The sequence below is a fragment of the Schistocerca serialis genome, chromosome 12 (assembly GCF_023864345.2).
Source record: "Schistocerca serialis cubense isolate TAMUIC-IGC-003099 chromosome 12, iqSchSeri2.2, whole genome shotgun sequence".
Classification (NCBI taxonomy): domain Eukaryota; kingdom Metazoa; phylum Arthropoda; class Insecta; order Orthoptera; family Acrididae; genus Schistocerca; species Schistocerca serialis.
Genome location: NC_064649.1, coordinates 105482140 through 105770497, shown reverse-complemented (window position 1 = coordinate 105770497; position 288358 = coordinate 105482140). Strand labels below are relative to the sequence as shown.

The 288358-nt window shown below is 40.7% G+C and overlaps 2 protein-coding genes across 4 annotated transcripts in view; one reads left to right on the top strand and one right to left on the bottom strand.

The window, feature by feature from the left end:
• The window catches only part of LOC126428087 (uncharacterized), a 23439-nt gene extending 13572 nt beyond the window's left edge, over positions 1 to 9867 (top strand). The window contains exons 2-3 of one of the 3 annotated variants that reach the window (XR_007576774.1): positions 4722 to 7499; positions 8174 to 9867. Coding sequence is in view for 1 of the 3 variants with exons in the window: in XM_050089978.1 (XP_049945935.1) it covers positions 8174 to 8980 (807 nt within the window). In the remaining 2 variants the exon portion in view is untranslated. Of the gene's footprint in view, positions 1 to 4721 lie in introns of all 3 variants that reach the window. The other 2 variants (XR_007576773.1, XM_050089978.1) reach the window with 2 other exon arrangements.
• Positions 9868 to 67764: 57897 nt separating this feature from the next.
• LOC126428141 (uncharacterized) lies at positions 67765 to 196687 on the bottom strand. Its single transcript, XM_050090048.1, has 8 exons — positions 196138 to 196687; positions 179502 to 179815; positions 161544 to 161745; positions 125793 to 126121; positions 110183 to 110368; positions 103176 to 103355; positions 79527 to 79751; positions 67765 to 69795 (listed from the first exon to the last, which is right to left on the bottom strand). Exons 1-8 carry the CDS (start codon positions 196150 to 196152, stop codon positions 69648 to 69650), a joined length of 1599 nt encoding a protein of 532 aa, XP_049946005.1. The 5' UTR covers positions 196153 to 196687; the 3' UTR covers positions 67765 to 69647.
• Between the last annotated feature and the right edge of the window lie 91671 nt (positions 196688 to 288358).

Here is a 288358-nt window from a genome sequence, read left to right as displayed (position 1 = left end):
CTTCTAAGCTTCCAAGTCCCATTCTCAAATCTCGGCCCAAGTACTCTTCTAATGATTTTTCGCTCCTTTTTTGCTATAGCTTCCATTTTCTTGTTAGTGTTCGTTGCTAAACATTCAGATGCATACAGACACTCTGGCTTAATCACAGTGTTGTAGTGCCTTATTTTTGCGTTAATTGATACCGACTTCTTGTTGTACACATTCTTTGTTAGCTGGAATGCCATTTCCATTTTTCTTGTTCTTATTTTATTTCCTTCTTTATCTGAAGCATTGGGCTGGATAATTTCCCCTAAATATTTGAAATTAGAAACCTTCTTTATCTGGCCATACTTTGAAAAGACAGAGTACCTAACCAATGTAAAAGAGGCACCAAACAATATGATTACAAAGGAGATTTTCAGTCCTGCTTTTTCTGCTGTTTCATTCAGAATATTGATCTGTTTGACTGCTTCTTCCAAACTTCCTGCCAGAATCGCTAAGTCATCAGCAAAAGCGAGGCAATTTACTTCTAATCCATCCTTTATTCTTCCTAATCTGATTTTTTGTATTCCTTCTTCAGTCGTTTTCTTCCTCCACTCTCTAATAACTTTTTCTAACACACAGTTGAATAGGGTAGGTGACAACCCATGTCCTTGTCTTAATCCTGTTCTGATTTTGAATGGTCTGGATACCTCACCACGGAACTTTACTTTTGCATAGGTATCCGTAAGTGTTTCTTTGACGATTGCGACTGTTTTCTTGTCTGCTCCAAACTCCCTAAGGATGTTAACCAAGGTTGTTCTGTCAATGGAGTCGTACGCCTTCTTGAAGTCAACAAACGTGATAAAGATGTCTTTTCCTCTTAATCGTCTATATTTAATAATTAACTTCAAGTTTAAAATTTACTCCACACAAGATCTTCCCTTCCTAAAGCCTGCTTGGTATTCACCAATTTCTTGATCAAGTTGTTTCTCCAACCTGTTTTGTAGGGCCTTAGATAGAATTTTATACGTTACCGGAAGCAAAGATATCCCTCTGTAGTTATTTGCATCGGTTTTATCCCCTTTCTTGAAGATGGGGTGGATTAATGCAGTTTTCCATTCTTCCGGTATACGTTCCGTTCTCCAAATCCCATTGATTATTCCCAGTAGTTTTTCTTGAGTTGTATTATCCACACTTTTCCACATTTCTGCAATTATCATGTCTTCCCCTGGTGCTTTATTGTTCTTAAGGTTTTTAATGATTTCTCTGATTTCTATGAGGCATGGGGGTTCAGAATTATTGTTTACTGTGTTTGGGGTGTTGGCTGGTAATTTTTCAATAGGTTCCTGACAGTTGAGGAGTTGTTCAAAATATTTTGCTAATATTTCACAATTTTCTTCATTATTCATTGCCAGTTTTCCACTGGTATCTTTAAAACACAGATTTGGTGCTACATATTTTTGTAGTTTCTGTCTGAATGTGCTGTAAAAGGATCTGTTATTGTTTCTCTTAAACTCTTTATCCATTTGTGTAAGTTGGTTCTTTTCAAATAGTCTTTTTACTGATCTAATGAGCTTTGCTGTAGAAGATCTTTGCTGTTTGAACTCCAGGTAGTCCTTATCACTTTTGGTTGAGTGCCATTTTTTCCATGCCTTCATCCTTTGTTCTATTGCTTCCTCACATATCTCATCCCACCATTCGTGTTTCTTTCTCTTTTTAATTTTTGCGACTTCTTGAGCAGATCTTATCATTCCTTCTTTTATATCTTCCCATTTATCCGAACATATAACTATGTTTTGACAGAATTCTTCTCTTTTCTCTTTCAAGATGTTTGCGTCTATCTTTTGAGTTTTCCTGTTTTGTATTTGTTTCTTTCTTTGTGGTATGAAATTTAATTTGATTGTCGATAAGTAGTGGTCAGTTACAATGTTTGCCCCTTTCCGAACTCCACATTCATTATTTCTTTTTGATTATAGTGTGTGATGGCTGTGTGATCTATCTGGAACTCTCCAATACTTGTGTTTGGTGATTTCCATGTTTTCTGTTTCTTAGGAGGTTTTTTGAAATTTGTAGACATTAATTATAAGTTATGACCCTTGCATAGTTCTATTAATCTTTCTCCATTTCTGTTTGTCCTTTTGTGAGCCGGGTAGTTTCCTACTGTTTTTTTGTATTTTTTTCTTGGCCTATTTGTGCATTGAAGTCCCCAAACAGTATTTTCACATTTGATGTTGGGATTTTAGAAAGTTCATGGGCTAGAGATTCCCAATATGTATCTAATTTCTGAGGGTTTTTCTTATTGTCATTGTTGATGGGTGCGTGGCAATTAATAAGTGTATAGGTTTTATTTAGGGCGCTGAATGTGAGAAAAGACAAGCGTTCATTAGGTGACTTGGAAGTCGGTTATTGAGTTTACCCAGTTAGATTTCACGATGAAGCCTGTTCCAAGGTGGGGAAGGCCTCTTCCACATGGGTTCCAGCCTTTCTTTCCTTTAAATATCCTGTATCCTTCATAATCCATTAAATCTTAATCTGTAAATCTGGTTTCCTGCAGCACACATATTTGGATTTTATATACCTTCAAGACTTTGGTGAGCTGCTTCAGTTTTCCCGGCTTCAAGAGCGAGTTAATATTTAGGGTTCCAAAGAAATGTACATTGTTTTTCTTCAGTTTAGAGGATTTTGAATTTCTTGAACGACGTGGTGCTTCAGGCTCTCCAGAATCCTTAGGCCTGATTGCGCTGCTGTTAGTGGCAGAGGATTGGTTACCTCCTGGAGTAGTTCTATCTAGAGAAATTGACATCATGCATAGCTGTTTGAAATTCAGGGGGGGAGATGGCTTTTTGGGCCGTTCAGAGGTTAAAACTGGGATTGTAAGTTCCAGAGTGTGTGTTCAGCCGCTCCTAACCTGGAGAACAGACGCTGTTTGTAGCCGCTCCTCTAGGAGTTCAGACGCTACATTTCGTTAGTTTTTGGTCCGCCCTGAGTATTTTATTTCCCCAGTACCACCTATATCTGGGAGGCATTCCCCTATCCGCCACCTGGGGAGGCGCCCGATGGGGGTACTAACAACCCCACACGGGTTCTGTTAGAATTATAACTTCATAATAAGTTTTTGTAACACTAGATTACAAATGTGGCAGCAACGCCCTCAATGCTGACCGGCGGACTCTTGCTGTACCTCTCTACACGTTCCGCCAAGCCAGGGCGTGGTGATACGTCCCTGGCTAGGTTAGATGGGGCCAGACCCCTGAAAGTCTGGGGGACCAACCCAGCACCTGGGTAGGACTGAGTCTTAGGCCTCAGAGTGGAAAAACAGCCTAGCGGGGGCCAAAGGCCAAGGGGTGAATCCGCCTCTCCAGAATGCAGTGGGCATTTGCCTGGGAGGGACGGGAGAAATCTCCAGTGATGTGGTCACTGAAGGGGACTTAGTGCGCTGGAAACGGCGTGCTAAACCCAGCAGCTCAAATCTCAAACAGCTCTTGGTCAAGGGGTGGGACTGGTGAGCGAGCTGCATATAGCTGCCTCTTCCCCCCCCCCCCTTTCCCAGTGCCAGAGGTGTCGGTTGGGGGAAACAGACAGGCCCCACTTTTCACTCTCTTACTACAAAATACGGCTGAAGACAAAGAGAGTGATACGGCGCATTCGGAGCATGATGCTCCTACTATGACCAAAGAATTCAATGAGGAAATGTCTGTTGTGGTTCGTCATGTGCACTTTCTTCCTCTCTTTGAGTGAAGTGTGTGGCATGGGATAATAAGTGCAGAGCAGGAGGCAATAGCAACTTAGGCATTAGGCCATGCTCGCCTTGAAGGTAAATACAGTGAAGTTGTAGCGGAAAGCGAAAGACTACCAAAAGAAGTACAGAAACCTGCGAGACCATATGAGGCTGTTACTGCTGCAGAAACTACTAGACAAACAGTACAGGTTATCAAGAAGAATGTCGGAAAAACTGGCCATTTTGATGTCCTTCTCCCGTTTAGATTTGAGAAACAGTGTCAGGACAAAGAGTTGTCCTCACTGTGTTAATGCGTATCTTGTCCCTCTTTGGGTTTATACTCTTTTCAAAATTCTAAGAATGTATTAATAGTAGAAGTTAACTTTCAGGAGGATTCTGATAAATTAATGAATAATGTCAAGATAAAAGAACACTTCAATTGCGAAGACCTAAAACGATGCCCCTTTATGATGATGTCTTACGTGCCAACATATATGACGCAGGACGACATAGTCGACTATGTCTATACACAAAATTTTGAAGATAAAATGGCTGTCAGGCTTACAGAAAAATTTGAGCTAAGATTTAAAACTGGTCCATGAGACCGACCTACGGTGCACCATGTGGCTGAGGTTGCTCCAGACTTAAGAAAAACAATTATATGCATAGTTCTGTCTCCATAAAGAACTATACCGCCGTGGCAAAGTGTACAAAATGCCAGGACTATGGTCACGTAGCCAAATATTACGAAATAAGAAACCCAGTTTGTGCACACTGTGGCGAGGACAGTCATGTGAAAAAGAAATGTCCGAAGGAGTCCTCTCAGCAGATCTGCATCCCATGCAAGTATAGAAAAAGAACATATCACACTCCTGGAAAGGAGTATAATACATACAAAACACTTTTACTACGACAAATACAGCAGTCTGACTATGGAGAATCACAGTAAAGGCGCTAAAAAGAAAGCACACAAATCTCCAAGTAAAGTAGCGAGGGATGCGGCACGGTGGCAGAGGCTGTGCAACATTTTTTTCTGTTGCAGGGACGGAGACTTCCCAGCAGACGGGTGTGGCCGCTGGGACGTTGGGTGGAGAAGAGGAGGCTGCGGCCGTGTTTGCTGCAGTGGCGGCGCCTAGGTCCCGGCAGGAAGAAGCAGAGCCATTGCCGGTCGAGGTGGAAAAGCTGGAAGCGACGCCCGGGATGTCTAAGGAATTAGAAGACACTGGGGCTGTGGTTTCTGTGGTTCCGGTGTCAAAATTCAAAAAAGAGAGAAGGAATTTGGTATGGGCTGCTGCGAATAGCAGTAGATGGGACTTGGTTGATGTAGATGTTGAACGGCTAATGACTGGTGTAGAGACTTTACAGTTGTTTACTGGAGGAACCTTGAGGAATAGTATCTACAGTTGAGTAGATCTGGCTACAAATGTAAATTCATATAGTGCTTTCCCACCAGGGAATGTATATAACATTTGCGAAGAAACAGATTATCAAGATTGGAAGAGCTATCATTTTTAATAGTGACTCTGAGGCAAATTGTTCGAGTTGGGTATCCAAATGGCAGAAAGATTACCTTTCCATCTCTGGAGGATGCAGACTGTATCCTCTTGGCATCGGCAAAAATACCTTTTGAGTATGCAGAGTTTTTACTTTTAGTGCATAAAATGTACAAAAGATGAGGAAGGGTATTAGACATTGAAAAACTATATAAAGAAATGGTGGTGATGTATGGAAGGATTGGTTTCGACCCTTCCCAGAAATGGCCAGATAGTCATTATTACACTAGACACCCATGACAGGTGTTAAAAGCTCTCAAATAAATGCAATGCATAGCTTAACAGTTACACAAGAACTGAGGAAATTAGCTGAGGAAAACGAAGCGGATATCATCCTGATGCGGGAACCACATTCTTCCCCTGGCAGGCACAAGTAATAAACACTGGAGACAATCCAATGACCGCATTAGTAATAATTGACAAATTAATCCAAACAGTCATAGATCAACAATGTACTTCACACATAATGGCTGTGGAAGTTAATCTGATGAATACCAATTGGTATTTAGTAAATATTTGCTGTCAGTTTAGAGAACATATAACCCCATTTCTAGACCATCTATCTCAGGTTGTGAGCAGATTAGAAGGGAAGTTGGTGATAATAGCAATGGACAGTAATTCCAAATCACCACTGTGGTACAGTCAGTCACAAGACCCTCATGGCACATTTGCAGGTGGAGAACCTGCCGGGTAATCCACCAACCTATAGAAGCAGAGCAGGAGTTGCATCAGATATAGATGTAACCCTAACCACTGAGAATGTTAGAAATAGTGGCAAATTGGCGTGTATTAGATGGACTGACCACAAGTGACCACAACCTAATTGAATTTTCAGTTGTATTGGGAGGACAACAAATGACTGATAACTGGATCTTACAGTTAGACTATGGGAGAGCCAACTGGGACCTGCTAGAGGAGGAGTGTTCTCCTCCAGAGCTGGCTGAACAAGATTTTGATGTGGATCAGGCAGTTGAGGCATTAGTTGCCTCTATAAAGGCAGCTGTCGCCATAGCAGTACCAACAAAGAGAAGGTATATCCGCAGAGCAACTGCTCCATTGACTCTGGAGCTGTCTCGGATCCAACAGTCTATGAGAAAGGCTTGGCACCATTACCAAAGGGCCTTCATCCAGGAATAATTACAGCAGACTAAAAAGGGCGTTTCATGACCCTCTGACCAACCACCAAAACAAAAGTTGGGAGGACTTTGTCAGTGCACATTTGGTGCTTGACCCATGGGGACTCCCGAGTGTAACTCTTGAATGTAATGGATGTCTGTTGTGTATTGGCAAATTAAATGCACTTGCTGGAACCTATGTGGCGGAAGGTCAGCTGCGGGGTTACGGATAGCCTCCGTGAGGGGGCGATGGTCTGTGAAAATGGTTATATTCCTTTCTTCGATGTCTGTGCAGAAATATTTTACAGCTTTATAAACTACAAGACAATTCTGTCAAATGCTGACCATTTACGTCGAGCTGTAGATAGTTTTTTGGAAAAGAAACAGAGTGGTTGTCGTGTCATTGACATGCGGTTGGAGGTCTGCACCGATTGCAAAATCACTTGCATCCGCTGTGGTAGAGATGCAGGCATCTGGCAAAGGGTGGGCGAGATTGACACCACGTGCTAACGTTGATTTAAGGTCTTCAAAAGCTCTCACCATGTTGTCAGACCACTGCACTCGGCGACTGCGCGAGGTTTGTTTCCCGGCCAATGCATCAGTCAAAGGGGCTTGAATTGCTGCTGCCATTGGCAGGTTACGATGGTAGAAATTGACAGTTACTAAAAACCGGCTTAATTCACGAAACAACACTGCATTCGCGATCTACCTCTCCCAGTCAACCCGCTCCTGCAGGGGGCTTATACCATCTGAAGAGACGGTGTACCCCAAAAAAGTGACAGCAGTGAAGCAGAGTTGTGACTTGTCATTATTGATCTCATCTCCGATACGTGTCAATAAGTCCTGTATCGAAACATGACGACGCGTCGTCGTTTCATGATTCGAGGGTCAGCAACTGATAAAAAAAAAAAAGGGGGCCCCCCCAAGGTCGCGATGGCGGTGTCACTGTCCCGCCGAGATAATTTGTCCTTTTAGGACAATTATCTGAGCAAGCACCCACACCGGCAAAAGGTTGCCCGACACGTGCTGTTCGATAACGTTATGTATATAAAAGATTCCGTATATAAGGGGGCATGAAATTGTTGTCTTCACAGTATGTCCTCTGAATCCACAGCGAGAACGTCTATTGTCTCTGACGAGCTGTCAGAAACAGTAAGTACATTTCTGTATAATGGACACTTTATACAAACTTGCACGAATTGCCGTTTGTGGAAGACTTCAAAATGCCTTGGATATTTATCAGTTGGAGTTACCACGAACTATACGAGAAGATATATTATTGGAATTCCATTATTCAAAATTCAATTTCATGTTAAATTCATATAGACTGCCAGAATGTTATATATTTGATAGAAGTGAAAATGTTCCCATGATTAATGAAATTGTAAATGATGCAGTAGAAGCTTCTTCAAAAATAAGAGCGGGAATTCCAGTTCCGTGGCAAACACTCGCTTCGATTACAATGTCTTTTTTTGATATTACTGCATTCTGGCAAAGTAGATTTAAAATTAAAATGTTTTTTTATGAAGTTACTTATAAACAATTCGTATTTACTATTTGTGAGAATTGCTTATACAAATTATCAGATTCATGGCAAAACCAGCAACTACAACCACTTCTAATTGATATGAAAATTAATATGGTAACCAAGGCACCATATTTTTCATATGGTGTAACTTGTCCGCCACATATTAAACAATATAGCCATTGGTGCATGTTCTATGCAAATAGTCCATTATTCAGAAGTGTACGTTGTGGTGGCTCGTTAAGCCAAGTATCTGATTCAGAAGAGGACGATGCTGATTTGGCTGATATGTTACTTGCAGAGCTGTAATGGAGACCCTGGCCGACATCTTCCAATCCATCTTCAAGCTGGTTCAAGCACACATGACGAATCCAACGCTGAAAATCTTTATTTGGATAGCTACGAGATTACACTGCCAGTTGGGAGCAATCGATGGACCCTTAGGGACATACATATTCACCATTTTGAATTGTTTGACGAACATCGAAGATTCCTGTTCACAATTATCGTTTGGTTGCCAGAACTTTTGCGAATATCTGAAATCTCAGAAAGATGGTATTACACTGATGTCATTGTCATCAGAGGACCGGACGAGGTTGATGAATTTAGTAGACGAATTGCTTCTATCACATCAGTCTACCCTGGAGAAATTATCCTATGGAAACATGATGACGACCACATCCACCTCGTCCACGATTGCACGTATTCCTCTAGACGATGTAGATGCCAATTTAGGGTTGACCCATTTATTGCCACCAGAATTAAGAAATGTCCCCGACGAAGGCGAGCAATCACAGCCATGTCCAACCTCGACTGGTTCAATATACTCATATATTTCTACCTGCAAAAAAGGCCAAGTCGGGGACAAGTTTGGATTAGAGGAACCCATAAGAGAGTGCCTGGTGAGTTTGAAATTGTACAATGGGTCAGTTTCATCGAGGGATCCCTCTCAGTATTGGAAAGGGAAAACCCTCGAATTAATGATCAGTTGCAACAAGAACTCACCAGAGATGGCTCACGTAAATGGCCTCATACAAAGCGCAAGCCAATCTCTGACTACCAAAGGTGCAACCCTGAAACGACGGCAAAAAGGTACTTTCCATATTAATGTCATACAAATGCATACCGCCAGAAAATTTAGTCAATGTAATACCATCTGCTCATCCATATTTTATTAATTTGATTGACCCTAAATTCAAACGATTTTTCGGTATGGGTTTAGAACTGTAAAAACATAAATGAATTGGATTTACATGGTATAGAAAATTTATTGTGTTCTGGTTCTGAAGATAATATTTTTTATTCTCATTCAACAAATGTTTGGGAGTATTATTATACTCTTCAAGATTCTCTTTCTTGGCTAAATAAAATTTTATTATTTCAATGTGAAGATGATACTGACGAGGTTACGAAATTTTTAACAAATCTTGTATCTTGGATTAATAAGAAAGGATTGTATCAATGGCAAGAATGTGAAGGTAAAAATATATATGTACCAAATAAAAAGTTAAACACATTATGTATTGTTGGTCCACCAAATAGTGGCAAAAATTGGTTTTTTGATTGTATAATTTAACTTGGTTTAAATGTTGGCCACATTGGACATTGTAATAATAAAACAAATCAGTTTGCATTGCAAGATGCTGTTAATAGACGTGTCATTGTTGGTAATGAAATTTCTTTAGAGGAGGGTGCAATTGAGGATTTCAAAAAAGTGTGTGAAGGAATTGCATGTAACATTAGAGTGAAGTACAAAGGAGACGCTATATTGAGACGTACTCCGTTACTGTTAATTTCAAACTCACAACCAGTTATTTGTTCTCACCCAGATTTTAAAGATATTCGTGTATGTACAATTAGGTGGAGAAAGTTTGATGAATTAAAAAATGCTTGTAAAAAACCATATCCTCTGGCTTTCTTTCAGTTACTTCAAATGTATAATATTGATTATTATATAAAAGACAAGAATCTGTACAATGTATATTTTATTGTCAATTATTACAACAAATAAAAATAAAGTATAATTGTTACATTTCAAATTACACTTGTTTAATTTCGTATTGACCCTTATAAACAGATGATTCCTCATTCCTTTTTACATTAGACATATAAATCATATCAGATACTTGAACATTTGATACAGTTGCTCTAGGGTAATGTGTCTCTAGACCATCTGCATAAACTGAACATTCTGCAATAACTTCAAACAACATTTGAGTATCAGTATATTTTGTAACATCACTATTTAAACTGCTTGTGCTTAAAGCATATGTAGGATTAATGCCTACATGTAGGCTCGGTTGAACATTTGTATCATGAAGTCTAATATTATAACCCGCAGAAGCAATATCAGCTTTTTCTATTAAATTATTATATCCCGATGCTTCTGCATTTGTGACGGGACTAACAGCTCCCACTAATTTTCTTTAACCCCCTTTGAACCAGCAAGAATGGAAGAACAAACTATCACATGACATAAAAGGATTACAGTGCTTATCAGCATTAATATTATACCTTTGAATTACATTTTGAGCAGTACTTGTAATAGGAAAAATATCAACATTAGCTACTTTTGGAATTTTCAGAAAACCTAATGTTGGTGTATAAGTATAGTCAACAATAACACTTCCTGTTCATGCATCTGCATCTACTTCAGAAACACAAGACTGTACACATTTCCAACCCCAATTATGTAAACCCTTATCTTTTGAGCTAGAAACACACGCATAATAATATTTCAAATTAATGGGTTGTCCAACTTGGTGTGCAGGTACTTTAGTAAGAAAGTCTGCTTCATCATTTCGATAACCATACCATGACTTCCAAATGGAATCAAACTGTCGTTTATGATCTATGGCAGTTGTTTCCATAGGTGCATTTGCAGTAAATGCTGTAGGCTTTACATTAATACCCGGTATTTTCAGTTGCTTGTAATCATATTCTTATTTTGATTTAATGTTGCAAGTTCTGTATCACTTGAATTAGTCGGAAAAGCAATTCTAGGATTACGTGCAATTACTTTTACAGAACAATGAACAATTCTACTACCATTAGGTAATAAATCGAATTCAGAAGGTGTCGTATACAAAAATGGCCGATCAACGGGAATTTCTGCCAAAGGAGTAACCATACATACTGCCTTTTCATGTTCAATCACTTTATATGCTAAACCATATGTGAAAAATCTATGAACTTTGCGATATCTTGTAATATTACCGGTATCTAATATAGAAGGAGCAGGTAATGGATCAACACGAGTATTAGGAGAATCTCACAGTACGTTAGCAGATGGTGCTGCAGTGCCTGTTAACGTTTTTTTTTTTTTTCTCTCTTAGATCCACCAGATTGACCTGCTGCAGCCTGTCGTTTACCTGAATCTACCTGCATTGGCGAACTCATACCTTTGTCACTGTCAGAATATGGTACTAAACATTGTGGTTCAGAATGTTGTTGTGTTTCTTCTGGTCCTTGTTCGTCTTCTTCGCTATCTGATACTTGGTGGTCGACGTGATGTTCGTCTACAGAACTTGTTCCAGTGGCTGAACCAGATGTTGATGGGCGGTCGTGATCTATAGGCAAACCACGGCGAACACGAGACATTAGCCATTGTTCATAGGCATACCGTTTCTGGCCTTCATGCATAAACTCCCAATTAGACCGTTCCCACAGTGGAATTTCATAATTCTGAAGGCAAGAAACGTTACAATTAAAAAATGAAACCAAAAAATTACCATAAACAACAAAATTTATATTTACATACCTGTTTTTTTGGCATTCGGTTGTTTCGGGTACAAAGTTTTTCCAATACGTTGTTCAACAGCTGTCTTCAATTTCATGCCGTACTTTCCCACAAATGAATGCCAATTTCGTGTATGACTCCAGTCAATTGCGAAATCAATTATAGCTTTTGCATCCAACTGTTGAACTCGTTGTCTAAACTCCTCTTCTGTAAATGGTCGTTCTCTTGCTTCCTTTAGCAGTTTATCGTATCCTACGTCGTGCTCTTTAGCAATGGCATCTGCTCCACTGCGCTGTGCCTCTATATTTATAGGATTTCCCGGTCCTACGTAATCACTACCGGGTAAAGTATATCCTTTATTCTGTACACGTTCAACTATTTTTTTAACGCCGTAAGCAGCACCTGCGACGGCAGCAGGTGTCGCGCCAGCCGCTATCGCTATCTGCCCTGAACTTGTAACACCAGCTGTGCTAATTGCAGCCCCGTCCGTGACACTCTCAGATAACATGGGCACTGTTTCGCTAGCGGTTGCTATATCTGCACTCTGATGACCTCGACCATGATTTCGTGATCTATTTGGGCAGCGCCGTCGCACTCCAAGATTACTTTCTTCTGGCCTTGTTTCAGGCACCCGTTCAAATTCAACTGTTTCACCACTCGTATCCAAATCGTCGAATGTTGGTTCAGAGGACATACTGTGAAGACAAGAATTTCATGCCCCTTATATACTGAATCTTTTATATACATTACGTTATCTAACAGCACGTGTCGGACAACCTTTTGCTGGCGTGGGTGCTTGCTCAGATAATTGTCCTAAAAGGACAAATTATCTCGGCGGGACAGTGATGCCGCCATCGTGACAGTGACGCCGCCATCGCGACCTTGGCGGGCCCCTTTTTTTTTATCAGTTGCTGACCCTCATGAATCGAAACATGACGCGTCGTTGTTTCATGATTCGAGGGTCAGCAACTGTCCTCCCTGTCGGAGGGGGAAAAAATTAGTATGTCGTAGAGATATGCGTAGAAATATATGCAGTCAAACAGAAGTGACTCTATAAAACGCTGCCAAGTTTGGGCTGCGTTTTTGAGACCATAAGGCATGTAATAAAATTCGTACAGGCCGAAAGGTGTGATCACTGCTGTCTTTGGTATGTCACTCTGTTCCATTAGTTGTTGTTGTTGTTGTCGTTGTTGTCGTTGTTGTTGTTGTTGTTGTTGTTGTTGTTGTTGTTGTTGTCTTCAGTCCTGAGACTGGTTTGATGCAGCTCTCCATGCTACTCTATCCTGTGCAAGCTTCATCTCCTCTCAGTACCTACTACAGCCTACATCCTTCTGAATCTGCTTAGTGTATTCATCTCTTGGTCTCCCTCTACGATTTTTACCCTCCACACTGCCCTCCAATACTAAATTGGTGATCCCTTCATGCCTCAACACATGTCCTACCAACCGATCCCTTCTTCTAGTCAAGTTGTGCCACAAACTTCTCTTCTCCCCAATCCTATTCAATACTTCCTCATTAGTTATGTGATCTACCGATCTAATCTTAAGCATTCTTCTGTAGCACCACATTTCAAAAGCTTCTATTCTCTTCTTGTCCAAACTATTTATCGTCCATGTTTCATTTCCATACATGGCTACACTCCATACAAATACTTTCAGAAACGACTTCCTGACACTTAAATCAATACTCTTCTTCAGAAACGCTTTCCGTGCCATTGCCAGAGTGCATTTTATATTCTCTCTACTTCGACCATCATCAGTTATTTTGCTCCCCAAATAGCAAAACTCCTTTACTACTTTAAGTGTCTCATTCCCTCAGCATCGCCCGACTTAATTTGACTACATTCCATTATCCTCGTTTTGCTTTTGTTGATGTTCATCTTATATCCTCCTTTCAAGACACTGTCCTTTCCGTTCAACTGCTCTTCCAAGTCCTTTGCTGTCTCTGAGGTTCGCCGATGACATTGTAATTCTGTCAGTTTTTATTTCGATTTTAATTCCTACTCCGAATTTTTCTTGTTTCATTTACTGCTTGCTCAATATAGAGATTGAATAACATCGGGGAGAGGCTACAACCCTGTCTCACTCCCTTCCCAACCACTGCTAACCTTTCGTGTCCCTCGACTCTTATAACTGCCATCTGGTTCCTGTACAAATTGTAAATACCCTTTTGCTCCCTGTATTTTACCCTTGCCACCTTTGGAATACTCTCTTTCAAATTCTAGTCAACATTGTCAAAAGATTTCTCTTAAGTCTACAAATGCTAGAAACGTAGGTTTGCCTTCCCTTAATCTTTCTTCTAAGATCTGTCGTAGGGTCAGTATTGCCTCACATGTTCCAACATTTCTACGGAATCCAAACTGATCTTCACCGAGGCAGCTTCTACCAGTTTTTCCATTCGTCTGTAAAGAATTCGCGTTAGTATTTGGTATTTGTTACTTATTAAACTGGTAGTTCGGTAATTTTCACATCTGTCAACACGTGCTTTCTTTGGGATCGGAATTATTATATTCTTCCTGAAGTCTGAGGGTATTTCGCCTGTCTCATACATCTTGCTCACCAGATGGTAGAGTTTTGTCAGGCCTGGCTCTCCCAAGGCTGTCAGTAGTTCTAATGGAATGTTGTCTACTCCCAGGGCCTTGTTTCGACTTAGGTCTTTCAGTGCTCTGTCAAACTCTTCACGCAGTATCGTATCTCCCATTTCATCTTCATCTACATCCTCTTCCATTTCCATAATATTGTCCTCAAGTACATCACCCTTGTATAGACCCTCTCTATATACTCCTTCCACCTTTCTGCTTTCCCTTCTTTGCTTAGAACTGGGTTTCCATCTGAGCTCTTGATATTCATATAAGTGGCTCTCTTTTCTCCAAAGGTCTCTTTAATTTTCCTGTAGGCAGTATCTATCTTACCCCTAGTGAGATAAGCCTCTACATCCTTACATTTGTCCTCTTAGCCATTTTGCACTTCCTGTCGATCTCATTTTTGAGATGTTTGAATTCCTTTCTGCCTGCTTCATTTACTGCATTTTTATATTTTATCCTTTCATCAATTAAATTCAATATGTCTTCTGGTACCCAAGGATTTCTAATAGCCCTCGTCTTTTTACCTACTTGATCCTCTGCTTCCTTCACTATTTCATCCCTCAAAGCTACCCATTCTTCTTCTAGTCTATTTCTTCCCCCCATTCATGTCAATGTTCCCTTATGCTCTCCGTGAAACTCTGCACAACATCTGGTTATTTCAGTTTATCCAGGTCTCATCTCCTTAAATTACCACCTTTTTGCAGTTTCTTCAGTTTCAATCTGCAGTTCATAACCAGTAGATTGTGGTCAGAATCCACATCTGCCCCTGGAAATGTCTTACAATTTAAAACCTGGTCCCTAAATCTCTGTCTTACCATTACATAATCTATCTGAAACCTTTTAGTATCTCCAGGGTTCATCCATGTATACAACCTTCTTTTATGATTCTAGAACCAAGTGTTAGCTATGGTTAAATTATGCTCTGTGCAAAATTCTACCAGGCACCTTCCTCTTTCATTTCTTATCCCCAATCCATATTCACCTACTACGTTTCCTTCTCTTCCTTTTCCTACTGTCAAATTCCAGTCACCCATGACTATTAAATTTTCGTCTCCCTTCACTATCTGAATAATTTCCTTTATTTCATCATACATTTCATCAATTTCTTCTTCATCTGCAGAGCTAGTTGGCATATAAACTTGTACTACTGCAGTAGGTGTGGGCTTCGTATCTATCTTGGCCACAATAATGTGTTCACTATGCTGTTTGTAGTAGCTTACCCGCACTCCTATTTTTTTTATTCATTATTAAACCTACTCCAGCATTACCCCTATTTTATTTTGTAATTATAACCCTGTAATCACCTGACCAAAAGTCTTGTTCCTCCTGCCACCGAACTTCACTAATTACCACTATATCTAACTTTAGCCTATCCATTTCCTGTTTTAAATTTTCTAACCTACCTGCCCGATTAAGGGATCTGACATTCCACGCTCCGACCCATAGAATGACAGTTTTGTTTCTCCTGATAACGACATCCTCCTAAGTAGTCCCCACCCGGAGATCCGAATGGGGGACTATTTTACCTCTGGAATGTTTCACCCAAGAGGACGCAATCATCCTTTAATCATACAGTAAAGTTGCATGCCCTCAGGAAAAATTACAGCTGTAGTTTCCCCTTGCTTTCAGCCATTCGCAGTACCAACACAGCAAGGCCGTTTTGGTTAGTGTCACAGGTCCGGATCAGTCAATCATCCAGACTGTTGCCCCTGCAACTACTGAAAAGGCTGCTGCCCCTTTTTATGAACCACACGTTTGTCTGGCCTCTCAACAGATACCCCTCCTTTGTGGTTGCACCTACAGTACGGCTCTCTCTATCGTTGAGGCACGCAAGCCTCCCCACCAACGGGAAGGTCCATGGTTTATTGGGGGGGGGGGCGGGGGGGTTGCATTGGTATCTGTAAATATGCCTTGCGGCAGTTCAAGACACTGAAGATGTGTGCTCCATTAAGTACCGGGTGATCAAAAAGTCAGTATAAATTTGAAAACTGAATAAATCACGGAATAATGTAGATAGCGAGGTACAAATTGACACTCATGGGGTTTTATTAGTACCAAAAATATACATGTCATTCCAAGCATAAGTTCAAAAAATATCAGACAGATGGCACTTCATCTGATCAGAACAGCAATAATTGTCTTATTTTGTTATGCTAAAGGAAAAATGATGTTCTTTACAGGAAATGCTCAATATGTCCACCATCATTCCTCAACAATAGCTGTAGTCAAGGAATAATGTTGTGAACAGCACTGTAAAGCTTGTCTGGAGTTATGCTGAGGCGTTGGCGTCGGATGTTGTCTTTCAGCATCCCTAGAGATGTCTGTCGATCACGATACACTTGCGACTTCAGGCAACCCCAAAGCCAATAATTGCACGGACTGAGGTCTGGGGACCTGGGAGGCCAAGTATGACGAAAGTGGCGGCTGAGAACACAATCATCACCAAACGACGCGCAAGAGATCTTTCATCTGTTGGACATTTTGTGAACTTTGATACACATGCTCACTCTGTACTTGTGCAATGTTATGTATGTGAGGTATCAGATAATTGTCTAATACCGATCGCGCGTTGAGGCAAAGATAGTCGCTGCAGAGGCGCAATGTGCTGTCCATTTTGGGGACTTAATGTATGGGCGAGGACCAGTTACTGTCCGATGTGTGACCAATACCTGCCTGTAGGAGTTCCTCCACTGCGGCTTTAACAAGGCATAGCTTATGTGGTGGCAGTCGGCGTGCTTTATGACGCACTGGTCCATCTGTCGTGACAACTTTGTGTGTCGTGCCATTCGTGATAGTGTTCAGCTCGGCTGGCGAGCTCGCTCGGGGGCCGTCGTGAACGGGAATCGGTAGCGCACAGGAGTCACTAAACTGATGTGCCGGGGAAGGTGTCTGCGTCAGTGGTGACGAAGTTCCACGAGGCATGTCTCCGGTGAGGGCTTGTGTAGCCGACGATATGGCACGGTTCAGTTCGGCAATGTGAGCACTGAGATCGTCGACTGCAGGGCGTTTGGGCTGGAGCTGGGCAATGGAAGTTGTGAGGCTGTTGGCCAGTGAAGAGCACTCGATGGAAGCTGCGTCGAAGTCGTCGGGAAGCTGAGGGGGAGGGGGGACTGAAGAGGCGACTGAACATGCGGTATGAGTGGACGAGGCGTGGTGCAATAACGTGGCTGACTGAAGATCTGGAGACAGACATTGACTTCCTTTTCCACTTCGGACTAATACTGGATCTTCAACGTCAGCCACGTAGAAGGACCAAGTAAACTCCTTGCCAGGTATGAGTTTAATAGGTGACTTGGCCAAACCATCGACACGAAGTGGCGACTTATTTGCTGCTCGAAGGGACAGTTTGGTTGCTGTCGTGCCCTTTACAGAAAATGTGGGAGGTATGGCACTGACGTCTGCTCCGGTATCGACGAGAAAATACCGGCACGAACCTAAATCCAAGGCGTACAGACGTCCTCGTGAGGTGGGGGACCTGACAGAATGCAACGTCTGTGGGCACCCCTGCATGTATCCACAGGCTGTGGCGGGCAGGCGCTAGCCCGGTTAGGGTGGTGAGAGGCTGTTGCCGACACGCTGGCGGTTCCAGGTTTTGGCCGCTTGATGGCTGCTGTTCCGTGTGCTGTTGTGCTGTCTGCGATACACATGCACCCGGCCTCTACCGCCTGACGGTGGAAGTATAATCACAGGATTACCAATCTCGGCGGTATCAGGCACTGTGCTGCGCGGAGGGAGCTGGCTGTGTCGAATAATGGCGTATGCCTGGTCTGCCAGCCTCAGTTTATCCTCAAGTGACGCTGCGGTATGTGGAAGCAAATGTAACTTTAGTTCTTGTGGCAGGTTAACCAACCACAGTGCCCAGAGCGCTAAGCTCGGCAAGATCTTGGTACTGACCTGTGCACACAAGCGTCGCCACAGCTGTGAGGGTGTTCTGTCGCCTAAAGTTTCGTTGTGAATTATGTTGTGAATCGTATCAGCTGGCGGACGAGAGAGGCGTTCGATGAGTAATGCACGAGCAGAGGCATATTTGTTGCCCTTGGGTGGGTTCAGCAACAAGTCACTGATGAGATCAGGGTGGTTGATTGATTGATTGATTTTTATTGCCCAAAAACAAAACATTTACAGGGATGTAAAGCTTGTATAAGCAACTTCAATAAATGTACAAACAACAGTGACAATAAATACACAAATAATTAATCTACATTAGAAATTATGCTCACAGAAATCTTCCATTGTATAAAAACAATTTTGAATTAATAGAGTTCTTACAAATATCTTAAATTTTTTCAGCTCCAGACTCTTAACTGAATCTGGTAGTTTATTAAATAGCTTTACAGATGTGTGTTTGAAGCTGTTTAGAGTTTTGCTATATGAGCAGTAGTCTTTTCTTACATCATTACAGTCTAGTGTGTTATAACTATGTACATCAGAATTCAGATCAAAACTAGACAAGTTCTTTTTAATGTACAAGAGACATTGAAATACGTATCTACATGGCAAGGTCATAATACCAAGTTTAACAAATAATTCTGTACAGTGAGTTCTAGGCAATTTATTTACAGCCCAGAAAAAAGCTGTCAGACTGATATGTGAACATTTTGAGTAGAAATTGTGAAACATATCTATACTGGGCGCCATCTTGCCAAAGAACTCGTGCAGGTGGTTCACTAAACACACAAAACGAGTGCTGTCGTCCGCAATACCGTGTATGTCCAACATGTCCACCAAGGTAAACCACGTCACTGGGTTGTCCGGTTGTAACGGCGGCAGCTTCGGAAAACGTCCGGGCCCCAGTGCTTGCGGGGCTGTAGGAAAGGCACAAAACGTACAGGGATTCTGCACAGTGTTCGCTGGTGCGAACTGTGTCTCAGTGATGGGCGATGTGTTGCATTGCACGTCCGTTATCTGTGTAGGCGAGACGTGGTATCCAGTACTTGTAGGCAGGGAAACTGTACGGCCACACGGCGCGGAAGGATCAACCGCAGATGCAGCTGAAATCTCGAGCAGAGGCACGAGATTGCGATTGAGTGCCAAGTGACGGGGCGGAACCACAGCAGGTGTGTCGCCCGAGGTGTGTGCGGGGCAGCAAGACAGATAGGTGTATAAATGGCCCGGTGTGGTTGGCGCGAGTGTCCCGTCGACCGGCGCGGAGGGGGACACATTAAATGGCGGACCGCTCTGAGGTGGGGGCGGCCGTGCGTGTGGATCCCGAAACTGGACAGCCGCGTGGTCCGTGTTGTGCGGTAGAAACTCGGGCGAGGGGTTTCCGGGGTCTTGTGCTGGAGGAGCATTCTGTCGAGTGTAGAATGTCGTAGGAGGTGTCCGTGATGATGTGTACAGCGCCTGTTGTGGTATGCCGGCAGAGGTTAGTCGTCCGGCCAGGCGGGGCAAACACCAGAGATACGAACATTTCCGGTGTATTAGTAGCACACGTCACAGTCGAATGTCCATTCTGCAGTTGTGGCGTCCTGCACTGCCAGAAAAACTGGAGGCTGCGACATTGTCTATTGGCGCGAAACCGGTGATACACAGCGAGCGAATGCAATGTATTTTCGTGACTCGGGGTCACCAATGTGGTCTGTCGCTATAGCCAAAAAACCCACACACTGAAAACTCCAACTTATTACGATAAGACACTTTTATTAAGGTTCCTATAATTACAGAAAACACAAGAAAAACAATGCAGAAAACCTAGCGAGGTGGCGCAGTGGTTAGCACACTGGACCCGTATTTGGTAAGACGACGGTTCAATCCGGTGTCCGGCCATCCTGATTTAGGTTTTCCGTGATTTCCCTAAATCGCTTCAGGCAAATCCCGGGATGGTTTCTTTGAAAGGGCACGGCCGACTTCCTTCCCCGTCCTTCCCTAATCCGATGAGACCGATGACCTCGCTGTCTGGTCTCCTCCCCAACAACAACCCAACCCAATGCAGAAATTCACGACACGCATATCACTCAGTCAACTAGTAGACGGAACCCCCAAACAAGCTCGAGACTCCAAAGACCAATGAAAGACAGGTAATGAAAGGTAGCTCTGAATTCTTAATTTACTATTTCAAATGTATGGCAAACCAAAACATAATATTTGCCACTACGCATCTGGTGATGTGTTCCAAAGCTGTCTTCTAAATTACCATTGTGCACTTTACCAGGTCGATAGCATCTCTTCCCCTTATCATGAAGCCAATAGTTGGCCAAATCAATGACGGCGTCAGTTGGGTGCTGAAGTTCACAATATGTCTGTCTGCTCACCTGAGGCTGCTTCCTTAACTACTGTGTAAAGTCTTGCATAGAACTGAAAACTGGGGAAGGTATCTCTTGTTCAACTTCTGTCCTTTCAGTGAACATTTTACATTGACAAATCCCACCACTAGTTGTACTTTTTCAGTGCCCATCGTATTTTGTGGGACCAAATTCATTCAGAGCAATGGCTGTAGATGGATTAAAAACATGGATAGAAAGATTTCAGATTCTCCAAGTGGCCCACCAACATCACTAGAGAGAGAGAGAGAGAGAGAGAGAAAGAGAGAAAGAGAGAGAGAGAGAGAGAGAGAGAGAGAGAGTCACTGTGTTACCAGATTGTAATAATGGGAGTGTTTTAATTTATAAAATGAACACTTAATATGTTCCCTTTTTCCAGTGTGTTCAGTGCCTTCAGACGTGGCAGCTGTGGTGCAACTAGCTATTTCAGAGCTAAATGGCAGGAACTGTAAATGGCTCACTCCAGTTCAGCGAATTATTGTATACTTTCTGAAATATGCATACGGTTAGAAAAAAGTAGCAACTGTCCCGAGATTAATATTAAAGTATGGTGTGGTACTTCTGTTGACTGTTACCACAATCATAACTCCAATGACCTCGTATCCTACTTTCTGCAAATAATGATGACATTCCTTCTGAAGTCAAACAAACTTTGCATCCATGGTTTCTACCCTGTCAAGATAGCACCAGACTGTTGACTGCTACGCTCTGCTCTGTGAGAATCATTTTTACCTTCAGTTTCGTAGTTGGGCACTTGACTGTTTGTTGCCAAAAATGCTCTAGTCTGATGTTGGCTAACCCGTGAATTTATGTAGACGATCATAATTTTTAATTCTTTAAAGATACTCCTGCATGATCCATATTGACAACCATTTTCAATATCCGTATGTTTAGTTTTTGAATTTTAAATGATTATTTTTCAAAACGTCTATTTCCTTCGACTTGTTGTCTGTACTATAATAGGGTATGCACATTTGCATAGAGAGCATATGCTACTGTTTGACAGTTACACTAGTCCATAAGCATTCTCAAGACATATTGAACTACTGACAAAAGGCTGAGTAAATGCTTTGCTTTTATGTTACACTCTATACATATCCATCCAGTTTCATACCATAGCCTCATTTTTAAGTAAGGAAAATTTGATGAATTTTTACTTTATTCATGTAACTGAGACAGACAAACAATTTGTTGCTACAGTGGTTACCGGTTTCGGGCTGACTCGCCTGTTCTCTAAATTAACACCTTGTTATTAACAGTAGCTAGTTATATACACACCACAGTGCCAAAAGGCATGAATTGCTTCATGCAGAAGCATCAGACTATGGGCAACAAATACTCTCATTGATATGACAGCCTATGTGTCTACTGTTTCACCTGAATGACGCAAGTGTTTCAGTACATTGATAATGTGAAAGGTGAAATGTAGATACAAGGAAACATTTTATAATATGTGATAAATGTTGTAAAGTATTATTATCTGCAATATGTAGATAGTCACCGGACATGTGACACATTGCTCTATGAATCTTGAAGTACTGTGTACACCATTTACCCTTCTGTAACATTAAGATCTGCAGTATTCAGTGTAGCATTCAGTTCATCATGTTCTACAGATGAACACACTTGGAATGTGTCTGTATACTACTTTTTTTTTTTTATAGATATGTTATGTGACTCAGTTGGCTGATTATCTGTGAAACATATAATTTTGTTGTTGTTTTTTTATCTATGCTAGACTTGCTGAACTCCACAGCCATTGAAGATTACGTAAATGGACACTGCTGGTGAAGCAGCCAATCATTTTTACGGCTCACTAGTTACTTGAAAGAACTGTGCTACTGAAAATGAAATGGGACTGGAGGAAGCTGTGCTACTGAAAATGAAATGGGACTGGAGGAAGAATTGTGAAATTTTTTATTTAATTAATGTGAGACTTACAGGTTACATTCAGTACAAATGTATTTTAGTACAATAACAGCATTTTATAGGAAAAATTAAGAGTAGATTACTAAAAAATATTTTTAAGTCTAAGGATAGTTGGTAGATTTTTATGCCTATTCATTTTCTCTCTGTTAGTTGGGATGCTGTGTGGTGCAGATGTTATTTCTGTTATGATTGTTGGGGATCCGTTTTGTTAGCTTGCCCATTTAGAATGTGTTGAGATGAAGTGATGGTGAAATCAAGGAGGTTTGAGTGGGACACTCTGTGTTTACAAGGACCCAGAAGAGAAAAACCACAATACATACAACAGTGAAAAATACACCACACTGTAGAGTATCTCAAAGAGTTTATATTCCAGTGTCAGAAGTGCCAAGTATCATCGCCAGAGTGCAGCATGGTCGCATGAAGTGAAAATGGAACTCCACAGCAGTGAACGCAAGCAGTAGTATGGTTTGCAGAAACAAAATTGCCGATTACTGTGCAAAGAAATTATCGTTGTGTGTATGAATTTGATCCACCTGATGTGAAAACAATTAAGGAATGGTATAGGAAGTTTCTGGCAACAGGAAGTGTTCTGAAACATTCTGGCGGTGCATGTTACAGAGTTTCAGAAGAGACTGTGGAGGACATCAGACAGACATTTCTCAGAAGCCCACATAAGTCAATTCGTCAAGCATCTAGGCAACTTGATGTACCTCGATCAACATTGCTTCGTGTAGTTCACCAGCATATTCGTATGTGTGCTTACAAAATGCAAATTCTGCAACATCTGACGCCGAACAACAAACCACGCCGACAACAATTTGCTGTGGATATGTTGCAGCGTATTGATATGGATGACAGCTTCCTGGAAAGATATTTATTCTCAGATGAGGCAACCTTTCATCTATCAGGAAGGGTTAATAGGCATATAATGTTCAGGTTTGGGGTTTGCAAAGTCTGCATGTTGTCATTGAACATGTTCGTGATAGCCCTAAACTAAATGTGCAATGCGGGCTAATGCACGACAGGATTGTTGTTCCGCAAAGGAGAACGGTCAAAACAGTGAATGGGTCAGTGTATCTGGACATGGATTGCAAGTCTTGTATCTCATGGTACACAAACTGCTCGAACATCATTTTTCAACAAGATGGAGCTCCACCGCATTGGTCAAAGGCTGTTCGCAAGTTCCTGGATTGAAAATTTCTTAATCATTGGATCGGACGCGGAGGACCCATTGCCTGACCACCACATTCACCCGATGTTACACCGCTTGATTTCTTGATGTGGGGATTCGTTAAGGACGACGTGTATGTGACCAAAGTGATCGATATTCCTACGCTAAGATATTGTATCACTAATGCAATTGCAACAACAGAGGATATGTTACAAAGGACTAGGCAAGAAATTGTAGCATGAGGAATATCGAGTCTATATTCAAATGGTTCACATGTACAGCTGTATTGATGATAAATAAATTCTTTTAGATGCTCTAGATATGTCAATGAAAAATGCACCACATTGTACTGTTTTTTCCTCTCTCCTGGCTCTTTGAAATCAGGGGGGTTTGTGTGGGATACCTTAGACCTAATAGAAAACTAGAATTATGTATGTTTCCTTGCCTTTGTTAATTGTATATAATATTTGTAACTTATCTTTAATGTTTGAGACAGTGTGTCCATGTTGAGTTATGAAATGGGCAGTTGCAGATTTAATTAAATGTTTCTGCCAGTATGACCAAGATGAAAACTGAGGCAATTGTCACAACCAGTCATGTAAAATCAGGATTATACCAGGCCTAGTCTGGTGATTTTGGTCCTGTGGTCTATGTTACATTGCACAGTATTTGGCTCAATTTTATGTTTAAAGTTGAAATTGTTTTCATTTCAGTGATGTGCAGATCCTGGGCATAGGATTTAGCACTGAGATTCAATTGTTTACTGTTGAGTAACGTTAATTTGGTAATTTTCGTGCCTTGAACTTGAGGCTTACTTAAATAACACATAGTCCATTGAAGCACACCTCACAAATAATGATACTATTTAAATATGTGGTTTTTGGCTATCTTTTGTCACCTTGGGCAACTCATACAACAATGTATTCCCTTGTAGAAAGTGCTGTTTTGTGTTTTTTGTTTGTTTTTCTCTTGGTAAATGTAAGTTCGGTCTTACGTTTGTTCTGTGATCATGTATGCCGCTATATTTGTGATTATTGCTAATGTTGTATATATGCAGAAAAAAATTGAGATGTTACCTGATGTAATGTTATTGCCCAGAACCTGTGTTTTTTTTTTTTTTTTGACGGGGTTATTTGGGAAATGGAGGCTCTGTGATTAGTACACAGCTGTCCAAACAATAGTTGATAACATTAAGTGTACATCATGTGTAGATTCATTGACAGTGCTCAACTGTAAATAAATTTGTGCCCATCCACAATAGAATAGGCTGATGAGCTCCAGCTGTCCTGTGTGGCTCTTGTTGTCAAAGTACACTTCTTTCAAGCTTTAATTTTCTATGGCTTGTAAGGAACTTCAGCTAAGCATTTCACTTGACACATTATTTGAACAGTAAGTTTCTTTAAATTATAATGATTTAGCATGAACTATAAATGTGTGATGATATTTGCTCTGAATATATTAGCCATCATTATCCACATTTGCAGTTAGAATCATTATTTGTTTCATTGTTTGTAAAAATTATATCAAGAAAAGAAGCTGTTTTTGAATAGTTAATGTTGAAAATCGTATAATATTGTAACTAGTTTATTCATGTTAATAGATGTCTTCATACATTTGGTTATGTAAATGTTCATTGTCTGTCAAGCAGCTGTGTAATGGGAATTCTGCTGACCTCAACTTAATTTTTTGGCAGTGTTCAAAATAGTTTTTTCAACATGTATTACTGTTTACCTTACTTTTGGTTTTCGATAAGCTTTTCATATACAATTAATGTTTAAAAAACACGCTTCCCTTTCTTACTATACACTGAATTCTGGAGATAGCTACTTTTCTTGTGGCCATTTTCAAATGTAAGGTGCCTTCATGGTACTTCATGCTGTAACTTTTCATAGGTTCACTCTTACTTGGTTACGTATAATGCATATATGTAAAATGGTACATGTGAAATAAGTACAGTACTATTTTTATGTAAAAGAGAAACTGTGAATACAGAGATTAACAGTTGTATCAGTCCTGAATGAATTTAACTAATTATAACCAGTACAGTACAATGAAATGGTCTTATTTGTCAATGTAAGTGTGTGTTTTCCTTTGTTACATAGTTCCAGGTACAATGAGGATATCATTAAGGGTTATCATCTCGTGTCCTCAGCGGTACTCTTCGTTGTAACAATTCATGAGGAACTCAGTTGTCATGAATGAGGTAATTTATTTATTTACTTTTTTTGTATGGAATTGTAAATACGATGACTATGCAAAAGTCATTTATCTGTATTTAGAACTAAAAGTGAAAATTATAATAAATAACACTTCTTGAAATGTACCACAATCTTCACAGGCATTAATATTGCAAGGCTTATTAGTTTACTATATACTAAGTTTAATATGAAATAGTCTTATTTGTATAAATACTTGATATATCATGTGTATGGCTTGTGTATTCTTTGGTATGAAACACTGTTGGGTTCTTACTATTTGCTGGTTTAAAATTTATTGAGTGGATACAGTTAATTCTGTTTAACTTTGATTTGAACAGTCTGTTACTAGTTTTCATATTATCGTTCTGTACATGTATCATGGGAATCTGGTTGGATACAGTGTTGTAATGTAATCAATTTGTGCAAAAAAAGCTGACAGACACAAACAAAAAATACAATGAAAATGTTTGTTTTCATTTAAGCTAATTGTTATAACAATTACTGCTGTTGTTTCTGTTTTTGTTGTTGTTGCTAATACTGTACAGTTGATATTCTTGCAATTCTCTCTGCATATCCAAAGACATATTTATGGGGATTGAAGTTAGTGATAAGGTAGATAAATGTAATAGTGCTCAGCTTCCTTATCCATGACACTGAGTGTAGTTACATCAACAAATATGGTGCAGAGCATTGCTCACATCAAGTGCTAATGATAGTAATAGGTATGCCAGGAATCTTAAGAATGAGTGTGTGCGGCACTCACACTGGAGGCTTTTACAGAAGTGTCAGCAGGAACCGTGTGCATCAAAACTGAAATGGGTCAATAGAAGGTGCTTTGCCAAACCTGTCACTTTAAGCAGAAGATGTCATGTACGGGGCCTGGAATACGCTGTACAGGACTTGTCTTCATGGAAGTATGCCAGGACATCACTAAAACGTTTGGTGGGGCTAGTGGAAAATACTTTGCACTGTCATTACTGCAAGACTACCCTGTAGTGCTGGAGACCAGTAACGTAACATCAGATGACTGAATGGTGACTGCTGTGAGAACAAAACAAATAAACATGGTAGCCATCAGCATCACTTCACACCTTCCACAACCATCAAGGACCAGTGTTGACAATATCTTGTGGTCACCAGAAAAGTTCTTTCTTTCACTTTTTCCATGATGATGATGCTGCTGGATCTGATGGTGCGATTCGTGTTACCATGAAAACTGTTTCTCAGCAATACCCATCCACAGAAGACCAACTACTCTAGCTAGAGTCCTTCATCAGAACTACTTCTGCTTTGTATGTGAAATGAAATGTCCAGTACATCTAAGAACAGTGTGTCAGATATCTTGAAATCCTGTTCATATTGGTTGTGCCTATCCACTGTACTTGGCATCAGAAGGTGCTGGGTATGAGATACTAAAGAAGGCACTTCAGCTTCCTTGCTAAAATTATGTTGGTACCAGGTAGGTCCATCTTGACCACAGCCTTAAAATATCTGCATGTACAGTTTTCAGTTTCAGATTTGACATTACTGTTTGGGGCAAAAACCCCATTTGCAAGAAGTTACTATTCTGCTTTAAAATCAGTAGGTAAAGATTCACACTTTCTGTAATGTCTACATTATTTTCTGTATTTTTATGTGCATACTCAGTTGCTCTATATATCTATATATATTTTTACCTTTTATTTGTTTTGGACCATCCTAGTACTGTCACCTAATTATGGAAGCTGTAATTACACTATGTGAATAATGCTAGGTGCTATGAACAGCATGAACGACGACAACAATACTAATCTTGTCAGTGCACACTAACAATTAAATTATCTTATGGGATGAAGAAATGTTCAATCAGTGTATTTCCAGCAGTGTCCTGCATACTATTTTAGGCAAGTTACATTGAAAACAAACATATATTTTATGTATTTTGGTCTTTGTTTTGCATTCAGCACTGTCCAACAATATTTTGTAATTCAGTTGTCAAAACCATTACTGGAAAAGAATTCACAGGTTACTTCTATTCAGTATTTTTTGTAAAATGTTGATATCTATTGATCTCTGTAATGAAACAACACGATTGATTACTTAAAATATTGTACAGCACCAAAGTCTGTTTTTGTTTCTCTTGTAAAATTTATATATTGACTGAATTATAGTTTCACCTCATTAACATTATTTTAGATCTGTATTGTGTATTACAGGCATCCCTGTGGATGCTCACAATGCTGAGAGTAGCTTTACCACCATTCAAAATGAAATAAAATATGGTTTGACTGCACAGCTTTATTAATGAATGCCTCTGAATATCTGTCACTTGCCATTTGTTTCTCCTCTAGCTGTGTAGCAACCTCAAATGTGAAAAAACTTCTGTTTTTTGTGATGATATATACGAGAAAAATGACTCAAGTACACAACTCTGATATTTAGACGTATCATCAAGTGTTGCAATGATATTTACACGTATGAAATACATTTCCCAGTAAGCAAAATATCTTTGTGTCCTCACATGAGGAAACAGAATTCTGGAATAAAATTCTGTCACAAAAGTAAACTTGAGCTTTTTGGCAACATTATACATAATTGTTGACGGGAGCTGAATGTCTGAACTAATCCTGTGGAGGTGGTCTTTCACATTTAACATTTACACACAGAGCACCACAATATTATTTAAGACAGGCAGCTCTTGGAACTGACAGGGAAATTGACTTTCAACGAGAAATCAAGCTTTCAACAAAGGGTAAGTAAACCTGAATGACAGTCATTTCAAAATGAAAGCAACTTATTAGATACTATGGCTTATGACCAGAAATTGGATCTACAAACACTCACATTTACTGAAGCTGTTGTGTGTGAGTTAGAAGGATGCTCACGTCAAGGCTACATTAATTATCAATTTGTGTAGAATGTTGCAGAGCCAGATAAATTCTCTTTCTGAAGCTTTGAGCACATGTCACTTTTGTAAGTCCATGTAATTGTGTGGCTGCTGGAAACAGAACAAGAGGCACATACTGTGTATTTCATGCTGTGCATTGCTTGACAGAGGGCTCAATGATGGTAAACTAGATTAAACTGGTGTTTAACCTCCTGTTGTTAATGCAAATTCTGCCTTCACACTTCAGTGTATTTCAGTAAATTTGTCACACTGAATCAAATCAGAACTGCATGCATTATCATATAATGTTTGTTCCAAAGCAATGAGTGTTCATTTCACTGGGTGTCATTTGCAAGTCTATTGGTTGAAAATGCCTTATATTGGAAGAAAAGTAATCATTAATTGAAGCGTAAACAAAAAAATCAAATTTTGCATTAGATCGTTCTTTAGTGTTTGGTTCACACAATGTGTTAAGTACAACTCCATCACTCGAATGGCTACAGTGATATTCATGATGTTCTGTAGGAATCTTCTGTGACTCACACATTGTGTGCAGGCTGTTAAAGTTGAAAGGTGTGTGGTGTTGTTGATGAAGACCAACAGCCGAAAGCTTTAATTCTGATAATTTTTGTTGTGCCTATCTGTCAGGATCTCCACTATATGGTGAGTAGCAACTTTCCTTTTCATAATATTGTTACATTCAATCATGGATTTTCCATTGTTTGTTATATGCTCGACATTGGTTGCTTTGGAAAGCTGATTGGGAGACTTCCTCCTCTGCATCCACTTTTGCAGCTGGTCACGTGATGCATATCACAAACTGGTACTCTGTATGTGTGGATGGATATGTGCGTGTGTGCGAGTATATACCTGTCCTTTTTTCCCCCTAAGGTAAGTCTTTCCGCTCCCGGGATTGGAATGACTCCTTACCCTCTCCCTTAAAACCCACTTCCTTTCGTCTTCCCCTCTCCTTCCCTCTTTCCTGATGAGGCAACAGTTTGTTGCGAAAGCTTGAATTTTGTGTGTATGTTTGTGTTTGTTTGTGTGTCTATCGACCTGCCAGCGCTTTCGTTCGGTAAGTCACCTCATCTTTGTTTTTATAATACTATTGATACTATTACTCATGCTACAGCAGCAATGATACCCTACTCCTTCTGCTCATCCTGATAACCGTCTGTGCCACGGTGGTCCGAAGACGAAGCTGAAGCTATTTCGGAACATGACATGGTGCCTCATTGGTGCAAGTGGCATTCCTTTACAGATAATTTAATAGCATTCAAGGGATTCCAAGAGAGAGTGCCGTTTTTAGTGGAGAAAAGGAAGCAATGTTAGGAGCAATATGTCTCAACTATGTGATCCCACACCCCATCTCAAGTATGGACTAAACTCTGCATTTGCAGCCATCTGTCACCGGTGGCACTTCCTGGCATGTGCCTGCTTATGTTTATAAGTAGACAGTTTCTTTTGCTTTACTCGACGACGTATATTTGAGATTAGTAAAAAGTTTTATGTTCAGTCTCCACATAAACAAATACTGTCAAGTAAGTCTCTTCACATACTCAAATGTTATATGTAAATCTACTTTGTTTCTAAGGTGAGGTTGGCTTGATAACCTTGTACTTTCTCAATTTGATTTTCAATGCACGTCTTATCCTCACCATGTCCAAAACGAACATTGACTATTGTAGTGGAAAAATAGGACCATTGAAGTATTGTTAAATAAAGTTGTAAAACAGCACATAATACATAAACACTCCTCGTTCTTTCACTATGGCTTCCATGGCGCGACCGGCAAACACTTGTCGGCGCCATTCGACTGCTATGTCTCTGTGTGTGTGCAGGTTTGAAGTTTATCGTGAGACAGCTAGACATGTGATGGGCCCTACCAAGAGCACTTGCCCGCGAAAGGCAAAGGTCCTGAGTTCGAGTCTCGGTCCGGCACACAGTTTTAATCTGCCAGGAAGTTTCATAAATAGAAATGGTTGCTAAGATCAAAGAAGAGAAAGAAGACAGCCCCAAAGGCAGGAAACCCTTCCCACCCCCCTTCCCCAGAATCCCTACGTCGCCGGTACTTGAGTGAGACGCCGGAGGAGGTTTGGTGTTAAATCGTCTTCAACAGAATGGACATTCCCACCTTCACCCTTGAGGTCAGTGAAGGAAATTTCAGCAACCCTATTGAAACGGCAAATGCTGAAGAACCAGGCACACTTGTTTGCGAGGGTTGTGCGTTTTATGTTAGTCATGATTTATCTGATGGTATTGTAGATAAAAGGATGATTATACCCACCCCTTTCAAAACCGATACAAACCCTCCCACTACATCACATCTCATAAAAGCTATAAAATATTCTATGCAAAATAGAAAGTCTATCCACAATAGTATAAAAATTATTTAAATTAGTCACATAATATCATGTTTTCCACAAATATAATATTCCATTCAGTTTATTTCGTCTAGAGACCACCTTTTATCCGTGATTCTCTTAAGCCAGTCCTTAAGTCATAGTCATATCCAGTTTCCTAGGTAATCAGATTATAGAATAGTTCAAGAATTCAGAAATAGATGACAGAATAGTTTAGTTTTCCTGCACCGAATTCCCTTCAAATCTTATTGTGGAAGAAACACCAAAAACAACTTGGGATCAGACGGTCATCACTCCGCCTGTTAACTCAGAATATTAACGTCCCTGACGGATAGATGACTCTGCCCGGGTCCCATGGATCCGATAATAACTTCACTTGAGCAAGTGCAGACCAATACTTCTCATTAAATTTTGTTTGTTTTGCAGTGGGGAGACTTTCAATCACCACTTCACTAGGTAACACAACATTAGATGAGGACACACTTTTTTTTCTACTTTTTTTTTTGGATAAGCTTGAATTCGATTTATCTCTCTTGGTATCACAGGCATGTGGAAAGAAAAGTTTCCAAAAAAGTAACATCCGGGAATATATCTACTATTTTATCTTCTGAACTTATCTACAAGTTCTTCCACCTGTTCCTCCAAACTATTTACATTTAAAATGTTGGAGTTCGCTAGTTTCTCTCTGAAGGTTCTTTCCACAGTATCTACTCATGTATTAACGCCTGTAATTTGCGATTGGAGAATTGGTATTGTAATATCCACAAGATAAATTTTAGCTACAGTGCGACGAGAGGAAATTATCTGTCCGACATATAGAAAAACAGTGAAATAAAACAAAACGATGATATATATTAATTATCTATATAATATTTTATGATGAAACTGGACATATCGATGTGTATCAAACAGACAATGATAATTGTAAATTCTGTTGTGGACTGGCAAGACAGCCAATCCACAGTGACGGGTAACCGAAAGGCACGTGCTTAAACTCACGCAGGCTGGTGTGAGGTCTGAAACAGGAAACGTAATAAATGCTATAAAGAAAAGTACGTAGCTGCTGGAATACTTAACTTTAATCCACAATTGGTGAACATTGGTCTTGTTACTGTACATGCTTCATTAGATACATAGCAAAGGATAAATGACGCCTTGCTAGGTCGTAGCAATTAACTTAGCTGAAGGCTATGCTAACTATCATCTCGGCAAATGAGACTGTAATTCTCAGTGAACCTTTCCTAACAGCGTCCGCTGTACAACTGGGGCGAGTCCCAGTACGTCTCTATAGACCTGCCGTGTGGCGGCGCTCGGTCTGGATTCACTGATAGTGGCGACACGCGGGTCCGGCGTATACTAGCGGACCGCGGCCGATTTAAAAGGCTACCACCTAGCTAGTGTGGTGTCTGGCGGTGACACCACAAATTCCTTTTATGATCTGCGTTCGTCTTCCTTTGTTTTTGCCTTTTTTGGTTGACTCTTATAGGTTGCGGACGCAAGACGCATATCAAACTGAGGTCTGTTAATTACAATTTCTTATTTGTTAATTATTACTTGAGAATCGAGCTCATTATTATTATAAATATGAGTGAATAATTATTTGTAACTTTAATTACTCTCTCAATAAGCATTATCTGTGTTAATTATTTCTTTATGCTGCAAGGAGCGCAGCCATTGATGATAACGATTTGTATCGCATTTTTATCTGTCTTTCTTACGAAAGTATCAAAGGTTTGCTTTTATATTGTGCACTATTTAGACTAATTTTCATCAAGCAAAGTTTAATCGGCATTAATTCAAATACAAATCCTGTTAAAAGGAAATTTGCTCTAACAATATAAAGTCTTTGTCAATTGTCTGCCGCCATCTTAACAATTATCTTTATTTATTTATTTATTTATTTGATTAGCCATCCGTAGACATTTTGCAATGTATGGATGTTGTCAGTTTGGATACAGTGATTTTTGCAGATACATTGACACTTTTATATGCATTTACAGAGTATACAAATACAATGACATTTATCACTTAAATTACATTCAAACAATTAAATATTCACTTATTGTTTAGAAACAGTGTTCCTGAAAATATAGTTTAAGGGTTTTCTGTAACAGTACATGTTGTTAATTTCTTTGATGTCCTGTGCAGCTTGTTATACATTTACAGAATATACAATACAATGTCATTATGTCACTTAAATTACATTCAATCATTTAAATATTCACTTACTGTGTAAAAACAGTGTTCCTGAAAATACAGTTTAAGAGTTTTTCTGAAACAGTACATGCTGTTAATTTCTTTGATTTCCTGTGGCAGCTTGTTATACAATTTTACACCCTGATACAACAAACTTTTTTGGGTCTTATGCTTGTTTCTCCTATCTAGATGAAGGCAGTGGCTTGTTCTTGTGCTATAGCTGTGTAAAATGCTGTTTGTACTATAATTCACTATATTTTTCTTTATATATACTATAGTGTGGAACATAAATAAACAGGGAACAGTTAGAATACCAAGTATTTTGAATAGTTCTCTGCAGTGAGCCCACTTACTGCTTTTAGTTATAATTCTCACTGCTCTCTTCTGCACTTTAAAAACTGTTTGTAAGTTGAGTACATTATTTCCCCAGAAAATTATCCCATAGCTTATGACTGAATGTACATAGCTAAAATATACAGTTCTTAGACATTCATCGCTGCATACTGAGGAGAGAACTCTAAGTGCGTAACACGTTGTAGATATCTTTTTTGTGAGTTTTTTAACATGTTCACTCCACCTAAGCTGGCTGTCAATATGCAACCCTAGGAATTTTGTGGTGGGCACTTCGTCTACAGAGGTGTTATGTAGCTTTAACTTTAGGGGACTGTTTTTTCTGTTTATTCTAAAGCGTATGCTATTTGTTTTCTTAATATTTAAGGTCACTTTATTCTCTGTAGACCATTTGTAGACATCTTTCAGTGATTCATTACAATTTTCCAACATTTGTGCTGATGTCTCACTGGTGATAATAATATTGCTGTCATCTCAGCAGCAAATTCAAATTTCACAACTCTACAGACATAAATGCTGAAGGTAATAAAAATGTGTAAAAATAAATGTGCACGGTGGTCCCCATTTTAATGAAAATAACCAAGGACCTTGTCGTTGTTGGGGAGGCTTGCATGCCTCAACGATACAGATAGCCATACGGTACGTGCAACCACAACTGAGGGGTATCTGTTGAGAGGCCAGACAAGCGTGTGGTTCCTGAAGAAGGGCAGCAGCCTTTTCAGTAGTTGCAGGGGCAACAGTCTGAATGATTGACTAATCTGGCCCTGTAACACTAACCAAAACGGCCTTGCTCTTCTGGTACTGCGAACGGCTGAAAGCAAGGGGAAACTACAGCCGTAATTTTTCCTGAGGGCATGCAGCTTTACTGTATGGTTAAATGATGATGGCGTCCTCTTGGGTAAAATATTCTGGAGGTAAAATAGTCCCCCATTCAGATCTCCGGGCGGGGACTACTCAAGAGGACGTTGTTACCAGGAGAAAGAAAACTAGCGTTCTACGGATCGGAGCGTGGAATGTCAGATCCCTTAATCGAGCAGGTAGGTTAGAAATTTTAAAAAGGGAAATGGGTAGGTTTAAGTTAGATATAGTGGGAATTAGTGAAGTTCGGTGGCAGGAGGAACAAGACTTCTGGTCAGGTGAATACAGGGCTAGAAATACAAAATCAAATAGGGGTAATGCAGGAGTAGGTTTAATAATGAATAAAAAAAATTGGAGTGCGGGTAAGCTACTACAAACAGCATAGTGAACGCATTATTGTGGCCAAGATAGACACTAAGCCCATGCCTACTACAGTAGTACAAGTTTATATGCCAACTAGCTCTGCAGATGATGATGAAGAAATTGATTAAATATATGATGAGATAAAAGAAATTATTCAGGTAGTGAAAGGAGAGGAAAATTTAATAGTCATGGGCGACTGGAATTCGAGAGTAGGAAAAGGGAGAGAAGGGAACATAGCAGGTGAATATGGATTGGGGATGAGAAATGGAAGAGGAAGCCACCTGATCCACAGAGCATAACTTAATCATAGCTAACACTTGGTCCAAGAATCATAAAAGAAGATTGACCACAGAGATTTAGGAACCAGATTTTAAATTGTCTTACCATTATATAATCTATCTGAAACCTTCTAGTATGTCCAGGTTTCTTCCATGTATACAGAGTCAACATCTGCCCCTGGAAATGTCTTACAATCTATTGGCTATGGACTGTAGATTAAAACTGAAGAAGCTGCAAAAAAGTGGAAATTTAAGGAGATGGGACTTGGAACAACGTCTGGTTCTTTCAGTTTATCCTTTATGCTCCCCCTGAAACTCTGTACAATTGACAGGAATAGGGGAAAGAAACACGGTAGAAGAAGAATGGTTATCTTTGAGAGGCGAAATAGTGAAGGTAGCAGAGGATCAAGTAGGTAAAAAGACGAGGGCTAATAGAAGTCCTTGGGTAACAGAAGAGATAATACATTTTTGTATTTTCTCCCTTCATCAATTAAATTCATTAAGTGTAGCAGGCAAAAAGCCATTTTGCTCTTCCTGTCGATCCCATTTTTGAGACGTTTGTTTTCCTAATCAGGGATGGCTAGAGGACAAATGTAAGGATATAGTGGCTTATCTCACTAGGGGTAAGATAGATACTGCCTACAGGAAAATTAAAGAGACCTTTGGAGAAAAGAGAACCACTTGAATGAATATCAAGAGCTCAGATGGAAGCCCAGTTCTAAGGAAAGAAGGGAAAGCAGAAAGGTGGAGGGAGTATATAGAGGGTCTATACAAGGGTGATGTACTTGAGGACAATATTATGGAAATGGAAGAGGAGGTAGATATACCACACACATTTCTTCTGCTTCCATCATCGTAACAAGCAAGCATGTCGACTCGGTTCATGTAATAGAAGATGAAATGGGAGATATGATACTGCATGAAGAGAGTGACAGAACACTGAATGACCTAAGTCGAAACAAGGACTTGGGAGTAGACAACATTCCATTAGAACTACTGACAGCCTTGGTAGAGTTTTGTCAGAACTGGCTCTCCCATCTGGTGAGCAAGATGTACGAGACAGGCGAAATTCCCTCAGACTTCAAGAAAAATATAATAAATCTAATCCCAAAGAAAGCAGGTGTTGACAGATGTGAAAATTACCAAACTATCAGTTTAATAAGTCACAAATGCCAAATACTAACGCGAATTCTTTACAGACAAATGGAAAAACTGGTAGAAGCCGACCTCGGTGAAGATCAGTTTGGATTCTGTAGAAATGTTGGAACATGTGAGGCAATACTGACCCTAAGACTTATCTTAGAAGGAAGATTAAGTCTACAAATGCTAGAAACATAGGTTTGCCTTTCCTTAGAGAAAGCTTTTGAAAATGTTGATTGGAATACTCCCTTATAACTGCCATCTGGTTTCTGTACAAATTGTAAATAGCCTTTTGCTCCCTGTATTTTACCCCTGCCACCTTCAGAATTTTAAAGAGTCGAGGGACTTGAAAGGGTAGCAGTGGTTGGGAAGGTAGTGAGACATGGTTGTAGCCTATCCCCAATGTGATTCAATCTGTATATTGAGCAAGCAGTAAAGGAAACAAAAGAAAAGTTCGGAGTAGGTATTAAAGTTCATGGAGAAGAAATAAAAACTTTGAGGTTCGCCGATGACATTGTAATTCTGTCGGAGAGAGCAAAGGACCTGGAAGAGCAGCTGAACGGAATGGACAGTGTCTTGAAAGGAGAGAATAAGATGAACATCAACAAAAGCAATTTGATTACATTCCATTATCCTCGTTTTAAGTCGGGTGATGCTGAGGGAATTAGATTAGGAAATGAGACACTTAAAGTAGTAAAAGAGTTTTGCTATTTGGGGAGCAAAATAACTGATGATGGTCGGAGTAGAGAGGACATAAAATGTAGACTGGCAATGGCAAGGAAAGCGTTTCTAAAGAAGAGAAATCTGTTAACATCGAGTATAGATTTAAATGTCAGAAAGTCGTTTCTGAAAGTATTTGTATGGAGTGTAGCCATGTATTGAAGTGAAACATGGATGATAAATAGTTTTGACAAGAAAAGAATAGAAGCTTTTGACATGTGGTGCTACAGAAGAATGCTGAAGATTAGATGGGTAGATCACATATCTAATGAGGAAGTATTGAATAGGATTGGAGAGAAGAGGAGTTTGTGGCACAACTTGACTAGAAGAAAGGATCGGTTGGTATGACATGTTCTGAGGAATCGAGGGATCACCAATTTAGTATTGGAGGGCAGTGTGGAAGGTAAAAATCATAGAGGGAGACCAAGAGATGAATACACTAAGCAGATTCAGAAGGATGTAGGCTGCAGTAGGTACTGGGAGATGAAGAAGCTTGCACAGGATGGAGTAGCATGGAGAGCTGCATCAAACCAGTCTCAGGACTGGAGTCAACAACAACAACAACAACAACAATTCGAATCAGATTGGATCATGCTATGAGCACTGTTTTTAAAGAACCATAAAAACAACAACAACAACAACAACACTGACGTATGTTACCTGAAACAATATTCTTCGCATACATCAGCAAGAAAAAGTTTGTTGTATGGTCTTCAGTCGTAAGACTTGTTTGATGCAGCTCTCCATGCTACTCTATCCTGTGCAAGCTTCTTCACCTCCCAGTACCCACTGCAACCTACATCGTTCTGAATCTGCTTAGTGTAATCATCTCTTGGTCTCCCTCTACGATTTTTACCCTCCACGGTGCCCTCCAATGCTAAATTTGTGATCCCCTGATGCCACAGAACATGTCCTACCAACCAGTCCCTTCTTCTAGTCAAGTTGTGCCACAAACTCCTCTTCCCCCCAATTGTATTCAATACCTCCTCATTAGTTATGTGATCTACCCATCTGTGTGCGGCTGATATTTTAATGATCATTTTGCTGAAGATAACTGTTTCCATCATAATCAATAGTTGTATAGAATCTGTAAGTTGTGTAAGTGTCACTAAATCATAGTTCATACAACAGACAACACTTTTAACACAATGTTAACTTGGATTTCTTTAGCAACTGGACCAAATCTTTAGCGGGGGAGAATGTTATTTCATTACAGTGAGTAATTACAAAATAATTTTTATCATTTTCATTTACAAATTAGTTAAATTCCAAACCACTGTTGGGAACATTCATAGTTTACTCTTTGATGTGTTATATGTATGGTACTTTATGTTTCCTCCTTGATCTTCGTTATGTACATCGCTGAATAAATGGTCTCTAAAGATGTGTGTTCCTGGCAATATGGTGTATTGCGTATTTGATTAAAAAGTCAACTTTATAATCTCTCAGAAAACTAATTAGAGTCAATATCTAATAGGTTATGAGCCCAGGAGAGATTAATGAACTTTCCATACCAAAGAAATAGACTGATAAATCAAGGTTACATAGTTTTCGCGTGTGTTCAAGTGTTGCTATCGTATTTTCTTTTTTTGCAGAGAAACTTTCAAGATTTATTTGTTTAACTATCTGAACGTATTCAAGATGGCTTTGGGTGGACAATCACTGTCATATCGGTCAACTTCTCAAAATTAAACGAACTACAACGACTGGAAATTCACGATGGAAATGTACCTGAAACATGAGGGACTCTGGGGGACAATTGCTGACACTGACGAAGATGAGAAGAATGTACAGAAAGCATTATCGAAATTATGTTTATCTGTAAATTCATCTGTGTGTCCCAAACTTCGTGGAGCAACGACTGCTAAAGAAGCATGGCCAAATTTACAATCTGCATTTGAAGATAACAGTTTATCTACTTATATTGGGCTGTTACAATGCTAGATGAATGTACGATTGGCTTCGGAGAAAAATATGGAGGCGTAGGGCCTATTTGTCAAAAATTATGTCACTTGCTCAACAAATTCGAAGCACTGGTAAGAAAACGGACGATGATTTCGTGGCTTCAATTATGCTAAGTGGACTTCCATCAGATTTCCAGCCGTAGTTTATGGCAATTGAGAATTCGGGTGTCAAGATTACTAGTGATTTAGTAAGTCAGCGATTAATTCAAGAATCGACGAAACGTCATTTTGCATCCACAAATGAGACCACAGATTCGGCGCTGGCAGCTAGTAAGCTGGACAGTAAACACCAGAAGACGAATATCCAACGTGATGTGCGAAATATCAAGACTTTTAAGTGTTATAAATGTCAGAAACCAGGTCACAAGGCGAATGAGCGTAGAACAAAGAAGAAACCAAATAAATTTTCAAATTCTGCGAATGCAGTGAGTACTGAAAACGAAACTGTGTTAATGGCTCTAACTGCATCTTCGATTCATAGTGATGGCTGGTATGTGGATTCCGGGTGTTCACGACATATGACGAATCAAAGAGACTCGTTCAACACTTTAGCAGCTGTGGTCGACTGGAAAGTGCTATTATCTGCTCCTGTCAATCTTCAGACTATTGGAGAAGGCGATGTTCTCATCTTAGAGTTACTTGTGACCACAAGAATAAACGGATAACTCCTGATGAAGTTGCGTATGTTCCAAGCCTTGCTTACAACCTACTGTCGGTTAGTCAGATGACAAGACGTGGATTGTGTGTATTGTTTGACATATGCAGTGCGGCGTATACAATAAAAGTGATGTAATTGTTTCTGGAACACCAGTATCAACTGCAACTCAAATAAATGGTATGTATCAATTAGATGAAGTGCATTATTACGAAAATGTTGTAGAAATTGACAGTTATGAATAGTGGCATCGAGGATTTGGACATTTGAATCTTGTAAGCATTCATTTATTAAAAGAAAAAATGGCTGATGGACTGAACTGGACGAACGTCAATTTAGATCCGTGTATTCCCTGCATAACACGTAAACAGTCTCGACAACCTTTTCCTCAATCGGCGCATGAAGTTATTTTTAAAGACGAATCGAATTCACCATGAAACAACAACTCCTTACACGCCAGAAGAGAATGGTGTTGCAGAACGCTTAAATCGGACAATCATCGAAAAATCAAGATCATTGTTAACAGATGCAGGTCTAAGTAGACAATTTTGGGCTGAAGCTGTAAACACAGCAATTTATTTGAAGAATCGATCTCCATAATTCCTCAGGAGTGACATTCTTAACAGCTATTGTTGGAGTGGTCGCCGGATAAATGTGAGTCATTTACGAATCTTTGGATACGAGCATTTGTACATATACCAAAAGAAAAAAGGACGAAATTAGAAGACAAATCTAAGGAACTTATCTTTGTTGGATATTGCGAAGATTCTAAAGCATATCGTCCGATTGAGTTTTCGATGAATTGTCTTTGGAATACTGTTTCCACAAGTGCACTTTGATCCAAATTCACCAAACAGTAACCGAATTGACGATAATCGTATAGACAGTCGTCAACTAGCACCAGCACCTAACATCATTGAAGAGGCTGTTGCGTAAGTAGATGTGTACCCACGCAAACACAGTTAAAAAGGGAACTAACGAAGTCTGAACTCAAGTTTCTGATTTCTATTTCATCACATATAACAGGTTGTTGTCGATTTGCTTTTATGCATTCTCTTACATGACAAAGAGTAAAAAGGTAGGTATGAGAACAGTCGACTGCTCTCTTCTCTGTGACTCCCTTGCGAACTGTGGAGAATAATCTCTGTGGTTGGCGCGAATTTTGGGCAGCATTCATCTCACGCTAGGTGAGAAGCAGTGTTGCCAACTCTAACAAACCCGAGTCGCTAGATTCAATATCAAAAGTCGCTAGAAAGTCGCTAAAACTGATTTTACTAGGGGTGTACTGAAAATTTCATGCTTTGAACGGTGCAATAAGCCAGTGGGGGGCGGGGGGAGTAAAATATTAATAAAAACTGTGTCATACGTAATTGCTATATTGTCTTAATTAAATGACGCATCGCTTGCAACAACATACATATAAAATACGCTAACGTTTAATTAAACATGTTATCAATCATAATTGACGCAACATATAAATTGTTGTTTCAATCACAGCAGTCAAATATACTAGAAATATACAACTATATTTGTAACAAAAGAAAGCAAGAACTCAAATTAGGTTACAAAATATATACATACCGGTATGTGAGCTATTCATCGTCGTCACTCAGAAGATCGAATAACTCTTCTGTTTCATGCTCTGACAGAACTGTAGTTGGTGTAGAGGGTTGAACGTCGCTCAAAAAATGATGATGCAGTTCGACTGGTTTTGTCGCAAAAGAGTAACTTTTGTTCGTTCCAATAAGCTCCAATACGTCTGACCGTATGTCAAAAGATGCACAATCTTTATTTTGTTTCTTCAGCTGGTCTCTCAATATGATCAAAGCATTAATTGTCTTTAACGATAATCTGTTGCGTTGTTTTCTACATCTACATCTACATTTATACTCCGCAAGCCACCCAACGGTGTGTGGCGGAGGGCACTTTACGTGCTACTGTCATTACCTCCCTTTCCTGTTCCAGTCGCGTATGGTTCGCGGGAAGAACGACTGTCTGAAAGCCTCCGTGCGCGCTTTAATCTCTCTAATTTTACATTCGTGATCTCCTCGGGAGGTATAAGTAGGGGGAAGCAATATATTCGATACCCCACCCAGAAACGCACCCTCTCGAAACCTGGCGAGCAATCTACACCGCGATGCAGAGCGCCTCTCTTGCAGAGTCTGCCACTTGAGTTTATTAAACATCTCCGTAACGCTATCACGGTTACCAAATAACCCTGTGACGAAACGCGCCGCTCTTCTTTGGATCTTCTCTATCTCCTCCGTCAAACCGATCTGGTACGGATCCCACACTGATGAGCAATACTCAAGTATAAGTCGAACGAGTGTTTTGTAAGCCACCTCCTTTGTTGATGGACTACATTTTCTAAGCACTCTCCCAATTAATCTCAACCTGGTACCCGCCTTACCAACAATAAATTTTATATGATCATTCCACTTCAAATCGTTCCGCACGCATACTCCCAGATATTTTACAGAAGTAACTGCTACCAGTGTTTGTTCCGCTATCATATAATCATATAATAAAGGATCCTTCTTTCTATGTATTTGCAATACATTACATTTGTCTATGTTAAGGGTCAGTTGCCACTCCCTGCACCAAGTGTCTATCCGCTGCAGATCTTCCTGCATTTCGCTACAATTTTCTAATGCTGCAACTTCACTGTATACTACAGCATCATCCGCGAGAAGCCGCATGGAATAATAATATAACGACCTGATTTACAAACAATATAAGATGCACTCCATTTTATGTAGCCCCTTGAAAATATTCTAGATCCACTGCTCTATAACATCAGTTATTTTTTCTTTGTAATATAATGTCAAGTATAAAAAAAAAAAAAATCAACATCACGGGAAGCCGACAAATCACTCGTATCCGCGTCATATTTTCTTTCGTAGAACTGCTGCAACAGGAGAACAAGCGATGATACAACAGGTTCGAGGCTACTGGTGCAGACGCTAGAGCGCTGTAGTGGTATCGAGGAGGTGTGAATTTAAATTACAATCAGTACAGCCCATTCTGATGTCTTTCTTTACTTTTTTACTATGTGAATGCTCTAGTGCTTCCTGTAATATGGCTATAATGACTTCGTGACGATGGGACATATTATATTCTAGATTTCCTTCCTTTGATATTATTCCTAATTCCTTGTATGGCAGAATGAGAGTCTAACTATGCACAATTTAATTCAGCACCTGACATCCTTCACTGGTTATAAACAGACAAATCGGAGATAAAATTATTCGTCACAGTTGCGAAAAATGTTCAAATGGCTCTGACCACTATGGGACCCAACATCCGAGGTCATCAGACCACTAGAACTCAGAACCACCCAAACCCAACCAACCTAAGTACACCACACACATCCGTGCCCGAGGCAGGACTCGAACCCGCGAACGCAGCGGTCGCGCGGCTCCAGACCGAAGCGCCTAGAACCGCTCGGTCACAACGGCCGGCACAGTTCTGAAAAGAAGGTAGAACATATAGTGCGTTAACTTTGGGCATACGCCCAACTGACGGTAAGGCCACAAACGGCTAAATCAGGTGTGTCCAACATTTTAGCTTACCTGGCCTACACTGGAAAAGACGAGTATTTTTAGGCCGCACATAATACACTTAACGCCAACAATAACCGCATAGCCAAAAAGTAATTTAGAATTTTTTTTTTAATTTATGATCCTTCATTCTATTTTATGGTTGACATCTCATCACTTTCGTAACTTTATATAAACGTAATTTTATGGAAACTGTTTTTTTTCTTATTTTACCGACCGCTCACTTCTAGTTACACACCTCCAGACTAAATCAGCGGTAAGCAGTTACTCTCATTTTGTCAGTATCCAGTATTACAATAATCTTGCAGAAGGAGCAAGAAAGCCACTGTTGTGAAGTTCTTCTGAAGCTCCTGATTATTTTATATACCTAATTACTAACTGTGCCAGATTACCTTTTCTGGAGTGACATACAAGAAGCAGAAAGTGAAATACACTTGTTTTCAACCGAACAAAAGTTTCAACAATAAGCGAAATGGCTTAAAAAAAAAAAAAAAAAAAAAAAAAAAAAAAAAAAAAAAAAAAAAAAATAGAAGCTCAGGCACACTATCTCTCATTTGAAGAGATACTCATATAAAACTTATCGACAATAGATTTGTATTGTGGCCACACGTACTGAAAAGATACGCTGATTGTTTTGTTTTTATAATGTTCGTAGAACTGAATATTCTTTCCACTTCTGCATTTGAATGCGGTAGGCATAGAATAGTCATTGCCAGCTGTGAAATCAAAGAAAAAGGATTTCCCCTGCGGCATTTTTATACTGCAAAACCTCACTCTAAAATCGAACACAGCTAGTAGTGTTATTCCACTTAATGAAGTTGATATCACGCCATTCTTGCAGCATACCGTCTATGAAATCGCCACTAAAACCCAGTTCTTTGGCTACATCCGCTACAGCATTATTTTTATTCACTTTTGGTGTTTCTTCAACATTCAGCATTGACATTTTTTTTCAGGGTCATAACGTTACTTGGCAGTCTTTGTTGAATTTCTTTTATGAGTTTCAGACTAAGCTGAATGCATCTCTTCCTCAAATAAACTTTATTTTCTTCAGACAAACTTGACCCAAACAATTTCTGTTCAAACATAAAGCCAAGATTCGGATTTGTGTACATACATTCCCTTGGAACTGGTGTTGTCAACAAATCAACAGTTGGAAAAACTATGTTTTGGCCGAGTGACTGCTTGAGAAATACAAGTGTATCTAATAATTTAGTGGGGTCAGTGTCTTCTCCTTCAAAAGCTTTTATTGTTATTTGTACGTCTTTTAAAGCATGTTTAAGGTAAAACATGTAAAGATGATTTGAGTCGTCATAATACATCTTGTACAAAAGATCGGCAGTGTAACAATTGTCTTGAACCATGGCAAGTGAAAAATGTAGCTTTGTTCTTCCCACTGCTCCAGAATTCTTTGTATTGCTGGTTCAATTGAAAGCCAACGTGTTGCACAGACCTTCAAAATTTTTAGTGGCTGTTTTCCACAATTTATTGTCTCATAAACCTTTTTATATTTCTCTTATCTTTTGGGTGAAATGGAGAACCAATTGTAGGTTTCCCGTACAAGAAACTCTATGTTTCTAGGTATGGTATTCACTGAGGCGTGCGAAACTGCAAGCTGAAGAGTGTGACAAATGCAACGGATCAATACCAAATGCTTCAAACCATATTCTCTCTTGAGTTGTTCGAAAAGCCCATTGTTTATTCCAGCCATTGCAGAAGCATTATCTGTGCCAATTCCTACCATATTAGCGATTGGAAGTTCGAGATCTTTCAAAGAATTCACAAGAACAGCAGCCAGATTTCTTGCATCTGCAGTTTCTACTACAGCGAGTTTGAGAAATGCTGATCTAATGGTTTGTTTGTTTACACTATAGTACCTATAACGATACCTAGCATTTTAGATATTGATACGTCTGTGGATTCATCTATTAGTACACTGTATTTTTGGTTACCTATATCTTCAACCTATGACTGTGTAAAATATGGAGCCAAAACTTCAGTTATAATGTTAATGCACTTTGTACGATGTAATTGCATGTTTTTAGCGCTCTCAGGACCGGAAAACACCTTGCACAGTATTCTTAAACGATGTACTGCTAAAATAGAACAATGTTCAGCAATAAATAAAGAAAGAGCGCTTTCCTCTCTGCCTGCTATTCTAACTGTAGTTTTCGGAACAATTTTCACAGTTAATATAGTTTGTGTTTTTTTTTAAATCAATTTTTTGTTTATGCTTAATAGTTTTTGAATGCTTCATAATATCACACAATTTAGCATAAAACTCTGTTGCACATACTTTACATCTTGCCTTGGATAAGTCTCCAACGACTGGTTTCAGCCACCCATTGAATTCAGGTTCTGCTTCCCACGCATCCCGATATTTTTGAGCATACTGCTTCTTCTTCTGCGGTAAATCCATTATGTAAGCCACCACAACATAAGTTTGACCAATTTATAATCACTGAAAATACATTAAAACTCAGGCGAACTAGAGGTCATGAACCAATCTACCCACTCGATAACCCGATATCAGTCCTATTGTTCATTGTTTAAAACGTAATAATGTTTAAGATACCCCACTGAATTGTTCTTGCGTTACCACTGTGCATGCGGTAATAATTTGATTGCGACTTAACATTTCGAAAAATTAGAGGTTGCTGGACAGAAATGTATTTTATTGTACTTAATATTACGTATGTTTTGTGTCAATTCGAAAAATAAAGGGAGTTCAAAAGTTGAAGAATTATAGATCGATACGCTATCGACGATAACAGGCTTGTGGGTAATGAACAATGAATTGTTCTATAGTCAAGGTTTTCTTACTCTGTAGGCAATTCCCACATTCAGGTTTACTAAATGCTACATGATCTGCTAAGAACTTAATTTAGCTTAGTAAATCTAGAACAAAGTCAGTATAGTACCCATTCTATAGATAAAATCTTAGTTTTGTTAATGAAAATAGTGGACCAAAATAGTTTTGATTTGTACTTCAAAAGTCGTCAGTACTCCAAAAGTCGCCAGATAAGTCGCTAAATAATTTTTGTCGCTAAAAAGTTTTTTTTTTCGCTAAGACGAAGGCAAAAGTCGCCATTTCTAGCGACAAAAATCGCTAAATTGGCAACGCTGGTGAGAAGAGCTCTACGTCATAGTGACGTAGGCACGCGTCATAATGAGTTTCACGAGTCGTCCTATCGACTGTTGTGTGGGTCTTGAATCCGCATTGTTATTTGTTTATGTGCTTTCATTGTCCTATTGTCCGGTGTTGCTAGTATGTACGTCATTCTGAACATGGGCTGTAACGGAAAATGAGAGAACTTTTGAGCAGATCCATGAAGATAGTCTGAAAGATGTCACTATCTTCCTTAGTTGATAGTTTCAACACGAAGGCAAAATTAAATGGAACTAGATGGTTTACTGTTTCTAGCAACATTCGGAACTGTCTTCAGAACCACTTCAATTTTCCAGTTTCTGCCCACATGAATTGTGTACAATTCATTGGATTTTATAAAAATACGAAACACTTTAATTTCTTCCTATCTCACGTTTTTATCCACATGATTTATTCAATATTAATCGAATTGAAAACATGACTAGACACTTTTTAACTTTCGTTATGGTTATGATTCCTTCATTCAGATATTTGTTACACTCATGAAACACACAATAACATCCCACATTCTTTGGATTGCAGCTTAATAATTAATTACTTCACTTTTCTGTCCACACATTTTATGCAAGATTCATCGGATTTAAAATAAATGACAAGCTTTTTTTTTATTTCGTTATGGCTCCTTCGCTCAGACATTAATTACACTCCTGGAAATGGAAAAAAGAACACATTGACACCGGTGTGTCAGACCCACCATATTTGCTCCGGACACTGCGAGAGGGCTGTACAAGCAATGATCACACGCACGGCACAGCGGACACACCAGGAACCGCGGTGTTGGCCGTCGAATGGCGCTAGCTGCGCAGCATTTGTGCACCGCCGCCGTCAGTGTCAGCCAGTTTGCCGTGGCATACGGAGCTCCATCGCTGTCTTTAACACTGGTAGCATGCCGCGACAGCGTGGACGTGAACCGTATGTGCAGTTGACGGACTTTGAGCGAGGGCGTATAGTGGGCATGCGGGAGGCCGGGTGGACGTACCGCCGAATTGCTCAACACGTGGGGCGTGAGGTCTCCACAGTACATCGATGTTATCGCCAGTGGTCGGCGGAAGGTGCACGTGCCCGTCGACCTGGGACCGGGCCGCAGCGACGCACGGATGCACGCCAAGACCGTAGGATCCTACGCAGTGCCGTAGGGGACCGCACCGCCACTTCCCAGCAAATTAGGGACACTGTTGCTCCTGGGGTATCGGCGAGGACCATTTGCAACCGTCTCCATGAAGCTGGGCTACAGTCCCGCACACCGTTAGGCCGTCTTCCGCTCACGCCCCAACATCGTGCAGCCCGCCTCCAGTGGTGTCGCGACAGGCGTGAATGGAGGGACGAATGGAGACGTGTCGTCTTCAGCGATGAGAGTCGCTTCTGCCTTGGTGCCAATGATGGTCGTATGCGTGTTTGGCGCCGTGCAGGTGAGCGCCACAATCAGGACTGCATACGACCGAGGCACACAGGGCCAACACCCGGCATCATGGTGTGGGGAGCGATCTCCTACACTGGCTGTACACCACTGGTGATCGTTGAGGGGGCACTGAATAGTGCACGGTACATCCAAACCGTCATCGAACCCATCGTTCTACCATTCCTAGACCGGCAAGGGAACTTGCTGTTCCAACAGGACAATGCACGTCCGCATGTATCCCGTGCCACCCAACGTGCTCTAGAAGGTGTAAGTCAACTACCCTGGCCAGCAAGATCTCCGGATCTGTCCCCATTGAGCATGTTTGGGACTGGATGAAGCGTCGTCTCACGCGGTCTGCACGTCCAGCACGAACGCTGGTCCAACTGAGGCGCCAGGTGGAAATGGCATGGCAAGCCGTTCCACAGGACTACATCCAGCATCTCTACAATCGTCTCCATGGGAGAATAGCAGCCTGCATTGCTGCGAAAGGTGGATATACACTGTACTAGTGCCGACATTGTGCATGCTCTGTTGCCTGTGTCTATGTGCCTGTGGTTCCGTCAGTGTGATCATGTGATGTATCTGACCCCAGGAATGTGTCAATAAAGTTTCCCCTTCCTGGGACAATGAATTCACGGTGTTCTTATTTCAATTTCCAGGAGTGTATGTTCAAAAATACACAATAACATCACAGGTTGTTGGGATTACATTTAACTGTTCATTCAGCTGGGATGAGTATATCACACAACTCCTGCCACTTCGTTTGTACACATGTATTCACATTTAGCTTTAACGTTATCGGTACAATTACAAAGATCGATATACGTACTCATTTAGCCGATTTAGGTTACTTACGTCACCATGGCGTAGCGTTACGTCAGTATGACGTAGGGTTCTCCTCACCTAGCCTGAGATGAATGCTATCCCCGAATTTTACGCGTCGGCTGCGATCGACGTGTGCGGTAGTCGACAGAAATGCAGTTTGTCAGTTCAGTCGCCTTGTGGCAACTTCAGCAGGTTTTATCTTGAATTAGCACAATGTGACACTGAGAAAACATTAAACAGTAACGTACATAGCCACACGGAAGTTGCGCAGCCAGAAATGCAAACAGAAATTAGAAAACCATCACCTGAACGAAAACCAAATACTAGATATTTTATTGATGATTTTGCTTGTCTTGCTTGTATTTCTGAACCAAATTCGTATGAAGAAGTAATGAATTGTGATGACTGTGCAAAATGGAAGGAAGCCTTAGATAATGAATATAAATCTTTACTTGAAAATGGAACATGGATTTTGACTGATTTCCCACCAGGCAGGAAGGTAATTAATTCGGAATGGGTGTTCAAGTTGAAAGAAACGTCAAATGGTGAAATTGAACTGTTATAAGGCTCGTTTTGTAGCGAAAGGTTATTCCCAAATACCAGGAATAGACTTTGATGAAACGTTCTCGCATGTTGTTCGTCATTCTTCACTTTGCATCCTGTTAGCTTTATCAGCTGAATTTGATCTTGACAGTGAACATATGGATGTTCAAACTGCATTCCCATATGGTGATCTCGATGAAGAAGTTTACATTCGTCAACCTGAAGGCTACGTGAAGAAGGTTTGCAAGCTGAAGAAGGCAATTTATGGTCTAAAACAGGCGTCATGGGTTTGGAATATGAAATTAGATGTGACATTACATAAAAGGAACCTAAAGAAGTCAGAATATGATTCTTGCATTTACTTCAGAATTGAGAAACAAAATACACTCATTATAGCTGCTTATGTAGACGACTTGATCATTTACTCTAATAGAAATATTAGGTGTAACAAAGAATTGAAGAAAGGATTAATGAATTAGTTTAAGATGAGAGATCTTTGTGAACTTAGTTGGTGTTTTGGCATGAGAATAAAACGAAGCAGGAAACAAGGGACGATTAGTATTGATCAAAGCAAATATGCAGCAAACATACTCAAGAAATTTGGTATGGAACATTGTGATCCGGTTGCATATCCATTTGAACCTGGTTCAAAGCTGCAAAAATGTGAAAATAAATTGACAGATGAGGAAAACCTCGTGTTACATCACATTCCTTATCAGCAAGCCATAGATCACTACTGTATTTAGCTCAAAGCACAAGACCGGACATTGGGGCTCTAAGCAGATTCAATTCTAATTATCGGAAAATCCACTCGGAAGCGGTCAAACGAATTATGTGACACATTAAAGGCACAGTCAATGTAGGACTAACTTTCCGAAAATGTGGAACAACTGAAATTGAAGGTTCCTGTGATGCTGATTGTGCATCAGACCTCCATCAGCAGCTATCAACAACCAGCTATATCTTCAAGTTAGCTGGGACAGCAGTTTCCTGGACTTCAAAACGACAATAAACCGTCGCTCTATCACAATTTTGGTAAACATTTTTGGAATTCAGTGACCAATTAATTGTTATATTTAGATTAAAGTTCAGTCTTGATCACGTTATGTCTGTTTTAATGAGTAACCGGTTTCGGTTTTTTCTATAAAACCATCATCAGACCTGTGAATAAATTTTAAGAAATACTAGATACCAATCTTTAAATGAATTAAAAAGTCTAATGATATCAAAATTTTTAACAAAATAAAATAAAATTAGTTATACCCATTGGCTTCCTTGGGTTGGTAGGTGGAGCTCTCCTTGCTGCTGTGCAGTCAACTGATGGTTATGAGTGCTAAGCATGAGCTTAAATATGCAGAGGCTCCGCCTACTTCCTGTCACACTACTTCATAACTGCCAATCAGCGTTCATAATATGACGCCATCGTCAAAGTATAAAAGTAGGAAATACACTAATAACATAAAATTGATTCATTTAAATATCTGATTAACAGATAATAGTTGTATCTACAGCTTATTTATATTTTGAATAAAAACAGTGAATTACGATGTGTGATAGCTGTGCCCTCTATGGACAACCTTAATATTATTACAGTGCCAGTTACTTCAAAGATGTAAAATCCTTGGCGTTGTGGTATATATCGATTCTACCAAGTCGCCTACATCACAATTGCATCTTTGATGGATGCTGCAGAATCGTCTTTTTTTCACTGTAGTTTTTATGGCAATGTTCTTTATAGCATTAAGTTAGCAGCTAATAGTACGTTCAACATTTTTTTTTTTTTTTTATGTATATCTGAATAACTGATGAGACTGCTGATGCAGCATATTTTACATACATTGCTTTTGCCATGGGTATAACTAATCTTATATTTAAAAAACAAAAGAGTAGATGCTTTTATTATAAAATTTCGTCAAAAAGGTCGTAATAATATTTTTCGCGAAAATCTAATTGTTCATTGAGCAGCATTGATGATTTGGTTTTCAAATGAGCATATATCTCGATTTCTTCTAGGATATTCATAAGTAAGCCTTTATTTGCATAATGAAGAACTTGTAAATTCTGTTGTACTGTCCCCTCAGCATGATTATTGAATGTTATATGATGACCAAAAACAGACTTTGTTCGTGAGGTACCTGACGTATGTTCTTTGTACCTTACTGCAAAATTTCGACCTGTTTGGCCGATATATATTTTCTCACAGTCTCTACATTGGATCTTGTACACTCCTGATCTGGTAGATTTTCCATTATCTTTATTTACGGTATGTCTTAATTTTTGTTGTAAAGTATTGTCAGTTGTAAATGCTATTGTTATTCCAGAATTTTTGAATAAGTTAGTGATTCTATCTGATATGTTTCCCATATATGTCATCTTAATATATTTTGGATTACTTATTAGTGGAGTACTTCGTGATTGTTGTACTTTATTAAAAATGATATCTACCTGTCGTGTGTCGAAAGAGTTGGTTTTTGCAATTTGTTTTAAGATGGTCATTTCCTTTTTGATCTCATTAGCTTCTAGCGGTAATTTTAGTATTCGGTGTATCATAGACTTAAAAAATGCTTTTTTATACTTGTCAGGATGACATGATGTAGCATTAATAATAACATCAGTGGTTGTAGGTTTCCTGTATATGGTGAATAAATGTTTCCCGTTGTTATTAGTTATCGTGAGATCTAGGTAGTTAATAGATTTTCGATTTTCATGCTCAACTGTAAATTGTAACTTCGGATGCATAGAGTTTAATTTTATAGCAGGTTTCTCAATTTCGTCTTTTGAACCATTATAAAGTAATAATGTATCGTCTACATATCGCTTGTAATATATGATTTTATTTGCGATATCAGGGTTATTTTTCAGGAATTGCGTCTCAATGTGGTTTACGAAAATGTCTGCTACTGTCCCAGCCAAAGAATTTCCCATTGCTAAGCCATCTTTCTGACAATAGATTTTAGTATTAAATGAGAAATAATTGTAATCTAAAGTGCATTCAAGTAGTTCTATAAGTTCGATTATTTCGTCTTTAGTCATATTTTTGTATTGTATTAAGTTATCCCTAATTATATTAATCGTCTCAGTAATTGGTATATTTGTATATAAATTTTTAATATCTAATGAGGCGAAATTTGCACTAGTTGGAATGTCTATGCTGTGGATTTGTTGTGTTAGTTCATAACTGTTTTTGATACTGAAGTTGCTGTCATATGTATAGAATGCTTTCAAAATTTTATTAAGTTTCATATTTAGTTTATATGAAGGACTACTTCTGTAGTTGACAATAGGTCGTATAGATTTCTCTTTTTTATGCAGTTTAATCTGTGATCTTAATTTAGGTATTTGGGGATTCATATTTTTCATCATATTTTTTTCCTCAGGGGTCAAGAGGTGATTATTTTCATCGACTAGTTTCTTAATCTTTAATTGGAACTTTGGAGTGGGGTCTTTAGTTACTTCAACGATCCCATTTTCATTAAAAAATGAGAGTGTTTTAAATATATAATCGTCTTCTTTAATAATTACAAGGGTATTTCCTTTATCGGCCTTTACCACAATTGCTTTCTCTGCTAGTAGTTTATTATTGATATTTTTAAGTGTTTTATCTTCAGTTTTTCTATGTAGTTTATTTTTCTCTTTTAAAATTAAGTCCTTCGTTTTTAGGGCTATCTTACATGCTTCAGGTTTATTTATTTTTGATATTTTGCTTGTTGCTATAACATCAGCAATTATGTGTTTAACGTTGGTATTATTTAGTGGGGGAGTTAAGTTATATTTTAAGCCTTTGTCAAGTAGTGACATTTCGGACTTTGTGACCTGAATATCTGTAAGATTCATTGTCCTTGGATAAAATTGATGTACATGGTTGACCTTTTCTGAAAGCTTATTTTGTTGTTTAGCTATGAGTGAATCAATTTTTCTCTGATGTCTTTGGGTAATCGCTTTCCGCAAAAAGTCTATTTTCTCATCAATGCTGCTTAGTAAAATAGAAAAAATCAAAGGTGAGAGTTCATTACTTAGCAATAAATGCAGACTATACATTTCGACATTTAAAAAATCTTTTATCTTAAAAGCTTCTCTAATTTCAGATTTAATCCATAAAGATAATGGAAAATCTACCAGATCAGGAGTGTACAAGATCCAATGTAGAGACTGTGAGAAAATATATATCGGCCAAACAGGTCGAAATTTTGCAGTAAGGTACAAAGTACATACGTCAGGTACCTCACGAACAAAGTCTGTTTTTGGTCATCATATAACATTCAATAATCATGCTGAGGGGACAGTACAACAGAATTTACAAGTTCTTCATTATGCAAATAAAGGCTTACTTATGAATATCCTAGAAGAAATCGAGATATATGCTCATTTGAAAACCAAATCATCAATGCTGCTCAATGAACAATTAGATTTTCGCGAAAAATATTATTACGACCTTTTTGACGAAATTTTATAATAAAAGCATCTACTCTTTTGTTTTTTAAATATAAGATTAGTTATACCCATGGCAAAAGCAATGTATGTAAAATATGCTGCATCAGCAGTCTCATCAGTTATTCAGATATACATTAAAAAAAAAATAAATAAATAAAAATAAAAAATTAAAAATAAAAATAAAATGTTGAACGTACTATTAGCTGCTAACTTAATGCTATAAAGAACATTGCCATAAAAACTACAGTGAAAACAAGACGATTCTGCAGCATCCATCAAAGATGCAATTGTGATGTAGGCGACTTGGTAGAATCGATATATACCACAACGCCAAGGATTTTACATCTTTGAAGTAACTGGCACTGTAATAATATTAAGGTTGTCCATAGAGGGCACAGCTATCACACATCGTAATTCACTGTTTTTATTCAAAATATAAATAAGCTGTAGATACAACTATTATCTGTTAATCAGATATTTAAATGAATCAATTTTATGTTATTAGTGTATTTCCTACTTTTATACTTTGACGATGGCGTCATATTATGAACGCTGATTGGCAGTTATGAAGTAGTGTGACAGGAAGTAGGCGGAGCCTCTGCATATTTAAGCTCATGCTTAGCACTCATAACCATCAGTTGACTGCACAGCAGCAAGGAGAGCTCCACCTACCAACCCAAGGAAGCCAATGGGTATAACTAATTTTATTTTATTTTGTTAAAAATTTTGACATCATTAGACTTTTTCATTCATTTAAAGATTGGTATCTAGTATTTCTTAAAATTTATTCACAGGTCTGATGATGGTTTTACAGAAAAAACCGAAACCGGTTACTCATTAAAACAGACATAACGTGATCAAGACTGAACTTTAATCTAAATATAAAAGTCGCTCTATCAACTACAGAAGCTGAGTATATGGCTCTATCAGCAGCAGCACAAGAAGCGGTATACCTTCAAGGATTGCTTTGTGAATTGTGTGTTATGCATAGTGAAAAACCAGTAAGTGTATGCTGTGATAATGGATGTGCCATTGCACTGAGTCACAATGGTGTGCATCACGCTCGAACAAAACACATTGACGTCAGGCACCACTATATTCGTGATTTAATTAAAACAGGAAAATTCAGTGTGAAACCTGTAAATACCGTTAAGCAGCAAGCTGATTTTTTTGACAAAGGCACTGCCTAAAGGTAAACATCAGGGGTGCTGTCAAGCTGTGGGACTTTCAGAATTCACAAATTGATATCTCGAGAACTTGTGGGGGTGTTGGGAACATTCATATTTTACTCTCTGATGTGTTATATGTATGGTACTTTATGTTTTCTCCTTGATCTTCGTTATGAACATCGCTGAATAAATGGTCTCTAAAAATGTGTTCCTGGCAATATGATGTATTGTGTATTTGCTTAAAAGGTCAACTTTATAATCTCATAGAGGACTAATTAGAGTCAATATCTAATTACCACTGAATAACACTGCGCACGCTACAGTATTAACTTCTCGTGCTTATGTAATCCCTGCTTTCAGCATCAAACTTAACTTTACATACATTTTCAAATGATCCTAGTGTTTCATTGATGTCTGTTTCTACCGTATTACATCTTTTAGCAAAAAGGTTAGAATTTGATATTGAGAAATCTTGGAAAGTATCATTCTGTTTGAGCAATCATGTAAACCAACTGTTAACTGACTTTAGCAACAAAGAACTCGTTAACTCTTTCTTTAAATCTAATTTTAAATATTTAACTTTAGGTTTACTAAAGACTGAATTTGACACACTAAACAGTATATTTGTTGCCTGACTATTAGAAGTTTCACTCTGGTCATTTAGAACTTCACTTTGAGCATTTAAACTAGAATGTACCAAACCTATTTCTTTCCTTAAGAGTTTACAATTAAATGAAACTTTCATTCTGAGCATTTAACCTAGAATTTAAACTCTGGGCTTTAATTAAACTTGCTAACTCAGTCCAGTCTGGCATTTCTCTACTGATTCTCGCAGCTATAGCTGGTTCTTGAGTTTCTTCTACTTGTTTCACATTACCCATATTCTTATGCACTTTAGATCTAGTGATATTTAAAAACTTTACTCATGTAGTTGTTATACTTTGAGTGTAAAAGTTGGATAAACTGTTGAGTGAAGTCCACTCTAACATTAAAGTACTGTTTTACACTCACCTGACATATAGTTTCAGCTGCTTCGGCGAGTGGATGTGGAATTGCCACTGGCACCAGTTGCTGTTCAAGGGTGCTGGCATTTGGTTTCTGCATCGACGTCAGTGAGTAGATGTGAAAGCAGGTGTACTACAAGGCTCTGTGTTTGGACCTTCACTTTTTATAATATATGTCAATGACTTGCCCAGCACCATGTTATGTAAATCCACACTCTATGCAGATGATACAACTTTTGTTACAGCAGGGAAAGATTTAGGAAAATTAAATGAGGAAAGTGAGGCTCATCTCAGAGCAGCCATCAAGTGGTTCCAACTCAATGACTTGCATATAAATCATGATAAAACTGTAAATATTCTCTTTAGCGTGTGTGTTAGAGTGATAAGATTGATTGTGTCTCAGCTAAACTACTTGGGATCCATCTTGACTCAAAATTAACGTGGAAGAGTCATACCGATTATATTTGTACTAAGTTAGCACATATGACATATTTGTTAGGTAAACTAAGGTCATGTGTTAGTGGTAAATTATTACTCAATGCATACTATGCCTTTTTCCACACCCATTTAACATATGCCACTTTGTTTTGCTCCGGGTGAGTTTCCCCGCAACAATTTTTCATTTGGCAAAAGAAGGCAGTCAGATTTATCCATGGAGTCAGAAATAATGCGTCTTGTAGACCATATTTCAAAAATCTAATAATACTAACAGTTGCAGCACTCTTTCTACTAAGTTGTCTCATACACACAAAAGAAAAACAACACAGTCACAAACTACGACAACCTACCCATCACCATGACACACATATAAAACAGCAAATTGACATTCCAGTTGCTAGACTAAAGAAAACTCAAGATAGTTACAGGTACATGGGAGTAAAACTATTTAACATGTTGCCAATAGAGGCACATAATGTGTCAGTGAATGAGTTTAAAAGTGTCACAAAGAAATGGCTTAGAGAAAAAGCTTTTTATACAATAGAAGAGTTTATAATGTGCACTAAAGATGATCTTAAGTACTGGTACTAATATAGTTTCACTTAAACTTATACATGTAAATATAATACAAAAATTTGTCCTTGATGCTGCACAAGGTATTCGTATCTTATTAGACAATAATGATCTACAATAAATTACACCATTTCTGTTAGTTATGTGAACTGTATATGTACACAAATGACAACATCAATTGCATTTTAATGCCTAAAGATAATAAAATAAATAGGTCAGCAACTGGCGGTGACGGCATCGGATGTTGTTTTCTGCGTCTGCGTACCCACGATGTGAGAGAGCTGTATACTCCCCACACCAGATCATCTTAGACTAAGAGGAGATCTGACGAGAACAATTCGACTAATACATCGAGGTCTTCTTTCCGTTCTTTTAACGTTATTATTTTCCTACATTTTAACTTTTTTGCATTTACTAATTTTCACCATTTGAATTTTTAGGCAGAATCCAATTCCGTGAAATGGCTCTTTTGTCTTGTTATACTCCGCTGCTATGGCAACACATTCTAGCACTTTGCAAAAAAAAAAAAAAAAAAAAAAAATCTTTGTAATCTGATGATCACATATCGAAAGTTTAGTGTCACCATACTCCTCGATTAACAATGTATTTGACTCGAAACCAAACGGAATTTTCTGCAGAACATAGATATTTATTTGGTTTCTGGCAGTCACATAACATTTATGAGTGAGTTGGTTTAATAACCATTCCTCTTCTCACTATGTATTTCAATAAATGTCTTGTCCTCTCCATGTACAAAACGAATATTAATTAACAATACTTCAACAGTCCTTTTTTTTTTTCACTACAACAGTCAAAGTTATAAAACAGCAGATGATACATAAACACTCTTTGTTCTTTCACTATGGCTTCCATGGCGTGACTGGGAAACACTTGTCGGCGCCGTTCGCCCACCACGTCTATAGTCGTCTCACAATAAACTACAAACCTGCACACACAGGCAGGTGATGCGCAGTAAATAGGCTCTCTCACACGTATATTTAAGATATCGTGTGTTCGAGATGGTAGAAGGCTGAGTGGTTCTGGAATTTACACAGTGTCATCCTGTATTGTTTCAAGAATTTCTAAGTCCTTTCCTGGATTCTTTTACTGCTTACTCTAGTGTATATTCTGGCTCTGGTTTGTAATGTTTCACAACTTCCGAGAGCTCAGTGCATGTTAAATCTGCACTAAACTGAATTTTATACTTAGTCAGCCATGAACGTATATCTGCTTTACAAGAATGTGCGCTAGGCACTTTATTTTCGTGAACGCAATGTTAGGATGCATTGTCTAATACCACTATAAATCCACATGGAATGTTTGGTATTAGGCAGTCTTGCGACCAATATATAATTTTCATCCTTCATTCCATTGTGATAGTCTTCCTATGTTCATCTCTAATCACAGATGAGCTTTGCCCTCAATGAACCCCATTTCTCCTCCTGCATGAACCACTATAGCTCTTTGGGTGGAACTTTCATTTCTCCACTCACCTGGTACGTCACTATGCTGTCAACATTTACTGACAGTATAGTGTGTATGCACCCATGTTTCGTCAGTTTTCTCTCAAAGTTCCAATTTCCAGTGTTTGTCGCTTTCCAGTGGTCCTAAATGTTGCGATCCTTCTCTGTATGTCTAGCATAGGTAACTGTCAACAGTCTTGAGATCTGTGAAACTTGGTGGTCCCCATATTTCACGTAGCAACATCCGTAGATAGAAACATTTGGCCCTGTTTGGATGTACGGCGTATACTCAGCCAAGTGCACCAGTTTTCATGATTCCTGGACGATCGTTGAAATATGTGGAATGAAAGAAAAAACTCTAATACACAGGGATGTCAACATATAGTAATGTCTTTGCAAATGGATCCATTTGGCAATTGGCACAGTTGGTGAAAAGCTATACTGTGTTCTGAGGTGGTGCACTTGCAGTTTTTCTGACTGGCTTTTATGAAGTAAACTCTCTGTCCACATTCTCAAAAAAATACTGCTAGATGTTGCACTGTTGGTTCGCTTTCGTGTATGGGAAAATCAAAAACACACCACACTGCTTCATTATTGTTGATGTATCTTCCCATATTGACAAAACCACGGAAGCTAAATTTCCCAGTCCACAAGAAGATTCAGAACTGTAGGACATAGTAGTGAAAAATATGATTCACACACAGACCATATGGGCCATTGAACCCCAGTTTGCAATGTATGAATGTTTAAAACAGAAACGACGAGATCCTCATTTTTATTGTTCACTGTCCTTGGCTATTTGAAATACTGCCATGTGACTGTATTTATTCACATGCTTACAGACAATTTGGTGGATTTCACTGAATTGCAGTATTCTACATTTGTGTGCGCTTGGAACATTTTGGAAATTAGTTGTTATATGGTACTACTAACTGATTATCTATTTCCAGCGTCACTGTCTCATATTTTTAATGCGAGGCCACCATTTTTTGGGTTTGCCATCAACTCTGTTTCTGTGTTGTCCAAGTATGGTTTTGGGTACTTTTTTTGTACAATTTCCATCATTCATACATTGCAAACTGGGGTTCAATGGCCCACATGGTCTGTAAATCATGTTTTTCACTACTATGTCCTACAGTTCTGAATCTTCTTGTGGACTGGGAAATTCAGCTTGGGTGGTTTTGTCAATATCCGTGGGATGAATTTTGTTGCGTAGGCATATGAGATTGTGTGAATGAGGCTCTTCTCGTTTATGCCATTTGACTGGAACTGTTAGATGCTGGATGTACACAAAGATGTGGCATTTTGTGATGACTTAGCCCAAGATTTCCGACAAAAGTGTCTATTATGTCATGTTGATGCATGGGGGCTTGTCTGTATTTTAGTTGCTCTTTAATTTCTGGCCATGATGAGTTGCATGTGAATGTTATGAAGAGAGCAGGTCGTCCATATTTTCTTATGTAGGTCATGTCATCTTGTGCGTGTTCCAAAGTCATCAAAGAAAGACAGAGGAACATGCATGAACAAAGGTAATTTTATCCTCATCATGCAATGTTTCCGTCACTTATAATTGCGCCTCGAACATGGATGCATTCTTTCACATGTGGTTTCTTCTGATTCAGTTTCTTCTAAAAACATTCGTTCTGTTTCTATTTTTACATACATGTCTACCAGGAAATGTTGGAATAAATGGTGAGTGTTGAGAAAGTGATTAGAGACAATGAAACATACAGTCACACAGTTGTAAGCATAGAACTTCTTGGAAGTGACTGTTTTGTTTGCTGCTTTGGCTGGATTTGTTCCCGCTTTGGCTGGATTTGTTCCCAATTAAAATGATACTCATCCTTTCCGTGCAGAAATATTAATGGATATTGGAGGGGATCATATGAACTGCGTCCTCACAATGCATTGTAGCGTACAGCGAGGTGATCGGTCTCATCAGATTAGGAAGGAAGTCGGATGTGCCCTTTCAAAGAAACTATCCTGGCATTTGCCTCAAGCAATTCAGGGAAATCATGGAAAACCTAAATCTGGATGGCCAGACGTGGATTTGAACCGACATCCTCCCGAAAGCGAGTCCAGTGTGCTACCCACTGTGCCACCTCACTCAGTGTGTATCAGTTTGACTACTCGTACTTCGCTGTTTGTTATTATTACCTAACTACACTACTTTTTCGGTTCCTCCCTTCGTCACTGAAACTGGCGTTCAAACCCACAATGGGTCTTGTTTTGTATTTACCTACACATGGGTAGCCACACCAGTGGCAATTCCAGAACACACCAAAAAGCCTTTGAATAGTCCACCGTGTTCCACAACATTTGAGTGTGTTCTGGAATCTTCCACAATGATCTGGGATATTCCAGGATGTTTCTGAACATTCTGGAATCTTCCCAAATGTTCCAGACTATTCCAAACATTCCAGATCATCCCGGATCATTGCAGAACATTCTGGAATGTTCTTGAACACACTCTAAATATTCTAAAAAGTGACGTGCCTTTTGAGTAAAAATGAAAACCTTCTTCATGGATCACGGATAGGGGGCTACTACACCATACAACTCACTTGATCATACCAGGACTTTTTTTTTTTTTTTTTTGAGTTTTAGTGGCACTTGTACACTTTTTTAATATATATTTAGTACTGTTGCTAACTTGGGCATACAATAGCGCAACTTATCACAGTATTAGCTGAAGCAATAATGAAAGAATAGGTTCTCTGTTGTAAAACAGTTGAATGATACAAAGCAATATCATTTGTGGTTGGCACACTTTAACCCTCAAGCGGGCAAGCGCTTATGTATAATCATTAGCTGCACTTTGACCTGAAGTATTTGACGAGTATAAATGAAGAAAATGGAATCTCCTGGGAGGGAACAAAAAAAAAACAGACCATAAAAAAGGTTTAAATTTATTTCTACGCAAACTAAGAGAAATGCAACCACTGACCCGTAGCAGACTGATATGTTGAGCATGAGAACACGTAACTGGAAACAGTATTCACACTAGCTTTTGAGCACGTGTGCACGACACACACACACACACACACACACACACACACACACACACACACACACAAATGTAAACTTGTGCAGCTGCAGTGAGACTGATTATTGATTATCAATTACTGTAAACAGTCGCCTGGGCTCATAGTGGATTGGGTAGGAGTAGCAGGATAGTGCAAGGCAGGTCTTTCAACACATGACTCAGTAGCTGCAAATCAAGAGAGGAGGATAGAATGAGTGTGACATATAGAGAGGGAGAAGGGAGAGGAGGAAACGTGAGGAAGCGGGAGATGAAAAGAGAGAGAGAGAGAGAGAGAGAGAGAGAGAGAGAGAGGAGGAGGAATAAGGAAGAGTGGTGGGAACAGGTTAGCTGAGGTTTACACTGATGGAAGACAATTTCCAACTGCGTGAAACTTGTGCTGGAAGGGAGTATCCTAATGGTTCGCATAGCAAAGCAGCTGTCAAAGTCATTTCTATTTTAGTATGGTGCCCAGTAAATTCGACAACTGGATGGTCAGTTGTTTGTGGTGTCACAGCCAGACACCACACTTGCTAGGTGGTAGCCTTTAAATCGGCCGCAGTCCGTTAGTATACGTCGGACCCGCGTGTCGCCACTGTCAGTGATTGCAGACCGAGCGCCGCCACACGGCAGGTCTAGAGAGTCTTCCTAGCACTCGGCCCAGTTGTACAGCCGACTTTGCTAGCGATGGTTTACTGACAAATTACGCTCTCATTTGCCGAGACGATAGTTAGCATAGCCTTCAGCTACGTCATTTGCTACGACCTAGCAAGGCGCCATTATCATTTGCTATTTATCTTGTGATGCATGTACCGTCAGACCGATGTTCACCAATAATGGATTAAAGTTAAGTATTCCAGAAGCTACGTACTTTATTTGCTAGTCTCCATTACTTGTCCCATTCCAGACCTCACGCCAGCCTGCGTGAGTTTCAACGCGTGCCTTTCGGCTTCCTTATAGTGGGTTGGCTGTCTTGCCAATCCACAACAAGTGGCGACGAGGCCAATTCGCGTTCGTAACTATACTGCCCTGATTTACTTGTGTAATGGCTTCGCCACAATCTCCAGATGTACTGTCCGAATTTTATCGCTTACAGAACCAGCAGACGCAGGCCTTACTGGATGCCCTTGGACAGCTCGTCCAGGGTCAATGTGCCATGCAAAACGATGCGGCAGCCGCCGCTCCACCGCTCATGCAGCCACAACACACAGTTGCACCACCTTTTCGTCCTTTTGTTGCGGCACTGGAAAGCTGGACGGAGTGGTCACGTCAATTTGGATTCCATCTTGCCGCCTACAGAATTCAAGGTAACGAGCGGCAGCCTTTTTTGTTAGCATCCGTCTGCGTCCACACGTACCATGTGATAGTCAAATTATTTCCCCGACGCGACGTAGAAACTCTGTCCTACGACGAAATTTTGTCTGCATTAGATGTATATTTTAAAGAATCAGTCAATGTAGTTGCAAAAAGGTATACCTTCTTTTGTACAAAACGTACGGCAGGTCAGACTAATAGGGAGTGGGTTGCAACCTTGCAAGACCTTACTAGGGATTGTGCTTTTGAGTGTCAATGTGGACTCCCTTATTCAGATACTATTGTACGTGATGCAATTGCACAGAACGTTTCTGATGTTAGTATATGGGAACAGATTTTGAAACTAGTCAATCCCTCCCTTCAACAAGTGATGGACATATTGGATCGGCAGGACACACTTGACTTTGCTCAGGAATCATTTGAAACTTCGCCACCCGTGTGTCAGGTTAACCGGCCCGCCGGGCGAGCTGCACGGAACAGTAAACAGTCCTCGTGCCCGGCCGCGCCAAAGCCGCCTGGCTCTCAGCCATGTGTACTGCGCCAGCAAGCAAATGCAGTGAAATCATGCCCGCGGTGTGCTACTAGACATTCACGTGAGAATTGCCCGTCACGCCAGGCTATTTGCTTTTTCTGTAATAAAAAAGGCCATGTTCAAAGTGTTTGCCTGAAAAAGCTCCGATCGGAAGCTCAAAACCATTCCAGGCCCTTTGCTTCGCGCCGGAATCGGAATCGAACCAAGGATATTCAGGCTCGCGACACTTTGCCCATGGAAATTCATGTAGTTCATTCCACTCCGCCCAGTGCTACTCTCTCTCACAGTGACTGTGTTCGTCCCACAAATAGTGTGCGTCGACATCGCCGGAAATCCCGTCAAGTCGAAAGTGATTCTGTACCAGTGTCAGTTTACGTTGCACGAGACAGTCGCTCTTGTCGTCAGCAGGACAATAAACTTTTTGTGGACTTGGACATTAACGGCAAAGTGATACCATTCCAGCTCGATACCAGAGCTGCAGTTTCATTGATCAATCACGACACGTACAAACAGCTGGGCACACCCCCGTTCCGTGCTGCAAATGTTAAGTTAAGTAGTTATTCAGGACAAGCGATCCCTATGTTAGGACAGTGCAGCCTTCTTGCAACATACAAGGGACAAACAAAACTTGTGTCATTTTACATCCTTCATTCGTCTGCTGCAGTGAACTTGTTTGGTTTAAAAAAAATGGTTCAAATGGCTGTGAGTGCTATGGGACTTAACATCTATGGTCATCAGTCCCCTAGAACTACTTAAACCTAACTAACCTAAGGACAGCACACAACACCCAGTCATCACGAGGCAGAGAAAATCCCTGACCCCGCCGGGAATCGAACCCGGGTGTGGGAAGCGAGAACGCTACCACACTGTTTGGTTTCGATTTATTTCAGTTGTTTAACTTGTCTATAGTAAATCAGGTCCTATCAGTGAACCAGACTGTGCCTTCAGATAGTGTTTCTCGTCTCTGTGAAGAATTTGTGGACATTTTTGCACCGGGCCTCGGTTGCGCTAAGAACTATCAAGCACATTCGGAACTGAAAGTCAACGCGCAACCGAAATTTTTCAGAGCGCGCAATGTTCCCCACGCATTGCGTGATGCGATCGCAAAAACATTACACGATTTGGAATCACAAGGTGTAATTGAACGTGTGCAGGCTTCTCTCTGGGCATCACCCTTAGTAGTTTTGCAAAAACCTTCCGGAAAATTGAGACGTTGTGTGGACTTCAAGGCAACCGTGAATCCACAACTAGTGACTGCAACTTTTCCTTTACCCCACCCAGAAGATCTTTTTGACAAACTGTGCCCGGGTAAATATTTTTCGAAGTTGGACCTAGCAGATGCGTACTTGCAAATACCGGTGGACGAAGAATCCCAGCGCGTTTTGGTGGTTAACACGCATCTTGATTTGTATCGATTCGAACGACTGCCATTCGGGTGTGCATCCGCCCCTACATTGTTTCAGCAATATTTACAAACTGTTTGTGCATCGGTCCCTACTGCAGCAAACTATCTGGACGATATTGTGATCTCCGGAAAGACAGAAGAAGAATGTTTAGCCAATCTCAGAACATTATTTCAGGTTTTGCGACAAAATGGTCTTCGCTCTCGTAAGGACAAATGTGTGTTTTTTGCTCGTGAGTTACCCTATCTGGGACATGTATGCCTTGGGCATTGAGTACATCCCAGTCCCGAGCACCTCCGTGCCATACAAGACTTGCCTTCGCCCCAGAATCTGAAGCAGCTACTGAGTGTGCTGGGAAAAATTAATTATTATCATCGCTATGTGCACCACGCCTCTTCCATTTCAGCTCCACTTCATCGCTTACGCCGTAAAGGTGTTCCGTTCGTCTGGACGACGGAATGCGAACGCGCCTTTCGCCAGTTGAAATCGGCGTTGCTTTCCAATACTTGCCTTACGCCATTCGATCCCCGGAAGCCCCTTTTGTTGATGGTGGATGCATCGGATTTCGGGATCGGTGCTGTGCTTGCGCACAAATATGGTTCGCACGATCGCCCTATTGCCTTTGCATCCAAATTGCTCTCGTCTGCGCAAAGAAATTATTCACAGATCGAGAAAGAAGCATTGGTTCTCGTATTTGGTGTTACCAAGTTTCATGATTTCTTGTATGGTCGTCACTTTACCATCATCACAGACCACAATCCTTTGACATCGCTTTTTCATCCGAACAAGCCTGTACCTCCACGTACAGCGCAGATATTCATTCGCTGGTCTATTTTCCTCTCGCAGTACCGCTACGATATCTTGTATCGGTCCACTGCTAAGCACGGAAACACCGATGCGTTGTCCCGTTTGCCTGTTGCTGAGGATAGAGCATTCGGTTCCTCCGAACTTGCTTGCATGTTCATTGATTCGGAAACTGATGACGTGGTCGAATCGTTTCCGATTGATTTTCGTCGTGTAGCTACAGCCACAGCTGCCGACCCTGTCCTTGCTACCATTCTGCGTTTCGTTGCTACTCAATGGCCCTTGTCAAAGTCACGGATCGGGGATCCGTTGGTTCGCCGATTTTTTGCTCACAAGGAGCGACTTTTTGTTCGACGTGGTGTTTTGCTGTTGCGTTCTGATAATGATCAGTCCAGGGTCGTGGTCCCACATTCGTTACAGTCCTCTGTCTTATGGCTTCTCCACCAAGGACATTGGGGCACAGTGCGAACGAAACAACTTGCTCGTCAGCACTGTACTTGGTTCGGAATCGATGCCGCGATTGTGAATATGTGCTCTTCTTGCATGGTGTGTGCCGAACAACAATCAGCACTACCACGGAAATTCTTTGCATGGCCAAAAGCCACTTCCCCTTGGCAACGCTTACACATCGATTTCGCTGGTCCATTCTGGAATGCTCGATGGTTGGTTGTGGTAGATTCATTCAGTAATTTTCCTTTTGTTGTCCGGATGTCTTCCACGATGTCATCTGCCACCATTCAAGCGTTATCCGCTATCTTTTGCATTGAAGATCTTCCACAGACTATTGTTTCCGACAATGGTCCACAATTCATGTCCGCAGAATTTCAGTCATTCTGCAAGGCCAATGGTATTCAACATCTGACGTCCGCGCCGTTTTCACCACAGTCAAACGGTGCCGCTGAACGTTTGGTCAGGACTTTCAAGTCACAGATGTTGAAGTTGAAAGAGTCTCATACTCGGGAGGACGTGTTATTGCTCTTTTTGTCCTCGTATCGCTCTCAGCCCTGAGATGGTCACTCGCCGGCTGAGTTGCTTCACGGTCGCCCTCATCGAACCTTGATGTCTTTGCCGCTCCACAGGAACCTGATGCGGCGGATGTAGCAGACACCTGCTTTTGCTCCAGGCGACGTTGTCTACTACCGCAACTATCGAGGTTCACGGCGTTGGCTCAAAGGGCGCATTCTTCGCTGCCTCAGCCGCGTTATGTATCTGGTTTTGGGGGCCTCTGGTGAGGTGCGTCGGCATCTCAATCAGCTGCGCCTCTGTCGTCGCATGGGATCTGCCACTCCCCGTCTGCTTTCAGCGACGGTGCCGTCCGGTCAGCGCCCTGGGGACCCATCTACTGGCTCGCCTCAGCCCCAGGTGTTACCGACGCTGCCTTCCATTTTGCCCCATGGCGACGCACCACCGCCGCCTGTTCTCCCGCCGGCGACGCCCGCAGTGGACGCGGCGCTGCAACCGCCGGGCGCCTCCCTAGGTCACGCGCCGCCGATCGCTTCCTGTGACCAGTTGTCCTCCGACATGGAACTCTTGCCCGCTCCGGACCATATGTCGTCTTCGCCCGTCGGGTGCCCCGGCCCGATGGAGGTCGACCCTTCAGCCCCTACTGTCTCTCATACACCGCATGTTGGCGTGCACCCTGAAGCAGGTTTTCAGGTGTTTCCTAGCTCCTCTCGGTCCGAATGGCAGGGCGCGGGTGGCACAGCCTTGCCTGTTGTTAGGCTCCCCACCCCATCGCATACGTCAACATGGGGTCCTCCCCACGGCGGGCGGAAGCCTTATGCCACAACCGTCCGCCGATTTGCGGGGGAGGAATGTGGTGTCACCACCAGACACCGCACGTGCTACGTGGTAGCCTTTAAATCGGCCGCGGTCCGTTAGTATACGTCGGACCCGCGTGTCGCAGACCGAGCGCCGCCACACGGCAGGTCTAGAGAGACTTCCTAGCACTCGCCCCAGTTGTACAGCCGACTTTGCTAGCGATGGTTCACTGACAAATTACACTCTCATTTGCCGAGACGATAGTTAGCATAGCCTTCAGCTACGTCATTTGCTACGACCTAGCAAGGCGCCATTACCAGTTACTATTGATGCTGTAAAACATGTACCATCAAGAGCAATGTTCACCAATTATGTATTAAAGCTAAGTATTCCAGAAACTACGTACGTTTTTTGCTAGTCTCAATTCCTTGTCCTGTTCCAGACCTCACACCAGCCTGCGTGAGCTTCAACGCATGCCTTTCGGCTTCCTTATAATGGGTTGGCTGTCTTGCCAATCCACAACATTGTTTGTGTAACATAAGAGAAAGGACGCTACTCAGTGTCCCACCCAGAAATTTCCATTATTTTTAAGTTACTTATAATTTTAGTTAAATTATGAATTTATAAGGTGTAAGTACTTCAACCAATAACATTCACTTCTATCAATCATATAACTGTGACAGCTTGCACATATTATGCCAATACTAATTAAATTGCCAACTTCAAGATCACTTGGCAGTTAATTTAAATTACTGCAAAAAGAACATTTCATTTTACTAAACTTGCATATAATGAAGAGAAAAGTGAATAAATAATGAAGAATAAAATGGTTATTAAAATTTATTTGTCAGAAAGTTTTAAATTAATTTAAAAAACCATCATATACATGCTAATTATGTAAATGGTATTTAATAATTTCTACTCCATTAGTGTTGTCATTTTAGCACTTCCATTATCATTACAATAGGAATTCAAACCACTTTATTGTAAGTGATTTAACTTCATTCTAGACATTACCAAAATTATGAAGGGTGTCTGTAAAATATAGTTCCCATTTTTTTTTCATAGTGTAAAACATGTTTATTTCATGGATGCTACATTTTTGGTAAGTTCAGACTTTAACCTATTTTCCTACATAGTCGCCACTGAGGTCAATGCATTTCTGCATGTGGTGTACAAGCTTTTGAATGCCCAATTCAAAAAAATCTGCCACCAAGCCACGCAGTTACCTGAGAACCGCTTCTTCCAGCTCTTCTCTGTCGCTGAAATGTGTTCCACCCAGGTGTTTCTTCGTGTCAGGAAAGAGATGGTATTCGCTTGAGGCTAAGTCCGGACTGTAGGATGGGTGTTTGACAATACCCCATCCAAATTTTGAAATTAGCTCATTGGTGGCTTTAGCGGTGTGCGGCCGAGCATTATCCTGATGCAAACGCAACCCCTTGGACAATATACCCCTCCTCTTGTTTTGAATTGCACGGCGCAATTTTTGCTGCGTCTCACAGTACCCAGCAGTGTTGATTGTTGTGCCGGCGGGCAAGAACTTGCATAACAGTACCCCCTTCCTCTCCCAAAACATTGCTGCCATCACTTTGCGTTCGTTTGAATTTTCGCGATCTCAACAACTCTGGGTGCTTCCATTGTTTGGACTGTTCTTTGGTTTCGGGTGTGTGGTAGTGCACCCAAGTCTTGTCTCCAGTGACGATGGAGTCGAGGTATTCCTCGCCACGAGTTCCGTGATCTTGAAGAAGTTCTTGGGCCGCTTCAACGCATTGACGTTTGTGGTCTTCAGTCAACATTCTTGGCACTCACCTCGCACAAACCTTAGCATACCCTATATGCACCATCAAAATCTTGTCAATAGAGGTTTTGCTGACATCAGGATCATTTCGGAGAGCTCACGAATCATCACTCTTGGATCTGAGAGCACTGCTGCCTCCACTTTGGGGACTGTTTAGTCAGAAACAGATGGCCATCTGGAATGCTCCTCATCATGGATGTCAGTATGCCCATTCTTGAACTCTCTGCACCATTTGCGCACAAATTGTATGCACATACACTTGTCTCCATAGATTTCGCATAGCTGGGAATGGATTTCTACTGGCACCCAATGTTTTTTGCAGACAGGAAACGGATCACCGAGTGCAGCTCACACCTGGCAGGCGAAGCGAGGGGAGATCCATCACGTACGGCTGCCAAGCCGAGACTGAGCTCCGCAGGCAGCTCGCTATGGAGGCGATTTGGAGTGGGGGAACCGAGGTACACTACAGAATCGTAGGATCCACCGTAACAGCACTTTTCAGGACTGTAGTGTCACGGGAACCTTATTTTACGGACAACCCTCATATTACAAATTACCTTGCTTCAAAACAGTTTTTGCCTATTTTAACATGATACTACAGCACATCCAGTTAAGCTACAATGTCATAAAAATTTGTGACTATTTTGGGTCTGACAGCAATTATCTGTCCACTACAACACACACTACTGTAACAACAGTAGAAGAGTATTAATTTTTACTCGGTTACATAGTTACAGCTGAGATGCAATCAGTATTTAGAGTTAGAGGTCCTTATAAATACCATACCACTTTTATACATCCTCTAGAATAATAGATACACTGCTTTCATCCTAAATACCCTTATCACTCTTACTGCTACAATCACCATTACTGTTTTAGTCGCTGTCGAACCACGATCGATCTGCATTGCTAGGCCTTCTGTTGTCTTCCTCTTACAGTTCCGTGTCACTCTCGCAATACGCAGCCTCTAAAGCTGGTTGCTCAGCTTCAATGCTGCCACAGATTTGAAGATCAGGCATACGCTCAGCGAGGCCATCTGTGGCTTTAGGGTCACCGACACATCCTGGGATTTTCAACTCCCTGTGATGAAAATGGAAACACTTCTATTACTGTGAACATCCGAGTGAGGTGCCTATACACTGAGGTGAAAAAGTCATGGGATACCTGCTAATACCATGTCTCACCACCTTTCACCCAGGGTTGTGCTGCAACTTAATGTGGTATGGACTCAACAAATCATTAGAAGTCAACTGCAGAAATAGTGAGACATTCTGCCTCTACAGCCATCCGTAATTGCAAAAGTGTTGCCAGTGCAGGATTTTGTACACGAACCTAGCTCTTCATTACGTCCAAGATATATTCAATGGGATTCGTGTCGGGTGATCTGGATGGTCAAATAATTCACTCACACTGTCCAGAATGTTCTTCAATCGCGAACAACTGTGGACCAATGACATGGTGCACTGTCACCCATAAAAATTCCACGGTGGTTCGGGAACACGAAGGCTACGAATAGTTGCAAATGGCTTCCATGCAGCCAAACATAACCATTTCCAGTCCATTCTACGTAAACACAGTCCGTACCATTACGGAGCCACTACCAGCTTGCACAGTTTCCTGTTGACAACCTGAGTCCACGGCTTCTTGGTGTCTGCATAGCACCTGAATCCTGCCATAAGCTCTTAACAACTGAATTTGGGACTCGTCTGACCAGGCCATAGTTTTACAGTCATCAGGTGGCTGTAGTATTGCATACACAAGGTATAAAAGAGCAGTGCTTTGGCCCAGTTGAGAAGCTGTAGGCGATGACGTGCTGTTAACAAAGACATTCGTGCCTCTCATCTGCTACCGTAGCCCACTAACGACAAATCTTGTCGCACTGCCCTAACGGATACATTCGTCTTACATGCTACACTGATTTGTAGGGTTATTTCACGCAGTGTCGCTTATCTGTTAGCACTGACAATTCTGTGTATGCCACTGCTCTCGGTCATTGAGTGAAAGACATGAGCCACTGCAATGTCCGTGGTGAGAAGTAATGCCTAAAATTTGTTTTTCTCTGCACGCTCTTAACACTGTGGGTATCTGAACATTTATATCTTAACAATTTCCGAACTTCAGTGTCCCACTCGTGTAGCTCCAACTACCATTCAACATTAAGTCTTAATTCCCGTATTGCAGCCATAATTGTGTTGGAAACTTTTTCGCGTAAATCACCTGAGTTCAAATGATAGCAATGCTCTTTTATACCTCGTGTATGCGATACTACAGCCACCTGTACATGTGCATATCATTATCCCATGACTTTTGTTGTCTCAGTGTATGCTGTGAAGGTCTGTACAATAGTATTGCTGAAATTTTTTTGTGTTCATGAAGGTTGATATTCACTCTTGAAAAGGATGATAAAAGAATCCAAATGAAGGTGACAAGAAAGTGGGAAACTGAAAGAAGGAACAGGGTATAAGAAGAAGGGGAGTAAACAAGGAAAGGTGGGTGTAAGCAAGGGGAGGGGATAATGGTTGCAGAAAATGCAAGTGTAATACCAGAAACTAGAATTTTTGAAAGACTCTTGTACTGTGCAAAGTATCAATGCTGATATTACTGGTGAAGAGATTGTGGTCAGAAAGGACAGGAATCAAAGATGTGACACAACGTTAGTCCTCACTTCATTCACTCATCTGATATTTGGGAAGAGGATACCTATAGCACAAGTTGTGAAGTTACTATTTAAGCCTAGCATGTGCTCAGTAGAAAGCTGTAACAATTGAACTTTGATCTAAACTACAGTTAATGGTGGCCATTTATTTTGACAGAGAGCTTATTATCGGCCACACCTATGTAATAGCCTGTGCAGAAGCTACACTAGTACAGGATGTGACTGCTTTCACAGGTGGCCTTTGCTGTGACAGAGTGGGATGTGTGTGTTGCACGACTGGAATGAAACAAGTGGTACAGCTCCACTCAATATAACGGCCACTCCTAATGTCAGTGTTGTTTTCTTCCCTTTCTGTTCTCTTTTCCATATGCTATACACACACTCTCCCTCACGAATAATGGACCTTGCCGTCGATGGGGAGGCTTGCGAGCCTCAGCGATACACATAGCCGTACCGTACGTGCAACCACAATAGAGGGCGTATCTGTTGAAGAGGCCAGACAAATCTGTGGTTCCTGTAGAGAGGCATCAGCCTTTTCAGTAGTTGCAGGGGCAACAGTCTGGATGATTGACTGATCTGGCCTTGTAACATCAACCAAAATGGCCTTGCTGTGCTAGTACTGTGAATGGCTGAAAGCAAGGGTAAACTACAGCCGTAATTTTTTCCTGAGGGTATGCAGCATTATTGTATGGTTAAATGATGATGGCATCCTCTTGGGTAAAATATTCAAGAGCTAAAATAGTCCTCCATTCGGATCTCCAGGCAGATAGTATTCAGGAGAACATCATTATCAAGAGGAACAAAACTGGCATTCTACGGATTGGAGAGTGGAATGTCAGATCCATTAATCGGGCAGGCAGATTAGAAAATTTAAGAGGGGAAATGGATAGGTTAACGTTAGGCACAGTGGGAATTAGTGAAGTTCACTGGCAAGAGGAACAAGACTTCTAGTCTGGTGAATACAGGGCTATAAATACAAAATCAAATATGGGGAATGTGGGAGTAGGTTTAATAATGAATAAAAAAATAGGAGTGCGAGTAAGCTACTATGAACACCATAGCAAAAGCATTATTGTAGCCACGATAGACACGAAGCCCATGCCTACCACACCAGTACAAGTTTATATGCCAAATAGCTCTCTAGATGATGCAGAGACAAAAGGAATGTATAATGTGACAAAAGAAATTATTCAGATAGTTAAGGGAGACGAAAATTTAATAGTCATGAGTGACTGGAATTAGATTGTTCGATAGCAGGAAAAGGGAGGCAAGGAAAAGAAGTAGGTGAATATGGAGTGGGGGTAAGGAATGAAAGAGGAAACTGCCTGGTAGAATTTGGCGCAGAGCGTAACTTAACTATAATTAACATTTGGTTTAAGAATCATGAAAGAAGGATGTATATGTAGAATAGGCCTGGAGACACTGCAAGGTTTCAGATAGATTATATAATGGTATGACAGAGATGAAATAGTGAAGGCAGCACAGGATCAAGTTTGTAAAAAGATAAGAACTGTTACAAATCCTTGGGTAACACAAGAGATATTGAATTTAATTGATGAAAGGAGAAAATATAAAAATGCAGTAAATGGAGCAGCAAAAAGGAATACAAACATCTCAAAAATGAGATCAACAGGAAGTGCAAAATGGCTAAGTAGGGATGGCTAGAGGACAAATGTAAGGATGTAGATGCATATATAACTGGGGGTAAGATAGATACTGCCTGCAGGAAAATTAGAGAGACCTTTGGAGAAAAGAGAACCGCTTGTATGAATATCAAGAACTCGGATGGAAGACCCATCCTAAGCAAAGGAGGGAATGCAGAAAGGTGGAAGGAATATATAGAGGGTCTAACAAGGGTGATGTACTTGAGGGCAGTATTATTGAAACGGAAGAGGATGTAGATGATGATGAAATGGGATATATGATAATGTGTAAAGAGTTTTACAGAGCACTGAAAGACCTAAGCTGAAACAAAGCCCCGGGAGTAGACAACATTCCATTAGAACTACTGATAGTCTTGGGAGTGCCAGCCTTGACAAAACTCTACCATCTTTTGAGAAAGATGTATGTGACAGGCGAAATACTCTCAGACTTTAAGAAGAATATAATAATTCCAAGCCCAAAGAAAGCAGGTATTGACAGATGAGAAAATTATCGAACTATCAGTTTAATAAGTCACGGCTGCAAAATACCAATACAAATTTTTTACAAACGAATGTAAAAATTGGTAGAAGCTGATCTCAGTGAAGATCAGTTTTGGATTACGTAGAAATGTTGGAACATGGGGGCAATATTAACCCTATGACTTATCTTAGAAGATAGGTTAAGGAAAGGCAAACCTACATTGCTAGCATTTGTAGACTTAGAGAGTGTTCCAGTCAACATTGTCAAAAAAATTTTCTTTCAAATTCTGAAGGAGGCAGGGGTAAAATACAGGAAGCAAAATGCTATTTACAATTACAGCAGTTACAAGAATTGAGGAGCGTGAGAGGGAAGCTGTGGTTGGGAAGGGAGCGAGACAGGGTTGTAACCTGTCCCCAAAATTATTCAATATGTACACTGAGCAAGCAGTAAAGGAAACAAAAGAAAAATTTGGAGTAGGAATTAAAATCCATGGAGAAGAAATAAAAACTTTGAGGTTTGCCAGTGACATTGTAATTCTGTCAGAGACAGCAAAGGACGAGGAAGAGCAGTTGAATGGAATGGACAGTGTCTTGAAAGGAGGATATAAGATGAACAACAACAAAAGCAAAATGAGGAAAATGGAATGTAGTTGAATTAAATCAGGTGATGTTGAGGGAATTAGATTAGGAAATGAGACATGAAGTAGTAGATGAGTTTTGCTATTTGGGGAGCAAAATAACGGATGATGGTCAAAGTAGGGAGGATATAAAACGTAGACTGGCTACAGCACGGAAAGCATATCTGAAAAAGAGAAATCTGTTAACATGGAGTATAAATTTAAGTGTCATGAAGTCTTTTCTGAAGATTTGTATGGAGTGTAGCCATGTATGGAAGCCAAACAAGGATGATAAATAGTTTACACAAGAAGAGAATAGAAGCTTTTGAAATGTGGCACTATAGAAGGATGCTGAAGATTACCGTATTTACTCGAGTCTAAGCCGCACCTGAAAAATGAGACTCAAAATTCAAGGGGAGAGAAAAGTTTTAGGCCGCACCTCCAAATCGAAACAAAGTTGGTCCATTGTAATATGAGACACAATTTAGGTCGAATGAATGACGATACAGCTACAGTAGTTTGGTTGGAGTCATAAACTTAGCAGTTAAGCTTTACCAGGTAGCCATTGCTATGCGTCAGGCACTCCGTCCGTATTTATATGGGTACCCTTCTTTTTCATGTGCTTCATCTGGTTTGAATTGATTGCATATTTTTCTTTGATCTGATAAGTGCCGTTCTCTTTGTTATAGGTGTTTACGTCACTCTAAGCTGAAAATGCATTACTGTATTCTGTCATACACTGTATGTCGCGGCATGGCTTCCTTTTGTGTGCGCTACCGCCGCTTACAATAAAAAAAAGAAGAAGAGAGGAATTGTCTCATAAATGAAACAACGGCAAGAGACTGCTATTTATTGTTACTTACACTGCTGCTTTCTTTGATAATGATCAACAAGAACCAAATAATAGACTGTATGTGATAGAAGATGTTCTGAAAGAGAATTTAGCGAAAAATTTTCTCCGCTTGGAAATCTTTGCAGCCGCCTCTTTAGTACATTACATTCTGCACAGAAATTAGAGTCATCTTAGATTTAAAAATCTAGTCAATTGCCGTGCTTCATTTCTGACTGTATCACTGTTAGGCATAAGAATAATACGAATATAAACATTACATGATATGTATATTCTTCTGCGTTTGCTGTTGTCTCACTCTAGTTTCGTAGTTTATTAGGCAGACAGAATTTAAATGAGAAAGCAGCAAACACGAAACAATACATGGCAAAATGTTTATATTCATATTATTCTTATGGTGAAGAAAATGTTGCATGTGATTCACAATTAATAAAAGTTCCTATTAGCAACCATCTCTTCTCACAGGTAGGAAAAAATTCAGAACGTAGAGTTGGCCATAATGACAAACATCCCAAACAGTCTTGTCAGTCCGATTTTCGTAGTACATTGGAATGCTGCTACATTCGAAGATGAACAATATGGAATTTGTATTTACTTCGTTGGATAATGTATGAAAATGCAGTGGTTAAAACTCAGGGCGGAGAAAAAAGCTCGTCTTCCACCTTTTTTTTTTTAATTTATTTACTGACGCAGAGGTTTTGGCGGCAGTATTTATCTTTGTGCCTGCAAAGCATGCCTGTGTAGCGCTACATATATTCGACGGCAGAAGTTAGTTGTGGCGGCACCTAACAACATTTTTCAGAACTTCCGCTTGCTTTGCACTCGATTCTAACCCGCAGGCAGTTGTTTGGATTACAAAACCCGGGAAAAAAGTGCAGCTTAGATTCGAGTAAATACGGAACCTAGATGGGGAGGTCATGTAACTAATGAGGAAGTACCAAATAGAATTGGGCAGAAGAGGAATTTGTGGCACAACTTGACTAGAAGAAAGGATCAGTTGGTAGAACATGTTCTGAGGCATCAAGGCATCACCAATTTAGTACTGGAAGGCAGTGTGGATGGTAAAAATCATAGAGGGAGACCAAGAGATGAATACACGAAGCAGATCCAGAAGGATGTAGGTTTCAGTTGGTACTGGCCGATGAAGATGCTTGCACAGGGTAGAGTAGCATGGAGAGCGGCATCAAACCTGTCTCTGGACTGAAGACGACCACCACCACCACCACCACCACCACCACCACCACCACAACAACAACAACAACAACAAAACACATACTATGTAGATATGAAATATCGAAATTCTTACTGGAACTGTGTTCTTCAAAACATTAGTCAGTGCTGCTGATATCAACATTATAAATATAATTCAAGATTTACAACTAGTGGAAACCATGTGCTATTGAAAAATTCACCCTGGAAAAATTCACCCTGCTCATAATTGTCCATTTTATGATGCACCTACCTTACCTGTAAGTTCTCATTCTTCTCTGCCTGATGAAGATGATATCCTTTTTTAAATCTGTGTACTTCAGAAGTTATCTTTGTTCAAAATTGATATTGCAAGTGTTCAAAGCTTGAAATAACATCCTTTCAGAAATCCAGTATCGTAGTACTATAGTCCTAAATTTTCCATTTCCAAAAACAGATAATTTTACTAAAACAGGGTGTATCTGCGGCCAAGAAAAAAAATTCCCAGATTTTTCTCACATTTCTCAGTTAAAAAAGCGCTTTTTCCCCACGTGAAATTACACGTCTTCCATGATAACTGTCAGTATACTTTCCCTTGGAGCTTTAAAAATATCTATCCTTCGAATAGTAAAGGTTTTATACACCAGTGTAGAACTTCTCGACACTTCAGCAAACGAAAAAACTCGACAGAAAAAAAAAAAAAGGGTTGAATATGACTTGTATGATTGAAGCACAGTTATTCAGAAGTAGGGTCAGCCAAAATATAATTGTTGTTTGCAAGTTAAAATATAAGGGGCATTCAAACAAAACCTGGTCATCAGTGTAAAGTAACAGTAACAATTTTATTAACTCAAAAATGTAGTTATACACACTACACATACTTAAAAACAGTTGTCAAAACTGTTGGCACATTTATCCAATTGCAACACTAGCCGGTCGATTCCACCCTGGAAGAAGCTAGTAGGCTGCTGTCGGATCCAGACCTGGACCCAGTCACACACTTCGTCATCCGTTGCGAATCCGTATCTGCGAGCAGCTTGTTTTAGAGGTCCAAACACATGAAAGTCACACGGTTAAATGTCGGTGGACGTTCCAGAATTTCCCATCGAAACTGTTGCAATGTCGTCTTCACCGCATTGGCTGTGTGGGAGCAGGAATTATCATTCAAGAGGATAACACCATTGGACAACATGCCTCGGCTTTTCGACTTGACGGCTCGCCTAACGTTCTGTAAAATGGCTTGATAATGCTGGGCATTGGTGGTGGTACCCCATTCTAGGAACTCGGCAAGCAGTGGGCCCTTGTGCTCAAAAAAAGAGGGCATCATGACCTTACCAGAACTGGTGTGCATGGTCTTTGATTTCTTTGAAGGTGGTGAAGTCCCATGTTTCCACTGCTTGCTTTGAGGCTTGCTTTCCGGTTCAAAATGGTGACACCACGTTTCGTCACCTGTGGCAATATGCGACAGAAAGCCGTACTGCTCCTCACAATAATGTTTCAGATGACTCAAAGACAGCACCATTCGAGTATTGTGCTGTTTGGTGGTCAGTTAGTTGGGAACTCACTGCGCACAGATTTTCGAGTTTGAGTGTTGATGCACTATGGTGTGGGCGGTACCCATGCTAATATCCAGTAAACGATGGATCTCGTCCACGGTGATTCTGTAAAAGACTAAAGCACACATTTCTGAAACCATTCCCTGCGAGATGACACAATGAGCCTGTCCAGGATGAGCATCGTCTTCCAGAGACCCGTGCCCCTGAAGGAATCATTTGCGGCATTCCACAACACTTGAACGACTCAGACTCTACTTACCGTATGCAGCCTCAATCCGTCAATACATTTCACAGCTTGCAACTCCCTCGACCGCCAAAAATGTAATCACTCCTTGTTGTTCCTGCTTGCATGTTCGGTAGTGGACGATAACTTGTGTGACCACCGTCTCTTCGGTGCGAAACCACACTGGTGCTATGCGACATCAAACAGTGCGTACTCATCAGTCTCTCTACCAATAGATGGTGCCACAATACCCGCAGTTACGTGGTGCCACCTTACATGTATGGCAAAGGTAGACACACTGACCAAGTTTCATTTGAATGAACCTCATATTAGTGTATTGCTGTTTTTGTTTGATGGTAAACTTACATTTGAGGTACTCCTGGGATGCCAAGCAGTGACACAGGGTCGTCTTACAATATATCCTTATATTGTTGTACTGTGTGTCCTCAGTCTGCAATGCTATGTGTTGTGCCTTGGAGGCCCCCTGGAGAAGCTCTTCGCCATGTACTTCTCATCAATTGAAATAGATATTAAAGATTCCATGTCAACTGTTCTGTTAGTTCACATTTAATTTTGAGTTTGCTTCGAAAATATGTCTTAGTTGTCAAATGAATGTTCCAATGTTTTGTGATTTAATGCACGTAGTCATTCACCAATACACGGAAATTCTATTAGTAGTTCAGAAACCATCGTAAAAAGAACTTTTGAGGCTCTTGAAGGGTGGTTGTTTGACCAACACCAGGGCCCAAAAGCAAGAAGTTGCATTTCGTTGGCACGAATCCTCACAACTTGTTGAAAATCAGTCACTCGCCCACTCATGCACTCACCCACCCACTCACCCACTCACTCACTCACTCACTCATGCGCTCTCAGTACTGTAATTCCTTCGATCAACAAAATACACTAGGACAGGAAGGGATACTGCAGTCAGCAAATCACTCTCCGAGATCCTGTTGCTTTCCTACCATCACTTCTCATTCAAATAGCTCCTTAATCTCTCAAAGCCATGTGCTTTACATGCCCGCACTTCCACTGACAAACTCCCTGAAACTACTGAGAATCAAATGCAGGCCCTTAGTACAACTCGCTACGGTTGCTGATGGATGTGGTTATTCTCGCATAAATTTTCTGTTTTGGGCTGTGTCAACTGAGATTGAGGTCTCGGAGTGATCTACCTTTAAAGCTGAGAACATTTCATCCAGTTCTGCTGCCGTGAAAAGCCAATAGAACACACAACTTTCCTTAATACAGACATTTGCATTGTTGCTCAGATATGATATGCGAGTTGTGTTGGCAGCCACTGAAACGAAGCCAGTTTTTGCTGCAGTGAGATGATTTTACAGAATTACAATCACCGACTTTCTCCTCCAAATGTTGAAATAGTTTGTAGAGTCCCACCTAGATATTACAGAGAAATGACCATCATGATACAATAAGAGAAGTAAGAGCTCTTGAGAAAAGATTCAGGTTCTCATTTTCCCCATATGCTATTTGAAAGTAGAACAGTAAGGAACCCCTGAAAGTGGTTCTGTAAACTGTCTGCCCACCACTGAAGTGTGAACTGCAGCGTAATCATATAGACATCAATCTTTTCTTACCTGAGACTGATCAGCTTTCCTGGAAACTGGTCAAATGGCACTCCAGTAACACGGGAATAATCTAATCTCAGGCAGCGCACACCAGACAATTCAAGGATACCGTTCAGACCTGGTTGCAGCTTTGTAAAATCCATCTTTTCCATTCGCAATGTGTGAAGTCGTGGTAGGGCAGTGAGGTGAGGGAAAAAGGCTCCAGTGAGACCTCTGCAACAAGACACGTCCAGCCTGGAACAAACCGCAAATGTGCTATCATTTACCTGAGAACAAGCTGGCAGACAGAAATGTAATGGGTGTTACTTCCAGCGGCCATCTCTGAAACACACCATCTTAAACATAAATCAAAAAATTATGAAAATGTTCAAGAAAAAGTATCACAAAATTAAACTCCAATCTAACATAGATGAGTGGAAGTGACACACTTACCTACAAAGTGACACTGCAGTGACAAGCGGAAAGTTGCAAAAACAATACTTTACACATCCAGAGATTCTTCTAATGGATAGCTCTGAAGTGAGGGAGACAAATGTGTTTTAAACTGAAGCATGTAAGGTATGCTATTCCTGTAAATATTCTATCATGTTTCTTGATTCTATAACATAACTGGGCAGGCAAGCAATCTACTCTCCAAGTGGTGACAGGAAAAAACTATTCAAAGTTAACCTCTCAAATGTGCAAAATTTCTGAAACAGTAGCCCCTTCTGCTGGCTGAAGGGTGACAAAGAGAAGGAAGAGGGATGAAGAGGAAGGACTGCCAACGTTTAGGAAACGGGGAGAATTACAGAGATGTTGCCCCGAGCCCCAGCTCAATGGGGATTTATTGGATGGGATGAGAAGCAAAGACTGATTGTTTGAAATTGCACCAGATGAGTTCTGAAAACGTGAGAGATTAAACATTGAAGGTAGATTAATAAAGCAAGAACTTACTGTCAAAACGTCATACAAGAGTTAATAAGAGCAGAAACATACATGATAGAGGTGATGAGGGGGAAGGGGGGGGGGGGGGGGAAGAGAGATAGAAAATTGAAGAGGTGTGAAGAAAGAATAGCCACTAAGAAGTAGTGCTGAGACTAAAGAAATTGATGTAAATTAAGACCAGCTGGGTGGCGAGAAACAAGAAAGTGTTGTAATGACAGTTCTCACCAGTGGAGTTCTGAGGGGGGTGGGAGAGAGGAGGGGAGAAGGGAGAATCCAGACGGCACGTGTAGTGAAACAGGCACCAAAGTCATGACTGTCATGTTGTAGAGCACGCTCTGCAACAGGATATTGTGTGTTGCCAGTATAAACCCTCTGTCTGACCACTCATTCCAAATGATAACTTTGTGGTAGTCATATCAATATAGAAGACGAAACAGTGTTTACGTGACAGCTGTTACATGACATGTCATTTGGTGGTGGTTAGTGTTTAACGTCCCGTCGACAACGAGGTCATTAGAGACAGAGTGCAAACTCGGGTTAGGGAAGGATTGGGAAGGAAATTGGCTGTGCCCTTTCAAAGGAACCATCCCGGCATTTGCCTGAAATGATGTAGGGAAATCACGGAAAACCTAAATCAGGATGGCCGGAGACGGGATTGAACCGTCGTCCTCCCGAATGCGAGTCGAGTGTGCTAACCACTGCGCCACCTCGTTCGGTGACATGTCGTTTCACAGGTTTCCTTTCATAGCATATGTCTTGCCAGTTACAGGGCTGGTATAGGTGGTGGTAGGAGGGTGCATGCAGCTACTCTTACAAAGAGGACAGTCACAGGGGTAAGAACCACAGTGTAGGGAAATGGGTGCAGAAGGAGCATAAGGTCTGACAAGGATACCTTGGAGATAGGGGGGAGTCATACCCCTGTCGATGTAATGGCTGCATACATTCAAGACTAAAATAGTACTGAGTGACTCAAATTGTTTCTTACAGTGATCAATATCACAAAATGTGGCTCGGGATGCAGAATATTACCATGTAAAATTTAATTGGGAGAATGAATTTAGAGCTTCCAAGAATTTCAATATGTCAGCCTCGCCATCAGTCCATATGACAAAAACCTCATCAAAATATCTAAACCAAACCAGGGGCTGAAGGCTTATGGATCTCAGAGAACACCCCTCCAAGTGACCCATGAAAAGGTTGGTATAGGAAGGTGCTATTCTGGTTTCCATGGCTGTGCACCTGATATCTTTGTCTGTCTGTCCCTCAAAGGTTGTTTGCATAGAGGAAGGTTGCAACATCCTCGTGTATGTGATCTATCTGTTACTGAACATTATCTCAACCAGCACCCATCAGATTCCAAACCTATGACATCCCTTCTGCTCATCTTAATCAACTTTTACACTTATTAGTAACAACTTCACCTTTGAGGGACAGACATACAAACAGATCAGGTGCACAGCCATGGAAACCAGGATAGCTCCTTCCTATGCCAACCTTTTTATGGGTCACTTGGAGAGGTATTTTCTAGGATCCATAAGCCTTCAGCCCCTGGTTTGGTTTCAGTATTTTGTAAATTTCACGTGGTCCTATTCTGCATACCATGCCACTTTCCTTGATGCTGATGTGATAGATCTTATTTTGGTTTAGTTGTAAAGTATATGACATTGAATAAGTACTGGAACACAATTCAGGGCAAAGATGCAATACAAACACACCTGAACCAAAAAGAGAGATGTAAAAAAAGGAATGATAAACATGTATCTATATTCTAATCTTTCCTCAAGCACATATCAAATTTTTCACCCTTATACTATCTGTCTTCTTCCTGTCCTTGATTCTGGATGGATGTATTGCGTATATGTGAGGTAACTCAAAAACATCATCAGGAAATGGAGGCAATTTCTTTCCTTTCTAAATTTCTCATCCTCCAAATTAAACTTGGATACACCACAACCTGTGATCTTCAGATATAATAGTGACATTATTTATTATTGTATTATACTGCATTATTTATCACAAGAGATGGATAGTGTATCCTTTTCTTCAAGAAAGAAGGGGTAAACTTCACTGAGTTGCAAGGAGAGTTAATATGTCAATCCATTTAAACTGTTTCAGTGGTAATCATAGCGAGAGACTGTGGAGGTGCATACTTAAAGATGCGTGAATTGATGCTGGTGAAAGCATTCACCAGCCACACACCTCGAAATAATCTACATTATTCGCACCTCCTTATGGTGCCAGTACTTGAACACCAGTATACTGGTGACCGTAAAAAGGACAATGCCAAGTATAGATAATTGAAGTAATTAAAATATATAAAACATGTTGTAAAATTATTCCATTGTATTAATTTTTTGTTTTGTTTGTGAGATGAAGCAAATAACACTGCCAAGAGAAAAAGATAAAGGATCACAAAAGAAGGAAATCCATGGATGGACAATAAAATTTGCATGGAAACTACGAGGATGGATGGAACACATTGAGAAGGTAGGAAAATTCTAACTTATAGCTTGCTAGGCTGTACTTTGTAGCACCTCACTCTTATCTAATAAAAGTAGTACCTCTCCTCTCCAACTCTAAAAACTGGAGCAGGTAAGTAAAATAGTGTATTTATTAAAAATAATTTTTCAGCTGATAATTCTGAGTATATGTAAGTACAACAAGAAGTTGGAAGAAATGTTCACAACGTGTCACAGGATACCTCAAAAAAATTTCTCAGAGTAATTAAGAAAGGGATATTCATTTTAAAACTGTGCAATTAATATATCATGAGGACAGAAATGGATACAACAGATAAAACTACTGTTGCCATTTCAGTAATTAATGTAAAAGCTCAAAATGCCGCTGCAGCCAACACACCGACAAATTATAGTGAACGTAAACATGTCAGTGAGTTAGACGACAACTGTGAGTATTATTGAAGCTCAACTATGATTGAGGATAGTAATTTAGTGATTAACAACATAATTTTACTTACGGTAGACAAAATAAATTCACAAATATCACCAGGATCCATTTTTTCACTTGAGGTTAGTAAAAGGCGCAGCAGTGCAGATTCCAGTAGATCTAAAATTTCCGAATTGGGTGAAATGGATCCAAATGTAATCAGATACGACTCGGTAGGTGTTCAGAATGATACCCCAACATTGATATGACTTATGTGAGGGATGACAGAAACTCACAATGATTTTAGGAATGAACATACAAAAAAATTAATGAACAAACATGAAACTTTAATGACCTAACACAAAAAAATTAATAATTTAACACAAAAAGCACACGTTCTTCCAAACAACCAAAACAAACATCTATTGATTTTAGGAATCATGTGGCAAAAGATATGAGGAATTTTCGAATGAACAAATGCAAAAATTTGATGACCTAAATAATACGTTGCACAATGGATTGTCAAAAGATTTAACGTGTAAGTTGTCCAAAATGGGAAAAGAATTAAAAGTGGAGTTATTCACAGATCTGTCTCAGAGAATAGTTACACTAGGTAAAAATGTATTGGTTGTTGACAAGACACAGGAAGAAACGATAGGTAAGCTGAAAAAAGTGAGCAATACACAGATTAAAATGCAGGGTACTCAATAAGAAATTAATAAGGGTATAAAGGAGATGCAAGATCCTATTATCGAGTTGCAAACTACAGGGCATTCCAAAAAGAATATACATATTACAAAGTACTGTTTTGTCCAAACTATTGATCGCTGCACCTCAGCTTGGCTATTGGAGAAATGGATACATAATCTAGTTTATATTAATAGCAACTAGATGTCAGTTGTCTTTTGGTTTGCTTGGTAACCATCATATGTTTAAAATGGCTACTCCACAGCAGAAATCATTTTGTGTTCTCGAGTTTGCAGAGCGCAATTCCGCAATTATAATGCAAAGACGTTTCAGGTTAAGAAACCAATTGATCCTCCAAATGCATGGAACATTTGCAGATAGTATCGACAGTTTCTGGATACAGGATGTATATGTAAAGGAAAGAGTCCTGGCCGCCCTCGTGTTTCCAAAGAAAATGTTGCACGAATTCAAACTGCTTTCCAACGTAGTCCTTCAAAATCAACTCCTCGTGCCAGTTGTGAGTTACAACTGCCTACAACAACATTTTGGTGTGTTTTGTGACATCGGTTGGTTATGAAGCCGTACAAGTTACAGCTGTTACAAGCTCCACGTCGTGATGACAAATGTAAACGTGTGGCATTTTGTAACGAGATTTTTGATGCTATTCACAATGATAACACTTTTGCACAATGCATCGTGTTCAGTGATGAAGTGACTTTCCATATTAGTGGCCAGGTAAACAAACACAGTGTTTGAATTTGGGGCCTACAGAACCCACATGCAGCCATTGAAAATGTACGAGATTCGCCCAAAGTCAATGTGTTTTGTGCAATATCTAGATCATCTTTTTGCGGCCCATTCTTCTTTGATAGAAACACGATTAATGGTCAGCAGTATCTCACTGTGTTACAAGACTGGTTGTTTCCAAGCAGAAGACAACTTCATTTTTCAACAAGACAGGGTACCCCCTCACTGGAGTACCTAAGTGTGTGAATATCTGAATGAAACTCTACCGAACTGTTGCATTGGTCGTGAAGGAGCTGCTGACTTTGTGTGTCTCAACTGGGCTCCACGGTCACTAGATTTGACACCCTCTGACTACTTCCTGTGGGGTTTCATTAAAGAGAACGTTTATGTACCACCACTTCCACAGAACCTGGAAGAGTTGAAGAACCAGATCCGTACTGCCATAACATCAGTGATGAAGGACATGCTTGCCCACGTATGGGAGGAATTTGGGTACGGATGTGATATTGTTTGTGTCGCTGATGGAGGACATATCTGATGTTGAGAGGTTTGTAAATATGTGTATAAAGTTTATCTAAGAACAAAGATGATGTGACTTACCAAATGAAAGCGCTGGCAGGTCGATAGACACACAAACATCACACAAAATTCAAGCTATCGCAACCAACGGTTGCTTCGTCAGGAAAGAGGGAAGGAGAGGGGAGGGGTTTTAAGGGAGAGGGTAAGGAGTCATTCCAATCCCGGGAGCGGAAAGACTTACCTTAGGGGAGAAAAAGGATGGGTATACACTCGCACACACACATATCCATCCACACATATACAGACACAAGCAGACATATTCAAAGGCAAAGAGTTTGGGCAGAGATGTCAGTCGAGGCGGAAGTGCAGAGGCAAAGATGATGTTGAATGACAGGTGAGGTATGAGTGGCGGCAACTTGAAATTAGCGGAGATTGAGGCCTGGTGGATAACGGGAAGAGAGGATATATTGAAGGGCAAGTTCCCATCTCCGGAGTTCGGATAGGTTGGTGTTAGTGGGAAGTATCCAGATAACCCGGACGGTGTAACACTGTGCCAAGATGTGCTGGCCATGCACCAAGGCATGTTTAGCCACAGGGTGATCCCCATTACCAACAAACACTGTCTTCCAGTGTCCATTCATGCGAATGGACAGTTTGTTGCTGGTCATTCCCACTTAGAATGCGTCACAGTGTAGGCAGGTCAGTTGGTAAAAGTTTCATATTTGTATGTCTTAAAGTTTAATAAATATATGCATTCTAAATACATATATTCTTTTTGAAACACCCTGTATATGTAAAGATTTGCCTCAGGAATTAGAGGAATTGTGTGTAGAATTGATTAATTTAAAACTGATCAGTATGTTTAAAAAAAACTTATAACGGCATAATCTTAATGGAGAGTGTCAAATCAGAATTTTGAAACAAGGATGTAACACCAGCACGGAAGGTAGTGCAACAGCAGAAGACCTGTGTAGAAAGGGATTGAAAAGGTAGTCGAGAAAAAGGGAAAAGGAAAAATGAACTAATTGACAATACTGTATCAGGTTTAAAGGCAGTAAAAGAAAAAAATTGTGGAACAGGTTAGTGGTACTGATACCACAAACAAGTCACTAATCACTTGCATTTAGGTGCAGTCAGGCAGAATAGAGAGCTGCAATCCTTATCCACTATTGACCCCCCATCCTACAGGCACAGAGAAAAGGGAGTATAAAATGACCTTCCAATGTCAATACCAGTGGCACCAGCATATGCAGAGTATACTCGTATGCAGCCGAACAATGTAATGCCAATAGCACTCGGTACGTCCTGCCTGTCTACCCTTCTAGCTGATGAAGGGTTACTAGACAGTAGGAAGTATACTGCCTTTGTATGTGGGGCAGAAGCTATGAATTTTGTTTGCTGCCTTTTGGCTTAAATGTGAGCACAGGTGTCATCATTTCTGCGTTAGACAAAGTTTTAGGTCGAAAACTAGTTATACAGTCACTGTCTACATGGATGACTTGCTAATAGCAAAGCCTACCTGGGAAGAGTATTTGCAGCTTTTAGGACAAGTGCTTTACTTATTCTCAGAATGTGGTGTTACAGCAAATTTAAAGAAGTCTGAAATTCGGACGGAAAAGGTCAAATTTTAGGACACATCATACCACTCCAAGTTTTTTCGCCAGATCTGGGAAAACTAGATGCAATCAGACATTTTCCCTGCCTCAGAACAAAAACAACTCAAAGCTAATCTGGGCTTAGTGTGTCTTTAGACAATTTATTGCTGACCAGCAATGCTTTGTTAAAACTGTAACAGAAGAATAACCCATGGATATGGACCAGACAATGTCAAACTGACTTTGAAAACATAAAAGCAGTTCTACTCAATACAAATACAATTTGCATCACCCAGAGGCGTCACGAGAGTTTTATTTAAGCACTGATGGATCTTTGCTGGTCCTGGGGGGCAAAACTATTCAAATCACCAAGAGAGAGACACAACACACACCCAAGATAATTAGTTTTGCAGGCACAACTCTTACTGAATGTGAGTGATCATATTCAGTAACGAAGCTCAAAGCTGTCTTTATACTGTGGACTTTTAAGAAATTTGAATATTATTTGTGGGGAAAACACACCAAATGCTAGTGTGGCCACCAAGTGCTTTCTTTTCCCTTGACATCCAAATTGCTGCACAGAAGAATAGCCAGATGGTGTCTCGAGGAATTCAGTTTCGATATAGTGTAGATTTAAAAGCTGCTAACACTTTGTCAGGGCTACACCAACAGTTAAATGAATTTTTTGAACTCACCAAACAGAAATCTGTGTCTTACTTTTGCAACACAAAACACTCCATCCCTATCATGTAAAAATATCCAATAGGCTGGAGCAATTGGAAGAATGAATTTGAAGCCATTTTGACTATTTTTCGACCATGGCTGTCTCAAGAGATATGTAAAGGTTTTTAACTATTGCTACCAGTCACAAAATTTGCTAACTAATGTATTATTTATTTATTTATTGTGAGACACGTTTCAAGGGAAATATCATCAGGCATATATGACATTGCAAATACAGGGTGTTTCAAAAATGACTAGTATATTTGAAACGGCAATAAAAACTAAACGAGCAGCGATAGAAATACACCGTTTGTTGCAATATGCTTGGGACAACAGTACATTTTCAGGCAGACAAACTTTCGAAATTACAGTAGTTACAATTTTCAACAACAGATGGCGCTGTGGTCTGGGAAAATCTATAGTACGATATTTTCCACATATCCACCATGCGTAGCAATAATATGGCGTAGTCTCTGAATGAAATTACCCGAAACCTTTGACAACGTGTCTGGCGGAATGGCTTCACATGCAGATGAGATGTACTGCTTCAGCTGTTCAATTGTTTCTGAATTCTGGCGGTACACCTGGTCTTTCAAGTGTCCCCACAGAAAGAAGTCACAGGGGTTCATGTCTGGCGAATAGGGAGGCCAATCCACGCCGCCTCCTGTATGTTTCGGATAGCCCAAAGCAATCACACGATCATAGAAATATTCATTCAGGAAATTAAAGACGTCGGCCGTGCGATGTGGCCGGGCACCATCTTGCATAAACCACGAGGTGTTCGCAGTGTCGTCTAAGGCAGTTTGTACCGCCACAAATTCACGAAGAATGTCCAGATAGCGTGATGCAGTAATCGTTTCGGATCTGAAAAATGGGCCAATGATTCCTTTGGAAGAAATGGCGGCCCAGACCAGTACTTTTTGAGGATGCAGGGACGATGGGACTGCAACATGGGGCTTTTCGGTTCCCCATATGCGCCAGTTCTGTTTATTGACGAAGCCGTCCAGGTAAAAATAAGCTTCGTCAGTAAACCAAATGCTGCCCACATGCATATCGCCGTCATCAATCCTGTGCACTATATCGTTAGCGAATGTCTCTCGTGCAGCAATGGTAGCGGCGCTGAGGGGTTGCCGTGTTTGAATTTTGTATGGATAGAGGTGTAAACTCTGGCGCATGAGAAGATACGTGGACGTTGGCGTCATTTGGACCGCAGCTGCAACACGGCGAACGGAAACCCGAGGCCGCTGTTGGATCACCTGCTGCACTAGCTGCGCGTTGCCCTCTGTGGTTGCCGTACGCAGTCGCCCTACCTTTCCAGCACGTTCATCCGTCACGTTCCCAGTCCGTTGAAATTTTTCAAACAGATCCTTTATTGTATCGCTTTTCGGTCCTTTGGGTACATTAAACCTCCGTTGAAAACTTCGTCTTGTTGCAACAACACTGTGTTCTAGGCAGTGGAATTCCAACACCAGAAAAATCCTCTGTTCTAAGGAATAAACCATGTTGTCTACAGCACACTTGCACGTTGTGAACAGCACACGCTTACAGCAGAAAGACGACGTACAGAATGGCGCACCCACAGACTGCGTTGTCTTCTATATCTTTCACATCACTTGCAGCGCCATCTGTTGTTGAAAATTGTAACTACTGTAATTTCGAAAGTTTGTCCGCCTGAAAATGTACTGTTGTCCCAAGCATATTGCAACAAACGGTGTATTTCTATCGCTGCTCGTTTAGTTTTTATTCCCGTTTCAAATATACCGGTCATTTTTGAAACACCCTGTATGATCTTATTGTGAAATTGTTTTTGTAATGCCATGTATGCCTGATGATGAGATATTTCCTCGAAACATGTCACACAATAAATAAATAAATAAATAAATAATAAATTAGTCAACAAATTTTGTGACTAGTAGTGGTAGTTGCAGTTAAAAACTTTTACAACTGCAACAAGATCAATGCTGGAAAAAGGTAAGATTCGAACTATGTGGAAAAAGAATATGATAACTTAAAATTTTTTATCATGTTAACAGAATCTTCTGTTGGTTCTTGGTAGAACATGAATAGCACCAGTTTGCTTTTGTTCCACTGTGGAACAAAAGCAAACTGGTGCTTTTCATTCACTAAAAATTTTTATTCTACACTATAACACTGCTTTTGCAACCCCGGAATTAATTTTTTCCTATTGATTACAACATTTTTATTGATCCCGTTAAAATTTCCTATGTCCACAATGTTAATCTGCACCCGATTTTGCGTCAACATATTTATAATTTTCCCACGATTTATGCATTACAAAAAATGTTCGTGGAGGAAAAATGACATTGGCATGATGCTGGCCATACAGTAGTGTTTACATCTATTATGTGGTTAAGTTTCTTGACACCAGATCACTCTACTCAGTGGATTTGAAGGTAAACGTGTAAAAATCGGAACAATTCTTGCCATATTTTCCGCCGCTGCCAACCTGTACTTGGCATGGTGGCTGATGGGGGTTACTAGGTTCATTCAAATAAAGATATTGTGACCTATTACAGCTATTTCCAAACTGTCCCTAATGTGCAATGGCAGTATCATGATTGTTGTAATCATTGTGACACCTTTGTCAAGTCATATTTAGCACGTTTCAGCATTTGGCCACTTGGAGCGCTAGTTGACACCGTCATTCACTTTACATTGCTCCAATGTTTTTAGTTTCAACACAGAGCCAGTTACATATTTTTTTCATGCTGAACAAAATGTGTTTCCAGAATTTACTCTTGTTGTCTAGTGCAGTATTTACCTATATATATTTTGTGCTGCTACACAAACAATGTAAATGATAGTTTGCGTGTATGTGGTTTTCTACATACCTGAGGAGGCACAGTACCTGATAACCTCAAAAAGATGCACAGAGCTGTCTGAGTTGTTGTGGGGAGGTAGGTACTGTCCATGTCACCCGTGTTCATGTTTAGTGATTTTGCTGTTTCCTCTTCATTTACTGGTCTCATGTCAAATGAAAACATAACGATTTTCTGTGGCCGGGAGATATCAAGTGAATTAAAATACATTCACATAATTATGGAGGGCTAAAATATTATTAGTTTCAGATCTTATTTTATTTCCACCTTTCTGGCAGTTAAGCATTAATCACCTCGCAGAACAACAAATTTATTTTTGTCAGTTTGCGAAAGAAATTTTTGCTTTTATTAATCTTTTCTGCTGAGGCAGTCAATTTATTTGAAACGAAGTGTTTAATTCCACACTATCGGCTAGTTTCAACTGTGCACTGCATTTCAAGTGCACATTCTCATCTTCTAGCATGTATGGCATTATGCCATAATAAAGAACCAATCATGAGATAATACGCTACTGGTAATCCAAGGAAATTTACATCCCAAAAACCACAGTGAAAAGCTTAATATCAGGTCGATGCCTACTTCGTTGGGAATCTGGACATGCGAATGTGCACTATAAGCCAAATTATGCATTTTAGTATGGTTCATGAAATTCCGCTGCTCTTTGAGTATGCCCTGATGTCTTGTTTCTTTTGTGGCATAATGTAAGCTCTTTTAATGTTTTACATGTATGAACATACGGGTTTTCTACATCATCGTAGCTGCGCAAGCACGGTGATGCCTGTTATCTGGCGCTCTCTAGCAACTGCTGAAACAAATCTATTTCTAACAGGTCACAGGAAAATATTGCAAATGGCGGTTTGAAAAGCGATAAGCATAGTTTACACAATGACTCTGGGTTGCTCCATGAGCTGTGCTCAATCCCAACTATACGTTTTTGTGAACTTGGCTGTCTATCTGTGTTTGATTTCCTGCCCTTGCTGCAGTTACACCGTGGTGATTCTTCCTTCTACATGTGGCAGCAGGGATGTGCATCGATATTTGCACTGTGTACCATCTTTGGTTTCATGGATATAGTTTCCGGCTAGGGGGTCTGCGATCAGTCGGTCGGTTGCTGCGGACCAGGGAAGTTATCTCCGCACAGTGCAGTTGGCTGGATCCGCTGGCAATCCCTGGGCAGTGTCGGAGCTGTCTGATCGCTATGACCTTCTTGGTTGACCGACCCAGGACGTCAAGTTGAGTAGTGGTTTCAAGTACCCAAGCCATGTCCATTCGTGTTATGTGGTTCGTTTCGGTGGTTCGCTGTTAGGGAGGTTTTCCTGTGAGCAACACTGAGTGTTTGTACTGCTGAAATTTAGCCGCCATGCGGTGGAATTAACTATATTGGTTGACTACAATTCAAGTGCACCAGCAGAATTTTCTGCCTTGTGGCTGTTAGTGTTCCGGTTACTTGCCCTGGCCACTACCGTAATTTCAGCAGTGTCCTTTCCTCACCTGTTGTCGCTGCCCAACATGGTACGTAGTTTTGACAGCTTAATACATACACATATTTGATTGTGGATAATCACGCCTGTAACATGTTGTGTTTAAAATCTCATGTACCGATTGGTGGCAAGCAAGTCATTTGTCGATCGGTCCGTAGCTGTCCCTGGGTTGGGTTCCGACGGATCAAGTGTAGTTCGGCTCACCACCTGTCTCACCTAAGTGAACGAGGGCAGACTGACCCACTGGAGGCTTCTGAGTGCTGTTGTCTTCACTATCTTTCTCAGATTATAAACAGACAATTAAACGCCACTATCATAGCCAATGATAAAAGAAAAATTCTTCATTTTACTGTGTTTTATGTAAGTAAGTTTAAATTCTGGCAAGTGGATATTTGCTGAAAGGTTATTGATGTTGTGTGTCTTTTCTTTTAGTCCGGTTTGCTACTTCAAACTTAAGGCTTATGGTTATATTTTTTAAAAATTTTGGAAAATTAATTGTGGGCCTTCAGCCTTGGAACCTTATTCTTAAAAAACCTTACCTTTCAAGTTTAAACATTGCGGCCTTCTTCCTTTGAAAGGGTATGGTAATTTATTTTAAAATCTTGAACATTTTATTGTGGGTCTTCAGCTGTTTGTATTGCATCTTGTTTACGTTTGCCTATCCACCTTTGCCTTGAGGCTTTCAGCCCAGCTGTGCTAAATACATATTTTAATTTTTTTATAAGCAATTTTAACTGCATTTTATCTTGTTATTTTTAAGATTTCTTGTTTGGAAACCTTCAGCTGAGAAAGAACTGGATTTTGGAACTCATAGTTGTAAAAGTTCAGCTATGTGCCGCTTTGGTTGTAAATGTGTTATTAGATTATAATAAATTACAATTTTAAGGTGAAACTGACCCCAACTTTATTTGGACCTTTCCACAATCCTAATCATCTGTTCTGCCCAGCAGGTTTAGCGGCCGCATCACTCCACTAGTTGTGTGGAACAAATTGCACGCAAATGGTTTCATATGTGACTGTAGACACAGTGACACCAATATACACTTCAGTTTTGTCATTTTGTGGGTTCCTGAGTGATGTCTGAAATGAATGATTTTACAGCTGCATGTTGCATGAGTTTTGATAGAGTTAAACCGTGTTACGTGGAATCGCTGCATAAGCAAAAATAAGAACTGTGTTTCGTGACTGGATGAAGGAAAGATGTCAACTCGGTTGCTCAGAAACCTTGCTGATATAATTCATAATGGAAGATTCAAGAAGTTCTTTAATTATCTTAGAATGTCACCAGAACTCTTCTCGTTTCTTACTTCCGCCTCGACCGACATCTCTGGCCAAACTCTTTGCCTTTACAAATGTCTGCTTGTGTCTGTGTATGTGTGTGTGTCTGTGTGTGTGTGTGTCTCTGTGTGAGGTAAGTCTTTCCGCTCCCGGGATTGGGATGACTCCTTACCCTCTCCCTTAAAACCCACATCCTTTCGTCTTTCCCTCTCCTTCCCTCTTTCCTGACGAAGCAACCGTTGGTTGCAAAAGCTAGAATTTTGTGGGTATGTTTGTGTTTGTTTGTGTGTCTATCGACCTGCCAGCGCTTTTGTTTGGTAAGTCTCATCATCTTTGTTTTTAGATATATTTTTCCCACGTGGAATGTTTCCCTCTATTATATTCATATAATTATGTGATAAGGAATAAAGGTACTGTGATGCATGAAGCACTGTTGCCAGAACTGAAATTACATATCACATTGCATGCATTACTATCGAGAATACTCGGCATGCTAGAAGATGCAGTTTTAGTTGGAAGTGATGCTTTTTCATTAACACTAATATTTATTAACATAACAGTAATAATTATTAAAATTAACAGCAATAAATATTCAAAGCAGGCTGCATTAAGACGAGAATGGTTTGCAAACTACTGTCTTGAAGGCAGATCTGTAGTGGCAATATTTTAAAATTCAAACATATGTGAATGGGGAGCACTTCTGCGACGTTTTAAATAGATGAATATTGAATAAAGAATTCAGCTTCTTGATTTGTGTAGCCTTCCTTAAGAAAGAGTCGGCCAACTCAAACGATGAGATTTTATTTAGTCTTGTAGACGGGAGCATTTTCACAGACAGAATTGTACTTGCTTGTATTCTTCTTAATTCAGTTGTATTCAATAAATTTTCACTTGCAGCTCAGACATTGTCAAACCATGTTCTGATCGCACATGATGATTCCAGGAGCAGCAATATGTTACTCAACTTTGTAATCAGCATCACCGAAATCGTACAAACACCTATGCAAAGCATAGACAGCAGAAAGCGAAGGTTATTCTCCGTTCTCCACTTCATGTTTCAGTTTGTCCATACCCTATGAACACACGTAATCTCAAAACTCATAAAACTAGTGTTGCCAAAGTTGAAACATGCCGAAAGTGTTTAGTTTCACAGAGTTAGGCAAACGCGCGGCGTGCATGCCCAGTGGCTGGAGTGCAGTTGCCTACAACCTAGTGTCGTCGTGTAAACTAGGCTTTACTTTCAAAGTAAATTTCCTTTTACGCCAGATGAACGATGTGCGAGAATGTATGATTAATGTCTTAAATCACAGAGCGTTTGACTCTCATTTAAAAACCAACTCTCTGAGGACGAGCCCTTTAGAAGAATTTCGAGCCCAGAAGATCAGACATTTATGTTGTTATTAAACATTTTACTGGAACATTTGTGTGATGTATCTTGTGTAACATGCACAAAAAAGGTCAACATTATATATGGAAACTTAGCTTCCCTTGCAGCTTATTAATCTATAGGTATGGGGAGTGAGTGTCCTAATTACGACAATAAATAATCACTCGCGCTCCCGTCACTTACTATGAATACTTTTACTCTCGCACCGTATACACAATGCGAGTAGCATACAGCGCGTACTACAGATAACTGATCTGACAAAGATACAGCTGTTCTAGCTGTGGTAGGGTAGCAATATTATTGGGGGGTGAGCCAGTGGTTCTACGTCCCCACGAATCTTTGAGACCAATATTATACTGAAAGCTTTGCTTTTCATGTAGCAACACTACGTACATTAATTTAAACCATTAACTTTCCTATTTGTGTGTTCATGCTACTTAACAGTGACATTGCTATTGGCTGACTACATCACGTGTCCTATGCTCAGAATATCCGCTGTCGTCAGCTGGCGAGTTCACGTAACATGAGGTAAGACTGGTTTACAAAAGCACATCACAATCTCATTTTCAATACTTCAGAAAGTGACATGCAGTGTTCGGTGGAATTTGAATTTATACTTTTGTAATACGAAAATATGCAGAGTACATGTTGCTGCACATCAAAGATCTTTCCAAAGTGTGTCTTTTCCCCCTGAGTTTCGCTTTCTAAAGCAGCGAGAAATTCTACGCCGGTGTATAAAACCAAAACTATTCAAACTATTGATAACTTTCACAGTTCCAAGGGAAAGTATACTGTCACATCACATGCGAAAAGTGTATTTTAACCTGGGAGAAAATGTATTTTTAACCTGAAAATCCGGGAAAAATCTGGGAATTTTTTTTTCCTTGTCCGCATATACACCCTGAAAGAATACTTCTTGGAATATGGTCATGCTCTGCATAAGGTTCAAGAGGGGGCAATGATACTGTGCCTCATCTAGGGAAATACCTATTAACAAAACAAATAACCAGTCCAAGTTGCAGATTTTTAGCTTTTTATTCATTCAATGATTAGTTTCAGACTCAGCCATTTTCAAATCATCATAAAGTCAAAAATGGCATTTTTGAAGGCAGATAACATTTATCTGTACGCACTGTAAATGTTAATTGCACATTTTTGATATGTTCGAAAATGCCATTTTCGAGTTTGTTACGATGATTTGAAAATGGGTCAGGCCCGAAACTAGTCATCAAATGAATAAAAAGTTAAAAAAATTACAGGTCGGACTGGCTTTTCAGTCTATTGATCGACAGAAGTTGCTGACCCAAGCTACTCCGACATGCTGGAAGTTCGTACATACCCATTAGTTTTCATACACACTCATTGTATGAATATGGAAGAGAGAGAAATATGAATCACAGAGATAGACATGCTGTCTCACAAAGAAGGCTTGAAGTCTGAGAATCAGTCAGAAAATAATGAACTAAAAACATTTGAGTACTGAATGAAAATATAAATACATGAGAAATATACATTGGTTGTCCTTAGAGCAACTACATACTTAGTTTATAAGTTAGTATTGAGTTGGGGTTTTCATCCCAGTAATGACAAGAAAGGGAATTCAGGTAGCTAGTACTAAAAGAAACGGACCACGTCAGAGTATGATGATTTTATTTATATATAAACATGTTATGAATATAACAGTGTGAATACTGCATCTGAATATAAAAAAGTTACCCTATGTAAAATGTTGTAAAATAAAGTCAAGGTCCTGTACTACCCAAGGATAAAGAAAAGAGAAAGTGTTCCGACCGTATATTGAAGACTACAAGTAACAAGCTGAATACAAGTGTTCGAGACACAATCGCACAGTGAAGGACATCCAGATAAGCCATGGTCCTAACATTTCTGTTGACACTCAGTAGCAAAGTATTTACTTATTTACACATCATCACAGACAGGCACTGTATCTTGTAGTGATAAGTAAGTATAAATTAAGCACACTGAAGTACAATTATTAAAGGTATTTTTAAGCTAATAACATTAAAAAACTTGTACGACACAATGAGGTTAGAATTTTATCTATAGCACTGCAAACACTAAGTAAATAGTTTGTCGTAAAGCGCAAAGAAGTGTTCACAAAGAATTTGCTCAATTACTGTGTGATGCGTAAATGATGGATTTCAGCAGGAGAATATAAATACTTCTGTCCATTACTTACTTAACTCCCGGTAGATTTATGAACCATTGCCTGGTAGATTTGAGAGAGACGTGGCTAAGCACAGTGATGCTTGCTTGTGTTAGAAATGTGAGAGTGAAGTTCTCTACTTCTTTCTTTGGCAATATGGAATTACAAGCTCTTGAGTTAAATGAGGTGACTGTAGTTGTTCATACGCACCAAATTGCGTATATGTAATTTTTTTCTTTTTGTTTAGTTCTGACATGTAACATGTTTTGAAAATTATTCATATAAACAAAGATTACACCATGAGTTCAAAAGTTAATGGGAGGACTAGTTCATGACATAACAGTTGTAAACATAAATGATTTATTACTGATGAGAACTAATATGAAATAACTGTCACAAAAATGTTGCCTTATGAATTTGGAAGCTAAAAATTACTTCTTAAATGTTATTCTCTTGTATTTAAATATTGTTATGCAAATACTGAAAATGATGTGACAAATTCACTTAGAGCTTGTATATAAGTAAAATGTATTTGACCTCGTGTATCAGCTAATATTAAAATGACATTTATGTGTAGTTATAAGGAGCAAATTTACATCATTTTTTAATTTCTTTATGTAACTCATGTAAAATGTTATGCCTAGTACAAAAATATGTAAGGAAAACTGTATATGAAAGAGAGTTTTACATGTGTGACATGAAAAGGGACTTCAAGAAAAACTGTCCACAAATTGTATGTTTAGCATGTGTTGAATGAGGAACACACACTTTTGTGAAGCAGAAATCAAACTTGTCTGCATCTAGAATGTCGAAAATGTTCCAAGATTGCAGTGGCACTGGACACTGAACTCTAGTATGAAGCAGGAATGAGAGCAAGCAATTTAATGACTTACTAGAAATATGGTGAGCTCTTGACGTGATACCGATAATATGGAATGGGCCTTTTAGACACTGAAATATGCGATTGATGACATGGTCTGTATAACCATGGTTGGAACTTTATTGTTTCTCCATTGTGGTTCAAACTTTTTAACCAAACACACATCAATGTGCACTTATTCTGTGGAGACAACCTCTAGGCATCTACAGAGTCATAGACCTGAGACTGAACTGTGCCCCATAATTACACTAATGGTATCACAATGCATGTGCACAATGTACACCGATTAATGTGTGGAGATATCACTGCACAAACTATAGGTGGCAGTTACACCTCAATGAGAGAGAGTAAAAGACTAATTCAAACATGTCCACTGTTGATTCTTTATCTCTTAGGAACTGAACATTCACAGTTTTGTAGATTTCATGTAAATTAACTATAATATAAAAAAGTTGGCCTGTGCAGGAGATAAATAAGATATAAAGGAATTTGAGCCCCTGCCTAGCCAAAAAGTAATTTAAGTGGTACTTTTAATGAAATTTGATTACCAGTGTGTACATGCAAACAAGCACAAAATTTCTTAGATTTTCTCCTGATTTCTTGGTTAAAAATTCACTTTTCCCCCATGAAAATACACCTTTTCCATGTTAAGTGCCGGTATACTTTCCCTCAGAACTGTAAAACTTATCAATCCTTTGAATATCAGGAATCCAGTAAAACATAAAATCTCTGACACTGCTAGAGCCAGAAACAGATCCTGCAAGAATGGGACCGACGACGACTGAAGACAATCATTCAGAAGTGCAACCCTTCCACAAATTGCTGCAGATTTCAGTGCTGGGCCATCAAAGAGTGTCAGCGAATGAACCATTCAACAAAACATCATCGATATGGGCTTTCGGAGCAGAAGGCCCACTCATGTACCGTTGATGACTGCATAACACAAAGCTTTACACCTCGCCTAGGCCCGTCAACACCGACATTGGACTGTTGATGATTGGAAAAATGTTGCCTGGTCGGACAAGTCTCATTTCAAATTGTATCAAGCAGATGGACATGTACAGGTATGGGGGCAACCTCGTGAATCCAGCGAACCTGCACGTCAGCGGAGAGGCTCTGTAATGGTGTGAGGCGTGTGCGGTTGGAGTGATATGGGGCTCCTGATACGTCCAGATATGATTGACAGATGACACATACACAAGCATCCTGTCTGGTCACCTGCATCCATTCATGTCCAGTGTGCATTCCGACGGACGTGGTCAATTCCAGCAGGACAACGTGACCCCACACGTCCAGAATTGCTATATAGTGGCTCCAGGAATACTCTTCTGAGTAAATACTTCTGCTGGCCACCAAACTCCCCAGACATGAACATTACTGAGCATATATGGGAGGCCTTGCAATATGCTATTCAGAAGAAATCTCCACCCCTCGTACTCTTATGGATTTATGGACAGCCCTGTAAGATTCATGGTGTCAGTTCCTCCAGAACTACTTCAGATATTACTCAAGTCCATGCCACATCATGCTGCGGCACTTCCGCGTGCTCGCGGAAGCCCTACATGATATTAGGCAGGTGTACCAGTTTTTTTGGCTCTTCAGTGTATTATGAAAGTTTGTGCTCCATTTTTGTAAGACAATCGTAACTCGTGTGACGTGATCTTGCCAGCCGATGACAGCAGATATTCAGAGCACAGGACACATAACATAGTGAGCCAATAGCAACTTTACTGTTAAGTAGCATGAACAGACAAACAGGGAACATTAGTGGTTTAAATTAATACACATACTGTAGCTACAAGAAAAGGTAAGGTTTCATTTATAATACTGGTCTTTTTTCCGTGTGTTACACTTAAAGGTAATCAAGTAAATGTGCCAGTAAAATTTTAAATAATGACATAAATGTCTGGTCTTCTGGGTTTGAAATTCTTCCAAGTGGCTTGTCCTCAAAGTGTAAAGTTTTGAATGTGAGTCAAACAGTCTGTGATTTAAGAAATTCATCACACTTTCTCACACTTAACATAATTCATCTTGAGTAAACAGAAATTTACTTTGACAGTATCATTTTTCAAACCACCATTCACAATATTTTTCCACAATCCATTAGAAACAGGTTCGTTTTAGCAGTTTCCAGAGAGTGCCAGAGTACAGGCATTACTGCACACGCGCAGCTATGACAATGCCGGCACTAGGTTCCTATGTATAAAGCTTTAAGAGATCTTACATTATGCCATAAAAGAAACAGGACATCAGAGAATACTCCAAGAGCATCGGAATTGTGTAAACCACACTAAAATGAATAATTTGGCTTGAAGTGCACATCGTATGTCCTGATTCACAATGAACAGATCTTAAACTTTTCAATATTGTTTTCAGGACGTAAATTTTCTTGGAGTACCATTACTCTATTATGTTCGGTTCTTTATTATGTCATAGTGCCGTATGTGCCAAAAGATGAAAACCTGCACTTTGAATGCAGCAAATAGTTGAGACTAACCATTAGTGTGGAATGGAACACTTAGTTTCAAACAAATTGACTGCCTCAGTGGAAAAGATTAATAACAGCTGAATTTCTTTAGCAAATCGACATAAATAACTCCACTGTTCTGCAAGGCGATTAATGCTTGAGTGCCAAAAATGTGGAAATAAAATAAAATCAGAAAACAAACTAATAACACACTTTAACCTTATGTACTTACGTGACTGTTTTAATTCACTTGATAGCTCCCTGCCAGATAATGTATGACTTTTTATCCTCATATTTCATGGGGACACATCGAACCACTTGATAGTATATACACAAATGGCCCAAAGGCATTCACAGTGCGAAGCATTTTCAGTCACCACGGTACTCATTTAGTGTAATGTTACCAAACATTTCCAACAATGGCCCCATGAGGCAAAGTGCAATAATATTGTGGTCAGACAGTAAAGTACAGTACAGAAGGAAGATTATACACTTATACTTCAGGTGATTCGAGGGAATGCATCTAGTAGAGAACCTTCACCTCTGTCAGCATATGTGGCTGTGACCTGACTATGCATCAAGCTGGACCGAGCTACGATGAGACACGCAGGTACGTCATTCCAGCTTCAACTCCGTGTCGGAGCTTATCAGCAGTAGCAACGGCACACCAGTCTCTCAGCAACCCGATCAGGCTTTTGAAACGGTCGAGGGCTGTCCACCCTCTGTATCGAGTTGGTTCAGTTTGTGCGGTACCTCGTCAGAAAGTGTCACGGAAACCTGTCACGGCCACCGCCTGTAACAGGTTAGAAATTTAACAAATTACCAGCAACACTAACTAGAGGTAGCCTCGCTGTGTATCCAACAGTCACCTTATACCATCACCACAGGTGCTGCAGCCGTGTAACAATGACAAATACCACCTGGCGGCGTCTGCTCTCCCCCGTCCGCAACGTCGTCATCGGGCGCACCACTGTCACATCGTCTCTTCGGGACATGTCGAGGGAAGCCACAACAGTGGTTTCAGTGCTGACAAACCGTTGTGCTCGCGATGTTGTCACATTTTGTGTGTCGTGCAATTGCCTCGTCACAATGGCCTTTCCCGAGTTAACGAACACGACTCATCTGTGCGATCGTACAAAACTGAGAGAACGATGTGTCTGCCCTCTCTGGCGCTAGTCAATGAGGAGTGTCGCCCGCAGATCGAGTCGAGTGTGGGCTTCCCCGATGCACCATTTCCATTTCTGCATAACAGCTGTGGGATCCTAACTGATGAGAGTAATAATATTGCAAAATGACACACTACAGTCATTCTGACATGTACCAGTAGACATTTCTCCATCTTAGGAGAAGTATTATGTGATTGTTTCAGAAACAACAACTAACGCAATTTCTCAATGAGAAACCCACAGCGTAATCTCTCCTTACGTGCAGATCATAGATGGACTTCTCCCCACCTATTCTGTATGGCTGCACTGAAACACTGATCATCTGCACATCCAAACTTATTCAAATACAGGGCTATTACAAATGATTGAAGCGATTTCATAAATTCACTGTAGCTCCATTCATTGACATATGGTCACGACACACTACAGATACGTAGAAAAACTCATAAAGTTTTGTTCGGCTGAAGCCGCACTTCAGGTTTCTGCTGCCAGAGCACTCGAGAGCGCAGTGAGACAAAATTACGACAGGAGCCGAGAAAGCGTATGTCGTGCTTGAAATGCACTCACATCAGTCAGTCATAACAGTGCAACGACACTTCAGGACGAAGTTCAACAAAGATCCACCAACTGCTAACTCCATTCGACGATGGTATGCGCAGTTTAAAGCTTCTGGATGCCTCTGTAAGGGGAAATCAACGGGTCGGCCTGCAGTGAGTCAAGAAATGGTTGAACGCGTGCGGGCAAGTTTCACGCGGAGCCCGCGGAAGTCGACGAATAAAGCAAGCAGGGAGCTAAATGTACCACAGCCGACAGTTTGGAAAATCTTACGGAAAAGGCTAAAGCAGAAGCCTTACCGTTTACAATTGCTACAAGCCCTGACACCTGACGACAAAGTCAAATGCTTTGAATTTTCGGCGCGGTTGCAACAGCTCATGGAAGAGGATGCGTTCGGTGCGAAACTTGTTTTCAGTGATGAAGCAACATTTTTTCTTAATGGTGAAGTGAACAGACACAATGTGCGATTCTGGGCGGTAGGGGATCCTCACGCATTCGTGCAGCAAAATCGCAATTCACCAAAAGTTAACGTGTTTTGTGCAATCTCACGGTTTAAAGTTTACGGCCCCTTTTTCTTCTGCGAAAAAAAACATTACAGGACACATGTATCTGGACATGCTGGAAAATTGGCTCATGCCACAACTGGAGACCGACAGCGCCGACTTCATCTTTCAACAGGATGGTGCTCCACCGCACTTCCATCATGATGTTCGGTATTTCTTAAACAGGACATTGGAAAACCGATGGATCGGTCGTGGTGGAGATCGTGATCAGCAATTCATGTCATGGCCTCCACGCTCTCCCGACTTAACCCCATGTGATTTCTTTCTGTGGGGTTAAGTGAAAGATTCAGCGTTTAAACCTCCTCTACCAAGAAACATGCCAGATCTGCGAGCTCGCATCAACGATGCTTTCGAACTCATTGATTGGGACATGCTGCGCCGAGTGTGGGAGGAACTTGATTATCGGCTTGATGTCTGCCGAATCACTAAAGTGGCACATATCGAACATTTGTGAATGCCTAAATAAACTTTTTGAGTTTTTGTATGTGTGTGCAAAGCATTGTGAAAATATCTCAAATAATAAAGTTATTGTAGAGCTGTGAAATCGCTTCAATCATTTGTAATAACCCTGTATTTAGTACACAACATGCCAATCTAATGTCTGGTGCAGTCTATCTCTACGGCATCACAATTTTAATGGCCGGCAATGTATTTTCATTTAATGTCACACCTTATCATTTTGAAAGGCAATTTCAGCACCACATTTATGAGTTAAGTTGCACGATTCTCAACTGCTTCCCGAGTTACGGTTTCGTTACTCAGCCAGTTACACTGTCTGCACTCCACCACTTACGTTTCAAGATGTTCCAGATGGGAGATCTCGCAGAAGGCAGCGTCTGACACCAAATGTGCATCTCTGATCGCGAGTAGCTGCAAAGCGGGGCAACCGCGGATGATGGCGACCACTGTGTCGTCTTCCAGGCCGGATGCGTACCAAATCAACAGATGCCTCAATTTCGGCAGTCCTCCAGTCCTTAAAAACACAATTGAGTGCACAGTAGTAGTCGTCTATGTTGTGGCTGATTATTTTGTCTTTATAATGGGAAAAATTAGACAGCACACTCTGACACAGTCTGCTTATAAGGAGACAAGACAAGCTGCTCACCTATTTTGACGAATTTGGCACAATAATTGTCTGACAGTCAAAAATAACTGTAGTGAAAGAATTTAGGTAATACTACTTATCTTTTTAACAAATATCTAAGTCACAGGTCAAAACAAATTACACAATCTGGACCACATTGATTATTAGAACACTTAAAAATAAGGCATCTGTGTTTGCAACTATAATAGTTTCCGAGAGACCAAAGATTTAATTTTTTGTGGTTTTTAGATATACTTATCTGATCACCAGTTATGACCATTTGGATAGCAAGATGATTGTCATACAGTGTGGGGAAAATCAGAAGATAAAACATGGAAGTTTGTCCAGGAAGAGCATGTGTATCAAGTATGCTATTGTACTTGCCAGAACAAAATTTCTTTCACTATCTACAACAGCAACAATTAAAATGTGTGACCTATATATCTCATTGTTAACAACATTGCACCTTACAGTATCACATGTCCACTATCTTAGAGCAAAGGTATTTCTCTAGACAACTCATTATCTTAGACAAATTAATGAAATTACAGTATTTTTACAGTTGCTTTAATAGTCTACCATTATCCAGTAAACATCATAGAAAATTCAAATCTAATGTAACTAGCATAGACACGAATTTAAGTTTGCCTAGATTGGACTGATCAGCCAAAATCATCATCTTCAGCTGATTTAAATAGCAACTCTGCTTTTTTGTATGACAATTGTGGCAGCTTGGGTGAGTTAACTTAAAAGCACACATTTCCTTGTACTCGTCACCGATCAGCTGCAACTACAGAATGATGCAGTAATGATCTATGTTTTTTGGAAAATGTTGCTCAGTTTGACACACCCTACTGTTCTCCAAACTCATTCTCAGATTGGTTTTCTTTCTCATATCTGATCAAAACTAGTCTTCAATCATATATTTCATACAACTGAGATTGTGATAGCAAATATTTCTTAAAATCAATAAGGATACAACTATGCTGTTTGTAATGGTAAAATGTCAGCCTATCAAAGACAATATACTTCACGAGCAAAGCCTCGCTAACTGTGGAGTACTGGTACGAGATTTGTGTTTACATCACAGTCAACTTCCATGCACATAGTTTACAACCTATGTTCCTGCATACATTTTACTCTTCAGCAAAAGATTGAAAGATGTTGCAAAATTTGTGTATTGTACATATGTGCAAACTTTGATGACTTATTTGATCCTCAGTCCAGGCTCCTCATCTCGCACATTATACACTGAGTGTTTTGCAATTCCTATCCTGTCAAAGGCTTGTAGCAGGGACTTAGTAGATAAAGTTGTGATGAGGAATCCCTGTCGAGAAATTTACTACTCGGATGTACATAACTGGGAAGTGGGTGCAGTTGTCAATCCCTGTTGTTGTAATTACAATATCACATACCATTTCTGTCTGACTACAATGGTGCCTCTGAGAATTTGGTACGTTCAAAACTAGGAGGATGGGTGGTGGTCCTCCACGGAATGATTTGAAGTGGAATGATCATGTAAAATTAATTGTTGGTAAGACAGGTGCCAGGTTGAGATTCATTGGGAGAGTCCTTAGAAAATGTAGTCCATCAACAAAGGAGGTGGCTTACAAAACACTCGTTCGATCTATACTTGAGTATTGCTCATCAGCATGGGATCCGTACCAGGTCGGGTTGACAGAGGAGGTAGAGAAGATCCAAAGAAAAGTGGCGGGTTTCGTCACAGGGTTATTTGGTAAGCGTGATAGCGTTACGGAGATGTTTACCAAACTCAAGTGGCAGACTCTGCAAGAGAGGCACTCTGCATCGCAGTGTAGTTTGCTGTCCAGGTTTCGAGAGTGTGTGTTTGTGGATGTAGATGCACTGAACTCCCGACTTTGAAGAAGATGCCTTCATTGTGCAGCAGGGAACCCGAGGACAGGCACTCTTTCATTGTCTCCACTGTGTGTGTACCGTGAAGTGGGAGATTTGAAAGTGATCTTATCTTCAACTTACTTTACATTTCAGTGGTACACTACCGGGCATGGAATCATCATCCAAACTTTATCTACTAAGTCACTTCTACAACCCCCAAAACCTATAATATGAACTGTGAAATGCCCTAGATAAGATGTATTTTAGGAAATACAAATGCAAGACATCAATGAAAGGCGTAAACACTATTACTGCTGGAATCTCCCCCGTCTCCCTCTCTCTCACCCTCTCGTGTTATGTTTCCCAGCACAGAAGTAGGTTGGTTGGTTGGTTTGCTTGTTTGTTTGGAGTGAAAGGGACTAAAGTGCAAGGTCATCAGGCCCTCCATCCATTAACTGGCAAACCAGGGGTAGTAGTCAAAGGAAGGAGGTGAAAGCTAAATCCTGGAAAGCATAAATGTAACAAACACAATAAAAACCAAGATAAAAGCCCAGAAAAAAGACAGCACAGACAAGTTGTTAAAAGATCAATTAAGGCAGGGCATTAACACCAAGAAGAGAAGAAGAGTGAAGAAAATAAGAGCTGAAAAGCGTAGAGGTCACACTTGGCCACCCAGAAGGGCCACCAAGGGACCCCTGGGTGGGAGGAGGAAGCGAGGTTTGGGGGGGGGGGGGGGGGAGCAAGGTTTTTGGGGGGGGGGGGAGAAGGGTTTGAGGGGGAGCAGGGTTTGGGGGAGAAGCAGGGTTGGGGGGGAAGCATGGTTGGGGGGGAAGCAGGGTTTTGGGGGGGAAGCAGGGTTTTGGGGGGGAAGCAGGGTTTTGGGGGGGGAGCAGGGGTTTGGGGGGGGGAGCAGGGGTTTGGGGGGGAAGCAGGGTTGGGGGGGGCAAGCAGGGTTGGGGGGGGAAGCAGGATTGGGGGGGGGAAGCAGGATTGGGGGGGGGAAGCAGGATTGGGGGGGGGGAGCAGGATTGGGGGGGGGGGAAGCAGGGTTGGGGGGGGGGGAAGCAGGGTTGGGGGGGAAGCAGGGTTGGGGGGGAAGCAGGGTTGGGGGGGAAGCAGGGTTGGGGGGGGAGCAGGGTTGGGGGGGGAGCAGGGTTGGGGGAAGCAGGGTTGGGGGGAAGCAGGGTTGGGGGGAAGCAGAGTTGGGGGGAAGCAGAGTTGGGAGGAAGCAGGGTTGGGGGGGGGGAAGCAGGTTGGGGGGGGGAAGCAGGGTTGGGGGGGGGGAAGCAGGGTTGTGGGGGGAAGCAGGGTTGTGGGGGGAAGCAGGGTTGTGGGGGGAAGCAGGGTTGTGGGGGGGAAGCAGGTTGTGGGGGGAAGCAGGGTTATGGGGGGAGCAGGGTTATGGGGGGAGCAGGGTTGTGGGGGGGGGGAGCAGGGTTGTGGGGGGAGGGGGCAGGAGAAGGCATCACACCAACCCCTCAGGTGGTCAATGAGGCCAAAACGTCTTACCTTGCAGGCATGAATAGAAACTACCTTTGCAGGCAAATTGTAGCACCAGGTCAGCCAAGTCTGCATCGTTTGCTACCACTAGAGGCATTTTGTCAGAAAGGTTAAGATGCCACCTCACACGGCCAAATTAGGGCAGTGGGCCCCGTCAGACAGGCTGTGAATCGGCAGTGAGGGGGACCCTCACATCTGAGAATGAGGGTGGGCTCAGGCAAGTGTGGGCAATGTGAAGTCTAAAGTGGATTTCCTGTGAGAAGCATGCAGGAAAGACTGCCACACTGTCATGGTCTCTCTAACTGTTCGCAGTTTGTTTGGGGAGATCAGGGTGGGGCTCCAGACTTCAAGCAATCTATGGCGAATAAATGACTGGAAGTCTAGTTCTGGTATCTCCATTTCCAGAATCGGCATTCTGGTGGCCAGCTCAGCCGACCCGTCAGTTCGTTCATTTCCCGAAATCCCAACATGACCGGGGTCCAAACAAAAACAACTGGCTTCCCAGCTTGATGGAAGTCAGGGACAAGATCCTGGATAGCCGTAACCAGTAGGTGAGGAGAGTAGCACTGGTCTATAGTGTGGAGACTGCTCAGGGAGTCAATGCAGATGAGGATACTCTTGCCACTTCAAGAACGAACGTGGCTAAGGGCTAATTTAATGGCCATCCATCAATTCAGTAGCGAAAATACTGCAGTCATTTGGCAGAGAGTGGACTTCATTGCACTCTGCACGTGCGTACACAAAGCCTGTTAATTTATCAACGAGCCGTGGAGAATACCACTTCTGAACCTGGATACTTGCTGATGCCAGCTACGAACAGGCGGTGAAAAAGCGTCTTGTCAATGGAATCTATTGGACAAAAGGAGACTTAGAGGCAAATCCAAGGTCAGGGCAAGCCATGGGTGCTGATGTGAGGTCTCCCTGAACAAAGGCAATAGTGGAGGAATCTGCAGTTCACAGCAGAGACACTGGAGGCATTCAGCAATGCTGTGAACATGTTGGCGACTGACAGGTAATAGAGGGACACCCGCCTCAATTCGTGGGCTGTTCACATGGCTAGTTTGGAAGGATCCTCTCTCAAGTTGGACCTCACAGTGGTGAATGGGGTCCAGTATCCACAGTGCTGAGTGTGATGCTGAAGCACATGCTAGACTTCTATAGTCAAGACGAGACTGAGTGAGGGCTTTGTAGAGACGCAAAATGGTAGAGCGGTCTGCACCCCAGCTAGTGTTTTTGAGGCTGTGAAGGGCATTGAGACATTGTAAGCACTTCCACTGAAGTTGATGAAGAAGGGGAAGCCACGACAGCTGGGAATCTAAGACTAGTCTCAGAATGCAGCGCATCTGTACTACGAGAAGTAATTTATCATCCAGGTAAAGCTTTTTGTGGGTGGGCAGTACAACGGCAACAGAAGTGCACGACACGAGTCTCAGTGGCTGAAAACTGAAAGCCACTGGTAAAAGACCAGGACTGAGCATTCCGTATGGAACCCTGGAGGCGACGCTCAGCAACAACGATACTAGAGGAGCAATAATGAAAGTGAAAATTGTGATCATATAAGGAGAGCGATACCAAAGACACCACAGCCGGTGCTAGGCCATTGATGGCCACCAGAACACAAGGGAGGCTCAGTGCAGAGCTCTACAAAACCTCATTCTCTTGGATACAGGAGGGTAGAGAGTGAAGCGTCCACATGAACCTGTAACGTATGGTGCAACAGGATGCTCTTGGCAAAGCTAGAGAGTGGACCCTAGAGACTCATGTCACATGTAAGGATGTGGTGGCACCATGTCGTGTCATAAGCTGTCTTTAGATAGAAAATGCTAACGATGTACGAAGGCTGTCCGGATGGTGGACTCCGTGTGAACCAAATTATCAGCAATAGGGTAGCCTTTGCAAAAACCATCCTCAGATGCAGCCAAAAGGTCCCAAGACAAGAAGCCAACACAGCCACTTGCTCACCATGTGCTCAAGCAACTTACAGAAAACAGCCGTACTGCCGATTCAGCGATAACTGTCCATCTCTAGAGGGTTCCTACCCAGTTTCAGTACCTGAACTATCATACTTCCTCACCCCCGAGATGGGAACTCACCCTCATATGGGAACTCACCCTCATTCCAGATCTGATTAAAGAGGGCAAGTATGTGACGCTTGACAATACGCTGAGAGATGTTTTGGCATTTGTTTGTGGATGCAGTCTGCTCCTCGGACCGTATCAGGGCAATGGGCTAGGGCAGTAGAAAGATTCCATTCATTAAATGGAACATTATATGGCCCCAGGTAAAAGGTAAGCTCATTCCCTCCACCCAATGTTTTTGGCTGTTTGGGGGAAGAGACCAAACAGCGAGGTCATCGGTCTCATCGGATTAGGGAAGGAAGTCGGCCGTGCCCTTTCAAAGGAACCATCTCGGCATTTGCCTAGAGCGATTTAGGGAAATCATGGAAAACCTAAATCAGGATGGCCGGACGCGGGATTGAACCGTCATTCTCCCGAATGCGAGTCCAGTGTGCTAACCACCCACTGTTTTATGAGCTGAAAGCAAGGATGGTAGTTCTGAGACGCGGATGCGTGAGCACAATGCTTAGCAAAATGTTCGGCATTGGCATCTGGATCAGTGCAAATGGCACTATCTAAGGTAATACTTGGCACTCATGCAGGGGACTGGAAGCCATAGAGTCGTCTGACCTTTGCTCGTACCTGTGATGAGAGGTATTTGATCCAATGGTGAAAATGTACCATTCCAAGGATTCTTGCTTTTGGCATTTTAGAAGGTAGCAGACACAGGCATGGAGGCATTTAAAGGCAATGAGGTGCTGCAGTGAAGGGTGCCACTTATTGTAACAGAGAGCACGCCTACGATCTCTAATGGCCGCAGCAATCTCTGGAGTCCATTAGGGTACCGCCTTCTGACGGGGGGTATCCAGAGGAAGAGGACGTGGCGCAGTTGGCTGCCAAAGGAATGCCTGCCGTTGTATGAATAAATCCTGAAAATGATCAACTGCTAGTTTTCTCATTTGCTATAAAAACAACCTGAGAAGCTCGAGTATCACACTGAAGGCAATGACTGCCACAAATGGATTTGAAAAGATGAATATTTTATTTTCTCCATTAAAATGGTACTCTTCACCATATCCATAAAAGCACAAATCTCAGTTGTTATGAACACTGATTTAAACTTACTTTATTTAAACAGCTGGTAAAAGGTCCACTGAACTCCAGCCACACACTCAATTCCATCCCTGTAGAGTACCTATATAGTCCTTTCCCCTTTTCTTCTCTCCTCTCCTCATTTAATAAACTGTATCCCGAACAGGCCACTGTATACATTCATAAGAAACATGTGTTCACCACAAAACTTACGTAAATGCCAGAGCAGCTGTACCACGTGGCGGCTTGCGATTGAGTGATATCTTAAGTTCCCACAGATTCTTCAGGCTTCCCAGAGCAGTGAACGCCTCACTCGCTACGCGCCGGGCTAAGTTGTAGTCGTAAAGTTCCAGACGTTTCAGTTTGTCGGCACAGACTGTCAGCAACGGTGGGACACAACTGTGTAACAACAGAAATGGAGCTCGTGAGAACTGTGTTTTGGAAGACCAAGGAAACGGAGTACTTTATACTTTATGTATAATTGATGATTCTTATCCTGTATTTAAAACCTTATGTTTAACTGCCACCTTTACATCAATTGCCACTGAAATATGATATCATTACTATTACCATCACATTCATTTTCATAAAAAGTAGACTCATCAGGGATAAATTTCAGTAATATACACTGATGGGGGTGGGGGGAGTCACAACACCAAAATATAATTAATGTAGAATAATGAAATTTTGGAAATTCATTTGTCTAGGTAACATATGTAAATGACTAACACTGCAAGATCACAGGTTACAGTAAGCACGAGATAAGCCATTGTAAATGTTAAATGGCGGTACATTAATAATTAATAAGCGATATAACCACTAGAATTTCGAATGCAAGCACGGAAACCTGCATGCAATATGTTGTACAGGTGCAAGATGTGACTTTGTGGGATGGAGTTCCACGTTTATGCCACTCCGTCAGTCAATACAAGGACAGTTAATTCCGAAACTTCCTGGCAGATTAAAACTGTGTGCCGGACCGAGACTCAAACTCGGGACCTTTGCCTTTTGTGGGCAAGTGCTCTACCAACTGAGCTACCTAAGCGCGACTCACACCCCATCAGCTTTAATTCCACCAGTACCTCGTCTCCTACCTTCCAAACTTCACAGAAGCTCTCCTGCGAACCTTCCAGGACTAGCACTCCTGGAAGAAAGGGTATGCGAACCTTTGGAAGGTAGGAGATGAGGTACTGGCGGAATTAAAGCTGTGAGGACGGGGCGTAAGTCATGCTCGGGTAGCTCAGTTGGTAGAGCACTTGCCCACGAAAGGCAAAGGTCCCGAGTTCGAGTCTCAGTCTGGCACACAGTTTTAATCTGCCAGGAAGTTTCATATCAGCGCACACTCCGCTGTAGAGTGAAAATTTCATTCTAGAAACAGTTAATTCTGTTCGTGGACAATGTCGGAGTTGCCGTGTGTCGGTGCGCCGTGTATCCTCGACTTGAGGCAGATCTGGTGATAGAGCAGGCCAACACGAAATGTTAACACTGTAGAGCATATTAGAACAGTGGTACGTGGGTTAGCATTATCTTGTTGAAAAACATCCCCTGGAATGCTGTTCACGACTGACAGCACAACAGGTCGAATCGTCAGACTGACGTACAAATTTGCAGTCTGGATGCACGCGATAACCACGAGGAAGCTCCCACTGTCGTGTGAAGTCGCATCCCAGGTGTAGGCCCAGCACGTCTAGCACAGAGACAGGTTGGCTGCAGATCCTTAGCTGGCCTCCTGCTAACCTACACACGGTCATCACTGGCATCGAGAAAGAACCGCCTTTCATCAGAAAACACAACAGACCCCCACCCAGCCCACCAATAAGCTCTCAATTGACACCACTGGGGTCGCGAATGGCGGTGTTTTGGGGTCAGTGGGATGCACGCTGCAGGACGTCTGGCTCGGAGCTGTGATATGGGATTTATTCATCCCATTACGTACAATTTTCTAATCATTCGATTTGATGTACAGGAGACACATCAAGGTTTACAAAAGAAACTTTTTCACATTTTTTTTAAGAGAAATACAAAAGTTTACATTATATTTTACATTTCTAAGTTACATCTACACGTGTACATAAAATAATGCATGTAATACAATCCCTGTGTTCAGACTGTGAAGCTGTCCTCAATGAATTCATCGACAGAACGACAACATTTTTCCACCAGAAGAGTAAAGAGCAATCCTTTCAGTGAACCAATCTCCATTTTAGATATATTACTGCCTTTTATTTTATTGAAAATTTTGAACCCCATATACTCTGGCGTTTGGGCATAAAGTTTTAAACGATGTGTTGGAAGTTTGAAGTTATCTCTGTGGCGAGTGCTGTAGTTGTGGTCAAAACGGAAAGTGTCTAGTGTATGTTAATTTTTATATAGGAACACAACCATCTCATATATGTAAAGTGAGGGATAGATAGTATTTTTAAATTTTTTAACAGTGGTCGACAGGATTTCCGTTTTTTTGCAACACACGTTTCTAATTACTTTCTTTTGTAATACTAGGAGCCTAGTGACAATTGCTGAATTTCCCCAGAAGATTATGCCATAACGAATAACTGACTCAAAGTAGCAGTGATAAACTATCTTTCTGGTCCCCATGTTTGTGGCACCTGAGAAAATACACATATCAAATGCTAAGTTGTTCAGTTTATTTGCTAAGTAATCTATGCGTACCTTCTAATTTAAATTTTTGTCAAGATTTAGGCCTAAGAACTTCATGTAGTTTACTTCTGTGATGTCTTGATCATTGCAAGTTATCTTTATTTCACTCCTTTCTACTGATTCAGCTTCAAATTGCATCATTTTGGTTTTAGTTGCATTTAGTTTTAGTCCATTTTGATTGAACCAAGATTCAAATTTTTCTAAAGTATTTTTGGCTTTTTCTGGAATATTTTCAGGTACCTCGTTTTCAATTAGAACTGATGTATCATCAGCAAATAAGACTGAATGAACATCAATAGCAAGTGGTAGGTCATTTACGTAAAATAGAAACAGATATGGACCCAATATCGAACCTTGTGGGACTCCTTGGGGGAACTGTTTTCCAGTCTGATGAATAATTGGTTCCATTTGAAGTTAAAATTACTCTTTGTTTCCTACCTGACAGGTCAGAGCTAAATCATTTTAAAGCAGTGTTCCTGATTCCATACATCTGTAATTTGTGGAGGAGTAATGCACGGTTCACTGAATCGAAAGCTTTAGTTAGATCACGGAATATTCCTGTGACCTTTCTACCTTTATCTAATGTGGAGCATATTTTTTGGATAAATTCATTTATAGAATTCACAGTGCTTTTACCCTGTTGGAATCCGAACTGGTTATTAATAATTCTCATTTACGGTAAGAAAGTTATTAATTTGTTTTGCTGCAATCTTTACAAACACTTTAGAGAAGACCGGCAAGAGAGAGATAGGGCGGTAATTCCCCATATCTTCTGTCGATCCTTTCTTGAATAGAGGTTTGGTCTCAGCATATTTCAATACATCTGGAAAGTATCCCTGTTTAAAAGATTGATTTATAATAGTTGACAGTGGTTGAGAAATAATACCATACACACACTTTATTACAGATGATGTTATTTCACCCCACCCATGTGAGGTTTTGTTTTTTAGAGACAATATTTCCTGTCCCCATAGTAACTAATTTATAACAGTTAGCTGTGTCAGTGTGGTGCCAACTGCTGCTCAAATTGCTGCTGCACCTGCAGTATAAGCTATATGCCGAACATAACATTCTTCCCTCTTGGTAGTGTCACATGACCATCCAGAGCCCAGTCTTATTGCAACCGCACGTTCTCACGGCCACGGCTGCCAGCCATCATGTACAGTAGCTACATTCCTGCTAAGTCTTTCTGCAATATCACAGAAGGAATGTCCCACTTCTCATAGCCCTATTACACGACCTCATTCAAACTCAGACATGTACATGATGGCATCTTTGGCCTTAAAGGCATTCTTGACTAACATCAACACACCAGCCCAATTTCAAAGGCAACTATACTCAAGACTGTTACAGCACACATTTAGAGCAAACCTGATTTGCATCCTCATAGTCACACTACAAGCACCAGTCTTATGTGACTGGCACAAAATTGTTACATCATCTTTGTGATGTAGAAACCCACCAAACAACTTTCATTTACGTCGCACAACTCCTCCTTGGTTTTGCAATTTTTTTCCCATTAGTGTACAAGAGGCATAATGTGAAAGTCAAGCCTCAGGTATTAGCAAATTCAGTTGTTTATGAAACAATGTTTCTGGCAGTCTACTTTTAATGCTAGTAACACTTCAACAGTATTGAAACACATAGCTATTGCAATCTTAATGCTACTAACATATCTGACGAATCGCATACTAGAAGGAGGAGTATTCCCTGAATGTCTGAAAATGACAGTTACATACAATCTATAAGAAAGGTGACAGAAAAATGCCAAATAATTATAGACCTATATCAATAGTTCCCATTATATCAAAAGTAATAGACAACTGCATACGTATCCAAATTTACAATTATTTTGAAAGTAATAAATTATTGAGTAAGAACCAGTTTGGCTTTCGATCAGAACTATCGACAACCAAAGCAGTTGAATGCCTCCTTAGTAATATATATGAAGGATATGAAAATTAGAAACTCACTTGTGCTACACTGTTAGATTTAACAAAAGCCTTCGACTCAGTCACACATGAAATAATGATTAAAAAACTAGAACATTATGGTATTGTAGATAAACCATTACAATTTTTTCAATCATACTAAAGCAATAGGGTACAATTAGTAAAAACAAAATATCAAAAGTCAACACCCATGAAAGTAAAGAGAGGAATTCCACAAGGCTCAGTGCTTGGCCCTTTCCTGTTCATTGTTTACATCAATGACTTCTCAAATTATATACCATGCAACAATGTACTGTATGCTGATGATATGACACTAATAACAGATGGAGAAAATCTGCAAGATGTCATGGAATACAACAAAGTAGTAACTGAAATGAGCAGTGACTGGTACAGAGTCAATCTTTTATCAATAAACAAATTGAAAACTGAAGAAATTTACTTCACCCTGAAACCAATTGAACAGAATACAAAAAATGTCAGGTTACTAGGTTTACATATAGATCAAAAACTTACATGGGACAGACACACAAATTATCTATGTGGCAAACTTGCTCGAACTCTCTTTCTATTACACAAGCTGAGACATGTTATCAGTAAAAATTTGCTACTCTCAACATACTTTGCTTTTTTTCCATTCACAACTGCAATACGGGGTACTTCTTTGGTGTAACTCAGTGGGTTCAAGTACCATCTTCAAGTGGCAGAAGAAAGCAGTCAGGTGCATTTTAGGACTAGCACCAAGACAAAGTTGCAAAAACCATTTTCAAGAACTAAAGATAATGACACTACCTAGTATATATATTTATAATTGTTTAATATATGCTAAAGAGAATATATGCTTAAGATCTGAAGTGCATGTTCATAATACTCGAAATAATAGTAACATAGACCTACCATACACAAGGCTGACATTGTTATAAAATTTTAAGCTAAGGTGTTTATGGCTCTTTTATGTCAAACTCCCAAAAGCTGTGAGCAAACTACCGATGAATAACTTTAAGCAGACAATAGCAGTGTGGCTCAAATATACGCCATATTACTCACTTGATGAGTTTCTAAACAGTGACACAAAAGAGATATGCTACATGAAACAAATAACTGCCATGTGAATTATACATATATGTTTGTGACAGTAATGTACCAGAAAAGACTTTTTACATGGATATGTAAGATGTACCATAAATATATCTTGATAGTTTTGTATATTTAACTGTTATGATGTATTATTATTATTTCTTTCATTTCTCAGACGTTACGTCTGGTCAAAAATGGAAACTGACACGGACCTTGATCAAGCGTGACTTCCTTTTAACAGTACGGTATATGTTATATTGCATTTAGGAACTTTCGGGTAATTGAACATGTATCAATAATTACGGATTTCTGTAGTTGTATATATATGTTTGGATGTAGCTGTATTGCGTTGATGTACTGGTGGATATTGTGTGGTATGATTCCTGTAGTTGATAGTGTAATTGGTATAATGTCAACTTTATCCTGATGCCACATGTCCTTGACTTCCTCAGCCAGTTGGATGTATTTTTCAATTTTTTCTCCTGTTTATTTCTGTATATTTGTTGTATTGGGTACGGATATTTCGATTAGTTGTGTAAATTTCTTCTTTTTATTGGTGAGTATGATGTCAGGTTTGTTTGTGGTGTTGTTTTATCTGTTATAATGGTTCTGTTCCAGTATAATTTGTATTCATCATTCTCCAGTACATTTTGTGGTGCATACTTGTATGTGGGAATGTGTTGTTTTATTAGTTTATGTTGTATGGCAAGTTGCTGATGTATTATTTTTGCTACATTGTCATGTCTTCTGGTGTATTCTGTATTTGCTAGTATTGTACAGCCACATGTGATGTGATCTACTGTTTCTATTCGTTGTTTGCAAAGTCTGCATTTATCTGTTGTGGTATTGGGATCTTAAATAATATGCTTGCTGTAATATCTGGTGTTTATTGTTTGATCCTGTATTGCAATCATGAATCCTTCCGTCTCACTGTGTATACTGCCTTTCCTTAGCCATGTGTTGGATGCGTCTTGATCGATGTGTGGCTGTGTTAGATGATACGGGTGCTTGCCATGTAGTGTTTTCTTTTTCCAATTTACTTTCTTCGTATCTGTTGATGTTATGTACTCTAAAGGGTTGTAGAAGTGGTTATGAAATTGCAATGGTGTAGCCGATGTATTTATATGAGTGATTGCTTTGTATATTTTGCTAGTTTCTGCTCGTTCTATAAAGAATTTTCTTAAATTGTCTACCTGTCCATAATGTAGGTTTTTTTATGTCGATAAATCCCCTTCCTCCTTCCTTTCTGCTTAATGTGAATCTTTCTGTTGCTGAATGTATGTGATGTATTCTATATTTGTGGCATTGTGATCGTGTAAGTGTATTGAGTGCTTCTGGGTCTGTGTTACTCCATTTCACTACTCCAAATGAGTAGGTCAATACTGGTATAGCATAAGTATTTATAGCTTTTGTCTTGTTTCTTGCTGTCAATTCTGTTTTCAGTATTTTTCTTTTAGTTCTTCTTTAATATTTGTATTATCTATTCCTATTTTTTGTCTGTATCCTAGATATTTATAGGCATCTGTTTTTTCCATCGCTTCTATGCAGTCACTGTGGTTATACAATATGTAATCTTCTAGTTTAGTGTGTTTTCCCTTGACTATGCTATTTTTCTTACATTTGTCTGTTCCGAAAGCCATATTTATATCATTGCTGAATACTTCTGTTATCTTTAGTAATTGGTTGAGTTGTTGATTTGTTGCTGCCGGTAGTTTTAGATCATCCATGTATAGCAGATGTGTGATTTTGTGTGGGTATGTTCCAGTAATATTGTATCCATAATTTGTATTATTTAGCATGTTGGATAGTGGGTTCAGAGCAAGGCAGAACCAGAAAGGACTTAATGAGTCTCCTTGGTATATTCCACGCTTAATCTGTATTGGCTGTGATGTGATATTATTTGAATTTGCTTGTATATTAAGTGTGGTTTTCCAATTTTTCATTACTATGTTTAGGAACTGTATCAATTTAGGATCTACTTTGTATATTTCCAATATTTGTAGTAACCATGAGTGGGGGTACACTATCAAAAGCTTTTTGATAATCAATGTATGCGTAGTGTAGTGGCCTTTGTTTAGTTTTAGCTTGATATGTCACCTCTGCATCTATTACCAGTTGGTCTTTACATCCTCGTGCTCCTTTGCAACAGCCATTTTGTTCTTCATTTATAATTTTGTTCTGTGTTGTATGTGTTATTAATTTCTGTGTAATGACCGAAGTTAATATTTTGTATATTGTTGGTAGGCATGTTATGGGGCGATATTTACCTGGGTTTGCTGTGTCTGCTTGATCTTTAGGTTTCAGATAAGTTATTCCATGCGTAAGTGTATCAGGGAATGTGTATGGGTCTGCAATGTAACTGTTAAATAATTTAGTTACCGTATTTACTCGAATCTAAGCCGCACTTTTTTTTCTGGTTTTTGTAATCCAAAAAGCCACCTGCGGCTTAGAATCGAGTGCAAAGCCAGCAGAAATTCTGAAAAAAGTTGGTGGGTGCCGCCACAACTTACTTCTGCCGTCGAATATATGTAGCGCTACACAGGCATGCTTTGTAGGCACAAAGATAAATACTGGCGCCAAAACCTCTGCGTCAGTAAATAAATTAAAAAAAAAAAAAAAAAAAAAAGGTGGAAGACGAGCTATTTTCAATGTACTATGAAAATCCGACTGGCAAGACTGTTTGGAATGTTTATCAATATGGCCAACTCTACGTTCTGAATTTTTTTCCTAACTGTGAGAAGAGATAGTTGCTATAACAGGAACTTTTATAAATTGTGCATCACATGCAGTATTCTCATCACCATAAGAATAATACGCATATAAACGTTTTGCCATGTATTGTTTCATGTTTGCTGCTATCTCATTTAAATCCGGTCTGCCTAATAAATTACGAAACTAGAGTGAGACAACAGCAAACGCGGAAGAATATAAATATCATGTCATGTTTATATTATGCTTAATAGTGATACAGTCAGAAATGAAGCACGGCAATTGACTAGATTTTTAAATCGAAGATGACTCTAATTTCTGTGTACTAAAGAGGCGCCTGCAAAGATTTTCAAACGGAGAAAAATTTTCGCTAAACTCTCGTTCAAAACATCTTCTATCATACGCAGTCTATTATTTGGTTCTTGTTGATCATTATCAAAGAAAGCAGCAGTGTAAGTAACAATAAATAGCAGTCTCTTGCCGTTGTTTCAGTTATGAGACAATTCCTCTCTTCTTCTTTTTTTTATTGTAAGCGGCGGTAGCGCACACAAAAGGAAGCCATGCCGCGACATACAATGCATGACAGAATACAGTAATGCATTTTCAGCTTAGAGTGACGTAAACACCTATAACAAAGAGAACAGCACTTATCAGATCAAAGAAAAATATGCAATCAATTCAAACCAGATGAAGCACATGAAAAAGGAAGGGTACCCATATAAATACGGACGGAGTGCCTGACGCATAGCAATGGCTACCTGGTAAAGCTTAACTGCTAAGTTTATGACTCCAACCAAACTACTGTAGCTGTATCGTCATTCATTCGACGTAAATTGTGTCTCATATTACAATGGACCAACTTTGTTTCGATTTGGAGGTGCGGCCTAAAACTTTTCTCTCCCCTTGAATTTTGAGTCTCATTTTTCAGGTGCGGCTTAGATTCGAGTAAATACGGTAATCTTCAGCATTCTTCTATAGTTTCGCTAATGAGACAATTCCTCTTTTTTTTTTTTTTAATTTTTTTTTTTTTAAAGCGGCAGTAGCGCGCACAAAAGCAAGCCATGCCGCGAGCGGCGACAGGCCGTAAATACGCACTATCAGAATGCGGCAGACAATGCATGACACAGTACAGTAACGCATTTTCAGCTTAGAGTGCCGTAAACACCTTTAACAAAGAAAACTGCGCTTATCAGATCAAAGAAAAATAAGCTATCAATTCAAACCAGACGAAGCACGTGGAAAAGGAAGGGTACCCGTATAAAAACGGACGGAGCGCCTGACGCATAGCAATGGCTACCTGGTAAAGTTTAACTGCTGAGCTTACGACTCGAACCAAACTACTGTCGCTGTATCGTCATTCATTCGACCTAAATTGTGTCTCATATTACAATGGACCAACTTTGTTTTGATTTGGAGATGCGGCCTATAATTTTCCTCTCCCCTTGAATTTCGAGTCTAAAATTTCACGTACGGCTCAGATTCGGGAAAATATTTTTTCCTTGATTTCGAGTCTCATTTTTCAGATGCGGCTTAGATTCGAGTAAATACGGTAGATGTGAGTGTGTTGAGGTGAACTTCTTTAGCCAGAAATTTGCTATTTTATCTTTTCCAAGGGCTTTCCAATTGTGCGTAGAATTAATTGCTCGGGTGACTTCATGTTGCAAAATTATCACTTCAGGCATCTGTGGTATCATCTTGTATGTGTGTGTTTCTGCTTGTATCCACCATGTTATGTTGTACCGGGTTTGACCATATGTTGCTCCAGAAGTGTTCCATGTCTGGTATGTTTGGTGGATTGTCTATTTTAATGTGTGTGTTATCTATTGTCTGGTAAAATTTCTTTTGGTTTGTGTTGAATATTTGGTTTTGTTTCCTTCTATTTTCACTATTTTTTGTATCTTCTAAGTCGTTTGGCCAATGCTTGTAATCTAATTGCTCTATCGCTTCATGTTGTGAGATTTTACCTAACATTTTTCATTTTTTGTCTGATATTTCATTTATTATAAATTGTGTTAGCTGTCCGATGTCTTTTCTCAGTTTTTCTATTCTGATCTGTAGCCTGTGTTGCCATGCTGGTTTTGTGGGTTTCTTCTGTGTGTTGGTTGGTTCTGATCTCTGCCTAGTGTGTATATTTAGTGTAGTGAGTGCTCCTATATAAACCAGTAGTTGTAACTCTTCCATAGCTGTATTTTCATTTATTTTGTTGTGTATGATTGTGTTGATAATTGTTATTGTTGTTTCGACTTGTGGGTTTATTGGTGGTCTATGCAAGAATGGTCTAATGTCTGTATTTGTGTCATTGTATTCTATATATGTCAGCTGAAATTTTTCTTCCATATCTAACATGTGTGTCACTTCGTGTTCTATTTGTGCTTGTTATGGTGGCTGTCTTAAGATTTCGTTTTCCTCTGATTGTTTAATTGATGCGTGTTGTTCTTTGTTTGTTTGCTCTGGGATGTTCGAGTCCATTACTGTATTTTCTTCTTCTTCTGATTGCACATTACTTTGTTCCAGTATTTGTTGTACTTGTTGTTTGATGTTTTCTAATTCTGACTGGGGTATCCTGTTATTTTTTATTATTACACGGATCTAATCAGCTAGTCATTGTTGTGTTAAAAATTTTAATTCTGGGTATCTGGTAATAAATGTTGTGTATACTTGTGATCTGTATCCAGTTTTGTTGGTTCCTAAGTTTGTTGCTTGGTAATAACAGAACATGAGGTGTCGGTTAACTTCAACAGACCATCTCATCCTGTGTCTTTGTTTTTCTTCTAGGGTGGTTGCAGGAAGCATATCCTGCAAAACACCTCAATTTGGATTTAAATCATTTTCCGTGTGGCTAGCAGTGTCGTTACCATTGTGGACGGGCATAGGGTTCAAGCGTCATCCCCGACCATGACAGCGCTTCTCCGAGGCTTCATTAGTTCTGTCCTGAACCAATTGATCACATTAAAAGTGGGGTTAGCCTTTTCGTCGCCTTTTACGACTGGCAGAACATACCGGAGGCCTAGTCTTTATTATTATTTCTTGATGGTAACAGCTACTTGAGGACCCAATTTACTGGCGGGCTCTTGCAAGCATAAGAATATAAAAATAAAAGGGGGGTACCCATTTCACCGAAGGCTTAAACTGTACTGCACTTTGTAAGGGAGTGCCTTCAGAGAGATTGAGTTTCTTCACCACAACGGTCTTTACACCCTTTCAATCTGATGCCCTGTTATACTTTGGTTCACACTGGCATTCAGTCTAGGGGATGTTAACTGTATAATCAAGTTTTAAATTTGGCATTATACATCTCTGCACACAAAACTTCTCTGCTGCTTCCACCATTTCTGCCAACACGATTTCTGCTGACAAATTTGGTCATTTTTTCATGATATTATTGAACGTTTACAACTGAAGATTTTGATCCAGGTGTCACTAGCAATCACTGAACTTTCTCTGACAAATATGTGAATGCAACTGTCATTACCCACTGTGTGTGTTCTCGCTGTCACTTCTTTGTAACAGCCTTGTGCATCCTGCAATATTCCCTGTGCATCAGAGCTGATGAATGAAATTGTCGTTTCTAGTGCCACGTTGTTCTGTGCCATTCCTCCAAATTTGAAGTTATACTTTTTTTTTCATAATTGGGAATTGTGATTTTAAAATTGCAAACTTTCATTTTAGATGAGCATCAGGAAAATCTGTGACTTTCTCCTCATCAGCCAAAGACACCAAAGTACAAAAGGAATATTGATTAAGATTGCAATTGTTTCAGTCATGTCTGTGCTTCAATAAGAAATCTGTTACAAAGTAGGCCTGCATGCAGTAAAATGTGTTACAGCAAAGAGAGAGAGAGAGAGAGAGAGAGAGAGAGAGAGAGAGAGATTTCTCGACGGTCACCCTGGCAGCTAACTCATTTCTCCCAATGAGAGACCTGCTTGTTGATAACACCACTGTAGAATGTTTGACTTTGTTGAGAGAACCACAACCTCACCTCTGTTTGTACCACTTCAACATCATCAAAGTGAAGTCCTTGGAGGCGTTCTTTAAGTTTTGGAAACAGATTGCGTCAAGTCGGGACTGTACAGAGTATAATTGTTGACAGTGAATGGGAGGTGTCTGATTGTTGCAGATGCTGCAGCACTTTTGTGCTGTCTGGCATTACTGCACCAAAGGAGAGGGTACCCCACGTGTCGACAAACTCTTCGAATTCGTGCTTTCGTTTTCTGAGGATCTCGCAGTACCCTGCCTTCCTACATGAACGCCAAATGCACCACATCTTGAACATCCCCAGAACAATGTGAACATGACATTGCCTGCCAATAGCACGGTCTTTAATGTTTCCTTTGTTACGAGCACCGACAATCCAATTTTGCACAGCGCAGATGTTGATATAACCACCACTGCCCGCAGCTTTCATTCCTCTATGGGTTTCAATTGGAAGCACATTTTCTGGGTTATAAACTATTACAGCATGTTGTTTCCCGTTTTTTTTTTACATCACACACTGTCACATTATGTGCTACAATTCTGAGGCACCCAGCAGCAGGGAGCTGCAATTTGCACCAGTGAAATGGGAAAGTATACTGGGTAATATGCATTACATGTAATACCTAAACTGATATTGAGAACAGAACAAAAAAATACACAAGCATTACTTTTTGGCATGGACTTGTACTATGAAATTATCATCCATAATTACAATAACCTGCTCTGCAGCTGAATGACCCACAGCTATTGATGCAGGATGATTACTAGTGATCATGCCAGAATGAGATTTTCACTCTGCAGCGGAGTGTGCGCTGATGTGAAACTTCCTGGCAGATTAAAACTGTGTGCCCGACCAAGACTCGAACTCGGGACCTTTGCCTTTCGTGGGCAAGTGCTCTACCATCTGAGCTACCGAAGCACGACTCACGCCCGGTCCTCACAGCTTCACTTCTGCCAGTATCTCTGTGAAGTTTGGAAGGTAGGAGACGAGATACTGGCAGAAGTGAAGCTGTGAGGACCGGGCGTGAGTCGTGCATCGGTAGCTCAGATGGTAGAGCACTTGCCCACAAAAGGCAAAGGTCCCAAGTTTGAGTCTCGGTCGGGCACACAGTTTTAATCTGCCAGGAAGTTTCAGTGATCATGCCTTTTTCTTTACAAATCAAAAAACTCAATGAAGAGCACTGCCAGTTTCTTTCCTTTTAATATTCATCAAAAGTTGTAGTTTGAATGTTTTCACCAATCACTTCACTGGTAGAAAATTCTTTATTGAGTGTCCATTTTCCATTAAAACAGTTTTTATGGAAAGTCATCCTCGGCACATGGTGAGACACTGTTCATAACTGTAAACAGTTACAAAATGATGGAAAATAGTTGAAATCACATTCTTTCAGTAACGTATCTTTAAAACAGTTCCAGTTTCGATAGGTTATTTAATTAATCAATCATAACTAAATGAACTATAATTTTATGTTTATAAATTAACTGTTTAAATATATTTAAATTTTGTAATTAACAGATTAACATTACACGGAATTAAAAACGGAAAGCGTGCAGCGAGAATTGAACCCGAGCCTGTGAATTACCAGTTGGTGTTCTTGACCACTGCTCCACATTTCTGACTTTACCATTTTTGCTCAAAAGTCGCTCACATTCTACTCCAAAAATCTTTTGAAGCCCTGGCCTGAATCCTACAGAACACCTTTGGGATGTTTTGGAATGCCGACTTCGTGCCAGGCCTCACCGACCAACATTGATACCTATTGTCGGTGAAGAATGGGCTGCCATTCCCCAAGAATCCTTCCAGCACCTGACTAAACGTACGCCTGTGAGTGTGGAAGTTGTCATCAAGGCTAAGGGTGGGCCGACACCATATTGAATTCCAGCATTACCGATGGAGGGTCCACAAACTTTTGAGTCATTTTCAGCCAGGTGTCCGGATACTTTTGATCACACAGTGTATGTGTACAGAACAGTAGCTATCTTAAAACTACTGGAGCAGTATCTCACGCATTCCTATGCATACCAGGGGTACCGGTATGAAATGACCGTTTTTTGTGAGAATGAAACACTAATAATTGAATTGAAAAGTAAAAACATTTTATTCAAAGTGCTGACCATTGCTTTCTACACATTTTTACCACCTTTCTGGCAATTTGTGGACTTCACACCAATAGAAATGTTCATCTATTGAAACAAACAAATCAGACACCCAATTTTTGACTTCTTTGTAGGAATCGAAGTGTTCCTCGGTCAATGCGTGTCCCATTGATGAAAACAAATGGTAGTCAGAAGGGGCCAAGTCTGGTGAATAGGGCAGGTGGGGTAGCAGCTCCCAGCCATGTGTTTTGATTGTATCCTGAACCAGTTTTGTTTTGTGCGCAGGTGCACTACCATGTAAAAAAATTACTTTGCCATGTCTTCTGGCCCATTCTAGTCAGTTTTCGATTAATGCATAGGTCAAATTGATCATTTGTTGTCTGTAGCGATCAGTATGCAGTTTCACCGGGTTTTAGAAGCTCATGATACACCAAACCTTTCTGATCCCACCAAACACAGAGCATTGTCTTCTTGCCGAATCGATCTGGTTTTGCAGTCGATGTTGATTGTTGTTCCGGATTAACCCACGGTTTTTCCTGTTTAGGATTCTTAAAATAAATCCATTTTTCATTGCCAGTAACAATTCAATGCAAAACTGATTTTCTTTCATGTCTTTGAAGCAAAATTTGACAATGATTTTTCGGTTTTCCATTTGTCTTTCATTCAATTCATGTGGCACCCATTTTCCACACTTTTGGATCTTTCCCATAGCTTTCAAATGGTCAGAAATTGTTTGTTGTGCAAAATTTAGCATTGCTGCCATTTGGTTCTGACTCAAAGTATCATCTTCATCCAATATTGCTTGCAATTCAGCGTCTTTGAACTTTTTTGGTGGTCTTCCACATTCTTCATTTCTTACATCAAAATCATTATTTCTGAACCGTTGAAACCATCTCTTGCATGTTACTTCTGATAGAGCACGATCACCATATGCCTTGACAAGCATTCAATGTGACTTTGCAGCACTTTTTCCTCTGCAGCACTTTTTCCAAATGAAAACAAAAAACTAATGCTTTCTGCAAATCATCACTTTCTGGTACAAAATTCGACATTGTCAACACGATATAAGCATGGTGTTGTTTGTTCCATGATGTACACTAAATATCTTTGATAGATGTCAAATCAAGGCTCGTTCACAGCAAATGTTCCCTAGCGACACATTTGTATCTTAACACTCATTTCATACCTGTACACCTGGTGCATAAGAATGAACTATGATAAATGTCCACTTACGAAGACAAGAAACCCACAGAATATGCTATGTAGTGTGAAAATATTGAATAGATGAGAAGCACACTAATAACTAAATGCGACTTGAGAAGTTATACAATCAAACGAGGAGTAGTAATAACACTCACCTCGTTCTATCCATTGCCCACTTTACGCGTATGTACTCGAGGGTGCTCCTCTTGGCATTCAGGAAGTTCCACAAGTCAGAAATATTGACATGCAGACACCCAAAGTCGACCCTTGCCAGTCGGGGACAACTGTCATATAAAGGTTGCAGCACACCAGGCGGCAGCACGAGAGTTCCGCTATTTTCTTCCCTGGAGCGTGCTAGCAGATCCAGCACACGGAGGTACTTTAGATGCGTTACTGCCTTTACGCATTTCTCGGAGCTCAGCAGCGTGTAAGATATCCTCAGTTTGAGTATTTGGGAACACTTCTCGAACAAGTTATCCAGCATCTGCAACCGAACAATTCCAATAGTACAGACACCTCCAAACAAAGGACTGGGAAACCTCCAGAGACAATAAGCATTGTTACTGGTTGTTTAAACAGAGTTTCCCGTTTCTTCTGAAGTGCACAGACAATATTCGGCAACAGAAGTTGCACAGCATCTGGGTATATGGCCTCAACGTCAATCGGTGTTAGTGGCGAACAAAGGAAATGCACCCACACCGTCCACACATGTCAGACTGACTTCTCGTCAGCTAAGAAACAGCCTGGCATTCACCTGGAATGGGTTTCCGTCACATCTGGAAATTCCCCAGGCAGTTTGCAGCTCCTTGCACCAACCGGGTCCTTTTTCCCACGGCGTAAATGCTTTGTCTGACTGACCTATATTTCAGGATAAACTTACTCTACCTTTTTTTCCTTACTGCTACCTTACAGTGTGCCCTTCCACTAATCAATCACAGGAAAATGAGAACAATTTTTTTTACTGGAAAAATAGTCAATAATGGAGCAAGATAGAAACACGTCTGTGAAGTTTCAGCATTTCAGAAAGTTTTCCAGACTTATAGCAATAACTGGAAGACATGCTTAGCATGCGTAAGATTCATTTTGGATCACTGACAGTTTATTTAAAGTTTTTTATGAAGGTGTTTTAAGTTTCAGTATCAAACCAACAAACCTCCCACTCCAATTCTTTAAAGAAGCAAACTCCTATGTATGAAACAGCTTTAAACATCTGATCACATTGCAACAATATTATCAAACAGATTGTTTCTCAGCATATAGAATAGACATTCGGTTGCAGACAGGCTGCTATACATTCAACTTTTTCATCAAAATCTCAGTTAGTCCATTATGACCAAGCAACATTGACTGGTATGTACTTTTCAATGTAAATGTAAAAACAACCATACATTACGATATTTTATTTTATTCTGAAATCAACCAGTTTCGGCAATTCATTTTGCCATCTTCAGGTCGCATACGCTTTTTTTTAAATTGATGAACTTATCGTATAGTGCCATAAAACTGGATATCGTGAATTCCAATCGTCGTGCAGACAGTGACTCGGCAACAGCTGTCACATCTTTATATGACGCACCTGCACGACAATTGGAATTCAAGATATCCAGTTTTATGGAGCTATGTGATAAGTTCATTGATTTGAAAAAAGCATATGGGGCCTCAAGATGGCAAAATGAATTGCCGAAACTGGTTGCTTTCAGAATAAAATAATATATTTTAAAGTGTACAGCTGTTGGTAAAGTTTATTGACATTGACAAATTTTCATCAAAAGGTCTTCCCCAGGAGAGAAACACACACACACACACACACACACACACACACACACACACACACACGACCACTGTGTCTGGTGGTTTTGGCAGGACTACAGACTGCAACTGTGCCTGATGAAAGAAAAAGTCTGTTGTGAGTGGTGGACATAAAGAGGCAGCATAAGGCAGAGAGGGGGAGGGATAACAGGACAGGGGTGGGGGAAGCTGTAGAGCTGCTTGTGGGAGAGAGCAGGGATGTGGTAAAGGAGAGCATAGGGGGAGGAGAGAAGAAGAAAAGGGGAAAGAGACTCGTGGATGCACTAATGGGACAGAAGGCGGCAGCTGCTGCTGCTGATCATCATGACCATCATGATGATGATGACCATCATGATGATGATGATGATCATGATGATGATGATGATCATGATGATATGTGGTTTGTGGGGCACTCAACTCCATGGTTATCAGCACCCATACAAATTCCCAACCTTTGCTCAGTCCAATCGCGGCAATTTAATGAATGATGATGAAATGATGAGGACAACACAAACACCCACTCATCTCGAGGCAGTGAAAAATCCCCGACCCTGCCGGGAATTGAACCTGGGGATAGAAGGCTGTATAGTGCCAGAGTGAGAGCAGGGAATGGGATGGGGTGGTGAGGAACAGTGGAGGTTCAGGACAGGGTGTTACACGAATGAAGGTTATGTTGCAGGGAGAGTTCCATGTGTGCAGTTCAGCAAAACCGGTGTTGGTAGCAAGGGTCCAGATGGCACAGGCTGCGAGGCACTCAATGAAGTGAAGAATGCTGAGTCGGGCAGCACACTCGGCAACTGGGCGGTCCAGCCATTTCTCGGCCACAGTTCGTCGGGGCCATTCGTGTGAACAGACGGCCTGTCGGCTGTCGTGCCCGTGTAGGAAGCGGCAAAGTGGTTGCAGCTTAGTTTGTACATCAAATGGCTGCTTTCACAGGTAGCCCTGCCTTTGATGTGATAAGTGATGCTCGTGAGCAGGTGACGGTGGGAGGATGTACGGGACAGGTCTCTCATCTCTGTCTGCTGCTACACTATGAGCCACAGAGTAGAGATTGGCAAACTCGTTCATCCTTGGGAACTAGTTCACTGCTGATCGTTCTTTTTTTGGGAACCATTCATTTTTACTCATTCACCGTTCATTTGTGCTTGGTGTACGGTTCTTATGAAAAACTGAAAACTAGTAGTGTAGGTGACTGAAGGATGGAGGGCACCAAGAGGGGGCACTTGCCACCCCCCTGGAGTATAGAGTTTTTATTCATTACAGAATTCTTACACACTTTTAGAAGTAATTTCTGTGATCCTGCAGAACCTGTCATTTAGCCAACCGTAGCCTTGTGTGGCTGATTGCAGGGAAATAATATAGGGTGGCGCACGGAAAACCGGCTCCGAGTACAGACTGCTCACCTATTACGGACAATGTGTTTCCCGTTGCGAGCAGATACAACACACAGACAAACATGTAATAATTAGGCAGTGAAGAAATAACAAGCTAATGCAAGCAACAACTGCAAAACAATCGATGACGATGTGTAGAGAGCTGGAGAAGAGAATATGAAAAAACCTGTTGGTGGCTGTTTCCCAACTCAATAGACCACAAGAGTCTTGTACAAAATTCTTCGTTTCGACTTCCACTACATAGCTATGCTACGTTGTAAACAATAATCGTTTACACCCTATATATACACTTCACGTTGTCTCTGAGCTCGTAGGCGAAGTAGAGACTTTATGGAAGCATAAAATAAAATGTGGTTTTCTCATACTTGCATCACACGCTTAGTAAAAATAAGGTTTTTATGTTGCATTATTAACGTTAATGCAGCAATAATAATAATAATAATAATAATAATAATAATAATTAAGTTCGCAGTAATAAAGTTTTTGGTTTAAAAGCTCCTTCTGAACAAATGTTTTTGAGATAATAAGTAAATATGATTTTATGGCAATCTATGTCTTTTCAAATGGAGAGACACCACTTTTCCTACTGAGCCAAAATGACCCACAACCCACTTTTTTTTTTCTTTTTTTTTTTTTTTTTCTTCAAAGAAATCAAACTAGCACGTAATGCAAATTGGAAAAAACCAAACTTAAAAATAATTAGAGCCTTCCTAAATGAAATGTTTTGTATATGAAAGATACACGAAAATCATTTTATGTGAATTTTCTTACACTAAAAATTAAGCAAATTATTGAAAGTTAGCTGCTAAATCAAGTCGATGAAACCAAAAAATATATGAACAACAAAAGAAACTTGTCTTGTCATAAGTATGTCTCCTGCTGTTCATTGATATAATGAAGTGAGCTGATATGCCCTTTTGTTACCTGAAAAGACGTACCTATTACATACAACGTAATTTTTATGTAATTTACGTAACTATAAAATACTCTTTGATTACCGGTTGTGGACGCTGAATAGCCAGAACCAAGTGCAAGAACAGTTTGGAACACATGTAAAATAGGCGAGCGCAGTGAACGAAATGAACAACTGGATACTGAACTAACTAGGAGCAGTCGGCAGAGGAACTGAGACAGGTGGTCATGCGAAGAACGACAAGTGCGGCCGAGGGAGACCGAGACTGACACGAGCAAGCGACCAAGGCTGGAACGAGAACTGCCGAAGTGACCGCCGCGACTGAAGTGAACTAGTGAACTATGAACCGATCGTTCCTCATTCCCGGGAACTGTAAGTAGACCGCCACGACCGAAGTGAACTAGGAACCAATCGTTCCTTGTTCCCAGGAACTATAAGTAGACTGCTGCGACTGAAGTGAACTATGAACCGATCGTTCCTTGGAATTCGTTCCTCGGTCCTTTCGTTCATCTTGGTGAACTGTTCCTTTGCAACCGTTCGTTCGTGAACTACCTATCTCTACCACAGAGCAACATGTCGGGAGCACGAGCATTTTAGCGACAGATGAAAATATCGCATAGGTTCATCGGACACCAGAATACTGCTACGGGAGGGGCGAGGGGGATAGTCGGCAGAATATTCCTCATTTCACAGCATGGTGAGAACTAGTTTAAAACCTGTCAGAGAATTCAATTCAGCAGGCCTGGATGGTACTGACTAACACGAACCAGACACTTCGAATGTTCTGTCACAACCTAGGCTGGAACTTTCTGGATTTTCATTATAGGGTCGAGAACTGCAGAGTGCTCCTAAATGGGTCAGGTGTACACCACTCATCAGAGGCTGCTACTCAAACAGTTCTAATGGCTCTAAGCACTGTGGGACAACATATGAGGTCATCAGTCCCCTAGATTTTAACTACTTAAACCTAAATAACCTAAGGACATCACACACATCCGTGCCTGAGGCAGGATCCGAACCTGCGACCATAGCAGCTGCACGGTTCCAGACTGAAGTGCCTAGAACCGCTCGGCCACCACGGCCGGCGCTGCTACTATGGTAGCTGAACGTGTGTTGAGCGCACACAAGATTAGACGACTCTCCACCCATTCCAGATAATGATATCTGTAGGAAATCTGGAAGTATCAGTGTAAGAGCAAAAGTAATACCTCTCACAGGTGAAAGTATCAAAATTCTTATGGTTAACAGCTGAAGCATTTGCAAATAAGTGCCAGAGTTCAAAGCACTCCTAAAAAGCAGTGAAGTTCACATGATTGGAGGTGCAGAAGGCTGGTTGAACCCTGAAATTTACAGCAGTGAAATTTTTGGGAAAAATATAAGTGTACATCAAAAGGACAGGCAAATGGGAAAAGGAAGTGGTGCATTTGTCACAGCAGACAAGAAACTGAAATCCACCGAGAAAGAAATTGAAGTTGCATGTGAGATTCTTTATCAGGTGTGGGTATAAAACAATTGGATTCTTCTACTGCCCACCCGACTCATCTCCTGATACAACTACAAACTTCAGAGAAAATCTCAGTTCACTTGTACCTAAGTACTCGTCAGTGGAGACTTTAATAATCCAACAATCAACTGGGAAAATTAAAGTTTTGTTAATGGTGGACATGATAAGGCATCCTGTGAAACATTACTAAATGCCTTCTCTGAAAATTACCTAGAACAGATAGTTTGGAAACCTTACTCATGAAAATATATTGAGTCTAATGGCAACAAACAAACCTGAACACTCTGAGGATGTCCACATCGAAACTGGTATCAGTAATCATGATACAGTAGTGGCAGGAATGATTACCCAAATAAAAAGGACAACTAAAACAGTCAGAATATATTCAGCAAACTAGATAAAAAATCAGATGTGGTATATCTAAGTGTTGAACTTTAAACCTTCAGCACAGGGCAAGAGCATGTAGAGGAACTATGGCTCACGTTTAAGAGAATAATTGACCGTGCATTGGATACATATGTACCCAGCAGAACAGTTCAATGGCAGGGACCCTCAATGGTATACATTAGTGTAAAGAAACTTCTGAAGAAACAGAGTTTACTGCATAATAGGTGTAAAACAAAGCATAGGGCTATAGATAGAGAGATGGAGAATGAAACTTGTTTGGCTGTCAAGAGAGCAATGTGTGATGCCTTCAACGACTACCGTAGCAGAATAGTGTCAACTGATCTTTCACAAAATCCAAAGAAATTATGGTTGTATGTAAAGGTTTTTAGTGGCACCAAAGCTTGTGCCCAGTCCCTAGTGAATGATATGGAACTGAATCTGAGATAGCAAAGCAAAAGCTGAAATGCTTAACTCTGTTTTCAAATGTTCATTTAAAAGGAAAACCCAGGAGAGTTGCTCCAATTTAATCATCTTACCATTGATGAGATGGGTGAAACCAGAATTAGTGTCCACAGCGTAAATTGTTAAAAGTGAACCAAGCTCCAGGGCCAGAGGGAATCTGTATCAGTTCTATACTGAATTTGCAGCCGAGTTAGCCCCTCTTCTAACTATGCACCATCTTAGATCCCCAACGAACTGTGCGTAGTTCTTGGAAAGAAGCACAAGTCATAACCATCTACAAGAAGGGTAGTAGAAGTAATCCACAAGACTACTGTCCAACATCCTTGGCACTGATTAGTTGTATAATCTAGAACATGTTCTGAGCTCACACATAATGAAGTATCTCTGACAGAATGGCCTTCTCCACACCAACCAGCACACACTCTGAAAACATTGATCATGTAAAACTCATTTCACTCTTTTCTCACATGACATACTGAAAGCTTTGGATCAAGGCAACCAGATAGATGCAGTGTTTCTTGATTTTCAAAAAGCATTTGACTCAGTAACACATCCATGCTTATTGTCAAAAGCACGATCATATGGAGTATTGAGTGAGTTTGTGACTGGACTGAGGACTTTTCCGTATGGAGGACACAGTATGTTATCCTGGATGGAGGATCATCATCAGATGTAGAAGTAACTTCTGGTGTGTCCCAGGGAAGTGTGTTGGGACCCTCGCTGTTAATGTTGTATATTAATGATCGTGCAGACAATATTCATAGTAAAATCAGGATTTTTGCAAATGATTCAGTTATCTACAATGAAGTACTATCTAAGAGAAGCTACATAAATATTCCGTCAGGTCTCGATACAATTTCAAAGTGGTTCAGGAATTCGCAATGTGACCAGTTCTAGAATGTTGTTCAAGAGTGTGGGACCCATACTAAATGGAACTAAATGGGGATACTGAACATATGCAGAGAAAGGCAGCACGAATGGTCACAAGTTTGTTAAATCCGTGGAAGTGTGTCACAGAGATACTGGAGGAACTTAACTCCCAGACTCTTTAAGACAGGCATAACTATCCCGAAAAATTCTGTTAAAGTTTGAAGAGCCAGCTTTAAATGATGACTCTAGGAAAAAATGTAAACCTCTATATATCGTTCACACAGGGATTGTGAAGATAAGATCAGAATAATTACATTACACACTGCAGCATTCTAATGATCGTTCTTCTCACACTCCATATGTGAATGGAACGAGAAGAAATCCTTATAACTGGAAGGATGGAACGTATCCTCTGCCGTGCACTCAGCGGTGGTTTGCAGAGTATAATGCAGATGTAGAGGGAGGTGCACTTTGTGGCCGGACTGTGGTTATGCGGAGGTGGTAGGTGACTGGAGAGACAAGGGAAGCCAGGTCTCGTGCTGTACAAGGTTGGGAGGGTAATTTCTGTCTGAAGGCCTCAGCCAGACCACTAGTATACACTCCTGGCCATTAAAATTGCTACACCACAAAGAAGACGTGCAACAGATGCGAAATTTAACTGACAGGAAGAAGATACTGCGATATGCAAATGATTAGCTTTTCAGAGCATTCACACAAGGTTGGCACCGGTGGCGACACCTATAATGTGCTGACATGAGGAAAGTTTCCAACAGATTTCTCATACACAAACAGCAGTTGACCGGCGTTGCCTGGTGAAATGTTGTTGTGATGTCTCATGTAAGGAGGAGAAATGCATACCATCACGTTTCCGACTTTGATTAATGTCAGATTGTAGCCTGTCACGATTGCGGTTTATCGTATCGCAACATTGCTGCTCGCGTTGGTCAAGATCCAATGACTGTTAGCAGAATATGGAGTTGGTGGGTTCAGGAGGGTAATACAGAACACTGTGCTGGATCCCAACAGCCTCATATCACTAGCAGTCGAGATGACAGGCATCTTATCTGCATGTCTGTAACAGATCGTGCAGCCATGTCTCGATCCCTGAGTCAACAGATGGGGACGTTTGCAAGACAACAACCATCTGCATGAACAGTTCGACGACGTTTGCAGCAGCACGGACTATCAGCTCTGAGACCATGGCTGCGGTTACCCTTGATGCTGCTTCACAGACAGGAGTGCCTGCGATGGTGTACTCCATGACGGACCTGGGTGCACGAATGGCAAAACGTCATTTTTTCGGATGAATCCAGGTTCCGTTTACAGCATCATGATGATTGCATCTGCGTTTAGCGACATCGCGGTGAACGCACATTGGAAGCGTGTATTCGTCATCGCCATACTGGCATATCACCCAGCGTGATGGTATGGGGTGCCATTGGTTACACGTCTCGGTCACCTCTCGTTCGCATTGACGGCACTTTGAACAGTGAACGTTACATTTCAGATGTGTTATGACCTGTGGCTCTACCGTTCATTCGATCCCTGCGAAACCGTAAACAGATGTGTTATGACCCGTGGCTCTACCGTTCATTCGATCCCTGCGAAACCCTAAACAGATGTGTTATGACCCGTGGCTCTACCGTTCATTCGATCCCTGCGAAACCCTACATTTCAGCAGGATAATGCACGACCGCATGTTGCAGGTCCTGTTGTGGCCTTTCTGGATACAGATAATGTTCGACTGCTGCCCTGACCAGCACATTCTCTAGATCTCTCACCAATTGAAAACGTCTGGTCAATGGTGGCCGAGCAACTGGCTCGTCACAATACGCCAGTCACTACTCTTGATGAACTGTGGTGTCGTGTTGAAGCTGCATGCGCAGCTGTACCTGTACACGCCATCCAAGCTCTGTTTGACTCAATGCCCAGGTGCATCAAGGCCATTATTATGGCCAGAGGTGGTTGTCCTGGGTACTGATTTCTCAGGAGCATTGCACCCAAATTGCGTGAAAATGTAATCACATGTCAGTTCTAGTATAATATATCTGTCCAATGAATACCTGTTTATCATCAGCATTTCTTCTTGGTGTAGCAATTTTAATGGCCAGTAGTGTATTTCTAAAGGTATTCTCAGCACCATACATGCAACGGCCAAAGGTGGCTACGCTGTATGGAAGGGACTCCTCGGTACGGAATGGGGTAGCATTGTAGAAGTGGAGGTATTGCTGCTGGTGGTTGGTAGGTTTAATATGGATGCAGGCACTTGTGTAGCCATTCCTGAGGTTTAGGTCAACCTTGAGGAAGGTGGCTTCTTGTGCTGAGAAGGACCAGCAGATGCCAATAGGGGAGAGATGGTGTTGAGGTTCTGGATGTATATGGATAGCATGCCCTCGCTCTCGGTGCATATCTTCATGATGTCTTCAATGAATCTGATTCAGTAGAGGGTGGGATTCTGGGTGGATCAGTGGTGTGCAACCCACAGCCTGCATGCAGCCCAAAAAGGTTAGCATTTATAACATGACTAATAAAAAAATTTATGTGAAGCTATGTCCACCAAACCCTGCCACAATTGCCTCATTCCAGAACTCTAACCAGATTTCCAATCCCTCCTCATATCCTTAGGTTCATCCTAGTACCTCTATCTGAAACTCTCCCCGTACAATGCTATTCTCTCATTGGTCCATTCTGACACTTCTTCTTTTCCTTCTTCTTGCTTGGCAGTTATTGCTTGTAGTGTTAAGTATGTGCAGACAGAAAAAGCTCCTCTTCTTCCAATGTGGCCCATGTAAGCTAAAAGGCTGGGTATCCCTGCTCCAGATGGTCCATGAATAGGGTGTTATAAGATGGTGTCATGTGGGTGCCCATTGCTGTATCATGGATTTATTTGAGGTGATGGCTGGAGAAAAACCACAATCTGCCACCTAAAAACTGCCAAAAAATGCTACATCTTTGTGGTTTTGAACTGCAGCGATTACTTGGTGGAAGGACTCTACCAGTTGTCAGATTCATCCACCAACAAACCCTGCCACAGTGATCCCACTCCAGAAATCTAACAGCATCTCCAGTCTCTTCTCAAATCCTTAGGTTCATCCCAGAACCTCCCCCCCCCCCTCTCTCCCCCCTCCCTCCCTTTCACACATCTCCCTCCCCCCCCCCCTTTCCCTTCACACACCTCTCACTCTCCCTCCCTCTACCCCTTCACACACACACACACACACACACACACACACACACACACACACACCTTCCTACAGTCCCACTTCCACATGCCTTATAAAACCACCAGGAACATCCCACTGTAGCTAGATACTGCACTGCTACTGAGAGAATCAATGCTCTCATAGACCAAAACCTTCAGCCTACAGCCCCCTTACCCACACCTACCCTCCTATATCAAAGACACTAAGCACATCCTCCACCAACTCTCTGTAGTTCCTGTTCCTTTACCACACAGCACCTGGCTCACCACTACTGATGCCCCATCCCTGTCTACTAATGTCCCTAATGTCCTTGCTGTGACTAAAACATTATCTTTACCAATGCCTGACTGATTCGAAACCTACAACATCTTTCCTGGTCAGTATGATCAACTATATCCTCAGTGACAATTACTTCACCTTTGAAGGCATCACCTACCAACAAATCTAAGGTAAGGCAATGGCATCCCCATGACACCATTGAACAGGCTTGTCCAGAAAGCAATGTGTTGCATTTTTTTAAAATTATTGCTCAGATAGGTTCAACAACTTAAAAGTTCTTTGAAGTATGGCCCTCTAGCATCAATAAATTTTTGCCAGCACGATTCCCGTGCATCATAATCTTTCTCGAACTCCTTAGTTGGGATGTTTTTCAGGGAAGCCACCAAAGTAGCTTGCACACTGTCTGCCAACTCGAGATGCTTTCCTTTGAGGTCCCTTTTCAGCCGAGGAAAAAAAAGTCCTCAGTGGCCAGGTTGGAACTGCACAGCAGCTGTGGCATCATTGTCACACGGATCTGGGTCAGGTAGCCTGTGACAGCAAAGGTGGTGTGAGCCAGTGCATTGTCATGGTGCAGAACTCCTTTTGGACACAGATGACCCTGTAATTCAGTCTCTGGAGAACGTCCTTGTAAAACTGAGAACTGACAGTCTGGCCAGCATACTGTCCTCTTTGCATAAAAAACAATGTGCAGACTTCATACAACACTGCTCATGTGAGGTATATCCTGGTGCAGAGAAGATGTCACGTACCATTTTGCACTACGCCTCTGGATCTTACTGAAACACTCGTGACCTGTCCCTAGTGACTACATTTTCCATGAAATTGGGATCATCTTCACAGAGTTGCTAGAGTTCTTCACACACTTCCACTCAGTGTTGCTTTGGCATGTTGGTCAAAGGTCTGGGCACAAGTTTTGCACAAATCTTCTGCATGTCCAAATTTTCTGATGCAGTCTCACAAACAACCATTTTCGGCAAGTCCGATATTTCCAGCATCGAGTGAACACTCAATCGGCAGCCCGAATTCAGTAGCTGACAGACACGAGTCACACGGTTGCCCGTCCACGATATTGACAGGCGTTCTGTGAGGGCCCCATTGGTGATCTCTTCCTGACCTTCTGTGATTTGGAAAGATAATCATCATCCTCAAAGGATTCCTCAAGCATTACCAAACTTTCGAGTGGCATCTTGCACAGTGGCAACTGAGCAAAACTGAGCAAAACTGAGCAACCTATGGTTCAAAAGTTATGCTTAAATCTATAGCACTCTTCTCGTTTTGCCAGTCTCCAATTCTAGGTTTCCTGTATATGGTGAGCGGGAATCTATCCCTTTCATATCAAGGTTGTTATTCCATCCTGGACTTTCTATTGTTTGACTACTTCACAAATGATTAATGTGTTAAACATTTTTTGTTGAGGAAGTGAGCAAAACAGTTAAGAAAAGATTTGAAATTATGTTTGCACTTTGTCAGAAGTCCTCAAGTACTGTCATCATCGAACATACACAGGATAAGTATAGCGTGTGTAATTTGCACTCCATTTTAAGAAAGAACTGTGTGTCGTGCAGTGAAATAATTTTTCAGGTACATTCACTAAGTGGTATATGAGGAGACTGTCTGCAAAATGTGTTGTGAATAAAGCTAGTAGTGCCCTCAATCTCAAATACTGAGTAGGTCGCAATTTTAAAGAGTGTGGTCAATCTGTTTTGGCTGAATTTTCCAAATACACTATAATTTCCTACGGTGGTGTTAGGCTGGGACATAAGCGCACAGCTTGAATTGGCAGGGGAAAGCCTGCTTATGGTGACAGACAGATCTTTAGCGTAGCCAGAGCTGTAGGTTAGTTTGGAATGCAACAGTTTGGTTACAAGTTGGTGATGCGCAGTTTGGGAAAAGGAAACGCAACAGAGGCTGTGATATCCCAGGAAATTTGGTGTTCAGTGGAATTCAGTGATGGTCGAAAAAATATTTCCTCGAGCACGTTGAATTTTGGACTGAGGAAATTATGTTCAGAATAGTAAAAGAAAAACTTCTGGCTGGGACGACGATCGTTAGCAACTGCTTCAGTTCATACAGCACTCAAGGTACTGAAGGTCTTCTGCATATCAGAGTGAACCATAGTTTGAACTTTATAAATATGAAAGAACGTGTGTTAGCCAACAACGAGACATCCGCACTCTGCAACTCGCAGGACGCCGTCACCACCGGACACGTGGAGGCCGACGCACCGAGTACACATCAGTGCCGCCAGTGACCAGCACCTCCCAGACAAGCATGCAGAGGCAGCCCCCTCAGTCATGCGCTAGCTGCAGCAGAGAGCAGATGCACTACTGCCACCACACCAATGTCGTGGATGCAACCTGGCATGCTGCTATCGAAGAACGGGGCGAACGATCTCCACTCGGTTGAGCATGTTCCCGAACATGTATCCGGACTGAATGGCCGACCCCTGAAGATGATGCTCCCCTGGCAGCCGTCAGCAGCCAGTTAGACAGCTTCCAATGCGATGGGCAATGCAGTCTCGGACGCCTCCCCTGCGTGCGAGTCACAAAATTTGCTGCGAGAGGGTAGCACCTCCCAGACACGGCCGGCAGCAGGTGCCACCTAGTACAGAGTGCCGCCACCGGGGGCCAGCAGCACACAGACACAGTAGCCAGCTGCCGGTAAGGCACTATAAGCGGTTACTGACAACACAGTCCTGGAAGCTACTACCGCGACGGAGTCCCGTAACCCACCGCACGGTGGCAGCACCTGAGCAGTGCACCATTAACAGGTGGCAGCACCGTACGGCTGCAACCAGCACCGAGCGCGAATGCACGGCCACGGCAGCCAGCAGCTGTCGGCACGGCCGACACCTCCGCTACTGGCCACGCCCCGCGCGAACGCAAGAGAGAGACAGATGCAGCAGCATCCTGAAGATGCCCACCGAGACTGGAAAGTCCGGTGGACTCCGGAACTGTGCCAGTACGGAAGGCGCTACCAACAGCAGCACTGCAACACCCCACAAATCGTGCAACAAGATGACAGGGACACCCAAATGCTGCAGCTGCTGGCAGGCACCATAGACAAACATGTTACTGAGGACCTTCTAAACAAACAAACAAATATGCGACGTCTGTGGAAAAAATTACACAATTACCAAGGGCATCTCCAACAACAGAAACCCATGAATAGACACGACCACGGTTTGAAGATCGGCATTTGTAACGCCAACTGATTGCGTCTCCAGGACGCTGAATTCAGAAGTTTCATCCGTGACAAGAATCTGGACATCTGTCTCGTTGTGGAAACACACCTCAAACCCAGTGTGAAGGTAGGAGTCGCAAACTACACTGCAACCGCGACAACAGACCCACTGCACAGTAGTGTATGCAAGGAGGCCGTATGTCACCACAGAATTCACTTGCCACAACTTGCTGCAACAGAGGCCATAGGAGTTGCCGCACAAACAGACCGAGGCAAAATAAACTTTGTGTCAATCTACAGACTGCCAAGAGAACCCCTGCAGCCAGACGACTTTGCAGCGCTACTCTCCCTCCCTGGAACCACATTCCTTGGAGGCGACCTAAATGCTAAGAACATCGTCTGGAACTCAAGAATCACAAACACAGGCAGCTGCTGCCTACAACGAGTGGCCAAGCAGCACGGAGCGGTGGTAATAGGCCCGAACGAGCCGACCATCTTCCTGGCAAAAAGAGGCGCCCAACCTGATGTCATAGACATCGCCATCGCCAAAGGGGTGAGGCACTTCATCTCCGCCACAACGAGGGCCACGGTGGCATCCAACCACACACCAGTGGTCTTCGAATTGAATGCCGATGCCATCACAATGAGCAAATGCAGCCTTAACCTCAGCGGCATCACACGGGATACTTTTAAAGAAGAAACGGCGTCCAAACTTGAAGTTGTGCCGAACACAGACGAACAAGGTGCGGATGAGGCACTGTGGCAACTTACTCCAGGAGTCACTGAAGCGGTGGCAGCAGCCACTCCGGAAAGACAACGATCAAGAAAAGCCCCACCCACAGGAATTCCCACAGTATCTCAAAGCAACCATCACGGCAAAAAACAGACTACACCGCAAATGGCAGGTAACTCGGAATCCTACTGCCAAACAGCAGCTGAACAGAATGCGGCAGGAAATCAAAGAGGCTGCAGCCGCCCACAGGACTGAAGAATGGGTGCGCAAAGTCGCGTCATTGAAAACAGGGGACGGCACGGCATGGCAAGCAATTAAAGGCTTCATCTGCCGCACCACCGAAATACCACTGCTGCTAGTGGGCGACATCTTTGTCAGCAAACTGGGCGCAAAGGCCAACACTCTCGCTACTAACTTCACCCCAGTGCAAGAGCCCATCCACCCAGAACATGTGGCGCTCGCAGAGCAACGACTCCCGGTCTTCACGGCAGCAGAAGATGCTGAAACCGTCATCGACCCGATTACTGAAAAAGAGGCCGAGCTCCAGCTGTGCCAGCTCAATGGCAGAAAGGCAGGGGCCTGACCTCGTCACCAACCAACTCACCAAACAACTGCTGCCCACAGCAGTTTTACACCTCACGAAGATCTACAACTCCATCCTAACAACAGATAGCTGGAAACACGCCGAGATCGTAGCCCTCCCCATGCTGTTGAAGGACTATAGGCGGGCGAGGAACTACTGCCCGATCAGCCTGCTGGCAGCACTCTCTGACATCTTTGAGATGCTGTACCTCTGATGCCTGGGGAACCGTATTGGCATGGAAGGCCTCCTGCCCGACGAGCAATTTGGATTCCGGAAGGGTCATTCCATCACGCAACAACTACTGTGGCTAATAGAGGAAGCATTCTGTGCCCTGGATCGAAGCGAGTATTTCGGAGCATTTCTGCTCGACGTGTCTCATGCATTTGATTCAGTGTGGGACAAAGGTCTCCTCCATACACTGTTTACATTGGGGATTCCTGTGTCACACGTGAAGTTCCTGCAGAGCTATCTCATGGGCCGCATGTTTCAAGTACGGGCAGATGGCGGAATTTCCACAGAACACCGAATACTCGCCTGAGTCCACAAGGTTCAGTCCTGGGTCCACTGTTATACTCACTGTACACTGCCGACCTTCCGCACATAGATCGGGTGCAACTTGCCCTGTATGTGTGAGCTGTGGTAAAATTTGCTGTTTTGAAGAGCACGCTACTGCGCGTAGTGTAAAGCAGTCGCCTTCCATTTCTGGTGGTGGCGCCGCTGTGGTAATCGCAGCTTTGGTGTCTCCCTCTGGTGGGAAAGGGGAAAAGTTGCCTGTTCATGTGCATTTAAGGGGCGCTATGAGCTCAGCAAGGGGTCAGTCTGTCAGTCTCAGCAAGTCTAGTCAGTTGGTCAGCCAGGTCAGTGTGGGGCAGTCAGTGTCTGTCTGTCGTCCGGGGTGCTAGTATGTGTTAGGCTGTCAGTCTGCTCGAGTTGCTTGGGCAATGGTCATTGACGGTTGGATCGATAGATTGGTTGGTCGCACACTGGGACACAAGATTACTTGTCCGTCTGGAGCTTTGGCGCATGTGAGGTCCCCACGTGAGTCCAGTGGGCCGCACCGTATAGTGAGGGATAGTGGCTTTGCAGCTGACACGAGAGCAACAGGAGTCAACCAACGACGTCGGTCTCGCCAGGGGGAGCTGCAACGCCGTGAGATGGGAGATCGGTGCACCTTCCTGCATCTGTTGAAGCGGGTGGCAGCGGATGGTTTGGGAGAGCGTTTTGGGGGTGCTGTGCCAGATCTTCGCCAGAAATCGCAGGTATTAGAAGTTAAGTGACTCGTGATATGTTATTTCAGTTACTTGTTAAATTCTACTTGTTTTCTTGGTCAGTCTCTCGTCCGCATTTGTTAGGCAGTTAGTGTCTGTCTGTCTGTCTGTCGGTCTGTCATATGTTAATAGCTGCCTCTGTTATGTTTGTCGGATTCGGTGTTAACAAATTTATTGCTTAAGGTGTAAAGGCCGAATTCCTGAAATATGTTTTTATCTTGCCTATCATCTTGACAGGTGGTATATGTGTAATGTAGAGCGTGTTTGTACATTTTATGTAAGACTGCATTTCATGGGTTTTTATTTAAATGGTCATTTTTAGTATATAAAGTGCCACCCTTTCACCGTAAGAGTTCTTTTAAAAACAAGTTACACTTTCGGTGGTAAATAATTTTTAATGAGAGTGTTTTGTACCATTTCCATCCCTCTTATGGGGCGCATAGTTTACGTGTTTGTGTGAGTTGTTAAAATTTTTAGTTTAAAGTAATCTGGTGTGTTGCAGATTTGCACCAGTGTAGTCTTTCAGAGGTTGTTGTGAGCGGTTGTGACTACGGCCATGTTAAAAGGGAGCGGCAAGGTTCTCAGCCCGAAAGCTCATACTGTCAAAAAGGAAGAATTTTGTTATTTCTGCCTCTGAATAAATTGTAACTTGATATTTACAGGGCGCTTTCTGATTATAAATTTTAAATCTATTTTAAAAAAAAGGCTTTTAGGAATAAAATTTCCATTTATTTACCCACTGGCAACTATTTCCACACTCACATAGTGTGATTAAATGTGTTAATGTTCTTGATGAATTGCTAGTAAATAAAGTAAATTCTTAAGAAAAGGTTTTGAAAGTAAATTCATGGTTCAACGTGGACAATACAGCAGTGTACTGCTGCAGCATGCAGGTGCAACTGTTGCAAAGATGAGTACAAACCACGGCCACCAAACTGGAAGACTGGGCAATGTACAACGCCACCAAATTGCAAGCCATCATCATAACTCTCAGAAACGTGGCGGCTGACCTCCAAGAGGCAAGTATGTGGAAGACCGGTCCCTTGGAGTGCAACTGTCAAATACTTGGGCGCCACACTTGACAAGAGACTAACGTGACACTCACACATTGAAGAAATTTGGAAGAAGGTAATGGGACGAATGACCTGAATTCTTCACTTCTGGATCAGCTCCCTCATACGACCAGGGGTGGAATATGCAGCCGTCGTACGGGGAAACACAGCACCGACAAACTTAGCCCAGTGGTGCATGAATTTCACTGCAGTGGGCAACTTTTAATGGTCATTTCTCTGACGTTTTCAATCAGTCATGAGGCTGAAAACGCATGCAGGACACAACACCAGTAGGGAGTGTCCACTGCAGTGAACGGAGTGCATTTTCAGCCTCAGGACTGATTGAAAATGCCAAAGAAACAACCATTAACAGCTGTACACTGTAGTGGACGCTATGTGCCACAGGGTTAAAAAGGATACAAGTGGTGCAAAATAGAGTGCTGAAATGGGCACTCCATCTTCCACCGGATTTCCCTAGTGAAGAACTAAATGAAATAGCAGACGTCCAAGGGCTACGCAATCGCACAGACGAGATGGCAGTAAAGTTATACGTCACTGCCGAATCCTCACAGAACGTAAAGATCCACGAACTTGGCAGTTGTGAAGAGTGGAGGGCGCACCTGCGCTGGCGACACCATCTTCGCCAGGTCCACTGACAAAGAACAATTCTCTCACGAAAAACATACACCAAAAAACACAGAAAACCAAATGCATGGAAACTAAAGGGTACACACAAAGGATACTTATGGAAGGAATAGCATTGCAAATGCTGAAACTTTGTAAATTGCCTGAAACCCAGAACATGGAGTGTCAACGAATGGTAGTGTAACGAGCCACAGCGAAGTTGGAGTCTAGCCATTCTACAAGTGCTACAGCAATGACTTAGGAATTTTATAATTTCACTTGTATTAGGCACTGTATATAATGAAGAGATTGCTTATGCTTCATGTCGCCCTTTGCTTGTGACATCTCATTGTACATTTCTCAAAATTAATTATTGTCATTAATCTTACTGTAATAAACTTCATTAATACGATTTGCTTGAATTGTTGCCTAGCGATCTGAGAGGCAGGTTTCCTAGGCACCTCTATATTAGATGAGTGGGCAGGACACAACGGTATGTTATAACATCACTTTGCTTCGTGCCTGATATTGGAGTATTTCATTTTTCTGTCATTTGAGTGTTCACATATTAAGAATGTGATGATATGATGGGCTGATTATACAATGTGTAATGTGCTCTCATTCTGTGTTCTGATTGGCTGAAGAGATTGTGTGTCCTGTACTCGGATAGTGTAACAAAAGCACACTGCACAGCGCAATCTTGATTTCACAGTTTCTGAAACTATTGTGCCCTATTCGATACATTTCATATTTATACTTGATTATTTCGAAAATACAGTTTCAACACTTCAGCGCATTAAAGACCTATCCAAGAAATGTCTTTTTTTCCAAGGTTTTTTGTGCTACAATGCTTGCAAGTGCAATACTGATATATAAAAATTCTACCTTTTATATAGGCTATGTACATATACAGTAGAATTATTTAATATAACTACTGAACATTCAGTTTTGTTCTCATTCACTTCTAAGATCAATAGTCCTGAATGACTCCGTTGCAACATTTTAACACTTACACCTGTCTTGTGATACCATAGCAGATGTTAAAATGTGTATAAAAAATCTCAAGTATTGTAAAAAAATAATTTTAGAAAAATGATCATTGTATTTTCTGTTGTAGCATAAAATTAATAATGGATTCAAGTACAAAATAACTTTCTGCTGCCATTCATGTTTTGCTTTTTATTTATCTTTTGCACGACGCTTTCTGGGAAACGAGTCCCATTTTAGTGTGTGGTTTTCTGTGTTTTATACCATCTACTTGACATTATGTTCATGTGCAAGCTACTGCATAGTTCTACTGCCTTTACTGTAATATATAAATCACAAATATATTAACTGTGAATATCAAAACAAATCTGCCACTAACTACCTCAATAGCAATGATTAATTACAATTATCCATGTTTATATGTGACAGTAAATTTAACAAAACAATTCAGCACTTCACACCAAAAACATAATGAATAAATTGCATAACGCACAAAAAGCACACTTAAAAATCTGAAGTCTTTCAGAGTTTTCCCGAAATCCAGTTTTACAATCTTTGCACATTTTCATTCGCTGGCTAATACAATACCAACATGAACAATATGGAAGTGAAGAAGATGATAGACCTCTACTTCCACCCGCCTCTATTCGACCACGAAACACTATCAGTTGACAAATTTGCTGTACATTTCTCATGGAATTTTACATGTCATTTTGATGTCACTTGCGAGTGATTCTGGACCACAATGTTGTGTCTCACTTTCCACAGAAACACGCACTTAGGCCATAGAGTATAAATATCTCTGAAGTGAGGATTTGGATGCGCAGAACAGATTTTGTGCTGTCAACATACACTGCCAACCTGGTCACGCGATCTCGGGACACAGTAGGTTTGTCCGTAAAGTGCCCTGTACATTTAGAATGTCATTACATCACTAGTACAAACAGATTCTCTTCATAGGTATATATGTTTCATACACATAAGATTTATTATGATAAATACTGAAATTTCACTCATTGCTTTTGTGTGCTTCACATTCCTTTTAGTGTCAATTTAAGTTCCTACACACTTTTTCTTCTCTATTTTGCAAAACATTCTGTCTGACCAAGAGTGGAATATTTCACAAAAATTTTGCTTTTGAATAAAACACTAAACTGTTTCTTCATATTACATAGTACCACATAAGGATTATATATCAGTTTAAAGCAAAGTGGCCACAAATTACACAGATGTGATCTATCAGAAATGTATAAACAGGAAAGAAGCCTAATGTGTGTGTCTTTTCTATGGTTCACGTTTGTCAAAAGAAATGGCCTTTTTTTTAGCTGTGGATTTAAATACCCTTTTATTTGTATCAGTTACATGAAGTGACACACACCTTACAATGTACTGGTAATATATAAACATTTCTTCGAACTGCACCAGAACACCACAGTATGTCAAAGTATTCATACAACACAAACTTTTTTCCCTGCCGTATATTTCCCTTTGCACTTGCAGTGACAACAGTAATATTCATACTGCTATTACAAATAAACAAATGGTGAAAATGCAACAAGTAGGTGTAATACTAAAAGTTTCGAGATCTGCAGAAAGCACAAACAAGCACCGGTATCCTGAGATCATGTGACAATCACAGATTAATGTTGATAATGTACGAAAACACAGATTGCTCCTTACCATAAAGAAGACACATCAAGTTGCAGACAGGCAGGTTAATGTTGACAAGAAGTACAGTACACAATGCTCACTCCTGAGATATTTCTACACTATAGCTTAGGCCTGTATTTATCAGAGGACACAGTTTCAGTGCAATGACATCATGCACATTCTATATTACCTATGGTCTACAATTCAAAGCATGCAACACATGATGATGTCAGCCAATAGTAACATCACTGCTGAGTAGCAGGAACACACAAATAGGAAAAGTTCATGGTTTAAATCAATATACAGGGTGTTTCAAAAAGAATATACATATCTTGAATGCATTTATTTGTTAAACTTTAAGACATACAAATACGAAACTTTACACAAGCATCTACGAACCTCTCAAGTTCAGATTACAGATGTTCAATATGCCCTCCATCAGCAACACGAACAATATCACATCGATATTCAAATTCCTCCCATACTCGGACAACCACGTCCTTCGTCACTTATCTATGGCAGTACGGATCAGGTTCTTCAACTGCTCCAGGTTCTGTGGGAGCGGTGGTACATAAACGTAGTCTTTAACGAAACCCCACAGGAAGAAGTCAAGAGGGTGCCAAATCTGGTGACCGAGGAACCCAGCTGAGACACGCTAAGTCAGCAGCTCCTTGACAACAAATCCAACGATTCGGTAGAGTTTCATTCAGATATTCACGTACTTGACGACTCCAGTGACAGGGTGCCCCATCTTGTAGAAAAATGAAGTTGTCTTCGTGCAACCTTGGAAAAAAACCAGTTTTGTAACATAGCAAGATACTGCTGACTGTCAACTGTTTCCATCAAAGAAGACTGGGCATAAGCAGGTGATCGGGATATCGCACAAAACACATTGACTTTGAGTGAATCTCTTACATGTTCAATGGCTGCATGTGGGTTCTGTAGGACCCAAATTCAAACATTGTGTTTGTTTACCTGACCGCTAACATGGGAAGTCACTTCATCACTGAACACAACGTGTTGTGCGAAAGTGTTATCATTGTCAATAGCATCAAGAATCTCTTTACGAAATGCCACACATTTGAATTTGTCATCAAGACGTGGAGCTTGTAACAGCTGTAACTTGTACGGCTTCATAACCAACAGACATCTCAAAACATGCCAAATTGTTGTTGTAGGCAGTTGTAACTCCCGACTGGCACGAGGAGTTGATTTTGAAGGACTACGTTGGAAAGCAGTTTGAATTCGGGCAACATTCTCCTCAGGAACATGAGGGCAGCCAGGACTCTTTCCTTTACATACACGTCCTTTATCTACAAACTGTCGATACCATCTGCGAATGTTCCACTCATTCGGAAGATCAATTTGGTACCCCAACCTGAAACGTCGTTGCACTGTAATCATGGAATTGCACTTCGCAAACTTGAGAACACAAAATGATTTCTGCTGCAGAGCAGCCATTTTAAACATACGACAGTCACTAAGTAATACAGAAGACAACTTACATCTAGCAGCTATTAATATAAACTACACTATGTATTCGATTCTCCAATAGCTGAGCCGAGGCGCAGCGATCGATAGTTCAGACAAAATAATACTTTGTAATATCTACATTCATTTTGAAACACCCTATACATAGATTAGCTACAAGAAAAGCTAAGCGTTCACATATAATATTATTTGGTTCCCCCCCAGATGTTACCCTTTAAGATGCATTGAACACAAGTTTGGCAGTAAAATTTTAAATGATAACATATGTCTGATCCTCTGGACCCAAATTTTTTTTTTTTAGTGGCTGGTCCTCAAGATGTTAAGTTTTGAATGCAAGTCAAATGCCCTGCGATTTAAAAAATTCATCACACGTTCTCACACGTAAAATAATTCATCTTGCATAAATGGAAATTTACTTTGAAAGTAACGCTTTTCAAATCACCATGCGTAATATTTTCCTGCAGGCTGTTAGAAATAGTTTTATTTGAGCAATTACAGAGAGCGTTGCTGTGCATGTGGAGCTACGATGAAGCCTGTGCTCTGTGTTTGCTCTGCTCGTACACCTTCTGTCGCATTTCCATCTGGAATTTCATGTGTCCACGTGCAACAGTGTGGCATGTTATTTGGAGAGGACATTAGGGCAATTGTTTTATCATATCCTGCCCAGATAAGGAATGCAAAATTAGAAAGAAGTCCTTGGCGCAATATTTGTTTCAGAACTAGACCCTAAAACTCCAAGTACCCTAATATTTTGCTATGTGGTGACTAACATTTTTTATTCATACTCTGCAATTCTACGAGAGTGCTTTGAGAAGTTCACAGAACAGAATAGGAAAAAAGTACTTACATCACCAAAACCTTTTTTTTATTTTTCAATGTAGTATCCTTGTAGATTAATACACTTGGTCCAACAATGTTCCAGTGCATTGATCCCACCTTGAAAATGAGTTTCCTCCAGGCCTGCTAAATAGTTGTCAACTCCGCCTATCAGTTCTTTGTTTGCAGTGAATTTTTGTCCACCAAGAAAAATTTTCAGTTTTGGGAAGAGATGGAAGTCTGATGGAGCCATACCAGGTGAATAAGGTGGGTGTGGCAACAATTCATACCTCAGTTCCTGTAATTTTGCCATGGGGATGGCACATGTGTGCGGACGCGCATTGTCTTGGTTGAAGATGACTCTCTTCCTAGATAAACCTACCTTTTTTGGTGTAGCTTTTGTTGCAATTTGGCCAGCAAGTTGGCATAGTATTCTTCAGTAATTGTTTGCCCAGTGGGTGGAGAATGTACAAACAGAACCCCCTTCGTATTCCAGAACACTGATGCCATCACCTTTCTCGCCAAAGGAATTGTCTTTGCTTTCTTCAGTGGCGGAGAATCAGCAGGTTTCCACTGCTTTGACTGTTGTTTTGTCTCTGGGTTATAGTAGTGCACCCATGTTTCATCTGTGGTCACAAACTGATGCAAATAAATCTTGTTCATTTCTCCTAAAACGGGCCAAACATTGTTCCGATATGTCCATTCTCGTGTGTTTTTGATCCAGCATCAAGAGTCGTGGCATCCATATTGCAGATAATTTTTTTCATTTCTAATTCTTCAGTTAAAATGTGATATATGCTTTCAGATGACATCTGGTAAGTTCGAGCAATTTGACGCACTTTCAATCGGCAATCCTCCGTGACCATTTTTTGCACTTTTGCAATGATTTCTGGAGTAGTGACACATCTTGGCCACCTGCTGTGCAGAGCATCATCTAAGCTCTCCAAACCAAATTTAAATTCATTTGTCCATTTGATAACAGTAGAATATGAAGGAGCAGAGTCCCCTAGTGTATTCAGTAAATCGGCATGAGTGTCCTTGGCTTTCATACGTTTCTTTATGAAGTACTTAATCACTCCTCAAATCTCGATTTTTTCCATCTTCACAAATCACTACACGGGAACAATAACAGAGCCATGTCACCGCCACAGCTCTCTTCCGAAAGCACTGACGTGGCACATGTTTACAGGTAACAGTGCAATGAATATCACACGAACAACTCGTTGTGCTAGTGCTGACCTCTCATGGTGACTCAGAGAACTTTTCAAACCACTCTCATATTATGTAACATTTCCAATCAAATTTACATCCACACAGCACTAAAAAAAAGCTAGTAAGGAGGAATGTAAATTTCTTGCAAAAATAAAAATAAAAACAGTTATTTTTATATGCCAGAACTAAGAACAGTAAGATTTTCATGACTTAAACTGTATAAAAACTAACAAGGTTACTTATGACGCCAAGAAGCTGTATAACTGGCAGTTTACATACTTCTCCAAGCCTTGTGGGGAATTACAATAACAACACACAGTTTGCTCCCAGTCTATAATTTATTGAAGAACAGTATTCTATAAGTTTAAGATGAAAACAACACAAATTAAGAAATAACATCAAGCCTATTGAAAGTATCAGGCAAGTGTCGGAATGTGTCTTGTGATCGAAAAACATTGTTTTACGGAAGGCAGCCATGTAAAATTCTGCTAAGCTTTTCAGTGCAGTTTTTGGGAAGCCATTTTTCTTGGAGTACCATTACTATATTATCATGTTTTGTTCTTTATTACATCATAATGCATTACATGGCAGATGAAGAAAATGTGCACTTGTAATACAGTGAAATTAGCTAATAGTGCGGAATTTAAACCACTTGACTGAAATAAACTTACTGCCTCTGCAGAGAAGATTATAAAAGCCAAATTTCTCTAGAAAACTGCCAAAAAAACTTCACTGTTGTCCAAAGCGATTATTGTTTCATTGCCAATAACGCGAAAATAAAATAAAAATCAGAAAACAAACTAAACATATCTCAGTCTTCTGTAATTATGTGAATGTATTTTAATCCATTTGATAGCTCCCAACCATAGAAACCTGTTTTGTTTTCACTTGATGTGAGAGCTGTAAATGAAGAGAACAGCAAAATCACGAAACATAAACGTGGGTCACATGGAAACTTCTCCCCATTATGGCTGACTACTCTGTGCAAGTGTGAATCTGGCAGCTTGGGTACACCAGAAAGTTTTTCCGGGCAGCATCTGGCTACTTGCTGCTACTGCTTATACTTCTAAGAGCCACACTTCAAGTAGCAAGAAGCAGGAGGAGGCACTGCTGATGTGCGAGTTGAGCTCTGTGCGTGTGGCTGCTGGCAACTGCTGAAACGAACCTAATTTAGCAGTTGTGGTGCCACACTCACCAAAAGCAGTTGTTCTTATGAAGTATTGTATAGTCTTCATCCCAGAGCTTTTGACCATTTTGCTGTCGGCTGACGCTTGTGCAGGCACAGGGTGTATATAGGGACAAGGAAAAAAAATTCCTGGATTTTTCCCGGATTTCCCTGTTGAAAATACACTTTCTCCCAGGTGAACATACACTTTTCCCGTGTTAAGTGATAGTACCGTATTTACTCAAATCTAAGCCGCACTTTTTTTCCAGTTTTTGTAATCCAAAAAACCACCTGCGGCTTAGAATCGAGTGCAAAGTAAGCGGAAGTTCTGAAAAATGTTGGTAGGTGCTGCCACAACTAACTTCTTCCGTCGAATATATGTAGCGCTACACAGGCATGCTTTGCAGGCACAAAGATAAATACTGGCACCAAAACCTCTGCGCCAGCAAATAAAAGAAAAGTAGAAGGATAGAAACATTATGCCGTGTATTCTTTCGTGTTTGCTACTATCTCATTTAAATCCTGTCTGCATAATATGCTACGAAACTAGAGTGAGACAACAGCAAACACTGAAGAATATACATATCATGTCATGTTTATATACGTATTATTCTTATGCTGAATAGTGATACAGTCAGAAATGAAGCACGGCGACTGACTAGATTTTTAAATCTAAGATGACTAATTTCTGTGCAGAATGTAATGTACTAAAGAGGCGTCTGCAAAGATTTTCAAACGGAGAAAATTTTTCGCTAAACTCTCATTCAGAACATCTTCTATCGTACGCGGTATATTATTTGGTTCTTGTTGAACATTATCAAAGAAAGCAGCAGTGTAAGTAACAACAAATAGCAGTCTCTTGGCATTGTTTCGCTTATGAGACAATTCCTCTTTTTTTTTTTTTTTATTGTAAGCGGCGGTAGTGCGCACAAAAGCGAGCCATGCCGCGAGCGGCTACAGGTCGTAAACACTCATTATCAGAATGCGACAAACAATGCATGACACAGTACAATAATGCATTTTCAGCTTAGAGTGACGTAAACACATATAACAAAGAGAACGGCACTTATCAGATCAAAGCACAATAAGCAATCGATTCCAACCAGACAATGCACGTGAAAAAGGAAGGGAACCCGTATAAATACGGACGGAGTGCCTGACACATAGCAATGGCTACTTGGTAAATCTTAACTGTTAAGCTTATGACTCGAACCAAACTACTGTAGCTGTATCTTTATCCATTTGACCTAAATTGTGTCTCATGTTACAATGGACCAACTTTGTTTCGATTTGGAGGTGCGGTCTAAAACTTTTCTCTCCCCTTGAATTTTGAGTCTCAAATTCCAGGTGCGGCTTAGAATCGGGAAATTATTTTTCCTTCATTTCGAGTCTCATTTTTCAGGTGCGGCTTAGAATCGAGTGCAGCTTAGATTCGAGTAAATACGGTATACTTTTCCTCGGCACTGTAAAACTTATCAGTCCTTTGAATGTTTATGGTTTTATATGCCGACGTAGAATTTCCCGGCACTTTAGAAAACATAACTAAGGCGGAAAAAAACACGTTTTGGAAAGATCTTTGATGTGCAGCAACATGTACGCTGCATATTTTCGTGTTATGAAGGTATACATTCGAATTCCACCATACACTGCATGTTACTTCCCAAAGCATTGAAATCGGGATTGTGACGCGCTTTTGTAAGCCAGTCATAGCTCATGTCACATGATCTCACCAGCCGAAGACAGCGTAGACACGTGATGTAGTCAGCCAATAGCAAGATCATTCTTAAGTAGTGCGAAAACATAAATAAGAAAAGTTAATGGTTTAAATTAATATACATAGTGTTGCTACAAGAAAAACAAAGCTTTCACATATAATTGTGGTCTCTAAGATTTATAAGCTGCAAGAGACGCTAAGCTTCCACATATAATGTTGATCTTTTTTTGCACATGTTATACTTTCAGATATATGACACAAATGTGCCAATAAAAATTTTTAATAATGACATAAATTTCTGATCTTCTGGGCTCGAAATTCTTCTAGATGGTCGTCCTCAAAGAGTTGATTTTTAATTGAGAGTCAAACGCTCTGTGATTTACGAAATTCATCGTACATACTCGCCCATTGTTCATCTTGTGTAAAAGTAAATTTACTTTGAAAGTAACGCTTTTCAAACAACCATTCGCAATATTTTCCCGTGACCTGTTAGAAACTGATTTGTTTCAGCAGTTGCCAGAGAGCGCGAGATAACAGGTGCCACTGCTCATGCGCAGCTACCATGACGCAGGAAGCTGGTATGTTTGTACGTCTAAAATATTAAAAGATCTTGGACTATGTAACAAAAGAAACAAGACATCAGAGGATACTTCAAGAGTGTCAGAATTTCGTGAACCATACTAAAACGCATAATTCAGCTTAAAGTGCACATTTGTATGTCCAGATTCGGATGTAAATTTTCTTGAGTACCAGTACTGTCTGTCACGTCACACTCATCAGAGGCAATTTGTTGTTAGGAAGCATTGCATAGTCTTCCTAAAGCCTTTGACACACTTTGCTGTTGGCAGATGCTTGTATGAGCACTATGTTTTGCTGTCGTATATTGCGCATTTCCTTTGCGACTTAAGTTTTATTTTCGGTTTTTTCCCCCTCTCGTTCATGTTATGTTGCTGCAGTATTATTCCGCAGAAGAGGGATACAGTAATATCCTTTGTTGGAGTATTTATTCTTACCAGTCAAAATCACAAAAATTTAACTGAAAACTAAAACAATAATAGACTCCCAGAATTCTAAAAAATTCCCGGGTTTTTCCCGGTTTTCTCCCGGATGAAAAAATTCCTGGGTTTTTCCCAGATCTCCCAGTTGTCCCGGGTCATAGACACCTTGGGGCACTGTGTTTTATTATTGTAAATGGCACATTTTCTTTGCACCTTAAGTTTTATATTGGTGTTTTTCTATCCATTATGTTTTATTGCTGCAGTATTATTCTGCATTAGTGGGCTAAAGTAAAATTCTTTGTTAAGGGTATAAGTTCTTACCAGTCAAATTACAAAAATTTAACTCAAAACTGAAACAATGGAAAATTCCCAATTTTTTGTGGTTTTCTCCTGGAGGAAAAGATTCTCATTATTTCCTGGATTTCCCGGTTGTCCCTGGATATATAAGAGGGGGGACCGAAAAGAAACTGGACTCCGAGGACGCTGCCACTCGTAGATGTAGTGCAGGGTTCTCACGCTAGATGGTGTTAGTGGAGACCTTGATGAAACAGCTGTGCAGACGGCGCCAGTGTAGAGCTGAATGTGCAAGTGTGGTGGTGTGTTTCTCTGACTGCTGGTGGGTTACCTCTGTGAAGTCGTTATGGTAACTTTAAAAGAACAAAGAGTGTGTGTGAAATTTTGTTTCCTGTTTAAAAAAAACTGCAATGGAGACACACCAAATGCTTCAGGAAGCTTTCCAGGAGGACGCTATGAGCTGCACACAGGTTTTTGAGTGGTTTGGGTGCTTTAAACGTGGTGAGATGTGTGTCGAAGACTGAGCTCGTTCTGGACACCCTTCGACATCGTGAAATGAGGAGTATATTGAAAAGGTCCACTAAAAGATCAACGAGGATCGTCGCCAAATGATCGACCAAATTTCAGCAGAGACAGGAATCAGTTGGAGCTCATGAAAGCGGATTTTGAGTGAGGATTCGCACACGAGATGTGTTGCTTCTAAATTTGCTTCTCACACAGGAGGAAAAAAACCATCCGCACGAATGTGTGTCATGACTTGAAAACAGAGATTAAACATGATCCAAACTTCTTGAACGATGTCATTACAGAGGATGAGAGTTGGTGTTACGGGTACGACCCAGACACCAAGCAAGTGTCAAGCCAGTGGAGGACTCCAAACCCTCCCACACCAAAAAAAGCAAGGGGAAGTGAGGTCAAATGTGAAAACGATGATCATTGTCTTTTTTGATGTTCGTGGAATTGTGCATCGGGAATTCGTACCCCCTGGCCAGGCTGTTAACCAGCAGTTTTACTCGGATGTTTTAAGGCGTCTGCGAGAGGATGTGAGGAGGAAACACCTAGAACTTTGGCGATCAGGTGACCGGTTTACATCTACATCTACATTTATACTCCGCAAACCACCCAACGGTGTGTGGCGGAGGGCACTTTATGTGCCACTGTCATTACCTCCCTCTCCTGTTCCAGTCGCGTATGGTTCGCGGGAAGAACGACTGTCAAAGCCTCTGTACACGCTCTAATCTCTCTAATTTTACATTCGTGATCTCCTCAGGAGGTATAAGTAGGGGGAAGCAATATATTCGGTACCTCATCCAGAAACGCACCCTCTCGAAACCTGGCGAGCAAGCTACACCGCAATGCAGAGCGCCTCTCTTGCAGAGTCTGCCACTTGAGTTTGTTAAACATCTCCGTAATGCTATCACGGTTACCAAATAACCCTGTGACGGAACATGCTGCTCTTCTTTGGGTCTTCTATATCTCCTCCGTCAACCCGACAACGCTCCAGCACACACGGCCTTACGAGTGGCCCACTATTCGGCATCTCAGAGGTGGTCTGTCATTCCCCACGCTCCGTATTCACCGGACCTAGCCCCGTGCGCCTTTTTCCTGTTTCGACGAATGAAAAAATCGCTAAAAGGGGAGCGTTATGACGATGTGGAGGCGGTAAAAACAGCTTCGCAAAGGGCACTGGACAATATCAAACTTGAAGAGTTCCAAACATGCTTCCAACAGTGGGAAAAGAGACTTGACAAGTGCATCACATGTAATGGAGAGTGTTTTGAAGGTGACTGAAGTAATTTTGTAAAAAGGTTCATCAATAAATTTTTTACGACAACAATCTGGTTTCTTTTGGGTCCCCCCCTCATACGCCCTGCCAGTAGAAGCCAGAGGAGGAGACTGCTGCTCCGGCCGCCAGGAGTGGGAAATGGTTCCCAAAGATAGCGCGCCAGGAACCACAAGAGGTGGTGGTCAGTGGGAGAACTGACTCTGAAAAAAACTGCGATAGTGGGAGTGATGGCTGTGGCTTTTGCACAACTGGACCTCATAGTGACAGCACGTATGCATTCTTACATTTTACGACAGCTGATCAACAGGTTAATATTGCTGCAAATTTTTTCTTTCCTTTCTTTAAAACTGAGCAAGCTGTTGAACTTGGAGGATCATGTTCTACATAATTGACATACAAGGGTTGTCACTCACAAGAAGTACTTTCGTAGAGTGAGCATCCGCAGTTACCACATTTTGGGTCGGCTGCACAGTAGACTGACATACGAGTGAAGCGTAAGCGTCTGAAGTTCCCATCAGTGGTGGGATACGAGATTAACTTTTTCGGGGATGACATTCCTGTCAAAGGCCTGTTCCTGTTGTATCATCCTCGGGACCTTTCTGAAAGCGCCTGACAAACCGTACAACTCGCTGCTCGAGATTAGCCTGAACCTCCTTGTCTGCATGGAGTGTAAGGCCTCAGTGGGTGACGATTCCTTGCACCAAGACCTGATGCAGTACTGCAGGAACCAAGATAGTTTAAATTTACTGCAGTATCATGTCATGAAGTAGTGAACATCATACAATCTTAAATCTGTGGGCTGGGATGAAATTCCAACAAATATCATAAAGGCTGGAAGTAACAGCATTGCACCTGAACTCTGTAAAATAATAAACCAATCATTTGAGGAGGGCTGCTTTCCAGACAGACTGAAATATGCTAAAGTCTGTCCAATCTACAAAAAAGGAAAAGAAGATGATTTAGTAAATTTCCACCCAGTGTCTATATTCCCAGTTTTCTCTAAAATAGTTGAACGAATAGTATGTAATCAATTAGAAAAGTACAATAAGGAAGGTAATATTATTCTCAATAACCAATATGAGTTTAGGAAGGGACGAATCACTTTACAAGCTGTAAATGAACTAATCTCTAAAGTAAGTAAATGCCTTGACAACAAACAAAGTGTATCTGGTATTTTTTGTGACCTCTCAAAGGCATTTGACACAGTAAACCATAAGCTATTGCTCCAAAAGTTGGGTACTTATGGCTTCCATGAAAAATCTATAAGATAGTTTTCATCTTATCTCAAAAACAGATAACAAAGGGTGGTGATACATCAAAAGGGAGAGAAAACTTGCTCTAGCTGGAAAGAAATTCAAGCAGGCATGCCCCAGGGCTCGATATTAGGACCACTTCTGTTCCTATATTACATAAATGACATGCCTAGCAAAGTAAATACAGATGCAATACTTTATGCAGATGACTCAACTGCTGTAGCCTGCTGCGAAAACACTGATGAATTAGTAAGGACCACAAAACAAACTCTACAAGAACTTTAACAATGGATAAAAGATATATAATCAGAGCCATGACAGGAACCAATAGTAGACATTCATGCAAAAGCACTATTCAAAAGCCTGGACTTCGTCACAATCCCTTCCATCTTCATTTATGAAATACTTCTCTTTGAACAGAAAAACTCTCATCTATTTGAAGGAAATACATTCACACATGCCTATGAAACTTAGACATAAATTGAAATACATGCTACCCTGTCACTGACTCACAGTATATGAAAATACTCCATATTACATGGCTTTGAAGATCAGAAATAAGATAAGGTCAATATTTGGGGAATCCACATTGGAGGCCATTGGCACATACCTAAAAAGCAAATGTTATTATAGTCTAGAAGAATTTTTAAATGAATAAAAAGCAAATGTTATAGCTTAGAAGAATTTATAAATAGGAATAGGGAGTAAGGATACAAGTACAAATCGTATACTTTCGAAGCCATATAGATACAAAGTATACACGTTCACTGTATATTCATGTTTATATATAGAATTATAGTTTGAATGGCGGTTTGTATTCCGTTCAGTACATCCGTATTTCATATAAGTGTGTGGTAATGATTCGATGAGTTACGATAAGATTTAAAATATAAAGTGGTATTTTTATTATAATAAGCAATGTATGTATTACGTATTTCCTGTAGTATATAAAATACTGTAACAACTTAGTTTAAAGGCTGACAAGTCACCAATGTTCTCAATCAAATTATTGTATAAAAACATGTTATGTGACAATAAAGTACCTTATCTTATCTTATCTTACCGTATGCATAGGGCAACAGTCACTGGTTTGTCACCCAGGCCAACATGTGCCTCAAGAGTAGCACATTGAACAGCAGAGGTGACTCGAATCAATAGCGATCTCCATTGCGCATTTTTCTCAACGATTTAACTTCTAAAAATTTATCTTAAACGTGTTCCACAAAAAATAATGGCTTTGTCACAGTAAAAGTATCCTCATTAGTTTGAGGACATACTAAGTACTCTTTTTCCTAATTTTCTTTTTTAACAATGTCTGAAAAAACAGACTTTGCTGATGATCTTACACAAATGTTCATGTGCCACCAACTGGCAATATCTTCATAACTAATGCAGCTAATGTCAGAAAGATTCCACAATTGCAAATAAATTTCATAAATTTAGTACAGTTGGAAGATCACCACCAATGTGCTTTTTCCAGACACTGTTAAAAAAATGAAAAAATTATTATTACTAGCCTCAATGGGCAAAATGACAATTGTAATACTAATGAGGATCGTTCAATAAGTAGTGCCTCACTTCTTTTCTCAAAATATATTTATTGTTAAGAGTTAGGATTTGATGACAATATACATCAATATGTCTTGTCCAGGTCCTATTTTTCTACATAGCCTCCATCACATTCTATGACTGTATGCCGACATTGTGGAAGAGCACATATTCCCTGCTGGTAAAGGCTTGTCCTGTAGGCATAGCCATGTTTTCACGGTCTCTATCATTGCAAACGCACTTCCAATGTTGACCAACAACTGCAGAGCCAATTGTCAAGTTGTTATGCGCCGGTCGGCACGAATAATGGCGTCCGCACGACTCAGCACGTCTGGAGCAGTGGCTGTGGCAGGACGTCCCCAGCGTGGCTGATCGTGGAGCTCTGTTTCTGCATTCTCTGAGGCAGTCACTTTCTTTACCCATCACTCAACTGTGCTCCCGTGAACTGCAGCATCGCCATACACTGCACACAAACGTTTCTGGATGTTCTCCCCAGTTTCTTTTTCTGCACACAAGAATTCAGTAACAATACGCTGCTTATAATGTGAGTTGTATGTAGACGCCATTTTGACACTGTAATACGGCTCTGCCATCTGGCAGAACAGTTCAAAACTTCACCGGCGGGCAGAACAAACATAAAATGTGAAGCACCAACAAGGACATTTGTCTACGTATATTAATGGCTTTTTAAAAAGATGTCGGGCATTTCTTATTGAACGCCCTCGTACATTGAATATGTCTGTCTCCTCAAAATCGTGTGGTGAGAATCCAAGTGAAGCTGCGAGTGGTGGGGCCGTAGACAGTATGTCATATGGAAGTTTGAGTCAGTCCTGAAACGGTGCTCAGGTAGCCGAAGTAGTTAAAACGACCAAGGAGGTATAGTCACAGATGACTGCAGCACCGGAAAGGGAGGTGGTACTGCAACAACTCTGGGCCCATGTTTGCCATGCACACACTCACGAGAGAGAGAGAGAGAGAGAGAGAGAGAGAGAGAGAGAGAGTGTGTGTGTGTGTGTGTGTGTGTGTGTGTGTGTGTCAGGAGAGGGGGGGAGGGGGGTAAGGGGGGGGGGGGCGGGAGGAGACTTCACATCGTTGAGAAGATATATGATATCTTCCTGCAAAAAGTTACATTTTCTGCTGTGTACTAACCTTTTTTTTTTTTGTACACAAAAAAAAGCGTTCTTCATTAAGTATCTGTAGGTTACGAGAAAATCATAAATAAGAAACTTCCTGGCAGATTAAAACTGTGTTCCGGACCGAGACTCGAACTCGGGACCTTTGCCTTTCGCGAGCAAGTGCTCTACCATAATCATAAATAAACTGTACTGTATAGCACCATTTCATAACTCCCATGGTCCTTAGGAAACTAAAGGAATAAAAATGTGGTGCCATTCTTTTAGTTACTGCCAGTTTGGATTTCATCACATATCCTTACTTTTGTAAAACCTATGTTACAAATCAGTATAAACATTACTACGTGCACTCATCCTATATCATATCCAGAGCTATCTGTCTGCCCAGAGCACTGTTGTTGCAGTGTATAACACAAATGTGCAGGTGTGTTGTGACTGCAAATTAAAAACTGTGATCCTCACAGAGGCTACAGACACTGGTACTTCTCTGACAAACACCAGTTTTAAAAGTAAACATGTTGAAACCTTGCTAGTAAAAATTGCAAAGCATTGCATCTCAAAGCCATAAACATTTAAGAATTTGGGAATTTGGCTGCCTATGATGACCACTGCTTCTCGACGTTGGTGCTCTCTCTCTCTCTCTCTCTCTCTCTCTCTCTCTCTCTCTCTCTCTCTCTCTCCCCCCCCCCCCCCCCCCCCCCCAAGTCCCTCTCCGTCCCCACCCACCTGTCTGTCTCTGCAGGATACCAAATTTTACACAATTACTGCTCTAAAGAAGGCCTGGTGCAAAATTTCACATCTTCTAAGAAGCAGGTAAAGGCTGTGTATGGTTGCCCTGTGTTGTGTACATAGTTCCGCCTAGTCGGCGCGTACACAACTTTCCCACTAGAGTGCGGCGCCCCGCTACCCACAACAGCGCAGGCGCAGCGCTCATCTGTCTCCGCACTACGAGATGGCGCTGCCTTAGAGACGGACCAAATTCTGCTTCCGCCGATCCACGTATTAATATGTAATGCAACCAATGAGATTGCTGCTAACGTAGAACCTTTTCTCCTCGCGGATCACACTCGCGCAGTGATACATGAACGCGCGAGGTATTAAAATGAGTGTACAGACCTCCAATCAGTCAGTCTGCATTTGTCTGCACCAGTCTGTACCAGTCTGCATTAGCCTGTACCAGTCTACAGTCAAGTTTCAGTCTGCGCCTAATAAGATTACCATATTCCTGTACATAGCCATGAAGATAAATGAATAGACACTTTGTCAAGTATCAGAGATATGTAAGAATAAGATTAACGTACCAAGACCAAAGGAACTTCTGATTGTCAATTGTAAATAGCATCCAGAATTAAGTTAAGTAAGGTTTATGATTGTTATTATTTTAATAAATGTGTGTGAAAATTAATCAAGTTCTGTTTAAAGTTGGTCACCGTCAATCTGCTACTGTAAGCGTGAAAATGACATTTCTATCGTCTGACCTAACGGCAGAAGATAAACACAACTAACAGGCTTGCTTAGCATTGGATATTTAAAACAGTAAACAGTAAGAAAATAAATTTAAAAAGTATCCTCCAGAATAAAGACCAACAGTTTAACCTATAGAATGTCAGACTCACCAAGTGGGTAAGCTTCTGGGTATGAGGCAGTCGCAGCTCCAACAGTTTGTGACATCTTGCGGAGAGCATATAGATGACGTGTGAGGTGACGCCTTGCCACAGGTGTACCTTACGCAAGTACGGGGCATTCATGAAAGTCCGTATCACCTCCCGCTCATTCGTGCTACATCTGCAGGAGTCCGAGTCACAGTGCTTTGATACCCTGCAACATGGTAATATACTGACAGTTCATTCCTGAATAATATCCCCAGAAAGTCAGAGAGAGAATCTGTCAAAACCCCACAGTAGCCTGGTTTAGCTACTATAATAAAAGTTATGTTTCACATGAAATCAGAAGCAAATAGATACAAAAGCTAAGCAATAACAAAAAAAGGTGCCAAACAGATGAGATCAACATTAACATTAACTTTAGGACATACTGGCTCCAATGATGGTAGAAAGGAAACATCATTTACAGTTGAAACTTCCTGGCAGATGGAAACTGTGTGCCGGACTGAGACTAACCCAGGACCTTTGCCTTTCGCAGGCAAGTGCTCTACCACTGGCGGAATTAAAGCTGTGAGGACGGGGCGTGAGTCGTGCTTGGGTAGCTCCCCCGGTAGAGCACTCGCCCGCGAAAGGCAAAGGTCCCGAGTTCGAGTCTCGGTCCGGCACACAGTTTTAATCTTCCAGGAAGTTTCCTATCAGCGCACACACCTGTAAAGTGAAAATTTCATTCTAGAAACATCCCCCAGGCTGTGGCTAAGCCATGTCTCCGCAGTATCCTTTCTTTCAGGAGTGCTAGTTCTGCAAGTTTCACAGGAGAGCTTCTGTAAAGTTTGGAAGGTAGGAGATGAGGTACTGGCGGAATTAAAGCTGTGAGGACGGGGCGTGAGTCGTGCTTGGGTAGCTCAGTCGGTAGAGCACTTGCCCACGAAAGGCAAAGGTCCCAAGTTCAAGTCTCTGTCCAGCACACAGTTTTAATCTGCCAGGAAGTTTCATATCAGCGCACACTCCGCTGTAGACTGAAAATTTCATCATTTACAGTTGTTTTATTTTTCATACTTTTATTTAACCTCGCTAAATCGACACTAAGAGTCTTTAAATTTTGGTGGTACACATCGTGCCAGAGGACTGATGTGTATCCCTACGTCTTCCTACAGATGAATGATACTTGCAACCGAAAATTATAAAATAAGATGTCATAGATGAGAGCGGTGATATTATGGTTTTTTTTTTTTTTTTTTTTTTTTTTTTTTTGTGGTTTTAGGGCGCACAACTTCAATGGTCATTAGCGCCCTGACTACGTTAAGAATGAACCGTGAGGCACAAGTTTAAAACAACAACTAAAAGGGAAAACACGATAAAAGACAGACTGACAGGCACAGGATTAAAAAACAGCATCATCAAATGTCCTTAGAGAGGTTTGTCAAATTGATAAAACGAAGAACACGAGCAGCTGCTCGTGGGTCATCTGCTAAAATGGCAACTAAAGTACATGGCAGGTTAAGATCTAGACGCAGTGTGTTAAAATCCGGACAGGACATTAAAATGTGGCGGACCGTCAGCAATTGCCCACATGGGCAGAACGGCGCCGGCTCAGCCGTTAGCAGATGGTGATGGCTGAACCGGCAGTGTCCAATGCGTAACCGGGCCAAAACGACCTCCTCCCGCCGAGAAGGGCGGGAGGAGGACGTCCAAGCCGCGGGAAGAGATTTCTCAAGGCCTGAAGCTTGTTGTCTGTAAGTGCAGCCCAATCGGCATGCCACAGCGATAAAATGCGCCGACAAATAACCCTGCTACAATCTGATGAAGGGACACGACAAGAAGCTCTCCGAGGCTGGAGGACTGCAGCCTTGGCCGCGGCATCTGCAGCTTCGTTCCCAGGGATACCGACATGGCCAGGGACCCACATAAAGCTAACCAGAGAACCGACGTCCTCCAGCTGCTGAAGAGAGCGTTGGATCCGGTGCACGAAAGGGTGAACCGGATACGGATCACTGAGGCTCTGGATGGCGCTCAGGGAATCGGAGCAGATGACATAAGCAGAATGTCGGTGGCGGCAGATGTAAAGAACAGCCTGGTAAAGGGCAAAGAGCTCAGCTGTGAAGACCGAACAATGGCCATGGAGCCGGTATTTGAAACTTTGTGCCCCGACAATAAAAGAACACCTGACCCCGTCATTGATCTCTGAGCCATCTGTATAAATGAAGGTCATATTAATGAACTTCGAACGAAGTTCAACAAAACGGGAGTGGTAGACCGAACCGGGGGTAACCTCTTTTGGGAGCGAGCTGAGGTCAAGGTGAACGCGGACCTGAGCCTGGAGCCAAGGTGGAGTGTGGCTCTCGCCCACTCGAAAGGTTGCAGGGAGTGAAAAATTAAGGTGTTGAAGGAGGCGACGAAAGCGAACTCCAGGGGGTAGCAGGGCAGAGACATACAACCTGTATTGACGGTCGAGAGAGTCGTCAAAAAAGGAACGATAAGACGGGTGGTCGGGCATTGACAGTAGCCGACAGGCATACCGACAAAGCAGTATATCGCGCCGATAGGTGAGTGGCAATTCGCCAGCGTCAGCATGAAGACTCTCTACGGGACTAATATAAAACGCTCCGATCGCAAGTCGTAAACCCCACCCCGATGTTGTATGGAGTTGAGGCAGCGTAAGATGGATGGCCGTGCAGAGGAGTATACGAAGCTCCCATAATCCAGCTTGGAGCGGACGATCGACCGATATAGACGAAGTAGGACGGTTCGATCCGCTCCCCACGACATACCACTGAGAACACGGAGGACATTTAAAGAATGGGTACAACGGGCAGCCAAATATGACACATGTGGAGACCAGCTAAGTTTCCTGTCGAATGTAAGACCTAAAAATTTTGTTGTCACCACGATTGGGAGAGCAACGGGACCGAGTCGTAAGGACGGCGGGAGAAACTCTTTGTAGCGCCAGAAGTTAATACAGACCGTCTTCTCGGCAGAAAAACGGAAGCCATTGGCGACACTCCAGAAGTAAAGACGGTCAAGAGAACGCTGAAAACAGCGCTCCAGGACACGTGTACACTGCGCGCTGCAATAGATGGTAAAATCGTCCACGAAAAGGGAGCCTGATACATCAGCTGGGAGGCAATCCATTATTGGATTGATCGCGATGGCGAAGAGAGCGACGCTCAAAACTGAGCCCTGTGGCACCCCATTCTCCTGGCGAAAGGTGTCTGACAGGACAGAACCCACACGTACCCTGAACTGTCGATCCATTAAAAAGGAACGAATAAAAAGAGGGAGGCGACCGCGAAGGCCCCATGTATGCATGGTGCGGAGAATGCTCGCCCTCCAACAGGTGTCGTAAGCCTTCTCCAAATCAAAGAACACAGCCGCGGTCGGGCGCTTCCGCAAGAAGTTATTCATAATGAAGGTCGACAAGGTAACCAGATGGTCAACAGCAGAGCGGCGCCTATGAAATCCACATTGTACATTGGTAAGTAGGTGTCAAGACTCGAGCAGCCAAACCAATCGAGAGTTAACCATTCGCTCCATCACTTTACAGACACAGCTGGTAAGCGAGATGGGTCGATAACTGGAAGGCAAGTGCTTGTCCTTCCCCGGCTTAGGAATCGGGACAACAATAGACTCGCGCCAGCATGCGGGAACATGTCCCTCAATCCAGATGCGATTGTTAGTACGAAGAAGAAAACCTTTACCCGCAAGAGAAAGGTTCTTCAGCATCTGAATATGAATAGAATCAGGCCCTGGAGCGGAGGACCGTGACCGGTCAAGTGCATTTTCAAGTTCCCGCATGGTGAATCGGGCATTATAACTTTCACGATTCGAGGAGCGGAAGTTAGGTGGCCTAGCCTCCTCTGCCTGTTTGCGGGGCAGGAAGGCAGGGTGGTAATGAGCGGAGCTCGAAACCTCGGCGAAAAAGCGGCCGAAGGCATTGGAGACATCCTCAGGGGCCACAAGGACGTCATTCGCGACCGTCAAGCCAGAAACTGGTGAGTGGACCTTAGTGCCAGATAGCCGGCGCAGGCTACCCCAGACAACAGAAGAAGGAGTAAAACTGTTGAAGGTGCTTGTGAAAGAAGCCCAGCTGGCTTTCTTGCTTTCTTTAATAATACGACGACACTGAGCACGTAATCGTTTATATTTGATACAATTCGCCACTGTAGGGTGGCGTTTAAAGGTGCGTAAAGCACTTCGACGAGCACGTAAAGCGTCTCTACATGCTGCGGTCCACCAGGGGACCAGTATGCGACGTGGAGAAGAAGTAGGGTGAGGGATGGAATATTCAGCAGCAGCGAGAATGACTTCCGTGAGGTGTGCGACCTGACGATCGCAGCTTGTGAAGGTTTGGTCCTGAAAGGTCGCCCTGGAAGAGAAGAGCCCCCAGTCTGCCTTGGAGATGGTCCAACTAGAGGAGCACGGAGAGGGGGTATGCTGCAGGAGATGGATAACACACGGGAAGTGGTTGCTCGAATATGTATCAGAAAGTGCATACCACTCAAACCGGCGTGCAAGTTGAGGAGTACATATAGAGAGGTCTAAATGGGAATAGGTGTGAGATGTGTCCGAAAGAAAAGTAGGGGCGCCAGTATTGAGGCAGACAAGATTGAGCTGGTTGAAAAGGTCTGCCAACAGGGAGCCCCTCGGGCAGGATGTGGGAGAGCCCCAAAGGGGATGGTGGGCATTGAAGTCTCCAGTTAACAAAAATGGTGCAGGTAGCTGAGCAATAAGTTGCATCATGTCTGCCCCGGTAACGGCAGATGACGATGGAGTGTAAACGGGGAGAGTAATGCGGATGGCAACTGCCTGCAGGCCGGTGTGCAACGGGATGGGATCGTAGTAAATATCATCCCCGACCAGCAACATAACCCCTCCATGAGCCGGGATACCTACCACAGGGGGTAGGTCAAAACGCACAGAGGTGTAGTGTGCCAAGGCAATTTGATCGCATGGGCGTAGCTTCGTTTCCTGGAGGGCTACGACGAGCGGACGGTGCAAGCGGAGCAGCAACTTCAAGTCCTCTCGGTTGGAGCGAATGCTGCGAATATTCCAGTGAATAAGTGCCATCGTAAGAAGAAAAGGAAGATGAAAGAAGGAGTCACCTAGAAGGCCGCTGAGGGTCTGGCTTCGAGCGAGCACTGCCGCCGCTATCAGTAGGCGGACAGTCATCATCCATTGGGTCTATAGGTTCATCGGCCATCTTGGGAAGATGGCCGGGAGGGGGAGCTTCCTCCACCGGTGAACGGCCAGATGTTCGGCTACCAGCGGTGCGGCCAGGCGAAACAGATGACGGCCTGGGGCGGCAACTGCTGGGTGGCACAGGAGAAGAAATGCGCCGTGGCGGAGAAGGAGAACTGTGCTTCCTATGAGCCTTCTTGGAAGGACGTTTGGTGGAAGTACCGGTCGAAGGCTGGGAGGTCGAGGTACGTAGGAAGTCTGCACGGGACGGTTCCTTCTTGAAGGCCCGTGCATCTGACTTCTGGGTCTTCGTCTTAGCAGGAGCTGATGAAGGGGCTGGTGTCTGTGGGGTGATGGGAGGAAGAGGAGACGTCGACCGCGCGATCTTAGCAATGGCCGAACGGACGACCATGGTGCTGAAGGTCAGATCGCATGTCTGGGTTGCCACCTCCCTGGTAGTCCGAGGAGAGGGGAGGACAGTACTGTATTTCCCCGCTGGGAGCAGCGTGGGCTTCCTACTAGCCAATAGCTTGCGAGCAGCCGAGGTGGACACTTTCTCTTTGACCCGAATTTCTTGGATACAGCGTTCTTCCTTATAGACAGGACAGTCGCGGGAGGATGCTGCATGGTCACCCTGACAGTTCACACAACGAGGAGACGGAGGTGGACAGTCACCCTCATGGGCATCCCTGCCACAAGTAACACATTTAGCCGCATTGGAACAAGACTGTCGAGTGTGATTGAAACGCTGACACTGGTAGCAGCGCGTAGGTGTCGGGACATAGGGGCGAACAGAAATAACCTCGTAGCCCGCCTTGATGCGCGATGGCAGCTTAACACTATCGAAGGTCAAGAAAAGTGTCCGGGTCGGTACAAGGTCATTGTTGACCTTTTTCATGACCTGCTCAGCGAGGAAAGATTGAATCTCCTCGTCAGTCAATCCATCGAGGGAGCTAGTATAGACTACACCACGAGACGAATTCAAAGTTCGGTGAGCCTCCACCTGGACAGGGAACGTGTACAGGAGTGTGGCCCGAAGCAGTTTTTGTGCCTGAAAGGCGCTCTCAGTTTCTAGTAATAAGGTACCGTTACGCAACCTGGTACAAGATTTGACAGATCCGGCTATGGCATCTACGCCCTTCTGGATAACGAAAGGGTTGACAGAGGAAAAATCCTTTCCGTCCTCAGATCGAGAAACGACGAGGAACTGTGGGGCAGGCGGTAGTACTTTTGTCACTGGTGGCTGGTCATGTTTCCGTTTTTGGGCAGAAGTCGAGAGAGATGGAATGAAATCCATTGCGGAGGAATCCCCCATGATTGCCAGCGTCTCCGATGGCGCTCTCCTTCCTTGTGGGGACCCTCTCAGAGGGCACTCCCGCCTTAGGTGAATGTTTACACCTCAGGTCACACCTCCCGAGAAACAGACGGAGGGACCAATCGGCATGGTCAGAAGGTCACACCTCCCGAGAAACAGACGGAGGGACCAATCGGCATGGTCAGAAGGTATCAGCTCAGGCAATCACCTCTCCCCGGGCCTGGCCTTTACCAGGGGGTACGCGTGTGCCTTACATGTCTACCCAGGGCGGGGAATTACGCGTTACCCCGTCACCGGCTACGCGTGCGAACGCGTGGGTCAGCCTTCAGGCACGCACAGGGAGGAAGGAAGAAGAGGAAAAAGGAGAGAGAGAGAGAGAGAGAGGGAGAGAGGGAGAGAGAGAGAGAGAGAGAGAGGACAGACTGTCTCAAACGCTGAGGCGGAGACCAGAGAAGGCAAGGAGAAGAAGGCAAGGAGAAGAAGGCAAGGAGAAGAAGGCAATGAGAAGGCAAGGAGAAGAAGGCAATGAGAAGACAAGGAGATTTTGCAGGAGAAAGAGTAAGGAAGACAGTGAGGTGGAGAAGAGCACAGAAAGGAACCAACCAAAGGTAGGAAGAAACGAGAAGTGAAAAAGCAAAATGACCGCAAATAGAGGTCGTGGAACCGTCCGTCTCCGGACGCAGGCGCTAACTACCCCCGTGAGGGGGAGGAACTCCTTTTAGTCGCCTCTTACGACGGGCAGGAATAACCCGGACCTATTCTAATCCCCAGACCCGCAGGGGGGGTGATATTATGTGGTGTTGTCATCTTTATCTGCATATTGCGAATGCTACTGAAGGATGACGCAGATCTCCAATACGGAACAGTAATAGCAGGAACTTCCCGAAAGCAAATATCGGCTCAGATGTGGGAATATAAGTTCCTCAGAACACTGGCCTGCCTCGGAGATGCGCTGAGATCTGAAGTGTAGGAACAAACAATTGAAGGTTGGCAAGAAAAGAAAATTATAATCTTCATTCTTTCTGATTCCAAGTTTGGACATGATACACTACTAAAAAAAAAAAAAAAAAAAAAACAGTGGAGAAACTATTCTTGAAAGCAATGCGGGAACAGAAAGATCAGATGTCTGACAAGCACAAAAAGGCACGGCAGTCGAGAATCAAAGGTAAAGGAGAGCCAAATTATATTGAACATCAACACACTCAAGGTAAGAAGCATTCCTTGTAATGTAGCTATGTTTCAGATGCAATCAAAAATCATCGAAACTTACATGATATAGTGAAAAACTTTATAATCATAGTAATAAATACTGCTTGAATAGTAGTAGTAGGAAGAAAGAAAACAAATGAAGGGAAATTAGTGTTTAACTTCCTGTTGACAATGGCATCATTAGAGATGGAGCTAAAGTTCAGATAAATGTGCAAGAGTATTTATTGCCTTTGTGCACTGGCAAAGTTTTTGGAGACTGTCCACTGAACCTTTTCTTTAGCTTTTTGGGCTTTTTCATAACACTCTTCTAGGGATATGTTTTCACCTGCAAGAAGAGCAACACTGGTTATGAATGTTATAATTTCAGTTTTAAGTTAAATACTGAAAGTGGGTTGCTGGCACCCACCTATGTTTCTGGGTTTAATGAAATTGCTACTCACCATATAGCAAAGGTGCTGAGACACGATTGGCGAGACTGCAGACGTGTCTGTAAGTTGCGCTTGCGTGAGAGTGTGTGTGTACTGCTGACAAAGGCCTTAATGGCTGAGAGCCATGATTGAGCGAATCTTTTTATTGTGCCTATCACGACTCAGCATCTTCACTACATGGTGAGTAGCAACTTTCCTTCTCTTGTATTGTTACATTCCGTTCTGGATTTTCCATTGAAGCCATTGATAGTGAGAAGGCCAAATATCTCACAAAATAAGCATCAAATGAAAAAACTACAAAGAATGAAACTCGTCTAGCTTGAAGGGGGAAACCGGATGGCGCTATGCTTGGCCCACTAGATGGGTCTGTCATAGGTCAAACAGATATCAAATGTATTTTTTAAATAGGAACCCCCATTTTTTATTACATATTAGTGTAGTACATAAAGAAATATGACTGTTTTAGTTGGACAGCTTTTTTCGTTTTGTGATAGATAGCGCTGTAATAGTCACAAACGTATAAGTACGTGGTACCACATAACATTACGCCAGTGCAGACGGTATTTGCTTCGTGATACATTACCTGTGTTAAAAAGGACCGTTTACCAATTGCGGAAAAGGGCGATATCGTGTTGATGTATGGCTATTGTGATCAAAATGCCCAATGGGCATGTGCTATGTATGCTGCTCGGTATCCTGGATATCATCTAAGTGTCTGGATCGTTAGCCAGATAGTCACTTAAGGGAACAGGAAGTGTTCAGCCACATGTTAAACGTCAATCACGACCTGCAACAAATGATTATTACTAAGTAGGTGTTTTAGCTGCTGTCGCGGCTAATCCTCACATCAGTAGCAGACAAATGTATGGTGTGGTATTATGGGAGGAAGGACAATTGGCCCCCATTTTATCGATGGCAATCTAAATGGTGCAATGTATGCTGATTTCCTACGTAATGTTCTACGGATGTTACTACAAGATGTTTCACTGCATGACAGAATGGCGATGCACTTCCAACATGATGGATGTCCGGCACATAGCTCACTTGAGGTTGAAGCGGTATTGAACAGCATATTTCATGACAAGAGGATTGGTTGTCGAAGTACCATACCATGGCCCACACGTTTACCGGATCTGACGTCCCCGGATTTCTTTTTGTGGGGAAAGTTGAAGGATATTTGCTATCGTGATCACCCGACAACGCCTGACAACATGCGTCAGCGCATTGTCAATGCATGTGCGAACATTATGGAAGGCGAACTACTCGCTGTTGAGAGGAATGTCATTACACATATTGCCAAATGCATTGAGGTTGACGGACATCATTTTAAGCATTTATTGCAATAATGTGGTATTTACAGGTAATCAGGCTGTAACAGCACGTGTACTCAGAAATGATAAGTCCACAAAGGTACATGTATCACATTGGAACAACTGAAATAAAATGTTCAGAGGCACCTATGTTCTGTATTTTAATTTAAAAAACCTACCTGTTGCCAACTGTTCGTCTAAAATTGTGAGCCATATGTTTGTGACTATTACAGCGCTATTTATCACAAAGTGAAAAAGGTGGTCCAACTAAAACATTCATATTCCTTTACATACTACACGAATATGTAAAAAAAATGGGGTTCCTACGCAAAAAAAAAATGCAGTTGATGTCTGTTAGACTTATGGCAGCACCATCTAGCAGGCCAACCATAGCAGCATCTGGTTTCCCCCCTTCAAGCTAGACAAGTTTCGCTCTTTGTAGATTTTTCGTTTGACACTTATTTCGTGAGATATTTGGCCCAGTCATGATCAATGGATATATAAAAAACAAAGATGCTGTAACTTACCAAACGAGAAAGCGGTGGTATGTCGATAGACACAATAAAAAACACACAAACACACACACAAAATCCAAGCTTTCGCAACCCAAGGTTGCTTCATCAGGAAAGAAGGAAGGAGAGGGAAAGATGAAAGGATGTGGGTTTTAAGGGAGAGGGTAAGGAGTCATTCCAGTCCCGGGAGCGGAAAGACTTACCTTAGGGGGAAAAAAGGACAGGTGTACACACACGCACACACACACACACACACACACACACACACACACACGCACACGCACATATACAGACACAGGCAGACATATGTAAATGCAAAGAGGTCGGGCAGAGATGTCAGTCGATGCGGAAGTACAGAGGCAAAGATGATATTGAATGGCAGGTGAGGTACGAGTGGCAACAACTTGAAATTAGTGGAGGTTGAGGCCTGGTGGGTAACGGGAAGAGAGGATATATTGAAGGGCAAGTTCCCATCTCTGGAGTTCTGATAGGTTGGTGTCAGTGGGAAGTATCCAGATAACCTGGACGGTGTAACACTGTGCCAAGATGTGCTGGCCGTGCACCAAGGCATGTTTAGCCACAGGGTGATCCTCATTAGCAACAAACACTGTCTGCCTGTGTCCATTCATGTGAATGGACAGTTTGTTGCTGGTCATTCCCACATAGAAGGCTTCACAGTGTAGGCAAGTCAGTTGGTAAATCACGTGGGTGCTTTCACACGTAGCTCTGCCTTTGATCGTGTACACCTTCCGGGTTACAGGACTGGAGTAGGTGGTGGTGGGAGGGTGCATGGAACAGGTTTTACACTGGGGCCGGTTACAAGGTTGGAGCCAGAGGGTAGGGAAGGTGGTTTGGGGATTTCATAGGGATGAACCAAGAGGTTACGAAGGTTAGGTGGACGGCGGAAAGACACTCTTGGTGGAGTGGGGAGGATTTCGTGAACGATGGATCTCATTTCAGAGCAGGATTTGAGGAAGTCGTATCCCTGCTGGAGAGCCACATTCAGTGTCTGATCCAGTCCCGGAAAGTATCCTGTCACAAGTGGGGCACTTTTGGGGTTCTTCTGTTGGAGGTTCTGGGTCTGAGGGGATGAGGAAGTGGCTCTAGCTATTTGCTTCTGTACCAGGTCGGGAGGGTAGTCGCGGGGTGCGAAAGCTGTCTTCAGGTTATTGGTGTAATGGTTCAGGGATTCAGGACTGGAGGAGATTGATTTGCCACAAAGACCTAAGCTGTAGGGAAGGGACTGTCTGATATGGAATGGGTGGCAGCTGTCATAATGGAGGTACTGTTGCTTGTTAGTGCGTTTGATGTGGACGGACGTGTGAAGCTGGCCATTGGACAGACGGAGGTCAACGTCGAGGAAAGTGGCATGGGATTTGGAGTAGGACCGGGTGAATCTGATGGAACCAAAGGAGTTGAGGTTGGAGAGGAAATTCTGGAGTTGTTCTTCACTGTGAGTCCAGATCATGAAAGTGTCATCAATAAATCTGTACCAAACTTTGGGTTGGCAGGCTTGGGTAACCAAGAAGGCTTCCTCTAAGCGACCCATAAATAGGTTGGTGTATGAGGGGGCCATCCTGGTACCCATGGCTGTTCCCTTTAATTGTTGGTATGTCTGGCCTTCAAAAGTGAAGAAGTTGTGGGTTAGGATGAAGCTGGCTAAGGTAATGAAGAAAGAGGTTTTAGGTAGGGTAGCAGGTGATTGGCGTGAAGGGAAGTGCTCTATCGCAGCGAGGCCCTGGATGTGCAGGATATTTTTGAATAAAGAAGTAGCATCAATGGTTACAACGATGGTTTCCGGGGGTAACAGATTCGGCAAGGATTCCAGGCGTTCAAGAAAGTGGTTTGTGTCTTTGATGAAGGATGGGAGACTGCATGTAATTGATTGAAGGTGTTGATCTACGTAGGCAGAGATACGTTCTGTGGGGGCTTGGTAACCAGCTACAGTGGGGCGGCCGGGATGTTTGGGTTTGTGAATTTTAGGAAGTAGGTAGAAGGTAGGGGTGCGGGGTGTCGGTGGGGTCAGGAGGTTGATGGAGTCTGGTGAAAGGTTTTGCAGGGGGCCTAAGGTTCTGAGGATTCCTTGAAGCTCCGCCTGAACATCTGGAATGGGATTACCTTGGCAAACTTTGTATGTAGTGTTGTCTGAAAGCTGACGCAGTCCCTCAGCCACATACTCCTGACATTCAAGTACCACGGGCGTGGAACCCTTGTCAGCCGGAAGAATGACGATGGATCGGTCAGCCTTCAGATCACAGATAGCTTGGGCTTCAGCAGTGGTGATGTTGGGAGTAGGATTAAGGTTTTTCAAGAAAGATTGAGAGGCAAGAATGAAAGTGAGAAATTCCTGGAAGGATTGGAGAGGGTGATTTTGAGGAAGAGGAGGTGGGTCCTGCTATGACTGAGGACGGAACTGTTCCAGGCAGGGTTCAATTTGGATAGTGTCTTGGGGAGTTGGATCATTAGGAGTAGGATTAGGATTATTTTTCTTCGTGGCAAAGTGATATTTCCAGCCGAGACTACGAGTGTAGGACAGTAAATCTTTGACGAGGGCTGTTTGGTTGAATCTGGGAGTGGGGCTGAAGGTGAGGCCTTTGGATAGGACAGAGGTTTTGGATTGGGAGAGAGGTTTGGAGGAAAGGTTAGCTACTGAATTGGGGTGTTGTGGTTCCAGATTGTGTTGATTAGAATTTTGAGGTTTTGGGGGGAGTGGAGCTGTAAGTGGGAGATTGAGTAGATGGGAGAGACTGGGTCTGTGTGCAATGAGAGGAGGTTTAGGTTTGTTGGAAAGGTTGTGGAGGGTGAGTGAGTTGCCTTTCTGGAGGTGGGAAACCAGGAGATTGGATAGTTTTTTGAGGTGGAGGGTGGCATGCTGTTCTAATTTGCGGTTGGCCTGTAGGAGGATGCTCTGAACAGCCGGTGTGGATGTGGGAGAGGAAAGATTGAGGACTTTGATTAGGGATAGGAGTTGATGGGTGTGTTCATTGGCTGAGTTGATGTGTAGGTGAAGGATTAGGCGGGTGAGGGCTATGGATTGTTCAGTTTGGAACTGGTATAGGGACCGATGGAAAGAAGGGTTACAGCCAGACATGGGAACTTTAAGTGTGGGGCCTTTGGGGGTAATGCCAAATGTCAGACAAGCCTGAGTAAATAAAATATGGGAGCAGGATCTGGCTAGGGCGAAGGCATGTTTGCGGAGGGAATGTAAATAAAACTTAATGGGGTCATTGTGGGGATGTTGTGAGGGTGACGTGGTATTTAGAAGGTGGAAAGTGTAACATGAGGCTAAAATGAAAATAAAAGTAAGAATATATGGGGAGAGATAAAGGTGAACTAGAAAGCAACTGGAGATCTGGTGTGAAAAGTCGAAAAAATGTTGGTTAAAGCTGAGCTTTGTTGATCCTGTGGTGAATTTAGGTTGGTAAACAATGATGTGCACAAAGGTTAGGTAGTTGTGTTGCCTCCAAAACACGTTAAAGGGTGGAGAAATTCAGGAAAATTTCGAAAAAACTGCGTGTAAATGTATTAAAAGGACTGGTTATGTGGTGGCAGATTATGAAAATGAGGCTAACAATTGTCTGACGAAGAAATAATAACGTTAAAACCTGTGGGAAGCTTCTAAAAGAAGGCTGGGTGATGTGGGAAAAACGGGAATGGAAATAAAGCGAAAGTTGTTAGAACCAGCCGAAATGGTTGTTTAATAGGTGAAAGGAACTGAAGCTGTGAAACAGTATTCACGAGGTTACACGAGAAATGTTTGTTAACTGGGAACGGTGCATTTTATAGCAGCAGTAGTGTTGAAAGCGGTAATTTGTCTGATATTTCCCTGACATGTTCGAAATTCCCTGAGTTCCAGAACTTGTGGCAACCATGAACGTGGACAACACCCCTAAAGCTACCTCTACTTTTGTTAATGACTCTTCATCCAAGATAACATGACACACTGCATCTTTCCGACCAGGAAATCCATAACTTTCAAGATGTCGTGTAAGAAGAAAAGTACAAGTCATATTTCATATGATCAGTGTTTTCAGAATTCGGGCTATTTGGCTGGCACGGGGCTGGTCATTCTGTTTGAGATACCTTTTATGCTTTAACTCAGAATATGTTCTAAGATTCTGCAACAGATCTATATGAATGATAGTGGATAGTAGCTTTGTGGATCAATGCCGCTAGCCTTTCTGTAGACGGGTGTAGCCTGCACTTCCTTTTGACTACAGGGTATGATACTATGCCTTGGCACTTCGATTAATTTTAAATTTTAACAGTTCTTTCTTATCATTATAGAATTAGTGTAAGTAATCTTGGCAGTGATGTGACAACTGGGCTAGTAGTCATGGATCTTTGTTTGCAAAAGAACATCCAGTATCCTCAAGTTTAGCAACTATAACAAAGAATTTGTTCACAACAATCTTTATTTTTTATACATTTATCATTCCGTAGTAATATTATTTAAACCCCACTTCCTACCATCAGTATAATATTTCTGTTTTTAATATATTTGAAGATATTAATAACAATAACATCCCAGGTCATACCTCTATATTCATGCAGGTATCACAATATTATGACAATTATAATCTCGGTGACTGTACGGAACAGCCACCACATTGACAGTGTGGGAGCATAATCAATGAGTTTCATCATCTTCTTCAATACTGCCACTTTGTTTTTTTCCACATTTTATTACACTTACAAAAAATTCTGGAATTCTATTCACAAGATTTTTCTATGCTTACCTTTTACTTATTGTGCATAGTCTCCTTCAAAAAACTCTCCTCCACAGTTGATACACCATTCCTAATACTGTTTCCACTTGCAGGAGCAGTCTTGGCACACCTCTTCCTGGATGCAAAGCACCATCTGTGAATTTTCTTTTATCTCATCTATCATTGAGAATCTTCATCCTTTCAATGGGTTTTCAACTTTGGAAATACAAAAGTGTCCACAGGGACCAGGTCTGAAGATTACAGAGAATGAGACACCCCAGTAATTTCATTTTTGTGGTCTTGACTCATGGGACAAATCTGGTGGCAATATGATGCATTCCAAGACTCTTGTCTCAGGATTTTGTGACAATTCAGCTGAAATATTATTATTATTTTTTTTTTTTTTTTTTTGCAATCTCTTTGACAGTCATTGATTCGCAAGCAGAATTTCATTGGCGTTCCTGACATTTGTGACACTGAGTACAGCTTAAGCAATAATCACTGCAGACTTCCTCCACATCATTTTGGTGTATCTCTGTAAAGGTTTCTTGAGTTTCGCACAAAATTTAATGCAGATGTGTAGCTCCTCTAACTCTGCCATCTCAAAATTCGCAAACTGTGTGACAACGTTCAACTCAGTACAGCACTAACAGAGAAACAACAATGAAACTTCCAGCAGTTACATATTAAACACAGGAATGTGCAGGACACTAACCACATTTCGCTCCAACATACCATGGTGAAAAATTATGAATGTTCCAGAATTTTTTGAACAGACATCGTATTTCAGCTTGCATTGTTAATCCATGACCTTCCAGAATTTTCTAAAGCTACATCAGATTACAAATGAGGGTAAGAAATATACGAGTAGGTACCCACATTAAGAAAAGGGGAGGGTGGGGAGAAAGAAATACGAGGGTTGGAACTTAAATAGTGGCAACTATTTATTCACAACCGATACAAAAGAGTTACATGTTTGCACCTGTTACTGTCCTTCAAAGTAGTCACCAGCATTGTGTAGAACCCATTTCCAGCAATGTGGAAGGCATAGTATACCGTTGGCAGAGCGTATTCTGTTATGGTGCAAATGGAGTGGTCTACTGCCTGTCGAATCTCTGGAACAGTTCTGAAACAAATGCCACAAAGTGGTTCCTTAATCTTCGGAATCAAATCAAAGTCACAAGGACTTAAGTCCGGGGAGTATGGTGGATGGTACAGTACTTCCCAATCCCATCGACCGAATAGAGCAGCCACAGCTTGCGCCCGCGCATTGTCATGCAAAATGTGTGTCGCCCCTTCTTTCGCAAAGCTGGTCGCAGGTGATGCTCCAAAAACAAACACATACTGTGCATTGACGGTCTGCCAATGAGGAACGTAATGTGTTAGGATAACACCTTCACAGTCGTACACAAGAATCACCATAACTTCCACCATACTGGGGCTCTGATGCACTTTCGACTTACGCGGCGACCCTTAATGATGCCATTCATTGTATTGGCGTTTCAGTTTTGGCTCGTACGATGTGGCCCATGTCTCATCCAGTGTTGTGATATGGCATAAGAAAGCCTCTCCTTTTTGCTAATAGTGCTCCAAGTGCGTCTGAGCAGTGTCTTAATCCATTTCTGCGTTTCTGTTAAGTCATACGGAACTCATCGTGATGCAATTTTTCACACACCCAGGTATTCCTTCAGGATGAGGAGTACAGTCGTATGTGCTAATCTGGTTTTGTGGGCGAGCTCAGAAATCATATGGCAACGATCACTGTCCACTAAAGCAGCAACAGGATGCCCTACTTCTTCAGAGACACTAGGAAGACCTGCCTGATGCATGTCTGCCACAGTTTGCCGGCCTTCGTTGAAGGCTTTTACCCAATGTGCCAATGTTCTGTACGACCTCTGGCACATTGAATCTTGATCCAATTCTGTTGTTCCTGTTTTGAAAACATAGTGACACTATTACATTAGACCGCTCATTCACAAGTGACTGTTTCCCTCGATTGTGTGCATGTTGGTGACGTCGAACGGGTGAGTCCATTTGCTCGGAGGTCCATGCGGCTTTTCGCGGATGATGCTGTAGTATATAGAGAAGTTGCAGCATTAGAAAATTGCAGCGAAATGCAGGAAGATCTGCAGCGGATAGGCACTTGGTGCAGGGAGTAGCAACTGACCCTTAACATAGACAAATGTAACGTATTGCGAATACATAGAAAGAAGGATCCTTTATTGTATGATTATACGATAGCGGAACAAACACTGGTAGCAGTTACTTCCGTAAAATATCTTGGTGTATGCATGCGGAACGATTTGAAGTGGAATGATCATACAAAATTAACTGTTGGTAAGGCGGGTGCCAGGTTGAGATTCATTGGGAGAGTCCTTAGAAAATGTAGTGCACCAACAAAGGAGATGGCTTACAAAACACTTGTTCGACCTATACTTGAGTATTGCTCATCAGTGTGGGATCCGTACCAGGTCGGGTTGACAGAGGAGATAGAGAAGATCCAAAGAAGAGTGGCGCGATTCGTCACAGGGTTATTTGGTAAGCGTGATAGCGTTATGGAGATGTTTAGCATACTCGAGTGGCAGACTCTGCAAGAGAGGCGCTCTGCATCACGGTGTAGCTTGCTGTCCAGGTTTCGAGAGGGTGCGTTCCTGCATGAGGTATTGAATATATTGCTTCCCCCTACTTATACCTCCCGAGGAGATCACGAATGCAAAATTAGAGAGATTCGAGCACGCACGGAGGCTTTCCGGCAGTTGTTCTTCCCGTGAACCATACGCGACTGGAACAGGAATGGGTGGTAATGACAGTGGCACATAAAGTGCCCTCCGCCACACACCGTTGGGTGGCTTGCAGAGTATAAATGTAGATGTAGATGTAGAAATAGGTATATCAACAACGTGTGCTATCAGCGACAATAGTAGATTCCACTGCATACAGTCTCCTCAGCAGTGTTGCCACTATTTAAGTTCCAACATATGTCTCACTACGCGTCCTGGTTCAGAAATGACACAGGGTACAAGAGTAATAATGAAATAGACAATTTTTCATTGCAGAATCTACACATCACACCAATCTAACAAATATATTGAATCCAAAATAGATTTCAGCTCCTTTGTAACATTCTAAAAGTGGGAAGCACTTAATATAAAACGATAATACTCCAACAATCTTGACTAACCTGACTGACTGCTGAAATCCAAAGTTTACCACACCAGTGTCACAAAATAAGTAATAAAGATATCACCCTATAATACGGTACTGTATTTCTTGAAAGAATAAATCACATGTATGTATTATTACATTTCTTACCCAATATGGTATTCCTTGTTATGCCACAACTTCCGAACCTTGTACAGTCTTCTCCAACGATGGCACACGTTCCGTACCACATCTATTAGCTCACTGAAGGACAAGTGAGAGAAAATCATTAACAGTACCTCATCAGGCAAATCATCAATGCCCACACGCATCTCTGTGACATCTTCACCAGCAATGTGGCTTTTACCACTACGCTCAGAGCCTGAAGCCATTTTGCTGTCGAGTCTTCCTTCCGATGGTTGTGAGTTGGGACGTTTTGGGGGAGAACTTGTCATGTGGCTGTCTATCTGACATGCTTGCAAGTACTGAAAACAGAGAGAAAAAAAATCAGCATTGTGAACCAGGATTTGTTTGAATATATAGATTTCAGCTAACGCCAATAATGTTAACCCAATAACAGCAACAGCAGGACAATATCACACGATGGCCGTCTTTGGAATCATTTGTTACGAGTGAAAATATTTAAGGGAGAGTTAACAGTGCGACACCACACCGAATGACTGGTGACATCATCACCGTGACAAAAATATGAACCTTAATAAACAATCGACAGTTTACATTACAAACGACATGATAGCATCAGCAAATTAAATCTGAAGAATAAACAGTATCACCATTGGCACAGAGGTTTGGGTCAGCAATGTTGCTCTTATTAATTTCTTCATACATACTAAAAACTTGAAAAAAATCAGACCATAGCAAGAAAATAGTGCTCTTTATCAGGGTTTTAAATTTAAGTATGGTATGCAGAATACAAACAAAAAAAGGCTACAACGAAAATGTGTGCAGTAACTAGACAAACTCAGGACCTTTGCCTTTGGTGGGCAAGTGCTGTACCAACTTCAGCTACCCAAGCAGAACTCTTGACCTGTCCTCACAGCTTTACTTCCACCAACATTTGCTCATGGAGGGAACAGGTGTGGAGTTCAAGTCTCGGTCCAGCACACAGCTCTGATCTGCTGGGAAGTTTCGTATCATTGCACATTCCTCTGCAGAGTGCAAAACTCCATCTCTAAAAGATCACGACATTCGTTGGCTTTGCCAACTTCCACCCAAACTGCCACCTTCCTAACCAACCTAGACCTCATGCTATACCACTGGCCAATCTGTCATCAAAAACTCTGTATAACAGAAAACAGAATCTTCTCCTCATGGCACTATCACTGGCTTTGCTACCTCTCAACAAACTTCAGCTTCCAACCTAAACTTCACGTCTGCTATACAACAGGAAAGCTTGTCGCAGCAACCTCAACTACAAGATTTCAAGATTTACCCCCCCTCCCCCAAGTAGGAGCACTACCTGCACTACAATTATTAAGGTCTACAGCTGAGTCAGTGAAATAACTTCCCTGACAGATACTCTGTGCTCGGCAGTGCTTCTTCGTGCTCCTACCTCGATCCATCACGTTACACGATTTTGTATGTGTCTCTGTGTCAATGTCCCAGTATTGCCACAACTCTATAGTGGACTACTGTTTCACCTGCTGCCGTTTCCACTTTGGAGTTGGAAGCTGGCAAAAGCTCTGTCAGAATTTCTGCACCCCAACACAAATATAAACCATCACTTGATTTTTGGCCATATTTTAACTCATTTTATTTTTGTTAAGTATTTAACACTCAATTTGGAAGCTAGAAAGTTTTAGAGCAATCAGGCAAAACTTTGCCAAATACATATTTTTCTGTTTATATATCGATAGTTGCTTATTTTATGATATTATACCTCAAAAATAGCAGCCTGTAAAACAGATTATCATCTTTTATTCTTGTTTTGCCCTCCCTCCCCCCATGAACCATGGACCTTGCCATTGGTGGTGAGGCTTGCATGCCTCAGCGATACAGATAGCCGTGCCGTAGGTGCAGCCACAACGGAGGGGTATCTGTTGAGAGGCCAGACAAACATGTGGTTCCTGAAGAGGGGCAGCAGCCTTTTCAGTAGTTGCAGGGGCAACAGTCTGGATGATTGACTGATCTGGCCTTGTTACACTAATCAAAATGGCCTTGCTGTGCTGGTATTGCAAACGGCTGACAGCAAGGGGAAACTACGGCCATAATTTTTCCCAAGGGCATACAGCTTTACTGTATGATTAAATAATGATGGCGTCCTCTTGGGTGAAATATTCCGGAGGTAAAATAGTCCCCTATTCAGATCTCCGGGCAGGGACTATTCAAGAGGACATCGTTATCAGGAGAAAGAAAGCTGGCATTCTACGGATCGGAGTGTGGAATGTCAGATCCCTTAATCGGGCAGGTAGGTTAGAAAATTTAAAAAGGGAAATGGATAGGTTAAAGTTAGATATAGTGAGAATTAGTGAAGTTGGGTGGCAGGAGGAACAATACTTCTGATCAGGTGAATACAGGGTTATAAATACAAAATCAAATAGGGGTAATGCAGGAGTCTGTTTAATAATGAATAAGCAAAATAACTGATGATGGTCGAAGTATAGAGGATATCAAATGTAGACTGGCAATGGCAAGGAAAGCGTTTCTGAAGTAGAGAAATTAGTTAACATCGAGTATTGATTTAAGCGTCAGGAAGTCGTTTCTGAAAGTATTTGTATGGAGCGTAGCCATGTATATGGAAGTGAAACATGGACGATAACTAGTTTGGACAAGAAGAGAATAGAAGCTTTCAAAATGCGGTGCTACAGAAGAATGCTGAAGATTAGATGGGTAGATCATATAACTAATGAGGTGATATTGAATAGGATTGGGGAGAAGAGAAGTTTGTGGCACAACTTAACTAGAAGAAGGGATCAGTTGGTAGGACATGTTCTGAGGCATCAAGGGATCACCAACTTAGTATTAGAGGGCAGCGTGGAGGGTAAAAATCATAAAGGGAGACCAAGAGATGATTCAGAAGGATGTAGGTTGCAGTAGGTACAGGGAGATGATGAAGCTTGCACAGGATAGAGTAGATGGAGAGCTGCATCAAACCAGTCTCAGTACTGAAGACCACAACAACAACAACAACATTCTTTCACTGAAGCTTTATTTCTGTTGCCACCACCATTTTAATTAGCATTACCAACCTCAAATGTTTTTCTTTACAATTTAAGACTTTAACAACTTTAACAACTGTACTAAATATTAACAAATAGTTTTCTTCAACTTTAAAACCTGATAAAATGTGAAGCCGCAGGAGAAAGCTCAATGTGTGGCTGCCACGGTCCACCAACCTCACACCACTAGACTTTTTCCTGTGGGCTTTATAAAGGAACTGGTGTACCTAACCAAGGTCAGAGACTTATACGACTTGGAGGCACACAATGAATGTGAACTTGTCACTGTCGAGATCTTGAATTGTACGTGGGGCAAAATAGGATTCCACTAAGGGTTCACAAACCGATGCGTGTGAATGACGAAACAAAAGTTCATGAGTTATCTTACCACATGTTGAAAACCTTTTGTTAATATCTGGTGTAGTTTTAAAGTCTTCATCTAAATCTATAGTGCTAATCCACAGATCACACTGGCAGATGGTTCATGGAAATGCTTCAAAATAATTCTCTATTATTCTAATCTCAAACAGTGCACAGAAAATGTGGTGTCACCGCCAGACACCACACTTGCTAGGTGGTAGTTTTTAAATCGGCCGCGGTCCGGTAGTATACGTCGGACCCGCGTGTCGCCACTGTCAGTGATCGCAGACTGAGCGCCACCACACGGCAGGTCTAGAGAGACGCACTAGCACTCGCCCCAGTTGTACAGCCGACTTTGCTAGCGATGCCACACTGACAAATACGCTCTCATTTGCCGAGACGATAGTTAGCATAGCCTTCAGCTAAGTCAATTGCTACGACCTAGCAAGGCGCCATCACCAAGTTATATTGAGATGATAATCCTGTATCAACAAGACCAATGTTCACCAATTGTGGATTAAAGTTAAGTATTCCAGCAGCTACGTACTTTTCTTTATAGCATTCATTACGTATCCTGTTTCAGACCTCACGCCAGCCTGCGTGAGTTTAAGCGCGTGCCTTTCGGGTTCCTCCCATTGTGTCTAGGCTGTCTGGCCTAGACACAACAGAAAAAATAAACACCTATACCTTTCTGTCCAAGCTCTGATTTCCCTTAACTTGTTATGACGATCATTTGACCCTACGTAGGTCAGTGTCAACAAAATTTTTTGCATTCGGAGGAGAAAGTTGCTAAATGAAATTTCGTGAGAAGATTCTTCTGCAATGAAAAATGCCTTTCTTTTAAGGATGTCCACCCCAAATCCTGTATCATGTCCATGACACACTCTGCCCTATTTTGGGATAATACAAAACGTGCTGCTGCTCATTGAACTTTCTTGATGTACTCCATTAATCCTATCTGGTACGAATCCCAGACCGCGCAGCAGAACTCCAAAAGAGGACGGATAAGCACAGCGTAGGTAGCCTCTCTAGTACATCTGTCACATCTAAGTGTTCTGCCAATAAAATGCAGTCTTTGGTTCACCTTCCCCATAACATTTTCTCTGTGTTATTTAATATTACCTGAGACAGAAGCCAACAAGCAGTTTACCTATTAAAATTGTTCCTAATTGTAATTCCTACATATTTACTTTAATGTACAGCCTTTAGATTCGATTGATTCAGCTTGTATCTGAAGTTTGTTGTTGTTGTGGTCTTCAGTCCTGAGACTGGTTTGATGCAGCTCTCCATGCTACTCTATCCTGTGCAAGCTCCTTCATCTTCCAGTACCTACTGCAGCCTACATCCTTCTGAATCTGCTTAGTGTATTCATCTCTTGGTCTCCCTCTACAATTTTTACCCTCCACACTGCCCTCCAGTACTAAATTGGTGGTCCCTTGATGCCTCAGAACATGTCCTACCAACTGATCCCTTCTTCTAGTCAAGTTGTGCCACAAACTCCTCTTCTCCCCAATTCTATTCAATACCTCCTCATTAGTTATGTGATCTAACCACCTAATCTTCAGCATTCTTCTGTAGCACCACATTTCGAAAGCTTCTATTCTCTTCTTGTCCAAACTATTTATCGTCCATGTTTCACTTCCATACATGGCCACACTCCATACAAATACTTTCAGAAAAAGACTTCCTACACTTAAATCTATACTCGATATTAACAAATTTCTCTTCTTCAGAAACGCTTTCCTTGCCATTGCCAGTCTACATTTTATATTCTTTCTACTTCGACCATCATCAGTTATTTTGTTCACCAAATAGCAAAACTCTTTTACTACTTTAAGTGTCTCATTTCCTAATCTAATTCCCTCAGCATCACCCGACTTAATTCGACTACATTCAATTATCCTCATTTTGCTTTTGTTGATGTTCATCTTATACCCTCCTTTCAAGACACTGTCCATTCCGTTCAACTGCTCTTCCAAGTCCTTTGCCATCTCTGACAGAATTACAATGTTATCGGCGAACCTCAAATTTTTTATTTTTTCTCCATGGATTTTAATACCTACTCCAAACTTTTCTTTTGTTTCCTTTACTGCTTGCTCCATATACAGATTGAATAACATTGAGGAGAGGCTACAACCCTGTCTCACTCCCTTCTCAACCACTGCTTCCCTTTCATGTCCCTCTACTCTTATAACAGCCATCTGGTTTCTGTACAAATTGTAAATAGCCTTTCGCTCCCTGTATTTTACCCCTGGCACCTTCAGAATTTGAAAGAGTATTCCAGTCAACATTGTCAAAAGCTTTCTCTAAGTCTACAAATGCTAGAAACGTAGGTTTGCCTTTCCTTAATCTTTCTTCTAAGATAAGTCGTAGGGTCAGTATTGCCTCACGTGTTCCAACATTTCTATGGAATCCAAACTGATCTTCCCCAAGGTCGGCTTCTACCAGTTTTTCCATTCGTCCGTAAAGAATTCGCGTTAGTATTTTGCAGCTGTGATTTATTAAACTGATAGTTTGGTAATTTTCACATCTGTCAACATCTGCTTTCTTTGGAATTGGAATTATTATATTCTTCTTGAAGTCTGAGGGAATTTCGCCTGTTTCATACATCTTGCTCACCAGATGGTAGAGTTTTGTCAGGACTGGCTCTCCCAAGGCTGTCAGTAGTTTCGACTTAGGTCTTTCAGTGCTGTGTCAAACTCTTCACGCAGTATCATGTCTCCCATTTCATCTTCATCTACATCCTCTACCATTTCCATAATATTGTCCACAAGAACATCACCCTTTATAGACACTCTATATACTCCTTCCACCTTTCTGCTTTCCCTTCTTTGCTTAGAACTTGGTTTCCATCTGAGCTCTTGATATTCATGCAAGTGGTTCTCTTTTCTCCAAAGGTCTCTCTAATTTTCCTGTAGGCAGTATCTATCCTACCCCTCGTGAGATAAGTCTCTACATCCTCACATTTGTCCTCCAGTCATCCCTGCTTAGCCATCTGAAGTTTAATAGATTCTTTTTAGATCTCATGAGGATGAGCTCACACTTTTCATTATTTAGGGCCAATTTCCAATTTTTGCACCATACAGATATCTTTTCTAAATCGTTTTGCAATTTGTTTTTATCTCCTGATGACTTTAGAAGATGATAACCAACAGCATCATCTGCAAACAACCTAAGGTGGCTGCTCAGGTTGTCTACTAAATCATTTGTATAGACGAGGAACAGCAGGGCGGCCTATAACACTACCTAGGGGAATGCCATAAAGCATTTCTGTTTTACTTTATGACTTTCTGTCAATTAGAGTGAACTATGACCTCTCTGACAGAAAATCACAAATCCAGTCACATAACTGAGATGACATTCCACAACCACACAATTTTGCTACAAGCTGCTTGTGTGGTACAGTGTCAAAAGCCTTCTGGAAATCCGTAAAGATAATTTATGGATCATTTGAGTGAGTTATAATTCAACAAACTTCTGACAGTAAATGCCGCTATGTGACTTTACTAGTATACAGGCACTGAAGATGGCACTGAAGATGTCTATCCTTAGCTGAAATTTGGATACATAAGAAAAATAAACTAAAAAAACTCCAACAGGACTGCAACTGATTGCTGCATTCCTATCCTTTTTTTTAACAACATACGGTCACTTTGCATAACAGCTTCGCATGGAATCAAAGTAGGTGATTACTTGTCCTGTCAATCATGTATTGTCTCAAAAATTTTAATTTATCAATGGTCTACATTAACATTGGCTATGAATAATTCTTTAAGTTTTAAATTTATGTACAAGTTACATTTACTTTTATATGCATACATAAGCCACAGAGATAATGCAATGTTCTGCAGTCTGCAAACCTGAGCCTTGTTTCTGTCCCATCTATCACATAAGTTAACTGAATAATTTACAAAATTAACAGTGAATTACTAAAAATTGACCATTAATCTTGGTTACCAATTAATAAAAGTTTGGACTCCCAAAAGAAAGAAAATATTTAAATAAAACATTTTATTTTTATTTACCTAACTCCAAATGTCCTGTCCTACACTCAGGAAAGAGCCAATAAACAAGACGTGTTATCAAAATCGAACTAAAACATGTAAACAAAAATATCCAAGGTGCCATTTATGTAAGATGTGACATCACACATCAAAGCATATACCAGTACTTATTGTTCTGGTGCTTCACTAGAACCATCACTTATTAATTTCTCAACAAGGCGCTTATAGTCTAAACACACAATTTAGCCCGGCCCCCTTCTTTTCCTCATGTACCGGTACTGACAGCAGAGCATTCTTTAACCATTTCTGTTATGACCATCCTATTTTCTGTATATAACTTTCCTCAAACAACGAATTAGTGTAAATCATCATCTCTGCCTCCTCAATGTGCCACTAGACACACACACAGATGAGAAATATGTTCATTTTGCCTTTGTCACAGCACCAGCTAAGCTGACCTTAAAAATGTGCAAAAACTCTTAAAGTTTTCTCTCCCTTTTCTTTTATTCATAGCTATGTCTTCTTATCTATGTCATCTGTGAATCTCAGTTTCTGAAGAGACCCATTCAAGGCAAGTGATTTAACAGGTGGTACCTGTTATGGATTTCACAATGTGACAATATGGTATTCATCAGCTTTGACCAATGGCATGATAGATAAACCACTGGGGCCAACAAGACATACAGGCCCTGCAAAAAACTTGCGAAGCCACTCTAGCAGGCTCATCTGCCCCACTTCAGGTGTGTTCGGCTTCGTGCAAGACCCACAGGAAATTAATATTCAATTGAAAAGGTGGTTCATGGCGTGGGTTCCTGTTGTCATGTCCTAGTTCATGAACCACGGGCAACGTATGAGTGGCCAAGTAAGTGGTCCTGACAGTCAGGATACCAGTTACATTGGAATAAGGGTTGGGGTTGGGGGTTGGGTTGTTTGGGGATGGAGACCAGACAGCGAGGTCATCGGTCTCATCGGATTAGGGAAGGATGGGGAAGGAAGTCGGCCGTGCCCTTTCAAAGGAACCATCCCGGCATTTGCCTGGAGCGATTTAGGGAAATCATGGAAAACCTGAATCAGGATCGCCAGACGCGGGATTGAACCGTCGTCCTCCCGAATGCGAGTCCAGTGTCTAACCACTGCACCACCTCGCTGGGCATCTCTGACATATCCTGAGTCGTGGTCACCTTTGTGCTCAGACGGCAAAGACTACCAAATCCACCGGTTAGTCCCTCAACCGTTAGGGGTAAAACTCAATGGGACCCGGGGCAAGTAAGGCTAGCAACCTGCTTCCCTGGTACTTTAAATATGATGCTGGCAACAATCAGAGCAAAATACCTCAGACCTTTGGAGCTGATGGAGTCCCACCTCTAATTGACAAACGAAGGACTCCTAAGATACGACGCGGCAAACGAATGGTAATGAGATGGGGAGCTATTAATATCAATGGGGGCTACTCTGGGAAGAAGGTAGAGCTGGCAGAGGCTGCAAGTAAGATGGGGTTGGACATTTAGCTGTTAGTGACATTCGGGTAAGGGGTGTGAAAGAAGAGGAAGTGGGAGAATACAAGGTCTACCTGTCAGGAGTCAAAGCAGGAATAGCACAATGGGGTGTACGGCTTTACATCAGGAAAGAAATGGAACCCAGTGTAGTTGCAATAAGGTATGTAAACGAACGACTGTTGTGGATAGATTTGACAGTGTCTAGCACGAAAATTAGGATTGTGTCGTATTGTGAAGGGACAGATCAAGATACGATGGATAGTTTTTATGAAGCACTCAGTGATGTAGTTGGTCGAGTAAAGGACAAGGACAGTGTTCTGCTCATGGGTGATTTTAATGACAGGATTGGAAATCGAACAGAAGGGTATGAAAAGGTTATCGGTAAATTTGGAGAGGATATGGAGGCCAACAGCAACAGGAAACAACTCTTGAATTTCTGTGCCAGCATGGGCTTAGCAATCACAAACTCCATTTTTAAACATAAGAATATTCACAGGTATACTTGGGAAGGCAAGGGAACCAGATCTGTCATTGACTATATAATAACAGATCAGGAATTCAGGAAGGCTGTGAGGGACACACGTATTCAGGGGATTCTTTGATGACACTGATCACTATTTAATCTGCAGTGAAATTGGTATTGAGAGGCTGAAAGTGCAGGAAGTCAGGTCCATATGTAGGAGGATAAGAGTGAAGAAACTTAAGGATAAGGAAACCAGGCACAAGTACATAACAGTGATCTCAGAAAGGTACCAGTTAGTTGAATGTAGTCAATTACAGTCATTGGAAAGGGAATGGACAAGGTACAGGGACACAGTACTAGAAGTGGCTAAAGAATGTCTTGGAACAGTAGTGTGTAAAGGTAGCAGACAGCTTGGTGGAATGACACAGTCAAGGCAGCCTGTAAAAGGAAAATGAAGGCATATCAAAAATGGCTACATACTAGAACTCAGGTGGACAGAGAAAGTTATGTTTAAGAAAGAAACAAAGCCAAACAGATAATTGCAGCATCCAAGAAGAAATCTTGGGAAGACTTTGGAAACAGGTTGGAGACTTTGGGTCAAGCTGCTGGAAAACCACTCAGGAGTGAAATTAGCGGTCTTCAAAAGGGAGGTAAGAAAGAAATGACAAGTATTTTGGACAGGTCAGGAAAACTGCTAGTGAATCCTGTTGATGCCTTGGGCAGATGGAGGGAATATTTTGAAGAGCTGCTCAATGTAGGTGAAAATACGATCAGTAATGTTTCAGATTTTGATGTACAATGGGATGGGAATGATGATGGAAATAGGATCACATTTGAGGAAGTGGAGAAAATGGTCAATAGATTGCAGTGCAATAGAGCGGCTGGGGCGGATGACATTAAGTCGGAACTCATCAAATACAGTGGAATGTCAGGTCTTAAATGGCTACACAGGATAATTGAAATGGCGTGGGAGTCGGGACAGGTTCCATCAGACTGGACAAAAGCAGTAATCACACCAATATTTAAACACCAGATCTTTAGCTTACAGCAAATAAGGGAGAAGTGTTACGTATGGAACAGGGAATTATATCTCTGCTTTATAGATCTAGAAAAGGCATATGACCGGGTTCCTAGGAGGAAGTTATCGTCTGTTCTACGAGATTACAGAATAGGAGGCAAACTTTTGCAAGCAATTAAAGGTCTTTACATAGATAGTCAGGCAGCAGTTAGAGTTGACAGTAAATTGAGTTCATGGTTCAGAGTAGTTTCAGGGGTAAGACAGGGCTGCAACCTGTCTCCACTGTTGTTTATATTATTTATGGATCATATGTTGAAAAACAACAGACTGGCTGGGTGAGATTAAGATATGTGAACAGAAAATAAGCAGTCTCGCATATGCGGATGACTTAGTTGTGATGGCAGATTTGATTGAAAGTTTGCAAAGTAATATTTCAGAGCTAGATCAGAAATGTAAGGACTATGGTATGAAGACTAGCATCTCCAAAACGAAAGTAATGTCAGTGGGAAAGAGATATAAATGGATTGAGTACCAAATAGGAGGAACAAAGTTAGAACAGGTAGACGGTTTCAAGTACTTAGGATGCATATTCTCACAGGATGGCAACACAGTGAAAGAACTGGAAGCGAGGTTTAGCAAAGCTAATGCAGTGAGCGCTCAGCTATGATCTACTCTTCTGCAAGAAGGATGTCAGTACCAAGACTACGTTATCTGAGCACCATTCAATCTATCGACCAACTTTGTTGTATGGGAGCAAAAGCTGGGTGGATTCAGGTTACCTTATCAATAAGGTTGAGGTTACGGATATGAAAGTAGCTAGGATGATTGCAGGTACTAATAGATGGGAACAATGGCAGGAGGGTCTCCACAATGAGGAAATCAAAGAAAAACTGGGAATGAACTCTTTGGATGTAGCAGTCAGGGCAAACAGGCTTAGATGGTGGGGTCATGTTACACGCATGGGAGAAGCAAGGTTACCCAAGAGACTCATGGGTTCAGCAATAGAGGGTAGGAGGAGTTGGGGTAGACCAAGGAGAAGGTACCTGGATTCGGTTAAGAATGATTTTGAAGTAATAGGCTTAACATCAGAATAGGCACCAATGTTAGCACTGAATATGGGATCATGGAGGAATTTTATAAGGGGGACTATGCTACAGACTGAACGCTGAAAGGCATAATCAGTCCTAAATGATAATGATGATGATGATGACGATGATGATGATGATGACAACGATGATGATGATGATTGAAAAAGTACCAACTAAAGGTCTTAAGGATGCATTTAAATGTGCAGTCAAGAATTAAAAAACGTGTCTGAAATAGTTACTCAATCCCCGCCGGAGACAAATAGTGGCACTCTTAAGACCTGTAGTGTCACATGCTGTGACGTAATTGCCACAGCCTGTCTTTCTTGTGGATCTCACGTAATCTTATAATGTAACGAAAAAACAAAATGTAGCACAGAAAACAGATTGTGCATGTACAACACATGAACCCATAACTGTGAAAGATCTTACATAAAGAAAAAAGTAAGAATGTGATTTATCAAACTCCACAGCATAAATCAATTTGATGGGACAGTGTGGGAAGTAGAGGATTTTGGACTGGTACAACCTAAAAACAGAACTACTAACATAACCACAAAAAGACAACACTAACAAAAATAACAGGAAAAAATTATGCAAAAAGAAAAATACAACAAACCGAACCTGTTCGTCAACCGATTAAGACAATAACAATATTACCCTTGAAGGGAAAAGCAAGCAACTAAACAATATTATTACGAACGGTGAAAAGGCCATACCAAAAACATCAGTATCCTTTTCAGATGACTTATCTGGGGCGACTAAAGAACATGATACCAATATTTCCAACAACGAAAGGAACGACATACCTAACATTGGTATCATGTAATTCAGTTGACACACATTACCTACTGCATAGAAAACGACATCTGTTACACTGGTATCCTGTACTTCAGTTTACCTACATAGGCAAACAGAAAAATAGGACACCAGTGTTACCCACGACGAAAAGAACGACAAACTAGACTTCAGTGTCCTAAAAACACTATTATAAGTATCAAAAGTGCCCTCAGTTTGATAGAGAACCAAAAAGTAACTGTTACTGGTATACCACATAGGCATGACCTCATATCTGCTTCATGTATGAACGCTGAAATTAAGGAAGCAAATAAACAGATACAAACAGTGTGTAAAGTGTACCCAAACATGAGATTTCTATCAGTCAATTTCCTGGATAGATGCAGCTTTACAAAACATGGCATGCACCTGAATAGAAGAGGCAAGTCATCTCTGTGCAAAGCAATTTACGAAACGTTAGAAACATATGAAAAACAGAGTATCTATGAGTCAGTACCAGTCATTGTAATGAACTACCAATACATTACTGGAAGCAACCATGCAGGAAGTGAATCTGTCTTGGAGACAAAAACTAAAGCAGCTGCAGAACCAAATTGCTACAGCATCACAATCAAATTCAGTAACAACTGCAGCACCAGCAAAACCAGCAACATCTGAACCAGCTCAAGCAACAAGACCAATAACAGCAGCAGCACAAGCAACAGAAGCAGAAATGGTGTCAACAACAACTGTAGCAGTTCTACTGCAGTCACTGGTAGACAAGAGGAAGGAAACCACAGTGAGTATTGTATCACCACCTCTATCCTACGCCGAAGTGTTATCAAGTGCCTCCACTCAGCCTGCCCACATAAACTATGTAACATGTGAAACAAACAAGAACCTTGAGAAACGAACAACAAAAATTTCACCTCCATTAGCAGATAAGAAGACAGAAACCTCAGTAAGTACTGTATCATCTCCATCCCATAGTGAAGTGTTATCTAGTGCATTAAACCAGCGATTCCAAACTAATGTGTTATCAAGTAGGCCTATATCAAATCCCCCATGCCAGATAAATTATGCAGGAAGTGAAATAAAGTCTGCCACCCGAGCCTCAAACAGAACCAAAAAAATACCACAGAGAAGTAATGATTTTTTATGGCCTGCCACAAGGAAGTCCAGCTGCTACTGAAACATAAAACCATCACCACACCACACATGAGGACCAGTGAAAGGCAAACCATCATGTGTGCATCCAATTGGGCCCAAGACACCTCTTGCTGTGAAAAATCAAAATTAATCATGCACATAAATATTAGATCTCTGAAATATAAAGCTGATGAACTTGGTGTTGTATTGAATGGAAACAATAGAATAGTATTATGTATTAATGAACATTGGTTAAGAGAAGAAGAGATAAAACTGTATGTACCACCATGTTTTAATTTAATTACAAGTTACTGCAGACCCAATGAAGGTTATGGGGGGTTCCTCAATATGTATAAGTGACAACCTAGGGTTAAGATATACTGTGCTTGATGTTAGGGACATATATGTTAAAGGCATTCTTGAAGTGGCTGTCATGCTACTACCAACATTAAAACTCAGTTATTTCAATATACCATTCTCCTGATAGTGATGCCGGTACATTTGTAGAGTGTTTAGATAAACTTATTCACCGTACAGAAAAATATACCAAACACAAGACAGTAATTTTCGGAGATTTAAATTTTGAAGTAAGGAAAAAAAACACACACAAAAATACTAATTTGCTTAAAATGCTAAGACCCCATAATCTCTTCTGTGCAAATTATAGTCCCACAAGACAACTTTCTTGACTCGACAATTTTATCACAAATATACATAAAGATGATTTTGAATTGGGACTCCTTAATGTCGACCATCTGGCAGATCACAGAGGTATATGGGTAAAACTAACAATTAATGAAACAATGGGGGACTGTGAACCAAGACGGTATGTCAGGTTATTAAATGATAAAAGCATAAATAGCTTCAGGGATAAGCTGAAGGTACTAAACTGGAATAATATAATATATGCTTCCAACAATGTTGAGGAGGCTTGTAGCAGGTTTGTTAGTACTCTATCTGAAATTTTCAATACCTCCTGTCCAATGGTTACCAAACGAAACAAAACACTGGCGAGAAAGCATGGTCGAACTACTCCACATAGGTGCTTCACACCATATTTACAGAAGCTAAGATTAATGGTTTTGATATGCTATGATAAGGTAAAAAATGGCAGTGTTGACAATGCAACGTATGTTACCCTCAAGAGACACTATAGATCACAAATCAGATTAGCAAAATGTAGAGCAAATGATAACTTCATTAAAAACTCCAATAATAGGTGTAAGGCTGTGTGGAGGGTCATTAAAGCAGAATTAGGTACAGGTAGTCATAGTGTAAAAGTTACAACTGATGTTAATGTCTCCCCAGATGAATTTAACCTAATTTTCTTTTATCAATGCAGCAAACCCTAATGCCTCATCTCCTCATAAGAAGAGTTCAAAATCAAATTCACAATCTACTTATATAAACCGGTTTTTACAAAACTTTGCTGATACAGTGCCAACCTGTAATTGGGGACACGAGGAAATAAGTGCTGTAATTAAATCAGTGGCAAAGTTAAGTCACTCCAGATCAGAAGATATTTATGGCCTCTCAAATTTTGTGATTAAAAAAATAATCAACTTGATATCATTCCCTCTCTGCACACTCATAAACTAGATATTTGACAGTGGTATTTTTCAGAATGTCTAAAGAAGACAGTAGTAATTCCATTACACAAAAAAGGTGATAAATCCTGCACTAATAATTATCATCCAATTTCTCTGATACCTAGTTTTTCAAAAATAATCGAATATTGTATATGCAAATTGACATGTATTTGTCAAAAACCAATATACTGACTATGTCTCAATATGGTTTTAGGACCCAGTTATCAACAATTAATGCTGTTGAAAATGTTTCTATTGTGCAATATTCTTTTGAATCCAAGTTAACTGCTGAAGCCACACTAGTGGACTTAAGCAAAGCATTTGATTCTGTAAACCACACAATACTGCTGGAAAAACTATGGTGTTATGGCATTAGGGATCTGGAACTCTCCCTCATTAAATCATATCTCAGTAACAGAAAGCAAACTGTAAGCTACAACGGTCAAAAGTCACAGTTACTGAATGTCATTAGAGGTGTTCCCAAGGATCAGTGGTTGGGCCATTACTGTTTATAATATTTATAAATGACCTGCCCAGCAATATGCCATGCAAATCTGTGCTTTATACAGATGATACAACTTTCATAAATTCAGGGGACATAAATAAACTGAAGGAGCAAAGTAAAGATTTTCTATCCAATATGTGGTTCGAAGCCAATGAGTTAGCTGTTAACTATGAAAAGACTGCAAATATATCCTTCAGCTTATCCAATGCTGATATTGAGTACACATCTACCAAACTTCTTGGCATATACTTAGATATGAAATTAACCTGGCAGAGTCACAGAGACAACATATCTCGAAAGTTTTCGCGAGTTATCTATCTACTGAAAGCCTGCTGATCAATTCCTATTACGCATTCTTTCACTGCCATAGTAGCTATGGTATTCTTCTATGGGGTAATTCTCCATGGTCCAGGAAAATTTTTATTTGGCAGAAGAAAGCCATCAGGACCATCTCTGGGATTACCAAAAATAACATATCATGTAGGTCATGCTTAAAAGAATTACAGATAATGACAGTCCCTTCTCTTTTTATATACAGTTGTCTTTTGTACATAAAAGAAAACTAACAGTTACAGCCTTAGGCAGTCCGTTCATAATCATAACACTCGTCAAACATTGAAGATAGAGATATCAACAACTTGACTCAAGAAAACACAAAACAGTTATGAATACATGGGAATAAGGCTTTCAACACATTACCTGTGCAGGCACATTGTGTCTCTCTTAATATATTTTAAAGTAAGATTTAAAAATGTCTGAAAGACAAAGCTTTTTACAGTGTTAAAGAATTTGAAACCTCTTCAAAAACAGACCTGACTTACGAAATAACTTGCAACTCTGTTTGTACCTCTTCCTAAGCTTTTTTTTGTCTATGTAGTTCCACATTTAACTGTTAAACATGTGGAGAAATCCTTATGTATGAAATGTATTCTTTTATTATGCACATTCTTTAAAATACACTCTTTAGTTATGTGGGATATCTTTATGTATCAAATGTATTCCTTTATTATGTATGTTCTTTTAAAGTATATACTTTAGCTTTGTGTGATACCTCACAATAGTGAAATTTCTTAATATGTAAATTGTACATTACTTATGACGACATCGATTGCATGTAAATGCTTAAAGATGGATAAATAAATACAGAAATAAATAAATAGATAAAAAATAAATATTCTTTACCCATGGCAGATACATTGGTAAATTAAAACTTGTACACAAATTCTTTAAAACGATGACGACCCACAACAAACTCGTACCGGTACACAATTTCTTTCTATCAATGGTAAGTTAATTATAATATTAATATGTGAACGCGAAGACTGAAGTAACGATTTTTAATATTAATTGCACAAGGAGAGCAATGATCTTCATACAGTTCAAAACGTATTTTTTCAGAGATGTGCACAAAGAAAAAAATAATATGCGTATGTACGCGATAAGTGAGGTAAAAGGAAGCTGAAGCCTTCAGTCATGAGACTGTTGTTACATTCTCTATCACGCTTTAAAATCTCCAATACTTCAACCCGCCAATCTCTACCCTGCTCACTGATCAGACGTCTAAGTGACACACGAAAATAATCGCACTCTTCGTGTTTACATGTTTCATGTGCAGTAAAATATGTTTACAGGGAAGCTAAAATGCGAAAGCTGCTAGAACGGTGATGTTGCCAGCAGAGAAAATCAATATATCGTGTACTGTCGGTCCCACGCGTAACTGCATGGTTGACAACAACGCTTGCGCAAGTATGCTTGAAACTGTATACTATAAGTTTCCGCAAGTATTAACACTGCACAAGCAGTTTGATATGCTTGATCGAATTACGATTATGAAGGTTTGTGCACGCATTCAAGCGTGTGTACCGCGAATAGGGAGGATTGTGTAAGCATTATTCAATGATATAGCTTAATTTAATTTTTTTTTGTTCTGTTAAATTACATTCCGTACGAAGTTGTACTGTACTGTAGATCAACTCACAGAACACATCATTACATGGAGCAAGAGAAAAGAAAATCAACAGTATTGTGAGTTTCAATTGTTTGTTTACCACGACTAGTTAAAACGGGAATAATGTTTCCGTTTCTTTAGCAACTCATTACTCCATATATCACATTTTATCTTTTTTCCGTAACAAGCAAAAAGGTTGACCAAAGCCAGCACATCGTCATTGTGCTCGACGTTTTATGATGAACTATAGCTTGCACAAGATTGCTTGAACCGATAGAACGCACAAGCTATTTGTGAATGCTTGCATAAGTATACTTGCGCAAGAATGCTTGTAAAACATGAAGTTACGTGTGTAGCCGCCTCCAATAACTTAGTGTATTGGCGTCGCTATTTCGCTTCCTTTTCTGTAGTAAGAGTAACCTTGTGGTCATTTGTTCCCGTTACCACAAAATTTGAAGTAATTTCATAATTTTAAATTTCTTCGTTATGAATAGCTACGACTTCACTTATAATGCGGAAAGTGAAAGACACAGAACTAGACAATTTTTGCGTGAAGAAAGTTATAGCAACGTGGACATTCATAATGATAATGCAACTGTTTTATTTAACGATCATAATATTCATATGTGAGCATCGAACACTTAAGTACCGATATTTAAAATTAGTTATACAAGGAGGCCAACGAAACATATATGATTCGAAAGGAACTTTATGGCAGATGTGCACAAAAGAAGAAAACACACGTGCGAGAAGAGTTTTCCTTTCACTCTGACATTGCTACAAACTTCAAATGGCTCTGAGCACTATGATGGGACTTCCCCAGATAGCACAGTAAGCCAGTTTCAAACTTGTTTCCAGCTGTAAAGTTCAAGTATATAAGCTTGATCAAAGATGGAATATTCAGGCCTGTTAGCTTGATTCAAGCTTGAAACAAACATCAAAGTTGGCAGAGTTCAAGCTATATTTCAAGCTTGACTTATCAAGCTTGGCTCCAGCTGTATCTACACACGTGGAATACAGCCTGGTATTTACAGCTTGTTTTAAGCTATATAAATATTAATCTGAATTTATTGAACCTAATTAATTAAATAAATATCAGAATGGAAATGGTGTGAAAAAATTATGAAGAAGTTTTAATTTATTTGTGCCACGTATTAGAGAGTTAGTTTAAAATGACCTCTTTTTGCACAACAACTTGTAATATGTATTCTTAGCTGGTAATCCATTTCACTTTTATCCAGGCTCAATTTTTCTTCGTAAAAAAATATGGTATTCCTTTACGTTACGTAATATTTAACATTTGTAACATTAACGTACCGAACTGTATAAAACAAACTTGTCAACAAACCACAACCATTAACGCGCATCACAAAGGTAAAATGGCCGTAAACATAGCAAGGCTCAGAAAAGTAAATAAAATAAGATAAAACAGAACTGGAGACAGCCACACTAAAACCAAACTCCGCGCCGTCATGACATCACACACGACAACACCCTTACGTCACAGCTTATAAACGCTTGTGGCCCTTCCGTGGACGTCTATGGAAGCTATGCTGCGCGCGCATCTGCTGTACAGCCTTCCAGGGAAATTACAGTTTATTTCAAGCTTGGGAAAATTATTTTAATTCAAGCTAAATTTTTACAGCTTGATGTAAACTGTGTAACAGGTTGATTTTTCAATCTTGAATTTTCAACTGAACCTAAACTCAATACCCACCTTGAAACAAGCTGTGTAACAGGTTGATTTTTCAATCTTGAATTTTCAACTGAACCTAAACTCAATATCCACCTTGAAATAAGCTTGAGTGCTAGCTGGATCACTGCTGAGGTCATCAGTCCCCTAGAACTTATAACTACGTAAACCTAACTTACCTAAGGACATCACACACATCCATGCCCGAGGCAGGATTCGAACCTGCGACCGTAGCGGTCGCGCGGTTCCAGACTGTAGCACTTAGAACCGCTAGGCCACGAAGGCTGGCTACAAACTTCTACCACGCGTAAAGAACGACTGTTATGACAGTAACGACGCACGAAAGTATCAACGTTTCGTGAAGTTGCATTCTAGCGACTTACATTGAAACACGTATGTAACGCAGCAGCGATGGCGAGGCATTGTAGCATCTGTGACCAGAGAGTATGCGCTTGACCGCGCGAGTGTTGCGAGCGGTTCTCAGTCAGTAGTAGTCTTTGCGAGTTAGTTGTCGCTATGCAGAGTAGCAGTCAGTCAGTCGTTGCGAGTCTGTAGCTCTGTCTAGTTGAGAGCAGTACTCAGTCTGTAGTCGTCATGCAGAGCGGTCGGTCAGTAGTAGCAGCCCAGTGCGGTTGTGTGATGTAGGCGGTCGGCAACAATGGTCAAGATGAGGAATAAGGTATACTGTTAATTAATATAATCATTAGATAATGAAAAATTTTATTTATTGTAATTATTCTCCAACAAGTCTCCCAATAATAATTTTTTATTTCAAAAGCATTTTCTCAAAAGTTTAATTTTTTTTTGAACTAAAGATCTCGTTGCACTTCCCATTTCATTCCACTTCTTTTTGAAGAAAAATTGCACTAGAATTACAAAAAAAAGGAGAATATTATTATTTGCAATGTAGTTCCTCCAAGTGGTGAGCAACAACAAGAGCAGATATGTGACATCCATTTATTCTGAGGTAAGACTTTAATTCTGATTGTTTTTACACAGGGCCAAAAAACCGATATTTCGGTTTAATTGAATTTTCTTGTCACTGAATGGACTTTAATTTTTTGAAGGATTTATAATTGAGTCAGATTGCGAATTTCACATTTGTTGCCATTGTCAGTACATTTGATTGTAGGCAGATTACGCATAGAGCCATGTCCATCAGCATTTCTAATTAGTATCGTTATTTTCTTTTAAAATTTTTGTGGGGAGGTTACACTTGGCTCCCATTTCTATTAAGTATTGCTATATTTTCTTATATAAAAATTGCGGTGGGGAGGTTACACTTGGCGACACCCAGTCCAGGATCGTATTTCGTTGAGAGTCTTTTGAGCGACAGTCAGATATCTGCTCTTATTTGCTTAGATAATTAGGATTTGGCGCAACGCTTTTAATAATATTGTGACTTTCTTTCTACAGGTCAACGGCAATTTGCTGCTTTGTTGTATTTGTGTGTTGCTTTTGCATTGTGCTTATTTGCTTTGTGAAAAATTTTGACTATTGTAAAAATGCCGCGAAAGACTGTGAATAGTGTATCGCGAAGTATTGTGAATGAAATTACCGACTTAAACAACGTGACCGATAGTAATTGTGATACGCAACGTAATGATGACAATCCTGCGTTCACTAACAATCAGTGCATTCCAACCACTAATGATGACTTTCACCTTAATGATGAACAAACGAACTCAATTGTCTCGTCTGTTAACTTGACGACAATTGATGACGCAGAATGCTCTATGGTAATGAGCGCTGCAGAGCTTAACACACCCGATTCGGAAAACTCAAGTAATGTACAGACAAATCTGTCTAATGAAAATGAACAGATCACACAAAGTAGGACAGATGTATTTAATTCCGAAACAATGACTGATAATATACCTTTGACTGACAAACCTTTTTGTAAATTTCAAAATGACCAAATGGTTACAGAAAGTGAAACAATTCCAGATCCACTATTGAACAGTACAGATAATAGAAATGGTAATTTTGGCTCGGATCCAATTATGGCAATACTGCTACAACTTAGGGAAGAGAGTAAACAACAGAATGAAAATTTCAAACAACTTAGGGAACAGTACAAACAGCGGAGGGAAATGATGAATAATTTTTTCAAACAACTTAATGGAGGTTTTGACAACCATTGCAGGCAGGTAGATGAGGGTGTCGACAGCCATTACAAACAACTTAGCGAAACAATTGATAAAAGTGTCGATCTCACAAACGAAAAACAAGACGACCGTAAAGAACAGAACAAACAAGTTAGCGAACAGATTACAGCTGTTACCATACAATGTCAGGACACTAAAGTACAATTACGTGTGAATACTAAGACTTGTGCTAATAACAGTAATGAAAAAGTTGGCACTGTTGCACAAGAATTAAATAGTACACATGTAAGCACAACAGAATTACATAAAGACGAAGTTAATGCAGTCACTGAACAATGTTCAGCAAACGCAACACAGATACACGAAATTAATGCAGTCACCGAACAATGCCCTAAAAACGAAGTACAGATTCGCGACGAAGTTAATTTAGAGTCAGTGGAAGTTTCATACACTCCGAATACGGAAGTTGACGAGAAAAGTGAACGACACAATAACCAGATTGACGAAAGTATTAAAGTAACAGAATTAACAATTATTTCAGTCACCAATACGTCACAGAATCCGCCACGTTGCGAGCATTTGTCAGACTTACGCAGCGTGTATAATGTGAACAATTTACAGCAACTACGCGACTTAAAATCCGAAAAGCCACGCGACTTAAAATCTGAAAAGCTACGCAACTTGAAATCCGAAATCACACAGACAAACAGACTTTCACACAAACCTGAACGTAGTATCAAACTAAGTGACGAGAACGTAGATTTCGAGCAATTTGCATTTGTAAGAAAATCTAAGGAATTTAATAATGACAGCGTACAGGCACACGCTTTGCACTGTATACGACAATTTATCTTTGTACATTCACCGCTATTGCCTGTAATGCAGAAGCTAGCTTTGAACCAGATGCGACAATTTATTTTTGTATTTACAACAGCATTGCCTGTAATGAAGAAATTTGAATTAGCACGAATACAACAATTTGCCTTTGAAATTTTACCGCTATTGCCTGTAACACAAAAGCTAAAATTTATTTGCAGTGCGTAATTGACCTCAGGGGATTCATTACGCTTTAATGAATATGTGCCGTAGCGAGCATAGGGCCCCGAGCTGTAGTAGTGCTATTTCATCTTTAGTTTTCTGCACTGCTGCCTTCTCTTCTACTATCCTTTATATCTATCAAAACTGCTCTTTAACTATTGCTCTATATAGAATTAAGAAATATTGTACTGAAAACCCGATATGACAAATCTTTTACCGAATGTGACAATTTTCATTAGGCACTCCAGAATCACGAGAACTTAAATAACAGATAAAAATCGTAATCATCAGTATGTGTAAAATTAACAGCAAACGCATTTTTTTTTTTGCTAACAATAGACCATTCCACCACAATAGCATGAAAGTCAGCCGCTTAGCATACGTAACCAACAATGCAGTCTACAAGGTCAACCAAACTTTAATGTTTCGCCGCGTGCATGTATAGTCCAAGCTCCAACAAATAGTAACGCATGGCAGCAAAGAAATAACTACGTACAGACAACACACTATTTCAACTCGTATCGCAATGCGCCGTATAGAAATTACTATCAGGACAGACGTAAAAAGAATGATGAGCACAATTTTCAGCGTACATTTTAATAACAGTCGATCTTTTCAGCAGCAAGAACATCAGCAACAACATATTATGATGAATGAAACAGACAATAAGTGTCATCTATAGCGTAACACGTCAGTAAGAAATAACAGAACAGTTCATATAGTGGATATGCCACAACATTCTCCCGTAAATAATAGCACGTACGACAGAATTTGACCAGACACAGTACAGATTGCATATTACGGTAACGCAAACATTACTTTTGACACGCAGAATTTTGTTCACGAGAATGTTATTTGAAACATGCTTTGTTGAATGCTCCACTGTTATCGCACCCAGATCTTACCAGAAATTTTTCCATTGCCACCGACAGTTCTAACACCGCTTTAGGCGTACATATTTTTCAGGAAATTGAAGAAGATGGTTCTACAGTAATTAAAAACATCGCATTTGCAAGTCGCATTTTGTCACCTGCTGAACGAAATTATTCCGTTACAGAACTGGAAACATTATGTGTTGTATGGGCTTTCACGAGATTTAGGCACTTTCTTTATGGCAGACACACCACCGTCTACACAGACCACAGAGCGATACAATTTTTGCTTTCAGCTAAATTTACTCACGATAGATTAAGCAGATGGAAACTTTATTTGCAAGAATTTAATTTTACGATTGTTCACATTCCCGGCACACAAAATGTTATAGCAGACGCACTATCGCGTTCTCTCAGCAACAATCAGCAAGACGTAGCAACCAACTTCTGCAAAGCAAATTTCAGTGTCATGTACATTCAGCAAGTTGCTTTTGAAAATTTTATTTCATCGTCATTACAGGACATAGCACAAGAGCAAAATAAAGACAATGTGTGGAAAGAAATTAAACACCTTTGGCAAGATAGGAATAATGTTACGATTAGAAACCACTACACTGTACGCAATGACATTCTGTTTCGCCGCTCTCATCCTGACAGCAACAATTGGTTATTATGCATTCCTGACGAACTGGTTAACAAATTAATCTGGTACACTCATTTAAGTTACGCACATTACGGAGCACGAAAATGTTTTCTTATACTGAGACAGAATTGTTATTTTACTAACATGGAAAAACGTATACGACGAGTTTTAGCGTCTTGTAAAATTTGCCAGAAAGCTAAATCAGACACCACTTCACATATTCCTCCTTTATATCCCATTATACCTGTGAAATTAAGACACATGGCCGCAGTAGATATTTTTGGTCCGATTCCGAGAACTAACAGAGGTTTTTGCTACATTTTTGTCGCTGTTGAGCTCACTTCAAAATTTGTTACTTTCACTCCGTTACGCAAAGCTACTGCTAAAACTGTTTCGAAAGCATTTGTAAAACATTTTCTATTTCATGTAGGGCATGTAATGAAAGTAATTTCTGATAATGGATCTCAATTTCGTAGTAGTGTATGGACACGCATGTTACGAGCTAGAAACATTTCTCCGATCTATATATCCAAGTACCACGCTTCTTCGAACCCTTGTGAAAGATTAATGAAGGAAATTGGTAAGCTGTGCAGAATATACTGCCACAAAAGACATATTGATTGGGATACACACATACTCTCATTCCAAGATGTAATTAATTCCATTCCAAATGAATCCACTATGCTATCTCCGACTGTTATACTGAAAAACGTTGAACCACCGAACAAAATTAAAGAATTAATAGAATTCCCCAAAAATCGTCGCCTACGACACCACGAAATAATTGACATTGCGCTGAACAACATCAAACGTGCCGCAGAGCGCCGGAGAAGACAGCAAAAACAGGTTTGTACACGCCGCGACTTTCACGTTGGACAGAAGATATTAGTACGTACACACTATTTATCCAGCAAATTAAAAGGTAAGTGCAGTAAATTTGAACTTCTATACGCAGGTCCGTATCGGATTCGCAGCATCCCTCACCCCAATGTTGTACACGTCGAAACTTTGAGAACCAGAAAATCGAAAGGCAATCACCATATCTCAAACATTAAACCGTTTATTGAGTGAAACCACTGTATGATTCAACACACTATGATGCCATTTACTAATGCAATTAATTCACCTGACTAATTATTGATGATTATCGTATTTTTTCTTGGCAAGTGCCCGGCAAGGTAAGGTTAGCAGGTCGCTCTTCTTGTCGTTACACATCAGACCGTGCATATTTTTCCAGATGAATTTACACATTTACGACTATTTCTGCAATTATATTTATGTGACTACTTATTGATGATTATCGTATTTTTTTTTCTTGGCAAGCGCCCGGCAAGGTAAGGTTAGCAGGTCGCTTTTCTTGTCGTTACACATCAGACCGTGCACATTTTCCATTTTTTTGTGTATATGACTGTACTCCAGTTTTGTTTGTATGCACTATGAAATAGTTAAGATATAACACACACCAGTCGACTTTGACATTTTTTTTTTTTTTTGCCTTATGACATCTCAACATCGTGACTGTTTCACATTTTTTTTGCTACTGCATTGTATTATTCTGTGTACATTTTTTCGCATCCGAACACTGTCAATGTCTTGGACATATTACGTTTTCTGTCATGTTATGCTGTATGGTTAATTGTGTCACCATAAACCAGTCATTATTTAGTGGGTATAGGATTTAAATGCAAGACATTAATCTTTGTTCATCAATTTCAGAAAGGAATGATGATTCTAAGAAATAAATTTAACATAAATGGGAATTTCACCTACGGAATAAACGAAAGGAGATGCAATAACTTTATGAGGAAGAGTAAAGGGATCAGGATTAACAAGCATTAACAAGACTATACTATACTCATCACAGAATAGCAGTCTTAACTAATTTTTTCTTTCAGAATACAAGGTGATTGATGCAGGCTGTCAGAGAGAACTACACATCTTATTTTTAGTGATGAAATATGCTAGAGATAAGGAATAGTTAGGTAATGAGTAATGAAGTGATTTTTTGCAGATGATAGTGAATACTGATGAATAATGATGAAGGAAATGGTATTATGAATAATGAAGTTTTTCTTTACAGGTGATGATAATGGTGAAGTTATGATGATATGGATAATGAAGTTTTTTTTCTTTATGCCACGTAGTTATTTAAGTATTTGTTGCGGTTTGCTTTGACAGCAGGTGTTACATTGCATAATAGGATGACGGAAAGTTTTGGAAAGGACAGCTATGGAACACATTTTATACACATTTCACTACTTGTTAATTCGAAGTTCACTACTTTTCAGCATAGTGTGCGTTTCTTCTTTCAGGTCAATAATCCGTTTTTGTATTTTTTCCAGGAGAAGTTTTTCATGACACTTACTAAACCTGTTACTTATTATACCTGTTCTAGTACTTGCATTTTTATATTTTTTACCCATTTGTGTTTATCATTTATAAATGTGATCACATGTACTGCCTTGTTACATAATCTTGCTACAGCTGACTCATGACGAATGACGTTACCTATCCTCATTTGCAGCAATAGGTCAAAAGCAAAAAGTATTATGCCTCAGCAATTAATTATCGATCCCAACGCAATGCATTGCTACCAAAAAAAAAAAAAATGTATTACCAGTCCCACATAATGTCACTAGTTTATGATAATTCTGAATAATACTGATCAACTCTGAATAGCATGTCACTCGAGTAATGACCTCTTAATGAGACTATATTCAAAATAATGCTTTGTCACTAGCTAATAACTGCCACTGTTTATTGTAATGCCTGTGATTACTAATGATTTGACTGTAATTAACTGATTTTTAATAATGACTTTGTAATGATCTGAATAATACTGAATGATAAACTATGTTTTATTCTATTCAATACTTGATGGCCACTGAGTGCCAATAATTAATGTCAATCAACGAAATTGTTATTAATTATGCCATTAATTAACTCTTGTTTTCAATGTTCATACTTTGTAATTGGAAATAAATGTGATTGTCTAATAATGCTTTGTAATTAGGAAAAGACTAATGATTCTTAATAGATTGGAATGACACATAATTAATTAACTATGGTACTGTTTAATAATGCTTTGTAATTAATTAAGGCTACAAATGATTAATTAATTAACTGTAATTAGACAAATGATTAATTAACGACAAATGATTAATTAACTGTAATTATACAAATGATTAATTAACTGTAATTAGACAAATGATTAATTAATGACAAATGATTAATTAACTGTAATTAGGAGAAGGTTAATGATTCTTGATTATACTCTGTAACTGAAAAGAATGCGATTATTTCATAATATTTTGTAACCAGGAAAAGAAGGCTACTGATTCTATGTAAAACAATTAATGAACATTTTTCTGTAATACTACATACTTGGTACAGAAATGTTCAATAACTGGGCTATGAATGCCACGAACTATCAATGAAGACTGTAATTGTCAATATTATGTGACTTGATGTCCTTCACCTCATAAGCTGACTACCCTGAATTACTGCAATGTCCATTTGTCCTGTTTATCCCAGTGATCATGGAGCACTATATTTGGTTTTGCACTAATTCTACGTTGGTGTGCCTTGTAAGAGTGTGGTGTTGACACGACATGCTGTCCACCACCATAAGCGATGAAGACATTATTATGGTCCCACTGTTTGGTGTACCTAATGTACTGCCAAAATGAAAACATGGAACATTACTACGACAGTTCAGTGTCTTGGCTACACTGATAAATTCTGATGGGAAAAGAACTTCAAGTTGTGTCACTTGGTGTTGTACTACTGTGGAAAGATATGGACTTTCAGAGCAGCTGTGTGCAATCTAAAGTGCTACAACCATGATGCAATCCTTCCCTTTCCTATCCTGATTCTTGTCACATAAAGAAAAAATTTTTTTGGTAACATCATTTATGTTCATAGGTTATACATTTTTCGATTCGCTAAACTCCAGTGTGAGTACACTTATGTCACTGGTCGACATGATGTTTGCCATTATGTTTATTTGTTGTGAAAATACTAAAGACATTTTTCAGTGCATGTGCACTTTGGACATGAATTTTTTTTGCCATTATGTTTATTTGTTGTGAAAATGCTAAAGACATTTTTCAGTGCATGTACACTTGTCAACATAATATTTTTTGCCAGTCTGTTTATTTGTTCTGAATATGCTAAAGAATTTTTTCAGTGCCTGTGCACTTTGTTATCTGTCAAATAATTTGTATATACTTTTCTGATTTGCTACTATGTTTTGTACTCACATTTTGTCTTTGTCTGATATATTTTGTACTTAGTGCGTGTGCACAACATTTACTTTATGTACTACATCTAATTATTCTTGCCAGTCTGTTTATTTGTTCTGCATATGCTAAAGAATTTTTTCAGTGCCTGTGCACTTTATCTGTCAAAAAGTTTGTATATACTTTTTTCTGATTTGCTACTATGTTTAGTATTCACATTTTGTCCTTGTCTGATATATTTTGTACTTAGTGCGTGTGCACAACATTTAAATATTCTGTAAGTTGTAGGATTTTGTTAATTAAAGAAAAATTTTGCCGCGCTTGGCAAGTCCAAATGACTCACCATCGCTGCCAAATTTTTGCCCCCCGAGTGGAGGGTTATGAAACACGTATGTAACGCAGCAGCGATGGCGAGGCATTGTAGCATCTGTGACCAGAGAGTATGCGCTTGACCGCGCGAGTGTTGCGAGCGGTTCTCAGTCAGTAGTAGTCTTTGCGAGTTAGTTGTCGCTATGCAGAGTAGCAGTCAGTCAGTCGTTGCGAGTCTGTAGCTCTGTCTAGTTGAGAGCAGTACTCAGTCTGTAGTCGTCATGCAGAGCGGTCGGTCAGTAGTAGCAGCCCAGTGCGGTTGTGTGATGTAGGCGGTCGGCAACAATGGTCAAGATGAGGAATAAGGTATACTGTTAATTAATATAATCATTAGATAATGAAAAATTTTATTTATTGTAATTATTCTCCAACAAGTCTCCCAATAATAATTTTTTATTTCAAAAGCATTTTCTCAAAAGTTTAATTTTTTTTTGAACTAAAGATCTCGTTGCACTTCCCATTTCATTCCACTTCTTTTTGAAGAAAAATTTCACTAGAATTACAAAAAAAAGGAGAATATTATTATTTGCAATGTAGTTCCTCCAAGTGGTGAGCAACAACAAGAGCAGATATGTGACATCCATTTATTCTGAGGTAAGACTTTAATTCTGATTGTTTTTACACAGGGCCAAAAAACCGATATTTCGGTTTAATTGAATTTTCTTGTCACTGAATGGACTTTAATTTTTTGAAGGATTTATAATTGAGTCAGATTGCGAATTTCACATTTGTTGCCATTGTCAGTACATTTGATTGTAGGCAGATTACGCATAGAGCCATGTCCATCAGCATTTCTAATTAGTATCGTTATTTTCTTTTAAAATTTTTGTGGGGAGGTTACAACATTATTAAATGTTGCAGATCATGCATCTGCGGAAATACATAAGCGTCCGATTCCACCCGCTGCTTTGACCCATGGCGTCACAAATATGGCTGAAACGACCATACGCCACGATTCCAATATGGCGCCTATGACGTCGTTACGTAAACATGCTAAACACTAAAATGTTGAAAAACCAACACACACATTCCACAAAAAACCTAATGATACTAATGGGACAAGCATGGGAAAATGGGGGTTTTTGGTTGGGGACAAAGTAAATATAAACAAATTTAGACACACACCCCATACCAAACAACACGAAACAACGAAACAACCGACAACACACAACTCCCCAAATTCCACTAAACAATATCCTCTGGAATCGGGCACTTTCCTTTACCTATATAGCTCAACAGCAGCCCCCCATCCCACAAATTGGAATCGAACACTTCCCTTGACCTATATGGCTCAACAGCAACTCCCGATACCGGAACACCCACAGCCACAACCACACATTGTAATGGAACACTTCCCTCGACTCCAAAACACACACACACACACACACACACACACACACACACACACACACACACACACACAAAACCAAAAGAAAGACCCCCCCCCCAACCCAACCTCCCCCCTCACCCCAAAATAAAATACCCATAAACAAAAATCAAACGCAAAATAACAAATCTCAGTCACACATTACAACAAAAAAAAACTACAACAAAATAGATCCTAAATTACAAACCAACACCCCCCCCCCCACACAAACAGTACCAACAACTAAACCACCCTCCCCCCCCTCCCCGAGCCACAGCAACCCACCCAAACCACCGTAACTAACCACCTTCGGCCTGTACATCTTACTTCTAGCCCTTAAAAAAACCGAAAAAAACAATAGCCCTCAGGGACACACTTCCGCCAACAGTACTCATCTAAATGAGACTGAAGGTTGGAAGAGCACCTCTTCCCCCTCCCAAGGACTGACTTAACGGCCCCTCCACGTCCCCTCTATAGTATTCGTACAAGCCCCCATCTCAATTTTTAAACTCTTAACTATGGTTAGCAACTAAATGATTGTACCCCCTCCCACCCAACCCCTTATAAGAAAAAAAAAAAAGCATCATCAAACTACAGTGGAACCCGGTTCTATAAACTCCTCAATTAACCCCACTAATTCTGTCTTAGACCGCCCCTCCACAACACTGAAAACACATTCCGAACACCCCCCCCCCCCAGTACAACAGCCCCCCACACCCACAGACCAACCACAGACTTACCCCTGCCATACTTCCTTTTCCCAAACTGCGACTCTTCCAGCTCCACCACAACCGCAGGTCCACCGAACTTACCCCTGTACTTAATAAACTCAGAACATACTTCAGGGCAAAACGAAAACCAGTCTCATACGTGCAAAAACTTTGAAAGGATCTATAACATGTCAACAACACAAGCTCGCGCATGCCCAACCTAGACTTCTCGAACCAGGAACCGTGACATATGGAGCTCCATAGGTTATCCTTACGGCACCGCCACATATAACCGTCCCTGGTCTGAGACACCGGAACTTTTGCCAATGTCATTTCCTTCTGACAGACAGCACACTTGACCACCTCCGCAATCAACACAAAAAGCTGTAGAAATTTGATCAGCTCCAACTGAGTTGCGCCCGTCATAGCATGGAATCGCACACTATTTATTTTATTGGTCATATCCATACCTAACTAGACCAACAACACGTGGGTCGACGGAAGCGTCCGATCCCATGCGTCGGCTTTGACCCGTGACATAAGAGTGTTGTCGTGTGTGACGTCATGACGGCGCGGAGTTTGGTTTGTGAGTGTGGCGTGTTTGTAGATGTCGTCATGTTGCGGTTTGTTGTGCTCTCTGGTGGTATATTCAAGGTTTTCGTTTGTGTGGTGTAATGGGCCAAGTTTGCTTTTGCTCATTATCCAGAATTCTTCGAGTGTTGGCTGTGTTTGTAGTGGGATTCGTTTCAGTGAGTTACCGATTTTGTGTGAAGGTCAATTTAGTGTTGTTCGCTGTACATCGTGTGGTAATTTTAGTAAAATTAATCGGTTGTTGTTTTTGTTCAGGAATGGATATGACGTATAAAATTAACAGGGCGCAGGTCAAGGGGAGTGTTTGATCCCAATTGGTATCGGGAGATATTTTTGAGCTATATAGGCCAAGGGAAGTGTTTGATCCTAATTTATGGGATCGGGAGCTGCTGTTGAGCTATATAGGTCAAGAGAAGTGTCCGATTCCAGATGATATTGTGTTTAGTGTGATTTGGGGAGTTTTGTGATGTCGGTTTTTTTGGGAGTTTTGTGATGGTTTTTTTGATCGTTTTGTGTGGTTCTGTATGGGGATGGGTGTCTAAATTTGTTATATTTAGTTTGCCCCCATCGAAAAACACCCCATTTCCCGCGCTTGTCCCGTTAGTGTCATTAGGCATTTTGTGGAACGTGTGTGTGTGTGTGTGTGTGTGCTTTTCGATGTATTTTCGTCCTCATAACGTGTACGTACCGACTTTATATGCGCCATATTGAAATCGTGGTTTATGGTCATCTCCGCCATACTTGTGACGTCATGGGTCAAAGCAAACGGGCGGGATCGAACGCTTCCGTATTTCCCAACACATTCATTTACTCACATTAACATACGACCTACAGCGAACAGCAATACAATAACTTTCACACAAAACCACTAACTCGTTAACTCACTGGAACCAATTACACTCGAAACACAGCCAAAACGCGAACCAGCCACTATAATCACTAAGACCAAACTGAACCCATTACACCACACAATACGAAGCCCATAAACACACCACCAGCGGGCACCACTAAACGCAACACAACGACACCTATAAACACGCCACACTTACAAACCAAACTCCGCGCCATCATGACGTCACACACCAGAACAGCATTACGTCACGGGTCAAAGCCTACGGGCAGGATCGGACGCATACCGGGCAGCTACAATGCCGTCTGGTACGTCGTTTATGTTGTCAACAATGGAAAACGAAATGTAATCGGGTACAACCAGTGGCAGCAAACGTTGTTTAGTAGCGCCGTTACTTCGCTTTGGTCTAAGAGTAAACGGAACTAAATCCGCGTTCCTTTGCCGCAGTCACCACAAAATTTAAGGTGTTCATAATTTTCAGTATCTTCATTCTGAATAGCACAACGTCCGTTATTACAAGTAAACTATGTTTTAGGCTATGTCTCAAATAAGAACTTTAATGGGTCGGAGTGAAAGGCGAAGAGCCAGAGCGACACAGTTTTTGCGTAAAGAAAGTAATAATGCAGATATGGCAGTACTTAAGTAATCATAAGTAACATGCTAATTTTTGATGTATCAGACATGCATTGGTTTTATGGGCGTTCAGAGAAATCAGAGCTGCAGATCCACCGAAGGATATTAACGTTTGGTAGAGAAATTATACGCATGGAGGCAGGCGCAAGTGCTGATAATTCTATTATTGTTCTGGAAGACATTTAAATGTGCACTGAACATAATTCCAAATAATTTTGGGAACTGTAACTGCCGTTTGATGAATTTACAGTGCACATTTTGTAATACAACCATTTCGCGTCTGAGGTGGCTTTACACGATACAGCGGCATTCACATCGTTTTATTATAAGGGAAAAGTTAACATGCCGCCATTAACACAAAATTTATTTCTCAACGCACTGCACCAAAGACTCCAAATGATCGAAAAATTAAAGAGAAATCAATGAATTATTTCAAGAATACACATAACTACAATACAGCATTTGCCACGGATCAGTTCTGGGGCTAAAATTTCAGACATGTAGCGACCGCTACTCATGTCGACTGTTGTGTCCGCACACGTTAAGCCCGGTCCACACGCAACGATCTGTCTGCGCAGACATCGGCGCAGATGTCTGTACATGCAAAAGATCGCTGCAAATGTGGTTTGTTCACACGACACAAACCCCAATCTACTACTCGCCCGCCATCTGTCGGTGTAGAAAAGAAATATCAGTGGCAAGCGACTACGCTCCCCGAAAACGTCAAAATTTAATTCAGTTATTTTGAAAAATAGAAATGGAGGAAGTTCTGTTGTGGTCTGTGTTCGCAACTTGTGTTGCAAAAAACATTCAGACCAACCGCAGGAAACAGAGAAAGCGGTCAAAATGGTGCAGACAGTGGCTGCTAAAGCGAAAGCAGTTTTGTCACGTAAATTTACTGCGAGAGTTGCAGGGCGAACCTGTTTTGTTTTACATAACCTCGTGTTCCATTTCCTCGTACATTGGCACTCCAATTTCATCTTCAATTGTACTCCTGCTTGGTCTTGGCGTTTCTTGATCACTAAGAAAGCCAAGTAGATCAAAATACCATAACGTTGGCTGGTATACTTGATCTACTCCTACACCAGATCTTCTAGATTTCTGAACTTTGGATAACTCTTTTCGGTAAACAGTTCGCTGACAGACTAATTTACTTGACTTGCCTTCATGAACTCATCTTTCAGGAAAGCGTAAATAGCTTCACATGTGTTGGGTATTATTTCACTCAATGCTTGTTTCGATATTGCAGATGAAAATTCCAAATCATTGTAGCTCCTTCCTGTTGCTAGGAATCTTAATGTTAGTGCCAGGCGTTCATGAGGAGAAATTTCCCTTCTCATACAAGTATTTTTTCTCATAATATGAGGGGTTACATGCTTTAAGAGATAATTATAAGTTTCGACATCCATCCGCAAATAATTTCGCCAGTTCGCAACGAAATTATTTTATTATTACCGTTTCTCTGTTTGCCGAGGCGCCAACTGCCCGCAATTTTTCAATTAGAGCATTGTATGCTGCTGTCTTTTTGTCTCGGTCACTATATTCTTTACTTTTAATCTTCCACAAACATGGGTGGTTTCTGTATATTTCAATGAATTCACTTACAAACTCTCGAGAACACTGACGAGTATCAGCCATTTTAATGCCCTGTGCACACAAATACAAACACTAGACTGAGCAAACAGCTGTTTCGCGCCAGATTTGCGACGATCTCCTGTCCACACGCTCCAACTTGTCTGCGCAGATGTGGTTTGAACCGACAGATTTGAGAGGTTTCGCTCAAACCTCCAACTCCAACTGCCAGGTTTGCACACACCTCAGGTTGGTGCAAATCTTCTGTTCACACGCAACGATCTGTCTGCGGAGATGTGATGTGCGCAGACATTTGCGCAGACAGATCGTTGCGTGTGGACGGGCCTTTAGTTTCGTTCGCGCGACCCATAGATACAGTTGTGTCGCGAATTCAATGCCTGTACGATAACAAATGAATGGCGAAAAACCGCCAAGTTTGAATCCGCCGCTTGGAGCGCTGAATAATGTTGTTGCCTACACCTGGAGTTATAACTTTTTTTCAAATGTTTATTCTGTTCATTGGTTACTGTTTTGTTGTTTACAAGTTACATACAGCAACTGGGAAATACGGAAGCGTCCGATGTAACCCGTCGGCTTTGACCCATGACGTCACAAATATAGCGGAAACGACAATTCCAATATGGCGGATATAGAAACGTTGCATACGTATCACAAAGACGAAAACACATAGAAAAACAACACAACGGTTTCACAAGAACAATCTGCTAACATTGATAGCAAACAAAGATAATAATAAACAAGTGGTACTCAAGGCCAGGCAGGGGGGGGGGCTGCGCCCCCCCCCTGACGCCCCCCCCCCCCCCCCGCCAAAAAAAAAACTCCCAACCTAACCTCGTATTCAGGGCTACGCTACAGATCAATGTGTAGGTCAATCAAAAGATAAAAAAAGAAACAAATGAAAAAAAAAGAAAAAAACAATATTGATTCATTAGACATAACGAGTAGCGACAAAACATATAGACCATAAAGATTGAACAATCTAATGGCAAACTGATAAAAGCCCCATAGACGACGTTAAAACAAAAAGTACAGTAAAAAGGTAAACTATATATTACAGGCCCTAAAACTCCTACTAAGGTAACGTCAACGAGGCAACATCTACAAACACGCCACACTAACAAACCAAACTCCGCGCCGTAATGACGTCACACACCACAACACCCTTACGCCACGGGTCAAAGCCGACGCGTGAGATCGGATGTTTCTGTTGACCCAGCAACTGCGTTTCTTTTTCTGCAATACCAAGTAATAAACCGTTCGAGTATATTGTCAGTGCATGTTTGAATATTTATTAAGTACGGGCAGCTCTACACGACGAAAATATACCCGTCAGATACATTAAAAATACACGACATTTGCTATCACAGATCAGGTCCACTGACGCAATTAATCAAATATCGATCACAGGCAATACTAGTTTATTTAAATTTAGCATTTGATGTTTTATTTCCCAAGATTGCAATTTTAACGATTCTCTGTGTGACTTGCGTTAAGTGCTGTACCATCAAAGAGTAAAACAGGCGTTTTGTTCAGTTGTTCTGTTACGTCTCTCAGTTTAATAAAAGCCATCTAATAGTTTTTAACTTTACGTGTGTCATTTTATCGTAAGAAAAACTAAAATTGCACCAGGTTACGGGCTCAGATTTGTTTTAAATAAACGGAATCTGCGATAAATACCTGGCCCCAAGTGTACTCTCACCTAAAGTTAAGCCGAGATGGCAACTGAAGCGGAAAAATATCGTATTCCTTCATTCGATGGAACGAATTTCAACAACTGGAAATTCAGGATGGAAATTCTCCTTGAGGAACTGGAACTATTACCATTTGTGCAAGCGAATTATCTCACAAAGATGGAATTTGTCCATGGAGAGGAGAACACGCAGCGTGCCACAAAGGAAACACGATTGGCTGAATTGACTAAACAAGATCGTAAGTATAAGACTCATCCTGTTCAACGCATTGCCGACAGTCACTTGGAATACACGAAAGATAAGGTAACTTCTATTGATTATGGACCCCTCTCTGAGCAATACGTTCGAGAGGAAAGGAACTGCTGGTCAACGTCTGTTGAGAAAACAAATTTAACGCAACATTTGCTAGTTAACCACTTTCTGAAGTTTGATAAACGGATTCGTGATTTACGCTGGACTGGAGCTACTGTCGAAGAAACGGACATAGTGTGCCATTTCCTTTTAACGATACCTGCGGAATACTACGTAGTGGTCACGGCAATCGAAATGCTCTCAATGAAAGACCTGACGTTGAGCTTCGTGAAAAATAGGCTACGCTACTGGATGAAGAATCGAAGCGGAAGGGCGTCGTCGGGAAAAACAAATATGATGAAACACCGCCCCCTACAGCTTTTTAGACTCAACGGTATCTAAAAACGGTTCGCTAGACACCATTAAAACAAAAAGTCAACAAGGAACTTCTTTCAACTTTACTTGTCACTGTTGCGGGAAGCCTGAACACAAAAGGGCTAATTGTAGAGTTAAGGTACCAAACAAGAACTCAGGAATCAGCAACTCTTTGGTCGTAGCTAGCGTCAAAGAGGAAGATGGGTTTTGTTTTGCAGCATCAAATGAAGATCAACATAAATTTGTTCTTGGACTCTGGAGCAACGGAACATCTGATTAACAGTAAGATACCTAAGTCGAAACAAGGCCCTGGGAGTAGACAACATTCCATTAGAACTACTGACAGCCTTGGGAGAGCCAGTCCTGACAAAACTCTACCATCTGGTGAGCAAAATGTATGAGACAGGCGAAATACCCTCATCTTCAAGAAGAATATAATAATTCCAATCCCAAAGAAAGCAGGTGTTGACAGATGTGAAAATTACCAAACTATCAGTTTAATAAGTCACAGCTGCAAAATACTAACGCGAATCCTTTACAGAAGAATAGAAAAACTGGTGGAAGCTGACCTCGGGGAAGATCAGTTTGGATTTAGTAGAAATGTTGGAACATGTGAGGCAATACTGACCCTACGACTTATCTCAGAAAATAGATTAAGAAAAGGCAAACCTACGTCTGTAGCATTTGTAGGCTTGGAGAAAACTTTTGACAATGTTGACTGGAATACTCTCTTTCAAATTATGAAGGTGGCAGGGGTAAAATACAGGGAGTGAAAGGCTATTTACAATTTGGACAGAAACCAGATGGCAGCTATAAGAGTTGAGGGGCATGAAAGGGAAGCAGTGGTTGGGAAGGGAGTGAGACAGGGTTGTAGCCTCTCCCCGATGCTATTCAATATGTATATTGAGCAAGCAGTAAAGGAAACAAAAGAAAAATTCGGAGTAGGAATTAAAATCCATGGAGAAGGAATTATAACTTTGAGGTTTTCAGATGACATTGTAATTTTGTCAGAGACAGCAAAGGACCTGGAGGAGCAGCTGAACGGTATGGACAGTGTCGTGAAGGGAGGATATAAGATGAACATCAACAAAAAGCAAAACGAGGATAATGGAAGTACTCGAATTAAGTCGGGTGATGCTGATGGAATTAGATTAGGAAATGAGACACTTGAAGTAGTAAAGGAGTTTTACTATTTGGGGAGCAAAATAACTGATGATGGTCGAATTAGAGAGGATATAAAATGTAGACTGGCAATGGGAATGGAAACGTTTCTGAAGAAGAGATATTTGTTAACATCGAGTATAGATTTAAGTGTCAGGAAGTCATTTCTGAAAGTATTTGTATGGAGTGTAGCCATGTATGGAAGTGAAACATGGACGATAAATAATTTGGACAAGAAGAGAATAGAATCTTTAGAAATGTGGTGCTACAGAAGAATGCTGAAGATTAGATGGGTAGATCACACAACTAATGATGAGGTATTGAATAGGATTGGGGAGAAGAGGAGTTTGTGGCACAACTTGACTAGAAGAAGGGATCGGTTGGAAGGACATGTTCTGAGGCATCAAGTGATCACCAATTTAGTATTGGAAGGCAGTGTGGAGAGAGACCAAGAGATGAATACACTAAACAGATTCAGAAGGATGTAGGCTGCAGTACACACTGGGAGATGAAGAAGCTTGCACAGGATAGAGTAGCATGGAGAGCTGCATCAAACCAGTCTCAGGACTGAAGACCACAACAACAACAACAACAACCTCTCACTAATTTAAGGAAACTGGAACAGCCAATTAAAGTCAGAGTAGCTAAGTCAGGCATTTTTCTTGAGGCTAAAGTAAAACGAGAAATTAAAGCCACTAGTGTGGTGAAAGGAAAGGAAATTCAGATAACGGTTAAAGATGTTTTATCTTTGCCTGATCTTAATTATAATTTGCTGTCAGTCAGAAAACTGGAAATGAATGGTTTTAGTATCACATTTGAAAAGGCTCAAGGTTTAATTAAAAAAGGAAAAGAAACTGTTGCCATTGCAAATAGGAATGAATCTCAGTTATATGTTCTAAATTTTTTGCAACGAAGAGCCTTGTCAGTTGCTTCAACTGCAACTAATGCGAAATTGTGGCACAGCAGATAAGGCCATTTGAGTTGTGTGGTGTGCGTACTGTAATACCTTCGGTACACACTCCATCTGATTATTTGACATTTTGCTCTAACGAAGTAGGCGAGTGTCAGCAATGTGTCTCGTGGTCTTATCGTGGCGTGTTTATCTTCTGCCGTTAGGTCAGACAATAGAAATGCCACTTGCATGCTTAGAGTAGCAGATTGACGGTGACCAACTTTAAACAGAACTTGATTAATTTTCACACACATTTATTAAAATAATAATATGGCATAGATATTACGTAACTTGATTCTGGATGCTGTTTACAATGGACAATCTGAAGTTCCTTTGGTCTTGGTACGTTAATCTTATTCTCACATATCTCTGATACTTGAAAGTGTCTATTCATTTATCTTCATGGCTATGTACAGGAATATGGTAATCTTATTAGGCACAGACTGAAACTTGACTCTAGACTGGTACAGACTAATGCAGACTAATGCAGACTGGTACAGACTAATGCAGACAAATGCAGACTAATGCAGACTGACTAATCGGAGGTCTGTACACTCGTTATAATACCTCGTGCGTTCAGGTATCACCGCGCGAGTGTGATCTGCAAGGAGAAAAGGTTCTACGTTAGCAGCAATCTCGTTGGCTGCGTTACATATTAATACACGGATCAGCGGAAGCAGAATTGGTCCGTCTCTAAGACAGCGCCATGTCATATTGCGGAGACGGACGAGCGCTGCACCTGCGCTGTTGTGCTTAGCGGGGCGCGCTCTAGTGGGAAAGTTGTGTATGCGCGTGACTACGGGGAACTATGTACACAACAAGTTGTAATAGCATTAAGCGCCTTCAGTTACAAGTTGATGGTATGGAACTGGATGCTTCAACAATCCTCACGGAACAATGTTCAAATTGTGTCGAAGGAAAACAATCACAGCTGCCATACAATCACAACAGGAAACGTGCCACCAGACCTCTTCAGTTGATCCACAGTGATCTGTGTGCGCCAATTGCACCAGAATCGTTCGACGGAAAGAAGTATGTGCTCACGTTCGTCGACAACTTTACACATTTCACAGTGGCCTATGCACTGGAATCGAAGTCAGAGGTAACTTGAAGATTAGCAGATTGCTCTGTGACAGTGGTCGTGAATACGTCAAATGAATTGAAGCCGTTTTTTTGAAGAACGAGGAATTCAGTTTGAGTTTACAATTGGATATACTCCTCGGCAAAGTGGTGTTTCAGAGCGAATGAACAGAACTATCATAGAGAAACGTCGTTGTATGGTACTTCAGAGTAAATTAGATAAAATGTTCTGATCAAAAGCTGTTCGTACTGCCGTGTATCTGCTTAATAGAAGTCCTACCGCGGCTTTGGAAGAAAAGGTGCCTGCAGCTTTGTGGTGTAACGAGAAGCCTAATTTGAGTAAGCTGAGAGTGTTCGGATGTATTGCTTATCTACTGATACCAAAGGAATTGAGAACAGGGGAATTTGAAGGCAAGTCCTTAAAATGCTATTTCACTGGTTACTGTCGTAATGGCTACAGGCTTTGGTGTCCAGGGGAAGGAAAAGTAGTCACAGGAAGGAACATTGTTTTCTACGAAGGAAGATTTGACTTTGAAAGTAAACCAGCTGAGGACTGGATCCCAGAATCTGTACAGGAATCATCCGAGAAGGATAATAATGCGAAGACATCATCGAAGAAGATGCCAAACCAAGTGATGGGGGTCATGAAAGAATCCCATACCAGTACTGACCAGAGACGAAGAGGAAGTTGAAAATTTATCAGAAAAGAAAACTGTTTAATGTTCTACCAGGAAAAGGAACCCTCCTAAATATCTGAAAGACTATGCTGTTCTTGCACTCAATGCTGATTCATTTGTGGGTGATGTACCGAAAAGTTACAAGGAAATTGCAAATCGTGAAGATCAGAAATACTGGTATAAAGCTGTACAGCATGAAAGTGACTCTATAAAGGAAAACAAGACTTGGATCTTTGTTAAATTATGAGGGTCACTCCAAAAGAAATGCACACCATTTTTGTAAAAATACAGTTTTCATTCTGCATGAGTGAAAGTTTTAGAGTGTGTAGATACATCCTTCCCGCTTGTCTTCAAACTTAGTTCAATCTGTTCCCGCGAGTGGCGCCGTCACAACATGTCTTCAAGATGGCTGCTACAGCTGACGTTCGTCAGAAGCAACGTTCTGTCATGGAATTCCTGTGCTACGAAAACGAGACAGTGGGAAACAGCCAAAAGCGGTTGAAAAAGGTGTACGGAGACGCTGCTGTCGATCGCAGTACAGTTAGTCGGTGGGCAAGCAGATTACGTCATGAAAGCAGGCAGGGCAATATTGGGGATTGTCCTCGCAGCAGCAGGCCTTGTACTGCACACACTCCAGACAATGTGAAGAGAGTTAACGAATTGATGACTGCTGACAGACGCATCACAGTGAGTGAATTGTCGTGTTTGACCACATTGGCAAAAGCAGGATGTTTTGCTGTTGGACGACAATGCACGGCCACATGTCAGCCTAAAAACCATGGAAGCGATCAAAAAACTTGGATGGACAACACTGAAACACCCACCTTACAGTCCTGACCTGGCTCCATGTGACTATCATCTCTTTGGGAAACTGAAAGACTCTCTTCATGGAACAAGGTTTGAAGATGATGATTCTCTTGTGCACGCTGCCAAACAGTGGCTCCAACAGGTTGGTCCAGAATTTTACCGTGCGGGTATACAGGCGCTGGTTCCAAGATGGCGTAAGGCAGTTGAGAGGGATGGAAATTATGTGGAGAAATGAAAATATTGTTGCTAAAGGATGTATCTACACACCGTAAAACTTTCAAACATGTAGAATAAAACACGGATTTAAAAAAAAAATAGTGTGCATTTCTTTTGGAGTGACCCTCATACCACCTGGAAGGAAGACTATTGGCAGTAAGTGGGTGTTCAAATTAAAAAAGGACAATGATGGAAATATCATAAGACACAAGGCTAGACTTGCGGCAAAAGGATGTAACAGAAAAGGGAATTTGACTACGATGAAACCATTGCACCAGTGGCTCGACTTGGGCAACTGTTAGAATAATGCTAGTTATTGCAATCCAACTAGGGCTGGTTCTGGAACAATTTGATGTCCCCAACGCTTTTCTTCATGGATTACTCAAGGACGAAATGTACATGACTATTCCTGAAGGAGTGGGTACTCCAGAAGAACTGAAAGACACAACTGGTTTGGTTTGCAGGTTACAGAAATCTGTATATGGCTTAAATCAAGCACCACTAGCATAGAATCACTCTATTCATACCTTTCTTATGTCTGTACGATTTACTCAGTCAGAAGCAGATAAATGTCTTCACTATATGATTTTAAAGGAAGTTGTCATTTATATTGAGCTCTATGTTGATGACATTTTGATGGCAGGAAATAATAGAGAGGAAATGGACAGAACGAAATTTAAGTTAAAGCAGAAATTCAAAATAAAGGAACTGGGAGAAACACAATCATACTTGGGAATCGATATTTCTGCGAACAATGGAGAAATGTATCTGAGCCAAACATCATACTTGAAGAATTTGCTGCAACAGTTCAACAAGCAAGATTGTAATCCGGTCAAGACACCTATGGAAGTTAAACTGGAAATCAAGGAAGGAAAAATGACCGATAAGCACTGCAGAGAGTTGATTGGATGCTTGATGTACGCAATGACAGCAACAAGACCTGATTTGTGTGCTGTGGTCAACTTCTTGAGCAGACACCAAAACAATCCATCGGAACAACTCTGGAAAAGCTTAAAAACAGTTTTGAGATATATGAAAGGAGCCGTCAATATGAGACTACATTATCCAAAGGGGAATCAAGAAGTTTATCTGGCCTATGCTGATGCAAACTGGAATAGGAAAGGAGACGAAAGATCTACCTCTGTTTATCTTGGTAAAATGTTTTGGAAACACCGTCTATTGGGCAAGAAAAAACAGACTAATGTTGCTTTGTCTTCTACAGAGGCAGAATATGTAGCTCTGGCGACAGTTGCACCTGAGTTACTCTGGGTGAAATATTTGCTGGACGATATTCAAATTCCACTCCAGCTACCAATTCGTGTATTTGAGGATAATTAGTCCTGTGTACGGTTACTGAAAATATGGGAACATCGTCGGTTGAGACACGTCAAAGTTAAATATAATTTTGTGTGTCTACTTCACCACCGCAGGATCATCACAGCCAACCATGTACGTTCGGAGGACCAGATTGCAGATATTTTTACCAAAGGCTTACCGGCTCCTAGATTCATCGCTTTGAGGAGCTGCTTGGGTTTATTTTAATTTTTGTTAAATGTCAAATCATTAAATTGAGGAGGGGTGTTAAGATTGCAGTTTTAGTGATTCTCTGTGTGACTTGCAGTAAGTGCTGTACCATCAAAGAATAAAACATGCGTTTTGTTCAGTTGTTCTGTTACGACCTTCAGTTTAATAGAAACCATCTAATAGTTTTTTTACTTTACGTGTGTTATTTTACCGTGAGAAACTAAAATTACGTCAGTTGTCTATGGCTCCATAATAAATTATCCTCCGTAACTTACATATGACGCTATTGATCAAAGGCGACAAGTTGATCCCATTCTTTCGTTGCCCCCAATTTATTCAAGCACTTGTGTTACTTTGTATCACAAACAATAAAAAATGCTAAAAATGGCGCTACAGCTGTCCACAGATGTACACACATGGAGTAGAAAAACATAGTAAACAAAACAGAAAAAATCGCAGTTTAATGAAGGTGCAATACTTTCTTCTTCTTCTTCAAAGACACATTGTACCAATACTCATTTTGCACACTTCTGGTATCAATTATGACTCTTTTACGCTGTGGATTCTTCAAGGGACGTATTGAATCTTCACGATTATCTGTTCTAGATATGCATGGGTATACAGGGTGTTACAAAAAGGTACGGCCAAACTTTCAGGAAACATTCCCCACACACAAAGAAAGAAAAGATGTTATATGTACATGTGTCCGGAAACGCTTACTTTCCATGTTAGAGCTCATTTTACACTTCTCTTCATATCACATTAATCATGGAATGGAAACACACAGCAACATAACATACCAGCATGACTTCAAACACTTTGTTACAGGAAATGTTCAAAGTGTCCTCCGTTAGCGAGGATACATGCAACCACCCTCCATCGCATGGAATCCCTGATGCGCTGATGCAGCCCTGGAGAATGGCGTATTGTATCACAGCTGTCCACAATACGAGCACGAAGAGTCTCTATATTTGGTACCGGGGTTGCGTAGACAAGAGCTTTCAAATGCCCCCATAAATGAAAGTCAAGAGGGTTGAGGTCAGGAGAGCGTGGAGGCCACGGAATTGGTCCGCCTCTACCAATTTATCGGTCACCGAATCTGTTGTTGAGAAGCGTACGAAGACTTCGACTGAAATGTGCAGGAGCTTGATGCTAATACTGTAGAGCAATGAGTCACATGTCAACACAAGGACCGAAGTCAACATTACCTTCCTTCAATTGGGCCAACTGGCGGTGAATCGAGGAAGTAGAGAACATACTGACGAAACTAAAATGAGCTCTAACATGGAAATTAAGCGTTTCCAGACACATGTCCACATAACACCTTTTCTTTATTTGTGTGTGAGGAATGTTTCCTGAAAGTTTGGCCGTACATTTTTGTAACACCCTGTCTAGAGCAGTCAGTAACCGAAATGGGAACTGCGTCCGGAAAATCATGAGGATTATTAAACTTTTATACTGCCACTAATTATTAGCAATATAATTCCCATTATACGACAGTTAATACTTCCGGTAATGAAAATAGTGGAGTGGGTGGAGGTTTCACATTTTGCATAAACCATGCCCCTACGTTCATCCACAAACTTAGAAACTTATTTCTGACTAAGACGGTGTAAAGATGTTGTGGCAACTTTCCCACTTCTTTTGTCACTCTTATTTTGAGTTATTGCTATATAGAGTGACTGACAATGTGGTTCACATATGTATGGAACGTAACAATGCTGTTAGAATCCATATACTAAACGTGGACTTCTATTTTTAACTGAAACAGATCGCAGTTAAAAATCGCAGTTTTCCAAAAAGTAGCATTCACAAATGGTTCAAATGGCTCTCAGCACTATGGGACTTAACTGCTGTGGTCATCAGTCCCCAAGAACTTAGAACTACTTAAACCTAACTAATCTAAGGACATCACACACATCCATGCCCGAGACAGGATTCGAACCTGCGACCGTAGCGGTCGCGCGGTTCCAGACTGTAACGCCTAGAACCGCTCGGCCACTCCGGCCGGCTAGCATTTACAGAAATCAGTGATATCGGGGAATCACAGTTTAGCCAATCCCTACGCAAGGATAAAAGCTATATGGATAAAAATGGCTACACACCGAACAGTTCATCTCCAGATCACTAGAGGCGCGGCAAGAATAATGAAGCCATCCAACTGGCTGATTGGAACCCACACAGCTGTCCAGTGAGAGCTATTGAATGCGATCCGATGGCAGGTGATTGAATTGTGCCGTTCTGTATTGCAATCTGCAGTTTTGTTCATTTTTATACTCCAACGAAATAAACAACGCTGTTCTTCCGATCGCTTCAAGAATATTGAGAAAGGGTGATTATTAACAGTTCGACTCTAACCTGTCTTGTGTCCAGCGAAAAACATTTCGACGAGTGGGTATCGACAAATTGTTGTTTGCAGTTACGGCAGCCGCATGAACAGTCGTTTGTGCTACGTGCGGCGGCCGGCACCGATTCCATCAGGTGTTTTGTGGAACTGTTATCAAGCTTTTTTTAGTGTAATCTACTGGATATTTTAACTACAAGTAGTTAGTAACAATTGTCAAAGGATCGTCGCTGGGAGATTTCTCTAAAAGGTTATTTTTAAAATGGGAACTAATCTACATCTACATCCATACTCCGCAAGTCACCTGATGGTGTGTGGCGGAGGGTACCTTGAGTACCTCTATCGGTTCTCCTTTCTATTCCAGTCTCATACTGTTCGTGGAAAGAAAGATTGTCGGTATGCCTCTGTGTGGGCTCTAATCTCTCTGATTTTATCCTTATGGCCTCTTCGTGAGATATACGTAGGAGGGAGCAATATACTGCTTGACTCCTCGGTGAAGGTATGTTCTCGAAACTTCAACAGAAACCCGTACCGAACTACTGAGCATCTCTCTTGCTGAGTCTTCCACTGGAGTTTATCTATCATCTCTGTAACGCTTTCACGATTACTAAATGATACTTTAACGAAGCGTGCTGCTCTCCGTTGGATCTTCTCTATCTCTTCTATCAACCCTATCTGGTACGGATCCCACACTGCTGAGCTGTATTCAAGCAGTGGGCGAACAAGCGTACTGTAACCTACTTCCTTTCTTTTCGGACTGCATTTCCTTACGATTCTTCCAATGAATCTCAGTCTGGCGTCTGCTTTACTGACGATTAATTTTATATGTTCATTCCATTTTAAATCACTCCTAATGCCAACTCCCAGATAATTTATGGAATTAACTGCTTCCTGTTGCTGACCTGCTATACAGGGTGGTCCATTGATAGTGACCGGGCCAAATATCTCACAAAATATGCGTCAAACAAAAAAACTACAAAGAACGAAACTTCTCTAGCTTGAAGGGGGAAACCAGATGGCGCTATGGTTGGCCCGCTAGATGGCACTGCCATAGGTCAAAAGATATCAACTGCGTTTTTTAAAATAGGAACCCCAATTTTTAATTACATATTATTCATGTAGTACATAAAGAAATATAAATGTTTTAGTTGGACCTCTTTTTTCGCATTGTGATATATGGCGCTGTAATAGTCACAAACATATGGCTCACAATTTTAGACAAACAGTTGGCAACAGGTAGGTTTTTTAAATTAAAATACAGAACGTTGGTACATTTGAACATTTTATTTCAGTTGTTCCAATGCAATACATGTACCTTTGTGAATGCATGCTGTTACAGCATGATTACCCGTAAATACTACATCAATGCAATAAATGCTCAAAATGATGCATTTGGCAATACGTGTAACCACATTCGTCTCATCAGTGAGTAGTTCGCCTTCCATAATGTTCGCACATAAATTGATAATGCTCTGACGCGTGTTGTCAGGCATTGTTGGTGGATCACGATAGCAAATATCCTTCAACTTTCCCCACAGAAAGAAATCCGGGGACGTCAGAGCCGGTGAACGTGCGGGCCATGGTACGGTGCTTCGATGACCAATCAACCTCTCATGGAATATGCTATTCAATAACGCTTCAACCGCATGCGAGCTATCTGCCAGACATCCATCATGTTGGAAGTACATCGCCATTCTGTCATGCAGTGAAACATCTTGTAGTAACATCGGTAGAACATTACGTAGGAAATCAGCATACATTGCACCTTTTAGATTGCCATCGATAAAATGGGGACCAATTTTCCTTCCTCCCATAATGCCGCACCATACATTAACCCACCAAGGTCGCTGATGTTCCACTTGTCGCAGCCATCGTGGATTTTCCTTTGCCCAATAGTGCATATTATGCCGGTTTACGTTACTGGTGTTGGTGAATGATGCTTCCTCACCAAATAGAACGCGTGTAAAAAATCTGTCATCGTCCCATAATTTCTCTTGTGCCCAGTGGCAGAACTGTACACGATGTTCAAAGTCGTTGCCATGCAATTCCTGGTGCATAGAAATATGGTACAGGTGCAATCGATGATATTGTAGCATTCTCAACACTGTCGTTTTTGAGATTCCCGATTCTCGCGCAATTTGTCTGCTACTGATGTGCAGATTAGCCGCGACAGCAGGTAAAACACCTACTTGGGCACCATCATTTGTTGCAGGTCATGGTTGACATTTCACATGTGGCTGAACACTTCCTGTTTACTTAAATAGCGTTAAACTATCCAGCGAACTGTCCGGACACTTGGATGATGTCGTCCAGGATACTGAGCAGCATACATAGCACATGCCTGTTGGGCATTTTGATCACAATAGCCAAACATCAACACGATATCGACCTTTTCCGCAATTGGTAAACGATCCTTTTTAACACGGGTAATGTATCATGAAGCAAATACCGTCCGCAATGGCGGAATGTTACGTGATACCTCGTACTTATACGTTTGTGACTATTACAGCGCCATCTATCACAAAGCGAAAAAAGTGTCCAACTAAAATATTCATATTTCTTTACGTACTATACGAATATCTAATAAAAAATGGGGGTTCCTATTTAAAAAATGCAGTTGATATCCGTTTGACCTATGGCAGTGCCATCTAGCGGGCCAACCACAGCGCCATCTGGTTTCCCCCTTCAAGCTAGACGAGTTTCGTTCTTTGTAGTTTTTTCGTTTGATGCTTATTTCGTGAGATATTTGGCCCAGTCACTATCAATGGACCACCCTGTATTGTAGCTAAATGATAAAGGATCTTTCTTTCTATGTATTCGCAGCACATTACACTTGTCTACATTGAGATTCAATTGCCATTCCCTGCACCATGTGTCAATTCGCTGCAGATCCTCCTGCATTTCAGTACAATTTTCCATTGTTACAACCTCTCGATATACTACAGCATCATCCGCAAAAAGCCTCAGTGAACTTCTGATGACGAAATCCCAGTCGATACCGGCCAAGAGTCAGCTATCGCTTTGCATATGAGTCACAACAACGAGATTGTCATGGTGCACCCACCTTCAACAGTGTTAATTACAAATAAACATCAATTGGGTACCATCGAAACATTTTCTCAAGATCACCTGTCCTCAGAATGATCAGATGGGGATGGATCAGCATTCATCAAGTTCAGCTGTCTTGTCGCAGTGTCAGACAAACAACACCCAGCGACAAAAGGCAAGACACCAATCACCATCACCCCAACAGGCAACAGCTCCTGACGCAAATGTTCTGAAGAAGGCAAAGGGAAGTGAAAAGCACAGTAGTAATGTCGAAGAGGATGTAGATATGGTAGATATTGATAATGTTGCACACACTGAGGAAGTTCCAGGAGTAGACAGTAACTTGAGTGTAAATATAGGAGACAGGAATTGCAATGAAGTCTGTTAGTCGTAAAAACTTGGACAATTCAGTGACCACAACGGTACCTCCTACAGGAAACAACACGTTTCCTAGTAAAGATATGAGGGTAATCCAAAAAGTAAGGCCTCCTATTTTTTTTATAAGTACGTAGATCTGTTTATTTCTGCAATGGTTTAAATCAGTTTACAGCTTGACCATTTAGCTGTTTTTCGACATAGTCACCATTTCTGTCGATGCATTTTTGTAGATGCTGTGGGAGTTTTTGTATGCCCATGTCATACAAGCTCGCGGCCTTGCTGTTCAGAAAGCTATGAACCTCTTCTTTGACCTCGTCATTGGAGATGAACCGCTTTCTGGCCAAATGTTCTTTTAACCTAGGGAACAGGTGATAGTACTGGGCGCCAAATGAGGATTGTAGAGTGGGTGGAGGATTATGTTCCACTGTAACTGTTGCAGGAGAGCAACGGTTTGCCGAGCGATGTGAGGGCGAGCATTGTCATGGAGAATGTGACGCTCTTGCTCAACATTCCCCTTCTCTGGTTATGAATTTAACCATTTGAGTTTTTTCAGAGTCTCACAGTACCTGTAAGCATTAATTGTGGTCCCAGTGACTCAGCAGCGACGGACATCAACATGCGCAAAGTGCAGCCAGCTGCGTAGCTGCAAAGATAACACACGCGGACAGGGTGTATAGATTCGCTGACCGTTCGCATAGTCCATTTTGTGATGACCTCTAGAGGGCCAGTGTCGCAAGGCGGAAGCGAGTCTCCACTTGGCCCCTGGCACTACCACTTGCCATATTCCCGGACTACCAGGATGGTATATAGGCTACTGCAATGGCACCGTACAGTCAGTCCTACGGCTGTCTTCACTCGTACTTGTGACTTAGTGACCACACATACTAGGAACCCTGTGGAACTTAGCATAATGTCTCAACTATCTCAGATATGAACTGGTGTGCCCTGGACTTGTGTAATTGCTATGGATTGTGACATGCTATTGTGAACCAGTATTGTTGTGAATGCATCATTTAAGTATATTGGATGTTATTATGTTATTCCGACATAACAGCCACAAAGACAACTGGGTCCTCTAAAGATGCTCAACTGACTTTGAAGCAGTGTCACAAGTTTTAGATCCAACATACACAGATGGGGCTACACGGTGTAGACCGAGTGTGGTGTCAAACAGGCCACAGACCATGTGTTACACTGCAGCCTGTGCCCAGCTACATGGACTTGTGAAGACTTGGCCGAAGCTTCAGCTGACACACACACTGTGGCCAAATATTGGTCCGGGAAAATTTAAGACACACGTTATAGCGATTTCCATTCTAATAATCATGAGATGAACAAAAGGGGTGAAAGGCTAGTTCAATTTGCAGAAGAAAATAAATTATTCATCATGAACACCTTTTTTAAGAAACACCATAACAGGAATGGACATGGAGAAGCCCAAATCATGTGACTCCCAATGAAAGAGATTTTATCTCAAATCACACCAAAATAATCAAAGATGTTTCAGTTTCAAATCAATTTAATACTGGTAGCGACCATTGACTGGTAAGAGCAAAAATAAACTTTAATACTCAACAAGAACGAAGAAAATTAATATCAAAGAAAAAAGAAATTATATGTATGGATAAACTGAACAAAAGAAAAAAGAATTTTCAGTATGCCCTTATAGTGAGATTAGAAGAGTCAACAGAAGAAAGCCTAGCTGAAACGATAATGGAAACTGCAAAACAAATAGGTGGACTGACAACAATTACTGAACAACCAGGAGAGTTAAGTGCAGAAACCAAAGGTTTACTTGTAAAAAGACGAGAGACGAAAATTAAAAGTTTTTGTGACAAGATAGAATTTTCAGAACTGTGTAACTGTATAATGAAGAATATGAAAGCCGACATACAAAAATACAATGAAAACACCATAAAATTAGCATTAGAGAATAAAAGGATCTTCAAGGAAGCTAAACAAAAGCTTATGATTGGTAAAAATGAAATCATAGCAATGGATGGTGATAATGGGCGCATAACGGAAAAGGAAGATATTCTAATGCATATAAAGAATTTCTATAGTAAATTATATGAAAGAACACATGAACCACTAGGAAAACCTTATGCAGATGATGATGATGATGATGATAATGATGATGATGATGATGATGACAATGATGATGATGTCCCCGAAAGCCTCCCCGAAGAAATAAGAAAAGCTATAAACAAGATGCTGAATGGCAAATCAGGGTGTCGTGAGGGTCTGACGATTGACATACTCAAGTTTACAGGGGAGGAAATGGAGAAACATCTGGCTGAAGTCTTTACTTCGTGTATACAGAATGGTTGCATCCCAACCTGCTGGAACGGGGGACTGATGACCTAAGATGTTAAGTCACATAGTGCTCAGAGCCAACTACAACCAACCTGCTGGAACAACGCAAACATATCTTAACTACATAAGAAGGGAAGTATTCATGATCTGAAGAACTACCGCCCCATTAGCTTACTTTCTGTTACGTATAAAGTGTTCACAAAAATCCTGATAAATTGTATTAAAATGGTAGTGGAGACTGCACTGCCCATAGAACAAGCTAGATTCTGCAGTGGTTTCAGTACAATTGAGATATAAACACACTGTGTGAGGTAATTAATTGAGGCAATGAGTATGAAATGCCACTATGCATAGCCTTCAATGACTTCGAAAAAGCCATTGATTCTGTCAGCCACACTGCAGTTGTACAAGCACTGACCGAGCAAGGAGTGGAAACAAAATATATAAACATATTGTGCAACATTTATGACATGTCTGTAGCATCTATCAACATAGGAAAAACAACAAGTGAGAATTTCCCACTGGAAAAGGAGTAAAGCAGGGCGATCCTATACCCCTGAAGTTATTTATAGCAGTTCTCGAGATGGCCATATCCAAAATTATTTGGAACAACAGAGGAATAAGGATAAATGGTCAAACGCTCACCAACTTGAGATTTTCTGACGATATAGTGGTCTAGCTAACAGTTAGATGGAAATGCAATCCTCTATAAAAGACTTAACAGATCATTGTCAGGAAGTTGGACTTAAAATAAATCACTCTAAAACTAAGATTGTACGTAATAAGTGGGCAGCTGCAGGACAAGTGAAACTGAATGGCAACATCCTAAACAGTGTTACAGAATACGTTTATCTGGGGCAATTAATTGACACAAAAGGGGATTTGAAAACTAGAATTTTTCGTCGAATTAAACTGAGCTGGAGGGCTTACGGAAGGAATGCAACAGTTTTCAAATCTAACATGCCAGTCTATTTAAAGAAGACAGTTTTTGATCAGTGTGTTCTCTCGGTTTTAATGTACGGGTATGAAACTTTGACTTTAAATGAATTTTTCAAAAGGAAACTTAGAACTGCTCAGAGAGGTATAGAAAGGTCAATGTTAGGTCTCACTAAGAAAGATCAACAGAAAAGTGAAGACAGGGATATTCCATGTAAGGTAGGACACACTTACGATATTTACAAGTTTAAGATTTGATACTTCTTATATATTTTTTGAAAAGGCTGGACTTTTACTGTATGGCAACAATGGTTTGTGGCCCATTATTGCTTTCCCTCCATAATTTGTAGCCATTTTTATAACGCCATATGTTTTTCATGTGATGAGAGTATGAATTATTGGAGATTTTGGACCATCATTTCAACTAATTGTCAGGTAAGAATTAGCATATAATTATTTATATTACTGTTCCATAATGTAGTGTATTGCATAAAGAGTATAAAACAGAAGTAGGTAAATTACAGCTTGGGGTAAATAATGAGTCACTTTCATACAACAGCACAAACTTTTATGTAATATGAGTCACTTTCATGTAATTAAGTTTTTATACCACGAGAGATATTAGAGATAACTTTATCTAGTTAAGTAATTTATTTCTTAGTGTGACTATGTAACTAATATCACTACGAAATATTTCCCAATTTCAACCACTATTGTAAAAACAGAAAATTAAATGTGTAACATGAGTCATGTAATCTGAGTCATTGTATGATTTTAAGACTGGAAGAAGAAGATGCCCGTGCAGCAGCAGAAAGACAGAGTAGGAGGAGGAAAAAAGCTAAAGAGTGAAGGAAAATATGAAGAATTTAAGTAGAAGATTCTGGAAGAAGCTCGAAAAAGCCAGCACAACGAAATGTAACAGTCTAATAAAAACCTATTTAAACACGAAAATTTTAACCAAAAACAGTAATTTCTGACATAGAGGTGTATGGAAATATGTACTAGTGAGAAAGTCATGAAGAAAATAATTATGGAATCTTAATTACACTGATGTGTAGAAGCTCTGTAAATGAAGGGAGTCTCTAGTAGTTAATAAAAAATGTAAATGTATTATTGTAATTTCTTACTAAAGAATTTATTCTCGAATAAAATAACAGACATGAACTAATATCATAGTGTGCTAGCTGTTCTGGAGTAAATATACAATCAGATATGTATTTTTAATTTTTATATCAATTTTAATTGTTAATTACTCAAATATTCATTTTAAACTATGCCGAGGATTGTTCGGGATTGTTAAGAAAGTATAAATAGTTAGAGCCATGTTGGCAGTGTAGGTCAGTACTGTGTGTGATGTTGGACAGAAAGCATGTAGCTTGTTGATTCATTTCATTATTGTAAGTATGTTACAACTTATTTCAGATTTGTCAAGATGCTTTTAATTAATTTGAGATTACCATAAATGTTCAGTGGAAACAAAAACAGGATTAATTATTTAAAAAATTACTTTATAGTTTTATTATTTTTTTTACAGTGACTGAGAATCTAAGACTTCTGCTGCGACAGATTGCCAGCTACGATGAGTAAGAAAATGTTATAAGCAGAAACAAAAGTTTCTACAGTTGAGTCAACATGAGCAAGGACTGTTATTCGAAGAAAGAAGAGCTAAAAATAGAGAGACAGTTAGAAAACATAGCCAACATAAGATGCAAGGTCAGCAGCCTAGTAAAGCAAGTATAAGTCACATAATGCTCTGAATAAAACTATGACTCGAGAGCTGCAATTGCTTACATTAGCAAGGTACTGTCAACTATACCTGAAAATGTGAAGGTAGTTTCAATCCAGTCAGATGGACCTGGTTCACAATTTAAAAACAAATATATTACTGCTGCTGTACCACAATTTCAATCATTTCATAATGTGAAAATCTATTGGAATTTATTTGCTGCATCCCACAGTAAAGGAGCTGTAGATGGAATTGGTGCAGTTGCAGAATGGCTAGTGGGGAATGCAGTAAAAAAGTGAAAATTCATAGTAGGAAATGCATCAGCTTTTACTCAGGTAGGTGCAAGTACCACAACTATGCAGGTTTTATGTGTGTCTATTGATGAAATTCAAGGAATCAATGTGATACTTAATCTGGCTCAAATATTTTCTTCAGCGCCATCAGTACCAAACATAAAAGGCATTCACTGCTTTCACTACCAGAAAGGAATACTACAAAAATATCTGCTGTCTCCAAAGAATTTTGCTGCTGCAGATAATCATATTGAAGAAACTATAGGAAGTGTGAGGATTGGAGACTGATACAAAGTAGAATATGACAGTAAATTCAATGCTGGAGAAGTACATGCAGTTTTTCGAAATTCTTACCTAATCAGTGCAATGGAGTGTGCTGGCCACTATTGGAAACGGCTTGTAAAATGTGATGAAATTGTAAAGAAAATCAATCCACTTGATGTTGTCAATGCAAGAGGATATTTTCAGTTCTCTGACTTAAATGAATTTAAAGATAATTCTCCCAAATGTGATGCTCTTACAATTTTTCATAGTGTGTGGAATGTGAAATGTTAATGTTAAGGTTACCATTTGGCACATAATGTCATATTTTCATTTCTCTGCTTGTAGGAAAAAAGTTTTGCCAACAAGAAGTAGCAAGTAACACGAGTCACGTGACATTGAGTCACACGCCTTTTTCAGAATATTACATTATTTCACATGGTATAAAAATTTTTAGAAATCTGTAACTCTGTCATTTGAATGCCAACCTAATATGCATTTTCTGTGATAAAAACCAGATGCATACACCTAATAGTCTGAGGACACTTTTGACCAAAAATGCATATTTGGAATAGGATGACCCAAATTTGTAACATGTTGTTGTTGTTGTTGTCTTCAGTCCCGAGATTGGTTTGATGCAGCTCTCCATGCTACTCTACCCTGTGCAAGCCTCTTCATCTCCCAGTACCTACTGCAGCCTACATCCTTCTGAATCTGCTTCTCTTGGTCTCCCTCTACGATTTTTACGCCCCCCTCCCCCCATGACCCATATGAACCATGGGCCTTGCCGTTGGTGGGGAGGCTTGCGTGCCTCAACAATACAGATAGCTGTACCATAGGTGCAACCACAATGGAGGGGTATCTGTTGAGAGGACAGACAAATGTGTGGTTCCTGAAGAGGGGCAGCAGCCTTTTCAGTAGTTTCAGGGGCAATGGTCTGGATGATTGACTGATCTGGCCTTCTAACACTAACCAAAATGGCCTTGCTGTGCTGGTAAACTACAGCCATAATTTTTTCCAAGGGCATGCAGCTTTACTGTATGATTAAATGATGATGACGTCCACTTGGGTAAAATATTGCGGAGGTAAAATAGTCCCCCATTCGGATCTCCGGGCGGGGGCTACTAAAGAGGACGTCGTTATCAGGAGAAAGAAAACTGGCATTCTACGGATCAGAGCATGGAATGTCAGATCCCTTAATCGGGCAAGTAGGTTAGAAAATATAAAAATGGAAATGGATAGGTTTAAGTTAGATATAATGGGAATTAGTGAAGTTCAGTGGCAGGAGGAACAAGACTTTTGGTCAGGTGAATACAGGGTTATAAATACAAAATCAAATAGGAGTAATGCAGGAGTAGGTTTAATAATGAATAAAAAGATAGGAGTGCGGGTAAGATACTACAAACAGCATAGTGAATGCATTATTGTGGCCAAGATAGACACGAAGCCCATGCCTACTACAGTAGTACAAGTTTATATGCCAACTAGATCTGCAGATGATGAAGAAGTTGATGAAATGTATGATGAGATAAAAGAAATTATTCAGGTAGTGAAGGGAGATGAAAATTTAATAGTCATGGGTGACTGGAATTCGAGTGTAGGAAAAGGGAGAGAAGGAAACATAGTAGGTGAATATGGATTGGGGCTAAGAAATGAAAGAGGAAGCCGCCTGGTAGAATTTTGCACAGAGCATAACTTAATCATAGCTAACACTTGGTTCAAGAATCATGAAAGAAGGTTATATACATGGAAGAACCCTGGAGATACTAAAAGGTTTCAGATAGATTATATAATGGTAAGACAGAGATTTAGGAACCAGATTTTAAAATGTAAGACATTTCCAAGGGCAGATGTGGACTCTGACCACAATCTATTGGTTATGAACTGTAGATTAAAACTGAAGAAACTGCAAAAAGGTGGGAATTTAAGGAGATGGGACCTGGATAAACTGAAAGAACCAGAGGTTGTACAGAGTTTCAGGGAGAGCATAAAGGAACAATTGACAGGAATGGGGGAAGAAATACAGTAGAAGAAGAATGGGTAGCTTTGAGGAATGAAATAGTGAAGGCAGCAGAGGATCAAGTAGGTAAAAAGACGAGGGCTAGTAGAAATCCTTGGGTAACAGAAGAGATCCTGAATTTAATTGATGAAAGGAAAAAATACAAAAATGCAGCAAGTGAAGCAGGCAAAAAGACGAGGGCTAGTAGAAATCCTTGGGTAACAGAAGAGATCCTGAATTTAATTGATGAAAGGAAAAAATACAAAAATGCAGCAAGTGAAGCAGGCAAAAAGGAATACAAACATCTCAAAAATGAGATCGACAGGAAGTGCAGCGTGGAGGGTAAAAATCATAGAGGGAGACCATGAGATGAATACACTAACCAGATTCAGAAGGATGTAGGCTGCAGTAGGTACTGGGAGATGAAGAGGCTTGCACAGGTTAGAGTAGCATGGAGAGCTGCATCAAACCAGTCTCAGGACTGAAGACCACAACAACAACAACAACAACAACAACAACGATTTTTACTCTCCATTCTGCCCTCCAGTGCTAAATTGGTGATCCCTTGATGCCTCAGAACATGTCCTACCAACCGATCCCTTCTTCTAGTCAAGTTGCGCCACAAACTCCCCTTCTCCCCAATTCTATTCAATACCTCCTCATTAGTTGTGTGATCTACCCATCTAATCTTCAGCATTCTTCTGTAGCACCACATTTCAAAAGCTTCTATTCTCTTCTTGTCTAAACTATTTATCGTCCATGTTTCACTTCCATTCATGGCTACACTCCATACTAATACTTTCAGAAATGACTTCCTGACACTTAAATCAATACTCGATGTTAACAAATTTCTCTTCTTCAGAAATGCTTTCCTCGCCATTGCCAGTCTACATTTTATATCCTCTCTACTTCGACCATCATAAGTTATTTTGCTCCCCAAATAGTAAAACTCCCTTACTACTTTAAGTGTCTCATTTCGTAATCTAATTCCATCAGCATCACCCAATTTAATTCGACTACATTCCATTATCCTTGTTTTGCTTTTGTTGATGTTCATCTTATATCCTCCTTTCAAGACACTGTCCATTCTGTTCAACTGCTCTTCCAAGTCCTTTGCTGTCTCTGACAGAATTACAATTTCATCGGCGAACCTCATAGTTTTTATTTCTTCTCCATGGATTTTAATACCTACTCTCAACTTTTCTTTTGTTTCCTTTACTGCTTGCTCAATATACAGATTGAATAGCATCGGGGAGAGGCTACAACCCTGTCTCACTCCCTTCCCAACCACTGCTTCCCTTTCATGTCCCTCAACTCTTATAACTGCCATCTGGTTTCTGTACAAATTGTAAATAGCTTTTCGCTCCCGGCTTAGCCATTTTGCAATTTCTGTCGATCTCATTTTTGAGATGTTTGTATTCCTTTTTGCCTGCTTCACTTGCTGCATTTTTGTATTTTCTCCTTTCATCAATTAAATTCAGGATCTCTTCTGTTACCCAAGGATTTCTACTAGCCCTCGTCTTTGTACCTACTTGATCCTCTGCTGCCTTCACTATTTCATTCCTCAAAGCTACCCATTCTTCTTCTACTGTATTTCTTCCACCATTCCTGTCAATTGTTCCCTTATACTCTCCCTGAAACTCTGTACAATCTCTGGTTCTTTCAGTTTATCCAGGTCCCATCTCCTTAAATTCCCACCTTTTTTCAGATTCTTCAGTTTTAATCTGCTGTTCATAACCAATAGATTGTGGTCAGAGTCCAAATCTGCCCCTGTAAATGTCTTACAATTTAAAATCTGGTTCCTAAATCTCTGTCTTACCAGTAAATAATCTATTTGAAACCTTTTAGTATCTTCAGGGCTCTTCCATGTATACAACCTTCTTTCATGATTCTTGAACCAAGTGTTAGCTATGATTAAGTTATGCTCTGTGCAAAATTCTACCAGGCGGCTTCCTCTTTCATTTCTTAGCCCCAATCCATATTCACCTACTACGTTTCCTTCTCTCCCTTTTCCAACTGTTGAATTCCCGTCACCCATGACTATTAAATTTTCGTCTCCCTTCACTACCTGGATAATTTCTTTCATCTCATCATACATTTCATCAATTTCTTCATTATCTGCAGAGCTGGTTGACATATAAACGTGTACTACTGTAGTAGGCGTGGGCTTTGTGTCTATCTTGCCCACAATAATGCGTTCACTATGTTGTTTGTAGTAGCTTAACCGCACTCCTATTTTTGAGCCACAACAAAAATTACATTATTGTTCTTTAATTTTCATTCTCTTCCCTGCTTAAATAACACTTCAAGATCTTTGCCTGAATAGCATAATTTATAATTGTGATTTACAAAAGAAAATATTGGTTTATAGATTGATAACAAGTCAACATAACAAAACACGGATTTTAAAATGTAACGCGAGCCACCATGGAATCTCCCAGGCATATGAGCAATAACAGAAGTAAAAGATTTTATAGAAATGGTTAAGACTCTAAAATGGCAGTGGGCAGGACATATTGCACAAACGAAGGATGGGAGATGGCCAAAATCAGTTTTGGAGTGGAGTCACAGAGAAATCCAAAGACCACCAGGGGGACCACCTGTTCGCTGGGATAAGAAACTCGGGGAAGTAGCAGCCTTCAACTGGCAGAAGACAGCAGTGGACAGAGATGCATGGAAACACCTCTTAAAAATGTATATAATGACTTAGAATGGCTACATCTTGCATAGATTGAATTAGCTGAAAAATAAATAAATAAATAAATAAAAATGATTACAAAGGTATGTAACTTATTGGATACTTCTGTTTTAATATTACTAAGTTACTGCGTAGCTCTTCAATGTATGTATGCTTCTGACCCAAAAAAAATAAACAAATAACAATGCTGGCAGCTGAGATGGTGCACTGATTACTCGGGTTACAAATTGAACTGTCTACTCACCAATGTGGCAGACTTGACAGTGTTGGGAAGCCACAGGGGTTGTGTGTACAGTACCTGAGGCATGTCACAGAGGAGCAACACTTTATCACGGCACCTGGCACTACTGCTGGGAATGAGATTCGTGCAGCTCAGCAAAAGTGAAGCCTCAGAGTTGCTAGCCTTAGGAAAGTAACCATTGCTCCCATACAGCCAGATCTCCCTGCTGGGAAGAACAAAGTTTTGCTACATTTCAAACATCAGATGGGTCAGTTTTAGCTGAACTTCCAAAATCTAAATATACCAAATATAAAGCAAAGGAAGCACATACCAAAATGAGGATTTCTGAAAGTTGGCACAAATCATAATTTGTATGCTAGAAGTAGATTCCAATTTCCACCAAATCCCAGACTTTGGGAAAGTAAACATTGCTGCCATAAAACCAGATCTCCCTGCTGGGAAGAACAAGAATTTTGTTCACTTGGGAAATCACATGTGTCAGTCTTAGCTGTACTTCTACAATCTAACTATTAAAAACATAAAGCATAGGAAGGACATACCAAAAAAACAAGATTTTTGAAACTTGACACAGCTCATAATGTGCATATTGGAAGTGGATTCCTATTTCCACCAAATCCGAGACTTTGGGAAAATAAACATTGCTGCCATACACCCAGATCTCCCTGCTGGGAAGAACAAGAATTTTGTTCACTTGGGAAATCACATGTGTCAGTCTTAGCTGTACTTCTACGATCTAACTATTAAAAACATAAAGCATAGGAAGGACATACCAAGAAAACAAGATTTTTGAAACTTGGCACAGCTCATAATTTGCATGCTGGAAATGGAATCCTATTTGCACCAAGTCCCAGACACTGGGAAAGTAAACATTGCTGCCATACAACCAGATCTCCCTGCAGGGAAGAACAAAAATTGTGCTTCAGTTCGTAAATCACATGTGTCAGTCTTAGGTGTACTTCTAGGATCTAACTATTAAAAACATAAAGCAAAGGAAAGGCATTCCAAAAAAAGAAGATTTTTGAAGGTCGGCGCAGCTCATAATTTGCATGCTGGAAGTGGATTCTTATTTGTACCAAATCCCAGACTTTGGGAAAGTAAACATTGCTAACATACAGCCAGATCTCCCTGCTGGGGAGAACAAAAATTTTGCTTCACTTGGGAAACCACATGTGTCAGTCTTAGCTGTACATCTACGATCTAACTATTAAAAACATAAAGCATAGAAAGGACATACCAAAAAAACAAGATTTTTGAAACTTGGCACAGCTCATAATGTGCATGCTGGAAGTGGATTCCTATTTGCACCAAATCCCAGACTTTGAGAAAATAGACATTGCTGCCATAGAGCTGGATCTCCCTGCTGGGGAGAACAAAAATTGTGCTTCAGTTCGGAAATCACATGTGTCAGTCTTAGCTGTACTTCTAGGATATAACTATTAAAGACATAGAGCAAAGGTAGGACATACCAAAAAAAGAAGATTGTTGAATGTCATCGTAGCTCAAAATTTGCATGCTGGAAGTGGATTCCTATTTACACCAAATCCGAGACATTGGGAAAGTAAACATCACTGCCATAAAACCAGATCTCCCTGCTGGGGAGAACAAAAATTGTGCTTCAGTTCAGAAATCACATGCGTCAGTCTTAGCTGCACTTCTAGGATCTAACTATTAAAAACATAAAAAGTAGGAAGTGCATAACAAAATAAGAAGATTTTAGATGGCTGGCACAGCACATAATTTGCATGCTGAAAGTGGAATCCTATTTCCACCTACCCCAGACTTTGGGAAAGTAAACATTGCTGCCATAAAGACAGTCTCCCTGCTGGGGAGAACAAAAATTGCGCTTCAGTTTGGAAAACACATGTGTCAGTCTTAGTAGCTGTACCTCTAGAATCTAACTATCAAAAATATAAAGCAAAGGAAGCACATACCAAAATGAAGATTTTTGAAGGTTGGCACAAATCATAATTTGTATGCTAGAAGTAGATTCCAATTTCCACCAAATCCCAGACATTGGGAAAGTAAACATTGCTGCCATAAAACCAGATCTCCCTGCTGGGAAGAACAATAATTTTGCTTCACTTGGGAAATCACATGTGTCAGTCTTAGCTGTACTTCTAGGATCTAACTATTAAAAACATAAAGCAAAGGAAAAGCATTCCAAAAAAAGAAGATTTTTGAAGGTCGGCGCAGTTCATAATTTGCATACTGGAGGTGGAATCCTATTTCCACCTATTCCCAGACTTTGGGGAAGTAAACATTGCTGCCATACAGCTAGATATCCCTGCAGAGAAGAACAAAAATTGTGTTTCAGTTCAGAAATCACATGTGTCAGTCTTAGCTGCACTTCTAGGATCTAACTATAAAAAACATAAAGTAAGGGAAGGACATATGAAAAAAAGAAGATTTTTGAAGGTAGGGGCACCTCATAATTTGCATGCTGGAAGTGGATTCCTATTTCCATCAAATCCCAGATATTGGGAAAATAAATATTGTTGCCATATAGCCAGATCTCCCTGCTGGTGACAACAAACATTTTGCTTCACTTGGGAAATGACATGTGTCGGCTTAGCTGTACTTCTAGGATGTAAGAAAGATGTAAAAGGAAGGACATACCAAAAAAAGATGATTTTTGAAGGTCGGCGCAGCTCACAATTTGCATGTTGTAAGTGGATTCCTATTTCCACCAAATTCCAGACATTGGGAAAGTAAACATTGCTGCCATAGAGCTAGATCATCCTGCTGGGGGGAACTAAAATCTTGCTTCACTTGGAAAATCACATGTGTCAGTCTTAGGTGCACTCCTAGGATCTAACAATTAAAAACATAAAGCATAGGAAGGACATACCAAAAGTGAGGATTTTTGAAGATCTCAGTTGCCCATAATTTGCATGCTAGAAGTGGATTCCTATTTTGCTGCCATACAGCCAGATCTCCCTGCTGGGGAGAACAACAATTTTGCTTTACTTGGGAAACCACATGTGTCAGTCTTAGCTGTACATATTGGATCTAACTATTAAAAACATAAAGCAAAGGAAGGACATACCAAAAAAGGAGTTTTTTGAAGGTTGGCAGTGCCCATAATTTGCTTGCTAGAAGTGGATTCCTATTTCCACCAAAATCCAGAATTTGGGAAAGTAAACATTGCTGCCATACAGCCAGATCCCACTGCTGGGAAGAACAAAAATTATGCTTCAGTTTGGAAATCACATGTGTCAGTCTTAGCTGCAGTTCTAGGATCTAACTATTAAAAATATTAAGCAAAGGAAGGACATAATATTAGAAGAAGATTTTTGAAACTCTGCGTTGCCCATAACTTGCATGCTAGAAGTGGATTCCTATTTCCACCAAATACCAGACTTTTGGAAAGTAAATATTGCTGCCATATAGCCAGATCTCCCTGCTGAGGAGAACAAAGTATTGCATCACTTGGGAAATCGCATGTGTCAGTCTTGACTGTACCTTTTTATTTATTTATTTATTTATTTATTCCATGTGGTCTGATGGTACACAGTGTGTTACAGATGTAGGAAAATATCATTTAACATTGTTAACATATATTAACATAGGCCTGTGGTATCCTAATCTATTATATTGCTCAATGTTTTCAATTTAACACAAACAGCAAGATTACTGTTCGAAGTATTCATTTACAGAGTAAAAACAGTGACAGAACAAATATGACTTCACAGCTTTGCTAAATTTTACGTTGTCTTTTATGGACTTAATACTAGTGGGAAGATTGTTGAACAGTTGGAGGCCCATGTGGAAAGCTCCCTTTTTACACAGTTGAATGTTTGTACATATAACATGCAGGTTTGCATTTTTCCTGGTGTTGTGTTAGTGTATTTCATTATTTTTTACGACTCTGGGGTCAGTTGGCACTACGTGGTTTCTGAAAAATTTTAGAGTTTCAAGAATGTAGAGGCAAGGCAGTGTAAGGATTTCCAACTTTCTGAAGATGGGTTTGCAGGAGTCTCTGGGTTTGCTCATTGCTCTCTTCTGGATTCTGAATGTGCTCAGAACAGTTGGAGAATTTCCCCAGAATATTACATCATATTTTAGGTGGGCTTGTATGTAAGCGTAGTACGCACTGGTTAACGTTTTCAGGCTAGCACATGTTTTCAGTACACTCAATGCATAACAGCCAGTACAGATCCTGGCATTTATCTTTTCCTGTATGTGTATTCCATTTCAGGTTATCTTGAACCCACAGACCCAGGAATTTGAAAACAGTGTCGGTATCTATTGACTGGTTATTTACAGTGACAAATGGCTGAGAGGAATTTGCATTTTGTGTTGTGTGAAAGTTCATGGAAGCTGTCTTTTTGGTGTTGATTGTTAATCTGTTGATTTTAGCCCAGTGGCTGAGTTGTTCTGTGGCCAAGTTCACAGCTTTTTGCATGGCCTCTGTATTCTCCTCTTTGAGGAGTACAGTTGTGTCATCAGCAAATATTATTGTTTTGTGTGCATCAACAATCAGGCTCAAGTCATTAATATACGGGAGGAAAAGTAGGGGTCCCAATACTGAGCCTTGTGGAACACCTTGCTTTACAGTTTTATTACTTGATAGTATTTCGGTTTTTGAGTTGCTTTGTCTATTAGCATATTTCATGCTGACACTCTGCATCCGATTGGTTAGGAATGTAGCAATCCAGCTGTTTGCAATTCTTCTGATCCCATAGTGTTATAATTTTCCCAGTAATACTTTGTGGTCAACAGTGTCAAAAGCCTTTGACAGATCCAGAAATATGCCTGTTATGGGTTGTTTTCTATCTAACAGTTCTAACAGCGTATTTATGCAACCATATACTGCAGTTTCAGTAGATTTGTTACTTCTGAACCCATGTTGAGTTAAGCTTAGTAAATCTTTTTTTCAATAAAGTCCATCATTTTTTTGTACATAATTTTTTCAAAAACTTTAGTAAAGCAGGATGAGATTGAGATAGGCCTGTAGTTATTCATATCTTTATTATCATCTTTTTTGAAGACAGGAATTACTTTAGAAAGTTTCAGAGCTTCTGGGCAGATAGCTACCTGGAAAGAACAGTCACAGAGGTGAGTTAATGGTTCAGCAATTGTGTGTTCACAATTTTTGATTACAGCTGCTGGGATACCATCCATTCCAGCAGAATATGAATTTTTTAACTCTCTGTGGGCTTTTGCAACATCATTTTCAGTGACTTTGGTAATGAAAATTGACTCTGCACATGTGCGATATTTTTGGTTTGCTGGTAGGTTATTTGTGTTAGGATTATTTGGGACCAATTTTTCAGCTATGCTTGTAAAGAAATTGTTGAAAGAGTTCACCACAAGATATAGATTCATTGTTGAGTTTGATTTCTATGTTCATGTGTGAAGCTTTCATTTCCCCTCTTTCCCTTTTTATGATATTCCACATTGCTTTTACTTTATTGCTGGATTTGTCAATGTACTCAGCATTCTGCATCCTTTTTGCTTGTCTTATCACTCTTCTTAGGATAGATGTGTAGTTTTTATAGTATTCTGTTAGTTGGTCGGAGTCACTACTTTGTTTACATGACATGTGGAGTATTATTTTATGTTTGCAAGAGATTTTTATAGCTGGTGTAATCCAACTCTTGTTTCTATTATTATTATTATTATTATTATTATTATTATTATTATTATTATTATTTATTCTTACTGGTTTTTGTGGAAAGGCCTCTTCAAAGTGGTGGTTCATTTTGTCAAGAAATATGTTGAATTTCATGTTGACATAATTGGCTGTGTACATCTCTGTCCACTTTTCTTTACTAAGGAGGGAATTTAGCTTGTTACAGTTCTATTGGGTGAAAAACCTTCATAAAGTTTTAGGTGGGACTGGGTTTGAGGTATCTTTGCTAACATCGACCTTTAGAATGACAGCTTGGTGGTCACTGAATCCTGCATTGTATACTTCTAGAGTTGGGTTAAGTTTATTTGTATTTGCAAAGATTTGATCTAGAGCTGTCTTGGATGTGGGTGTTATTCTAGTGGGCTCGTTTACAAGGCCATGCAGATTATAAGTTTTTCCAATGTTAATCAATGTTTCCCTGTTTCTGTTGTGGGTGAGAAAGTCTATATTAAAGTCACCACACATAATCACATCCTGTTTCCACTGACTTATTTTGGATAGAAACAGCCTATTTGTAATAGAAAATCATTAACACTGCAGGAGGGGGGACAGTAAATTGTAGCTACAATTAGATTTAGATCTGTAAGCTTTATGGCTGCACATTCAAAGATCTTGTCTGTTCCTATTTCCTTTAGGGTAGGAAGTGGGCTATATTCAATGTGTTGTTTGATGAAGATGGCAACACCACCATGTCCATAATTTGATCTGGAGTAGTGCTCGCACAATTTGAAGTTTGGTAGTGAGATTAACGTAACTACATTGGTGCAGAGCCAGTGCTCTGCTAGGCATACTACTGAAATATCACTGAGTTCACTGGTCAGCAAAATGCTTAAGTCATCAGTTTTGTTGCTCAAGGATTGGACATTGTGATAAAAGATTTTCAGGTCTGAGTGGGGTTTACTCAGGGGGCTCGAAGTCATATTTACTGTGCCACTGACCTTTAGTTTAATTGTGCAGTATTCCAGGTATGTTGACTTCTGAGCAGTTGTGCTGGATCTGTTGGCCGTACTTGGCAGCTGACTCATCTTCCAGGTGGGCCCGAAAAGTATCCACAAGCACTTCACACTGCTGAGGCATCACATTAACGTTTTGGAGGGATGTCTCGATGATGTTCACCATCAAATTATTGATCCTTTCAGGTTCCTGGCCTTTTTGAGGGGTCAGGGGGTTTGTGTTTCGTCTCTGTGACTTCGTGACCCTTTTGTCTAGTGTAGTTTGCACAGAATGGCCACTATTACTCTTTTTATTTCCCATCCTGTTTGTGTTTATCCAATTGCTTATTAGCATCTGTTTATGGTTACTGACTTTTGGTTTCTTATTCTCACTCATAGTTGCCAGGAAGGCCAGTCTATTGCAGATAACCTCCTTGCCACATTTATTTAGGTGTAAGCCTGTGATGTGAATTGGTTTCTGGCTACTCTCTCTATTTCAAAGCTCACAGCAATTCTTTTTTTGTATGCATGTTTAGCATAATTTAGAGCCTGTATCAGGTGGAGGTTTTCAGTATTAATTTTACTATTTAAGGATCTAACTATTAAAAACATAAAGAAAAGGAAGAACAAACCAAAAAAAGAAGATATTTGAAGGTCAGCCTTGCCCATAATTTGCATGCTAGAAGTGGATTCCTATTTCCACCAATACCCAGACTTTGTAAAAGTAAACACTGCTGCCTTACTGAAAGATCTCCGTGCTGGAGGGAGTAAAAATTGTGCTTCAGTTTGTAAATCACATGTATCAGTCTTAGCTGTACTTCTTGGCCATAACTACTAAAAACAAAAAAAAGGAAGGACATACCAAAAAAAGTATATTAATGAAGATTGGCATTGCCCATAATTTCTATGCTAGAAGTAGATTCCTATTACTACCAAATCCCACACTTTGGGAAAGTAAACAATGCTGCCATACAGCGAGATCTCCCTGCTGGGGATAACACAAATTGTGCATGAGTTCAGAAATCATATGTGTCAGTCTTAGTTGTATTCCTTGGATCTAACTAATAAAAACACAAAGCAAAGGAAGAACATACCAAAAAAAGAAGACTTTTGAAGGTTGGTGTTGCCCATAATTTGCGTGCGAAAAGTGGATTCCTATTTTCACCAAACCCCAGACTTTGTGAAAGTAAAGATTTCTGCCATACAGCCAGATCTCGCTGCTGGGGAGAACAAAAATTGTGCCTCAGTTCGGAAATCTCATGTGTCAGTCTTAGCAGTACTTCTAGGATTTAACTATCAAAAACATTAAGCAAAGGAAGGACATACGCAAAAAAGAAGATTTTTGATGGTCGGCGTTGCCCATAATTTCGTGGTAGAAGTGAATTCCTATTTCCACCAAATCCCTGCCTTGGGGAAAGTAAACACTGCTGCCATACAGCCAGATCTCCCTGCTGGGGAAAACAAAAATTGTGCTTCAGTTCGGAAATCACATGTGTCAGTCATAACTGTACCTCTAGGATCTATCTATTAAAAACATAAAGCAAAGGAAGGACAAACCAACAAAGAAAGATTTTTGATGGTCGGCGCAGCTCATAATTTGCATGCTGGAAGTGTATTCCTATTTCCACCAAATCCCAGACTTTGGGAAAGTAAACACTGCTGCCATACAGCAGTGTCTCTCTGCTGGGGAGAACAAAATTTGTGGTTCAGTCTGGAAATCACATGTGTCAATCTTAGCTGTACTTGTAGGATCTACCTATTCAAAACATAAAGCAAAGGAAGGACATACCAAAAAAAGAAGATTTTTGATGGTCAGTGTTGCACATAATTTGTATGCTCGAAGTGGATTCCTATTTCCACCGAATTCCAAACTTTGTGTAAGTAAACATTGCAATACAGCCAGATATCCCTGCTGGGGAGAAAAAAAATTATGCTTCAATACGGAAATCACATGTGTCAGTCTTAGCTGTACTTCAAGGATCTAACTACTAAAATTATAAAGCAAACGAAGGACATACCCAAAAAAGAAGGCTTTTGAAGGTCGGCAGAGCTCATAAATTGCATTCGGGAAATGGATTCCTATTTCCACCAAATCCCAGACATCGAGAAAATTGGCAAAGCTCATAATTTGCATCCTGCAAGTGGATTCTAATTTCCACCAAATCCCAGACTTTGGAAACGAAAACATTGCTGCCATACAGCCAGATCTCTCTGCTGGGGAGAACAAAAATTGTGCTTCAGTTCAGAAATCACATGTGTCAAAGATCTAAGTATTAAAAACATAAAGCGAGGGAAGGACATACCAAAGAAAGAAGATTTTTGAACGTCGGCACAGAACATAATTTGCATTCTGGAAGTCAACTCCAATATCCCCCAAATCCCAGACTTTGGGAATATAAACATTGCTGCCATACAACCAGATCTTTCTGCTGCGGAGAACAAAAATTGTGCTTCAGTACGCAAATCACATGTGTCAGTCACAGCTGTAGTTCTAGGATCTAACTATTAAAATCATAAAGCAAATGAAGGACATACGAAAAAAAAGAAGATTTCTGAAGGTTGGCACACCTTATAATATTGTATTCCAGAAGTGGATTCCTATTTTCACCAAATCCCACACTTTGTGAAAATTGGCGAAGCTCATAACTTGCATCCTGCAAGTGGATTCCTATTTCCAAAAAATCGCAGACTTCGAGAAAGTTGGCGAAGCTCATAATTTCCATGCTAGAAGTGGATTCCTACTTCCACCATATCCTAGACTTTGGGAAGGTGAACATTGCTGCCATGCAGCCAGATCTCCCGGCTGGGGAGAACAAAAATTGTGCTTCAGTTCAGTAATCACATGTGTCAGTCTTAGCTGTACTTCACAGATCTAAGTATTAAAAACATAAAGCAAGCGAAGAACATACCAAAGAAGTAAGATTTTTGAACGTTGGCACAACACATAATTTGCATTCTGGAAGTGGACTCCAATTTCCACTAAATCCCACAATTTGGGAAAATAAACATTGCTGCCATACAGCCTGATCACTCTGCAGGGGAGAACAAAAATTGTGCTCGAGTTCGGGAAACACATGTGTCAGTCTTAGCTGTACTTCTACGATAACACTATTAAAAAAAAAAAAAAAAAAAATCAAAGGAACGACATATCAAAAAAAGAATTTCGGATTTGCCCATAATTTGCATGCTAGAAGTGGAGTCCTATTTCCACCAACTCCCAGACTTTGGGAAAGTAAACATTGCTGCCATACAGCCTGACCTCCCTGCTGGGGATAACAAAAATTGGGCTTCAGTTCAGAAATCATAAGTGTGAGTTTTAGCTGTACTTCTAGGATCTAACTATGAAAACTATAAAGCAAAAGAAAGACTTACCAAAAAAAGAAGATTTTCGAAAAACGACACTGCTCATAATTTTCATGCTAGAAGCACATTCCTATTTCTACCAAGTCACAGACTTAGGGCAAGTAAACATTGCTGTCATACAGCAAGAACTCCGTGCTGGAAAGGAAAACAATTGTGCCTCAGTTCAGAAATCACATGTGTCAGTCTTAGCTGTACTTCTAGGATCTAACTATTAAAAAAACATAAAGTAAAGGAAGAACATACCAAACAAAGAGGATTTTTGAAGGTCAGCATAGCCTTGAACTTGCATGCTAGAAGTGGAATCCTATTTCCACCAAATCACAGACTTTGAGAAAGTAAACATTGCTGCAATGCAGCCAGATCTCACTGCTGTGGAGAGCAAACATTTTGCTTCAGTTTGAAAATCACCTGTGTCACACTTAGCTGTACTTCAAGGATTTAACTATGAAAAATATAAAGTAAAGGAAGGACATACCAAGAAAATAAGTGTTTGAAGGTCGGCACTTATGCTCTCTCTGAAACTCTGTACAACCTCTGGTTCTTTCAGTTTATCCAGGTCCCATCTCCTTAAATTCCCACCTTTTTGCAGTTTCTTCAGTTTTAATCTACAGTTCATAACCAATAGATTGTGGTCAGAGTCCACATCTGCCCTTGGAAATGTCTTACATTTTAAAATCTGGTTCCTAAATCTCTGTCTTACCATTATATAATCTATCTGAAACCTTTTAGTATCTCCAGGGTTCTTCCATGTATATAACCTTCTTTCATGATTCTTGAACCAAGTGTTAGCTATGATTAAGTTATGCTCTGTGCAAAATTCTACCAGGCGGCTTCCTCTTTCATTTCTTAGCCCCAAACCATATCCACCTACTACATTTCCTTCTCTCCCTTTTCCTACTACCGAATTCCAGTCACTCATCACTATTAAATTATCATCTCCCTTCACGATCTGAATAATTTCTTTTATTTCATCATTCATTTCTTCAATTTCTTCATCATCTGCGGAGCTAGTTGGCATATAAACTTGTACTACTGTAGTAGGCGTGGGCTTCGTGTCTATCTTGGCCACAATAATGCGTTCACTATACTGTTTGTAGTATATTACGCGCACTCCTATTTTTATATTCATTATTAAACCTCTTCTTGCATTACCACTATTTGATTCTGTATTTATAACCCTGTATTCACCTGACCAGAAGTCTTGTTCCTGCTGCCACCGAACCTCACTAATTCCCATTATATCATTAAACCTATCCATTTCCCTTTTAATATTTTCTAACCTACTTGCCCGATTAAGGGATCTCACATTCCACGCCCCAATCTGTAGAAAGCTAGTTTTCTTTCTCCTGATAACGACATCCTCTTGAGTAGTCCCCGGCCGGAGATGTGAATGGAGGACTACTTTACCTCCGGAATATTTTACCCAAGAGGACGACATCAACATCTAATCATACTGTAAAGCTACATGCACTCAGGAAAAAGTTTGGCTGTAGTTTCCCCTTGTTTTAGGCGTTCGCAGTACCACAACAGCAAGGCCGTTTTGGTTAGTGTTACAGGGCCAGATCTCCCCACCGGGAAGAACAAAAATTGTGCTTCAGTATGAAATTACATGTCAGACATAGCTGTACTTATAGGATCTATCTCTGAAAAATATAAATCAAAGAATGGAAAGACCAAAAGAAGAAGATTTTTGAAGTTCGGCGTTGTCCATAATTTGCATCCTAGAACTGGATTCCTATTTCCCCCAAATCACAGACTTTGGGAAAGTAAACATTGCAGAATCACAGCCAGATCTCCCTGCCGGAGAGAAGAAAAATTGTGCTTCATTAGGGAAATAACATTTCAGACGTACCTGTACTTAAAGGAACTAATTATGAAAAATATAAAGCAAAGGAGTGACATACCAAAAGAAGATTATTTTAAAGTTCAGCGTTGCCCATAATTTGCATGCTGGAGGAAGATTCCGATTTCCACCATATCCCAGACTTTGGAAAAGTAAACATTGGTGTTATAAAGCCAGATCACCCTGTTGGAAAGAGTAAAAATTGGGCTTCATTTTTGAATGATATTACGGACGTAGCTGAACCTATAATCTAACTATGAACTATATATAGCAAAGTAAAGAATTACCAAAACAGATTTTTGAAGTTGGGCATGCCCATAATTTGCATGCTAAAGGTGGATTCCAATTTCCACCTAATCCCAGACTTTGGGAAAGTAAACACTGCTGATACACAGCCAGATCTCCTTGCTGGAAAAAAAAAAATAATTGTGCTTCAGTTGGGAAATGACATTACAGATGTAGCTGTACTTATGGGGTCCAATTCTGAAAAATATAAATCAAAGGAAGAACATACCAAAAGAAGAATATTTTTGAAGTTCGGCTTTGCCGATAATTTGCATGCTAGAGGTGGATGCCGATATCCACCAAATCCCAGACTTTGGGAAAGTAATCATTGCTGTTATACAGCCGCATCTCTCTGTTGGAAAGAGTAAAAATTGTGCTTTAGTTGGGAAATATTATGTAAGACGTATCTGTACTTATAGGACATAACTCTGAAAAATATAAATCAAAGAAATGACATACCAAAAGAAGAAGATTTTAGAAGTTTGGCATTGCCCAAAATTTGCATGCTGGATGAGGAATCTGATTTCCACTAAACCCCGGACTTTGGGAAAGTAAACATTGCTGTTATACAGCCACATCACCCAGCTGGAAACAACAAAAATTGTGCGTAAGTTGGAACTAACTCTGAAAAATATAAATCATATGAAGGACATACCAAAAGAAGAAGATTTTATAAGTTCGGCATTGCCCATAATTTGCATGCTAGAGGTTGATTCAAATTTCCACCAAATCCCAGACTTTGGGACAGTAAACATTGCAGTTAGACAGCGAGATCTCCCTGCTGGAAAGAACAAAAAATGTTCTTCAGTTGGGAAATAACATGTCACATATAAGTACTCTTATAGAATCTAACTCTGAAATATGTAAAGCAGAGGAAGAATATACCAAAACAAGAGGATTTTTTAAGTACGACATTGCCCATAATTTGCAAGCTGGACGTGGATCACAATTTCCACCAAATACAAGACTTTGGGAAAGAAACCATGCCTGATATACAGCCAGATTTCCCTGCTGAAAAGAACAAAAATTGATCTTCAGTTGCGAAATGACATGTCACACATAGCTGTTAACATAGATACCAACTCTGAAAAATATAAAGTAGAAGACGAATATACCAAAAGAAGATGATATTTGAAGTTTGGCGTTGCCCATAATTTGCATGCCAGAGGTGCATTCCGATTTCCACCAAATCCCAGACTTTGGGAAAGTAACCATTGCGGTTATACTGCAAGAACTTCGCACTGGAAAGAACAAAAATTGTTCTTCAGTTGGGAAATGACATGTTGAACATAACTACTCTTATAGAATCTAACTCTGAAAAACATAAAGCAGAGGAAGGACATACGAAAAGAAGAAGATTCTTGAAGTACGGCATTGCCCATAATTTGCTTCATAGAGGTGGATTCCGATTTCCACCAAATCCAAGACTTTGGGAAAGTAAACATTGCAGTTATACAGCCAGAGTTCCCTGCTGGAAATAACAAAAATCGTTCATCAGTTGGGAAATGACATGGCGGACATAGCTGTATTTGTAGGATCTAACTCTGAAAAATATAAAGCATGAGGAAGGGCATACAAAAAGAATAAGTTTTTTGAAGTTTGTGTTGCCATAATTGACATGCTAGAGGTGGATTCGGATTTCCACCAAATCCCAGACTGTGGGAAACTAAACATTGCTGCTATACAGCCACAGCTCCCTGCTGGAAAGAACAAAAATTGCTCTTCAGTTGGGAAATTACATGTCACACATGGCTGTACTTATAGGATCTAACTCTGAAAAATATAAAGCAGAGGAAGGACATACCAAAAGAAGAAGATTTTTGAGGTTTGCCGTTGCCCATAATATGCATGCTACAGGCGGATCCCAATGTCCACCAAATCCCAGACTTTGGGAAAGAAAACATTGTGGTTATACAGCCGGGTCGCCCTGCTGGAAACAACAAAAAAGGTTCTTCAGTTGGGAATTGGCATGTCAGACAAAGCTGTACTTATAGGATCTAACTCTGAAAAATATGAAGCCAAGGAAGGACATACTAAAAGAAGAAGATTTTTGAAGTTTGGAGTTGCCCATAATTTGCATGCTACAGGTAGATTCCCATTTCCACCAATTCACAGACTTTGGAAAAGTAAAAATTGTGGTTATAAAGCCAGATCTCCCTGTTGGATGGAACGCCAGTTGTTCTTCAGTTGAGACATGACATGTCAGACATAGCTGTACTTACAGGATCCAAGTCTAAAAAATATTAAGCAGATGACGGACATACCAAAAGTAGAAGACTATTGAAGTTCGGCGTAGCCCATAATTCTCATGCTAGAGGTGGATTCCGATTTCCACCAAATCCCAGACTTTGGGAAAGTAAACACTGCTGATATATATCCAGAAAGCCCAGCTGGAAAGAATAAAAATTGTTCTTCAGTTGGGAAATGACATGTCACACGTAGCTGTACTGATAGGATCTAACTCTCAAAAAAATAAAGCAAAAAAAGGACATGCCAAAAGAAGAAAATTTTTTAAATTCGGCGTTGCCCATAATTTGCATGCTAGAGGTGGATTCCAATTTCCACCAAATCCCAGACTGTGGGAAAGTAAATATTGCTGTTATACAGCCAGAGCTCCCTGCTGGAAAGAACAAAAATTTTTCTTCAGTTGGGAAATGACATGTCACACGTAGCTGTACTTATAGGATCTAACTCTGAAAAATATATAGCAGAGGAAGGGCATACCAAAAGAAGAAGGTTTTTAAAGTTAAGCATTCCCCATAATTTGCATGCTAGTGGTGGATACAGATTTCCAACAAATCCCAGACTGTGGGAAAGTAAACATCGCTGTTATACAGCAAGAGCTCCCTGCTGGAAAGAACAAAAGTTGTTCTTCAGTTGGGGAATGACATGTCACACGTAGCTGTACTTATAGGATCTAACTCTGAAAAATATAAAGCAGAGGACGGACATACCAAAAGAAGAAGATTTTTGACGTTTGCCGTTGCCCATAATTTGCATGCTAGAGGTGGATTCCCATTTCCACCAAATCCCAGACTGTGGGAAAGTAAACATTGCTGTTATACAGCGGGAGCTACCTGCTGGTATGAACAAAAATTGTTCTTCAGTTGGGAAATGACATGTCACATGTAGCTGTACTTATGGGATCTGACTTTGAAAAATATAAAGCACAGGAAGGACATACCAAAAGATGAAGATTTTTGAAGTTCGGCGTTGCCCATAATTTGCATGCTAGAGGTGGATTCCGATTTCTACCAAATCCCAGACTGTGGGAAAGTAAATATTGCTGTTATACAGCCAGAGCTCCCTGCTGGAAAGAACAAAAATTGTTCTTCAGTTGGGAAATGACACGTCACATGTAGCTGTAATTATAAGATCTAACACCGAAAAATATAAAGCAGAGGAAGTACACACCAAAAGAAGAAGTTTTTTGAAGTTTCCATTGCCCATAATTTGTATGCTAGAGGAGGATTCCAACTTCCACTAAATCCCAGACTGTGGGAAAGTAAACATTGCTGTTATACAGCCAGAGCTCCCTGCTGGAAAGAACAAAAATTGTTCTTCAGTTGAGAAATGACATGTCACACGTAGCTGTATTTATAGGATCTAACTCTGAAAAATGTAAAGCAGAGGAAAGACATAACAAAAGAATAAGATTTTTGAGGTTTGCCGTTGCCCATAATTTTCATGCCAGAGGTGGATTTTCCACCATATCCCAGACTGTGGGAAAGTAAATATTGCTGTTATACAGCCAGAGCTCCCTGCTGGAAAGAACAAAAATTGTTCATCAGTTGGGAAATGACATGTCACACGTAGCTGAAATAATAGGATCTAACTCTGAAGAATATAAAGCAGAGGGAGGTCATACTAAAAGAAGAAGTTTTTGAAGCTTCCCGTTGCCGATAATTTGCATGCTAGAGGTGGATTCGGATTTCCACCAAATCCCAGACTGTGGAAAAGTAAACATTGCTGTTATACAGCCAGAGCTCCCTGCTGGAAAGACCAAAAATTGTTCTTCAGTTGGGAAATGACATGTCACACGTAGCTGTACTTGTAGGATCTACCTCAGAAAAATATAAAGCAGAGAAAGGACATACCAAAAGGAGAAGATTTTTATAGTTTGCCGTTGCCCATAATTTGCATGCTAGAGGTGGATTCTGATTTCCACCAGATCCCAGACTGTAGGAAAGTAAACATTGCTGTTATACAGCCAGAGCTCCCTGCTGGAATGAACTAAAATTGTTCTTCAGTTGGGAACTGACATGTCACACGTAGCTGTACTAATAGGATCTAACTCAGAAAAATAAAAAGCAGAGGAAGGACATACCAAAAGAAGAAGATTTTTGAAGTTTGCCATTGCCCACTATTTGCATGCTAGAGGTGGATTCCGATTTCCACCAGATCGCAGACTATGGGAAAGTAAACATTGCTGTTATACAGCCAGAGCTCCCTGCTGGAAAGAACAAAAATTGTTCTTCAGTTGGGAAATGACAATGCACACGTAGCTGTACTTATAGGATCTAACTCAGAAAATTATAAAGCAGAGGAGGGACATACCAAAAGAAGAAGATTTTTGAAGTTTGCCATTGCCCATAATTTGCAAGCTAGAGGTGGATTCCGATTTCCACCAAATCCCAGACTGTGGGAAACTAAACATTGCTGTTATACAGCCAGAGCTCCCTGCTGGAATGAACAAAAATTGTTCTTCAGTTGGGAAATGACATGTCACACGTAGCTGTACTAATAGGATCTAACACTGAAAAATATAAAGCAGAGGAAAGACATAACAAAACAAGAAGATTTTTGAGGTTTGCCGTTGCCCATAATTTGCATGCCAGAGGTGGATTCCGATTTTCACCATATCCCAGACTTTGGGAAAGTAAACATTGCTATTGTACAGCCAGAGCTCCCTGCTGGAAAGAACAAAAACTGTTCTTCAGTTGGGAAATGACACGTCACATGTAGCTGAAATAATAGGATCTAACTCTGAAAAATAAAAAGCTGAGGGAGGACATACTAAAAGAAGAAGTTTTTGGAGTTTGCCGTTGCCCATAATTTGCATGCTAGAGGTGGATTCGGATTTCCACCAGATCCCAGACTGTAGGAAAGTAAACATTGCTGTTATACAGCCAGAGCTTCCTACTGGATTGAACAAATATTGTTCCTCAGTTGGGAACTGACATGTCACACGTAGCTGTACTAATAGGATCTAACTCAGAAAAATATAAAGCAGAGGAGGGACATACCAAAAGAAGAATTTCTTTGAAGTTTGCCGTTGCTCGTAATTTGCATGCTAGAGGTGGATTCTGATTACCACCAGATCCCAGACTGTGGAAAAGTCAACATTGCTGTTATACAGCCAGAGCTCACTGCTGGAAAGAACAAAAATTGTTCTTCAGTTCGGAAATGACATGTCACACGTAGCTGTACTTATAGGATCTAACTCTGAAAAATATAAAGCAGAGGAAGGACATACCAAAAGAAGAAGATTTATGAAGTTTGCCATTGCCCATAATTTGCATGGTAGATGTGGATTCCGATTTCCACCAAATTCCAGACTGTGGGAAAGTAAATATTGCTGCCTTATACAGCCAGAACTCCCTGCAGGAAAGAACAATAATTGTTCTTAAGTTGGGATATGACATGTCATACGTAGCTGTACTTATAGGATCTAACTCAAAAAAATATAAAGCAGAGGAAGGACATACCAAAAGAGGAAGATTATTGAAGTTTGCCATTGCCCATAATTTGCAAGCTAGAGGTGGATTCCGATTTCCACCAAATCCAAGACTGTGGGAATGAAAACATTACTGTTATACAGCCAGAGCTTCCTGCTGGAATAAACAAAAATTGTTCTTCAGCTGGGAAATGACATGTCACACGTAGCTGTACTTATAGGATCTATCTGTGAAAAATATAAAGCAGAGGAAGGACATACCAAAAGAAGAAGATTTTTGAAGATTGCCGTTGCCCATAATTTGCATGCTAGAGGAGGATTCTGATTTCCACCAAATCCCAGACTGTGGGAAAGTAAACATTGCTGTTTTACAGCATGAGCTCCCTGCTGGAATGAACAAATATTGTTCCTCAGTTGGGAACTGACATGTCACACGTAGCTGTACTAATAGGATCTAACTCACAAAAATATAAAGCAGAGGAGGGACATACCAAAAGAAGAAGATTTTTGATGTTTGCCATTGCCCATAATTTGCATGCTAGAGGTGGATTCCGATTTCCACCAAATCCCAGACTGTGGGAAAGTAAACATTGCTGTTATACAGCCAGAGCTCCGTGCTGGAATGAACAAATATTATTCTTCAGTTGGGAAATAACATGTCACACGCGGCTGTACTTATAGGATCTAACTCTGAAAAATATAAAGCAGAGGAAGGACATACCAAAAGAAGAAGATTTATGAAGTTTTCCGTTGCCCATAATTTGCATGCTAGAGGTGGATTCCGATTTCCACCAAATCTCAGACTGTGGGAAAGTAAACACTGCTGTTATACAGCCAGAGCTCCCTGCTGGAAAGACCGAAAATTGTTCTTCAGTTGGGAAATGACATGTCACATATAGCTGTACTTATAGGATCCAACTCGGAAATATATAAAGCAGAGGAAGTACATACCAAAATAAGAAGGTTTTTAAAGTTCAGAGTTCCTGATAATTTGCATGCTAGCGGTGGATACTGATTTCCACCAAATCGCAGACTGTGGGAAAGTAAACATTACAGTTATACAGCCAGAGCTTCCTGCTGGAATAAACAAAAATTGTTCTTCAGTTGGGAAATGACATGTCACACGTAACTGTACTTATAGGATCTAACTCTAAAAATATAAAGCACAGGAAAGACATACGAACAGAAGAAGATTTTTGAAGTTTGCCGTTGCCCATCATTTGCAATCTAGAGGTGGATACCAATTTCCACCAAATCCCAGACTGTGGGAAAGGAAACATTGCTGTTATACAGCCAGAGCTCCCTGCTGGAAAGATCAGAAATTGTTCTTCAGTTGGGAAGTGACATGTCACAGGAAGCTGTACTTATTGCATCTAACTCTGAAAAATATAAAGCAGAAAAAGTACATAACAAAAGAAGAAGATTTTTGAAGTTTGCCGTTGCCCATAATTTGCATGCTATAGGAGGATTACGATTTCCACCAAATCGCCGACTGTGGGAAAGTAAACATTGCTGTTACACAGACAGAGCCCCCTGCTGGAAAGAACAAAAATTGTTCTTCAGTTGGGAAATGACAAGTCACACATAGCTGCACTTATAGGTTCTAACTCTGAAAAATATAAAGCAGAGGACGGACATACCAAAAGAAGAAGAATTTTGAAGTTTGCCGTTGCCCATAATTTGCATGCTAGAGGTGGATACCGATTTCTACCAACTCCCAGACTGTGGGAAATTAAACATTGCTGTTATACATCCAGAGCTCCCTGCTGGAAAGACCAAAAATTGTTCTTCAGTTGGGAAATGACATGTCACACGTAGCTGTACTTATGGGATCTAACTCTGAAAAATATAAAGCAGTGGAAGGACATACCAAAAGAAGATGGTTTCTGAAGTTTGCCATTGCCCATAATCTGCATACTAGAGCTGGATTCCGATATCCACCAAATCCCAAACTGTGGGAATGTAAACTTTGCTTTTATAGAGTCTGAGCTCCCTGCTGGAAAGAACAAAAATATTCTTCAGTTGGGAAATGACATGTTGCATGTACCTGTACTGATGGGATCTAACTCTCAAAAATATAAAGCAAAAAAAGGATATACCAAAAGAAGAAGCTTTTTGAAATTCGGCGTTGCCCATAATTCACATGCTAGAGATGGCTTCCGTTTTCCACCATATCCCAGACTGTGGGAAAGTAAACATTGCTGTTATACAGCCAGAGCTCCCTGCAGAGGAAGGACATACCAAAAGTAGAAGAATTTTCAAGTTTGCCGTTGCCCATAATTTGCATGCTAGAGACGGATTCCGATTTCCACCAAATCCCAGACTGTGGGAAAGTAAACATTGCTGTTATACATCCAGAGCTCCCTGCTGGAAAGACCAAAAATTGTTCTTCAGTTGGGAAATGACATGTCACATATAGCTGTACTTATAGGATCCAACTCTGAAATATATAAAGCAGAGGAAGTACATACCAAAATAAGAAGGCTTTTAAAGTTCAGAGTTCCTGATAATTTGCATGCTAGAGGTGGATACTGATTTCCACCACATCCCAGACTGTGGAAAAGTAAACATTGCTGTTATACAGCAAGAGCTCCCTGCTGGAAAGAACAAAAATTTTTCTTCAGGTTTGAAATGACATGTCACACGTAACTGTACTTATAGGATCTAACTCTAAAAATATAAAGCACAGGAAAGACATACGAACAGAAGAAGATTTTTGAAGTTTGCCGTTGCCCATCATTTGCAATCTAGAGGTGGATACCGATTTCCACCAAATCCCAGACTGTGGGAAAGGAAACATTGCTGCTATTCAGCCAGAGCTCCCTGCTGGAAAGATCAAAAATTGTTCTTCAGTTGGGAAACGACATGTCACACGTAGCTGTGCTTATAGGATCTAACTCTGAAAAATATAAAGCAGAAATAGTACATACCAAAAGAAGAAGATTTTTGAAGTTTGCCGTTGCCCATAATTTGCATGCTATAGGAGGATTACGATTTCCACCAAATCCCAGACTGAGGGAAAGTAAACATTGCTGTTATACAGCCAGAGCTCCCTGCTGGAATGAACAAAAATTTTTCTTCAGTTGGGAAATGGCATGTCACACGTAGCTGAAATAATAAGATCTAATTCTGAAAAATATAAAGCAGAGGGAGGACATACCAAAAGAAGAAGATTTTTGAAGTTTGCTGTTGCCCATAATTTGCATGCTATAGGAGGATTACGATTTCCACCAAATCCCATACTGAGGGAAAGTAAACACTGCTGTCATACAGCCAGAGCTCCCTGCTGGAAAGATCAAAATTTGTTCTTCAGTTGGGAAATGACATGTCACATGTAGCTGTACTTATAGGATCTAACTCTGGAAAATATAAAGCAAAGGAAGTACATACCAAAAGAAGAAGATTTTTGAAGTTTGATGTTGCCCATAATTTGCATGCTAGAGGTGGATTCCGATTTCCACCAAACCCCAGACTGTGGAAAATAAACATTGCTGTTATACAGCCAGAGCTCCCTGCTGGAAAGAACAAAAATTGTTCTTTAGTTGAGAAATGATATGTCACACGTAGCTGTACTTATAGGACCTAACACAGAAAAATAAAAAACAGAGGAAGGACATACCAAAAGAAGAAGATTTTTGAAGTTTGCTGTTGCCCATAATTTGCATGCTAGAGGTGGATACTGATTTCCACCAGACCCCGGACTGTGGGAAAGTAAACATGGCTGTTATACAGCCAGAGCGCCCTGCTGGAATGAACAAAAATTGTTCTTCAGTTGGGAAATGACATGTCACACGTAGCTGTACTTATAGGATCTAAATCTGAAAAATATAAAGCTGAGGAAGGACATACCAAAAGAAGAAGATTTACAAAGTTTGCCGTTGCCCATCATTTGCATGCTAGGAGTGGATTCGGATTTCCACCAAATCCCAGACTGTGGGAAAGTAAACATTGCTGTTATGCAGCCAGAGCTCCCTGCTGAAAAGAACAAAAATTGTTCTTCAGTTGGGAAATGACATGTCACACGTAGCTGCACTTATAGGTTCTAACTCTGAAAAATATAAAGCAGAGGACGGACATACCAAAAGAAGAAGAATTTTGAAGTTTGCCGTTGCCCATAATTTGCATGCTAGAGGTGGATACCGATTTCTACCAACTCGCAGACTGTGGGAAATTAAACATTGCTGTTATAGAGCCAGAGCTCCCTGCTGGAAAGAACAAAAATTGTTCTTCAGTTGGGAAACGACATGTCACACGTAGCTGTACTTATGGGATCTAACTCTGAAAAATATAGAGCAGTGGAAGGACATACCAAAAGAAGATGGTTTCTGAAGTTTGCCATTGCCCATAATTTGCATACTAGAGCTGGATTCCGATATCCACCAAATCCCAAACTGTGGGAATGTAAACGTTGCTGTTATAGAGCCAGAGCTACCTGCTGGAAAGAACAAAAATTTTCTTCAGTTGGGAAATGACATGTCACACGTAGCTGTACTTATAGGATCTAAATCTGAAAAATATAAAGCTGAGGGAGGACATACCAAAAGAAGAAGATTTACAAAGTTTGCCGTTGCCCATCATTTGCATGCTAGGGGTGGATTCGGATTTCCACCCAATCCCAGACTGTGGGAAAGTAATTATTGCTGTCATACAGCCAGAGCTCCCTGCTGGAAAGATCAAAATTTGTTCTTCAGTTGGGAAATGACATGTCACATGTAGCTGTACTTATAGGATCTAACTCTGAAAAATATAAAGCAGTGGAAGTACATACCAAAAGAAGATGGTTTCTGAAGTTTGCCATTGCCCATAATTTGCATACTAGAGCTGGATTCCGATATCCACCAAATCCCAAACTGTGGGAATGTAAACGTTGCTTTTATAGAGCCTGAGCTCCCTGCTGGAGAGAACAAAAATATTCTTCAGTTGGGAAATGACATGTTGCATGTACCTGTACTGATGGGATCTAACTCTCAAAAATATAAAGCAAAAAAAGGATATACCAAAAGAAGAAGCTTTTTGAAATTCGGCGTTGCCCATAATTCGCATGCTAGAGGTGGCTTCCGTTTTCCACCATATCCCAGACTGTGGGAAAGTAAACATTGCTGTTATACAGCCAGAGCTCCCTGCAGAGGAAGGACATACCAAAAGAAGAAGAATTTTCAAGTTTGCCGTTGCCCGTAATTTGCATGCTAGAGGTGGATTCCGATTTCCACGAAATCCCAGACTGTGGGAAAGTAAACATTGCTGTTATACAGCCAGAGCTCCCTGCTGGAAAGACCAAAAATTGTTCTTCAGTTGGGAAATGACATGTCACATATAGCTGTACTTATAGGATCCAACTCTGAAATATATAAAGCAGAGGAAGTACATACCAAAATAAGAAGGCTTTTAAAGTTCAGAGTTCTTGATAATTTGCATGCTAGAGGTGGATACTGATTTCCACCACATCCCAGACTGTGGAAAAGTAAACATTGCTGTTATACAGCAAGAGCTCCCTGCTGGAAAGAACAAAAATTGTTCTTCAGGTTTGAAATGACATGTCACACGTAACTGTACTTATAGGATCTAACTCTAAAAATATAAAGCACCGGAAAGACATACGAACAGAAGAAGATTTTTGAAGTTTGCCGTTGCCCATCATTTGCATGCTATAGGAGGATTACGATTTGCACCAAATCGCAGACTGTGGGAAAGTAAACATTGCTGTTATACAGCCAGAGCTCCCTGCTGGAAAGAACAAAAATTGTTCTTCAATTGGGAAATGGCATGTCACACGTAGCTGAAATAATAAGATCTAATTCTGAAAAATATAAAGCAGAAGGAGGACATACCAAAAGAAGAAGTTTTTGAAGTTTGCCGTTGCCCATAATTTGCATGCTAGAGGTGGATTCCGATTTCCACCAATCCCCAGACTGTGGAAAAGTAAACATTGCTGTTATACAGCCAGAGCTCCCTGCTGGAAAGAACAAAAATTGTTCTTTAGTTGAGAAATGATATGTCACACGTAGCTGTACTTATAGGCCCTAACACAGAAAAATAAAAAACAGAGGAAGGACATACCAAAAGAAGAGGATTTTTGAAGTTTGCTGTTGCCCATAATTTGCATGCTAGAGGTGGATACTGATTTCCACCAGACCCCGGACCGTGGGAAAGTAAACATGGCTGTTATACAGCCAGAGCTCCCTGCTGGAATGAACAAAAATTGTTCTTCAGTTGGGAAATGACATGTCACACGTAGCTGTACTTACAGGATCTAAATCTGAAAAATATAAAGCTGAGGAAGGACATACCAAAGGAAGAAGATTTACAAAGTTTGCCGCTGCCCACAATTTGCATGCTAGCGGTGGATTCCGATTTCCACCAAATCCCAGACTGTGGGAAAGTAAACATTGCTGTTATACAGCCAGAGCTCCCTGCTGGAAAGACCAAAAATTGTTCTTCAGTTGGGAAATGACATGTCACATATAGCTGTACTTATAGGATCCAACTCTGAAATATATAAAGCAGAGGAAGTACATACCAAAATAAGAAGGCTTTTAAAGTTCAGAGTTCTTGATAATTTGCATGCTAGAGGTGGATACTGATTTCCACCACATCCCAGACTGTGGAAAAGTAAACATTGCTGTTATACAGCAAGAGCTCCCTGCTGGAAAGAACAAAAATTGTTCTTCAGGTTTGAAATGACATGTCACACGTAACTGTACTTATAGGATCTAACTCTAAAAATATAAAGCACCGGAAAGACATACGAACAGAAGAAGATTTTTGAAGTTTGCCGTTGCCCATCATTTGCAATCTAGAGGTGGATACCGATTTCCACCAAATCCCAGACTGTGGGAAAGGAAACATTGCTGCTATTCAGCCAGAGCTATCTGCTGGAAAGATCAAAATTGTTCTTCAGTTGGGAAATGACATGTCACACGTAGCTGTACTTATAGGATCTAACCCTGAAAAATATAAAGCAGAAAAAGTACATACCAAAAGAAGAAGATTTTTGAAGTTTGCTGTTGCCCATAATTTGCATGCTATAGGAGGATTGCGATTTCCACCAAATCGCAGACTGTGGGAAAGTAAACATTGCTGTTATACAGCCAGAGCTCCCTGCTGGAAAGAACAAAAATTGTTCTTCAGTTGGGAAATGACATGTCACACGTAGCTGAAATAATAAGATCTAATTCTGAAAAATATAAAGCAGAGGGAGGACATACCAAAAGAAGAAGTTTTTGAAGTTTGCCGTTGCCCATAATTTGCATGCTAGAAGTGGATTCCGATTTCCACCAATCCCCAGACTGTGGAAAAGTAAACATTGCTGTTATACAGCCAGAGCTCCCTGCTGGAAAGAACAAAAATTGTTGTTTAGTTGAGAAATGATATGTCACACGTAGCTGTACTTATAGGCTCTAACACAGAAAAATAAAAAACAGAGGAAGGACATACCAAAAGAAGAGGATTTTTGAAGTTTGCTGTTGCCCATAATTTGCATGCTAGGGGTGGATACTGATTTCCACCAGACCCCGGACCGTGGGAAAGTAAACATGGCTGTTATACAGCCAGAGCTCCCTGCTGGAATGAACAAAAATTGTTCTTCAGTTGGGAAGTGACATGTCACACGTAGCTGTACTTATAGGATCTAAATCTGAAAAATATAAAGCTGAGGACGGACATACCAAAGGAAGAAGATTTACAAAGTTTGCCGCTGCCCATAATTTGCATGCTAGAGGTGGATTCCGATTTCCACCAAATCCCAGACTGTGGGAAAGTAAACATTGCTGTTATACAGCCAGAGCTCCCTGCTGGGAAGACCAAAAATTGTTCTTCAGTTGGGAAATGACATGTCACATATAGCTGTACTTATAGGATCCAACTCTGAAATATATAAAGCAGAGGAAGTACATACCAAAATAAGAAAGCTTTTAAAGTTCAGAGTTCTTGATAATTTGCATGCCAGAGATGGATACTGATTTCCCCCACATCCCAGACTGTGGAAAAGTAAACATTGCTGTTATACAGCAAGAGCTCCCTGCTGGAAAGAACAAAAATTGTTCTTCAGGTTTGAAATGACATGTCACACGTAACTGTACTTATAGGATCTAACTCTAAAAATATAAAGCACCGGAGAGACATACGAACAGAAGAAGATTTTTGAAGCTTGCCGTTGCCCATCATTTGCAATCTAGAGGTGGATACCGATTTCCACCAAATCCCAGACTGTGGGAAAAGAAACATTGCTGCTATTCAGCCAGAGCTGTCTGCTGGAAAGATCAAAAATTGTTCTTCAGTTGGGAAATGACATGTCACACGTAGCTGTACTTATAGGATCTAACTCTGAAAAATACAAAGCAGAAAAAGTACATACCAAAAGAAGAAGATTTTTGAAGTTTGCTGTTGCCCATAATTTGCATGCTATAGGAGGATTACCATTTCCACCAAATCGCAGACTGTGGGAAAGTAAACATTGCTGTTATACAGCCAGAGCTCCTTGCTGGAAAGAACAAAAATTGTTCTTCAGTTGGGAAATGGCATGTCACACGTAGCTGAAATAATAAGATCTTATTCTGAAAAATATAAAGCAGAGGGAGGACATACCAAAAGAAGAAGTTTTTGAAGTTTGCCGTTGCCCATAATTTGCATGCTAGAGGTGGATTCCGATTTCCACCAATCCCCAGACTGTGGAAAAGTAAACATTGCTGTTATACAGCCAGAGCTCCCTGCTGGAAAGAACAAAAATTGTTCTTTAGTTGAGAAATGATATGTCACACGTAGCTGTACTTATAGGCCCTAACACAGAAAAATAAAAAACAGAGGAAGGACATACCAAAAGAAGAGGATTTTTGAAGTTTGCTGTTGCCCATAATTTGCATGCTAGAGGTGGATACTGATTTCCACCAGACCCCGGACCGTGGGAAAGTAAACATGGCTGTTATACAGCCAGAGCTCCCTGCTGGAATGAACAAAAATTGTTCTTCAGTTGGGAAATGACATGTCACACGTAGCTGTACTTATAGGATCTAAATCTGAAAAATATAAAACTGAGGAAGGACATACCAAAAGAAGAAGATTTTGGAAGTTCGGCGTTGCCCATTGTTTGCATGCCTGAGGTGGATACCGATTTCCACCAAATCCCAGACTGTGGGAAAGTAAACATTGCTGTTATACAGCCAGAGCTCCCTGCTGGAAAGTACAAAAATTGCTCTTCAGCTGGGAAATGACACGTCACACGTAGCAGTACTCATAGGGTCTAACTCTGAAAAATATAAAGCAGAGGAAGGACATACCAAAAGAAGCAGATTTTTGAAGTTTGCCGTTGCCCATAATTTTCGTGCTAGAGGTGGAATCTGATTTCCACCAGACCCCAGACTGTGGGAAAGTAAACATTGTTGTTATACAGCCAGAGCGCCCTTCTGGAATGAACAAAAATTATTCTTCAGTTGGGAAATGACATGGCACACATAGCTGAAATAATAGGATCTAACTCTGAAAAATATAAAGCAGAGGGAGGACATCCCCAAAGAAGAAGTTTTTGAAGTTTGCCGTTGCCCATAATTTGCATGCTAGAGGTGCATTCGGATTTCCACCAAACTCCAGAGTGTGGAAAAGTAAACATTGCTGTTATACAGCCAGAGCTCCCTGCAGGAATAAACAAAAATTGTTTTCAGTTGGGAAATGACATGTCACACGTAGCTGTACTTGTAGGATCTAACTCAGAAAAATATAAAGCAGAGGAAGGACATACCAAAAGGAGAAGATTCTTGAAGTTTGCCGTTGCCCATAATTTGCTTGCTAGAGGTGGAATCTGATTTTCACCAGATCCCAGACTGTGGGAAAGTAAACATTACTGTTATACAGCCAGAGCTCTTTGCTGGAAAGAACAAAAATTGTTCTTCAGTTGGGAAATGACATGTCACATGTAGCTGTACTCATAGGATATAACTCTGAAAAATATAAAGCAGAGGAAAGACATACCAAAAGAAGAAGAATTTTGGGGTTTGCTGTTGCCCATAATTTGCATGCTAGTGGTGGATTCCGATTTCCTCCAAATCCCAGACTGTGGGAAAGTAAACATTGCTGTTATACAGCCAGAGCTCCCTGCTGGAAGGAACAAAAATTGTTCTTCAGCTGGGAAATGACATGTCACACATATCTGTACTTATAGGATCTAACTCTGAAAAATATAAAGCCGAGGAAGGACATACCAAAAGAAGAAGATTTTTGAGGTTTGCCGTTGCCCATGATTTGCATGCTGGAGGTGGATTCCAAATTCCGCCATATCCCAGACTGTTGGAAAATAAACATTGCTATTATACAGCCAGAGGTCCCACATAGCTGTACTTATAGGATCTAACTCGGAAAAATGTAAAGCAGAGGAAAGACATACCAAAAGAAGAGGTTTGCCGTTGCCCAATATTTGCATGCCAGAGGTTGATTCCGATTTCCATCATATCCCAGACTGTGGGAAAGTAAACATTGCTGTTATACAGCCAGAGCTCCCTGCTGTAAAGAACAAAAATTGTTCTTCAGTTGGGAAATGACATGTCACACGTAGCTGTACTAATAGGATTTAACTCTGAAAAATATAAAGCAGAGGAAGGATATACCAAAAGAAGAAGATTTTTGAAGTTTGCCATTGCCCATAATTTGCATGCTAGAGGTGGATTACGATTTCCACCAAATCCCAGTCTGTGGGAATATAAACATTGCTGTTTTACAGCCAGAACTCCCTGCTGGAGTGAACAAAAATTGTTCTTCAGTTGGGAAATGACGTTTCACACGTAGCTGTACTTATAGGATCTGACTCTGAAAAATATAAAGCACAGGAAGGACATACCAAAAGAAGAAGATTTTGGAAATTCGGCGTTGCCCATAATTTGCATGCTAGAGGTGGAATATGATTTCTACCAGTTCCCAGACTGTGGGAAAGTAAACATTGTTGTTATACAGCCAGAGCTCCGTCCTGGAATGAACAAAAATTGTTCTTCAGTTGGGAAATGACATGGCACACGTAGCTGAACTAATAGGATCTAACTCTGAAAAATATAAAGCAGAGGGAGGACATCCCAAAAGAAGAAGTTTTTGAAGTTTGCCGTTGCCCATAATTTGCATGCTACAGGTGCATTCGGATTTCCACCAAATTACAGACTGTGGAAAATAAACATTGCTGTTATACAGCCAGAGCTCCCTGCAGGAATAAACAAAAATTGTTTTCAGTTGGGAAATGATGTGTCACACGTAGCTGTACTTGTAGGATCTAACTCAGAAAAATATAAAGCAGAGGAAGGACATACCAAAAGGAGAAGATTTTTGAAGTTTGCCGTTGCCCATAATTTGCATGCTAGAGGTGGAATCTGATTTCCACCAGATCCCAGACTGTGGGAAAGTAAACATTGATGTTATACGGCCAGAGCTCCCTGCTGGAATGAACAAAAATTGTTCATCAGTTGGGAAATGACATGTCACATGTAGCAGTACTAATAGGATCTAACTCTGAAAAATATAAGGCAGAGGAAGGACATACAAAAAGAAGCAGATATGCAAAGTTTGCCGTTGCCCATAATTTGCATGCTAGTTGTGGATTCCGATTTCCACAAAATCCCAGACAGTGGGAAAGTAAACATTGCTGTTATGCAACCAGAGCTCCCTGCTGGAAAGAACAAAAATTGTTCTTCAGTTGGGAAATGACATGTCACACGTAGCTGTACTTATAGGCTCTAACTCTGAAAAATACAAAGCATAGGAAGGACATACCAAAAGGAAGAGGATTTTCGAAGATTGACGTTGCCCATAATTTGCATGCCAGAGGTGCATTCTGATTTCCACCAAATCCCAAACTGTGGGAATGTAAAGATTGCTGTTATACAGCCAGAGCTCCCTGCTGGAAAGAACAAAAATTGTTCTTCAGTTGGGAAATGACATGTCACACATAGCTGTACTTATACGATCTAACTCTGAAAAATATAAAGCAGAGAAAGGACATACCAAAAGAAGAAGGTTTTTGAAGTTTGCCATTGCCCATAATTTGCATGCTAGTGGTGGATTCCGATTTCCACCATATCCCAGACTGTGGGAAAGTAAACATTGCTGTTATACAGCCAGAGCTCCCTGCTGGATAGTACAAAAATTGTTCTTCAGTTCGGAAATGACATGTCACACGTAGCTGTACTTATGGGTTCTAACTCTGAAAAATATAAAGCAGAGGAAGGACATACCAAAAGAAGAAGATTTTTGAAGTTTGCTGCTGCCCATAATTTGCATGCTAGAGGTGGATTCCGATTTCCACAAAATCCCAGACTGTGGGATAGTAAATATTGCTGTTATACAGCCAGAGCTCCCTGCTGTAAAGAACAAAAATTGTTCTTCAGTTGGGAATAGACATGTCACACGTAGCTGTACTTATAGGTTCTAATTCTGAAAAATATAAAGCAGAGGAAGGACATACCAAAAGAAGAAGATTTTTGAAGTTTGCCGTTGCCCATAACTTGCATGCTAGTGGTGGATTCCGATTTCCTCCAAATCCCAGACTGTGGGAAAGTAAACATTGCTGTTATACAGCCAGAGCTCCCTGCTGGAAGGAACAAAAATTGTTCTTCAGCTGGGAAATGACATGTCACACATAGCTGTACTTATAGGATCTAACTCTGAAAAATATAAAGCCGAGGAAGGACATACCAAAAGAAGAAGATTTTTGAGGTTTGCCGTTGCCCATGATTTGCATGCTGGAGGTGGATTCCAAATTCCACCATATCCCAGACTGTTGGAAAGTAAACATTGCTATTATACAGCCAGAGGTCCCACATAGCTGTACTTATAGGATCTAACTCTGAAAAATGTAAAGCAGAGGAAAGACATACCAAAAGAAGAGGTTTGCCGTTGCCCAATATTTGCATGCCAGAGGTTGATTCCGATTTCCATCATATCCCAGACTGTGGGAAAGTAACATTGCTGTTATACAGCCAGAGCTCCCTGCTGTAAAGAACAAAAATTGTTCTTCAGTTGGGAAATGACATGGCACACGTAGCTGAAATAATAGGATCTAACTCTGAAAAATATAAAGCAGAGAGAGGACATCCCAAAAGAAGAAGTTTTTGAAGTTTGCCGTTGCCCATAATTTGCATGCTAGAGGTGGATACCAATTTCCACCAAATCCCAGACTGTGGAAAAGTAAACATTGCTGTTATACAGCCAGAGCTCCCTGCTGGAAATAACAAAAATTGTTCTTCAGTTGGGAAATGACATGTCACACGTAGCTGTACTTATAGGATCTAACTCTGAAAAATATAAAGCAGAGAGAGGACATCCCAAAAGAAGAAGTTTTTGAAGTTTGCTGTTGCCCATAATTTGCATGCTAGAGGTGGATACCAATTTCCACCAAATCCCAGACTGTGGGAAAGTAAACATTAGTGTTATACAGCCAGAGCTCCCTGCTGGAAAGAACAAAAATTGTTCTTCAGTTGGGAAATGACATGTCACATGTAGCTGTACTTATAGGATCTAACTCTGAAAAATATAAAGTACAGGAAAGACATACGAAAAGAAGAAGATTTTTGAAGTTTGCCGTTGCCCATCAATTGCAATCTAGAGGTGGATACCGATTTCCACCAAATCCCAGACTGTGGGAAAGGATACATTGCTGTTATACAGCCAGAGCTTCCTGCTGGAAAGATCAAAAATTGTTCTTCAGTTGGGAAATGACATGTCACACGTAGCTGTACTAATAGGATCTAACTCTGAAAAATATAAAGCAGAAAAAGTACATACCAAAAGAAGAAGATTTCTGAAGTTTGCCGTTGCCCATAATTTGCATGCTATAGGAGGATTACGATTTCCACCAAATCGCAGACTGTGGGAAAGTAAACATTGCAGTTATACAGCCAAAGCTCCCTGCTGGAATGAACAAAAATTTTTCTTCAGTTGGGAAATGACATGTCACATGTAGCTGTGCTTATCGGATCTGACTCTGAAAAATTTAAAGCACAGGAAGGACATACCAAAAGAAAAGGATTTTTGAAGTTCGGCGATGCCCATAGTTTGCATGTTTGGGGTGGATTACGATTTCCGCCAAATCCCAGACTGTGGGAAAGTAAACATTGCTGTCATACAGCCAGAGCTCCCTGCTGGAAAGATCAAAAATTGTTCTTCAGTTGGGAAATGACATGTCACACGTAGCTGTACTGATAGGATCTAACTCTGATAAATATAAAGCAGAAAAAGTACATACCAAAAGAAGAAGATTTTTGAAGTTTGCCATTGCCCATAATTTGCATGCTAGAGGTGGATTACGATTTCCACCAAATCCCAGTGTGTGGGAATATAAACATTGCTGTTTTACAGCCAGAGCTCCCTGCTGGAGTGAACAAAAATTGTTCTTCTGTTGGGAAATGACGTTTCACACGTAGCTGTACTTATTGGATCTGCCTCTGAAAAATATAAAGCACAGGAAGGACACACCAAAAGAAGAAGATTTTGGAAGTTCGGCGTTGCCCATAATTTGCATGCTAGAGGTGGAATATGATTTTCACCAGATCCCAGACTGAGGGAAATTAAACATTGTTGTTATACAGCCAGAGCTCCGTCCTGGAATGAACAAAGATTGTTCTTCAGTTGGGAAATGACATGGCACACGTAGCTGAAATAATAGGATCTAACTCTGAAAAATATAAAGCAGAGGGAGGACATCCCAAAAGAAGAAGGTTTTTGAAGTTTGCCATTGCCCATAATTTGCATGCTAGTGGTGGATTCCGATTTCCACCATATCCCAGACTGTGGGAAAGTAAACATTGCTGTTATACAGCCAGAGGTCCCTGCAGGAATAAACAAAAATTGTTTTCAGTTGGGAAATGACATGTCACACGTAGCTGTACTTGTAGGATCTAACTCAGAGAAATATAAAGCAGAGGAAGGACATACCAAAAGGAGAAGATTTTTGAAGTTTGCCGTTGCCCATAACATGCATGCTAGAGGTGGAATCTGATTTCCACCAGATCCCAGACTGTGGGAAAGTAAACATTGCTGTTATACGGCCAGAGCTCCCTGCTGGAATGAACAAAAATTGTTCATCAGTTGGGAAATGACATGTCACACGTAGCAGTACTAATAGGATCTAACTCTGAAAAATATAAAGCAGAGGAAGGACATACAAAAAGAAGAAGATATGCAAAGTTTGCCGTTGCCCATAATTTGCATGCTAGTTGTGGATTCCGATTTCCACAAAATCCCAGACAGTGGGAAAGTAAACATTGCTGTTATACAACCAGAGCTCCCTGCTGGAAAGAACAAAAATTGTTCTTCAGTTTGGAAATGTCATGTCACATGTAGCTGTACTTATAGGATCTAACTCTGAGAAATATAAAGCATAGGAAGGACATACCAAAAGGAAGAGGATTTTCGAAGTTTGACGTTGCCCATAATTTGCATGCCAGAGGTGCATTCTGATTTCCACCAAATCCCAGACTGTGGGAATGTAAACTTTGCTGTTATACAGCCAGAGCTCCCTGCTGGAAAGAACAAAAATTGTTCTTCAGTTGGGAAATGACATGTCACACATAGCTGTACTTATACGATCTAACTCTGAAAAATATAAAGCAGAGAAAGGACATACCAAAAGAAGAAGGTTTTTGAACTCTGCCATTGCCCATAATTTGCATGCTAGTGGTGGATTCCGATTTCCACCATATCCCAGACTGTGGGAAAGTAAACATTGCTGTTATACAGCCAGAGCTCCCTGCTGGAAAGTACAAAAATTGTTCTTCAGTTCGGAAATGACATGTCACACGTAGCTGTACTTATGGGTTCTAACTCTGAAAAATATAAAGCAGAGGAAGGACATACCAAAAGAAGAAGATTTTTGAAGTTTGCCGTTGCCCATAATTTGCATGCTAGAGGTGGATTCCGATTTCCACCAAATCCCAGACTGTGGGAAAGTAAACATTGCTGTTATACAGCCAGAGCTCCCTGCTGTAAAGAACAAAAATTGTTCTTCAGTTGGGAATAGACATGTCACACGTAGCTGTACTTATAGGTTCTAACTCTGAAAAATATAAAGCAGAGGAAGGACATACCAAAAGAAGAAGATTTTTGAAGTTTGCCGTTGCCCATAACTTGCATGCTAGTGGTGGATTCCGATTTCCTCCAAATCCCAGACTGTGGGAAAGTAAACATTGCTGTTATACAGCCAGAGCTCCCTGCTGGAAAGAACAAAAATTGTTCTTCAGTTGGGGAATGACATGTCACACATAGCTGTACTTATAGGATCTAACTCTGAAAAATATAAAGCCGAGGAAGGACATACCAAAAGAAGAAGATTTTTGAGGTTTGCCGTTGCCCATGATTTGCATGCTGGAGGTGGATTCCAAATTCCACCATATCCCAGACTGTGGGAAAGTAAACATTGCTATTATACAGCCAGAGGTCCCTGCTGGAAAGAACAAAAATTGTTCTTCAGTTGGGAAATGACATGGCACACGTAGCTGAAATAATAGGATCTAACTCTGAAAATTATAAAGCAGAGAGTGGACATCCCAAAAGAAAAAGTTTTTGAAGTTTGCCGTTGCCCATAATTTGCATGCTAGAGGTGTATTCGGATTTCCACCAAATCCCAGACCGTGGAAAAGTAAACATTGCTGTTATACAGCCAGAGCTCCCTACTAGAAAGAACAAAAATTGTTCTTCAGTTGAGAAATGACATGTCACACGTAGCTGTACTTATAGGACCTAACTCAGAAAAATAAAAAGCAGAGGAAGGACATACCAAAAGAAGAAGATTTTTGAAGTTTGCTGTTGCCCATAATTCGCATGCTATAGGTGGATACTGATTTCCACTAGATCCCGGACTGTGGGAAAGTAAACATGGCTGCTATACAGCCAGAGCTCCCTGCCGGAAAGATTAAAAATTGTTCTTCAGTTGGGAAATGACATGTCACACGTAGCTGTACTGATAGGATCTAACTCTGATAACTATAAGGCAGAAAAAGTACATACCAAAGGAAGAAGATTTTTGAAGTTTGCCATTGCCCATAATTTGCATGCTAGAGGTGGATTACGATTTCCACCAAATCCCAGACTGTGGGAAAGTAAACATTGCTGTTTTACAGCCAGAGCTCCGTGCTGGAGTGAACAAAAATTGTTCTTCAGTTGGAAATGACATGTCACACGTAGCTGTACTTATAGGGTCTGACTCATAAAAATATAAAGCACAGGAAGGACATACCAAAAGAAGAAGAATTTGGAAGTTCAGCGTTGCCCATAATTTGCATGCTAGATGTGGATACCGATTTCCACCAAATCCCAGACTGTGGGAAAGTAAACATTGCTGTTATACACCTTGAGCTATCTGCTGGAAAGTACAAAAATTGCTCTACAGCTGGGAAATGACACGTCACACGTAGCTGTACTTATAGGGTCTAACTCTGAAAAATATAAAGTAGAGGAAGGACATACCAAAAGAAGAAGATTTTTGAAGTTTGCCGTTGCCCATAATTTGCATGCTAGAGGTGGAATCTGATTTCCACCAGATCCCAGACTGTGGGAAAGTAAACATTGTTGATATGCAGCCAGAACTCCCTCCTGGAATGAACAACAATTGTTCTTCAGTTGGGAAATGACATGGCACACGTAGCTGAAATAATGGGATCTATCTCTGAAAAATATAAAGCAGAGGGAGGACATCCCAAAAGAAGAAGTTTTTGAAGTTTGCCATTGCCCACAATTCGCATGCTAGAGGTGCATTCGGATTTCCACCAAATTCCAGACTGTGGAAAAGTAAACATTGCTGTTATACAGTCAGAGCTCCCTGTTGGAATAAACAAACATTTTTTTCAGTTGGCAAATGACATGTCACACGTAGCTGTACTTGTAGGATCTAGCTCAGAAAAATATAAAGCAGAGGAAAGACATACCAAAAGAAGAAGATTTACAAAGTATGCTGTTGCCCATAATTTGCATGCTAGTTGTGGATTCCGATATCCAATAAATCCCAGACTGTGGAGAAGTAAACATTGCTGTTATACAGCCAGACCTCCCTGCTGAAAAGAACAAAAATTTTTCTTCAGTTGGGAAATGACATGTCACACGTAGCTGTACTTATAGGATTTAACTCTGAAAAATATAAAGCAGGGTAAGGACATACCAAAAGAAGAAGATTTTTGAAGTTTGCCGTTGCCCATAATTTGCATGCAAGTGGTGGATTCCGATTTCCACCAAATCCCAGACTGTGGGAAAGTAAACATTGCTGTTATACAGCCAGAGCTCCCTGCTGGAAAGAACAAAAATTGTTCTTCAGTTGGGAAATGACATGTCACACGTAGCTGTACTTATAGGATCTAACTCTGAAAAATATAAAGCAGAGGAAGGACATACCAAAAGAAGAAGATTTTTGAAGTTTGCCGTTGCCCATAATTTGCATGCTAGTGGTGGATTCCGATTTCCACCAAATCCCAGACTGTGGGAAAGTAGACATTGCTGTTATACAGCCAGAGCTCCCTGCTGGAAAGAACAAAAATTGTTCTTCAGTTGGGAAATGACATGTCACACGTAGCTGTACTTATAGGTTGTAACTCTGAAAAAATAAAGCAGAGGAAGGACATACCAAAAGGAGAAGATTTTTGAAGTTTGCCGTTGCCCATAATTTGCATGCTAGAGGTGGAATCTGATTTCCACCAGATCCCAGACTGTGGGAAAGTAAACATTGTTGTTATACAGCCAGAGCTCCCTGCTGGAATGAACAAAAATTGTTCATCAGTTGGGAGATGACATGTCACACGTAGCTGTACTAATAGGATCTAACTCTGAAAAATATAAAGCAGAGGAAGGACATACAAAAAGAAGAAGATTTGCAAAGTTTGCCGTTGCCCATAATTTGCATGCTAGTTGTGGATTCCGATTTCCACAAAATCCCAGACTGTGGGAAAGTAAACATTGCCGTTATACAGCCAGAGCTCCCTGCTGGAAAGTTCAAAAATTGTTCTTCAGTTCGGAAATGACATGTCACACGTAGCTGTACTTATAGGATCTAACTCTGAAAAATATAAAGCAGAGTAAGGACATACCAAAAGAAGAAGATTTTTGAAGTTTGCCGTTGCCCATAACTTGCATGCTAGTGGTGGATTCCGATTTCCTCCAAATCCCAGACTGTGGGAAAGTAAACATTGCTGTTATACAGCCAGAGCTCCCTGCTGGAAGGAACAAAAATTGTTCTTCAGTTGGGAAATGACATGTCACACATAGCTGTACTAATAGGATCTAACTCTGAAAAATATAAAGCAGAGGAAGGACATACCAAAAGAAGAAGTTTTCGAAGTTTGCCGTTGCCCATAATTTGCATGCTAGAGGTGCATTCGGATTTCCACCAAATTCAAGACTGTGGAAAAGTAATTATTGCAGTTATACAGCCAGAACTCCCTGCTGGAAAAAACAAAAATTAATCTTCAGTTGGGATATGACATGTCACACGTAGCTGTACTTGTAGGATCTAACTCAGAAAAATATAAAGCAGAGAAGGACATACCAAGGGGAGAAAATTTTTGAAGTTTGCCGTTGCCCATAATTTGCACGCTAGATGTGGATTCTGATTTCCACCAGATCCCAGACTGTGGGAAAGTAAACATTGCTGTTATACAGCAAGAGCTCCCTGCTGGAAAGAACAAAAATTGTTCTTCAGTTGGGAAATGACATGTCACACGTAGCTGTACTAATAGGATCTAACTCTGAAAAATATAAAGCTGAGGAAGGACATACCAAAAGAAGAAGATTTACAAAGTTTGCCGTTGCCCATAATTTGCATGCTAGTTGTGGATTCCGATATCCAATAAATCCCAGACTGTGGAGAAGTAAACATTGCTGTTATACAGCCAGACCTCCCTGCTGAGAAGAACACAAATTTCTCTTCAGTTGGGAAATGACATGTCACACGTAGCTGTACTTACACGATCTAACTCTGAAAAATATAAAGCAGAGTAAGGACATACCAAAAGAAGAAGATTTTTGAAGTTTGCCGTTGCCCATAATTTGCATGCAAGTGGTGGACTCCGATTTCCACCAAATCCCAGACTGTGGGAAAGTAAACATTGCTCTTATACAGCCAGAGCTCCCTGCTGGAAAGAACAAAAATTGTTCTTCAGTTGGGAAATGACATGTCACACGTAGCTATACTTATAGGATCTAACTCTGAAAAATATAAAGCAGAGGAAGGACATACCAAAAGAAGAAGATTTTTGAAGTTTGCCGTTGCCCATAATTTGCATGCTAGTGGTGGATTCCGATTTCCACCAAATCCCAGACTGTGGGAAAGTAGACATTGCTGTTATACAGACAGAGCTCCCTGCTGGAAAGAACAAAAATTGTTCTTCAGTTGGGAAATGACATGTCACACGTAGCTGTACTAATAGGATCTAACTCTGAAAAATATGAAGCTGAGGAGGGACGTACCAAAAGAAGAAGATTTACAAAGTTTGCTGTTGCCCATAATTTGCATGCTAGTTGTGGATTCCGATTTCCACCAAATGCCAGGCTGTGGGATAATAAACATTACTGTTATACAGCCAGAGCTCCCTGCTGGAAAGAACAAAATTTGTTCTACAGTTGGGAAATGACATATCACACGTAGCTGTAGTTATACGATCTAACTCTTAAAATATAAACCAGAGGAAGGACATACCAAAAGAAGAAGATTTTTGAAGTTTGCCGTTGCCCATAATTATCATGCTAGAGGTGGATTCCGATTTCCACCAGATCCCAGACTGTGGGAAAGTAAACATTGCTGTTATATAGCCAGAGCACCCTGCTGGAAAGAACAAAAATGGTTCTTCAGTTGGGAATTGACATGTCACATGTAGCTGTACTTATAGGATCTAACTCTGAGAAATATAAAGCAGAGGAAGGACATACCAAAAGAAGAAGTTTTCGAAGTTTGCCGTTGCCCATAATTTGCATGCTAAAGGTGAATTCGGATTTCCACCAAATCCCAGACTGTGGAAAACTAAACATTGCTGTTATACAGCCAGAGTTCCCTGCTGAAAAGAACAACAATTGTTCTTCAGTTGGGAAATGTCATGTCACACGTAGCTGTACTTGCAGGATCTAACTCAGAAAAATATAAAGCAGAGGAAGGACATACCAAAAGAAAAAGATTTTTGAAGTTTGCCGTTGCCCATAATTAGCATGCTAGAGGTGGATTCCGATTTCCATCAGATCCAAGACTGTGGGAAAGGAAACATTGCTGTTATACAGCCAGAGCTCCCTGCTGGAATGAACAAAAATTGTTCTTCAGTTGGGAAATGACATGTCACACATAGCTGTACTAATAAGATCTAACTCTGAAAAATATAAAGCTGAGGAAGGACACACCAAAAGAAGAAGATTTTTGAAGTTTGCCGTTGCCCATAATTTGCATGCTAGTTGTGGATTCCGATTTCCACCAAATCCCAGACTGTGGGAAAGTAAACATTGCTGTTATACACCCAGACCTCCCTGCTGGAATGAACAAAAATTGTTCTTCAGTTGGGAAATGGCATGTAACACGTAGCTGAAATAATAGGGTCTAACTCTGAAAAATATAAAGCGGAGGAAGGACATATCAAAAGAAGAAGTTTTTGAAGTTTGCCGTTGCCCATAATTTGCATGCTAGATGTGGATTCTGATTTCCACCAAATCCCAGACCGAGGAAAAGTAAACATTGCTGTTATACAGCCAGAGCTCCCTACTGGAAAGAACAAAAATTGTTCTTCAGTTGAGAAATGACATGTCACACGTAGATGTACTTATAGGACCTAACTCAGAAAAATAAAAAGCAGAGGAAGGACATACCAAAAGAAGAAGATTTTTGAAGTTTGCTGTTGCCCATACTTTGCATGTTAGAGGTGGATACTGATTTCCACTAGATCCCGGACTGTGGGAAAGTAAACATGGCTGCTATACAGCCAGAGCTCCCTGCTGGAAAGAACAAAAATTGTTCTTCAGTTGGGAAATGACATGTCACACGTAGCTGTACTAATAGGATCTAATTCTGAAAAATATAAAGCAGAGGAAGGGTATACCAAAAGAAAAAGATTTATGAAGTTTGCCATTGCCCATCATTTGCATGCTAGGGGTGGATTCGGATTTCCACCAAATCTCAGACTGTGGGAAAGTGAACATTGCTGTCATACAGCCAGAGCTCCCTGCTGGAAAGATCAAAAATAGTTCTTCAGTTGGGAAATGACATGTCACACGTAGCCTTACTGATAGGATCTAACTCTGATAAATATAAAGCAGAAAAAGTACATACCAAAAGAAGAAGATTTTTGAAGTTTGCCATTGCCCATAATTTGCATGCTAGAGGTGGATTACGATTTCCACCAAATCCCAGTGTGTGGGAATATAAACATTGCTGTTTTACAGCCAGAGCTCCCTGCTGGAGTGAACAAAAATTTTTCATCAGTTGGGAAATGACGTTTCACACGTAGCTGTACTTATTGGATCTGACTCTGAAAAATATAAAGCACAGGAAGGACATACCAAAAGAAGAAGATTTTGGAAGTTCGGCGTTGCCCATAATTTGCATGCTAGAGGTGGAATATGATTTCCACCAGATCCCAGACTGTGGGAAAGTAAACATTGTTGTTATACAGCCAGGGCTCCGTCCTGGAATGAACAAAAATTGTTCTTCAGTTGGGAAATGACATGTCACAAGTAGCAGTACTAATAGGATCTAACTCTGAAAAATATAAAGCAGAGGAAGGACATACAAAAAGAAGAAGATATGCAAAGTTTGCCGTTGCGCATAATTTGTAAGCTAGTTGTGGATTCCGATTTCCACAAAATCCCAGACAGTGGGAAAGTAAACATTGCTGTTATACAACCAGAGCTCCCTGCTGGAAAGAGCAAAAATTGTTCTTCAGTTGTGAAATGACATGTCACACGTAGCTGTATTTATAGGATCTAACTCTGAAAAATGTAAAGCAGAGGAAAGACATACCAAAAGAAGAGGTTTGCCGTTGACCAATATTTGCATGCCAGAGGTCGATTCCGATTTCCATCATATCCCAGACTGTGGGAAAGTAAACATTGCTGTTATACAGCCAGAGCTCCCTGCTGGAAAGAACAAAAATTGTTCTTCAGTTGGGAATAGACATGTCACACGTAGCTGTACTTATAGGTTCTAGCTCTGAAAAATATAAAGCAGAGGAAGGACATACCAAAAGAAGAAGATTTTTGAAGTTTGCCGTTGCCCATAATTTGCATGCTAGAGGTGGATTCCGATTTCCACCAAATCCCAGTCTGTGGGAAAGTAAACATTGCTGTTATACAGCCAGACCTCCCTGCTGGAAGGAACAAAAATTGTTCTTCAGTTGGGAAATGACATGTCACACATATAGGATCTAACTCTGAAAGATATAAAGCCGAGGATGGACATACCAAAAGAAGAAGATTTTTGAGGTTTGCCGTTGCCCATGATTTGCATGCTGGAGGTGGATTCCAAATTCCACCACACCCCAGACTGTTGGAAAGTAAACATTGCTATTATACAGCCAGAGGTCCCTGCTGGAAAGAACAAAAATTGTTCTTCAGTTGGCAAATGTCATGTCCCACGTAGCTGTACTTATAGGATCTAACTCTGAAAAATGTAAAGCAGAGGAAAGACATACCAAAAGAAGAATTTTGCCGTTGCCCAATATTTGCATCCCAGAGGTCGATTCCGATTTCCATCCTATCCCAGACTGTGGGAAAGTAAACATTGCTGTTATACAGCCAGAGCTCCCTGCTGGAAAGAACAAAAATTGTTCTTCAGTTGGGAAACGACATGGCACATGTAGCTGAAATAATAGGATCTAACTCTGAAAAATATAAAGCAGAGAGAGGACATCCCAAAAGAAGAAGTTTTTGAAGTTTGCCATTGCCCATAATTTGCATGCTAGAGGTGGATACCGATTTCCACCAAATCCCGGACTGTGGAAAAGTAAACATTGCTGTTATACAGCCAGAGCTCCCTGCAGGAAATAACAAAAATTGTTCTTCAGTTGGGAAACGACATGTCACACGTAGCTGTAGTTATACGATCTAACTCTGAAAAATATAAAGCAGAGGATGGACATACCAAAAGAATAAGATTTTTGAAGTTTGCCATTGCCCATAATTTGCATGCTGGTGGTGGATTCCGATTTCCACCAAATCCCAGACTGTGGGAAATTACACATTTCTGTTATACAACAAGAGCTCCCTGCTGGAAAGACCAAAAATTGTTCTTCAGTTGGGAAATGACATGTCACATATAGCTTTACTTATAGGATCCAACTCGGAAATATATAAAGCAGATGAAGTACATACCAAAATAAGAAGGTTTCTAAAGTTCAGAGTTCCTGATAATTTGCATGCTAGAGGTGGATACTGATTTCCACCAAATCCCAGACTGTGGGAAAGTAAACATTGCTGTTATACAGCAAGAGCTCCCTGCTGGAAAGAACAAAAGTTGTTCTTCAGTTGGGAAATGACAAGTCACAGGTAGCTGTACTTATAGCATCTAACTCTGAAAAATATAAAGCAGAGGACGGACATACCAAAAGAAGAAGTTTTTTGAAGTTTGCCGTTGCCCATTATTTGCATGCTAGACGTGGATTCCGATTTCCACCAAGTTCCAGACTGTGGGAAAGTAAACATTAGTGTTATACAGCCAGAGCTCCCTGCTGGAAAGAACAAAAATTGTTCTTCAGTTGGGAAATGACATGTCACATGTAGCTGTACTTATAGGATCTAACTCTGAAAAATATAAAGTACAGGAAAGACATACGAAAAGAAGAAGATTTGTGAAGTTTGCCGTTGCCCATCAATTGCAATCTAGAAGTGGATACCGATTTCCACCAAATCCCAGTTTGTGGGAATATAAACATTGCTGTTTTACAGCCAGAGCTCCCTGCTGGAGTGAACAAAAATTGTTCATCAGTTGGGAAATGACGTTTCACACGTAGCTGTACTAATAGGATATAACTCTGAAAAATATAAAGCAGAGGAAGGACATACAAAAAGAAGAAGGTATGCAAAGTTTGCCGTTGCCCATAATTTGCATGCTAGTTGTGGATTCCGATTTCCACAAAATCCCAGATAGTGGGAAAGTAAACATTGCTGTTATACAACCAGAGCTCCCTGCTGGAAAGAACCAAAATTAATCTTCAGTTGGGAAATGACATGGCACACGTAGCTGAAATAATAGGATCTAACTCTGAAAAATATAAAGCAGAGGAAGGACATACCAAAAGGAGAAGATTTTTGAAGTTTGCCGTTGTTCATAATTTGCATGCTAGAGGTGGAATCTGATTTCCACCAGATCCCAGACTGTGGGAAAGTAAACATTGCTGTTATACAGCCAGAGCTCCCTGCTGGAAAGAACAAAAATTGTTCATCAGTTGGGAAATGACATGTCACACGTAGCAGTACTAATAGGATATAACTCTGAAAAATATAAAGCAGAGGAAGGACATACAAAAAGAAGAAGGTATGCAAAGTTTGCCGTTGCCCATAATTTGCATGCTAGTTGTGGATTCCGATTTCCACAAAATCCCAGATAGTGGGAAAGTAAACATTGCTGTTATACAACCAGAGCTCCCTGCTGGAAAGAACGAAAATTAATCTTCAGTTGGGAAATGACATGTCACACGTAGCTGTATTTATAGGATCTAACTCTGAAAAATATAAAGCATAGGAAGGACATACCAAAAGGAAGAGGATTTTCGAAGATTGACGTTGCCCATAATTTGCATGCCAGAGGTGCATTCTGATTTCCACCAAATCCCAGACTGTGGGAATGTAAACATTGCTGTTATACAGCCAGAGCTGCCTGCTTGAAAGAACAAAAATTGTTCATCAGTTGGGAAATGACATGTCACACATAGCTGTACTTATACGATCTAACTCTGAAAAATATAAAGCAGAGAAAGGACATACCAAAAGAAGAAGGTTTTTTAAGTTTGCCATTGCCCATAATTTGCATGCTAGTGGTGGATTCCGATTTCCACCATATCCCAGACTGTGGGAAAGTAAACATTGCTGTTATACAGCCAGAGCTCCCTGCTGGAAAGTACAAAAATTGTTCTTCAGTTCGGAAATGACATGTCACACGTAGCTGTACTTATGGGTTCTAACTCTGAAAAATATAAAGCAGAGGAAGGACATACCAAAAGAAGAAGATTTTTGAAGTTTGCCATTGCCCATAATTTGCATGCTAGAGGTGGATTCCGATTTCCACCAAATCCCAGACTGTGGGAAAGTAAACATTGCTGTTATACAGCCAGAGCTCCCTGCTGTAAAGAACAAAAATTGTTCTTCAGTTGGGAATAGACATGTCACACGTAGCTGTACTTATAGGTTCTAACTCTGAAAAATATAAAGCAGAGGAAGGACATACCAAAAGAAGAAGATTTTTGAATTTTGCCGTTGCCCATAACTTGCATGCTAGTGGTGGATTCCGTTTTCCTCCAAATCCCAGACTGTGGGAAAGTACACATTTCTGTTGTACAGCAAGAGCTCCCTGCTGGAAAGACCAAAAATTGTTCTTCAGTTGGGAAATGACATGTCACATATAGCTGTACTTACAGGATCCAACTCGGAAATATATAAAGCAGATGAAGTACATACCAAAATAAGAAGGTTTCTAAAGTTCAGAATTCCTGATAATTTGCATGCTAGAGGTGGATACTGACTTCCACCAAATCCCAGACTGTGGGAAAGTAAACATTGCAGTTATACAGCAAGAGCTCCCTGCTGGAAAGAACAAAAGTTGTTCTTCAGTTGGGAAATGACAAGTCACAGGTAGCCGTACTTATAGCATCTAACTCTGAAAATTATAAAGCAGAGGACGGACATACCAAAAGAAGTAGTTTTTTGAAGTTTGCCGTTGCCCATAATTTGCATGCTAGAAGTGGATTCCGATTTCCACCAAGTTCCACACTGTGGGAAAGTAAACATTAGTGTTATACAGCCAGAGCTCCCTGCTGGAAAGAACAAAAATTGTTCTTCAGTTGGGAAATGACACGTCACATGTAGCTGTACTTATAGGATCTAACTCTGAAAAATATAAAGTACAGGAAAGACATAAGAAAAGAAGAAGATTTTAGAAGTTTGCCGTTGCCCATCAATTGCAATCTAGAGGTGGATACCGATTTCCACCAAATCCCAGACTGTGGGAAAGGATAGATTGCTGTTATACAGCCAGAGCTTCCTGCTGGAAAGATCAAAAATTGTTCTTCAGTTGGGAAATGACATGTCACACGTAGCTGTACTTATAGGATCTAACTCTGAAAAATATAAAGCAGAAAAAGTACATACCAAAGGAAGAAGATTTTTGAAGTTTGCCGTTGCCCATAATTTGCATGCTATAGGAGGATTACGATTTCCACCAAATCGCAGACTGTGGGAAAGTAAACATTGCTGTTATACAGCCAGAGCTCCCTGCTGGAATGAACAAAAATTGTTCTTCAGTTGGGAAATGGCATGTCACACGTAGCTGAAATAATAGGGTCTAACTCTGAAAAATATAAAGCAGAGGGAGGACATATCAAAAGAAGAAGTTTTTGAAGATTGCCGTTGCCCATAACTTGCATGCTATAGGAGGATTACGATTTCCACCAAATCGCAGACTGTGGGAATGTAAACATTGCTGTTATACAGCCAGAGCTCCCTGCTGGAAAGAACAAAAATTGTTCTTCAGTTGGGAAATGACATGCCACACGTAGCTGTAGTTATACGATCTAACTCTGAAAAATATAAAGCAGAGGAAGGACATACCAAAAGAAGAAGATTTTTGAAGTTTGTCGTTGCCCATAATTTGCTTGCTAGAGGTGGATTCTGATTTCCACCAGATCCCAGACTGTGGGAAAGTAAACATTGCTGTTATACAGCCAGAGCTCCCTGCTGGAATGAACAAAAATTGTTCTTCAGTTGGGAAATGACATGTCACACGTACCTGTACTAATAGGATCTAACTCTGAAAAAAAAAAAGCTGAGGAAGGACATACCAAAAGAAGAAGATTTACAAAGTTTGCCGTTGCCCATAATTTGCATGCTAGTTGTGGATTCCGATTTCCACCAAATCGCAGACTATGGGAAAGTAAACATTGCTGTTATACACCCAGAGCTCCCTGCTGGAAAGAACAAAAATTGTTCTTCAGTTGGGAAATGACATGTCACACGTAGCTGTACTTTTAGGGTCTAACTCTGAAAAATATAAAGCAGAGGAAGGACACACCAAAAGAAGAAGATTTTTGAAGTTTGCCGTTGCCAATAATATGAATGCCAGAGGTGGATTCTGATTTCCACCAAATCCCAGTCCGTGGGAAAGTAAACATTGCTGTTATACAGCCAGAGCTCCCTGCTGGAAAAAACAAAAATTGTTCTTCTGATGGGAAATAACATGTCACACGTAGCTGTACTTATAGGATCTAACTCTGAAAAATATCAAGCAGAGGACGGACAAACCAACAGAAGAAGATTTTTGAAGTTTGCCATTGCCCCTAACTTGCATGCTAGTGGTGGATTCCGATTTCCACCAAATCCCAGACTGTGGGAAAGTATACATCGCTGTTATACAGCCAGAGCACCCTGCTGGAAAGAGCAAAAATTGTTCTTCAGTTGGGAAATAGCATGTCACAAGAAGCTGTACTTATAGGATCTAACTCTGAAAAATATAAAGCAGAGGAAGGACATTCCAAAAGAAGAAGATTTTTGAAGTTTGCCATTGCCCATAATTTGCATGCTAGTGGTGGATTCCGATATCCACCAAATCCCAGACTGTGGGAAAGTAAACATTGCTGCTATACAGCCAGAGCTCCCTGCTGGAAAGAACAAAAATTGTTCTTCAGTTGGGAAATGACATGTCACACGTAGCTGTACTTATAGGATCTAACTCTGAAAAATATAAAGCAGAGGAAGGACATATCAAAAGAAGAAGATTTTTGAAGTTTGCCGTTGCCCATAATTTGCATGCTAGTGGTGGATTCCGATTTCCACCGAATCCCAGACTGTGGGAAAGTAAACATTGCTGTTATACAGCCAGAGCTCCCTGCCGGAAAGAACAAAAATTGTTCTTCCGTTGGGAAATGGCATGTCACACGTAGCAGTACTTATAGGATCTAAGTCTGAAAAATATAAAGCAGAGGAAGGACATACCAAAAGAAGAAGATTTTTGAAGTTTGCCATTGCCCATAATTTGCATGCTAGTGGTGGATTCCGATTTCCACCAAATCCCAGACTGTGGGAAAGTAAACATTGCTGTTATACAGCCAGAGCTTCCTGCTGGAAAGATCAAAAATTGTTCTTCAGTTGGGAAATGACATGTCACACGTAGCTGTACTTATAGGATCTAACTCTGAAAAATATAAAGCAGAAAAAGTACATACCAAAGGAAGAAGATTTTTGAAGTTTGCCGTTGCCCATAATTTGCATGCTATAGGAGGATTACGATTTCCACCAAATCGCAGACTGTGGGAAAGTAAACATTGCTGTTATACAGCCAGAGCTCCCTGCTGGAATGAACAAAAATTGTTCTTCAGTTGGGAAATGGCATGTCACACGTAGCTGAAATAATAGGGTCTAACTCTGAAAAATATAAAGCAGAGGGAGGACATATCAAAAGAAGAAGTTTTTGAAGATTGCCGTTGCCCATAACTTGCATGCTATAGGAGGATTACGATTTCCACCAAATCGCAGACTGTGGGAATGTAAACATTGCTGTTATACAGCCAGAGCTCCCTGCTGGAAAGAACAAAAATTGTTCTTCAGTTGGGAAATGACATGCCACACGTAGCTGTAGTTATACGATCTAACTCTGAAAAATATAAAGCAGAGGAAGGACATACCAAAAGAAGAAGATTTTTGAAGTTTGTCGTTGCCCATAATTTGCTTGCTAGAGGTGGATTCTGATTTCCACCAGATCCCAGACTGTGGGAAAGTAAACATTGCTGTTATACAGCCAGAGCTCCCTGCTGGAATGAACAAAAATTGTTCTTCAGTTGGGAAATGACATGTCACACGTACCTGTACTAATAGGATCTAACTCTGAAAAAAAAAAAGCTGAGGAAGGACATACCAAAAGAAGAAGATTTACAAAGTTTGCCGTTGCCCATAATTTGCATGCTAGTTGTGGATTCCGATTTCCACCAAATCCCAGACTATGGGAAAGTAAACATTGCTGTTATACACCCAGAGCTCCCTGCTGGAAAGAACAAAAATTGTTCTTCAGTTGGGAAATGACATGTCACACGTAGCTGTACTTTTAGGGTCTAACCCTGAAAAATATAAAGCAGAGGAAGGACACACCAAAAGAAGAAGATTTTTGAAGTTTGCCGTTGCCAATAATATGCATGCCAGAGGTGGATTCTGATTTCCACCAAATCCCAGTCCGTGGGAAAGTAAACATTGCTGTTATACAGCCAGAGCTCCCTGCTGGAAAAAACAAAAATTGTTCTTCTGTTGGGAAATAACATGTCACACGTAGCTGTACTTATAGGATCTAACTCTGAAAAATATCAAGCAGAGGACGGACAAACCAAAAGAAGAAGATTTTTGAAGTTTGCCATTGCCCCTAACTTGCATGCTAGTGGTGGATTCCGATTTCCACCAAATCCCAGACTGTGGGAAAGTAAACATCGCTGTTATACAGCCAGAGCACCCTGCTGGAAAGAGCAAAAATTGTTCTTCAGTTGGGAAATAGCATGTCACACGAAGCTGTACTTATAGGATCTAACTCAGAAAAATATAAAGCAGAGGAAGGACATTCCAAAAGAAGAAGATTTTTGAAGTTTGCCATTGCCCATAATTTGCATGCTAGTGGTGGATTCCGATATCCACCAAATCCCAGACTGTGGGAAAGTAAACATTGCTGCTATACAGCCAGAGCTCCCTGCTGGAAAGAACAAAAATTGTTCTTCAGTTGGGAAATGACATGTCACACGTAGCTGTACTTATAGGATCTAACTCTGAAAAATATAAAGCAGAGGAAGGACATATCAAAAGAAGAAGATTTTTGAAGTTTGCCGTTGCCCATAATTTGCATGCTAGTGGTGGATTCCGATTTCCACCGAATCCCAGACTGTGGGAAAGTAAACATTGCTGTTATACAGCCAGAGCTCCCTGCTGGAAAGAACAAAAATTGTTCTTCCGTTGGGAAATGGCATGTCACACGTAGCAGTACTTATAGGATCTAAGTCTGAAAAATATAAAGCAGAGGAAGGACATACCAAAAGAAGAAGATTTTTGAAGTTTGCCATTGCCCATAATTTGCATGCTAGTGGTGGATTCCGATTTCCACCAAATCCCAGACTGTGGGCAAGTAAACATTGCTGATACACAGCCAGAGCTCCCTGCTGGAAAGAACAAAAATTGTTCTTCAGTTGGGAAATGACATGTCACACGTAGCTGTACTTATAGGCTCTAACTCTGAGAAATATAAAGCAGAGGAAGGACATACCAAAAGAAGAAGATTTTTGAAGTTTGCCGTTGCCCATAACTTGCATGCAAGTGGTGGATTCCGATTTCCACCAAATCCCAGACTGTGGAAAAGTAAACATTGCTGTTATACAGCGAGAGCTCCTCGCTGGAAAGAACAAAAATTGTTCTTCAGTTGGAAAATGACATGTCACATGTAGTTGTACTTATAGGATCTAACTCTGAAAAATATAAAGCAGAGGAAGGACATACCAAAAGAACAAGATTTTTGAAGTTTGCCATTTCCCATAATTTGCATGCTAGTGGTGGATTCTGATTTCCACCAGATCCCAGACTGTGGGAAAGAGAACTTTGCTGTTATAGAGCTAGAGCTCCCTGCTGGAATGAACAAAAATTGTTCTCCAGTTGGGAAATGACATGGCACACGTAGCTGAAATAATAGGATCTAACTCTGAAAAATACAAAGCAGTGGGAAGACATCCCAAAAGAAGAAGATTTTGAAGTTTGCCATTGACCACAATTTGCATGCTAGGGGTGCATTCGGATTTCCACCAAATCCCAGACTGTGGAAAAGTAAACATTGCTGTAATACAGCCAAAGCTCC

Coding starts and splice junctions, on each gene's coding strand:
- LOC126428141 (XM_050090048.1), bottom strand. Junction 103,356..110,182: donor ACAGCTGCTCTGGCATTTAC/GTAAGTTTTGTG, acceptor TGTGTTTTTAAG/GACTGGAGGACTGCCGAAAT. Junction 79,752..103,175: donor CATCTGGAACATCTTGAAAC/GTAAGTGGTGGA, acceptor GGTTTGTTCCAG/GCTGGACGTGTCTTGTTGCA.